This window comes from Bombyx mandarina, chromosome 20 (assembly GCF_030267445.1).
Source record: "Bombyx mandarina strain Sakado chromosome 20, ASM3026744v2".
In the NCBI taxonomy this organism is placed as follows: domain Eukaryota; kingdom Metazoa; phylum Arthropoda; class Insecta; order Lepidoptera; family Bombycidae; genus Bombyx; species Bombyx mandarina.
Window position 1 is genome coordinate 291742 of NC_143226.1, and position 278103 is coordinate 569844.

General features: G+C 37.6%; 11 protein-coding genes and 3 long non-coding RNA genes across 22 annotated transcripts; 9 read left to right on the forward strand and 5 right to left on the reverse strand.

The window, feature by feature from the left end:
• The first annotated feature begins 4333 nt into the window (after window positions 1-4333).
• Window positions 4334-50930, forward strand: LOC114250723 (solute carrier family 2, facilitated glucose transporter member 8). The gene is made up of 9 exons (XM_028184710.2): window positions 4334-4527; window positions 18727-18861; window positions 39576-39805; window positions 42125-42241; window positions 44032-44238; window positions 45285-45417; window positions 47047-47276; window positions 48012-48206; window positions 50537-50930. The coding sequence occupies exons 2-9, from the start codon at window positions 18780-18782 to the stop codon at window positions 50807-50809; spliced, it is 1467 nt and encodes a 488-aa protein (XP_028040511.2). The 5' UTR covers window positions 4334-4527; window positions 18727-18779; the 3' UTR covers window positions 50810-50930.
• A 4639-nt stretch (window positions 50931-55569) lies between these two features.
• On the forward strand, window positions 55570-63361 carry LOC114250725 (trypsin 3A1). The gene is made up of 6 exons (XM_028184713.2): window positions 55570-55790; window positions 56388-56569; window positions 56911-57008; window positions 58222-58389; window positions 58961-59079; window positions 63094-63361. Exons 1-6 carry the CDS (start codon window positions 55699-55701, stop codon window positions 63242-63244), a joined length of 810 nt encoding a protein of 269 aa, XP_028040514.2. The 5' UTR covers window positions 55570-55698; the 3' UTR covers window positions 63245-63361.
• A 1951-nt stretch (window positions 63362-65312) lies between these two features.
• LOC114250724 (facilitated trehalose transporter Tret1) lies at window positions 65313-80868 on the forward strand. The gene is made up of 7 exons (XM_028184711.2): window positions 65313-65681; window positions 70534-70763; window positions 72005-72328; window positions 75034-75166; window positions 78224-78441; window positions 79055-79234; window positions 79956-80868. Exons 1-7 carry the CDS (start codon window positions 65618-65620, stop codon window positions 80190-80192), a joined length of 1386 nt encoding a protein of 461 aa, XP_028040512.2. The 5' UTR covers window positions 65313-65617; the 3' UTR covers window positions 80193-80868.
• Window positions 80869-88626: 7758 nt separating this feature from the next.
• On the forward strand, window positions 88627-91321 carry LOC149500566 (uncharacterized). The gene is made up of 2 exons (XR_016324751.1): window positions 88627-88901; window positions 89248-91321. It is a non-coding gene; the product is annotated as an uncharacterized LOC149500566 (long non-coding RNA).
• A 3213-nt stretch (window positions 91322-94534) lies between these two features.
• On the reverse strand, window positions 94535-142304 carry pds5 (cohesin associated factor B pds5). Of its 4 annotated transcripts, XM_028184691.2 has the most exons (21): window positions 142076-142304; window positions 135158-135247; window positions 120970-121164; window positions 119971-120161; window positions 115660-115867; window positions 113974-115020; window positions 111389-111566; window positions 110411-110599; window positions 109462-109555; window positions 108504-108687; window positions 107835-108056; window positions 105882-106019; window positions 105173-105232; window positions 104528-104687; window positions 103997-104115; window positions 103263-103406; window positions 101801-101965; window positions 100180-100200; window positions 98263-98358; window positions 96024-96134; window positions 94535-95614 (listed from the first exon to the last, which is right to left on the reverse strand). In XM_028184691.2, the coding sequence occupies exons 2-20, from the start codon at window positions 135236-135238 to the stop codon at window positions 96042-96044; spliced, it is 3585 nt and encodes a 1194-aa protein (XP_028040492.2). In that variant the 5' UTR covers window positions 135239-135247; window positions 142076-142304; the 3' UTR covers window positions 94535-95614; window positions 96024-96041. The 4 variants fall into 4 exon arrangements, with proteins under 4 accessions (XP_028040492.2, XP_089591794.1, XP_089591792.1 ...); XM_089735668.1 differs by lacking the exon at window positions 100180-100200; XM_089735666.1 differs by lacking the exons at window positions 94535-95614; window positions 96024-96134 and adding an exon at window positions 96234-96565.
• Window positions 142305-142866: 562 nt separating this feature from the next.
• On the reverse strand, window positions 142867-163121 carry LOC114250714 (retinaldehyde-binding protein 1). Of its 4 annotated transcripts, XM_089735673.1 has the most exons (7): window positions 155283-155540; window positions 155161-155221; window positions 151806-152074; window positions 147433-147654; window positions 146013-146206; window positions 145232-145348; window positions 142867-143990 (listed from the first exon to the last, which is right to left on the reverse strand). In XM_089735673.1, exons 2-7 carry the CDS (start codon window positions 155166-155168, stop codon window positions 143748-143750), a joined length of 1053 nt encoding a protein of 350 aa, XP_089591799.1. In that variant the 5' UTR covers window positions 155169-155221; window positions 155283-155540; the 3' UTR covers window positions 142867-143747. The 4 variants fall into 4 exon arrangements, with proteins under 4 accessions (XP_089591799.1, XP_028040503.2, XP_089591800.1 ...); XM_028184702.2 differs by lacking the exons at window positions 155161-155221; window positions 155283-155540 and adding an exon at window positions 162940-163121; XM_089735674.1 differs by lacking the exon at window positions 155161-155221 and having other exon boundaries at window positions 155532-155575.
• A 5090-nt stretch (window positions 163122-168211) lies between these two features.
• Window positions 168212-170031, forward strand: ND-B22 (NADH dehydrogenase (ubiquinone) B22 subunit). Its single transcript, XM_028184694.2, has 3 exons — window positions 168212-168371; window positions 169224-169366; window positions 169798-170031. Exons 1-3 carry the CDS (start codon window positions 168274-168276, stop codon window positions 169989-169991), a joined length of 435 nt encoding a protein of 144 aa, XP_028040495.2. The 5' UTR covers window positions 168212-168273; the 3' UTR covers window positions 169992-170031.
• Window positions 170032-170462: 431 nt separating this feature from the next.
• Der-1 (derlin 1) lies at window positions 170463-175154 on the reverse strand. Its single transcript, XM_028184693.2, has 5 exons — window positions 174531-175154; window positions 173280-173483; window positions 172731-172879; window positions 171843-171953; window positions 170463-171339 (listed from the first exon to the last, which is right to left on the reverse strand). The coding sequence occupies exons 1-5, from the start codon at window positions 174681-174683 to the stop codon at window positions 171204-171206; spliced, it is 753 nt and encodes a 250-aa protein (XP_028040494.2). The 5' UTR covers window positions 174684-175154; the 3' UTR covers window positions 170463-171203.
• A 64-nt stretch (window positions 175155-175218) lies between these two features.
• On the forward strand, window positions 175219-177061 carry LOC149500567 (uncharacterized). 2 transcript variants are annotated; one of them, XR_016324753.1, is made up of 3 exons: window positions 175625-175835; window positions 175920-176207; window positions 176704-177061. It is a non-coding gene; the product is annotated as an uncharacterized LOC149500567 (long non-coding RNA). The 2 variants fall into 2 exon arrangements; XR_016324752.1 differs by having other exon boundaries at window positions 175219-176207.
• Window positions 177062-178381: 1320 nt separating this feature from the next.
• Window positions 178382-179981, forward strand: LOC149500568 (uncharacterized). The gene has a single exon (XM_089735632.1). It carries the CDS (start codon window positions 178508-178510, stop codon window positions 179630-179632), a length of 1125 nt encoding a protein of 374 aa, XP_089591758.1. The 5' UTR covers window positions 178382-178507; the 3' UTR covers window positions 179633-179981.
• Window positions 179982-182442: 2461 nt separating this feature from the next.
• Window positions 182443-183762, forward strand: LOC149500569 (uncharacterized). The gene has a single exon (XM_089735633.1). The coding sequence runs from the start codon at window positions 182486-182488 to the stop codon at window positions 183443-183445; it is 960 nt and encodes a 319-aa protein (XP_089591759.1). The 5' UTR covers window positions 182443-182485; the 3' UTR covers window positions 183446-183762.
• Window positions 183763-184834: 1072 nt separating this feature from the next.
• Window positions 184835-187173, reverse strand: LOC149500570 (uncharacterized). Of its 2 annotated transcripts, none has more exons than XR_016324832.1 (3): window positions 186574-187173; window positions 186202-186448; window positions 184835-185705 (listed from the first exon to the last, which is right to left on the reverse strand). It is a non-coding gene; the product is annotated as an uncharacterized LOC149500570 (long non-coding RNA). The 2 variants fall into 2 exon arrangements; XR_016324831.1 differs by having other exon boundaries at window positions 186202-186489.
• A 946-nt stretch (window positions 187174-188119) lies between these two features.
• LOC114250722 (uncharacterized) lies at window positions 188120-191831 on the forward strand. The gene is made up of 6 exons (XM_028184709.2): window positions 188120-188368; window positions 188910-189142; window positions 189269-189419; window positions 189883-190032; window positions 190290-190487; window positions 190947-191831. Exons 1-6 carry the CDS (start codon window positions 188233-188235, stop codon window positions 191069-191071), a joined length of 993 nt encoding a protein of 330 aa, XP_028040510.2. The 5' UTR covers window positions 188120-188232; the 3' UTR covers window positions 191072-191831.
• On the reverse strand, window positions 191826-194586 carry Prosbeta5 (Proteasome beta5 subunit). Its single transcript, XM_028184708.2, has 6 exons — window positions 194334-194586; window positions 194155-194256; window positions 193879-193978; window positions 193260-193453; window positions 192465-192603; window positions 191826-192032 (listed from the first exon to the last, which is right to left on the reverse strand). The coding sequence occupies exons 1-6, from the start codon at window positions 194475-194477 to the stop codon at window positions 191860-191862; spliced, it is 852 nt and encodes a 283-aa protein (XP_028040509.1). The 5' UTR covers window positions 194478-194586; the 3' UTR covers window positions 191826-191859.
• Between the last annotated feature and the right edge of the window lie 83517 nt (window positions 194587-278103).

Sequence of the window (278103 nt, forward strand, 5' to 3'; positions counted from 1 at the left end):
TGGCTCCATGTCCCAGCGGACATTTTATAATACAATGAGATAGTACTCCTTAGTTCTACCCTCCATATTGGAAAACAAAGATATCCGCTATTTTATGATGGCGGACATCCTAATTTGATTTTTTTTTTGATGTACGGAACCCTACTTTTTAAGGCATTTCATTTGTTACCTCTATTTAAGGTATCAAGTCGTTTTGTATCGGCAGTCATCTTCTGAGATCTAAAATTAAATTGAATAAAATACATAATTATATTAGGGAAGGGTTTGATTAGTAGATTTGACCAACACAAAAAAACGGAGGAAGCTATATGAAATTGTTTATTAATGTGCTTAAGATGTTCCATTTGCAGTCAGCTATCTATAGTGGACTGAGATTATTGGTTTATTTTGGCTATCGGCTAGTTGTCCTGAAGCACGCTGGGTGTTGTTATCGGAGCCTTCTTAATTCGGAGCTAATTCTCTTACAAAATATGGTAAGAAGTCAAAATAAAAATGAGACTTTCAAATTAATTTCATACTTCCTAGCCATTTATGTGGGGCGTGCGTTCATTCGCGAAGCAATTGCTCTTGAGTTGTTAGGTCTCCTTCGGAGGCGCTCGGGCAGTTGTTAGCAAATCCCACCCCTCCTGGCTGAGCATTTGCTCGCCCACTTGTCCTGGTGAAACTGGAAAGGCCTTCGGGCCACCAGTAATCCTTCAACCATAAAAAAAATTAGTGTGGCGTGCGATTTACACTCGTCTCATTTTTAAACAAAAGCAAAAATGGACGGGCTGGGCGGCGTTCGGCAAACTGCGTGGTGTCTTTTCATCGCACATCCCACAGTGCCTGAAAACGATAGTTTTTAACCAGTGCGTCCTACCGGTAATGACTTACGGAGCCGAAACGTGGACACTCACAGCATGGTTGGTCCGTCAGCTCAAGATCGCTCAGCGAGCCATGGAAAGAGCCATACTCGGAGTTTCCATGAAGGATAAAATCCGGAATGAGATTATTCGACAGAGAACTAAAGTCATCGACATAGCTCAAAGAATCAGTAAGTTGAAGTGGCAGTGGGCTGGCCATATATGCCGTAGGACTGACAATCGCTGGAGCAGACGGGTTCTCGATTGGAGACCGCGCAGCGGAAGACGTAACGTGGGACGCCCCCTGGCTAGGTGGTGCGATGACCTCCGAACGGTGGCCGGGAAGAAGTGAACGAGGAGAGCTGTAGACCGGGCTCAGTGGTGTGGATTGGGAGAGGCCTATGTCCAGCAGTGGACGACTGTGGGCTGTTGATGATGATGATGATGATGATGATGATGAAAAATGGACAAACGTAATTAGATGGACGACAGATGTGCTCGGAGCTCGCCTAATACCGAAGCTTCAATATTAAAAGCAGCGTTTATTCGCTTTCCCAAATCGAAAATAAATTAACCAATAACTCCCCACATATTTATACAAATAAACTTCTGAATTGTGCTCACGTTTGTAGCACACTTGTGAAAACATACGAATGGTTTTTTGAAACTGTTCAAACACAATAAAATACATTTTTATTACTAAAGCAAATAATTCGTATTTCCTTTACCTAGTGGTCGTGTCACGTTAAGCTACACGATAATCTCATTAATATACCATACTCATTAATGAAACATTATAAAGATATATTTTTTAAAGATGGAAGTAAATTCCTAAAAGTGTATTTAGAATATGTTTATTTTCTTAAGGCGCTTTTCTTATTTTAGATTTGAGGTGACTTTTGCATTCGATTTAGTAAAAATCAGGAGGTGATCACGACCCTCAGAAATGAGAAGCAGGACTGGAGGAAAACAACTTAAAATTTGCATGTCTTTTATGATGGTGCGCATGACATTCTAATGATTTTGAGGGTTTTTATTTAATGAGCCGTCAGAAATAGAACGCCAAACTGCGTTAGGCGTCAACGATCCAGGCTCCTTCTTCTTCTGTATCGAAGCATTAAAATCCGTATCCATGAAAGAGAGTTTTAGGCAGAGCGTTAGAGTTTAGTTCTTGCTATCTTCAATGGGATCCTTTATTATCAACGAATCGCCCCACACCGCAATTGGTTCATCCTAATACTTACTGGTAATCACTGCACCTTATCAACAGTATGCTTTCAGATATGGCTTTTGTGAGGCTCTAGAATTAAATGTCCTTCTCAGTGTTCCCGGTGTCCCATGACATACTCTGCTTGAAACGAGATTTAAAAGCTCTAGACATCTGCTTGTCCGTGGTGGTATATCGGACGGACTGATCTTTTTTTACAGCATAGACTGGTGAACTAGCTCAGGGCCTTAGTGGTCACTGGAGCCCATAGACATAGCAGCGTAAATGCCGCCATCCACCTTTTTTATTTATTTATTGCTTAGATGATTGGACGAGCTCACAGCCCACCTCGTGTTAAGTGGTTACCGGAGCCCATAGACATCTACAACGTAAATGCGCCACCCACCTTGAGATATAACTTCTAAGCTAAGGTCTCAGTATAGTTACAACGGTTGCCCCACCCTTCAAGCCGAAACGCATTACTGATTCACGTTTGAAATAATCACGATACTGGTGCCTATTCGTGATGATGGAAACTGTACAACTATTTTTGATATTGACACAAATAATATCCGCAATATATGTTTGCAGGTATTTTTATAACACGATTAACCTTCCTTTTATAACCTTTATAGTGGAAGTCGTACGTGAACGTTTGTAAAATTTTGTATTTCATTACAAAAATGTAACTGCCTGCGGGATTTGAACACTGATGCAGTCGCATCGTACGATACCAGTACCCGAGCATCTTATCTTCTTATCCCTAAGGCCACGACGACTACAAACATCTATTATAATGTGTAACGGCATCACCTCTCACTAGTTAACTCAAGTACTTTCTCTTTCTATTTTTGATTAAAACTGACCAGTATAACAACATACTAAAACTATGCCATAAATGTTGTACAATACAAGGAGTAAAGTATAGTATAAAAAAATTAACAAAAAAGGAAAGTTACTACAACATATTAGCATGAGAATATCATCAATGTCATCATCATAATCGGTTGCTCTTGGCAGAGCAGTCGTGGTCATGTGGAATTCTTGCTCATTAAAGCCTTGACAGATGTTTTCCACAGTTTGCGCACACACTCGTTAAGTGGGGTTTCAGTAAGGTCTTTCACCTGATCAGTCCAACGCATGGGGATTCGTCCACGAGATCTCTTACCATTGACCCTACCCTGAACAACAAGTTTCTCGATAGACTCTGCTGGCCGACGCGATACGTGTCCAAAATATCGAAGAATCCTGGATTGCACTGTTGACGATAACCTGTGAGAGATATTTAGTTCTTTTAGGATCGAGGCGTTGGTGCGATGCTCAGTCCAAGATATACGGAGCATCCTTTGTATGTAGTCGAAATCAATTAAGTAAGCATTATTAAGGATATCTCAAGCAGTATTGGTCAGTTCTTATTAAATTCAAATAGGACCACATGAGTAGCACTAGCTTTCAAACAACTAAAAAGGATGTCGAAGACAGAGCGAAGGTGAGGAGAAAAATGAGGAAAGCTGATCCTACCACCATGTGGGATGATGAACTAATAAGTGAGGGAGAGAGAGGGTTTATTTTTTAAACTATCGGTCAAGACTATTAATGCATTTTCAGCTGTCAGGTCTTTATGTTTTGTCACAAAGTGCATTTCATTATGCCTACTTAAAAATAGCCCAGTGTGCTCAGTGCAAGTTTTTTAACGTTCTCGATAGCGTAAAAGTTAACTCAAATTTGTATGGAGTTGGAACGTTCGCTTACGTGTGCCGTTTACAAATTTGAGTTAACTTTTACGCTATCGAGAACGTTAAAAAACTCACACTAAGCAACCAGTACGCAAGCATTAATTAGGTATATATAAAATTTTTTGACTCTTAACACTCCTGTTTTATTGGTGTATTCTATATTCTAACACAGCTGTAATAAGTAAAAATGAAAAAAATAATTTAAAGTAGGTTTTTTTTAAAATATCAATGGGCGATACAGATTTAAAAATTTTGTCTTAAAATTACAGTCTGGCCAAAACGCTGGAGATTCAAAATGTTATTGAACTAGCATTAACATCGTATCAACTACCTACGAATTTCGAACTGGAGTGGCCATGGCACTTGAAAAACACATGCAACCAATAGTATGCTAACACGAACTCCTATTTAATGTATTCGTTATTAGTTAATGCAAAAACGTGATTAAAACCGTGAGACCCACCTAGCAATTAATACGGTTTTATTATTTGTTTACACTGGTTTAACGAAAAAGCGGACATTAGGGACGCTGCACGATTACCGCACGATTCATTCAGTTCGCGTTTGGCATCAGACGTGTGCGCAGCGGTTTGCTTCCACGTTCGACCAAAATTCCATATAATCGAATGTTTAATGTTGAAATTCAACGTGTTTCTGTGTGTGAAATTGTTTTAAGCTGTGTTTTGTTTGATTGTGTTTCTGAGCATAACATTGAAAAGGTTTTTATGAACACATAAAAGAAGTGAGTAAGATTTTTATTTAATTGACGAGTAAAATGTTGCTAAGCAAATGAACGTTTGCGGAGTAAATTTGAAAGCAAAATTAAAGTTGTGCCAGCTTTGAAAAGCTTTGTAATATTTTACTACCTGGATCAATTGTTACATTTCAATACTACCTGCATTACCCTTAACCATTTAAAACTTTTGGGATTTTTCGTTTTCATAAATATCATCTTTGGACTTGAATTTTATATTAATAGATTTCGTGGTCGTGTACTTACGTACATTTTAAGTGGAAATAATATTTCTTATTCTAGTTTGTGTTATTGAAATTTTATAAATTTCATTGCGTAAAGCATATGTTTCCACTTGCAATGGCGCTGACATTTTGTGAAATAAAAATAGGTATACGTAGGTATACAATTTTCAAAGATTACAAACTTGAAATTGCTAATTATTTGCTTCGTTGGCATAAACAATTAAATCTTTATACCGCACCGTCATTGTATATAAGAATAATATGAAAATATCAATCGTTTATGGACGAATTTATCAAATGGCATTATCTATAATAGGTTATATTAATCAGATTTAATAACATCATTTATCCGCGAAAGTTTAACATACCTAATTGATAAATTAATTAAATCGAAGTCCTTCCACTAAATTTGTGTAAATAACGTAAAAATAATGTAGGTACTCAGTAACGTTCCTAAGAAGTACAATATAACCCTTTTTTGTGAAAGAGCTACCTCCTTTTAGTCTTCAGTCGTAGCTAGATTTGTAGTTATTAATTTAAAACATCGTGTGCACGCCCGGTCACCGTCGAACCCGTCGCTTGCGACGAAGGGCTCGACGAGCGAACTAACCCATAGACACAGCCCACTGAGTTTCTCGCCGGATCTTCTCAGTGGGTCGCGTTTCCGATCCGGTGGTAGATTCTGCGAAGCACTGCTCTTGCTAGGGTCAGTGTTAGCAACTCTCCGGTTTGAGCCCCGTGAGCTCACCTACAAACGTTAGGGCGAAGCTGAAATAGCCTCTCAAGGCTACCAGCATAGTTAGGAAAAAAAAAAGTGTGCACGCTACACGAATTACTAAATGTCAGGCAACTCCTACATAGTTTTATTAGCGTGAACTTTTCTCAACACTTCATAAATCTTGTTTATAAAACGGTTTTTTGGAGTGAATTATCGGAAATAGCAAATCACGTTATGTGACGGTGACACTGATGATTATTTGCTTAAGACGATGTAACTGGTTCTTTAAATACAACAGTAGACAAGACAACCATAAACTATAGATAAATATAGATTGAACTAAGATATTCTAAGTTTTTTACGCGCCATATAACGGATACAAAAATCCTGGTGACCTATTCCGTTCGACGCTACATATTATTATTATTATAGAACATTAAGGACAGACTGATAAATCTATTGATCTTGAGCTTGACTTCTCTAGTTTTCTAGAATGTTCTAGCAGCTTTCTAGCATGTATATACTGCTATTGGACTCGTTTAACCTTCTTTAATACGGTACCTAAAATCTTGTAAAAAACAAGGTTTATAATATTTAAAATATTAACGTCAATATGATGATCGAATGATGTATAATAATGTGACACATATTATTTATTATATTATCTTACTACAATAACTACTCATAGGCAGATGGACCGCAAACGTGTTTGTGGAATGCAATGAAAAAGTTGAACGAGTGTCAGTGTTGCCAGATGTTCGTGAGTCGTGTCAAATTACTTTGCATCCCGGATTTTTTGGTCATTGTTCATGATAAGTGACATCCATGTGCTTATTCTCTATAAGATTATTACTTTTTAGGAGCTGGGTATATAATTGCTATTTACATCGTTAAAATCTTTTGTTTCTACGAGTTGCTGTTAGAATGCAAGATAATCATTTATATTTCATAACTTAATAAATATATCGACGCTTGAAAGGCAAACTAACTACTAAGCGACAATGCGTGAACTTTACAGTAGACTGATTTAAAGTTGAAATACCTGAAAACAAAATTTATTTTAACAAATCCACCTGTAGTAGAATCTAGGTAGTAGCTGTAGGATTGAAATGATTTTAATAGACCTAGAAATCAATTTTTTTTCGCATCGAATATGGTTATTGCCTATCATTTATGTACAAATCAGTTATTGTCGCTTACCTAGTCACTTTTGCCTTTCAAGCGTCGATATGATACTGTATTTTTTTCCTTTGAATATTGATAAGTATTATTATGGTGTTAGGACCTATTTTGAATTTTGTCATTATATACAAAGATACAATATATAAAGTTTATAGTACGCAACTATATATTTTAAATATTAATGAACATTAAAAACAATACAAGGCAATCATAAATTACGAATGAGCGAATAGGAGTACCGTTAATAAGTATGCGATTCTTTCGTATTGTATGCAAATTGCAAATGGCTGCAAAACAATCACTATAACCACTGCCGCCTTACACGTTCAGAAATGGAAAGTGCTAATACATAATTTCGGTGTATTGATTGAAACAATGAAAATTGAGATAGTTTTTTTTCTACAAATTGCTTTTAATATTAGTTATCATGCTTTATTTACACAAATATTGCTACAAATGGTAAAATTGAAGCGTAATATATACGTGACGCATATTTGTTTTTTATTTTCGCATACAAACCGCTATTTTCGGCCGTATCCATCTGGCAACATCTTTAGTGGAAGACAGGTGGAGACTGGCCAGTGATAATAATAAACAGTTTCTGCTCTGGCTTGGGATAACTACTAATTTTAACCACAGTAATATATTATTCTATATGATGTGACGCAAACGGAAATGCCCGCTCTGGTGTGACGGAATTACAATAACTATCAACTTTCTGTATTACCAAGGTCTATGGAACTTATTAATCGAAGTTCAAATTTCAAACGAGTCGATTAATTGTGTCTGTAGCGTCACGAATTCACAGATAATATAAATATGTACTTTTAATACGCTATCATTCGTGAAGCAATAAACCTTTTTTAAATATGTTTTCTATTCTAAGAAGCCCATGTTCCTGTTTTCCTATTTGTGTTGTTATTAACATTGCTTGTTACATGGAGAATAGCTGCGGCACAAACTTAAAAATAATAGACTTATCCTCAAGACAGAGACAGTGAGATAGAGAGACAGAGACAGACACAGAGAGAGAACAATGAGAGAGAAGAACACGCTAACATAATTGACATTAAAAACCACATACACTGGTGTACAATAAATGGGCTTGTCGCGAAAAACGATCTCGTCGATAATATGTTGCGATGTACTTTACTACTGTAGGTACTATCTAATGATGTACCGTCTCGCTGTCTCACTTTAATTCTTAAATATATTTTTTAATAAATTTGCCTATACACACTTTCTGAACAATAACATACGGACCGTCTGTCTACAGATCAACACCAGGGAAGATCTTCGCTTTGTCGTTTACCTCCCTAATACACATTAAAACAATTACTTTATAAACCTATTTTAGTAACTAAATATAGCTAAATATAGCGATTATTTATTTAATCGTTGTAATCAATGTAGTATGTATTGTGGTGCTCAGATGATGATGATGATGATGATGATGATGATGATGTTTTCGGGTCATTTCAACCCGAAAACACAAATACTTTTCAAAAAAAAGCCTATCTGCCTATCGTACGATTATATTATTCGACGAAGCCCGCAAAGTCTACTATATATACATACATAATTGTGAATACAATATCATCAATGTACACTTGTGTTACAGTATTAAATTTTAGCACACAGTAATGAATACCTATCAATGAATTATATATTACGTTTTTTATTTTAATGTTAGTATTGCCACGTATATTAAATGCACCAACTATGTCGAGTGCTCACGTTTTTTTTTTCATAAGCAAATATTTATACTAGATAAGACACGAAGGGTTTCGAACTCAAAACATTCTTTCAAATCGACGCGCCTGCGTGATGTATTCTTAAACAAAATGGATTCATTGTTTTAGTCGATTTTCTCATTAGTTTACTGCTTAATCGTCTTGACTACTGTACCTATAGGCTAGTTCGTACTTTACGATCTCTTATTGGTTCGTCTTTTTTTTTCAACTGAAGAATAAATACCATTAGGTTTTTATTTGGATGAATTGTAGGTATTGTACATAGTCGTCTTCGTTACACACCAGTTATTTCCCCTAACAGTGAGGGGAAGAATGCATTTTATACATAAAGATTTTAGAACGAAAATTCAGCTTTCATGACCGATATGTTCCCATTTTGGTTCTAAGTGCGACCCATCATCAGGCTGGCATCATTCCAAAAACGGGAAAATGATTTGTTCTACTTAGTAAATAAGCGGTCAAAGCACTCAAATATCGTGACACGAATCTATTTGCATAAATAAGTCTCGGCGTTACGAATATACAGTGATTTATTTATGGGAACTCTTCAAATTTCGCTAGTCAAGAGTTCTAGACCAATTGACTCTGTTTACAATTTATCTACGCCCAAGTCTGTATCTTATTTTATGGAGGTCGTATCTAGTTTGAAGACTAATCTCTGATAATGCGTCGCGCAATTCTTCTCCCCTTGTCTCGTCTACCTTCGACAGTCTTTTAACATGCCCGTGAGTGATACGAGGGCTGCACTAAAAGTATCGGGAATGGAATATTTCCAATGTTCCTGTCATATTAAAATCTTTTTAATTGAAAACTCCTTGGTTTTAAAAATCGAATACCATTTATTTATTTTAAAAAAAGATTCTCGGTCTTGTCACGAGGTTTTGTCAAACTTGTTTAGTCGTTGAGAAAATGGAATTGACTCGAGAAAATTCAAGAGCGATGATTTATTATGACTTTCGAAGTGGTTTAACACAAAAACAGTGTGTTGACCGGATGATTTCTGCATTTGGTGATGAAGACCCATCCAAAACCACAGTTTATCGCTGGTTTGCTGAGTTTCAACGTGGACGTGTCAAGCTCAGTGATGATCCCCGTCAAGGTCGTCCAAAAACTGCAGTCACCCAAGAAAACGTTGATGCTGTGCGTAAGCTGATTGAGGAAGATCGACATGTGACATACTGCGAAATTCAGGCAACTTTAGACATTGGCATGAGTCAAATACAAATAATCTTGCATGAACAATTAGGTGTAAAAAAGTTGTTTTCCCGATGGATACCGCATTCGCTCTGTGAAGAGCAAAAAGCGGCTCGCGTTACTTGGTGCGTCAGAACTCTCGAAAGATTCCACGCAGGATCCTCAAATGCTGTATACAACATTGTATCAGGTGACGAATCCTGGATATACGCGTACGAACCCGAAACAAAAAACCAGTCACGAGTTTGGGTGTTCGAAAATGAGTTAAAGCCAACAAAATTTGTTCGTTCACGGAGTGTTGCAAAAAAAAAAGGTGGCCACGTTTGTCTCCAAAACCGGCCATGTTACGACTATTCCTCTTGAGGGACAAAGAACGGTTAATGCAGAATGGTATGCTAGCATTTGTTTGCCACAGGTCGTTTCTGAACTCCGTAAAGAGAACTGCAACCGTCGCATCATCCTCCATCACGACAATGCGAGTTCTCACACCGCGCACAGAACAAAAGAGTTTTTAGAGCAAGAAAACATAGAATTATTAGACCATCCGCCATACAGCCCCGACCTAAGCCGGACTAAGCCCTAATGATTTCTATACTTTCCCGAAAATAAAGAATAAATTGCGTGGACAGAGATTTTCATCACCTGAAGAAGCTGTGGACGCCTACAAAACGGCCATTTTGGAGACCCCAACTTCCGAATGAAATGGTTGCTTCAATGATTGGTTCCATCGTATGGAAAAATGTGTCAAATTTCGCGGAGAATACTTCGAAAAGCAATAAATACATTTTTAAATAGTAATGTTGTGTCACTTCGTTAATTCCCGAAATTTTCAGTGCCGCCTAGGTACTATCAGTTTTTTTTGTTAGTTTGACGAATGGGTAGATAGATGATCGTCCTTTGGTTTTTACCATTCGACATGACTTTCTACTATCAACTTGTAAAATTGTAGAATTACTAGTGATAGAGCATATTATGAGCTCGCACGTGTAGGTGCCATCGTTTTGTTAAAAACAGTTCAGTTAAAACAATTCAGACTTTAACCTAATGACTTAAGGTGGAAAGCGGAACCACGATTCGCGCTATGCGACAACCATCTATACGCTCCGGTAACTAACATAACACCAGACTGGCCTTGACCTCATTCCCTGTGTTAGGAAATTTCACGATCTGAAATACTTGATCAATCAGATCAATAGGCAGTGAGTTAAATGCCTAGAAGTTGGAGGTCAGATCGAATACTCGCTGTTACGGTGCTCTCACGATCAGAGGTCAAGCGGCTTTGTCCAATCTGTTCTTGATTAAAGAGATTCAGCCAATATTGGTTGAATGTTTTTATTTTAAGGAACAGCAAAATTTAATTTTTTTTTATTGCTTAAATGGGTGGACGATCTCACAGCCCACCTGGTGTTAAGTGGTTACTAGAGCCCATAGACATCTACAACTTAAATGCGCCACCCACCTTGAGATATAAGTTCTAAGGTCTCAAGTATAGTTACAACGGCTGCTTCAAACCGAAACGCCTTACTGCTTCACGGCAGAAATAGGCAAGGTGGTGGTACCTACCCGCGCGGACTCACTAGAGCACCAGTATTATTATGGTTATACTATACTATACCACCATACCATAATACCAATACCATACTACTTTTTTGTGACGATAATTTTTGTTAATGCCAAATTCAAAGATCACAGTTTATGTATTATTTTGTTGATGGGTTCTGTCCATTCTTTATTATGGAAATAATGGCAATGTTATAGTGGTAGTCGAAAGTTTTCAACATTTTGTATTCTGTAACGAATTTTTCATTATTAAAACCCGAAACTCATGATTTGTTCGGGGCTTACTCATATAGGCAGGACGGTGGTATCTAAGGCTTAAACATACAAGCTTAGTTACATGCGACCTTCTCAGTGGGTCGCGATTCCGGTGGCAGACTCAGTGAAGCAATCCTCTTGCTTGGACAGAGATATTAGCCAATACAGGTCGAGTCCCGTGAGCTTACCACTAACCAAGGCGAAGTTAGAACACCTCCTCGAGGCTGTTGGCAGATAACTAGGAAAAACAAGTTATAGACTAGAAGTTAGTATGTGAATTGGAAGGTTTGTTGCCCCTTTCCTCAGTGATCTTATTGAGGATATTAAGACCAAGTAAAAAAAAAAATTGCTCTTGTATGCGGTCGAGCATACGCCTCATCTGATGGTGAGTGGATACCGTCGCCCATGGACTTCAGCAATGCCAGTGGCAGAGCCAAGCCGCTGCCTACCGTTGAACCGTTGAAGAATGAGACGTCCTTGATACACGAGTAGATTTGAAAGCTAATCGAACCTCTTAAAGCTAGTGAAGATGACGTTGAAAAATAGCGTTACACATATCGATACCAATAGAGCTGTAAAAGCGTGCTAAAAACGTACAGTATTACTTACTAGAGCTAGTGTTACTAGTGCTAGCTAGTGTTAAAGTAGCCAGGCTGAGCCCCGTGAACTCTACACGTCCAGTGAAGCTATGATAAGTCATTGAGGTTACTAGCATGGATAGAAAAAAAATGCGGTATTCTCGTAACGATTTATAAAAGTAATATCTATATATTAATAAGTGAAGCAAAAACTTTGTATCCCTTTTTACATAAATTGCGCGGACGGAGAAGTATGAAATTTTTCCACACTTATAGAGAATATAGAGAAGAAGTGCACAGTGCTAATATTTTTTTAAAATAATGCATAAAAGATACACTAAATCAATAAAGAAAACGTTACACACACTACATACCATGTATTTGACGCACACACGCATGCATACTATTTATTGTCAAACTTTTGTTCTTGACGTCTGTTGTCAAATTGAGAATAGATTAAATATTGTTTGTCTTTGTTAATATTTTTATAGTGCAGTCTTGGCGAAATTTGTGATTATAGAAGTATAAAATACAATCATAATAGTGTACAAACTTACAATTCCAATTAATTATATTCGAATTTCGACTACTGCGGGACCTCTAGTCATTATTATATCATTATCATGACTCAAATCGGTTCAGTCGTTGACATTTGAAATTTGCACAACTAGGTCGAATTTACACTAGACAACGTCTCTCTCAAAACTGGTCAACACTGATACTGGCTCTCGAATTTCGTCATTATTTCCAGATCTGTAAGTCTGTAATCCCTTGCGCATATTTTCTTCCGTTAGTTACCAAGTCTGTTTTTATAAATAACTCCGTAGCACGAGAAGGCCTTCAGTGATAAAGAAATTCATAGAATTTAACACTCTAGAACGTAGATTATGTTTTCATAGATCGCTATCTTGACAGATTTAGTTTTTTTTTTTTTTACTCGCTTGACCTTATCTATCTGTTACATAGTAACGAAACCTTCCAACGTAAGCTTTAGGAGTATCAAGACGTTAAATATTTACGCATACGAAGGCGGCTGACAACACAAATACTTGTATCACTTCGATCTATTATCCTAGGCCACGCTGAGTGTCTCGCCGGATCTTCTCAGTCGGTCGCGTTTCCGATCCGGTGGTAGATTCTGCGAAGCACTGATCTTGCTGGAGCCAGTGTTAGTAACACTCCCGGTTTGAGCCCCGTGAACTCACCTACACTTCAAAGAGAAGCTGAAATAGCCTCTCAAGGCTATCGGCATAGGTAGGAAAGAAAATAAAAAAATAAGAAAAATATTATCCTGACTAGGATAAACGGAACAAAAAAATGGTTTTTTTTTTTATAATTCGACTAAAATAAACACGCACCTATGTCTGTGTTTGTTTATTATTTATAAACCGTATATTTTTAATTCTTTATTAGAGCCATACATCCATTAGATTAAGTTGGCTTACCATATTTAAATATTAAGGAAAAAAAATGATTACTCGTACTATTTTGTAAGTTCAAAAAAAATATATACAGTTTCTTTGCGTGCGTCTTCATGTGTACACACATAAAACGTACATGGATATACATAACAGTGCAAATTAATAACTTTTTGCTCTAACTCGTCTAGTCGAACTCATGCGACGCTCGAAGAGCCCGACGAGTGACGTAATCCATAGACACAACCCACTGAATTTTTCGCCTGATCTCCTCAATGGGTCGTGATTCCGATTCGGTGGTAGGTTCTGCGAAGCACTGCTCTTGCTAGGGAGAATGTTAGCAAATTCTCTCAGGTTGAGCCCCGTGAGCTCACCTACCTGTCCGACCGTAGCTGGAATAGCCTCTATGCTACCAACGAATAGGTAGGGAACAGAATTAAAATATTAACGAACAATTATATCCAAAATATGATGATATACATAATATTATTATTTTAAACTTTAAGCGATTGCATAAAAAAACGGTATTACGCATCTACATATTATACCTACGCGTACATTCAAATATCAATAGTGAGATGATACGCCTGGTTGTTTTTTCTTAATTCTTAGTCAAAAATAAAGGAATTACTGGCTCTAATGAATCTCGCTTCGTTGGGACTTAAAAACAAAAGCATTTCACACATGAGCGCACCTAACCAGGTCAAGTCTATCTTCGGTAATAATAAAAAAAACGAACCCGTTTCTTGCGTCCATAAATCTATATATTAATACGTGAAGCAAAAACTTTGTATCCCTTTTTACGAAAATTGCGCGGACGGAGGACTGTGAAATTTTCCACACTTATAGAGAATATATAGAAGAAGTGCACAATGGTAATATTTTTTTAAAATAATGCACAAAAGATACATTAAATCAATAAAGAAAACATTACACACACTACATACCATGTATTTGACGCACACACGCATGCATACTATTTATTGTCAAACTTTTGTTCTTGAAGTCTGTTGTCAAATTGAGAATAGATTAAATATTGTTTGTCTTTGTTAATATTTTTTATAGTGTAGTCTTGACGAAATTTGTGATTATAGAAGTATAAAATACAATCATAATAGTGTACAAACTTACAATTCCAATTAATTATAGTCGAATTTCGACTACTGCGGGACCTCTAGTACAATTATTATTAGCCACAAACATTACATGTGTATACATGTGTAGTATATACACTTTGAATTATCAGAACAACGCCGCCTCATTCCGGTTCGATTTGACATATGTCCGGTCCGGTCCCGCGATCATTGGACACAACGTGCAATTGACCTGCGTAAATATCATTGACACTGTGCTCCATGAGAATAGTTACTTGGCACGCGATTCAACAAACGTGTCGTGGATCAATTTCTCACTCGGATTTAGTTGAGGCCCGTGAAGGTTACCATTTTTCCCGGTCATCGTTCTCGCCGAACGCGTCGAACTTGCGACGAAGGGATAAGCGAGTAAATTAACCTACAGACATAGCCCACTGAGTTTCCGGATCTTCTCATTGGGTCGCGTTTCCGATCCGGTGGTAGATTGTGCGAAGCGCTGCTCTTGCTAGGGCCAGTGTTAAGCAACACCTCCTAGTTTGAGCCCTGTGAGCTCACCTACTTGTTAGAGCTACGCTGAAATGGCCTCTGAAGGCCATCAGCTTAGATGGGAAAAAAATGTTTACTGCATAAATAGGTAAACGATATCCTAGCGCTCCCAGTGGAAAGTGGTTTCCAGAGGCCGTCATATCAGCCATCGCCATCCATTTTGAAATATATGATCGAAGGCTTGTATAACGTTTTTCCTACTCTTCAGACCGGAACGTATGACAGTTTTGCATAGGCAGGATCGTAATGCCTACCGGTCTGGTTTTACATTACGCCAATATCCATAACAAAACCTAGCTCAGGACTAGTTGAGTTTGTAATGTTTGTTTTGTTCAAATGAGGTTCGAAGAGCTTCCGCTGGTAGACCATGGTTCAGCTACGCCATTGCTGTTGCTGCCTCTCATGAGCGACGGCTTTCCAAGACAATAAAATAATAAAAAAGACGATTACTTACAAATACTCAAGAAGGACAATTAGTCAACATAAAAACTCTATCATCACCTATTACAATTATTTCCCAATATTATTTCATATACCACTAGATACCTTTTATGACGTCACACCATAGCTGCCCATTTTTATTAGTGTTGAAAAGGAAAATTACATTCGAGATAATAATAATATAATAACTGTTAACAATTCTCAAGGTTAATTTCAACCATTCAATTATGTAGAATTATCTAGAAATGTAGATCAATTATAAAAGCACACGGAAGCGAATGGTTGCAAGAATTCATAATATATACTCGATTATTTATATATCGATTCATAATATGCACTACACAAGGGCTACGTTTAAACAGTTAAAAATTTGCAATTATGCTGTTGCAATTTTTTATTTTTTACCTATCCTGATAGTTTTGAGAAGCTATTTCAGCTTCGCCTTGACGTGTCGGTGAGCTCACGGGGCTCACACCGGGGTGTTGCTAACACCGGTCCTTGTAAGAACCGTGCCTCGCAGAATCTACCAACGGATCGGAAACGCAATCCACTGAGAGAGATCCGGCGAGAAATTCAGTGGGCGATTTTTGCAATCAACTAAGTACGCATTAAAGGAATATGTTCGTACTAATGGTTGGATACTGGAACTTACCTTGCCTTTTCATATTTTTTTTTTATTGCCTTTGTAGGCAGACGGGCATACGGCCCACCTGATGGTGAGTGATTACCGTCGCCCATGGACTTCAGCAATGCCAGGGGCAGAGCCAAACCGCTGCCTACCGATGTCATGCGATCCAGTTTTAAAAATAGCGTAACTGTTAATCTAATGCTATTGAAAATTCGATCTTAACTATGGACTTTGACGGAACATTCATTTTGTTATATCTATTGGTCACCACCTAGCTTCAGTTTGGCCGTTGGCTGTATGCACCAATATGCGCCTATAATAAATAATAAATGTAACTTTAAAACCTTGCTTAAATATTAAATTGAACTAACCATTAATAATACTTCTATGGTTAAATTTCTCTTTAAGTTTTCGCGTATGGACATCGACGACTGATTCCCCACGAATATTTATACATACCTCAAAATTAAATGCATATTAGATTCAATTATTACTTATAGTCATTGTTTTATTTAAAACTTTACGAATACATTACAGATTTCGTGGTCACGGACGATATCGGAAAGAATCTATATATATAAAAATGATTGCTGTTCGTTAGTCTCGCTAAAACTCGAGAACGGCTGGACCGATTTGGCTAATTTTAGTCTTGAATTATTTGTGGAAATCCAGAGAAGGTTTAAAAGGTAGATAAATAGAATTAAATAAAAATAACAATTTTGTTTTTCCTTTGATGTGTCCCCCCCCCAGTTTATTTTATACATAAACTTAGATCTTTTAACTATAGATTGAGGCACTACGAAGTCTGCCGGGTCAGCTAGTAAACAATAAAAAACTTAAGATTAAATAATCAAAGTAGTTTTAATTCTTCTTCTCAGTCGTACAATCCTAGCGGAGTTGTCGTGGTTATGTATGTCCTATTTGCGACTTTTGAGAGATTATTTGAGGTTTTGAGAGAGAGTTTTAATTGAGTACTGAAGTTATTTCTAAAGAATATAAAATTGTATTTTTCTCGAGGGATCCGGTCCCAATTCCACTGTTCCTTTGTCTGTTTCTATCTATTTGTTTATTCATCGGGCATCGCCCACTAGACCGATATCAATAAAACCGGTATTACGAGATTTTCATTTTATTATTATTAATATGCTGGTTTGGTCTATCTTAATAGACCACACTAAATACCGGCTGTATCTTTTACAAAATTTCTGTAGATAAAACGGTTGTCTGGAACGGTTTACTTTTAGCAAGAAGACTGCCTAATTTTTTTTATTGCTATTGTGAGCAGACGAGCATACGGCCCACCTGATGGTAAGTGGTCACCGTCGCTCATGGACGTCAGCAATGCCAGGGGCAGAAACAAGCCGCTGCCTACCGCTTAATACTCTCCACAAGCCTCGTTTAAAGAAGGACATGTCATAGCGCTCGGAAAACACCGTGGAGGGGAGCTCATTCCAAAGCCGCATGGTACGTGGCAGATCTCTGCTTGTCGACTGTTTTTGCATATTAATTGTGTTTTGGTGTGCAATAAAGTATATTCTTTCTATCTCTCTGTCGCTTATAATGCCGAGAGCTGCACGTTTTACAATAAAATCCTATTCTATAGAATAGTTTTATAATAAAGTTGCAATAAATGAATAAAGAACGGTTCTAACAGAATTCCACCTTCAAGTAGGTACCTACATAATTGTTTCATGTTGATTTTAATTAATAGGTAATAGAATAGAGGGAAAAACCTTGTACGTAATAAATGATAAATAACATAAAATGAAACAGATCTGAGAACTCATATTCTGCACATTCATGATACGTATAAAAAGACATAAAATATTATGTGATAAATATATGGCATATACATAGGTTATTATCTGTTTAATGACAACCTGAACCCATATAAATCACAATTTGAATGGCGCCACCCACTTTTTTTTATTATTACATGGATGGGTGGACGAACTCACAGCCCACCTGGTTGTAAATGGTTAACGGAGCCCACAGACATCTAAAACGTAAATGCCGCCCTCCCACCATGAGATATGAGTTCTAAGGTCTCAGTATAGTTACAACGGCTGCCCGACCCTTCAAACCGGAACGCATTACTAGTTCACGGCAGAAATAGGCAGGGTGGTGGTACCTACCCCTTTGAGACATTAGATCGAATTCTCAATTGCAATTGTACCCCTCACCTTCTTTCAAAAAGGAACGCATGCTTTACGGCAGAAATAGGCAGGACAGTACCTCCCAGTGGGAGCTTACGATACGGCTTGCCACCAATCAATTTATAAATCTTCAAGTTTTTTTATTTTGGAGGCGATCGTGATCATATTTATGTTAACATGTATTTCTTGCGATATATAGATACCTTCCTACAGGATTTCATCACAAGCATAGCCGCATCATTTGGTGCGTACACAAGAGGTATTTTCCTCTAGGCCACGATGCGACTCTTTCATCTATAATCTTTTATAACCCAAGATAAGCAGACCCCCTAAACCAAGCGAATCTACATTACTTGCGTCTAAATTAAAATGATGCAACTGTGTCAAACGCACTTAGTTTGTTGTAAACTCGTAAAAAATAATCTATAATTAATTTCAGGTAAAATCCACCAAAAATGCACACTTAAGTGGAAGGAATCACCAGTGTGCAGTATGTACCACTTACTCCCAGTAAAATGGATCTCGAAGATCAACGACGGCGGAATCTCTACACAGTTCTTCATGGCTATGATGGGTAAGTAGAATCCAACTACGCCAAACAATAATCCAGGGTCCATTTATGTTACCTGCCGGTCATCGTTCTCGTCGAACCCCTCGCTTGCGACGAAGGGCCCGGCTAATAAATTAACCAACAGCACAGCCCACTGAGTTTCTCGCCGGAACTTCTCAGTGGGTCGCGTTTCCAATCCGGTGGTAGATTCTGCGAAGCACTGCTCTTGCTAGGGTCAGTGTTAGCAACGTCGTCAGGTTTCAGCCCCGTGAGCTCACCTACTTGTTAGGGTTACGCTGAAATGGCCTCTCGAGATCATCAGCTTAGGTAGGAAAAAAAACGTTACTTGCATCGGATAATAGGGTAGACGATCTCACGGCCTACCTGGTTACGGGGCCCCATGGACATTAACAACGTAAATGCTGCCTCCGCTTTGTAGATGTTTATGGGCTTCGGAAACCATTTAACACCAAGTAAGCCAAACTCCAGATGGGCCATGAGCTCGTCCACCCATCTATGCAATAAATAAATAAAAGTGTGTTCAGTATGTTCGCTTTTACTATATTAATAATAAATGAGATCAAGTCAAGCACGGTCAACCGGCCCCAAATGTGTCATTACACCTTTGATGGTGGGACGGAAAAAAATCGATCCTGATTTAATAAAAAAATCATAATTTTAAAACCATTATTTACGCTCCATCATGTTGTACAGCTAAATGAAACGATACTTTCATAAAAATATACATGACTTAAAAAAAACCAGCAATGGAACACAAAATCAAAAACAGCTGATGCTCGGGTCAACGAACGCCCGGGCGCGGCGTTTGTTTTACACGCACACAGGCGCAGCGCTGATACCGCGCTCCCCGAAATTTACCCAACTTTGTGGGTACAAAATTTTCGTTTTCGGAAGCGGTCTCCTAACACCCAGTACATATAATGCGTTTAAGTATATACATATATAGATCATAGACACCCACACAGTGTTCATTACGAATGCTTGCCTGATGTGGGAATCGAAACCACGACCTCGATGCACCTGTCAGGGCCACTAACTACCACCAACGATTGCGTCATATACTATTACTACTACTAGTATATGACACAACAACCTAGTTTATTGACCTGAGAGTGACAGGAGCTTCAGATGAGACCTCGTCTCAAAAGTGATGAAATAATTATGTTTATGCACCTTTAGTGACCTTAGCACCGGATAGACAGTAAACAAGTCCGATCCTGTAATAGCAAAAAAAAACTCTTGATCGCCTCTATTTTAGTATCACTATGTCAAAAACTTACAGAACTGCCAACTATCGAATATTTATTATTTAATAATATTCATTTTATAATATATTAAAATATTATGTTTATGCACCTTTAGTGGCCTTAGCACCGGATAGACAGTAAGCAAGTCCGATCCTGTAATAGCAAAAAAAACTCTTGATCGCCTCTATTTTAGTATCACTATGTCAAAAACTTACAGAACTGCCAATTATCGAATATTTATTATTTAATAATATTCATTTTGTAATATTTTAAAATTGTCCGTACAATATAAAATACGAATATTGTATATTGTATTATTCTTACCTTTGTCTCTTCGCAACCGGTGCCATTTACTTTTGAATAAATTATTCAAGTCTACATCAATATTCAATTAAGGATACTATTAAAGAAATTACGACTATCCAATACAAAATAAAATCGGTATCAACCAGAATTGATCTTAATATTAGAATAATTTATTTTTGACAAGTTCTAAGTATGACAAACGCAGCGGCTCTAAACCTTTTTATACTCAGTAGCATAGATTATACACTTAATATATTTGAGACTCAGTAGTACATTCGTACTCTACAAATACGCAACACCTTCAACATATTTTTTAAGGGATTTTATGACCTGGTAACTAAGACCTTTAGGTCAAGTCTTATTTTAATTTTAATAAAAACTTTTTAATATGAAAATGATATTATGAAATGAAATGAAATGAAATTGGATGAGATGAGAAGAGATGAGAATGATATGGGATGAAATGGAGAAGAGATGAGAATGATATGGGATGAAATGTAATCTCAGTAAAATGGTGGTCATTTACTGAGACTTTTTCAGTGGACTTTTTGGAAGATCTCCAGAAGTTACGTCCAGCGGCTTTGTTTTATTTTCCCACATTTGTGCACATTCACAGATACTAAACACCGTTATTACGCATTTAAACCTGAAAAAACACTAAGTAGACAAAATAAAACAAATCACACAACTCCACTGCTCGCGTTTCCGCCAAAAAGTCACCTTCACATACTTGCATAAATTTTTTTAAGAGTTCAAGTGAAAGTAGGTTTTAGAGCATTTAATACATTTCGCCTGCGTGGTCAAGAAAAAGCTTTATTGTAGTTTCGTGGGAATGAGATTATTTTTTCGGATAAAAGGTAGCATGTTACACTTCTGACTTAAATGTCACTTAAAAAAAAACATTTAAACTAAAAAAAAACTATTACTTAGAGAAAATCATGTCAATCCATTGCTTTGTTTCGACGTGAAAGAAAGACAAATAAACAAAGGAACAAACATAAATTTTCACTAATATTAATCTATAACAAGTTGTTAAGTTAACATCTAGTTAGCAGAGATACAGTTCCGCCGGGTCACCTTAATTAAAAACATCAAATTTGTAAATCTCGCGACGTACTTGTCTGGGGCTTGCTACACACCTTAATGTCGCGGCACGGTGGTTGAGAACCGCTGGACTAACGTCTTAGATCTTATCGATCGAATCTTAGATCTTGAAACTTGTTCGGTAAAGTTGCACATTATTCTATCACAGTCACCTGTCACCGTGATCTTGTCACGTGCGAACACGAACAGACAAAGTGGTCGCAGTGTACAGTACTGATCTTAAAAAAATCAATGAATCAACTCATTGACATATATATGTCGGGTTGAGCTGTTCCCGATCATCATCACTTGTATCCTCGTGGTCCGTTCTTTGTAGGTTAGACTCGAAATAGGAACATAATTAAATAATAGCAGGAAACGCGGTGTTCTCAGAGATGCGTGCGATCGCAACGGTGCCTCCAATAAGAATGCCTTCTCTTTCAAATGAGTCTAGTTACTACCAGCATAGACTATCTCATCAAATGTCATACGTCATCCACAGTTTCACTGACACTTGCCATACGTCATTGTCTATTGAACGAGTCACTAATAAGTCTACCCATAAACAATTAGAATCGACATCTCCGATTCCATCCAGGTAATTAACCTGACGTTTCCAATCTAATATATCACAGCTATTTCCACTGATGCTCCGACATGTATAAATATATTACTTTAAACAATCCCTGTTGGAAATAATATAGTAACAATATAAAAACGGGAGATTAAACCATAGAAGTAGTTTTGTTTATGTCTATGGTTCGCGAAAATCGAAGAACAGAATAAAAACACGATTTTAGTTGAATTTGTAGCTACCTCCTTTTTTGTATTTGGTTACTAAAATATTTTTAATGAAGTACACAATTATTAGATTAAATAAACATTGAATGTATTTCTTAACTAACAAACAAACATATTACTTTACCTTTCATTTATAAGAATCTTATAAAACGCTACGTTCCATTTATAAAATGTGGTCATGAGTGATAATGATCCTATCGCTACAGGTAGCTGCTTAAAAGTAGCAATAATTGTCTTATTACTAGCTAACCCGGTAGACTTCGTAGTGCCTCAATCGATAAACAAAAGACCTAAACTTTTGTATAAAATAAACTTAAAACAAACAAAAGGAATCCGTCCGACGGGAGACACATCAAAAGAAAAATAAAATTGTTATTTTTATTTAATATCGAGCATTTACATATTTATCTACCTTTTAAACCTTCTCTGGACTACAAATAATTCAAGATCAAAATTAGCCAAATCGGTCCAGCCGTTCTCGAGTTTTAGCGACACTAACGAACAACAATTCATTTTTATATATATATAGATTTTCACAGTACGTATATAACAGGTCAGCACGCCCCTGTACATAAAGGCTTAGTGATTGCAACTTGTTTTACCACAAAACACATTCGACTGTGACTGTGCTGCATGACACAGACTTGGTTATCAAACATACCTAATGCATCGATTCAGATTGAAACACAGAATAACACATACGCCGTTCGCTACCTTTGCGCTGTAAAAATATTTATTTTTCATTTATAAACAAAGAAACGCACAATGATAAAAAAAAACTCAGTGATTAATAGCATAGCATGAACAATGCAGTTTCATATTGGAGCGTAACTGATGGAAAAAAGATATGTGGTGTCGTGGGACACCGGATAGGAATGAAGTTCCTTATTATAAAAATATTAATTTTAAGTGATATTCGAGGTATAAAGAAAATAATTATTCGGGTATACATTTTTTATTATGCTTTTTTTATTGATAAAAAATACTTTACAAAGCTATCAACTTTATTTTATTCACAATGATTTATAAAAAATATATAATAATAATATACACAGAAACAGCTATTTATATGAATAATAATAATAACCGTCATCACGTAGACTATAGATTAGACACTGTATAGCCATCATACTAAGATTATACATAAATAATAAAAATCTTACGTTACGGACGTTTTTTCCCGGTTAGGGTACCCCTCCGATGGAGTGCCGTCCTACTAACAGGATGGGTACCGGCGACGGCGAGCCTTCGGCGCGCACTGTGCGGTACCGTGGGTTTCGTGGAGTCGGAGTGGTGGGGCTCGATGGGGTTTAGTCGGTAGTCGTTCTGCGGGGCAAGTGCTTCGCGCGCCTTTTTCAAGGCGTAGTCTCCTGTGAGAAATTGGGGGAGGTGAAGGACCTCGGCTCTTCTCTTCTCCCCTTAATCCTCTCAGGAGGCGCCGGAGTCCGACATAACCCGGTCCGTTACCCCCCTCGACCGGGTATCCGTAAATGGATTCCCCAGCGTAAAAAAAAAAAAAAAAAAAAGGGTACCCCTCCGCATCGTCTCATAAGGAACTTCATTCCAAAAAACAATGATGCTATTTATTTACAAGGAAATGAACTTTATGAAATGATCGCGGGGCCGCAAGCGAATGCATTGGGTCTGACCAAATCCGCACCACACTCGCTTCCAACGTCTTCTTCATCATCATCTTCTCCGTGTAGCCAAAGATACGATGAGATGGCACAATAACGCGAAGACGAAAGTCTTGGATTGAGGTGATCGTGACCTTAGACGTGAGAAGCATAACAGAGCGAGAGGAACTTCAAAAATTGACGTTTATGATCTTGATATTATTGATAGATTGATTGGTTGCCTTCAGTTTAAAAGATGATTGAATCGATTGCTTTTTTGATAGATATAAACTGTAATTTATTTAGGATTAGTTTTATATGCTGTATATGTATATGCGGCATGATTGAGTAAAAACATCTTTACATTAAATGTAACATTTATAAAGTAATAAATAGATATGACCGATATGTTACGACCAAATACAAACTTCACGCGTCTCTCAATCCTGCGCACTGTAAAACGCCCGACCACGGACGTACGTGTCACATACAAAAACACAATAAATAATAAACGAAGCATCGTAAAACTCGGTTGCGGTTTTTATCCGTTGTCCTTGAACGGAAACTTGCGGGCTTGTTTAGCGAAAACCGTCGGCACACGAGCGCAATCAAAAATGACGAATTACGTCATGCCGTATTGGATTTGAAGTGTGCGTAACCGTGGACAAGCAAAACATTATTTTTTTTAATTTGGTACCCATGCCATATTCTTACATGCAGTTTTTTTATTAGCGTCTTTTTTTTTCTACGTGTGCTGATAGCTTTGAGAGGCTATTTCAGCTTCGCCCTAACATCTAGGTGAGCACACGGGGCTTAAACCGGGAGTATTGCTAACATTGGCCCTCGCAGTGCTTCGCAGAATCTACCACCGGGTCGGAAACGCGACCCACTGAGAAGATCTGGCGAGAAACTCAGTGACTTGTGTCTATGGGTTAATTCGCTCGTCGAGCCCTTCGTCGCAAGCGACGGGTTCGACGAGGGCGGTGACCGATGCTTGTGGTGCCTAAAAGCACCGTTAATGGATCGGGAGGATCCGTAATACGTGATATTAGCGTCGATCGCCAAAGGAACTTAGGGCGTACCATAGACGAGAACAAAGTTTTTTTTTAAATTAGGAAACGGGCATTTTAGTCATCCTAAATACTTATTCATCATCATTGTTCATAGAATACGAACCTAATCTAGCTCCTAAATGTTTTGAACAAGCTAGTGATGGGGTAAATTGGGCGTGGTCAGCTCAGATCGCCGTTTCTATCCCCAAGCAATAAAAGATAATTGCACTATCGTATACCATTTCAATTGACACTTGGATTTTTGCGTCGGCGGTAGGCATCAGTAATCTCAGTGTTGTATAGGGTTCTGGTAAACTAAATCTCGAGTGGGCCATAGTGTTCTGAGGAATCGTTTGAGATGATCCCCTCATCTCCTTTTTATTATCGCACCTCCCGCCATCGGAGCAGAGTTCATCCATATTATCTGGAACCGCTGCGTTCATCGACAGTGCGTTTCCAGAGGTCTTTTTTGCTACTTACCATCCGGCTATGGAGTGAGCTCCCTTCCACGGTGTTTCCCGAGCGCTATGATATGTCCTTCTTCAAACGAGGCTTGCGGAGAGTATTAAGCGGTAGGCAGCGGCTTGGCTCTTTCCCTGGCATTGCTGAAGTCCATGGGCGATGGTAACCACTTACCATCAGGTGGGCCGTATGCTCGTCTGCCTACAAGGGCAATAAAAAAAAGTTCGTTTGTCCATCTTTGCAGATAAAAAGAGCTTTAAAAATATTTGGGTCTGCAAGGTCGGTATTCGGAAGTAATAAATTCTTTGACTACTCATATTTGCAGTTCTATTTATATCTATCAAACTTTTTACTGCTCGAAACGGTATTGTTAATCAAGATTTTGTTCCTTTCGCTCTTCGCATTTTTGGCACAAGTTAAACAGAGACAAAAGTAATTGCTGAAAGGTGCTAACAAACTGACGCACGATCGTTAATTGGCGGAAACCAGCCCGTTATCGAGTACCTATATACGGCTCATTATTGAGGAAGTTCATAAATGATTTTCAATTTTTGTCGTTTCTTCAATATTCTTATGGAAGATATGTTATAACCATTTTAATAGGCCCCGTGGATTTATTGTTTGGTACAGTCAGGTGGTGCGCGAAACAATCTCGCGGTCCGGAGAGGCGTTATGCTGATACAACAATAATATGTAATCTGGTTGCTGAAAGAATAAATTCGTGACCGAATGGACGATGTAACTTTGAGAGAGAGACAAAGAGAGAGAGAGAGAGAGAGAGAGAGAGAGAGAGAGAGAGAGAGAGAGAGAGAGAGTATTCTTTATAGTACACGAAAAAATAATAATGCGAAACATTAAATACAAAAAAGTAGAATTGGCGGTCTTGAAGTGGCGTTGAATTTACGATTTAAAAAAATCCCTAACGAATAATCATAATTAAAAAACAGGTTTTTAATTAATCTTTTAATTAAATGTCCTCAAAAGAAAAAAATACTGGAAATTAAATAAATATCTTTTTTTGTTTCTACTTAACTACGCACGCGTAAGTAATTGCAGAAAAAACATTTTTTTCATTTTGAGATTCGACCGTTGAAAGCAGATTAGAAAATTTGATGCTTTCTGGAATTGAAATCATGTAACATCCATCAACATCTGACACAATCAGGGCTTTGGTAAGATAATCGCTGTTACAACCCACTCGAGACACAGTTTTTATCACAAAATAGTACGTGACATTACTTCGATTTCACGCATTTGTTGACAATCTCAAAACTGTTCCTTGTTATATCGTTCCATGAGATCAGCTTGTAAATCATTTCGGAAATGATCTCACGGTTTTAGACATACTTTTTAAAAGTTATATAAAATCAACTGATTTGAACGAAAGATACATTAAATTTAAGACCAAGCTTATCTTAGTGTATCAATAATTGTCAACAACATTATCTAGAGATTCTATATTTATCAGAAGAAGTGTGAAAGTAGCCTCGGTAAGCAACTAATTAAAGAGCGGGCGGTTAGCGTGGTATGGACATGTGATGCGTAGAGAGAAGATGCATGTGACCAGGAGATGTATGAAAATGGTGTAATAAAAATGAAACCCGCAAAATTATAATTTGCGTAATTACTGGTGGTAGGACCTCTTGTGAGTCCGCACGGGTAGGTACCACCACCCTGCCTATTTCTGCCGTGAAGCAGTAATGCGTTTCGGTTTGAAGGGTGGGGCAGGCGTTGTAACTATAATTGAGACCTTAGAACTTATATCTCAAGGTGGGTGGCGCATTTATGTTGTAGATGTCTATGGGCTCCAGTAACCACTTAACACCAGGTGGGCTGTGAGCTCGTCCACTCATCTAAGCAATAAAGAAAAAATAAAAAAATAAAAAAAATATGGTACTATGGAGGGGGAAGAAGTCGACCGAAGAAGACATGGATAGAGTGTGTGAATGACGATACGAGAGAGAGAGGAGTGAGTGTTGAGATGACGGCTGATAGAAGATAATGGAAGAGAAAAATTTGCTGTGCCGACCCCACCTAGTGGGATAAGGTGGAGAAAAAGAAGAACAATATCTAGAGATTAGCACGCGGAAATAAAAAAAAATATATAAATACTAGGTATACATACCCTCAGTTGAACCTTTCAGATATGTACTGAAAAATAATGAAACAATTGCTAAAATATCCCACAAAATATGTTATTTTAACTATATCATATTACACGTTATATTTCATTTATTCCAATTTAATATTATATTTACTTAACAATAAAATCAACAGCATATCTTGGCCGAGCCAGATGAATGTTAAAAACTTTGCATAAAATTAAGTTTTGAAGAAACAAAACGTGTTGAATGAGATCAAACTACCTCAACCACTGTCTTGAGTCTTGAAGTCTTACATTTTCCATCCAGTAGCATCCATAGCAGTAGGCAGCGGCTTGGCTCTGCTCCTGGCATTGCTGAAGTCCATGGGCGACGGTGACCACTTACCATCAGGTGGGCCGTACGCTCGTCTGCCTACAAAGGCATTAAAAAAAATCCTCATTATGGTAATATTCGTAAAAAACTATAAAAGTTAATTTAAAAAAAACCACATATACCAAACAAGCTTTAATATTATTTGTATTAATAATATAAAAAAAAAAAAAAAAAGCTCTACATATTCTGTTATCTGTCTTTCCTGTTCGTAATCAATGTACTTGCGTTCAAGATGGTCAAAGTTCAATCGTGTTTAGAATTAAGCGAGCCGGTTCGTTTAACTTTGATAATTATTAACTTTGAATCTTAATTTTGCGGAATTTTCTAGAGGCAGACTGGTTGTATACTTTAACTTTAAAATTTCTTATGCTGGTAAATTATATTACTAGTTAAACTTCGCGCTGAGCTGGCCAGTCGTTACTGCGGCGTAACTATAATAGTTGTTCTACAAAGTCGTAGTACATAATTTTATTCTATCATCAATAGTTTCCGCAGGGCACGCGATGTAAAAAATAATTTTGGATAATTTTTTTACAGCTTGATATCTATACTTAATATTATAAAGAGAAAAGATCTGTTTGTTTGTTTGTATTGAATAGGCTTCGAAACTTCTGAACCGACTTCAAAAATTATTTCACTGCTTGGAAGCTACACTATTCACGAGTGACATAAGCTATAATTTTTTTTAAAAAAAATTAGAGATCCTTACTAAAACTCCAATAATTAATTGATATTTTATGTTTAAAAACATTATTATGGTTGTATTGTCAAATACTATTATACTTCTTTATTATAATTACAATTTTTCCAAAAGTACACTATACATAAATAATATTAAAGACGAACAATATTATTCTATTCTCAATGTGACCACAAACTTTAAACAATAACAAAAGTTTGACAATTGACAATAAACAAAGAGTATATTTATACGTAGCATGTGTTGTGTCAAATACATGGTAGCGTTTTTTTTATTTATTTAAGTAATGTATTTTTAATGCATAATTTAAAAAAAAATTAGCATTCTGCACGCCTTCTCTATAAAGTGTGGGACATACTCCTCCGTCAGTTTTTGCTACACTTATTAATATATAGATATATGTATCCGCATTTTTTCATTCATAAAGTTGTATTTATCCTCAAAGCCATGGGTCCATTTCACGGAACTAAAGTTTCTGCTGACTTCGCGAAACCGGTGTGTGATTCATTCCAGATTCCATGATGGCTTTAGTTGATTGACTTGCACATAACATGACGCGTTGGCTAAAATTACATGGCTCTGTTTAAACATAAATAATATATTATTCTTTTGCCTTTGAAGATTAAATGTACTACTTACTCTAAAGCCTGTCATATTTACTCTTTGTGAAACTACCAGTGTGCTTAGTGCGAGTTTTGTAACGTTCTCCGTGCATCACTCAACACGAATGCACCGGACGTTTTATCCGTTAAGCCACGACGACTTCAACAAAATTTGTTTCTCAGGCATTTCTGAGTCCAGACTAATTACTCGTTATATCGAAGTAATTGAAATCTCATGTTGTAGTCCCTCAAAAGCTACAATTATCACTTGACGTCAGCGGCTGCGTTATCGTTCCGAAAAATAAATACTCTGTTATTATTTAGCAAAGTAATGCTTCTGAATTACATTCAGATATTGTGCACAAATTCTCCAATTCAGTCGTAGAACCATGAAGGACATATCGGCAACTCGAACAAAGAGGTATCGGAGATAGGACATGATGAAATAGATTTTTAAAAGAATTTTGTTTGTTGTGAAACCCGCCTCAAGTGGTTCTTTGAAGTGGAACTAATATTTTTTTCATTCGCTTGTAGTATGACTTGCTACTTGTATTCGATATGCTTATGTACGAAGTCGTCGTTTTATCTTTTAGTCGAATGATAAGACGGAAGGTTCCGTCGTATCGAGCGATGCAACGGTGTTCGAATCCCGCAGGCGGGTACCAATTTTTCTAATGAAATACGTACTCAACAAATGTTCACGATTGACTTCCACGGTGAAGGAATAACATCGTGTAATAAAAATCAAACCCGCAAAAATAATTACTGGTGGTAGGACCTCTTGCGAGTCCGCACTGGTAGGTACCACCACCCCGCCTACTTCTGCCGTGAAGCAGCAATGCGTTTCGGTTTCAAGAATGGGGCAGCCGTTGTGTAACTATACTGAGACCTTAGAACTTATATCTCAAGGTGGGTGGCGCATTTACGTTGTAGATGTCTATGGGCTCTAGCAATCACTTAACATCAGGTGGGCTGTGAGCTCGTCCACCCATCTAAGCAATAAAAAAAACTTACAATTCATTAAAATAGGCAAGCATGTATAAAATAAAAAATAATTCAAAATGCTTACCATACTGTTCGTTGCAAATCAATCTGTCGCCCGAATTCCAGGAACAACCATATCAAAACTAGTCGACCTGTCCATGCGATATATATACGAGAGAACGTATACACACTGAGTGTAAGTACCTACATACATACTGAATTGCAGTTAAAAGAAGTAGGTATTGGATAGATAAAAGGCTTCGAACGAAACAAGAGTACGAAATTTTTTTTATTGCCCTTGTAGGCAGTCGAGCATACGGTCTACCTGATGGTGAGTGGTTACCGTCGCCCATGGACTTCAGCAATGCCAGGGACAGAGCCAAGCCGCTGCATGCTGAATTCGACGTGAACCCGAATTTGTGGCTTTATGCTAATTGCACCCGGAGTAACACCACCCCATCTCTTCCCGTGGGTATGGTAAAAACCAAATTTGCGATTCACCGGAGACTAGGCCGCGCTCTCAATATTCACTGGTGGTAGAACCTCTTGTGAGTCCGCACGGGTAGGTACCACAACCCCGCCTATTTCTACCGTGAAGCAATGCGTTTCGCTTTGAAGGGCGGGGCAGACGTAACTATACTGACACCTTAGAACTATATCTCAAGGTGGGTGGCGCATTTACCTTCTAGATGTCTATGGGCCCCAGTGACCACTTAACACCAGGTGGGCTGTGAGCTCGCCCACCCAGCTAAGTAATAAAAAAAATTCGCTTACTATCTGCGTACTCAATCGTCATCTGACATTGACTGGCGGTAGGGCGTAATGAGAGCCCGCACGGGTTGGTATCAACACGCTGCCTCTTTTTGAAGCGAAAGAAACATGCTACCAGACTAGGAAGGTAGGATAGCCGTGAATGTAACTGAGATTACTACTTCATGTGTCAATGTGGGTGGCAGCATTCCGTTGTAATATTATCATATTAAATTTTAGCTTAGATAGACGAATAAATTCACGGTCTAACTGATGTTGATATTTTCTAGACTTGAAAAGGCAAAAATCATGAATGCATCATTGTAGAAGAATAAGACGGTACCTATCCGTGTGGGCTCATAAAATGTCTTATCACTTCAACAGTAGGTATCGTAGACAAGAAATATTTGACAATTGCCTGAATCGCGTTAACATTTTCAAGGTAAGCTTGCATATAATATACAAGTTCCGAACAACATTCGGACCATTGGACCTTCGCCAGGCCTAGTCCCGGGATGTCGCTTACTCGTCCGGTGATTTTATTATAACCCCTCGAGCTACTAGAATTACTGGTGGTAGGACCTCTTGTGAGTCCGCGCGGGTGGGTACCACCACCCTGCCTATTTCTGCCGTGAAGCAGTAATGCGTTTCGGTTTGAAGGGTGGGCCAGCCGTTGTAACTATACTTGAGACCTTAAAACTTATATCTCAAGGTGGGTGGCGCATTTACGTTCTAGATGTCTATGGGCTCCAGTAACCACTTAACACCAGGTGGGCTGTGAGCTCGTCCACCCATCTAAGCAATAAATAATAAAAAAAAGGTAGGAAAAAAAATATACAGTTGTTGGCCTACCGAGCAATTTCACACGCTTCGTGGAAGATCTTCCCTTTGTTGTTTTTTCCAAACAAACAATAACTCGAAGAGATAAATAACGTAATCCATGTACGATATTATGAGCTTGTGATTTCGTAAATCAGTGTTTGTTGGTCTCATACCGTAGGTATAGCAAAGCTTGACCGAGTTACATTTTAGTTTCACTCGAAAATCTCAAATCATGAAGGTTCTATGTCAATTCGAAGTATCAATCTATATATTAATACGTGAAGCAAAAAATTTGTATCCCTTTTTACGAAAATTGCGCGGACGGAGGAGTATGAAATTTTCCACACTTATAGAGAATATAGAGAAGAAGTGCGCAATGCTAAATTTTTTTTTAAATAATGCATAAAAGATACATTAAATCAACAAAGAAAATATTACACACACTACATACCGTTTATTTTTCGCACACACGCACGCATACTATTTATTGTCAAACTTTTGTTCTTGACGTCCGTGGTTAAATTGAGAATAGATTAAACATATTGTTTGTTTAAATTAATATTTCTTTATAGTGTAGCCTTGGCGAAATTTGTGATTATAGAAGTATAAAATACAATCATAATAGTGTACAAACTTACAATTCCAATTAATTATAGTCGAATTTCGACTACCGCGGGACCACTAGTTATAATAAAACGGCAATTTCATAATTTAACCCCTATTATTATCGGTGTTATTTTATGAAATAAAATGCGAGCCAAACTAATTCTGAGTTTAATTGAACTAATAATTCTTTTAGCGGTCACGACTCGTGATTAGATTGACAAAAATATATGTTTATTGTTATTGTAAGAAGTTAAAATTAATTATGATTATACTAATAAATACAATAATTAATACTGTTTTGTAAATTTAGTCGTTATAATTTATTTTTTTAATATTATGTTTTAAGCGTTGCCCAAACTAATTGAATTCGTTTTCGCTTACATATCGACGCTTGAAAGGCAAACATATGGCAACAAGGCAAACAAATGATAGGCAATAACCATATTCGATGCGCAAAAAAAATATATTTCTAGGTCTATTAAAATAATTTCAATCCTACAGCTACTAGCTAGATTCTACTACAGCTAGATTCGTTAAAATATATTTTTTTCAGGTATTTCAACTTTCAATTAGTCCACTGTAAAGTTCACGCATTGTCGCTTAGTCACGTTTGCCTTTCAAGCGTCGATATATATTTTATGTGCATATTTATTTTTATTTCAATTTGGGTGACGCATGATATTCCCGTTCTCCTTTAGAGGTTTGGGCCAGTCGTTATGGAAACAATTGAGATTTATATTTGTCAAGTTGTGTGGCGAGATTCACATTGTGATGTTTTTTTTATTTATTGCTTAGATGGTTGGACGAGCTCACAGCCCACCTGGTGTTAAGTGGTTACTGGAACCCATAGACATCTACAACGTAGACGCGCCACCCACCTTGAGATACAAGTTCTAAGGTCTCAGTATAGATACAACGGCTGCCCGAACCTTCAAACCGAAACGCATTACTGCTTCACGGCAGAAATAGGCAGGGCGGTGGTACCTATCCGCGCGGACTCACAAGTGGTCCTACCACCAGTAAATGTTGTTCAATAATTCCGGTAACCACCAAACATCAAGTGGCCTGTTCACCCGTCTATGCAATGAAAAAGGGAAAACGAAAATCATTGAGCCAGAACTCATTTTTCAAGGTGAACGTTGGGTGACATTAACTCACCTACTAACGCTTAAAGATCCACACTGTTAATTAAAAATCATTCGTGCATATATAATTCGCTATCAGCTGAGCTAACATCGTTTTCTCCGAGGCGTTCGTGTAGTCATGACTACACTTTCATTCGTGTTCACGACAACTATGCAGTAGAAATTTTGAAAATTGTTACTTTTTTGTCTACTTTATCTAGCAACCTCGAAATTATACTAGATTCATTGGACTCGAGCTCACATAAATGTTTAATCACAAGTATGGGCGTTTAAATCTAAGCAATCCACGAAAATATAACCTTTTGACACTAGATAACTAAACTGCGGTCGATAATAAAATTGAGGTCTGATAGCGTGCGTTCTTTACAAAATAAATGTCTGAGTCTGTACTCAGAAAAAAAAACTATTGTATTATCTGCTATAAATAAACTGTAAAATAACGCGCGCGCCAAGAAAACTATTTGTTAGCCAATGCTTTCCCTGAGACTGGAATCCATTAATACGTGAAGCAAAAACTTTGTACCCCTTTTTACGAAAATCGCGCGGACGGAGGGTATCCCACTTATAGAGAATGTAGAGAAGGAGTGCGCAATGCTAATATTTTTTTACAATTATGCATAATAAATACAAAAAAAAAACATTACACACACTACCATGTGTTTGACACACACGCTAAATATGCTGTTTTGTATATTATTTAATTTCTGTGGTCAAATTGAGAATAGATTACTATTGTTTGTTTTTAATGTTATTTTTCTATTGTGTAGAGTTGGCGACATCTGTGATTAAAAAATTATAACAGTATTTGACAATAGAACTATAATAATGTTCAAACTTATAGTTTAAAATAGTAGTTATAGTCGAATTTCGACTACTGGGGGACCACTAGTTGTAGTAATTACCCCAATGCTCAATGGCTATGAGTCTTATCCTTCAAGAGAACACGTAATCGTGGTAGAATCGCAATACCACCCTACCGTCAATAACATTTTTTATTTATCGCATAGATATTTTTTATTATTTTATACGTATGTATAGGCATCTACTGCAAAAGTGCGTCAACCGCTTTACTTAAACATATGATAGATAAGTTTAAAATACTCGTAGTAATCCTAATTTCAAATCCTGCAGGTAATTAGTACGGTTGTCCTAATATGATGACTGAATGTTAAAATTCTAAATACAGGAAACCTTATAGAAAACAGTAATAGAATGTTCGAGAATTTCTTCTTAAAAAAAAACGTCACTTGTAAGCGTATATTGCATTGTATGGAACTGCGATTTTGAATATCATATGACGCGTGGGTTGGTCTTTCTCGGATTCAAGGAAATTAGCTATCTTTGCTTTTCATTGCTGGTTTCTATTATGTCTACATGCGTTCACGATTTCATTTTCAATGTCGCAATTTCAAAACGACTACTGCACTCGTATTGGCTACTTCTTGTTTCAGTTCTTTGGAGAGGCACTTTTTTGGCGTTAATGGGGAATCGAACTTACGATTCAACCGGTATGGTTGTTATCAGAACTCAAAGACTTGCATCGTGAATGCCGCCTTACAATAATCTTTAATAATTCTTATGGCGATTTACATCTTATTACACGACATCATTCCTTCGTTGTGAGAGTCGTCCGCGAGCACTGGTTAAATAAATATTTCTGTAACATGGCTATTTGAGAGATTTAATTCACACTCTTATCGATCGATGCGAGTAAACCAGGCGCCGACTTCCAACGGAAATAAGTAACATTGAATAACCAAAATAATAAGTATTGTTTAGGAAATAAATAAAATTGATTTCCGTTGTTGAAGTTAATGTAGTTTTTTTTAATAATTACAGGGCTTCGGAAACAATCCTTTTGGTCCCCTAATTTCAATGTTATTATAACATTACCCTTTTACGAGAAACCCGCTTCGAATCGAATTAAATCTAAAAATAGTGGTTTTAATGACTCCTTAATTAATGTTTTTGTATATCGTCATTACAGGAGTAATTAAAAAAAATCGAGAGAGAACAAGATTAGTATTTGCCAATTACAAATGAACAACGATTTCATTGGACCTGGACATCGTTGCTTAACAACACGAACTATCGTGATAGTTGAAATATCAAGGACCGTTAATGCCACAAACGACAAACGATCGAGCGACGATAGACAATGCAACGATATGAGGTCACTTTAAAATTTGAATCTTTATAATATGGTTGAGGACTTTTTGGCGGGAACGCGAGGAGTGAAGTTGTGTGATTTGTTTTATTTTGTCTATTTAGTGTTTCTTCAGGTTTAAATGTGTAATAACTGTGGTTTATTAAATGTTTAATATCTGTGAAAGTGCACAAATGTGGGAAAATGAAACAAAGCCGCTGTACGTAACTTCTCGGGATCCTCCAAATAGTCCATTGAAAAGATCTCAGTAAATGACCACCATTTTACTGAGATTATATTTCATCCCATATCATTTCACCTCACTACATTTAATTTCATTCCAGTTGATTAATGTCTCAAATTAATAATCTTCGTTTAATTCATTTCATTTCACTCTATCTCATCATTTTTCATAAAAATAAGAATATAACATAAAATAAGACATGACCTAAAGGACTTTGTTACCAGGTCATAAAATCCCTAAAAAAAAAAATATATGCTTGAAATTTTTGGATACCCTCCCAAATTTCAAGAATGCTCAATTAAGATATATGGGAACGCGATCATAGTGTAGGTGATTTTGAACACGAGAATCACAATCAGACAAATAAATAGTCAGAGTATAACAGCTTAAAACAATTTCTACTACGTGTCCAGTATTTTTAATACGTGTAAATTTTACATATTTTATCGGACACATACAGATACATATAGAACACATATAGAAAGATATAGGCCCAGCTAATACGTTTATATTAATAAATTATCTTATGACAAAAATATAATTTTAAAACTATTTAAAAAATACAAAACTTATTCTTGCTCCGAATTATTTTGCATTCGATTGTCGGACGCTACGATTTCACGGACACATTTTTTATAAACGATCTCATGACATTTACGTTTTAAAATCTATAGGCTTTACCTAACCGTTTAACGACGGCAGTGGCTTGGCTTGTAGGCTGCGGCTTGGTTCTGCCCCTGGCATTGCTGACGTCTATGAGCGACGGTGACCATTTACCATCAGGTGGGCCGTATGATCGTCTGCCTACAAAGGCAATAAAAAAAAACCCGGTCCTGTGGACCGAATGGTAAACAGTCGACGTCGCCCTAAACACGTCATTACGGATCCTCCCGATCCATTAACGGTGCTTTTAGGTACCTCAAGCACCGGTCATCGTTCTTGCCGAACCAGTCGCTTGCGACGAAGGGCTCGGGGAGTAAATTAACTCACAGACACAGCCCACTGAGTTTCTCGCCGGATCTTCTCAGTAGGTCGCGTTTCCGATCCGGTGGTAGATTCTGCGAAGCACTGCTCTTGCGAGGGCCAGCGTTAGCAACGTCATCAGATTTGAGCCTCGAGAGCTGACCTACACGCTAGAGTAACGCTGCTGATATAGCCTGTCAAGGCTATTAGCATATACAGGAACAAAAATCTCATACTAACTAGTGATATATCGAAGATTTGCTCTATGAACGTATGTAGATGACGTATATAAAAGTGAAAGTTGGTATTCAATAGTCGGAGCCAAGTTAACTGTGACCTGTGGCGTGCGATTTAGCCCGTATTGTTAGGATTATACGGTCTCATCGTTTTAAATTCAATAGGTATATTATTTTGAGTTTCGCAAGATCGAATTGAGGAGGGTTTCGGAGCTGTTTTTAGACATGTACCTCGTGCTCATTTTTACTGGTGGTAGAACCTCTTGTGAGTCCACGCGGGTAGGTACCACCACCCTGCCTATTTCTGCCGTGAAGCAGTAATGCGTTTCGGTTTGAAGGGTGGGGCAGCCGTTGTAACTATACTTGAGACCTTAGAACTTATATCTCAAGGTGGGTGGCGCATTTACGTTACGCTTGTAGATGTCTATGGGCTCCAGTGACCACTTAATACCAGGTGGGCTGTGAGCTCGTCCACCCATCTAAGCAATAAATAAAAAAAATGCGGCATAGATAGACAACACCTTTTACATTATGCCGTAAATGCACTTCTCCAGATGCCGAAACAGTAATGATTTACCAACACAAAAAATTAATAAGCAAAAGCCTCAAGCTAAGAGTTTCTCGATACTCCTGCGGATCTGTAATACTGGCTGCATTTTTATCAAAAACAGCTTAGTGCTGACGAGATGGATGATTTTAGTGCTCGACTCATAATACGATTCCTGTGTAAGCATTGTCTTTGTCTATCTATATATATAAAAATGAATTGCTGTTCGTTTATTTATTTATTTATTTATTAGTCTCGCTAAAACTCGAGGACGGTTGGACCGACTTGGCTAATTTTGGTCTTGAATTATTTGTGAAAGTCCAGAGAAGGTTTAAAAGGTCGATATATATGAAAATGCTCGGAATTACATAAAAATAACAATTTTGTTTTCCCTTTGATGTGTCCCCCATCGGGCGGATTCCTTTTGCATGTTTCAAGTTTGTTTTATACAAAAGCTTAGGTCTTTTATTTATCGATTGAGGCAATGGTAAGATCTTCTAACGGGCGGGTCCCGTTGCTCATTAGACTGACGTGCAAATGTTTGTTTTCCGTATATATGCAAGTTTTCTCGGAATTGTCGCAAACGCCTTGTGGTTCGCCAGTATTGATTCACAATAAGATTTACGTCATGGGTTATTAGCACACAATTAATTCCGTCCCTACATTATAGGTTAAAGGCTAAGGTGATTAATGGTAGGCAGTGGCTTGGCTCTGCTCCTGGCATTGCTGAAATCGATGGGCGACGGTAACCACTCACCGTGGTGGGCCGTATGCTCGTCTGCCTAGAAGGGCAATAAAAAAAGTAAACTCTTTTAAAAATAAAGTGATGCAAACATTATCTCCAATGAAAGGGAGTCAAAAAGAAGGATTACAGTTATGGAAGGGTCAATTAAAATGTTATTATTGGTACAAAAAAGGGAATTTCCATCTTGTTCGGATGTCAAGTGATATTACTCCTGACATGAGGATATGCCCATTCTTTTACAATACGAAATCGTTCTAGTTTTAAATTTTAGTTTGATCGTAACAAAGCTAATGATTATCTATATCTATGCTGACGCCACTTGTAACTACACTTTTGCGTATCGACTGGTACTGAAATTGTAGAGTTGATGATTGTCAACATTATTTCAAAATATCATTGAAGATGATGAAATGTCTCTATGTCATCATCTTCAATGATATGTTGAAATTTAACAGCAAACTGTGAATTCAATATTTAATGACATACATTATTATGACTCTCGTCCTCGTTAAAAGACACCTTTTTTTCTTATCGATGTATACCTTCATGACTATAATACTTCTAAATGTAGTTACACGACTGAGAAGGTTCTGAGGCTTGATTTTTTCCGCAATACGATACGCAAACACAAAATTAACTAAATTCCATTCAATTCAAAAGCTATTAATAATTTTTTTCCTACCCATGCTGATAGCCTTGAGAGGCTATTTCAGCTTCACCCTAACGTTTGTAGGTGAGCTCACGGGGCTCAAACCGGAGAGTTGCTAACACTGACCCTAGCAAGAACAGTGCTTCGCAGAATCTACAACCGGATCGGAAACGCGACCCATTGAGAAGATCCGGCGAGAAACTCAGTGGGCTGTGTCTATGGGTTAATTCGCTCGTCGAGCCCTTCGTCGCAAGCGACAGGTTCGACGAGGACGATGACCGGCTTTTTTTTATTGATTAGGTGGGTGTACTATCTCACGGCCCGCCTGGTGTTAAGTAGTTACCGGAGTCCATAGACATCTACAAGATAAATGCCGCCCATACATATTCTCTATATCTAGAGAAGACTTAATCAAAATTAAAGCAGTAGTTTGCTGTGCTAACCGCTCAAAATGACCCTTATCTCTCTTGATATAACGTTGTAAATTGTAATATAATAACAGAATTATAAACTTAACTAAGGTAATTTTTTCAGTCACAATCCCGGTATTGAACTTTGGAATGCTGATGGGCTGGCAGTCACCTATGACCCCGATCCTCCAGTCTCCGAATGGGCCAGCTCCAGAGGTGATAACAGACGAGACAATCTCCTGGATGGCATCTATAACGTTTTTCCCCCCTATATTCTGCGGCGTCTTCGTTGGGGATTTGGCTGACCGATGGGGAAGGAAGATTACAACGCTGCTTACGTCATTAATGCTTGTTGTAAGTACTGTATATATAAGTAAACTAGTCGTACTCGCCCGCTTCGCTGGGCATTTCAAATTAACATTATTATTAGGGAATCCAACATTCATATAAATACTAACCAATCCAATAAGTACATGTATTTTCTACATGGATACCAAGTTTCAAGTCAATCGGATGCATGGTTCAGTAGTTATAACGGAACATCCGTAAAAATCACTGTAAATTTATATATTAGTATAGATGTATATTTTAAGTGCTCAGTTTTTAAGTTTTACTTGCTTGGTTGAAAAAACATTGTCCGTTGTTATATTATGTTTGACAGTGTGTCAGTACATTCATGGATTAAATAATAAAATACACGTTTTCGGAAATCTAAACAGTTCTTTTTACGTTTCTACATCCACCATCCACCATTAAAGAACTTGGCACAGTTGGACATCAGGTAAGAGAATGCAAGGGAGTCGTTTGGTAGTTAGGACCCTAAAACCACACTTGGGCCACCCTCAGACACAGCCCACTGAGTTTCTCGCCGGATCTTCTCAGTGGGTCGCGTTTCCGATCCGGTGGTAGATTCTGCGAAGCACGGCTCTTGCTAGGGTTCGTGTTAGCAACGTCGTCAGGTTTGAGCCCCGTGAGCTCACCTACTAGTTAAGGTTACGCTGGAATAGCCTCTCAAGGCTACCAGCTTAGGTAGGAAAAAAACAAGAAAAGAAAAAAAACACTTGGGCCCTCGGCCTGCTCTCAACATGTGCACACTGTCAAGTTCCCACATACCCCGCTTGCCCCCCTAGGCGCGGATACCTCGTATGAAACTCGGCCCCCTGCAAGAAAAAGCTGTTGCCAATTTGGGAAACGTTTACCTATGTCGTAATATGAGTCGTCTATTATCAAAGGTGGCAATCTGTGCATTTGGACAAAAAAAATTTATTGATATGTCAATACAGATTTATTTGAATATAATCGTCTCCTTCAAAGAATACGGTTCAAAACCTGCATTAAATAAAGGTTAATAGTTAACCTGTTATCTAACTAAGATGTCGTTCCGAAGAGTTTTGTGACTGCCAATGGAATACAAAGTCAATAATTCGTTTTTCTGATTTACCAATCATTGTCCAAAAGTCAGATTGCCGCCTTTGATAATAGTCGACTCATATATCATAGTATGACATGTCACGTGGCGTAGTTCCAACAGTGTTTCATATACTCAGCGATTGTGACAGAGAAGCGTGACTGGATGTTATTACTTTTTATAAAATAGTCTAATTATAATAAAATATACTATTTCATAAAAATAGGAGTTAAAAAAAAAGGTGACACCTAAGACTGCTGAAATCGGAATAAATATTTGTATAATGTACACCCATAGACGAGCTCACTCACGGCCCACCGAGTGTTGAGTGGTTACCGGGGTCTATAAACATAAATAACGTAAAACCCACCTTAAGACGTGAGCTCTAAGACTCAGTTTTTATTGTAAACTACTGCCCCACCCTTCAAACCGAAACCCATTACGGATTCGAGGCTGAAATGGGCTAGGCAATTTCTGCGTATTCAATTTATATAGCCACATGACCTTAAAAGGCTTCAAAACTCTTAAATCTCACATTTCACTTAGTAGCTTTACATTTTTTTCGGTTCTCAAAACAACTAAATGTAATATAAATGTCTAATATGTTCCACTCGAGCTGAAAAAAAATTTACGCTTTAGATGGCCAGACGAGCTGTCCTCCCATTTGATATTAAGTGAATATCGGAGGTCACGGTATCACAGCGTGAATACCGCCCATCTTACGCTCTTGAACTTCCAAATTTATTTTATAAGCACCAAGCCTTAGGTTCAATACCAGACCGCACTACCAGACTACCAAAAATAAGATTGTGGTACCGTACTGTGCGGACTAACAATACGTCTCAAGAACAATGTTTGTATAATACAAAAAACTCAGTAGTCGAAATTCGACTATAATCAATTGAAATTATAAGTTTGTACATTATTATGATTATATTGTCAAAGACTATTATACTTTTATAAACACAGTTTAGACAAATATTAATAAATGATCTAATAGAACGCATGCGTGTGTATGTGAAATATATGGTAGTGTGTGTAATGTATTTTTTATTGATTTAATGTATTCTGTAAGCGTAATTTAAAAAAATTTGAACATTCTGCCCTCCTTCTCCATATTCTCTAAAAGTTTCATACTCCTCCGTCCCCGCAATTTTCGTAAAAAAGGGTACAAAGTTTTTGCTTCACGTATTTATATATAGATTACACATATATCCTTTTCAGATCCTATCCTAATAGAACATGACTTACGATTATCTTTTCAGATGAGCTGGAGTATAACATTGTTCTCACTGAGGCCTTGGGCGTTGATAGCCTCCAGAGCAGTTGCAGGGTTAGCCTGCGCTGGATGTTACGTCGTCACCCCGCTGTACCTGAAAGAGGTACACTGCCTTCAAATTATCTAAGACCCGTCAAAAATCGGTTGTCTGTAAGGTCGGTTTACTGATGATAGTTGAACGTGACAACGTCATAAGAAAATACGCCTCAGAGCGAGGTAACGCCGCATGAGTCATGTTTTTTCGTGCGTGCAGCCGGCTCCATCGAATTATAAGACGTTGTCACGTCAAAATCTATTAGAATATATTGAGGTGCGATTCTATTGTTGTTTGATGTACGTGCCAACTAAAAAAAACACGTGTAATTTATGTACGTAATATTACAAGATTAATGTTCAGTTTCTGAACGTCATAATGTCAGCAAGCGACATCCGTTATGACGCCAAGCCACGCATGAATTTTATAGTTCTCTTATATGAAGTTCAATTGTAATTTATGGGTTCAATAAATATCTCAAATAAAATGGTGCGAGTGCAACTTGGTGCACGTGAATGAAGTGAAACTTCTTTTTCGATGTGTATGTAGTATTGAGGTTTTTTTTTAATTTTTCATCCTTAAATTAGATTGCTCTTGTAATAGGGAATGCTGTGTATAAGAAATGCGACATCTTCAACATTTATATTATATATATTTTAAATTATAGATAGACAAACATTTTTTTTTTCATTAGAATATTGGACGCTACTCGTTGCTAATGCTCGCGCTGGCCTGTAACAGGTATAATATGCATGCGTTCGAGCGCCACGCATTTACTCTCGCTCTGTCTCTTTCTATTCCATGTTAGCGTTAAACGTTTAACGCAACCTTGTTGGAAATCGCATTAGAAGTTTCACTTCAATAAATACAGTCCACGCTCGATTACCACAACGAAACAATTAGGCTAAATTACTAAGCCCTTGTGTTCTTATCGGTCAACTGCAAATTTTCAAGTTAATCGGAAGTTTTGAAGTTGCTGAAGATTATGTTGAAATGATACATAGATCGATGCAGATCAAGTTATAATAGTAAATGCGTACTAAAAATCACATGTTTCTTGATAATCCTTCGAACAGCTATCGAACCGCGTACGACTTATTTAACACGTTAACTACCACGTGGGTCACCGGTGCCCTGAAGTAATTATGTCAATTTCTCGTACCAAGGGGCCGGAATATCTAGTAGACTTTGAGAAAGACGAATCCGAAGATACTGAGAATGAATTTATTTCTAAGAGACCTAAAAAGACTAAAACATATATTAACAAACAAAATAAGGCAAAGCTAGGCAATCCAGACGCGCTTAGTAACAGAAATCGACATAATTACTTCAGTGCGCCACGTAGGTCACCGGTGACCTACACGGCAGTCAATGTGTTAAAAGCATATAACATCGATTGATTAATTATACGCGAACCACAACGACGAAACTACATGGTTGTGACTATGAATTTGGTTACATTAGCACGCACCTCGATCAAACTATGTGGTTGATGTAACATTCGTATTTGGACTTATATGACCACATCGGTATTTCGACATGCTCTCTTAGAAAGTTAAGTCCTATTAAACTGTTCGTAAATCGTACTTTTAACCATTAATGCCAAATACCTCCATCTCACCTATTCTGCCGCAACATTGCGGCTTTACAGATGAGAGAACCGTTATATGACACGGCAAAAAATAACTTCCTTTAATTTATAAGTTCCATTACCCATTTAATACCCGTTCGATCGTGAACTAGTCGGAACTAGATTTTAAAACATTGGTTCGACTGTAAACCGTTCATGTTGTAATTCTATTGTATAAGTCTATACTTAGATTCGGTTTATGTTGCAATGGTATCATTTATCCTTTTAGATAGCGTCAGACAACGTCCGAGGCGCCCTTGGTTCTCTCTTCATCCTGTCCCAGAACCTGGGCTACCTCTTGGTCTACATGGCGGGAGACATGCTGAGCTTCGCGTCCGTCATGTGGATCTGCACTGCGATACCCGTCGTTCATTTACTGGCATTCATGACGATGCCGGAGACTCCAGTTTTTCTAGTTAAGCAGGGGAAAGTACAGGTAAAATCACCGATGATTCAAACGAAGTATATTGCGGTTATATAAGTCATAGTATTTTATTATTTAATCACTAAAACCTGCAGAAATTCGAAATGGTTAACCTTTTATTATTATACTAGCGGACCCGGCAGACTTCGTAGTGCCTCAATCGATAAATAAAATTGTATAAAATAAACTTAAAACAAACAAAATGAATCCATCCGACAGGGGAACATCAATGGGAAAACGAAATTGTTATTTTTAATCAATTCCGAGCATTTTCATATTTATCTACATTTTAAACCTTCTCTGGACTTCCACAAATAATTCAAGACCAAAATTAGCCAAATCGGTCCAGCCGTTCTCGAGTTTTAGCGAGACTAACGAACAGCAATTCATTTTTATATATATATAGATTGTTTTTCTTCTTGGCCTTATCGCACATTATATGCGACTGTTGATTTGACATGAGCTATAAGACCAGTCGCCTGCCTGACACGTCAAAAATCCACGGGCTATATATATCTCCATATATCCATTGTAAAGTGCCAAATAAAGGGACCTTTCTATTTCTCTTTCTGGTCTTTCTTTTACTTCATGCGTTGTCGTTGCAAAACAAAAGATAAAAATATTAACAATTAATTAATATTGAAAGGTCGATAATTGAATATTAGAATCCATAAACACTACCTTATTACAATGAGGCTTTTTTCTTGTTTTTGAAAAAAGCAATATTCTAAATCATATTCGTTAATATCGATTTGGTCCACCGATTTATTGGTGGTAGGGCGTTTTGTGAGTCCACACGGGTGAATGCCACCCTGTCTGCCGAAAAGCAGTAATGCATTCCGGTCTTTAGTATGGGATAGTCGTTATATTGTACAATTGAGACTTGCACCACTTATCTCAAAATGGATGACCGCATTCACGTTGTGATGCCTATGGACTCCATCGCTTAACAATAGTTGGGCTGTGAGCTACTCTAATAACTAAAGCTATAGAATCATAATCAAATGTCAAACCTCGGGATAAACACAAATATAATCATGTCTGATGCTGTACCACAGGAAGCACGCAAGGCATTAGCCTGGCTTCGCAACACCAGTCCTGATGACAAGACTTTAGAGGAAGAAGTGCAGCTGATGGAGATCGAGGAAGAATACTCTAGAAGTGTCAGGAGAGCCACTTGGAAAAGTATAGGTAAGTAATTAACTAAATCACGAACGACTTTAAAAATCTCTGACAAAGATATTTACGATCGATGACCGGTTTTTAAAAACCTACTGAGTTTCTCACCGGATCTTCTCCGTGTGACACAATTCCAATCCGGTGGTAGATTTAGCTATACAAACTAGTATTAGTAAATTCTCTGAGGTTGAATCCGTTGCGACTATTTCTGCGACCTAGTGACTTCGAGGGGTTATACTAGATTCACGAACGATTCCTTGAACCAATAGATGAGCTCACGGGCCTCTAACCTGGATACGTTGCTAACACTGGCCCTAGCAAGAGCAGTGCTTCGCAGAATCTACCACCGGTACGGAAACGCGGCCCACTGAGAAGATCCGGCGAGAAACTCAGTGGGCTTTGTCTATGGGTTAGCCCCTCCTTGACGACTTCACGATGTATATAAGCTACATTTGTCCTTTTACACCAGATAGTGATGAGCTCGTAGGACCTCTTGTGAGTCCGCACGGATAGGTACCACCACGCTGCCTATTTCTGCCGTGAAGCAGTAATGCCTTTCAGTTTGAAGGGTGGGGCAGCCGTTGTAACTTTACTGAGACCTTAGAACTTATACCTCAAGGTGCGTGGCGCATTTACGTTGTAGATGTCTATGGGCTCCAGTAACCACCTAAGACCGGGTGGGCTGTGAGCTCGTCCATCCATATAAGCAATAAAAAAAACATACTATATGTACTATGTATAACTATTAACTTAATACCAAGATTCGCGTTTAAATTCTCCGAAGTCACATTTCTTGGAGCAGGGGCTCCATTTCATTCGTCGTCACACGCGATCCAAATTATATGTTTCCCTGCTTAAACATAGCTGTTCATGCAACGAATGCTACGGTTAGATTTAAACTAGTTCTGTAGCGGTTTCTAATTCATCTGATCCTAACGTTAACATATTTGCTTACCATATGGTAATTCAAGAAAGTCCACTAAGCTGAGAATAAATTTGAAAGATCTGCTTACAAACATAAAAAAAATATATAGTTGTACATAGAATCTCGCTTCTTGTGTTATCGGCTAAAAACTCATAAACAAGACCGTTTGACAAAGTTAAGTATTTAAAATGGCCGCTGTTCTGGCAAACTTAATAATGATCTTCTAGATACAGATGTCATGCAAGGAAAAACATTGACTTAACATACATGTCGATTTTTTTTAATATGCATAATACTTATACTTTGGACGGTCAGACAAGCCCACGGCCGAGTACACCCGTACTAGACACGAGGCTACTATTCCGGTGTTCAATTCGCATAGGCTCTGTTAACAATTCGTAGACGAACGACATCTACGATGAAGGAACAACATAGTAAAAAACAATTTACTTGTAAAATATAATATTTTATGTACTTACTGTTGGATTAATGAGATTCTGAATGGGTGCCAAACAGCCTGCGTACTTATGCCGCAAAGCCATCAAGCATTCCAGTTTGAATACAGAGATTGCTGTTAATACAATTGAAACTTCGATCTTGTGTCTGAAGCTGCGTGGCGACATTCACGCTATCGTCTATAAACTCTGGTAACATAAACATCGTGTTACCCAGTAAGAGAAAAATAATAATGCTTTAAAAAAATCCATTCTTTCCAGTGCAAGACAGAACAACGTTCAAAGCTTTTCGGATTGCCCTCAACGTAATGCTTTCACAAGAGACCTGCGGATATCTTGTGGTCCTCATGTATGCGGGGTCCATCTTCGAGCAGGCTTCAGAGTCGATCAGCTTGAAGCTCAGCCCCAACAAGCAGACGATACTGGTCGGAGCCATACAGCTGCTGGGCTCGATTGTTGCTAGTTGTATCGTCGAGCAGACTGGCCGAAAGGTCAGTTAATATGTCATACTATCTTTCTGTTGGGAGCTACGTTCACGTGGACTACACTTTATACCGTGTGACAACGACTAATATGCAGCAATGTAGTAATAGGTAGGCCATATTCTTTACCGCAGTTAAAAAAATTAGATCACAGTAATACTATAATTGCATCAATATAATATTAATGTCCCTGATGCGTGTGAACATTTTCAAGTCGATCGAATATTTTTATTCTGGTGAAAATAAAATTGAAATATTCCGTAACATATAGACAAACAGATACAGGTCAATATAATATATATAAGCGTGCTCAAATAAAATCGTAAAGTTTTCTTCTAACCTTTTATTCTTCGTGGCACTCTGAGCTACAAAGATCTGCTTTCAATCGCAGTATCAAATAATCCAAGTTAGGCACAAAGAAGAACTTAAAGGGACGTGTCCGTAGATGAACGTAGAAATGCTAGTAAAATAAAAATGGATAGTCAGCCATAGATCTCATAAGATGACCAAATCATCTCGAATCATTCTTCAGAGCACTCTCCGTGAAACAAAATGCATAGAAAATTACTTGTTGTCGAAGGTCATAAAGATCACCATTTGAATACCGCATCCATCTTGAGACAAGATCGATGTCTCGTGATATTCTGTAACGGAAGCCCACAGCCAAGAATAGCGAAGTTGTTATATGTAAATACAGAGGTATCGATTCGGCTAATGCATTTTAACAAATATTTTAATTTCCAGTGGCTACTAGCATCGACAGCATTAGCTACAGGGATGTCAATGCTGGCTCTGGGACTCTGGTTCTACATCACTTCGCTGTCAATATGGCTGCCGGGCTGGTTGCCCGTGGCAGCCATGTGCCTGTGCATCTTCGCTGATGCTGCAGGATATCAACCGGTTCCGTACGTCATAACGTCAGAGCTGTTCTCATTTCAGGTAAAATTCTTATATTTCTCATGTACTCTTGGTATATTCTTTATTTCAAGCCATATTTTGCAAAGCATAAACTTTTTACCCTTCCTTGTCTATACGAAGTTGTATCTTTTGTTAAAACTTGTCCAAATAGATTCACTAAGATGTCTAATGTGGCAAAAAGAAATCGACGCGACGATAAACTATGTTTTCCAAAATCCAAAACTACAGTAAAGAATAATAGTGTACTAGGTATGAGCGTTATGATATTTAATAAACTACCGAAGAAATTAAGAGACTTAGATGATTTTAATTTAAAAAAAAACCTAAAAGGTAATCATCTTATTAGTGAAAATTATTATCACATAAATGATTTTCATAGGGATGACATTGAAAATAAATGGATTTTTAATTATTAGTTGAATTATGGATTAATGAATGGTAAATTATATAATATTATAACTATGCACTGCACTAAAATTCGCATGTCAAATAATGACAAAGCATACACGCTGCTTTTAATTGATGTAATAACTCATTTTCACTATGCTTGGCGAATAAATGATTTCTTTATTTATTTATTTATTTTATTTATTTAATATATTTTGTACACACAGCTGTTAGAAAAGAAACGTCAATAAGGATACAGAGTACAAGGGCACTACTTATTTCATGTTGAAATCTCTTCCAATAGGCCCGCAAAAGGAAAGAAGAATTAAGAACACAAACCTAGTGCATACAGTAAACATTACATATAATAATATATACATATTACAAGATACAAAACAATATATATACATACAAATACACACACACACACACACACACATACATATATATAACATACACACATATACTTACTTTATATTATATTCTTTCTTTCTTTCTTTCTTTCTTTCTTTCTTTCTTCTTTCTTTCAATATGGCAAACAATTTTTTGAAATGCCATTATTACCAACGTCGAATTTAGCTCTCCTGAATTATTCGTACAAAAGCAAGATACATAGCTTTTAAAAATAACTTGTCTTTAATTAATCTTAAGCAATGAATGAAATGTATTCAAATCTTAGCTGTATATTTTTTTTATTTTTGATGTTAATGCACTGTCGATTGCACCTATAATTGAGGTGACATCTGCCATGAACTTTTGTCAATTTGTCAATGTTTTGTATTGATGATCACTTTGTTGGTGCGACTTAATAAATAAATAAATAAATAAACACGGTTTCATTCCAGATTTAATTAAATCTACTGGTGGTAGAACGGATCGTTAAGATACCACTGTAATTTCTACCGTAAACCACTCGAGCGCTCAGAAAAGTGGGTCAGCATTTATACCTTTGAGTTTTGGACCTCATGTCTCAAAGTGGAGACTATATGAGTCGACTATTATCAAAGTCAGCAATGTGACTTTTGGACAATTATTGGTAAATCAGAAAAACGAATTATTGACTTTGTATTCCATTGGCAGTCACAAAACTCTTCTGAACGACATCTTAGATAAATAACAGGTTAAGTATTAACCTGTTATTTAATGCAGGTTTTGAACCGTATTCTTTGAAGGAGACGATTATATTCAAATCAATCTGTATTGACATATCAATAACATTTTTTTGTCCAAATGCACAGATTGCCACCTTTGATAATAGACGACTCATATACTCCAATAAAATTCAGCTTTACGTATTTACAGTCCCCACTTGTAGAACTCCTACCCTATGTGTTCAGTATTGGAATTTGGGCATAAAGTCCTTTCGTGTGTGCAACACCATCGTGCTGTGGCAGTTTTTTATCATAATAAAGATATATAAATTAACTTAAAAGCGAATCATACGCTCAGCTTGGTTTTTTTTTTATGACAAAGGGGAGACGAACATACTGCCTAACCTCTTTATCTTCCATAGCTGTACCATTTGACCTTCCTAAATGATAACACCTAATATCTCAACACTAGTCCGCGGCGTCTGTTCACGATTTAACCTAACCTAATTTATCTTAAGAAGGAGGGAGCCTGGAGATCAGTAATACAGATCTTTGAACCTAGTAGAGACTTCAGCGCTTTCAAAGGCTTACAAAATCTATACTAATATTATAAAGCTGAAGAGTTTGTTTGTTTGAGCGCGCTAATCTCAGTAACTACTGGTCCGATTTGAAAAATTTTTTCAGTGTTAGATAGCCCATTTATCGAGGAAGGCTATATAACATCACGCTAAGATCAATGCAAGCGGAGCATCAATAAATAATGTTTCATTTTATTATTTGAAGACTTTTGTCATAGTATGACAACGCACGACAGATCGCGAAAGTTTTTTTTAAGAAATGTGAGTTTTTCATACATTGCCTTTTTAATTCCAGCACCGCGGTATGGTAACGTCCTTTGTGAGCTCCGTAGACGCTCTGAGCGACTTCGTCCAAACGAAAGCCTACGATCCCCTACTCAAACTCCTAGGGATCCATTGGGTTTTCATCATCTTCTCAAGTGTCTGCTTTTTTGGGGCCTTCTACACCATCATGTGGGTACCGGAGACCAAGAACAGATCGGTGGATGAGATTTACGCTCTCCTAGAAGACGGAAGGCAGAAAGAGAAGAGGAAAGACATTGAAAATGACGAGACTAGCAGGCTGTGAATTGCTCATAGGATTGTGATATTGCATTTGAATTTTCGTGGTTTTCTACAATCATAAACTTAGTGTTAATAAACAAGCGCAAACTTCAAAGGAAACTTTACAGAAGTGAAACTTCTTTAAATCGAGAAAGAAAGAGAGAAAGCTATCATCCGTCCTTTACGCGATAGAATCATTTTGTTAAATGTTGTACTTAATTGAACCTTGAAATTTTATTCGCATGCGAACTAAAGATGCAATCTTTTTTAAGAATTAATAATCCAGGTTATCTTCTGGAAATTAGTAGAGAAAGATTGGTAAACGAAACTCATGAATAAATAAATCATAATCTTCACCTTAAAGTTTTCATAATAATCGCCCTACAATATTTTAATGTAATTGGTAGTTTGACTGTCTAGAAAGGCACTTTAAAAGAAATGGCAGCTAACACCAAATCGAATATGGCTAACCTGTAAATTTCACAGATTACTATAGCTCCCTTGCCAAATGAAAATATCAATTATTAGTCTATGGTATTATAAAAGTAGCTTTTTTAACGATTTCCACTGTACAGCTTTAATATTTGATGGAAATTAAAATCTTTCAAAATCAAGTTACAGTAAGTACATACTAATAAATTTACTGTACTCAAAATTCATTAAAACAAATACAAGTGAACTTACGAAAACATTAAATAAACAATACAAACAAAATGGCCGCCGTATTTAAAAAAAAATTACGTCATAAACTCGAAAAAAAAATCTCGTTGTTTTCTAATCTTTGATTGTAGAAAATTACTTAAAACATCAAATTATTAGCATGTGATATATGAATGTACGTATGTTTGTGTGTTGGAACATCCATGTTCCGCAGTAACGTCCTGATATTATTTGGTTTGCGGTAAACATTTCCACAATTACTTCTTCTTTATTTTTTGGTTACGGCACGGTTTGTGCATTAGCCAGCGTCAAGTAGTAAGATTTTTATAATTCGCCGTTTTAATTATTAAAGTTTTGAATAATAAAAAACGAAGGAAACCCAAATTAATCAGCTGGGATGAAATTAAATGAGATGAGGTGATATGGGATGAAAAATAATATCAGTAAAATGGTGGTTATATACTGAGACTTTTTCAGTGGACTTTTTCGAAGGATCCTGAGAAGCTACGTCCAGCGACTTTGTTTCGTTTTCCCACATTTGTGCACTTTCACAGACATTAAACAGTTAATAAACCACGGTTATTACCCATTTAAACCTGAGGAAACACTAAATAGACAAAATAAAACGATTCACACAATGTCGTTCTTCGCGTTCCCGCCAAAAAGTCTATTTCCACTGGTTGTTAAACGTGTCGAGACCGGGCGAGTGGGTGCCGCCATCTTGCCGCCTACCGTGAAGGCTTCGACCGTTCTCGCTCTGTTGTCCATGGACTCCCATGACTACCACGTAGTTGATTGTGTATGACAGCTACAAAAGTTCAATAGTCGTACAAGTCAATATTGGCTGCAGTAAAACAGTAGTACAAATGTAAGGGAATCATTCTAAAAGCTGCATCAATAACATTGTAACATGCAATACCGGAAGATAATATACTAAGCTAAGCATCAACACGTACTTTCCGTTTAAAAATAGCACATTTCGCTAACCCGCAATCGATAATGAAGGTAGTTGACGGATTGGTTCAATTGAGCTGTGATTGCGTTACATTGCGTACTGGGCAAGATATGATCGCCTCGTTTCTTTAGTGGTTAGTAACGCAGACTATTTTATCACGGGATCCGGGTTCGATTCCCAGTCCCTGCCGTTATGCCAACATTATGGAATCTAATGTGCAGTAATTACGCACACAACTGTACTTAGTGTCCCGAAAACTGTGGGACAACAGAAATTTTCCGCTTTTATTAAATGCTATTTATGAATTCATATAAATACAATTTGAGTGTAATGCATTCAGATACAAAAGCTCTCATTTGTAATTGTAACGATACCAAATTCGTGTGATCAGGTTCATAAATCGAAACTAAAGCGTTTGAGACTTTTTTTTGTATTATGTGTTCCAATTAATTAAACACGTGATTGTCACGTCATAATGACAGTTGATTTTTTAATTTCTCTAAAAAAAAAAGTGCTCTTTGATTTTAAAACTTTCAATTTTGATCTAAGATAGATAATTTTATTTTGGTAGGTATAGTCAAATTATACTTTATTAATATCGACGCTTGAAAGGCAAACATGACTAAGCGACAATGCGTGAACTTTACAGTAGACTAATTTAGAGTTGAAATACCTGAAAACAAAATTCTATTTTAACGAATCTAGCTGTAGGATTGAAATGATTTAAATAGACCTAGAAATATATATTTTTTGCGCATCGAATATGGTTATTGCCTATAATTTATGTGCAAAGCAGCTATTGTCGCCTAGTCACGTTTGCCTTTCAAGCGTCGATATGTAAAAACTATTCAATGAATATATATAATATATATATAATATATAATATCTTTGATTATAAATGACGCGACTAACTAACGACTTTAAAAATGTTTTCATCTAAATTCTGATTGATTGCTTAGTTTGCGCGTAAGAATAATTTATAATCAATCATTGAGTGATGCGGAAATATACTGTCAAAATGTACGGAAAAGAGATTAGTTAGATATTTAGCCATTTCATCCTGAGAATTTATAGTAAATAAAAAATGTCAAATACAAAAATATTTCTGTCCGATTAGATTTAACTTCACTTTTTTTTTTTAAATAAAATTCTGTCATTTGCGCCTTTGTGTTGCAATTTTGTATTAACAAATAATAAACAAATTCCAAATTTATTAAATTAATAGTCACAAATATCCATGACATTTTGTTTTGCAATTGTTTTTTGTTGTTTCCATTATATTTTCCTCTAGTATCTTTAATCTATTGGCAAACAAATAAAGAGGCCTTTTTTTTTCATTTAAATTTACGTTGGGTTCTGACAAAACGCATGCCGTCTCGTGACACAAGTAAAACACATACTATCACAAAACTTTACCTTTATCGACGCTTTTCATCACCACGACTATATATTAAAGGCACAAAACCATTCATGTATAGTGAACATAGCGCCCTTCTGGACTATCTATTAGTTCTAATTCCTTTCAATACATTTTGGTAGGGTTATAATTTTTGGTAGGGTTATAATTTCGCACAGAGTATCTAAAAGAAAAGGCGGAAAAGAAAGAAAAGAAAAGAAAATATCTTTGTGGTGGTGATGATAACAAGTATACCTAAAACCATAACACAGCATCAGAGTGTTAATTTTAATGAGTATTACAGTAAATAAGACCGACAGTCATATCGAAACATTCCTCATCAATGTTTAATTTGGAATTGTGAAAAAATGTAAAATTAATATGCCCTTAATAGTTTCTTTATCATTTTACCGTAAATAAGAAACGATTTGTGTTTGACTATTTTTATTATTTTTTTCTCAAAGTAAATTCAGACCCACATTTCGTGGTTGGATTAATGTTTAAATTTAAAAGAGAATTCGTCAAGAGAGATGAATTTTAAACACTTATGTACCTAATCTTATTTATTATAAAGGAAAAAAACCTTTCATTTTGTATAAACATCAAATAGTACTTATACTTTTTTATTGTTTTGTGTTACAATAAAAATGAATCTAAATCATGAAATCGATAAGAAATAAATTTATTTTTTTCGTATTTCTTTTATTTTATTTAGAACAACAATTACGTATTTTTTATTAAAGTTAAAACAGAAAAATGAATTTTATATTCGTTTTGAGTGTGGTCATCTTATTCATTATCAAAGCTTTGGCCGAAGATTCTATGCGTAAGTATGAAGTTGGTAGGTCTCTTAAGATGATTTTGAAGCCAAAGTATTGTTCAACAAATGTAGTTAATTAATCCTGGAAAATCTAAATCAAGTCCAGTTTATCTCTTCGTGATTGTGCTAAAATATGTAAAAAAAAGGTTTTATTTATTAAAACTGTTACAATTACACCTATTTCTTTAAACACGTACAATTAAAAGACTTAACCTCAACCTATTATCGTGATTAATACGGCTTAAAATGCTTGAAATGTCTTCCGACCTACCTGCCTACCGTAATGAGCTTACTCCGGTTACCGTACTCTTCGAACCCATCAAATGCAACAAAGAAGAGAAGAGTTCGTCGTGCAATTTAACCCACAGATGCAGCCCACTGAATTTATCGCCGGATCTTCTCAGTGGGTCCCGATTCCGATATGGCGGTAGATTCAGCGAAGCACTGCGGTGCTTTTAGGTACCACAAGCACCGGTCACCGTCCTCGCCGAACCGTCCTCGCCGAACCCGTCGCTTGCGACGAAGGGCTCGACGAGTAAATGAATTAACCCATAGACACAGCCCACTGAGTTTCTCGCCGGATCTTCTAAGTGGATCGCTTTTCCGATCCGGTGGTAGATTCTGCAAAGCACTGCTCTTGCTAGGGCCAGTGTAAGCAACACTCCCGGTTTGAGCCCCGTGAGCTCACCTACACGTCAAGGAGAAGCAATAGCCTCTCAAGTCTATCAGCATAGGTAGAAAAAAAAAATAAACACTGCTCTTACCAAAGTCGATGTTAGACATACTATCTCAGACTAAGCCTCGTGAGTTCGCCTTCCAGCTACCAGAATAGCCCCTCGAAGCTAATGGAAGATGCGTAGCCAAAAAATACGTAATTGCCAAATTTCGTGAGAATTCCTTAAAGGTTAACTTTCTTCTACAGTAAAATTCGACATTGCGATAAACCCCGAAATCGATGGCCGGCGTTCTCACAAAAGCCACAAGCAAGCCCTTAGAATTCGCAACGATCACCCCAATCAGTACGACGAGTCCCACTTAAAGTTTAAAAGGCAGAATATCACAGACACCCTAAACTACCCCTACATGGCGGCGGTTATAATAAACGGAAGGCTTTGGTGTGCTGGGGCCATTGTCGACGTGAACTGGGTGGTCACGGCGGCTCATTGTTTGAATTAGTGAGTTCTTTATGATCATTTTATTATTGAGCTATTAGTTTGTATCTAAAACAAAAAACAATTAAAATTAGGCTTTCCATGTAGTAAAATTATATCTACAAACATTTTATACAATGATCGCCAGTAGGTAGATATAATGGTTATCAAGTTGTTTCAAATTAAGAATCCAAATCTCACTAAAATTAAGGATTGATTGAAAGTTATTTGAGATTTTTTCGGATGAAGGGGCGTTGGTGTAATAAATATATAAAAGGGCTTGTAAATTTATCAATATAAATTAATATATAATAGACATTATTTAAGTTTTCGACGTTGTTCCTTCATATAATGTACTTAAATAGGTATATATTAGCGGACCTGAAAGACGTCCTATACATACGTCTTAAGTTCGAAAATTTCAAACTTTTTTGAATGAATTGTAATAATCTGGACTGTTTTGTGAATCTAAAACCGTTCTCGGACCCACTGGAAGACACAAAAAAAATTTACTAACACACAATACATTTTTCGTGGTTTCGTATCGAAAGAAAACATGGCCGCACATTTTCTTTTTTCTTTATGGCAATAATGAAACTGTGCTGTATATATTTCCATCAGCGTTCTCCAGGTGTCTGCGTTGAAGTCCTTAAAAAATTACGTGAAACTTCGCGTCGGTAGCGCTTTGCCCCACGAAGGAGGGGTTCTCGTTGACGTGGAAGGAGTCGTCAGACATCCGAAGTTCGAAGAAGAACCAGTACCGCATGCCGATGTGGCTCTTCTCAAACTATCTACAAATTTAGGTATGTTTGACAGTAAAGAATTTTACTGGTGGTAGGACCTCTTGTGAGTCCGCGCGGGTAGGTACCACCACCCCGCCTATTTCGGCCGTGGTATATTAGTAAGCAGTAATACGTTTCGGTTTGAAGGGCGGGGCAGCCGTTGTAACTATACTTGTGACCTTAGAACTTATATCTCAAGGTGGGTGGCGCATTTACGTTGTAGATGTCTATGGGCTCCAATAACCACTTAACACCAGATGGGATGTGAGCTCGTCCACGCATCTAAGCAATAAAAAATAAATAAAGAGGTCACAGAAGAAAAAAAAACAAGCTAGGTACAATACGAAAATGTATTGTTGCAGAATTCACACCACACGTGAGCCTAATAAAGATATATGAAGGGACAAAGGAGCCTTACGCTCAGAGCTTTGTTACCGTTTCCGGGTGGGGTGCTGTTAAGGTAAACATGATTTTTATAAATTTTCTTTACTGTAAGATTAAGATTAGGTACAATAGAACACCTCCAATGGAAGGTTGCCCATGAGATGAACCGACCAGATCAAGTCGGCAGTTGGCGGCTGTTTGCATGAGTGTACCAGGCTCACGAAAAACCTGGAGGAGTGGCGATTTCTCGTCAGGCGTGATAACATCCGACCACAGCAATGATACTGGATGACGACCACGACCGCTCTGACAAGAGTCATACAACATACGAAAACAATAGAACACGAGAGTAACTAAAACCATGATTATTTATATATATCAAAGGCGTTCGTTGAAAAAAATAATAATTTAAAAACTTAAAAAACGCGCTCGATTAGCAAACCAAACTAACAAAGAATTCCTCTCTTTTTTTTTCTATTAACGCTGATCAGAACATCAGAGTGATATTATAGTATTATACTCGAGACCAATGAATGCGGGTCCCCTAAAGAAACCTATAAATCTTGGAAACTAAGAACGGTATCATAATAAAATAAACGGTGCTTAAATAGACAATATAATACCCCTTAAATGAAAGTAATAAAATTTATAAGTCATTACATTTTATTTATTAAAAATTACATAAAGAGAAAAAAAACTGCTGATCTCACCTACTTAAAAAACAAAAATAGAAAACATGACGTTTTTGTACAACAATATGATTTTCTTGAATTTTAATATTTTGTATTACCTCCTCGTGCTTCCATTACTGCGTTTACGCGGCTTGGCATGCAGTAGGTAAACCAAGTTTCTTATACGATTTTGGTAAATATCCTGCCATTCCTCTGTAAGAGCAATTTTGAACTCACGAAGCGTGATTGGGGGAGGATTTGATTGAATTGTCATCGGTTACTGTTGCGTGTGCAAACTTTCAATTAATCGAAGTCTTAACCCCGTTGAAAATGAAGGTCAAAGATTCCGTCACATACATCCCTAACTACACACAACGAAGTATATAAAACCGTGTTAAAAAGCCATGAAATAACATCTTGCAACTACAGAAATGTGAATAATTACTTATTATTTTATCGGTCATCGGTCATTAAAAAAGCAGGCCTTATTCATTGTTACAATAAAATGATTTACAGTGACTTTATAAGCAATTCACTACCGTGTATAAAATTCATTCAGCATAATGCTCTTTGTTTATATACGAGCTCAAATCAAACTTGGAAGGCCTTAAATAATAGGGTACAGATACGGCGTTTAGGGAGCACACACCAAGCTTGCTCTCGGCGCGTCTCAAGATCCGCTCACACAGATACTGTGTGGACGCTTTCCAATTAGTCAGCGGACTACAGATAACCAGAGACTTCTTCTGTGCTTCATTGAGGAATGGCACCCGGGACGCTTGTCTGGTAAATATACTTATCGTAAAGACAGAGGGCTTTGCTTTTTTTTTCCTATCTATACCCTGGTAGTCTAAGGGATATTCCAGCTAAGCCCAGCTTAGGTAAGCTCATGGGCTCAACCTGAGAGAATTTGCCAACACCGGATCGGAATCGCGATCCACTGAGAAGATTCAGCGAGAAACTCAGTGGGCTGTGTCTATGGGGGAGCTTTGCCTATTTCTCTGTTTATTCATAATTGCTGAAGCTTTCCAATGAAATACACTAACGAAATTACCCAGCTGCAGTTTTTTTTATGACGTAGCGCTACAGAAGATGTAACCTGTAGGTATCTTAAGAATTAAGATGTGAAGACATAAATAATTTATTGGAATCCTGCTATAAAGTTGGAAGTAGTTAGTAATCATTATTTAGGTGATAACGAAATTATTGACAATAAATAGTAGTGTTAAAATGTATTTAAAAAACGTTTAAAACCCGTGGATATGTGATAAACTTAATTGAAATGTATAAAAATGAACGTGCACTAATCAATCGATTTCGCAATAGTAATGTTTTAGTAAAAACTCTTTGCTATTAGTTCGACGCAGGCGCTCCTGCCGTGCAGAAGAATAAGCTGATGGGAATAATGAGTTTCGGTCCTGAAAACTGTGGTGATGAACATCAGCCGGCTGTCTTCATCAAAGCCTTCTACTTCAGGTAAGAAAAAGAAAAAAAGAAAAATAAAAAAAAAAACAAAATGTGTGCAATTCACACGTGGTAGAAGTGAAACCTTCCAAAATTAAAATACAATTATCCTAAACGTCTTAAGTATATGTAAAATTTTGTCATTAGTAAATAATTGTAAGGTAGCGCCCTCTGTGAATTGATATTTTAATTTCAGGTATAATCCTAAATTAAAATTCACTACAAGAGCTTTCATACACACGTTAGTATTAAAAAATCTCACAGATGGCGCTGTATTAAATAGTATGTATATTTCTGTCTCGTTCTTTGCTGGCTTCAACCTACACATTTTTGTATTTGTGTCTCTTACCTGTCGTTTTTTCCGTTGCATCCGGTTTGAAATCACAACGATTCTAAAGAAGTTTTCACTTCAAAAAAAGTATAACGCGCACATCCCTATTTGTTCTACTCGTGGGTCTTGGAGGGGCATGCATGCGGGCGGAGCGGCAGAGACGTCGCCGGGCAACCACGAAGTTTTTCGAAAAGCTGTCAGTCGATATAGCACCAATGAAATATATCTTACATCGTTATACTAAGTGTATAATCTATGGTTATACTTTATAAATTATACACCATAAACTGGGATAGTTTTAATAATTCGTTATAAAAGCGAATTAATTTTGAAATGTTAGTCATTTATATTATTCAAGTAAGAACGGGATTTATATCTAGGCCAATATGCCGAAGAATTAAACTAAACTGAATGTCTTCTAAGCATTCGGTACAAACGCCTAAAATGAATGCAACACTCTGAATACTACGATGTAAATCACAATCATTAAAAAATATATTGGTTGTCAGTAAAGTCGGTTTACGGCAATGAAGTAGGAAACCTATGGAAATGAAACGTCAACCAAAATTTCGTGCCACTGTGACGTCATCTGGCCACAAAACATGGCGGCTTTAGTGCTGTATAAAAGATTTCAATGTTATCAGGTTTTATCGATAAACGTTCTTGGCTCATTTTATTTTAAATATTGTTGAGTATTATTTATTTGTAGAATTTATACTTTAATGGGAAGTAAGTAGGTATATTGTTATGTGCAAATATGATATGATTTAGATGGGTGAAATCTAAGACAAGTTCGTCCTTCGAATTTGCCAAGTAAACTATGATGATTTTTAAAAGTTGCTACACTGATTTTATAAAGTTGTCGTTTGTCGCAAAACATAAAGATATGGCGTAGTTCAAAGCCATCAGCCCATTTCTAGTATGCTAAATGTTATCGTATTTTGAGTACGTGTTTTTCTTAGACTATAACAATCTATTTTAATTGTTTTGCTGACTCTAAAGTCCGTAACATACTACCGCAGCGCACCCCAAAGAAGGTGCGCCGCACCATTTGAATCACTTTCGCTTGAGAGTGATTCAAATTTTAAACTTATCAAGGGATCGCGTGAAAAAAAAAAACACCTACAGAACATTTATTCATTAATTACAAACGTCATTCCTTGTGACTTCCGCTCTAAAATCACTTAATTATTAAATATTTAACAAATTTACAATAGTGTTTTACTCACTGCGGAATAAAACTATTTTATTTAAATAGTTCCGAAGAGATTTTGTCGGTAGCCTTTTTCCCTAAATATCTAAACAGAATGTCTAAATATGTTTTGATGACATATTTTAAAGTGGTATTTATGATTAGTGTCATGATCAATAGATTCCGACCGAAAAATGGATTTTTCGGATGAGGGCTCCATAATGAATTTAAATACATATAGATAATAGTTTTAGGGCATCGACTTTCTTGAGATCCTATAAAATACGTTTTAATTATTATTTTTGTATGTTTTAAGCATGATAAATTATGAAATTTTATATAATTAATCATATTAAATCGATATCAAAGTCAATAAATAATGTACAACCCAAAACAGACGGCCGAACTGACGTGACAATGACATTTGGCGCGCTAAACATGGCGGATTTTCGGCCTCATTAGACGGAGACGGAGATATTTACGTATATTCATGTTTCATTTTATGTACGCACTGAAATACTGTTATATTGTTTTCCTGCGAGTTAAAGTGCTGAGTAAGAACGAGATAGATATATGTTTATGTATGTGCCTTCAAAATGGGTGCTATTTATATAAGCAATTGTACGTATAGAACATTAAGTCGTGTCCCTACTATATAGGTCTATGGTTTACGGACGATAGTTTTACATGATAACGTCATAAAGAAAGATTGATGAAAAATTGCATACTTTTATTAATTAAATTTTATTGTTATCATTATTTTGTACAATACAAAGAAGGAGTTAGTTACACACATAAATTACAGTTTTTTCGATAAACTAAGGCTTGGGCCGATCGTACCTCTCTATCGCTTGTTCCGTGCTCTCGCTTGCACGGTCAGGCGGAACGCGACATTTTTTCACGCGCTGTTCATAGATTTAAAAAACGTTATCACGTCAATCTATAGATTAATACGTGAAGCAAAAACTTTGTATCCCTTTTTACGAAAATTGTGCGGACGGAGGAGTATGAAATTTTCCACACTTATAGAGAATATAGAGAAGAAGTGCACAATGATAATATTTTTTTAAAATTATGCTTAAAAGATACATTAAATCCATAAAGAAAACATTACACACACTACATACCATGTATTTGACGCACACACGCATGCATACTATTTATTGTCAAACTGTTGTTCTTAACGTCTGTGGTCAAATTGAGAATAGATTAAAATTAAATATTGTTTGTCTTTATTAATATTTTTTTATAGTGTAGCCTTGGCGAAATTTGTGATTATAGAAGTATAAAATACAATCATAATAGTGTACAAACTTACAATTCCAATTTATTATAGTCGAATTTCGACTACTGCGGGTCCTCTAGTAATATATTGAAATGCAAAATAATGTTTGCCACATTAGTGGCATGCATTGATGGCATGCATTGCTATGCGGATGACAGCACGGGGGATGCGCGATATATCGGCCATCAGAGTCTCTCTCTGAGCGCGGTGCAAGAGAGACGATCAAAACTTGTGTCTGAAGTGGAGAACTCTCTGGGGCGAGTCTCTGAATGGGGTGAATTGAACTTGGTTCAATTCAACCCGATAAAGACACAAGTTTGCGCGTTCACTGCGAAGAAGGACCCCTTTGTCATGGCGCCGCAATTCCAAGGAGTATCCCTGCAACCTTTCGAGAGTATCGGGATACTTGGGGTCGACATTTCGAGCGATGTCCAGTTTCGGAGTCATTTGGAAGGCAAAGCCAAGTTGGCGTCCAAAATGCTGGGAGTCCTCAACAGAGCAAAGCGGTACTTCACGCCTGGACAAAGACTTTTGCTTTATAAAGCACAAGTCCGGCCTCGCGTGGAGTACTGCTCCCATCTCTGGGCCGGGGCTCCCAAATACCAGCTTCTTCCATTTGACTCCATACAGAGGAGGGCCGTTCGGATTGTCGATAATCCCATTCTCACGGATCGTTTGGAGCCTCTGGGTCTGCGGAGGGACTTCGGTTCCCTCTGTATTCTCTACCGTATGTTCCATGGGGAGTGCTCTGAGGAATTGTTCGAGATGATACCGGCATCTCGTTTTTACCATCGCACCGCCCGCCACCGGAGTAGAGTTCATCCATACTACCTGGAGCCACTGCGGTCATCCACAGTGCGTTTCCAGAGATCTTTTTTGCCACGTACCATCCGGCTATGGAATGAGCTCCCCTCCACGGTGTTTCCCGAGCGCTATGACATGTCCTTCTTCAAACGAGGCTTGTGGAGAGTATTAAGCGGTAGGCAGCGGCTTGGCTCTGCCCCTGGCATTGCTGAAGTCCATGGGCGACGGTAACCACTCACCATCAGGTGGGCCGTATGCTCGTCTGCCTACAAGGGCAATAAAAAAAAATAGTTCCAGAAATACATAAATGTCATATAAATGTACATTCGTGGAGACTTGGCAATGTAATTGTCACAACATGACAAAAAAGACAACAGGTTTATACAAAAATTTAAGCCAAACTTTTTTTTCTAGAGATTTCGTCAAACACACGATATCTTCATACAAGACGACAGCAGACCTTATAGAAGCGATGAAGGAGGTTGAACCTGAATTAAACGAAAAGGAGGAATATCCTAAAGACGTCAGAATAAAGCCGCAAGATCTTCCTAACGATATAATCTAAAAATATTAAAAAACAAATATATTACTATAGGCCCTTTATCGTTTGGAGTTTAAAAAATTGTTATCTAACAGTGACAAACTGGCAATACAAGATAACGTTATTATATTAAAATTTCAGCTAAGTTTTATGTGATAATTTTCCCGATGACCTTTCGTCAAATATGTCATAAGAATTACAACTGTACACCGCCATTTTTGTGTAACATCTTCGTCAAACCATCAAATATTCGGTTGTGGACACCCATCACGTGTTAAGAAAGATCGCAAACATTAAATTGTAAAACAAAAATTCTCACAAATGTTTTTTACTTTGTCACGACAGCAATAAAGTCTATGTTTGGTAGTCAAATGAACTATCTTTAACGGATTTCAATTTATGAGGCTAACTGTTTTTTTTTTGTAATGAGAATTTTGCGTAATGCATTTTAAACCTTATTGCTAATGCAATAAACTTTTTAGAACTGACATGAAAGTATATGAGCAAGCGTGATGCGTTTGTTTTTACGTCTGCACCTACACATGTGTGGTCACTCAGCGAATATCTGCCGTAGTAAAATTCAAAATAATTAGGTAGGTACTTATTTTTTTGTTTTTGAACTTTAAATTTGCGGTCGAAAAAAGTTATTAAAGGTCAAGCCTTCGTTCAATGGAATACAAATATGTAGGTATATTATTTTAAAATTTATTAAAGTTTTCATTCCCTAATTTACCTTTCTACACTTCATAAAAAGATATTACAATTTTACATTAGCACGAAAACAATAGCCGTTGTACTACTTTGATTCCTGACGTATAAACTGTTAATTCAGGTAAATAAGTGTATAATATAATAGTGTATTAAGAAAGAAAGAATTAAGACTAGGCGGGAGCATGATGAGAATCCTGTGCTGTGTATTGTTTTATTTTGCTAGTACATAAGTACTAATTTTGTCTCTTGAAGAAATGACTCTTACCACCTAATGTGTTGAAAGTGATTTTTTTTTATTGCTTAGATGGATGGACGAGCTCACAGCCCATTTGGTGTAAGTGGTTACTGGAGCCCATAGACACCTTGAGATATAAGTTCTAAAGTGTCAAGTATAGTCACAACGGCTGCCCCACCTCAAACTTTTGCTCTTGACGTCTGTGGTCAAATTGAGAATAGATTAAATATTGTTTGTCTTTATTAGTATTTTCTCATAGAGTAGCCTTGGCGAAATTTGTGATTATAGAAGTATAAAATACAATCATAATACTGTTACGTAGTAACAAACTTGCAACTCCAATTAATTATAGTCGAATTTCGACTACTGCGGGACCACTAGTAATTTAAAAAACACAACGTTATAAGACGTTGCTCACGCGAACGTGTTAAGCAACACCAACAACTACATATATTATGGTGAATAATAAACTAGAGTGGTCTTCTCTGGCAATAAAGAAGGTGAGAATCGTACAGGTATAATGTGCCCGGTTCTATGTTCATATTCTAAAAATAATTTATTTAAGTCAACCCTGCACTTTGAAATCGTTTATAGTCGTTTTTAACTTTATTAAAACTACATTTAGAAGAGAAGTTGAGATTGGTGGTGAACACTAAGCCGTTACCTACTTAATGATCTAAAATGATTATTAAATCTTCTATAATCTCACATGTCCATTTATCGCCAGGCCTATTTGTGCATGTGTCTAATACGCACGCATTCGTGACACCTTTGCATTACTAAAATGTAAGACGTGCTATCATAAATCATACAATTATTTAGAATCATACCAAGTGTGACATATGCTCATCTGTTGATCTTCAGTCGGTAAAAATATGTACAAACTAGAATAAAACAAAAAAATATGGTGCGCGTGCAACTTGGTGCAGGTGAAAGAAGTGAAACTTCTCTGTCTATTTTCTCACTCTTACTCTTCCTAAATTATAATTTTCTCTCTAGTCGTAACGAATCTGTCGCGATTTAAATTTTACTCTTAACGCGCCTAAAGAAGTTTAATTTCAATAAACAATTTAAAATTCAATCTATAATTACAAAATATAGACAAAACAAAGTACAGACGTTCCTCGACGCTCGCGAATGTAGATTAGTCGAATGTGTAGGTGCATCACGCGACCACGATTCATTCATTTGTCCGCGTCGCGAATATAGGTTATGATGGTCAGTCGCGCGCTACGTACAGCGGAGTGCGTGCGGCCGAGTTAAATACGAAAATCTAAATTTGCTAAATCAATTCAACCATGACATAAACGCGCATCGTGATTTCAACATTTTGATGTTAATTCGTGATTTATAAGAAGTGTCAACGTAATTTAATCTTTACGGTTCTGGTTTTTTTTTTTCGTCTATTCGGTCTACGCATCCCGGAGTTATACAGCCAATTAATAATCAGTATGGATGGAAAGCGGCAAAAAGATGAAAGCAATGCTAATAAACAAATTTTCACTGCTTTATTGGGTAAGTTTCCAAGATATGTGCTGTCAAAGAAAATTAGGAAATTCCAACATTTTATTATTTTTAGAATACGTACTGTATATAATATGACCTGTGCCACACTGCATATAATTAGTAAAATTTTTAATAAATTCCCGCGTCTGTGATTCCCATAATGTGGTATACAGTCAAACCTATAGGCCTGCCCACCAATAGGTTTGAATGCCTAACGAAGGAATAATTTTAAGGGCTTTATAGAATACAATACCAAAACATCCACCCCGTCATGATAATCGCCTTATCGTAGCCGCCGCTGACTACTCCCCGAATCCTGATCATGCAGGAGCCAGTCATCGTCGACGCCCTAGACACGTCCTTACGGATCCATCAGATCCAATAACCTTTGCACTAGACGCCTTTAGCTCTAGGAGCAGGCTTAGGGACCTCGGTAACCGTACTCGTCGAACTCGACAAAGAGTTCGCCGTGCAACCTAACCCATGAATCAGCTCGCTGAGTTTCTCGCCGGATCTTCTCAGCGGGTCGCGATTCCGATCCGGTAGTAGATTCATTCGCGAAGCAGCTACTCTTGAGTTGTTAGGTCTCCTTCGGAGGCGCTCGGGTAGCTGTTAGCAAATCCCACCCCTCCTGGCTGAGCCTTTGCTCGCCCACCTGTCCTGGTGAAACTGGAAAGGCCTCCGGGCCACCAGTAATCTTTCAATCATAAAAAAAAAAAAAAAAAACATCCACCCACTTAATTCATGCGAGAGTCCGTAAATTGAAAAAAAATTTGAATGGTGCTGCAATGCGTTTCGTAATATTAAAAAGATAAGTTAGTAAATCATTTTGGGTAGAACAGAGGGAAGATCTGCCACCGTGAGGGATTACGGGGTGAAAATTTTTCGTAGCTTCCTTAATATACACGAACTTGTCTTAGGAATGTCTTTGATGCGATTCAGGCTTCTGTGATGTTATTCCTTCACCGTGGAAGTCGATCGTGAACATTAGTTAAGTACGTATTTCATTAGAAAAATTGGTACTCCCTGCGGGATTCGAACACCGGTGCATCGCTCGATACGAATGCCCGGTCGTCTTATCCTTTAGGCCACGACGACTTCAAAACATAATATATCATGACCGTAAATGCGCTACTAAATCTCAAATACCTAATAATTATAATACAATGTTTACTAAAGGTAGAAGTTAACCTTCACGATTACTGAGGCTGGATACGTAAGCTGTATAAAGATTTTACGTAACTAATTATTTACAAAACCATCGCATTCCCGTTGCCCAATTCATTGAACAGTACGTTAGTAGTGTTTGTACTAGAGGTGTTTAATACGAATTATGACGCGCACATATAACGCAACTATCTTTTATTAACTTATCTTTTATTATTTTATTTTTTCTTTCCAATGAGAACGTATCACATTATCCCAATTGAGCTTCTTTTTTTTTACTCCACCATATCCCACTAGGTAGGGTCGGCACAGCGAATTTTTCTATTCCATTCTCTTCTATCAGCCGTTATCTCAACACTCACTCCTCTATCTCTCTCTCATATCGTCATTCACACACTCCATCCATGTCTTTTTCGGTCGACCACTTCCCCCTCTACCTTGCACTACCATTTTCATACGTCTCCTAGTCACATGCATCTTCTCTCTACGCATCACATGTCCATACCACGCTAACCGTCCGCTATTTAATTTGTTAATTACCGGGGCTACTTTCACACTTCCTTTGAGCCCCTTTTGAGTATCCCTCGTATGTGGGATGGCCCCTATTACACAGATGTAAATTATGATTGTGTTTCTACTTCTAGGTTAACAATAAATAAATAAATAAAATAAAAAATTTACGCCGCGGCTCGATTATGAAACAGATACGATTTTCAGCAAATACTTTCTTGGTCGTGATGATTATTTAAACCTATATATTTTAGTTAAACACGTTAATGTGATTAGAATGAAAAACTTCGGTTATAAATAACCGAATGTAGAACAAATGTTCGCTCTCGACAATTGAAACTTTCTAATTTTAGTTCAATTGTTTTCTTAAGATTTATTTTTAACTGTTTTTTTTTTATTGCTTAGATGAGTGGACGAGCTCACAGCCCACCTGATTTTAAGTGGTTACTGGAGCCCATAGACATCTACAACGTAAATGCGCCACCCACCTTGAGATATAAGTTCTAAGGTCTCAGTATAGTTACAACGGCTGCCCCACTCTTCAAACCGAAACGCATTACTGCTTCACGGCAGAAATAGGCAGGGTGGTGGTACCTACCCGTGCGGACTCACAAGAGGTCCTACCACCAGTAAAAATTACCTTAAAGGATTTGTATTTTAGTTTTGTTTTTGGTACGATCGCACAAATTTTGCACTTTTCGCTTTGTTTGTTGTTGTTGTAGCAGACCCGGCCACACGTTGCTGTGACTAAGGTTTTTGTTTTCTAATTAACACGTAGCCGGCTATGCTAATACCAAAAAATATAATAACAAAGTAATAACAATTGGATTTCATTGTATTGCGTTTACTACGAAATAAATTTCACTTATACTTTAGCCTCAGCAACACGTGGCGTTTATGCCATTAAATCGTAGCTTATGTGAAACGTTGGTATTTTTAACACAGCGCCATCTATGAGATATTAATGTCAGAGAGTATTACAATTGTCTGTAAAAAACTGATTTAATACGCCATCTGTTTTAGACTTATGAAACTTACAATTACTAACAATGATCAATATAAGAAATAATTTTATTGTAAATTAATAAATATTGCGACCATTAATCGAAATAAAAACCATCCTATGGCCTAAGTTGGAACAAAAGGCATATTTAAAAAAAAAAGAAGCTAAAATCGGTTCAGTAGTTTAGGTGTCCATCGCGGACAAACAACGTGACACGTAATTTATATATATTAATATGGACTATGATTATATTGAATACAATACTCTCTGGTTATTCCAACGAACCAAGAGTTGCTTTGACATAATACAATAAGTATGTTTTTGACAAAAGTAAATTTTGACTTCAGTACCAACTAATAGTCGTTGGATCTTCCAACTGTTAATTTAATGCAATTAAAAAAATGACGTCACATAGCTTGGACTCTCCTCTGTCATCATACAAAAACGATGGACAGAAAATACTTAATTTAGATACCTACCTTGAAAAAATTTAATTTTGCCTTCAGTACCAACCAACTAACAGTCGTTGGATCGTCGAGATGTTAATTTAATGCAATTAAACAAATTACGTCACATAGCTTGGACCCTCTTCTGTCATCATATAAAAACGATCGACAGTAAATATTTAATTTACATACCCATCTCATTAACGTTGAAGGTGAAATGAATGTATGCTACGGTTTTTGAATACTAAATATTTTATTCCTCCATAAACCCAGCATGTACAAGAGAACAGCGATTAGCTCTCGGATCTCTGTCAAAGATATTTAATATTTGGGGTGTATTTGATCATGTCTCGGTCTCTGTTGTTTGGGCATACGTAACACAGGGGAAAACTGGGCCTTTAAGACTTCAACTATCGTTTTAATACGCTTTGAATGTTTGTTCGTATGTAACGGAATAGCAAATAGTGACAGCCTTTATTTTGAACATCCAGGGTAGACGTAGAGGAGACCAAACCTAATAAAAACACTTTAAAATAGCTTTAAGAAGGTCTTAAGTACTCGTTTGTAATCAAAGAGCGGGTATGCTGAGTTTTAAGTATTACAGTTTTAAGCTTTTGTATAAAATAAACTTAAAACAAATAAAAGGGATCGGCCGGACGGGGGACACATCAAAGGGAAAACAAAATTGTTTATTTTTATTTAATTCCGAGCATTTTAATATTTATTTACCTTTTAAACCTTCTCTGGACTTCCACAAATAATTCAAGACCAAAATTCGCCAAATCGGTCCAGCCGTTCTCGAATTTTAGCGAGACTAACGAACAGCAATTCATTTTTATATACTTATATATAGACTAGCTGACCCGGCAGACTTTGTAGTGCTTCAATCGATAAATAAAAGACCTAAACTTTTGTATAAAATAAACTTAAAACAAACAAAAGGAATCCGTCCGACGGGGAAAACAAAATTGTTATACCTTTTAAACCTTCTCTGGACTTCCACGAATAATTCAAGACCAAAATTATCAAAATCGGTCCAGCCGTTCTCGAGTTTTAGCGAGACTAACGAACAGCAATTCATTTTTATATATATAGATAACTTCACTCTAATATCCTGACTAGTATCAACACGATAAAATAAAAAAGATAAAATTAATTGTTATTTTGTTATTAATTTTGCCATTTGCAATTATTAAATTATTAGTTTTTAAACTGCATATTACGTTTTTTTCGATCAAGAAGTTAAAAAACTCGCATTAAGCACACTCATCGACCACGTCTCGCTCTCACTCGTCTGCCCAATTAAATAACAAAACGAATAATTTGAATGACTTACTTCTTTTTTATTTAGCGTCAAGACATTAGGTACTACTCATTTCAGTGTGCCCCTATGTTTGCCGCTAGGGGCGCTGTTCCAACTCCATACAAATCTGAGTTAACTTTTACGCAATCGACTGGTGGTGGTAGGACCTCTTGTGAGTCCGCACGGGTAGGTACCAACCACCCTGCCTATTTCTGCCGTGAACCACTAATCCGTTTCGGTTTGAAGGGTGGGGCAGCCGTTGTAACCATACTGAGACCTTAGAACTTATATCTCACGGTGGTTGGCGCGTTTACGTTGTAGATGTCTATGGGCTCTAGTAACCACTAAACACAAGGTGGGCTGTAGGCTCGTCCACCCATAAAAAAAATCGAGTAGATAAAAACTCAAACTAAGCACGCAGATTTATTACAGCCACGATACCAACGTTCACGTATGGCATCCAGATCGGTTGGTTGTCTCCCCTGGGGCCCGTGCTGAAGTCAAAACAGTCTCCAGCGGACACGCCCCTCAACGATGACGAGGTCTCGTGGGTGGCCACAGCCCTACCTCTCGCCGCTATATGTGGGATACCCTTCTTCAGCTACGCATCAGATCGCTTCGGCAGGAAGCTGTGCGTCATCGCAGTATCCTTATTGTCATGTGTACGTATCTGTACTGATATATAAATCTACTTTTTTTTCTTTTCTCCTACCTATGCTGATATCCTTGAGAGGCTATATCAGCTTCGCCCTAACGTGTAGGTGAGCTCACGGGGCTCAAACCGAAGTGTTACTAACACTAGCCGTAGCAAGGGCAGTGCTTCGCAGAATCTACCACCGGATCGGAAACGCGACCCATTGAGAAGATCCGGCGAGAAACTCAGTGGGCTGTGTCTGTGGGTTAATTCGCTCGTCGAGCCCTTCGTGGCAGGCGACGGTTTCGACGAGGACGGTGACCGGTAAATCTACAGTGGTTTTCACGAATGTTCCGTTATAACTACTGAACCAAGTATCCGATTGACTTGAGACTTGGTATCCATGTAGAAAATACATGTACTTAATGTATAGGCTAATATTTATATGAGTGTTGGACTCCCTTATAATAATGACGATAAATAATAATGTTAATTTTAAATGCCCAGCGAAGCGGGCGAGTACGGCTAGTCTTATTACAAACATATGCAGGTCGATTCGAATGCAATAACTCTGTCGGAGCGCTGATTTTCTTCCCTACCTAGTCTCTAGTAGCTTAAGGAACTAATTCCAGGTACTCACGAACCGGGATAGCAACTGGCTGACAACAGGGCAATGTCGGTTCAAAAATTCAACCAATGCCAAACCAACTACCAAATTTTAATACGCATACGCAATAGACACCGTGGTAAACATTTTTCAATGGTAGTAGGACGTCTTGTGAACCCGCACGGGTAGCTACTACCTGCTTACTTCTGCTGTGAAGCAGTCTGGCGTTTCGGTTCGAAAGGCAGCTGTTGTGCAATAAACACTGAGATTTTGAACTCATGTCTCAGGGTGAGTGTTGGCATTTACTTTGTTGATGTCTATGGGCTCCGGTAAACACTTAAAGCTATGTTGACCGTGAGCTGGTTCATCTGTCCAATCAATTTTAAAAAAATATGTCAAATGCAATAGAAATTATCGGATACCATAAGGTCTTTCAAGATTAAGATCAGATACGTAATTTTAAACAAATTCAGCCTCAACAATACCATCTTATAATAATAAAGAAATGTGAACCTCGTCTAAAAAGAAGATTCGAACTATGGTGCCTGAACCAATAAAACAAAATTTACCTCTTTTCGATTTAAATTTCGACCAGACACCATCGACGCCAAACCTAGATTCATTAATCATGTTACTCTTCTCATTACCGCCCTAACTTTCAGGTGTCTTGGACGATCAAGCTGACTTCGATCAACACCCCGTCTCTGATAGCAGCCAGGGTCATAGCCGGTATAGCATCGGGCGGCTGCTTCGTTGCGGTGCCTGTGTACGTCAAAGAAATATCGGAAGATGCCTGGCGAGGGGCACTTGGCTCCCTGACCATAACCGTGTCGAAACTGGGAGTCATATTCGTTTACGCCGTCGGAATGAGCTGTTCCTATGCCACCAATCAAATTGTGTATCTAAGCATTAGCGGGATCCACGTCATAATGTTTTCATTTATGCCCGAATCACCGAATTATTTACTGAAGATCGGCGACGAAAAGGTGAGGTAGTTTATTGTAGTTTGTTTAGGGACACATTGCGGAGACGAAATGGGAATTACAAATCGAATTGTCACTTTATCCGACTTTTTTTTGTTTATTGCTTAGATGTGTGGACGAGCTCACAGCCCACCTGGTGTTAAGTGGTTACTGGAGCCCATAGACATCTACAACGTAAATGCGCCACACACCTTTAGATATAGTTTTAAGGTCTCAGTGTAGTCACAACGGCTGCCCCACCCTTCAAACCGAAACGCATTACTGCTTCACGGCAGAAGTAGGCAGGGCGGTGGTACCACCCGTGCGGACTCACAAGAGGTCCTACCACCTTGTGTCTTCAGTGAGAAGGGCGTTTTTAATACGCTTTTATTAGCTTCATACGTATGTTAGTTAGTATGTAACGGAATCTTTGAACATGATTTTGACCCCCTTCAAAACGTCGGATTAACTCGAAATTTAGCGTACTTATTAAGGACCGATGACAATTCAATATTTTAAACAGTTTAATCCGTTATCCATACCAGGACAATCAGGATTAGCGATTTTTTTGTTTACCTGAGACCCGGAGTGTCTGCGTCAAGACCAAGAAGGGAAACTATCAGGCGCGTCGATCACCTATTTCTCGGATAAGTTACCGACTAATACAGATAAAATTTATGAAAAATTGAAAAAAAAAAATTGAAAAAATTGAAATTCAACTAAAAAGTGAAAAATAAATAATAGTTTAAGAAAACTAAAAAAATACGCTTTTGTAGAAAATCCAACTAAAAATGGAAAATAAATTTTATTATAATAATAATAAATTTGCATTAAAAAGAGAACAAATGATTTGATTGTAAAAAGCGTAGGTGCTTTTGATATGCGCTCTGACTTCATGATGACGCTAATCAATAACCCTTGTTGCACTGGAACGTGAAGTTGCACACAAAAAACATAATTAATAATTTGTTTATTACAAATAACACGTATGATGATTTAAGGTAAAAATAAAAAAAAACAGCCAATACCAAAGTCGAAAAACTGTTTAGGACGGTTAAATTTCGTAATGATTTTCTACGTCAATGTCAGGAAATATTCAATTAGACTATGAACATTAACGTTAACTTTTTTGTGCAAGTATTACAAAGTACATGTGGTCCCGGAAATCCTTGCGAAAGATACATTATTGATTTAGCTTAAAGACGATAGTGATTAGTGACAAATCAAATATGAGGGTAGGTTTGACCAGCCCACCTCATTCTGCAACGGACTTTTTGGCGGGAACGCGCGGAGTGAAGTTGTGGGATTTGTTTTATTTTGTCTATTTAGTGTTTCTTCAGGTTTAAATGTGTAATAACGGTGGTTTATTAACTGTTTAATATCTGTGAAAGTGCACAAATGTGGGAAAATGAAACAAAGCCGCTGGACGTAACTTCTCGGGATCCTCCAAAAAGTCCACTGAAAAAATCTCAGTAAGTGACCACTGAGATTATATTTCATCCCATATCATCTCATCTCATTTCATCTAATTTCATCGCAGTTGATTAACGTCTCAAATTAATCATCTTCATTTGATTGCATATTATCATTTTTCATAAAAATAAGAATATAAATTAAAATAAGACATGACTTAAAGGTCTTAGTTACCAGGTCATAAATGCCTTTAAAAAAAACATTCTGCAACGGTGAATTCACGTATACCTGTTTAAACATTAAGTTTGAAGTGTGAAAGAAATTTGAAGTCGTCGTGGCCTAAAGGATAAAAGGCCCAGTGCGTTCGTATCGAGCGATGCGACTGGGTCCGTGTTCGAATCCCGCAGGCACGTAACAATATTTCTAATGAAATACGTACTTGGCAAATGTTCACCATTACCTTCCATAGTGAAGGAATAACATTGTGGAATAAAAATGAAAGAAAATGTATATTAGTAGGGTGTATTGTGAGCCTGCACATACCGGTCTGCCTAGTTCTGCCTTGTGTTCTTAGTGCGAATTTTTAACGGTCTCAATAGCGTAAAAGTTAACTCAAATTATTTCAATAATTTTCACGCTATCGAGAACCTTAAAAAACTCTCATTAAGCTCACAGCCAGTATTTCGTTTCCGGTTTGAAGGGTGGGACAGCCGTTGTACCGAAAAACTGAGACCTTAGACTCATCTCAAGGTGGATGGCGGCTTTAAGCTGTCCATATCTATGAGCTCCAGTAACCACTGAACACCAGGTGGTTGATCGTGAGTCTGGATGGGGGTGGTCTGGGTGGGTCGTGGGTGCACACCCGACTAAGCAATACAATTGAGACTTCGGTCTCATGCACCATGTCGACGTCACCCAAAACACGTCATTACGGATCCTCCCGATCCATTAACGGTGCTTTTAGGTACCACAAGCACCGGTCACCGTCCTCGTCGAGCCCGTCGCTTGCGACGAAGGGCTCGACGAGCGAATTAACCCACACACACAGCCCACTGAGTTTCCGATCCGGCGGTAGATTCTGCGAAGCACTGCTCTTGCTAGGGCCAGTGTTAGCATCACTTTGGTTTGACTCGCGTGAGCTCACCTACATGTTAGGGCGAAGCTGATATAGCCTCTCAAGGCTATCAGCATTGGTAAGAAAAAGAAAAGAAAAAATGCACTAAAGATGAGTGGCGGAATTCGCGTGACAACGTCCACAGTCTCCGATGGCACCAGTCTACTCAATATCGTCAAGTAAAAAAGCATTGTTTTTATAGAAAGCAGCCAGCACAATATCTTGGTTGCGAAGCGTGAATGGGCAACACAAAATCGTCGCCGAAGAGATATCGAAGCTAAAGGAGGAGCAGCGGAGATATGACGAGGCGCCACGTGTTTCACTGCAGAGTGTGGGTAAATAAAATGGTGCCGTTTTGAATAATGCCTTACAGGATTCCGAAACGGGTGGTTCGTCTGCGGCAAAGGAATAACATCGTGTAATAAAAATCAAACACGCAAAATTATAATTTGCATAATTACTGGTGGTAGGACCTCTTGTGAGTTCGCGCGGGTAGGTGCCACCACCCCGCTTATTTCTCCCGTGATGCAGTAATGCGTTTTGGCTTGAAGGGTGGGGCAACCGTTGTAACTATACTGAGACCTTAGAACTTATATCTCAAGGTGGGTGGCGGCATTTACGTTGTGGTTGTCTATGAGCTCTGGTAACCACTTAACACCAGGTTGGTGAGCTCCAACCATCAATGCAATAAAAAAATAAAAAAAGTGTATCTGTAGGTTACCTTATCTAGTTATATGATATAATTTTTTTCTTGTATTAGTATTTTTTTTTATTGTCTCAACTAACATCATATATAAATCTCATTTTATTCCCTACATAATCATACTTAAGCTCTTTACTGTACATACTTATTACTGTGTCTTAAATGTATAATTTTTTCGTGTTATTTACAATGTTAATACACATAAAAACTGCAAACAACATAGCACACACACATAGACGGTGTATAATTACAATACATAGCTCACATTAATGTTAACAGTGTAAAATTATATTTAATTTTATAATTACAATACATAACTACTTCTACGTTGTGGGTCGACAATACATGAGCAACACCTTGATCTTACGGTAAGCTGTCAACCGTAGACCTTACAGCAACAGTTCGTTTAGGACATGAGGTTTTTTATTTATTTATTGCTTAGATGGGTGGACGAGCTCACAGCCCACCGGGTAGTTAAGTGATTACTGGAGCCCATAGATATCTACAGCGTAAATGCGCCACCCACCTTGAGATATAAGTTCTAAGGTCTCAGTATAGTTACAACGGCTGCCCCGCCCTTCAAACCGAAACGCATTACTGCTTCTCGGCAGAAATAGGCGGGGTGGTGGTACCTACCCGTGCGGACTCACAAAAGGTCCTACCATTAGTCGAAGGGCTTTCAAAGCGAGTCCCGTGAGTGCTTTACGAATATATGTTTCATCATCTTGAAGCATTTTAATAAATTCAAATTATGTGTGTCTTGAGTTGATTTTCTTATAAGAACGCTCAAAGCTCGTGACAATTATTTACATAAATATATTCAATAACTTCAAAATAAGTATGTATTGAATTTTATTTTTTTATTTTTTTCCAAGAACGAAAACTCGCGTTGCGTTATTGCCTAGCATGGCCTCTATATGTGTGCGCGAAATAACTAAAATTTAATATACCAACTACGAGGGCTGCACTAAAAGTATCGGGAATGGAATATTTCCACTGTTCCTGTCATATTAAAATATTTTTAATTGAAAACTCCTTGGTTTTAAAAATCGAATACCATTTATTTATTTAAAAAAAGATTCTCGGTCTTGTCACGAGGTTTTGTCAAACTTGTTTAGTCGTTGAGAAAATGGAATTGACTCGAGAAAATTCAAGAGCGATGATTTATTATGACTTTCGAAGTGGTTTAACACAAAAACAGTGTGTTGACCGGATGATTTCTGCATTTGGTGATGAAGCCCCATCCAAAACCACAATTTATCGCTGGTTTGCTGAGTTTCAACGTGGACGTGTTAAGCTCAGTGATGATCCCCGTCAAAGTCGTCCAAAAACTGCAGTCACCCAAGAAAACGTTGATGCTGTGCGTAAGCTGATTGAGGAAGATCGACATGTGACATACCGCGAAATTCAGGCAACTTTAGACATTGGCATGAGTCAAATACAAATAATCTTGCATGAACAATTAGGTGTAAAAAAGTGTTTTCCCGATGGATACCGCATTCGCTCTGTGAAGAGCAAAAAGCGGCTCGCGTTACTTGGTGCGTCAGAACTCTCGAAAGATTCCACGCAGGATCCTCAAATGCCGTATACAACATTGTATCAGGTGACGAATCCTGGATATACGCGTACAAACCCGAAACAAAAAACCAGTCACGAGTTTGGGTGTTTTAAAATGAGTTAAAGCCAACAGAAATTGTTCGTTCACGGAGTGTTGCAAAAAAAATGGTGGCCACGTTTGTCTCCAAAACCGGCCATGCTACGACTATTCCTCTTGAGGGACAAAGAACGGTTAATGCAGAATGGTATGCTAGCATTTGTTTGCCACAGGTCGTTTCTGAACTCCGTAAAGAGAACTGCAACCGCCGCATCATCCTCCATCACGACAATGCGAGTTCTGACACCGCGCACAGAACAAAAGAGTTTTTAGAGCAAGAAAACATAGAATTATTAGGCCATCCGCCGTACAGCCCCGACCTAAGCCCTAATGATTTCTATACTTTCCCTAAAATAAAGAATAAATTGCGTGGACAGAGATTTTCATCACCTGAAGAAGCTGTGGACGCCTACAAAACGGCCATTTTGGAGACCCCAACTTCCGAATGGAATGGTTGCTTCAATGATTGGTTCCATCGTAAGGAAAAATGTGTCAAATTTCGCGGAGAATACTTCGAAAAGCAATAAATACATTTTTAAATAGTAATGTTGTGTCACTTCGTTAATTCCCGAAATTTTCAGTGCCGCCTATGTAAACATCAGATATGATTTATAATCCCATGATTAAATATTATGATGTTACGTCAATGTTCGTGTCTGCAATTACCTGTACACTCCACGATAAGAAGTGAATAGAAAACAAAACTCAATAGTTACATTTAATTGTACAATTGAGTATGGCACAGATGTGCAAATACATATGCACTTAAATGACTTCTGCATGCGATGTATATTGGTTTATCTGATAATTATCGTCAGAATACGCATTTGCGGAATTTCCGAAAAGAACTGACACTTTTGAACATTGAATATTAATAACATTTTTTCCTTATTAAATATGAAAAAAATATAATTGGCGCGAAAAGCGTCTGAGGTTTAATAAAGTTTCCTGAACAGAAGCGTAATTGATTATCTTGAGTGCCACATCAGGAAACAGCAAAAAGCACTTTAAAAAAATGAAGCAATATCATTACAGTCCGTGATCGTCCGACGTTCTCTGCCCTTCGAATGACTCTAATGCTGATGGCAATGCAAACGTTGTCCGGGTGCTTTGCCCTTATGAACTACGCGGCGGACGTGTTCACGCGCGCGGGTACCGAGTGGAGCCCCAACACTTTGGCCCTTCTCGTGGGCTCGCTACAGCTGGCTGGTTCATTCCTCACCACAATGTCCATTGAGAGGTTCGGGAGAAAGGTTTGTCATTTCTGTCAATTTTTTTTATTTCTACCTATTCACTGTTAGTCTAAAAAGCTGTTCCAGCTACGCCCAGACAGGTAGGTGAGCTCACGGGCTGAGCCTGAGAGAATTTGCTAACACTAGCCCTAGCGAGAGCAGTGCTTCGCAGATTCTACCACCGGATCGTAATCGCGACCCACTGAGAAGATCCGGCGAGAAACTCAGTGGGCTATATCTATGGGTTAGTTCGCTCGTTGAACTCTTGACCGGTACTTAAGGATCCTAAAAGTATCGAGAGTGAATCCGGGGGATCCGAAAATACATGTTTCAGGCGGCCATATTAAGAGGGTTTTCGTGTCGCGCCGCTTTCTCGAAGTATCTGTCATATATACTCACAGATGTAAACGAACATACTAAATAACACCTAGCTTCGTCACATCGCAGACTTCATGCGGGTTTATTAAGATGCCTACGTATCTGAAGGCCCTTTGTTTGTTGGCGCAGTCGACAGTAAACATCGGATCCGGCTCGTAATTAATCAAACATCTATTAGACTCATCGTGTTCACGGGATTTAAAGCAATTAATCGTCCAATAACTGCACACGCTTTGTCTTTCCACACAATTCGCAGATTCCTCTGGCTTGCAGTTCGCTCGTAGTGTCTCTCTGCATGACGACCCTGGCGACGTGTTTCTTGCTGGAAGGTCCAGGTTGGGTGGGTGCTTCGGCCGTGTGCGTCTGCTTATTCGCGTACGGAGCCGGCCTCGCGCCCGTGCCGCTGGTGATCATGGCTGAAGTCTTTACATTCCAGGTACAAAATGATCTGATAAGAACGATAATATTTTGTTTTAGTTTTTCGATGATAGATACGTAAATATGTTACTATAGGTACTCTATACACATACTTTTACAAAACTTGTATAAGGCCAGTCATGACTTACGCGAGTGTAGTGTTCGCTCACGCGGCCCACCCACACATAGACACCCTCCAAACCCTACAATCCCGCTTTTGCAGGTTAGCCGTCCGAGTTCCGTAGTTCGTAGGAAACGTTGACCTACACGATTACCTGGGCCTTGAATCGATCCGAAAATACACGAAGTCAGCGTCGGAACGGTACTTCGATAAGGCTATGCGTCATGATAACCGCCTTATCGTTGCCGCCGCTGACTACTCCCCGAATCCTGATCACGCAGGAGCCAGTCACCGTGGACGCCCTAGACACGTCTTTACGGATCCCTCAGATACAATAACCTTTGCCTTAGACGACTTCAGCTCTATACATATATGTAGGACGGCGGAATAACGAGAAATAGATCTCACCTTATTTTTTTTTATTTTTTACACAAAAAACAACAACTTAATCACTTTTACACCTTACCACCACCACACACACTAATCTTTTTTTTCTGACTACCTACCGACTTTGACAGCCCCTCCACAAATTTGGGTTGTCAGATTTAAATAAAATTAAATTTTAAAAAATACTCCACATATATATAGTTTTGAGTACCTATGTAATCTTTGTCCGCAGTTCCGTTCCCGGATGGCCGGAGCGTCGATGATGTTTTCGTTCTTCTGTAGTTCGATGACCGTTCTCTTTTACACTCCGGTAGCGAACGAATTCGGTGCCCACGCGGTGTTCTATACGTTCGCCGCCGTCACCCTGTACGGAGTTTTGTATACGGCGCTGTGGGTGCCCGAGACGAAAGGGAAAAGTCTACAGGAAATACAGAAGTTCTGGACGAAAAGTGAACCGGTTTTCGTTTGAATGCGGGATTTGTGTGAAGATATTAAATTGACATTACACATTATGTGATTAAATACGATTGTTGTTCAACTACGCTGTTGCGAACGCGTCATACCCGTTATCTTTTAAGCTTTTAAAGAGAGACACAAAATAAATGCATTACTTAAAATATACTCCTATATGTCGTCGTGGTATAAGGGATGAGACGTCCGGTGCATTCGTGTTGAGCGATGTACCGGTGTTCGAATCTCGCAAGCGGGTACCAATTGTTCTAATGAAGTACGTACTCAACAAACGTTCACTATTGACTTCCACGGTGTAATAAAAATCAAACCTGCAAAAATTATAATTTGCGTAATTACTGGTGGTAGGCCCTCTTGTGAGTCCATGCGGGTATGTACCACCACCCTGCCTATTTCTGCCGTAAAGCAGTAATGCGTTTCGGTTTGAAGGGTGGGGCAGCCGTTGTAACTATACTTACTTAACTCACTTATATCTCATATCTTATAACTTATATCTCAAGGTGGGTGGCGCATTTAAGTTATAGATGTCTATGGGCTCCAATAACCACTTAACACATTAGCACCATAATTCCTACATAGGGTAAAATTTGATTCGAAAACATTATCTGTAAAGTATTTTATTTCGCAATTATATCAAGGATAATACAGAATTAAATAAATTTTACTGATTAAAACTAAAGTGTTTTAATACCTACCAGAGCAATGTTAATTTAGTACAAACATCCATTAATTACATTTCAGTACGTGATAGGAAAAACTGGCACTTTCTAAATTATGAATCGAATACACATGAAATGAAATCTAAGTCGCTTATCTAAATGAAAATCCGTTTCAAAACAAATAAATAAAAATAATAATAAAATACACGTATTTATTCCATCTACTATTTATCGCCGAACAGTCGAACGAATATTGAAGGATCTATAGTACAGTTATTTTGTCCGTGCAGTTTGGGTCATAAAAGTCGGAGTGGTGAAGCGAATATTTCCTAGCCCGGCTGTGTTTTATGACCCAAACTGCAGCGACAATAACTCTAATATAGTAGCACCTAGAACGCACTAGAAGTACAACGCCTTCTATTGTCAGATAGCGGAAACACATCGAAAAGTACTTTCGAAAAGTACATCGAAAAGTACTTTCGATGTGTGTGTGCGACTTGTGAGGAATTTTCTACACGATTCTAGAGATGTCGTATCGACTTTAAAAGCGTTGCAGTAATGGCACGCAGTTAGTGAGTAATCGGAACTACTCGAAGCGAAACAGCGAACTGATCACCTGAAGCGAAGCGGAAGAAGTCAATAGAGAATTTTAAAGTGTTTGTTGAGTGTTTTAAGTGCAGAATACAGTTTTAAGTTGTACTTTGGTGGAACATTTATTTATCCCGAACCCCAGCGCGTAACATTATTGTTATTTTATTTTATTTTTCTTTGTACAATTAATAGTAAATAAATAAAAACGAATGAAGAAAAAAATTTATCCGAATAATGCAATTCTTAACAATGACGACACGGAATAGATAGAGCATTAAATAAATACATCGGTCAATTAGCCATTACTGATGATACCTTCTTCTAGTAGTGAGTGATCCTGATTAATATTTAAAAGAGTTCGAATCTCGGTCCGCGTCGATATCTTTGCTAAACAATTTAATTTTGTTATTTAATCAAGTATCCATCCATCTAGAGTAAAATTACCACGACTCATAGCCATCACATAAACACTGCCTACCTTGAGACATGAGGTCGAATTCTCAATTGTGTTATACTGTGTAACGGTTGTCCCCTTCAAACCGGAACCCATAACTATTTCGCGGCAGAAATAAGTCAAAGTAAACGTGCAGACTTGCATTTCCTCCTATCTCAATGTATTAAAAATTGTATGTGATTTGTATTGAGTATGTACTATCTCAATGTATTAAAAATTGTCCGTTGAAACGGAGTCAATTAAGGTGGCGCCATAGTAGCAAGTGGAAGGGTTTAAAAAAGTGCCATAAACTACCACACTTCACTTCAATCCCGCACACTTCACTCTGCTTAAAGCTGCTATGTTCATATCATTTCCACTTCCTACACTAGCGCTATTTCGGTGAGTTTTCCAACAATAAGTTGCTGTTTTCAGGTGGACACTTTTTTAATTTGTCCTCTATACAAGATAATGCATCTTACAGTAAATTGGGGTGAATAGAGATTGAGAGGTGAATAGGGATAAAACTAAGAAAATATTTCGAGTCTCAATATTAATTTTATGTTAGTTGCAAAATCTTCCATTTTTTGTAATGTTTATTAATTAAAAAATTAAACACCATAAAAAAATTCGACTCCATTGAATAAGAACAGGGTCGTTTGGATTATGCGACTGAAATAAAAAGCTTTGTAATAGTCGTTCTTACATTGAAAATATGGCCATTGAAATTTCCCGTATTATACCCGGACCATTGAATGAAGTTTTTAGACAAATTAATTATCTTGTATTTACCGAATATACGATATCCCATCAATTTTTAACGTTCTTGGCGAAATATTTTTACAATTTCTCAACGAACATTCGGCATTTTTAACGAGTGCACAGAGACGCGAGCGACGCGACTGTTTGAAATGAGCGCACAATTTAAAATTGTGCGCTCATTTTATGGAGACGGTTGAGACGCTGAGTGTGTTTATGTATCTTGGGTTTTTTAATACATCAATGTGCCCTTACCTCTACCCTCCATACTCGAAAGCAATGAAGTAGGAATCGAAAGTAGTACCTAGACACTGACAGTCGAATGACATTTCAACATGACGACCGTAGTTCCTTTTTTTTTAAGGGATTTATGACCTGGTAACTAAGATCTTTAAGTCATGTCTTATTTTTATTTATATCTTTATTTTTATGCAAAATGATAACATGAAATGAAATTAAATGAAATCAGATGAGATGATATGGGATGAAATATAACCTATATATTAATATGTGAAGCAAAAACTTTGTATCCCTTTTTACGAAAATTGCGCGGACGGAGGAGTTAAATTTTTCCACACTTATGGAGAATATAGAGAAGAAGTGCACAATGCCAATATGTTTTTAAAATAATGCGTAAAAGGTACATTAAATCAATAAAGAAAACATTACACACACTACATACCATGTATTTGACGCACACATGCATGCATATTATTTATTGTCAAACTTTTGTCCTTGACGTCTGTGGTCAAATTGAGAATAGATTAAATATTGTTTGTCTTTATTAATATTTTTTGATATTGAAAGGACAATGCCCATTTTGTATGGGCGTTTGGGCCCCTAAAAAAAGTTGTCCTGTCATGATTTTTTTAACTTAGTTTGATAGACAAAGAAATATCGTTTCATATTCAGAAAACGATTTTTATATTCTCACCCAGGTTTAAGAGAAATCTGTTTTTTTCTGCAGCTAAAATTAAGTTGTTAATTTAGCCCAAGAGCCAGCGACAGCCAGACCTTCGTTATTTTATAAAAGCTGAAAGTTTCTCTGTGTATGTCTCCAACACAGGTAAGAACGACTCGCGATTATAGAGTTTCTATTGTGGTTACTTGGGCAGGTAACAGGCAGTAAAGGTATATAAAATAGTACCTTAAATTCGTTAAAGTATAAAGGTTTTTTTTTTTAATATTTACTCCAGAATATCTTTAGAAATCATGATATCCGTTGCCGGACACTTTTTCCAGTTGTTACCCCCTGCCAGACACCCCTAAACTTTAATAAATTTTAATTATACTTTCGTTATACTATAAAAGCTAAATTTTATTTAAGTTACTTAGGGACTTATAAAAATATGTTACCCCAATAGCCGGACAGTTTTAATGGTTCTTACATCTTGCCAGACACATTGAGAGCCCGCTGTAGGTGCGAGCGCGAGGTAGCAACTGTTCAAGCGGGTGTGAGCGAGATAGAGCTGTCTATTGTGATCTTTTAGATATCCAATAAAAAAAATATTTTATTACGTTCATAGCAATATTATAGAAAATAAAAAATGTTATTTTAATATTATAAAGTACAAACAAAATATTACATGTCAAAGAAAAATATTTAATCGTTCTTATAATTTTCCTCATTGTCGTCGATATTGAACTGATGAATAAGGCGATATCAATATCGCCTTATTCATCAGTTTCTGTAAAAAATTAAGAAAAATTATACAATTTGAATAATAAAAAAATTATGTACAATAATTTGTCATAATAATTACATACCTGATTGAGTTTTGAGCCAATCTCTAACATAACTCGGTAGTAGATCTTGGTGTTTGTCATCTTTCAATACCCTGCCATCATTATCCGGTTCCATATGAGGTTGGATTTTTTATGAGTCGGGGTTAGCGGAGCGATGATATCGAAGGCGAGATCATCGACTAAGGCGTCGAGCCGCCTGCCATTTGGGGTTGTGGTGTGTGAGTTCCACCTGATGTGTTTACAATTTAGGTCGCCCGCCAGAATGACAGAGCTTCCCATGCCGAGTAGCGCCTCGATATCACTGCTTAGAACGGATAAATCCTATAAACGACATCTGATGTGCAGTAAAAGATCACAATAGACTAAGCACTCTATCTCGCTCACACCCGCTTGAACAGTTGCTACCTCGCGCTCGCACCTACAGCGGGCTCTCAATGTGTCTGGCAAGATGTAAGAACCATTAAAACTATCCGGCTATTGGGGTAAAATATTTTTATAAGTCCCTAAGTAACATATATAAAATTTAGCTTTTATAGTATAACGAAAGTATAATTAAAATTTATTAAAGTTTAGGGGTGTCTGGCAGGGGGTAACAACTGGAAAAAGTGTCCGGCAACGGATATCGTGATTTCTAAAGATATTCTGGAGTAAATATTAAAAAAAAAAACCTTTATACTTTAACGAATTTAAGGTACTATTTTATATACCTTTACTGCCTGTTACCTGCCCAAGTAACCACAATAGAAACTCTATAATCGCGGGTCGTTCTTACCTGTGTTCGAGACATACACAGAGAAACTTTCAGCTTTTATAAAATAACGAAGGTCTGGCTGTCGCGGGCTCTTGCTCTAATTGTTTTCTTCGAAATCAATAATCGCTCTCATAATTATTTACAGTATTAAATAAGTTAATTGTGGTTAATGTTGCTAGAAATAAGCCCTTACGTACATTTTATTATTATTATATCCTCATATTAATAATAAAATGAAATGAAAATCCGGAAGCCGGCAACGATATTGTTGTTGTTTTTAAATTCACCAATAAGCAGGCAAAGAGCGTAGCCTATACAGCCTAGTCTGTCGAAGTTATATATTTTTTATGTCAATAAAAAGTCGGTGTATCTATTTTTATTGCTTTTTGGGAGTTTTGACGTCAACTCGACGAATACCACATTGACTGAGCATGAGTTTACGCAGACCTTTTATACACAATATTACAAATACAAATAATACAAATTACACAATAAACTATTAAAAAAACATTAAAATAAAACTTCAAGTGACGCTTCACTCGGGTTGCTGCCAAAACTCTCTGATCATATTATATATAATAAGAATAGAGTAATGGTAGGCCATTGAGATTTTTACTAATGGAATCATTAATATCTAAAAATCTATATCTATACTTCTATACTAATATTATAAAGAGGAAAGATTTGTTTGTTTGTTTGTTTCGAATAGGCTCCGAAACTACTGGACCGATTTGAAAAATTCTTTTTCCATTAGAAGCCGACATTGTCCCTGATGAACATAGGCTACTTTTTTTATTTTTTTTTTATTTTTATTTTTTTGGTGTCACGTGTGTTTTAATGTTTCCGAAGCGAAGCGAGGGCGGGTCGCTAGTATTAAATAAAATAACTCATGGTTTTAAGTAATAATTATCATTACAATATATAAATATTGAATTGAACAAATATAAACTAAAAAGTCTGTGAATTATAACCATTAGCTTTTTATTTGTTGTTCAAGTCACAGACAACTCTTTCGTTTGACAGCATATAGGTTTACTATAAGGCTGTATGGACTAACAAGCCCTTTGCCTATTGACGAATTTAAAAACTATGGCACTAAGTTTTGGGATGTTATCAAATAAGTAATTTATTTTTTTGTAAAACAATACCTGGGCGAAAGAAATGTTGATGCATAAACTAAACAACGTAAAAAAATAAGGCATAGTTTTTCAAGTACAAATAGTTTAGACATAAAGTTGGCCCACTTTTGGGCATTGTCCTTTATGATTATAGAAGTATAAAATACAATCATAATAGTGTACAAATTTACAATTCCTATTACCTAATTATAGTCGAATTTCGACTACTGCGGGACCTCTAGTAATAGTAAAATGACGGTCATTTACTGAGATTTTTTCAGTGGACTTGTTCGAGGATCTCCGTGAAGTTATGTCCAGCGGCTTTGTTTCATTTTCCCACATTTGAGCACTTTCACAGATATTAAATAGTGAATAAACCACCGTTATTACACATTTAAACCTGAAGAAACACTAAATAGACAAAATAAAACAAATCACACAACTCCACTCCTAGCGTTCCCGCCAAAAAGTCAACCGTAGTTCCTATTTTTGCCACTTCATAGATAAGTTGATGGCACTTTACTAATCTGTGATCACATTTCAAATTAGCTTCTTGTGACTTTTTGGCGGGAACTCGAGTCTCTTCTTTGACGAATGACACTGCCAATGTCAGGTAGATAGAATATCAGTGATATAGATAGATGATAGCAGATGAGATTAATGAAAACTGGAGAAAAATTTGTAAATATTTTTACAGTTTAATGTTAGCGAGAAATAAAATAAGCTAACGCATTTACAACTTTAGGATTAGGGAATAGTTAGTTAGTGAGATAGTTCATATTAACTGGGAACGGGATGTTAGTGTTAGTTAGTAAACAATATAGTGGTGGACATTCATCATTAAGAGCGCACTATTTAGTGTTTCTTCAGGCTTAAATGTGTAATAACGGTGGTTTATTAACTATTTAATATCTGTGAAAGTTCACAAATGTGGCAAAATGAAACAAAGCCGCTGGACGTTACATCTCGGGATCCCCAAAAAGTCCACTGAAAAATCTCAGTAAATGACCACCATTTTACTGAGAATTTCATCCCATTTCATCTCATCTCATTTCATTTAATTTCATCCCAGTTGATTATTGTCTCAAATTAATCATCTTTATTTCATTTCACTCCTTAATATCATTTTTCATAAAAATAAGAATACAGGGTGGGCCATAATGTTGAGCGGATTATAAAAAATCATATAAAAAAAACTACAAAGCTCAGGAAAGAAAAAAATATAACTATAATAAAGATTACAAATGGGAATTTTATTTTTTAAAAATAACATCGCTGACATGCGTGCCATCTACACGTACACACTCTTCCAATCTAGCCCTCAAATTCGTGAAAACTCGCTGGCACATCGCTCGTGGGATATCGGACATTTCCTTGCGAATATTGTCTTTGAGCTGGGGAATTGTCGTCGGCTTATTGGCGTAAACGCGACTCTTGAGGTACCCCCACAGAAAAAAATCCAGTGGCGTGAGATCTGGGCTCCGGGGAGGCCATGGAATGTCCCCTCGACGCGATATCAGTTTTCTATTAAACATTTCGTTAACAACTGCCAAAGACTCATTGGATGTATGGGATGTCGCGCCATCTTGTTGAAACCAGGTCCTGCTGTTTTAAGCTTCAAAATTATGCAGTTGTAGAAAGAAAAAGTTACGTAACATTGCTGTGTAGCGATCAGAATTTACTGTTATTGCCTGGCCTCGCTCATTTTCGAAGAAATGGGGTCCGATGATTCCATGAGCCGACATGGCCGCCCAAACCGTAACTTTAAGCGAATGCAAAGGTCTTTGATGTTTCAATTGGGGATTTTCTTCTGCCCAATACCGACAATTTTGCTTATTGACAAATCCACTTAAATGAAAATGAGCTTCATCTGAGAAGAGGATATTGTTCAAACTTTGAAAACGCTCTAACATTGTTTCGGCAAATGCACGACGTAAATGGTGGTCGTTTGGTTTCAATTCCTGTACTAATTGGAGTTTAAATGGGTGTAATTTAAGATCTTTGGTCAGAATACGCCTTAATGATCTTGATATGGCGAGCTCAGCTGATCTCTTTCGAGACGACTGCTGGGGATCGCGCCGTACAGACACCGCGACTTCGCTAACATTCTCCTCCGTTCTTATAGACCTTGGACGCCCCGCATCTTTTTCATTTAATGTCGAACCCGAAGACTCAAATTTTCTGACCCACGATCTGATCACACTTTCACTCGGACATCAGTTTAAATCATGTAAATTAAACTTAGAATGAAATAAACGCCGCGCAATAGTGCCCGAATCGCCATTTTTGTAATACGCTTTCACACAAAAAGCACGCTGCTCACCGGTAAAACGCTCCATGGCAACTGAATTTCCGAGAACCAAGGAACCTATCCCCACTACCCGCACCCCGCTGCCGCTTTCCTGTCGCGAGTAATGTGATTTTGAAATTCGCACGCCTCTCTGGCCCACCCTGTATAAATTAAAATAAGACGTGGCCTAAAGGTCTTAGCTACCAGGTTATAGAATAACTTTAAAAAAAATTACTTCTTGTGGTGGTACCTAATTAATTTAATGCTAGAAACTTTGCTCTCTTAATTATTTGATAATAATAGAAGACGACTGTGATTTATAAACGTTATTTAGTGTTTGGGCCATCATATATATTAAAAGTAAGTCTCTGTTGTTATTGGTTTTAATGTTTTTTGATAATATAGCAATACATGTAAAAATCTGTTGTTTTTGGGATGAATGGGGATGTCTGACGTATAAATAACAACGAAAGTAGAGTCAATTGGGATGAGAATTATGTATTATGAAGGACTTACTATGAATAGGTACGGGTTTGTAGGGTTGTCTGTCCATGTAGTTAAAACAATATTTTTTAAATGTGTAGTTAAGAATCTTGTTTATTCGTAATGTTTTTGTCTAGAACTTTTATTTAATTATTAATGCAATGCTATTTTATTGTTTGGCAAATATTAATATTATCATTTACGTATTGTTTTCTATTTTTAGATATGCCTCGCGTGTACGTATCAAAGAGTGCAAAGCCTTATAAGAAATATGATCCCTTAATATTAAAAACAGCAATAGAAGCCTATGAAATTGAAAAAAAGTCTTTAGTTGAAATAGCTAAGCAATTTAATATAAGTAAGTCGGTTTTGCACAGACATGTAACAAGAAGAATGAAATGTCAAGGTGGACAAAGATGTCTAAGTGAAGAAGCAGAAAAATACATAATAAAATATATTAATGTTTGTTCAGAGTGGGGGTATCCACTTGATTCTTATGACTTACGCATGATAATAAAGAGATATATAGATCGAATTGGTATAAAAATAAATAGGTTCACTAATAACTTACCTGGTGTGAATTATATTGAGAATTTTTTAAAGCGTCACCACCAAGAAATTTCACCAAGAATAAGCCAGAACATCAAAAGATGTAGGGCTGCTCTATCACCACAAATTATAGAAGATTATTTTATACAGCTTCAAAATTCAATAGTGGGTGTACCTTTAGATAACATTGTTAATTACGATGAATCTAACTTAGCCGATGACCCTGAAAAAAAGAAAGTTTTAATTAAAAGAGGCGTCAGATACCCTGAAAGGGTTATGAACCACACACAGACGTCAACATCACTTATGTTGGCTGCATCTGCTGATGGTAGCCTGTTGCCTTGCTACGTTGTGTACAAAGCTGAGCATCTTTACAATACCTGGACTAGAAATGGCCCCCCTAATTGTCATTATAACTGCACTTCCTCAGGCTGGTTTGGCGGCAATACGTTTGAGGATTGGTTGGAAACCGTGGCTCTTCCATACTTCAACAATAAAACTGGAAAAAAAATTTTGATAGGAGACAGCCATTCTTCACATCTGTCGTTAGATATCATAAAAAAATGTCAAGAACAAGATGTACACTTTGTGTTTCTTCCCCGAAACTCAAACCACTTAACACAGCCACTGGACGTAGCCTTTTTTAGTCCTATGAAAATTGCTTGGCGTAATATCTTATTGGCATGGAAAAAAACCGCAGGACGCGTTCTGCCCACAATACCAAAGAATGTTTTTCCTCAATTACTTAAGGAGATGTTAGAAAAAATGGAACCAAATATAAAACAAAATATTTTAGACGGATTTATGGAAGCAGGAATAAGTCCTCTGAATAAAGAAAAAGTACTTAATAGATTACCAGGAAATTATACAAGACAAGAATCTAGTACGGAAGAAGAAGAAGCAATATGCCCCCAAGACTCAATCATTTTGATCCTGACATAGCATTATGTACATGACAACTACCTTATGATTGTTTATCAAGTTGTTTTTTTTTATTGCTTAGATGGGTGGACGAGCTCACAGTCTGTTTGGTGTTAAGTGGTTACTGGAGCCCATAGACATCTATGACGTAAATGCGTCACCCACCTTGAGGTATAAATTCTAAGGATTCGGTATAGTCACAACGGCTGCCCCACCCTTCAAACCGAAACGCATTACTGCTTCACGGCAGAAATAGGCGGGATGGGATAACCTACCCGTGCGAATTCACAAGAGATCCTAACACCAGTTTGATTTTTTATTACGCGATGTTATTCCTTCATTGTGGAAGTCAATCGTCAACATTTGTTAAGTACGTATTTCATTACAAAAATTGATACCCGCCTGCGGGATTCGAATACCGGTGCATCACTCGAATGCACCAGACGTCTTGTCCTTTAGGCCAAAATTATTTTTGTCCCTACACCCTAAATAATTGGGATCTAGTTGTGCCTCGTATCTGTATTAGTGGTGGCAAATATAACAATTAACCAATAAGTTTATCAGTAAAAAAAATTAACACGATTATTTTATTCGATAAATAAAATTAACCTAAACGGTTAAATAACCGTTTAACAAATACACTGCGTGTGTGTAGTCGCGTAGGTAATTATTGGAAATATACATGCATATATATTTATATACATGCAAGTTTCAACTTTATTCCTCAACACATAAGATTTATTTTCGCCTTGCAGATGATTTCAACTTATGTAAATGTTTAATTTTGATGATTTGATTGTATGCTCAAAATAAAGCACAATGTTTAACTTGGTGTTTTTATTTTTATTTGTTATAAAATTGAAATGGACGATATTTTTAACTTAGCGATCGCGAAGATGACGTGATTGGTTGTTTTTTTTTAAACGTAATATATTGTTTGATAATTGATATTTCAGCACATTTTCCATTGTTTTGGTAAAGTTGTGTTTATTGTATAATTGGTAATTATTGTATTACTATGTTATTGGTAATTATGTAAGCTAGTCAGTCTGAAGCCTGTAGAAATATGAAGGAAAGTTCATTGAATCAAAAATAATGTAAGAAACTAAACCATTCGAGTTTAACGTTCGCTAAAATTGATTATTCAACGAAAAGATTTACCCGATATTTTCAACCAATAAAAATATCGGTAAAAAAAATATCAATTACCAATTAACAGATAAATAAATTCAACCGTTAACACGATCTTTTATTTGTATGTTAAGCGCATCGAACAAAATGTCTTAACTCGGAATGTGGATCATAGTTTATAATTATTAATACAAGACCCTCCAGGCTGAGCCTTTGCTCGCCCACCTGTCCTGGTGAAACTGGAAAGGCCTGCGGGCCAACAGTAATACGTCAATTAAAAAAAAATTAATGAAAGAGTAACGCTCCGCTAAAGTTGTATGAAAAACATTTTTTTAAACCGTAGCGCGCCATCTATCGTGCTTTGCGGGTACTATGAGAGAAACCTTCCCTGGTAGTACAAAAGCACTTTTTTTTCTACCTATTCTAGTAACCTTGAGGGGTTATACTAGATTCACCGAATTAGTAGGTGAGCTCACGGGACTCAAACCTCACGACGCTGCTAACACGAACCCTAGCAAGAGCCGTGCTTCGCAGAATCTACTGCCGGATCGGAAACGCGACCCACTGAGAAGATTCGGCGAGAAACTCAGTGGGCTGTGTCTGTGGGTTAGTTTACTCGTCAAGCTCTTCGTTGCAAGCGACGATTTCGACGAGAACGATGACCGGTGCGTGGGGTACCTAAAAGCACAGTTAGTGGATCAGGAGGATCCGAAATGAAAAAAAAAAAGTACTATTTCATGACAATCATAAAGCTTATTAACGCATGACGGACAAAATATATACTTACATACAAACACTCATTTTTATTTATACACCGACAGATGTTCTTCATTCATGTTTTAAAATATTTATGCTCGCTACAAATAACCTACTCATAAAATTATATTTAAATAAACAAATAATACGCAACTAAATTTGTGTATTTATTTATTTCCATACATAACTACAGATCACGGCCGTACAGTCGGTTACTGACGCATAATCATTTTTCATTATTTTTTTGGTACACTTAAGAACAAAACGTGTTTAAAAAACCTTAATCTAATTTCGGATTTAAAATTAATCAATCATGGCCATCGAAGCGGGTCAAAAACTATACAGGCAATGGAAGGGAAACTTTTTTCTTTCAAAAGAAGAAACAAGGGCCATTGACCTAGTTTGATGATGAAGCGACTCCTTAAATATGTAACTCAATTAAGTCAAATACTGATAAGAAACTACATACTCTATGCAGTTGCAATATTAAAGTCGAGTTTTGTAATGGCATTCATCAAACGTTTAAATTTTTTTTCTCTCAAGTAGTACTAATTTAATTATAAATGACTTACGAGAATACAGATTTTATTGATCCGTAACGTCCTGCCTCAGAAATAAATGATCCTAATAGTCACTTTTTAATTTAGAATCTTTTCATCAAATCAATAAAAGCATCAAAATCAAATGACAATAATATTGATATTGGTTAGTTTTATTAGGCTCGAAATAAATAAAGGCAAAGACTTATTGATTTTCCGTTGTTCGACGTTCGCGTCCACAGACACCGCTACGATGGCCATAGACAAATGCGAATATTAATTCAAAGTGTGGTCCGAACTATACATAATACAAAAAAAAGAGAATTTTTTTTTATAATAATTCAAGAATTAACTTAAAACTAAAAACAACGAGCAAACAAACATGAAAACTTACGATTTAAAAAGGGATTTATATATTACAAATAAAATCATATCCAATGATTCATATTCCGCGACTTAAACCATACAAACGAAGCTTGAAGTAGAATTTGAACTATAAGTTTCTTTTCGTCTGATAAATCTGATGGTCGATAATGGTTTAATGTAACGATAAACTCGACGTTATCTTAAAATATTGAATAACATTCCTCGAATTATGTATCAATAAATTGGCAATCGTATGTCTCTCCAAAAATTTAAAATACGGAGACAAATAACAAACAAAAAAATGATTTCTTGTCTATGAGCAAAAAAACCTCGCAGAGTTGCTAGACGTATAAAAAAAATCTCTTTTCTATTCCCTAAAGACAAAGAAAATATCGTGCACTGACGCCGTAAATATGTACGGAATAAATTAGATATATAATCAATTGAATATGCAATTTCGAAAAGGGCACATCTCTGAAAACATAAAATGTTCAGGAAATGAAAAAAAACTGATTATTTTCTAAAGCAGTGTAAAATTTAAAATATTAACTTTTGAGATATATTTTAGTGTTAATTAGCAATTGAAAATTACTGGAATTATTATAAAATGGGTGTATGTAAGCCTCAAAACTACATGTATATGAAAAAACGTATTTGACACAATATGCGACATGTGCCCTTTTCGAAATTGCATATTCAATTACAAATTCTACTTCATAGCTTCTTTATACAAATGTAATAAAGGTTTCTTTCTCCGTAGGAACGTTCCCAGGGTCGACTTTGATTCAACATAATCTTCTTTTAGTCGTATCCGTGATTTAATTTAATAAAAACATAAAACTATTATAATTTACGTTGCGTTTTATTAATCGAAAGGTAACAAGAGAATAACAAAATAAATTAATATGCACGAACTTTTTGTATAGTAATTGAAGATAACATTATAATCATATCTATCAATCTCATTATTTGTATTACGAAGACGATGAGAATAGAGAGATTAGTGATGAGTATTGTTCGTGATAATTTTACTATTAAGACCTTATAAAATTTTGTGTACCAGTAAAAACATTGAAGGAACATTACATCTGTTATTCTCCTGCACCCTTCAGTTGTATTAATTGTTTGTTTCAAATCATTCATAAGCCTTTTGACATCGCTCTTCAAGCTACCACTTTATCCTTGAAGAGCATTAGGCCTGACTTCTTCAATTATAGAAAGGGATACTAACTATAATTTAATTTTCACTTTATTTTTTTTATGCAAATTTAGGTAAAGGATAGCATAACTATTTACATTAAAAGCTTTACAGCAACACAATCAGTTTTATTTTATTTTAAATATAGTAACCCTAAATTGTCATTGTGACGTGATACTGGCAACCCTGTGTGACAAACTGACTGAGATATAAGTTGCTTTTATTGAGGAGTTTTACGATTTTAAAAACTAAATTGACTGCTAATAATTTGGACAATGTATTAAGTTTTATTTTATATTCTAGCCCAATAAAGTGCACAGCAGTGATAAGTGAGTGGGCATATGTATAATGTATTTTTAAAAACGGCCTTCTAATCTTAACTTACCATTTTACCAAAGTTACCCAGTTTTGGTTGACTTCATAAAACTATTCAGTATAGCAGCTTTAGTACAGCAATTTATGCATAGTTGGAAGGTGTACTGGAACTCAAAAAGCTCATACTTAAGACTTCAGTTTTTTTTTTTAAGAACTTTTTCATAATACAATTTGTATATTTCTATAGATATTGTTTATATTAAGCGTCATCCAACAATTCTGTTTATATATTTAAATACAATTTTAACGTGTTACAACAAATATGTTTAATTTACACGGAGGGGGTTTTTTTTTTTTTTTTCTTACATTATTCTAATAAGATCTAGAAATAATAACGTGATCTCACAGTGATTTCCATAATACTATACGAAAACAATATTGATCTTTTTAAATTTTGTTATACATTCAGGATAACTTGATAAATTGATTAAATATTCTCATTAACTCATTAAACTCGTGTTACTTACTGCGTGTGTAAAATATTTAACGCTTACTAAGGGAATCCGATGAGTGAGTTGCGTTCGACATGTTTTGGTAATTTCAATCTTCAGGGCATGTGTACAAGTCTGGTGTTCGTTTAGCAAAAACATTATTAGTATATTACGTAAAATACGTTTATTTACAACTAGGCGTGTGTCGCGCTTTAATGTATCAGGCGGGAGGAGCGCGGGATTTGCCGAAACTTGAAACGATCGAAATTTGTATTCAGCTTTAGTCTGCGCAGATGTGCACCCAATAATGGAGTTGTTTTGATTCTGAAAACAAAAAAAAAACAATCTTCAATTCCGACAGAGTTGAACCGCGCCGATAGTGGCGCCATCTGTTCCCGACTCACGTGCAACTCAGTACGCGCGTTTCATACTCAGTCCAATGTTACTTGTTAGCTAAATCTTTTCTAGCTAGCTAAATGCTAAATTTTTTCTAATATTTTTATAGACAGATGTTTTACAGGTGTTTTAGAAAAATAAGAATATAAATTTAAATAAGATATGACTTAAAGGTCTTAGTTACCACGATATAAAATCCCTTAAAAAAAGTATTTGACAAGAGAATCCTAATAGTGTGCAAACTTATAATTTCAGTTAATATAGTCGAATTTCAACTAGTGCTGGACCACCAGTTTCTCATAAATCTATACAGTGATACGTGACGTGCGGTCCTCACCGGCGTGCGCGGGGCGCGTCACTCGCGTTTCGTCTGCATCTCGTCAATGTCGGTCTCCGGGGTCTGTTCCAAGCCCGGCAGCTGGATCTGGGTTTCCGACGCTTCCGAAGGCTGAAATTAAATTTTAACCCTTTATAGTAAATATATTAAAAATATATCGTGCTCTAATCATTCATAATATAAACATTAATGCAAATCGTTAACGTTCTATGAACGTTCGAAAGGTTTGTCTCAACGCGTATTTGCTAAAAATGTCGGCTTTATTTTTTACTTCAGCATACAAGAAGTTATTAAGATTGTGAAACAAACCTAACTTCACAGCCGACTTCAAAAAAGGAATCCGCTGCGCTTTCCGCTCGTCTACCTTTGTACGGTTCAATTAAGACAATCAAAATACACAACGCATAAAAAAAAAAAAAAAAAACATAACTAATCAGAAACCTTCCTCGTTTGAAGTCGGTCAACAATCCCGCACTCCTGAGTCCTAGCGACACTGACGTAATTACCTTGGCATCGATCCCATTAGGACGTCCAATGATCAGCTTGAAACACACACACACGCACAAACAGTAGTTTTACATGTCACTTGGCACACATTGTTAGCGAGAACAACAAAAAATAAACTAAGATAAAGCCTTTACTACAACATTTACAATTAATACAAAGGTAGACGAGAGCGTACAGCGCACCTAGCATACAAATGTTACATATATATATATATATATATATATATATATTAATACGTGAAGCAAAAACTTTGTATCCCTTTTTACGAAAATCGCGCGGACGGAGGAGTATGAAATTTCCCACATTTATAGAGAATATAGAGAAGGAGTGCACAATTCTAATATTTTTCTAAATAATGCATATATAATACAATAAACCAATAAAGAAAACATTACACACACCAACATGTATTTGACAGGCACACATGCATGTATACTATTTTGATTATTGTTAAAGTCCGTGGTCAAGTTGCAAATAGATTAATATTGTTTTTCTATAATATTATTTGTCTTTATTGAGCCCTTAGCGAAATCTGTGATTAGAGAAGTAAAGTCTTTGATAATAGAACCATAATAATGTTCAAACTTATAATTTAAATTAATAATTATAGTCGAATTTCGACTACCGGGCGACCACTAGTGCTTATATAATGTTCACTTAGTGAATGCTTTGACACATTGTAAAATTATATTAGTTTATACATGCTATGGTTTAATTAAAAATAGATTGTTAAGATTGAATTTTGTAAATATCAAGTTTGCCAGCCTAAGCTGTTGAGTCTTGCCATATAATGTAGAATTTTCAAAGTGACCAACCAACTCGATGAAGTTTTATATGAATAATTCTTTTTACCATAAAATTCTAGCAATTTTTTTTTTAATTAAATTTATTATTATATAACCTAATTAGCTTCCTTTATCGACTTAGGCTGGCCAACGTGGAATTACAAAACAGTCTTCGTCAATGCCGTTAACTTTCAGAGACACTGAACACATTACCCGGGCCCAAACCAGAGACATTTAGCATGAGAGGCATGCACGACATTGAGCTGTGTATTCTACAACTAGACATATACAGAAACGTTTACCGGGCGTGGTTATATTTTTTTTTTGCTTACCCTAGATGTTAGCCTTGAGAGGCTATGTCAGCGTAATGTTCATTAGTAGGTGAGCTCACGGGGCTCAAGCCTGACGACGTTGCTAACACAAACCCTAGCAAGAGCCGTGCTTCGCAGAATCTACTACCGGATCGGAAACGCGACCCACTGATAAGATCCGGCGAGAAACTCAGTGGGCTGTGTCTATGGGTTAATTTTAATAAAAACGATGACCGGTGCTTGAGGTACCTAAAAGCACCGTTAGTGGATCGGGAGGATCCGTAATGACGTGTTTTGGACCGTGGTCATAAGTACTCGTCCAAAGCGTCGTCTAATACATTAAAAAGTTAAATCACACTAACATCCATGACTGTGCATTTACAATTACCAAAAATTAAAATATGGCTAAAATTATCCCAATAACATTGAACTGTAATAACTTGACGCAGACTACTGTCATCTCATTCATTGATAATAAAGGCAAAGTAGGGTGTTCATAATATTAGAAAGGATGTTTTTCTTTTTTTTTTCATTCTTATTAGAGCCTACACCTATTAGGTTAAGTCGGCTAGAAAGGATTTTTAGGACCTCAATTTTTTTTAGGTTATTATTTTTTGTAACTTTTCATCGGCTTACCTCTACATCATTAGTGTTCTCTCGTTCTAATCGCGGACGTTTCCTGATGCGCGTTTCGTCTTGTGCCGGCGCGATCGCCACCCTCTTCGGTTGGAACTAGAGTGAACAACAAATTCAACATTAAGAAATATTATCAAGTAGGTACAATAAATTTAAAATTAATTTAGAGATCATGCAGGTTGTGAATTTAGTTCATTGAATTTCATGGTTCTCGTTACAAATAAGATAAACGTGGTCTTATGTTAGTGTTACTCATGAGAGCTCCTGTTTTTACGAAAATCAAAAGTCATTTTTTTATTTTATTTTTCGCCACACTTAAATTACTTTCTTATAAAATTATTAACTTCAACTTGAACGTGTAAAAGAATGGAGAACTTGCTTTACTTTTATTTAAATATACACAAAGATTTTTTTAAAGCACATCAAATTAGCTTTCATTAAGTCGCAAGATAAAGAGACGTGACGTCACTCTACAAGACGTTTAAAATCATTATTCGCGAACATTGTTTAAAAGGCGCATGGGTTACTTAACATTGCCTTCTTTTGTTTTTAATGTATATATGCTCAGTGTGCTTAGTGGAGTTGTTTAACGTTCTCTATAGAGTAAAAATTATCTCAAATTTGTATGGAGTGCCTACGTTTGCCGCTAGGGGCGCTGTTTCAACCGCATGCAAATTTCAGTTAACTTTTACGCTATCGAGAACGTTAAAATACTCGCACTAAGCACACTGGTCTTTAGGTCTCTTAAAAATACATTCATTCTTTGTACCTTCCGATTCGTCTTTCCTAGAATCTAATAAATATTCCGGCGAATTAGTAACGGAAATCAATATAATTACTTCAGGGCGCCACGTAGGGCACCAATGCAGTCAAAGGGTTAAATACACTTTTTTACGTGTAGTGATAGTTAGTTAAGGTAAAAAAAAATATCTTTGGTTGTGTGTTTTTAGTAAGCATAATTTAGCATTAATTATCAAGCAATCTGAGATTTAATTTTTTTTATACATTCCCATACATATTACTTTGTAATGCTATTTCTACAAACACTCTTGATTAACACTATTCTATTTAAGTTTTGTGCATATATGTAATGGAATTTATCTACTTAGCTTAAATTTTTGTTTGCCGTTTCCTATTGGATACTATTTGTGGAAACTTATGGCCGTTGATAACTAAGCTTAAATAACACAAAATCAGTTAAGTTACAGAAAAATATTTAAAAACATTAATATTAATTTACTGTATTAAAAATCATAATAATATTGTATGAATTAAAATCATAAGTGCTTACGCAATCTTGAGAGTTAAAATTAGGGCGGTGGTCGCTATTTATGTGTGAACTGAGTACAATGAAAGGAAAAAATAATAAATTAAATATTATACAACTATAATAATTTAAACCATGAATGTTGATCGTCGCAGATTTTTGATCGGAATAAGTGCAAAGTATTTTCTTGGACGGTATAAGGTTCCATATATACATATATTTTAAATGTACGAACTATTATTTTTTATGTTTCGAACATAGATAACTACAATTATTTTGCCTCAAAGAAAAGTATTTAAAATTAGAAATGATATTCAGACTGATAGAATAGAGCCTTGCGTTAACAATAGTGACAATAAATTATAATATTCCAATAATAATTAACTCTGAAAATACGTCCCTACCCTAACCATCCTGTTATGTCATGCCTCGTGGAGTGACGTCACTGAGCAAAGTTTCAATTACATTCCAATTACCGCAATAATTGAATTACTAAAATAGCAGCAATTTTTCAATAATACTCAAATGACTTATTTTATCTGTAAAATATTTTTATCATTCGATTTTAGTCGCAAGTTGACCATTAAAAAAATGAAGTGTGAAAGAAAATTTTAGGAGAGGGTATTTAATAATTTTGAATATCCACATACCCCAAGCTCTCCTCCGGGATGCTGCGGTATACGATTTATATATTAGTTAGGTTTAAAAAACATATAATATTAGTAAACATAATACATACAGATAAACAATAATCAATACACTTCTAAATTATATCCTATGTATTATGAGTTATTAACTGTTTTATAATGATTAAAATTGACATAAAGTTATAATTATATATTCACAAAAACACTGCTAGACCTCATAATAGTTTTTTTTTTTTTTTCGGTGTTAATTGAAACACAATGTTTTTAAAGAAAATAGACGGGGTTAGTAATATATTCAAATGTATTTTTTTTATTGCCCTTGTCGGCAGACGAGCATACGGCCCACCTGATGGTGAGTGGTTACCGTCGCCCATGGACTTCAGCAATACCAGGGGCAGAGCCAAGCCGTTGCCTACAAAATATAGATGAATAACACTGACGAATAATATTTGTCCGTGTTCACGAATACTGTAAGTATTATACTGTATATGATGAAAATAATAAACGCGAGATTACGCCGTTAACAGTACCTAGTTTGAATTATGTTCATGAATCCCGAAAACCGAAGAAAATACTAGCATTAAGTTCATAAACGATGTAGGGTTCGCGATATAAATAGCGGGCGGTCCATTAAATAAGTTCAAAATTTAAATCGATTTTAATTGGATTGGATGTCGCACAGGTGACGATGAATAATATCGATTGTAATGAGCATCATTATCATCACAACATTAACCGCAGAATGTTCGTTGCTGCAAGTCATAAACTTTACATCGAGTATATCGAATGACTAGGCATCAGTCTCAATAGTATTAACGTAGTAATTAAAATAATTTAACGGCCGTCTGGTGTAGTGGTAAGTGACATGGTCACTACACAAGGGGGTCGCGGGTTCGAATCCCGCCAAGGGAAGATATTTGTATGATAAATATAAATGTCTTTGCCAGGGTTATGGATGTATATTAAATATATGTATGTGTATAATAAAAATATTACATTTATTTCCGTTATCTGGTACCTGTAACACAAGTTCTTTACGAACTTATCACGAGACCAGTTAACGTGGCAAAAAAAAAAAAAAAGGATTACTGTTAGTAGAAAATTCATAAACAAGAATTTTTGTTCAATAATATGATGGACAACAATTATTACGGAGACCGCAATTTTATGTTGAAATTAAGTCAATGCGTCACGCAGTACGGTAGAGTCGTGACGTGCCACGGCTTCGCGGCGGTGACGTCACTCCGGGCACAGAACTTCATTTGTTCACATGCAAGCGTGCGATCAGCGGTCACTGCGCATGCGCGGGGCGGGATTTGAAAATCGATTTTATTAATCGAGCATATCGATTTTATTGAATATATTCATTCGGTTAATAACTTGGAAAATGACTGACCTAATAAGCAAGCGTTATCGGCTTACGTGTACATTGACGCTTCTAAGTGCGATTTTTGAAAATTATAAAGTTAATTAACTCTCAATTATTTCCTCGCTACACGAGTTATAATTGATATATATATTTATAACTTTATTAAAAACTGATCTCCGGATAATGCACAGCCTCGAAGAAGAGGTGGTCGATGCATCGATTTCCTTTGACCATATAAAGAAGGAATACGGGTACCTGTAGTTCGGGCGGTAGGAAGACCCTAGTGTTGACGAAGTCTTCTGGTTGCGGCGCGAAGTACATCGTAGGGATGCGCGCGTCCGACGGGAACTCGCGAAGCTCGAAGCTCGTTGACCGCGCCCATATCACGGACATGGCCAGATCGCAAACCGCCCATAATTTCTGCAATTACATCAACATGAGTTTTCGTGTAAGGAGAGGCTATATCAGCGTAACCTTAACTAGTAGGTGTGCTCACGGGGCTCAAACCGGGAGTATTGCTGACACTGGCCCCAGCAAGAACAGAATCTACCACCGGATCGGAAACGCGACCCACTGAGAAGATCCGGCGAGAAACTCAGTGGGCTGTGTCTGAGGGTTAATTTACTTGTCGAGCCCTTCGTCGCAAGGGGCGGGTTCGGCGAAGACGGTGACCGGTGCTTGAGGTACCTAAAAGCACCGTTAATGGATCGGGGGTATCCGTAATGACGTGTTTAGAGCGACGTCGACTGTTTACCATTCGGTCCCCAGGATCACACATGAAACACGGAGGATTGAACTAAGGAGTACCATCTCAGTGTCTTAAAAAGTTTCAGCTGAAAGCGAGCTAATTAAGGTGGCGCCACAGTAGCAAGTGGAGGGTTTTTAAAACAGCGCCGTACGCTACCACACCCCGTCTATGGACCGGGCGGCACGTTCACACATATCGCCTTTTCGCATTAAAAGTGTACAATTTCCAAAATAATTCGAAATTGAGTTAATATGCGTAAACATTTACTATCACCAGTATTTTTCTCATAAATACTGTCAAAAGAGCGTAGTTTAGTGTTAGTTTTTATTTATTTTTAGTTTACTATGTTTTGACGAATATTAACAAAACGAATAAATAATTTTATCTTACTTTAAAAGACAGATAATATCACTGGTGAAAAATAAAAAATAAATGTTGCAAAGATGATTAATATTAGAAAAATTTTAAACCTTTAAAACACTCTCCTGTAAAATTAGTAAGTTCTGAGATTATCTATATGTTAATACGTGAAGCAAAAATTTTGTATCCCTTTTTACGAAAATTGCGCGGACCGAGGAGTATGAAATTTTCCACAGTTATAGAGAATATAGAGAAGAAGTACACAATGCTAATTTTTTTTTAAAATAATGCCTAAAATATACATTAAATGAATAAAGAAAACATTACTCACACTACATACCATGTATTTGACGCACACACGCATGCATACATTTATTGTCAAACTTTTGTTCTTGACGTCTGTGGTCAAATTGAGAATAAATATTGTTTGTCTTTGTTAAGACGAAATGGCGAAATTTGTGATAATAGAAGTATAAAATACAATCATAATAGTGTACAAAATTACAATTCCAATTAATTATAGTCGAATTTCGACTACTGCGAGACCTCTAGTACAATTTTAATGCGAGAAGACGGTATGTTTAAGCAACAAAAATAAATAGAACTCACGTAATTTAATGCGTCGTCCATTTCATTCACCGCGTCTTTATGAACTTTCATACGTTCAATTAGACTTTTGTAGAATCCGTAGCAGTAGAAATCGTTACGGGTTATTAACGGCTCCAACGTGAACCAGAGACAGTTCTTGATTATCTGCAATAATAAATATTTATTATGACAATATATTATGTTTGATATTACAGTGGCAGTGGTTCGTATAAATATGTTCGGAAATCGTTGTAGTAGAGAGGATAGTGGAGTATGACTAATCAGCCTGATTAGTCAAAGTATTTATTTATATTGTTACTATTTGAGTCAAGACTACACTTCAATAAAAAAAAAACGTAATGGACATTCCTAAGCTTTTCATTCCCTACTCAGAAACTAGTTTGTATCTTTTGTTTTTTTTTCTTTTCTTACCTAAGCTGATAGCCTTGAGCGGCTATGTCAGCGTAACCGGGCGAGTAGTTGAACTTACGGGGCTCAAACCTGACGACGTTGCTAGCACGAACCCTAGCAAGAGCAGTGCTTCCCAGGATCTACCACCGAATCGGAAACGCGACCCACTGAGAAGATCCGGCGAGAAACTCAGTGGGCTGTGTGTGTAGGGTTAATTTAGTGGTCGAACCCTTCGTCGCAAGCGACGGGTTCGACGAGTACGATAACCGTGTGCGTGCGTGGTGTGTGTAATGACAGTGAGTATCAAAGGGCTGAAGATATGGTCCTCTAGGGGTTCGCTTGACCTTGAGCTGCGCGACGTTGTCGTAGGCGGTGAAGGCGGGGTCGTGCGTGAGGACGGGCACCGCGAACACCAGCATGTAGTCGGGCAGGATGTGCGGCAGCTGCGACACCGCGCGCTCCACTGACAAACAACAAATATCAACTTTAACACCGTCTTAGCTTACATATCATTAATGATGAGAATCGTTGTGGGGGTGAGAAATAATAAAAGGAGCAATTCTTGTATATTAATATATATAATCTGAATCTCGGAAACGGCTCCAACGATTTTCATAAAATTTAGTATACAGGGGATTTCGGGGGCGATAAATCGATCTAGCTACGATTTATTTTCAGAAAATGTTGTTTTATTCGTGTTTTCAATAATCAACTTTATGACTCTTCCCGACATCTATTGGCGAATAATAATACTATTTTTCTTAATTGAGGGCAACTAACCGCTCATCATTTAGTGTTAATTTTAAATGCACAGCGAAGCGGACGGGTGCAGCTAGTATATTCATATTATCATAGCGATGCAGTTGAGTCAGTACCTTTGGTGCCAACTGTGATGTTCCTGACGTACTCCCGTCTCCTCACCACGTCGGCCATCATGAACTGCCGGATGACGCTCCGTATGCGCTTGTCGGGCTCTCTGCCGGCCAACGCGTACATGCCCATGAAGTCTAACGGCAGACATTTGTTCGGTATGCCCTACAAACAAAACTTGTTAGATTTCATCTCTGCACCCCCCTAAGGTAGAATGCCAGACAATGCCTATGGCATTAAGTCCGCCTTTATACTACCTAGTATATAAAGTTATAAATAAATAAATAAAATTACTCCAGGCCGCATGGCAATAAGTAAGCAGCATTGTCTACGCTTTATAGACTCAGGCGTGCGGTGACATGAACGAGATTTGGGACCAGCTAGGCTGTAGAAGTTCAATGTACATATTGGTCACACACACAGTATTAGCACGCGGACCGCAGTCTGCGCGAGCACGGTCCGCGGCGCCGGGCCTTGCACCATGTCGCGTGACTATAAACACGTATTTGAGTATTAAGCGGTAGGCAGCGGCTTGGCTCTGCCCCTGGCATTGCTGAAGTCCATGGGCGACGGTAACCACTCACCAGCAGTGGGCCGTATGCTCGTCTGCCTACAAGGGCAATAAGAAAAAACACATTAATAATATTTACCTTAGATAATCCTTTGTGTAGTTTAGCAGCGAAAGCTTCCCTCACTTGTGGTACTTCATCCTGTGGAAAGGATTTATGATTAAGGGATTGTACATCTCCAGTAGCAAAGTAAACAACTTGTGAAAGGCCCCCATTAGGCCTTTCATTGCGAGTTCGCCTTGGGCCCTTTATAGGAGCAGTGGCTACTTCAACCTAGCCATCCTGCAAGCTATGTCAGTTACTTTGGATGTCATGCGAATCTGCTCATTTCTGATTCGATCTGGGTTTTTTTAAACTGATTACATATCGTCTTCTCGCATTAAAACTGTATAATCTCAAAACTTACTAAATTTTACACGAGAATGTTTTAAAGATTTAACATATGATATTTTTAATATTAATCATATTTGCAACATTTAATTTTTAATTCTTACCAGTTACATTATCTGTCTTTTAAAGTAAGATAAAATAATGTATTAATTTTGTTAATAGTAGTCAAAACATAGGTAAACTAAAAAACTAAAACTAGACTACGCTCTTTTGACAGTATTTATTAGAAAAATACTGGTGATACCAAATGATTCCGCATATTAACTCAATTTCGAATATTTTTGGAAATTGTACACTTTTAATGCAAAAAGACGATATGTTTACAATTTTAGGTCTTTAATGTCAACACATATACTAAACGGCCGATTTGAGAAAACGTTTGAAACAGAGGGATACTCACGACCATGAGGTGAGATAGGTTGTAGAACTGCTCTGCGGTGAACTGGTCGCCGACGCCCTTCTGTTCGCATATCTTGAGCATGGCGGCGCCGGCGGCCAGCCTCAGATGCGCCATCTCCGCTTTCGACAACCGATTTTGCTATACAACAAACAAAACCAAATAAATATGTACCATTCCCATAAAAGTATAATTTTATACAATTAAATATTTATATATTTGTCTAATATTATTTTGGGGATTGTTATTCGATTTCTTTGCAGTCAACTTTTTAATGGCTCTTTTACTGGTGGTAGGTCCTCTTGTGAGTTCGCGCAAGTAGGTACCACCACCCTGACTATTTCTGCCGTGAAGCAGTAATGCGTTTCGGTTTGTAGGGTGGGGCAGCTGTTGTAACTATACTTGAGACCTTAGAACTGATATCTCAAGGTGGGTGGCTCATTTACATTGTAGATGCCTATGGGCTCCAGTAACCACTTAACACCAGGTGGGCTGTGAGCTCGTACACCGATCTAAGCAATAAAAAAAAAATTACAAGTTCGCGACAGTAGCTAATCATTGTGACATACAGTACGACCGACGTAACTTGGCGAGTCTGAATATAGCCGCAGGTCAACTTTCGCGCATGTACACTTGTAAAAAAAAGTGTTATTAGCATTCATTTTTTTAAATCAAAATACGAATTAAAATTTCCATATACAGGGACCAAGTACAAATAAAATGAATATCAAAACACTATGAGAGAGAAAGCTATAAAAATAACGTAATAAATTAAAGAGAGGTAATAAAAAAATAATAAATTAAGACAGAAAGCGGTAAAAATAACGTAATTAAATTAATTCGAAAGTAAGCCCAACACTGCCTTCAGTTGCGATCCGCTGTACTGTGCGTTGCGATACACCAGATCGTTAGCAACTCTAAATAAAACTGTCAACATCTTTTACGCCTTCTTCTTTTTCTTTTTAAAAAAAAATCAAAAATTATGTTTGTCGGCCGTCGATTTAAAACACTATTATGCTTTGGTGGCATCTTTGTTAACGAATAGTATAAATGCCAAGGGACACTCAATACTAAAACAAATTTAAACACAAACAATCTTAAAACTAAACAAAAAACTGAGCACTAAACAAAAACAGTATAATAATAACAAATCAATGAAAACTTTTGTAGCCGCCCGTACTCAAGACAGAGATAGCGACACGAACACGACACTAATGCTAGCGTGTGAGTGAGACACATTACCGCATACCGAGAATTACCGAATTTATACGATGTCAAGAAAAGGGATGTCCAATATGCGTGTTTGAGGATGTTGTTTAATAGATTTTTTTTCAAATTGATTAAAATTTATATAAAAATATATATTTATATTCCATTTTATAGGAGGTTTAAAATATTCACGAACAGTCCCTATTGTAGTAGTTGTTGATAAATAACTGATATTCAACTAAATCATGTCTTTCAACCAAGAAAATAAAGTGTTATTAGTTTTTTTTTTTATTAAAGATGAAGTCTCGTTTACTAACGACAACATTCAATATGTTTGTAAATCTCTTTCATTCATTATCTCATATAAACAAAAATCAATAAATTCCAAACCGATAAAAATCGATTGTGATATTTGATTGAATAAAGGGACGATTGTGTTTACATAGAGTCAATCCCTAGCCTAGACCTCCGCCCCGCGCACGTTGCTCATACCACCATTTGGTTCCTAAAAACGTTTGTGCGCAGCCTTCTGCGCGAAGTTCGGACTCGCCAAGTTACGTCGGTCGTATTGTACCACGATTAGTATTTTATTTTTTAAATTTATTATGTTTCTCCCAGATGCTTTTGAGCGTGGTGCATGACCTTAGTGAAAAGAAGGAGTAGTATATTGTGTTTTATTCTAGCTTGTCTATGGCGACGTCGGGTGGCTCGCCCGCGTAAATCGTGTAATTAAACCCTTAATCTAACCTGCAGCAGATCTCCCTTGTGCACGATGAAGGCGTTGAGCATCCGGAACGTCTTCTGCGCGGAGAGCTCGTCCTTCTTGAGGCCGAGCAGCCAGCGCGCCATGCACTTGAGCCCCTCCAGCTTGCAGCGCGTCTCCTCGGGCAGCTCGGGCTCCGGGCACCAGCTCTCCCCCGCCCCGCCCGCCGCGCCGCCCCCCTCGCGCACCAACAGCTCCTTTACGATCTAGAACAAGAAAACATTGCGTTAATACACTAGGCCGGCTGTTACAGTTTATTATATTTCAATAAGACAATAAATTTTCCATTGAAAACTACTAAGTCCTAAGACAGGATCAGCATATGAGTTTAACTTCTGCTGCATGTGAACTATAAACATTATTTCGCGACCCAAATGGTCCAGCAAAGCCTGTGCGCCCTACAGGAACGCAAACTGCATATCGTTGCCGTGCGATGGATATCGAAAACAAGAGATCAGACAGAGTATCAATAGTACGTTGATGCGTTATTCTCGCTTCAGACCGAAAACACACGAATGCTTGAGGACAGAAATAAGCAAGATGTCGGTACCTACCCTTGCGGCTTGCAACACATCCTTCCAACAGTAAAATTATAAAGAGAATAAGCAGAAAGAATTTCGTTGATAAAAGGTGATTTAAAACAAATAATTTACCTTCCTAGACACAATGTTCTTGATGTGAACGGGGAAGTTGTCGGGCAGGTTGTGCGCAATGTGTCCCAGAGTGACGATGGCGGTCCGGTAATGTTCCGAATACGGATTCAATGTGGCTTTCAACGTTTCTAATATCTCCGTGAATATTTGAGTCCTTTGTTCTGGCACGTTTACAAATAAACACCTGTATAACAAAAATTATATTAATGACTTTTTTATTAATACGATTTTATTAGCTTCAGACGTATGTATGTTAGTATGTAACGGAATCTTTGAACATAATTTTGACCCCCTTCAAAACGTCGGATTAAATCGAAATTTCGCATACTTATCAAGAACCGATGACAATTCAATATTTAAAAAAATATATTGGAAAAATTGAAATTCAACTAAAAAATGAAAAATAAATTTGAATTAAAAAATAGTGTAAGAAAAAATGATTTTATTATAAAAAAAGTGTGGTATGCTTTTCAGGATATTATCAAAATAACCCTTCTACTCATATCTGTTCATAATGTTCACTATTTTTAATTCAAATTTATTTTCTATTTTTTAGTTGGATTTTCTATAAAAGCGTATTTTTTTTCGTTTTTTAAAATAATATTTATTACTATACAATACTTGAGAAGATCATTGATTATTCTCATTTTTATGACTATATTATTGCAGCGCTTTTTACAAAAAATATCATCATTTTTTTTGTGCGGGGACACGAGAGTAAATGTTATATCAACTGTTTTTTTAATTATTTAATTAGTGTTTTATTTATTAATTTAAATGTGTAATAATGTCGCGATTATTTATCGTTTAGCATCTGTCGCAGTACACAAATGTTGAAAAAAATATTATTAGACCAGACTTCTTTTTCTTTCGGCCTCTTTCAAAAAGTGTATTGAATTTTATCTTAAAATGACATCTTAGAAATTTAGATAAAGAACATATCATAAATATCAGTTACCTGACAGCGTTCTTGGCTTGTTTTGGTGAGCCCACCTCCGCGTAGGCTTTGCACAGGGTGATCAGTCGCGGGAACAGGGCGGGGCACGCTTCGCCTGTTCAAACGAGCACTAATTATTTAGCTGCGGTCTAAGTGTCAGTGGACAGCTGTATATAGGCAGTAAGTTGTGTGTGTTTTCATGTAACTGATGATAAATATGGAGCAGTTGAATAATAGTGATGAAAGACACCGCCTCAACCAACATAAGAATATATAACTTTTTTTATTGCTTAGATGGGTGGACGAGTTCACAGCCCACCTGGTGTTAAGTGGTTACTGGAGCTCTACATCTACAACGTAAATGCGCCACCCACCTTGAAATATAAGTTCTAAGGTCTCAAGTATAGTTACAACGGCTGCCCCACCCTTCAAACCGAAACGCATTACTGCTTCACGGCATAAATAGGCAGGGTGGTGGTACCTACCCGCGCGGACTCACAAGAGCTCCTACCACCAGTATAAGTATTGCCACCAGTATTGCGGTGACTGTATCTTGTCGGGTTAAGCGGGTAATGGAGCCTAAAGACAGCACAATGTATCTATCACCCTCCTTGTAAGACATGAGCTCATTCACGAATGTACCGTACCGTACCGTAATGTGTGTACAGAGCATAACGCTTTGCGAAGGAATACGACTGGTGGCACCTAACCGTCTGGACCTAGAACACGCTGCTAGCGTCCAGCGACTCCCTCCCTCTGACGGATCTCCGCGGTACAGCTTAAAATCTGGAGCAGGGTGGGACAGCCGTTGTAACTATACTTCAGACTTTAGAACTTATATCTCAAGGTGGGTGGCGCATTTACGTTGTACATGTCTATGGGCTCCAGTAACCACTTAACACAAGATGGGCTGTATGCTCGTGTGCCTACGAGGGCAATAAAAAAAAAGTCAGGTGAGGGCTACACTAACTAAGCGGCCTGTATTTCCCGAGGAAGGTGAGCGCGGCGAGGATGTGCGGCGCCACGGCCTCGTCGTCCAGCTCCAGCATGCACGTGAGGCGGGTCAGCACGTCCTCGTGCAGGAAGTGCGCCGGGAACACGAACGACAACATCACCAGCAGCTTCAGCCCGCGCTCCGCCGCCTTCTTCGTGTCGATACCTGTTACCGAGATAAAAACCAGTTTATTATTCAATCTTACCACTCCCATCGTGTGGGCTGCATAAGACAATAAAAACTTTTATAACGATTCCAGACAAAAAAATAAGAACTCTTTTGAATTGTTCAAAAAATAAATCAATAATATTTCTCTAAAACTAAAGTTTACATAAAATATGAATAACAGTATTTATTTTATACAAAATTTAAGTATATTTACAAAGTTATTACCAGTTGGCAATTTTCAATTAGAGCAATAAAATAAATTTGTTTATAATTAGATAATTTTATTAGAAGATTAAGTTTGTAATCAACGGCTCCTAAATCACATCATCAATATTCAGGCATAGTTCTGAAAGGTTTTTTTTGTGTGATGGTATCATCGGAGGACAAGGACGTTAAGGCTACTAAGACTCTAAGGCTGGTATGATTATCAGAGACACACCACATTTAATGGAGAAGAAAATAAGAGCGTATCACAACAGCTGAATACAGATTGATTGCTGGATACACATACACAACTGTTATATCCGTGAGGAAGTTTTTTTTTTCTTCTACCTAAGCTGATGGCCTTGAGAGACCCTTTCAGTGTGGTGAGGAAGAAGAATTACACAACTATTTATAACTATAGGTATTTTTTATTTGTCGCATTCAGTGGAAATTCGCGCAGACTTGGATAAAAATTATGCTATCTATACTCATCTACAAATTAATAGTGAAATAATTTCCTTTTTTATTTACAAGATCTTTGGTGTAGTTCCGGTTATTATGTCCTTAACAAAGTGAACTGACCGCATTCCTCGGCTATGGTCGTGTTCATGCCGGTGACGGAGCCCTCGACGTATTCGACTAGTATCAGCAGAGACTCGTGGTCGATCATCACCGAGCTGACCCGCTCCAAAAGCATCTTGACAGTGTTGTAGTACAAGTTCGTCATCACCGGCTGACCGAGCTTCTTTAGGACGTTTGACTGGAAAAAATAATAATAATTAAATACCATGTAAACGGTTCATACCACGCATTTATTTGACTGGGAAAAAATATCTATTTATATAATAAAAATGGATTGCTGTTCGTTAGTCTCGCTAAAACTCGAGAACGACTGGACCGATTTGGCTAATTTTGGTATTGAATTATTTGTGGAAGTCCAGAGAAGGTTTAAAAGGTAGATAAATATGAAAATGCTCGGAATTAAATAAATATAACAATTTTGTTTTCCCTTTGATGTGTCCCCCGTCGGACGGATTCCTTTTGTTTTTTTTAAGTTTATTTTATACAAAAGTCTTTTATTTATCGATTGAGGCACTACGAAGTCTGCCGGGTCAGCTAGTTAAGAATAATAATTAAATACCAGGTAATCTGTCCATTCTACCCATGACCGAATACCATGGAGGAAGGTTACATGTGATCGTGCTCCTCAGCAGAGAGAGAACGACGGAGTAGGGAGAGAAACGTCTTAAGCTATGCGATTACTCCACAACATAAACCCCCCGAATGGAACATTCAATTGGAGTGTTATTTAACCATTCACGCGCGAGCCGTCGATAGATCGATTGTCTATTAATTGTATTAAGTGCGGAGCGTCGGAATATCGACTATTGCGCAGTTTTATTATAGGTATTATTAGACACGTATAACGTTTTTAATAAGCTAATAACATTTATAAATAACCGTTTCAAAATATTTTGCTATGAATTTAACATTGACTTTTGTTGTTTTTTTTAAGTAAAAATATTTGTACAGTACTTTTTTTTTCAAGAATTCTTTAGCAAAGAACAATGGCAGCTTTGTATACAACATTTTACCTGATATCTATTTGAGGCGTCTTGAAATAAAAAAATGCTAAAACGATACGAATAACATAGATTAAGCTTAAACAGAAATATTTTTGTTATTAGAAAGTCACAAAAAAAGATATCAACGTGTTTACTTTATAAATTGAGGTTATCTATCAACAATAGATGTCTCTCATTTTTGTAGGCACGGACTATAGTAAATTGAAAAAATAAAACGATATGTTTAAATTACATTATTAGTTTCATTATCATAGATGAACCAAGGATACACCTCTAATAGTACTCGAGTAGGTACCCTTATCAATTGCAGAGCTACCTAATAAAGCTACTAATATTATATAGTTTGTTCTTTCTTCTTTGTAAATGTGTAAAAATGTGTGTCAGACATAGGTAATTTTAACCCTTGAACGAATTAGTCACATATTTGCGACAAACGAAGGCTTATTTAGTTATTTAATTATGTACTAATTGTAACAAAGGATAATTAATAACATTATTTATCATTTTATATACTTAATGAAAATATTTATCAAAAAATACTGCTTTTTGTGGCAATAGCAATGCCATCCTTTACAAATGTATTAAACCGGAAGTACACAAAAATTAAAAGCTTATTAAATTAATATTTTTTCGTGGCTTTGCCACATAAATCTAATATCGTATAAAAAACGAGCAAATAAAATGATGAAATTTCGTTTATGTCTTAATCTAAGACGCCTTTTAGAACATAAAGGTAAAAAATTGCCATTGTTCTTCCTGCAAAATATATTACAATAAACCCAGCATTAAAAGGGTTAATAATAACGACTGGCGCGGGTCATAATGACAGGTACGCGCTATTGCTTGACAACATAAATAGGCGGGATGATAAATTTGCGAAAACAGTTCACGTTTAGTACTATGACCTCGTTCCTTGAAATCGTTCACAGTTCATTTCGTTCCGTCAATCAGTACCGACGCGGCGACGGTGTGGAATAAGAATTAGTAAGTAAATTGGTTCAGAGCTTCTCCGCTGGGAGCAGAATCAAATTATTTCATTAAAATTACGATTTCCCACCAGACTTTCTTCAGGCTTATGACTGGCAGTAATGGTATTTAAGATGTACTTAATACTGAAGTTATGTATGTTCTATAATCTTTACTTACACATAAGAGTATTTTTTAAATGTAATAAAGTAGTTGCATTCAAAACTAATATTAAAATGTAATTTCTCTAAAATGTCAATAATACGCCTAGTCAAAACGCAAGGAAAAACGATAAATGAAATTATGCAAGAGATAATTTGTGCGGTGACAAACTGAATTGATTACAAGGGAGTTATGGATGTCGTTTGTTTTGAGCTAGAACAGTCGGTTTCCGGCAGGACTTACTCATGACAGGGAGAAGTTAAGTGAACTGGTGAACGAAAACAATCCGGTAGTGAACTAGTTTATTTTGTAAATCTAATAATGGGAGCAGTTCACCGGAACGAATTATTGAATTATGAACTTAAAATGGTAAGCATGTTCGATTCATTGTATTAAACAGGGAATTTAAACCTTAAGACTTTGAAGATAGAAACGAATATAATTAATACTCACAGTAGTACGAACGCACACTTCGCAGCTAACATTCGGATTGAGTATCGTCTCCATTCCTTGCAACAGCTCCGGCGACTGCTTCATGTGCTGCGAGAACTTATTCAGGAACTCCTGCGCCTTCACCGACTCGGGAAGGAATTTGGTACTTATGTGCAAGACTTTAGCGATCAATTCCTTTTGAACGGACGGCGACGGCGGCTTCCGGTGCAACTCGATCCATTCCGCGACCGTGCGCCGGACTGCGAGTTGGTGCTTTTGTAACTCGATGAACGCTTTCGTAGCGTTGTCGTCTACATTAGACATCAAGTAGTACAGCTTCTTCATCCGTACCGCTGACTGTAACGTGTACGGAACCAGCGAAGTGTTCAGAAGCCTCTCGACCAGAAGTCGGTCTTCTAACGCCGTCATGTAATAACCGTGAAGGATTTTGTCTTTGATCCATTGAACCGCTTTCTCGGTAGCGGCCGGTACGCTTTCCTCGGTCAAGAACTTCTTGTAGATCATGGCCAGGCCGGACATGGCTTCCTTCCTGATTTTAAACTTCTTATCTAAAGTTCTTTCTTTGACGAAATGCAGGAGATCTTCAGACTCGGCGACCGCTTGGAAGTCTCTTTGGGCCGTCGCGATGATCGCCATGACGACTTCATAGCGGACCTGTTCGTTGGCGTCGTGCTGCCTCAGTTTCAGGGTCTCGGTTATGTCCTTCCTCAGGTCCGGGTGGTGGACGAGGAAGTGCATGCAGTACTGAACGCATTTGATACGTATCGGTACGGAGATGTCGTTGAACCTGCCGAGGAAGGCCCGCCACAGAGCCGGGTACTGTTTGGCCAGCTGCGAGCCCGGTTCAGAGAACATTCTAGCTAATAAAGCGACGCCACTGAGCCTCTCTTGGAAATGAGCAGACTTCAGCTTGCATTCGAGCTGCGGCAACACGGATAGTAGCACAGACGGACAACACTGGTACAGCTCGTATATTAGCTCGTAGACTTTCGAAAATATCAAAAGGCTCTTCTCTTCTTTGCCAAGTATCAGAACGTGATTGAAAAACTGTAAAATAAACACAACGTATACAATACAAATAGATTTTTTCTCGTTCCAGAAAAAATCTGCGGCTTCTTGGCAATCAACACATTCAGACTAACTCCGAGCAAATTGTATTAAATTGTATCCATGGTAGTAAATGTATTTTCAGTGATACAATTATTTCTGAGAAAACAACGTATATTAAAATCGATCGTAAATTGAACAGAATCCATCAGGTAAATACGAATCAGTTATGTACCATTTATATGTTATTGGCTAATTTTAATGCTATGAATAGAAATCGAGACTTATTTTTCATCACAATGTCAATAAGACAAAGACAAGATTAACTCATTTACTTGTGGTAGGACCTCTTGTGACTGACTCCGCACGGGTAGGTACCACCGCCCTGCCTATTTCTGCCGTGAAGCAATAATGCGTTTCGGTTTGAAGGGTGGAACAGCCGTTGTAACTATACTGTGACCTTAGAACTTATATCTCAAGGTGGGTGTCGCTTTTACGTTGTAGATGTCTATGGGCTCCAGTAACCACTTAACACCATGTGGGCTGTGAGCTCGTCCACCCATCTAAGCAATAAAAAAAAACATAAAATATATTTAATGTCAAAGTATCAGTCAGTACCTATGGTTGTAATGTACTCACCGCTTGGATATAAGGCTCTAGAGTCTCACTGGTTTTCACGATGAGTTCCTTGGCTAGTGCGAAGGCGTGCTTGTGTTCTCGCTTGTTCGGTTCGACTAGATTGATCAATATCACGTTCAGCAACTCGTTGGACACGACGTCCGACTCCGTGATCAACGGGCACAGGACGTCTAACATGAACGCTTTCACTTTTGTCGAATGCTCTATGCTGTTGGCGAAATAAATGCGCGGTTTACAATAAATGAAATTCAAAATAAAATAAAATAAATAAACAATTTATTTAGTGGCAACCCTGGTGTTTCACTAGGCGCTATTGTACCCGAGAAGTATCCTGTGTGATTCTCACACAATTGGCCGCGATTGCAAACTCTAACTTATGCCAAACAAAATTAATTTAGCAGATGTATATGATACATCGCACCTCTCATGTAAAGACCTTTGATTTTGGCTATTCTGCGCCTATCTGCACTTATAGAAATAGCCTTGCGCTTGTCAAACTAGAAGTTGCTTTATATTAGTAGTTTTTTTTTTATATGATTGAAGGATTACTGGTGACCCTGAGGCCTTTCCAGTTTCACCAGGACTATATTATTAGAGATTATTTTTATATCCTTCAATAAAGATTATAATAAACATTCAATAACAAATAAAACAAACAAATCGCGGCCCTACTATATTGATGTGATAAATACGTGATACACTCTTCTTATATTCAAGACTATTTTTACGACTCAGTATGGAGTTTGTGAAGATAACTTCTTAAGTAAATACTCTTGTGGGATACAAAGCAAGCAAGTTAATCCGTGTTGCTAACTAAGAGAAACATACTCAAACTACTTTTACTAACTTAAGCCTAGAACTATAATCATTATTAAAGCAAAGTTTGGCACTTAGGGCCTTTGGTTTGTAACTCAGACTTTCATATTATCAGTGTAGGCTATACATATTATAATTTTTTCACAACTTATGAATATCAATTTGTTTCGTGTAAAATGTTACATATTTATTATATTTATCATTACAATAATCCCGAGAAATCTATCCAGACTCTGGCATAATTTATCGAAGAATTAACTCAAAGGTAGGTACACTGTACATAACAAACTTACTATTTTGGTGTGCAATAAAGTATATTCTTTCTCTCTCTATCTCTCTTTGAAATATCTTATCTTTGATCTTTTGTTTGTTGAAAATAAAGAAAAAGAACATTAAGGCGTTATTAAATGTAGTTCAACATTCGAAAGATGCCTCTTTACCCACTGAATTTCTCATCGGATCTTCTTAACGGATCGCAATTTCTATCCGCCCGTAGATTCTGCGTAACACTACTCTTGCTAGGGCTAGTGTATATTAAGTTTGTTCTTCTACAGCACAAAAGTACATCAAAATAAATATATTACTGTAATAAATAAATAAATCAATATTTTACTAACAATATTTTACTAACAGCCTGTTAACTGTTTTTCAATGTTATGACATGTATGACATGTTATGACATGCGCTATGACATGTCCTTCTTCAAACGAGGCTTGTGGAGAGTATTAAGCGGTAGGCAGCGGCTTGGCTCTGCCCTTGGCATTGCTGAAGTCCATGGGCGACGGTAACCACTCACCATCAGGTGGGCCGTATGATCGTCTGCCTACAAAGGCAATAAAAAAATATATATATAGCAATCACGCCACGTTAACTGGTCCCGTGATAAGTTCGTAAAGAACTTGTGTTACAGGTACCAGATATCGGAAATAAATGTAAGATTTTTATTATACACATACATATATTTAATATGCATCCATAACCCTGGAAAAGACATTTTTATATTTATCATACAAATATCTTCCCTTGGCGGGATTCGAACCCGCGACCCCCTAGTGTACTGACCATATCACTTACCAATACACCAGACGGTCGTAATAAATTTAAGAAGCATTTTTATATTACCCTACCTATTCGATGACAGCCTGAGGGGTTATACCAGCTACGCGCGGATAGAGTCCAGCTCACTCAGGGCTCGACCTGAGAGAATTTGCTAACACTAGCCCTAACAAGAGTAGTGCTACGCAGAATCTACGAACGCATCGGAATTGCGACCCGTTGACAAGATCCGGCGAGAAATTCATTGGCTAAAGAGGCATCTTTCGAATGTTGTACTACATTTAGTAACGCCATATCGTCGCTGTCAAACCAAAATATGCTATGTGCAAAAAGTCTATTTGGAATTAACGAGTAAAAACATTTTTCGTATAAAATTTTATATGAAGGTGAATTTTTAAGAACTATATCAAATGAAAGCTAAAGATAAATATTAAAGCTATATACACATAACAGTTTTTTTTATACGGTAGATAGGGCTGTGAACTATACGAAAAGGTGAAAAAGTAAACATCTCAAAAAGTGCACATAGAAGATTTTGATTTGACAATGACGATATTCCTCTTTTTTATTTTCATAAATATTTATAATAAATTGTAAACAAAAGATCAAAGATCTTAAGACCAAAAATAAGACATTTTAAAGGGAGATGGAGAGAGAAAGAATATACTTTATTGCACACCAAAACACGATTAACATTGAAAAACAGTTAACGGGTATAATTGTAGGCGGTCTTATCGCTAAAAGCGATCTCTTCCGAGCAACTGTTATTGTTGTAAAGTTAACATGAATAAGAATTGATTTGTTTTTATTTTCATTAAGAGCGCGCCAGTCAACAATACGCGAACGAGACTCTTTCCATGTTAAACAGCATTTACAATTTACATATGACAGATTTAAGACAATAGTTAAAAATCATTTGTTAAGTGTCAAAGAGATCCCAAAAAGGCACACGATTTAAAAAAAAAAACCACTCGATTTTGTAACATTTATAATAATTCATTTCATATTGAGAATTGAAAGAGAATACTGTTGAGAATTATTTTTTATGCCTAAATTCCCAACGTGATTGGCAAAGCAGTTACCAACAATAGCAATGTAATTTACAAAACAAATTCATTACGTTTTGCTACCAATACAATACAATACAATAAAATTGTAAAGTTTAGAGCAGTCGTGCATTCATAAATAATAAATAACATGATTTGAAAAGTGTCATTTGAATTTACAAAATTCTCACTCAGACATTGCAAATTTATTCTGAAATCTCTAAAAAAATATGTTCCCTTCCATGTATTTTCTTTATATTCTCCATTTTCTTTATACACTCCATTTTCTTTATATTACTGATGATGTCATCACATCGAAAAGCGATGACATTTTCAATAAATTATTAAGAAATTACCACAGTTAATTTAAAAAATATATATTTAATTTAACCTCTTTAAATTATCTATATTTTCTGAAAAATTAAAATCACGTCTAACCTTTTTGTAATCAATGCCCATTGAATTAATTCTATCCACTCACTAAAAGTTTTGTTTTAAGTAAAAACTATAATATAAGCTACCTGTTAAAATGCGTTAAACATAAACCTACAGTGTGCTTAGTGCGAGTTTTTTAACTTCTCGATCGCGTATAAGTAAAGTCAAATTTGTATAGAGTTGGAACAGCTTCCCTTCGTGTGCCGCTAGGGGCGCTGTTTCAACTCAAAATTGGAAAAATAAAATGAAAAAATTTAAAATCAACTAAAAAATTAAAAAGAAATAATAGTTTAAAAAAACTAACAAAATACGCTTTTATAGAAAATCCAACTAAAGAATAGAAAATAAATTTGAATTAAAAACAGTGTAAGAAAAAATGATTTTATTAAAAAAAGCGTGGGGTGCTTCATTTATATCAGTAGTTATAAATATTTTATGAACAGATGAGTTGTTTTGATTGTTGTAAGATTATTTTGATAATATCCTGAAAAGCACCCAACACGCTTTTTTTGCAATAAAATCACCTTTTCTTACACTATTAAAAATAGTGTAAGAAATTCAAATTTATTAAAATTTATATTCTATTTTTTAGTTGGATTTTCTATAAAAGCGTATTTTATTAGATTTTTTAAACTATCTTATACCTTTAAACGAGCAATTCTTGTATATATATAATGAATCTCGGAAACGGCTCCAACGATTTTCATAAAATTTAGTATACAGGGGATTTCGGGGGCGATAAATCGATCTAGCTACGTTTTATTTTCAGAAAATGTTATTTTATTCGTGTTTTCAATAATCAACTCTTCCCGACATCTATTGGCGAATAATAATACTATTTTTCTTAATTGAGGGCAGGCAACTAGCCGCTTTAAAGAAACAACAAGATGGATGGATGGACGTTATAAAAAAAAACCGAGCAGTCATCATCTACTATTTATTAAATTAGTATACTCACTTAACGATCTTGAACATCAATGAGAAGAGAGCGCAGAATATCTCCTGACAGTCTTCGAGCTCGAAGCACATATTAAATGACTTGACGTAGGCAAGATTTTCCAACAAGTAAAAGTAGCGTTTGAAAGCCGGATTCTTTGGGTCACGCAGGCCTTGCAGTTGATTTATGAGGAACAAAAATATAGTTTTGACCTGTTGATGAATGAAAGAGAACAGATGATTGCAGGAACATCTTTTCTTTTTTTTTTTCTACCTAAGCTGATAGCATTGAGAGGCTATTTCAGCGTATCCGTGGCTAGTAGGTGAGCTCACGGGGCTCAAACCTGATGACGTTGCTAACACGAACCCTAGCAAGAGCCGTGCTTCGCAGAATCTACCACCGGATCGGAAACGCGACCCACTGAGAAGATCCGGCGAGAAACTCAGTGGGCTGTGTCTGAGAGTTAATTTACTCGTCGAGCCCTTCGTCGAACATCCCATAATCGATCTATGAAGATATTTATATTCACTCTTTTGCATCGTTGATTCATAGAGAATGGTCCGGGTGTCATATTTTTTTCATTGCTTGCATGGGTGGACGAGCTCATAGCCTACCTGGTGTTAAGCGGTTACTGGAGCCCATAGACATCTAAAAAGTAAATGCTGCCACCCACCTTGAGATATGAGTTCTAAAGTCTCAGTATAGTTACAACGGCTGCCCCACCCTTCAAACCAAGACGCATTAATGCTTCACTTCTTCTAAGACAATCCCATATCATCTTATTTTTAACATAGCACTAACCCTCATCTCAGCTAAATTCATCCCTGCCATACTCGAATCACTTCATCCAAATCATCAGTCATGCATTTTTGCAACATATCATTAGGCATCTCATGGATTTTATTTCTTAAGGTAATGTATTAAGAGCTCTTTATTGTGTGCGGCAACACGTCTGTGTTCATGGCATAGCCGATATCGATGACAATTTGCAGTTGGGGGTTAGGTGAAAAGTCGACTCACCTGTTCCTGGTCTTTGTATGGCGCTTCCGGCGCGTACACCCGTAGGACGTCAGCTATGCAGCAAGCTATCAACAGCTGGACGTCCTTAGAAGAATGAGTGAGAAAAAACTCATCAGCCAGATGCAGGGCGAGCGGTATGTACTGTTGATACATACCCTCATCTTGCCCGAGACCTTGTAACGTATGGGCTAATACCTGAAACAAAACATCAATGTTTTTTTTTTTTTTTTTTTTATTGCTTAGATAGGTGGACGAGCTCACAGCCCACCTGGTGTTAAGCGGTTACTGGAGCACATAAACATCTACAACGTAAATGCCGCCACCCACCTGGAGATATAAGTTCTAAGGTACAGTTACAACGGCTGCCCTATCCTTCAAGCCGAAACACATTACTGCTTCACGACAGAAATAGGCAGGGCGGTGGTACCCACCCGCGCGGACTCACAAAAGGTCCTACCACCAGTAAATACGCAAATTATAATTTTGCGGGTTTGATTTTTATTACACGATGTTATTCCTTCACCGTGGGAGTCAGTTCATTTGTAATTTCTGAATATCTCAATGATCAGGATCTACGATTTACGCCTCCTAAACATATCACTACTTCTCACTATCGCTTCGAATTACTACATCATTAATTCTTATTCTATTCTGTCAATCAAAGACCTGTCTTTGTCAACGAGAGTTTTCGTTAACGCTAGGTGACAGTTAGATACAAAATAAAATACATAATTATGTTGTGCCTCACGTTACTGGATAAATGAGGTTCTACAGTCAACACCAGCAGACGAGGTCACAGTTCAGTTGGTGTCTCAACTGAACATGAAGACAATAATTACTGAATACCTTGAGACAATAGAGGCCAAATTCTGAATTGTAACGATTGCCCTACCTACCCTTTCAAATCGGTACGCATATTTCGCAGCAGAAATATGCAGGATAAACATGCCAACATGACAGAATCCCACTATTAAGATGTTACCGCTAACAGAACATCGATCTTAATGACAATTTACGTTACGCATCTATATATTAATACGTGAAGCAAAAACTTTGTTTCCCTTTTTACGAAAATTGCGCGGAAGGAGGAGTATGAAATTTCCCACACTTATAGAGAAGAAGTGCACAATGATAATATTTTTTTTAAATAATGCATAAAAGATACATTAAATCAATAAAGAAAACATTACACACACTGCCATGCATTTGACACACACACATATGTATAAATAATCTTTGTTTATTGTCAACCTTTAGTTACCTAATGCTTAAAGTCTGTGGTCAAATTGAAAATAGTTTAATATTGTTTATCTTTAATATTATTTGTCTCTATTCTTGGCCAAGCCTGTGATTATAGAAGTATTGACAATAGAACCATAATAATGTTCTAACTTATAATTTCAATTAATTACAGTCGAATTTCGACTACTGCGGGACCACTAGTATTATATAGTTTTTCTTAAAGTTCCTTGCCAATATAAAGAACGAACACATTATATATTATTTTCTTCTAAAATTGGAAGAAATCCAATTTCAGAATAATATTATGGAAAAGTTCGGTGCCAAATTTTTCCTAACAAAAAACGTTATTCTTTCTTTAAAAGTCTTTCATAGTTACAAAAACATAGAATCATTGATCATAATTTAAAGCTACAACAGACATGTAAGCTAGAAATATGTATTTGGAATTTTTTGTAGGGCGGTGTTTTGTTTGGGTTGCTTGAAGGTATCGAAAATATACATTGTACATCTTTTTCCTACCTATTCGCTGGTAACTTAAGAGGCTTCACAGCTACGCCTGGATACAGGTAGGTGAGCTCACGGACTCAAACTGAGAGAATTTGCTAACACTAGCTAACTGTACTGAGACCTTGGAGCTTATATCTCAAGGTGGGTCGCGCATTTACGTTGTAGATGTCTACGGGCTCCGGTAATCACTCAACACCAGGTGGGCTGTGAGTTCGTCCACCAATTTAAGCAATAAAAAAAAGCAAAAGCAGTGTTTCGCAGAATCTGCCACCGGATCGGAATCGCGACCCACTGAGAAGATCCGGCGTGTAACTCAGTGAGTTCTGTCTCTGAGTTAGTTCGCACGTCCAACTCTTGAAGTCGCGTTGTCTCGTCGCCTCGATCGGATAACATTGTACTTATACACTACACTACTATTCCTCACAACTGAAGACGCGGTCTTCTTCAATAGAAGTTTGACAAGTGAACGTCAGGCAGCGGCTTATCTGTGTCCAAATCATTGTTGAAGTCTTTAGAGATCGATCGATAAAATAATCCAATACGAGCAGACTGAAATTGTATAGGACGTGATTAATGTAATGGAACAACAGGCTGAAAAAAGGATTTTTGGAAATCTATACTAATATATAAATCTACAGTGGTTTTTACGGATGTTCCGTTATAACTACTGAACCATGCATCCGATTGACTTGAAACTCGGTATCCATGTAGAAAATACATTTACTTAATGGATAAGCTAATATTTATATGAGTGTTGGACTCCCTAATAATAATGACAATAAATATTAATGTTAATATTAAATTCCCAGCGAAGCGGGCGAGTACGGCTAGTGTAATTATAATAATATTAACTAAATGCCTTTATAGAAAACCATAATAATACTATTATATGTTAAGCGTTTGAAAATAGAATAAGAAAAATCGAGACTGACATAACTAAGCCCGCTAAAATGTTAATTAATTAACATTACAAAACATTAGTCATTCGAATTTCTGTTATAAAAAGGCGAGGAATAAGCATTGTAACTAGTTAATCAAAATGCATGGGTTCGAAGCATATCTAAAACATAACAATCGCTCGGGTAGTAACTAAATGTAGTCACCGAGAAGTTTATATGTATTTATAAATACATTACCGAGAATTATTATATTATATATCCATTACCGAGAACCGCCACATCAAGCTAAGGATTTCAAATTGAAACAGGAAGATATCTCGCTAGGGAGTGCTCGGTTAGGAAATTTGAAATTGGAATGAGGGTGATTGCTGATTTTTTGTTCATCATGGTCGAAGAGATAAGACCACGGTGCAGTCGTATCAAGCGATGCGACTGTGCCGATGTTCGAATCCCGCAGGCCGATAACAATATTTCTGATAAAATATGTATCAACAAAAGTTTTAAAATGACTTCCACTCTAAAGGAATAACATCAAATAATAAAAACCATATCAGCGTCACCGGGCGAGTAGGTGAGCCCACGGGGCTCAAACCTGACGACGTTGCTAATACGAACCCTAGTAAGAGCCGTGCTTTGCAGAATCTACCACCGGATCGGAAACGCGACCCACTGCGATCCGGCGAGAAACTCAGTGGGCTGTGTCTGTGGGTTAGTTTACTCGCCAAGCCCTTCGTCGCAAGTGACGGCTTCGATGAGAAGGGTGACCGGATGGTGGCAGGGCGTCTTGTGCGTTCGCACGGATCGGTATCAACCCCCTGTCTATTTTTGTTAACGGTTTGAAAAAAAAAAAAACCACGATAAAGTAACATCTTGTGTAATACAAAACTAAGTAATTACTAATGGTATGGTGCATTGTGAGCACGATCAGCCATACGTTACTATTGTGCGTATATATCTACCATGAAGCGTTTAGATAACCGTAATGCTTGGGCTTCCGTAACGACTTATAACCGTATGGGCCATGGGTTCGTCGAGACGCGGTGGAAGATGGTTTAACGGTAGGCAGCGGCTTGGTTCTGCCCCTGGCATTGCTGAAGTCCATTGGCAACGGTCACCACCCACCATCAGGTGGACCGTATGCTCATCTACCTACAAGAGCAATAAAAAAATAAAAAAAAGCTTAATTTCGAGACGTTCATCCCACGCCTCTAAAAAAACGATTAGTTTCGATATTGTCACGTGTAATATATTATTATCATGTAAAACATGACGTGAAACAGTCAAACATGAAGCATCGCTTTAATTCGTTCTGCGGCATCGCACGATTATTACGCACTAGCGGCCCGATCCGGCTCCGCTCGGGTCTTTAACAAAAATTTCAACGATATTTGACGTTGTTTTATTTTTTTAAATAAAAGAACGCTTATTGCGGCATAACTATAATAGTTAGACATATGTTGTCGTGACACTTTTTGTATATAATAGCGTGTTCTACAATGTTGTAGTATGTACGTTATTTTATTCTATCATCAATAGTTTTCGTAGGGCACGCGATGTAAAGAATATTTTAGGTAATTTTTTTACACCTTAGGTTATATTATTGAAGTTTTAGTAAGGGTACCAATTTTTTTTTTTTCAAAAAAAATTATAGCCTATGTCACTCGGGAATAGTGTAGCTTCCAAACAGTGAAATAATTTTTCAAATCGGTTCAGTAGTTTCAGAGCGTATTCAATACAAACAAACAAACAAATCTTTCCTCTTTATAATATTAGTATAGATATCCATTCAAAGCAATCAAATCATCCTCTTAGAATACCGCACGTTGGTTAATAACAAAAATCAATATTGAAACCGCATTCGCGAGCTCGTATTTACGATTAATCGGTAACAAAATACCAATATTTCTCCGGGCGATCAGTTAAGTCGCACTGAATCCGCTGCGAGGATATATAATAATATCCGTACTACCAATTAGTTGGAGCCTCGATTTTCATTCGATGTTACTTATTTATTTAATTAGTCTCATTACTTAATGAAGGTGCTTTATTTACTATGTAATAACCGAAAAGTTCGGATATCCGTAATGCGTATGTATACTTACTAATGATTTAGTACAAAGAATACAAATTACGGTTTTAATTATCTGTATGCTTAGTTCGAGTTTTTTAACGTTCTCGATAGCGTAAAAGTTAACTCAAATTTGTACAGAGTTGGTACGTTTGCCTACGACTGCCGCTAGGAGCGCTGTTCCAACAGCACCGAAATTTGAGTTAACTTTTACGCTATCGAGAACGTTAAAAAACTCGCACTCAACACACTGTAAAAATTTTGCTCACTTATTTACATATATGAGGCGGCCCATTCATATCGCAGAGCAGTCAAGCGTTAGACTTTGAAACCTGGCTGGAAAAGCCTCTATACAGTACAAGTGTATTAGCAATGTGGTTGGTCAGTGATTGGCACTCTCCCTGAACCACCGTACAAGCCCCCTCTCTTCCTAGTCAATCTTGAAATTTTCACCTGCCATATCGGTGTTCATAGCTATGAGTTTCATTACCAACCAGATGCGACAGTGAAACCTTCGATCCACAAACAGCATTTAAATCTAATCTTGACGATAGCTGACGTTGCCACAATAATTAAATTAGCCAAAGATAAACAAATAATGATATAATGATAAGGACTAATTGCAGAAACATTGACTTGACAAATATTGACACAACAGAGCAGATGACTTTGAAGTTAACCAGATTTTTTAATAACCTTATCCCTCGTGTTTCCAATCTAAACCAGTCGTATCTATTTACATAATAATTAATATAATAATAATTGTCAAAGAAAAAATTGTTCAGCACCTATTTCTCTTGTTTGTCAATCGATTTTTTTGTTTCGCTTAGAAGCTATTCATGAGCTTTATAGTAAACTTTAGAAATCGCCAATGGAAGAAATTGGAAAACACGAATTATCAATAAATTGTATTTTGGGCACAGCTCATTTAGCTTGTTTACAAGAAAATATCTTTAAATTATAACAAAACAAAAAAGTAATACATAAAATTAAATTTAATCTTGAGGTGTGGGAGACTAATGTTTATGATTGAGGTAGCCGTACTCGTCGAACTCGGCGAAGAGTTCGACGTGCAACCTAACCTAAACATCAGCCCGTTGAGTTTCTCGCCGGATCTTCTCAGCGGCACGCGATTCCGATCCGGTAGTAGATTCATTCGCGAAGCAGCTACTGTTGAGTTGTTAGGTCTCCCTTGGAGACGCTCGGGTAGCTGTTAGGAAATCCCGCCCCTTCTGGCTGAGCCCTTGCTCGCCCATCTGTCCTTGTGAAACTGGAAAGGCCTCCGAGTCACCAGTAAACACTCAATCATAAAAAAAGATTATGATTGAATTTCGTTTTCGTTCGTGAGCTGAGTGGCTATTCCAACGGATCAGTAGGTGAGCTCACATGGTTCAACCTGGGAGGACTCACTAACACTAGCCCTAACTAGCTGTAGCAGTGCTTCGCTCAATCTAGCATCGAATCGGAATCGCGACCCACGGAGAAGATCCGACGAGTAACTCAGTGGGTTGGGTCTATGGCAATATCGAACACTAGTATGTATTAATTTAATAGCAGCATGGCATACAATATTCTTTGAATGTAAAATCGATATATAAATATTGTAGTAACGAAAATCGATATTTCAAATCGCGCTCGATGGGCACAGGGCAATCATGTTTTGCCCATTTTCATATAGAGAGTGGGCGCTTTTTTTCCGTTTCTAAATTTGAAAACATAACACGACAGTTATTTATTCAATACGGCATATTAACAAGGGGAGTGCAACGATTTAACTAAATTCGCATGCTCTTTCTATAAGCGCAAATTAATTAAAATTAATATTAACGTTTTCCAAGTCATGTGTTAGCAGGTAAAATCGCTTCAGTGAACAATGTATAATATAAGGAAACGTTATTTATTTTCAATTTCCATAAGCACTTGGTTTTATTTTTTCACATTAAAATTATCATACAATAGCTATTGACCTTCCAGTACAGTAGAGTAGTATTTTGTATTAAATTATAACATTCTTTGCAATATATATAATTGATTGATATATAGTAAAATATTTATGTTACAGGACAAATTTAAAATTATATTGTTCAGAAAGTATCCTCTTTTTTAAAATTATATTTATTAAATACGCGTTAATTTTGTTAGAACATTACTTTACACCTAAACGTAAAATTGGTTCGCGATAAAATACACAGAATTATGGAAATCGCCTGCGCCTATAAAAGAGTATATATACCATCTATGGGAAATCAGTAAGTAGTAAGTAGTAATAGTAGCTTGGGTAGACTTCATGACAACATCTAACGATTTTTTTTTATTGCTTAGATATGTGGACGAGCTCACAGCCCACCTGGTGTTAAGTAGTTACTGGAGCCCATAAACATCTTCAACGTAAATGCGCCACAAACCTTGAGATATAAGTTCTAAGATCTCAGTATAGTTACAACGGCTGCCCCACCCTTCAAACCGAAACGCATTACTGCTTCACGGCAGAAATAGGCGGGACGGTGGTACCTACCCGTGCAGACTCACAAGAGGTCCTACCACCAGTATATACTGGTAATAAATATACTGGTGGTAGGACCTCTTGTGACTTGTTATTGCTGAAAAGCTATACTGTGAGCTTCTTTATTGCCATTGATATAAGAAAAGCTAACGGCCAAGCTGGTGGTAAATGGTTATAGGTGGCATAATTTGGCATCACCATACCGCGCCGCAAATGAACTAACCTCGTTTGAAAGATATGCTCAGAGATGATACTTGGCAAAATTTATCTCTTGAAACGCGATGTGATTTAATCAAGTGAATTTAGTAGTGAGGTATGATGGGAGGTGCAATTGAAGAAAAGATTACGGGATCATTGCAAAGCTCCACCACCCTGCTTATTTCTAACGAGAGACTTTTTTTTTTATGATTGAAAGATTACTGGTGGCCTGGAGGCCTTTCCAGCTTCACCAGGACAGGTGGGCGAACAAAGGCTCAGCCAGGAGGGGTGGGATTTGCTAACAACTGCCCGAGCGCCTCGGAAGGAGACCTAACAATTCAAGAGCAATTGCTTCGCGAATGAATCTACTGCCGGATCGGAATCGCGACCCACTGAGAAGATCCGGCGAGAAACTCAGCGGGCTGATGCATGGGTTAGGTTGCACGTCGACCTCTTTTTCGAGTTCGACGAGTACGGTTACCGGGGTTCCTCAGCCTGCTCCTAGTGTTAGAGCTGCAGGTATCTGATGCAAGAGTTATTGGATCTGATGGACGAGAGACGTTTACGATTTGAAGGGTTGGATACACAATTATACAGTTGAGATTTCGAATTTATAGTCTCAAAATGGGTTCAAAATGGTTTCGGTAACCACTTAACTCAAGGTGAATCATGAGGTCAATCACCCGTCAATACAATAAATAGAGTTATATAACCATACAATATATCTCTCGACTGCTATATCCACAAACCTAATACTCAAACGATCCAACACTTACACTATCAATAAACAATTTCACATTTATACATTCAAGTGCAATAATAACTACGTCCGTTACGTAATTCATTTCTTAATTACATTACCATGTATTGCAATAGCTCTAGAAGCATACTTATGTAGGTCACGAGAGAGAGAAAAAAAACATCGAATACAGTTTTTCGCGATTACGTTCAACGGTGGAGTTTTAAAATAGTTTATTTTCGCATTAATTTCGATCGATACACGGACAACATCACTTTTCCAAATCAGGTATTTCGGATATCACTTTTATCGGCTATGTAGAGCCGTGGACATATGTAAGTAGGGATGTTATTATATCAAATTACAATAGCAACATTTATTGAGGAATAATATCGGGTCACAAAGAAATGTAGGGCATATTGTGAGTTCGTAGTTAGACATGTTTTAGGGACGACACAAACATTACACAATACAATTGAGATTTCGAGACGATACCTTCAGTTAAATAACGGCAATCGCGTTTTGATGTCTATAGGCTCCGGTAATCACATCGCATCAGACGAATGTGAACGTGCTTACCGATTTCTAGAAAAAAAAAGTATTTTTAACAATGATGGTAGTAACAATGAAGTAGCGCTTGCATTAAAAAATACTAGTTTTAGAAGCAGCATTCCACAAACAACTTACCTTAGAATCCTTCAAATTTGGAAATCGGTTTAAAAAAAACTATACATAAATAGCTATCGTAATTCATTCAACTACTGCATTACGCTAAAATTTCAGGATCTCAATAAAAATATTAAAATACAGATCACTATATTCGTACGAGTGCTAAATGTTGATTCTTTAAAAAAGCTATGTGTCCAATAACTAATATCTATATATTAATACGTGAAGCAAAAACTTTGTATCCCTTTTTACGAAAATTGCGCGGACGGAGGAGTATGAAATTTTCCACACTTATAGAGAACATAGAGAAGAAGTGCACAATGCTAATATTTTTTCAAAATAATGCATTAAAGATACATTAAATCAACAAAGAAAATATTACACACACTACATACCATGTATTTGATGCAGACACGCATGCATACTATTTATTGTGAAACTTTTGTTCTTGACGTCTGTGGTCAAATTGAAAATAGATTAAATACTACTTGTCTTTATTAATATTTTTTTATAGTGCAGCCTTAGCGAAATTTGTGATTATAGAAGTATAAAATACAATCATAATAGTGTACAAACTTATTATACGATTCCAATTAATTATAGTCGAATTTCGGCTACTGTGGGACCTCTAGTTTTACTTACTATCGTTATGATGTTTTGTTTAAAGTTATTCTTTGTTATTTTTATGACACGATAAAATAATAACCCAGAGAGAGACGAGCATCGCTTCTTTGACATTCAACACTCGACGAGTTCTTAAAATGTTAAAGCAAACGTAACGTAATATTCTCAGAGGAGATTCCATTTCAGAACATATTACGCTGCATTTTAAAAGTCTAGTTTACTAGCTTTTGCCCGCGATTTCGTCCGCAAATAATGCTTTATTTTAGAACAAATTTGATTAGCATAAAAAACGTTATAGTGAGCCAACCTTAATACAGTCAAACCTGAATAAGCGAGAGTTCAAGGAAGCACAATCTCGTTCTCGCTTATAGAGGTTTCTCACTAACCCGAGTTTCTCGCTAATGCTCCCTCTGAATTTCATTTCGCGATTTTCCGGATTCAAACGCGTTCACTATTTTAAGTTTATCACTTAATGACAGTACTTTAATTTTCCGTTTTGACATGATGCAGAACAGAACGTTCCTTCGCAAGTGATTAACGATAAACTGAGTAAGTCCGACAAACAGGACGGCACAGGCACACGTGTCCATTCGAAAAGAATGCGATAAAATTACAACATTATTTAGTTCCACGAAATAGAATAGGATCAATATTGACGAGAATACAATACAAAAACAATGGTAGGAAGTTCCACAAAAGTTAAAAATGAGTCATAAAATAGCAGATGTTAAATTTGTAATTTGTTTTGTCATTTGTTCCTCCTAAATCTATACTAATATTATAAAGAGGAAAGATTTGTTTGTTTGTTTGTTTCGAATAGGCTCCGAAACTACTGGACCGATTTGAAAAATTCTTTTTCCATTAGAAGCCGACATTGTCCCTGATGAACATAGGCTACTTTTTCTTAAATTTTTTTATTTTATTTTTTTGGTTTCATGTGTGTTTTAATGTTTCCGAAGCGAAGCGAGGGCGGGTCGCTAGTAATATAAATAAATAAAGCTCAACTGTCGCTTATAGAGGTATAGATAAGCAGCAGTCTCACTTACGGAGGTCCATGCGGTAAAAACGACTCTCTCTTACAGAGGTTTCTGTTTCTCGCTAATAGAGGTTTTGGGAGCTTAAAATGACGGGTCCTGGCTATTACTCTCACTTATAGAATTTTCTCACTTTCTCTCTTACCCAGGTTTGACTGTATATAGAAATATGCTTTCGCGGACTTTTTTTTAGATATTTTAAAGGGAACAATTCTGTCATACATTATTTTAGCGAAACTTTAATCGTTTCTGCAGCGCACGCAGCGAAAGCTCTTAAAAGGTAAAAATGACCCCGATTTTGAAACATTCTTTATTGGTGCTCCGCTTGTATTGGTCTTAGCGTGATGTTATATAGCCTATAGCCTTCCTCGATAAATGGGCTATCTAACGCTGAAGAATTTTTCAAATCGGACCAGTAGCTCCTGAGATTAGCGCGTTCAAACAAACTCTTCAGCTTTATTATATTAGTATAAATAAATAAATAAATATTTACTAACAATCACGCCACGTTAACTGGTCCCGTGCTAAGTTCGTAAAGAACTTGTGTTACAGGTACCAGATAACGTAAATAAATGTAAGATTTTTTATTATACACATACATATATTTAATATACATCCATAACCCTGGAAAAGACATTTATATTTACCATACAATTATCTTCCCTTGGCGGGATTCGAACCCGCGACCCCCTTGTGTAGTGACCATGTCACTTACCACTACACCAGACGGCCGATAAATAGTAGTATAGATAACTAAAGCTACTACTTTTACTATGTAATATTGCGTTTAATCGACAAATAACGCATTAGTCGTCCGTGACCACGAAAAGTTGAAAGCAATTCGATGCATCGGAAAAGATCAAATGAAAATTTAGAGCCACATCCCAAGGCCACCCACCAGATGTAACGTATTTTCTGACAAACGAAATGTGGATGATTGAATAGCGTTAGTATATACTAATACCAACGGCGGATCCAGGGGGGGGGGGGGTCATGGGGGTCATGACCCCCCCTGAGCTAGTTCCAGGACTTGAACTAACTTGGACTAATTGAAGAACATCATGATTTATTTATTATCTATTGTTATCAAAATTAAATTATAAGTTCTTAACTTGCCCACGATTATGTGACCCCCTCCTGGCGCCAAAGCTGGATCCGCCGTTGACTAAGACCGCATGCCTGACTGCTAGTTTATTCAGACGGCCAATTTCCAGGTATCGGGTAATCAAGGTACATAAAAACATTACTTATCTCACGTAAATTCTTCAAGCTGATTTTTACGTATGTATATTTTAGACAATATCGTATAAAAATAAGTCGTCAATATTCCCAGACATTTTCAGCTTGGCCGTATTGCTTTGCAAGCTTTAAAGCCCTCAACATAATTATCTACTTAACTTCACGGAGATTCTGATGCTCCATTTTTATATGTTTATGTTCGCCAGACAACTATTTTAAAACCCTTTTACAAGAAGACATGCCGATCCAAGGGGTCAATCATCCCCTCAAGACAATTTCAATGCCTCTGTGGGTAGGAGCCACAGATAACAGGGGGTGATCGGTGGTAGGAGCGCAAGGTCATTCACGCGCATGAGAGTGAGTGAGACATGTATTGTAGTATTTGGAGGGTTAATCCCATCGCGCACATAACTTTAAATTAGCATATTTTTTAAATTATTATAACTAACTAGACGTACTCGCCCGCTTCGCTGGGCATTTAAAATTAACAATATTATTTTTTTATTGTTATATATTATTAGGGAGTCTAACACTCATATAAATATTAGCCTATCCATTAAGTACATGTATTTTCTACATGGATACCAAGTTTCAACTCAATCGGATACATGGTTCAGTAGTTATAACGGAACATCCGTATAAACCACTGTAGATTTATATATTAGTATAGATAGATATAGATTGATACGAATATGCTGTAAGAGAGAGGTCAATATATGCTAATACATGTCATACATGTATATACAAATGTACATAATGTGTACATATAGGTAGCCCTCCTATAACACGGTAAATACGTTCCTACAAATTCTCGTGTTGTCCGAAACCGTGTTATATGACACTAGAGACTAGAAGCCAGTACAAGAAGGAGATTAATTTTTCTGAACGAAACATCTCAACTATGCCTGTATGTTTTTCTTCTTTCCTATTATACATAAATAAATAATCAGTAAAATTTCGGTTATTCACTTAAAATGTGTGTGCGTAGTGCAGTATATAACTTTCTAAGTAATTTTAAACAAAAATCTCGTTATCGTGTTGTAGAAGTACCGTGTTATAAGAGGGTTTTAGGGAACTTTTCTTTCAGTGTTAGCGTGAAGCTGTTTAAGCACCGCGTAAATGTATGAAGTTACCGTGTAAATAATTAAGTACTTTAATTCTGGGGAAAAAAATATAAACGAGAAACATAGCGACGTAATTTTGTATAATCTATATATGTATATAAAAATGAATTGCTGTTCGTTAGTCTCGCTAAAACTCGAGAACGGCTGGACCGATTTGGCTAATTTTGCTCTTGAATTATTTTTGGAAGTCCAGAGAAGGTTTAAAAAGTAGGTAAATTAATGAAAATGTTCAAAATTAAATTAAAATAACAATTTTGTGTTTATTATGATGTGTCCCCCGTCGAACGGATTCCTTTTGTTTGTTTATTTTATAAAAAAGTTTAAGTCTTTTATTTATCGATTGAGGCACTACGAAGTCTGCCGGGTCAGATCCTAAGTAATAAAAGCCGTAGAGTATACGTGTTAATTTACACGGAGAGAATTTTTTTTCCAACACGAACAAGCTAGATTAAATGAAATAACATTCTTGTCTAGTGTAAACAAACATTTTTATCGTTCAATTGGAGCAAACGATTTTTGCACAGTTAAAAAGATATATAATTCGTGGAGAATAATCTCCCATAATCGTATTCGAGAAACCTTTCTTATGTACTCGTAAGCAATCTTTAAGCCAAACAACACCCACAGTTGATTTTCAGTTTTCAATCGCATCCTTCGATGCGAAAAAAGTATGCAAAAGTTCGCTACAACAAAAAGCAGTGTAGTCATCTCTATTTTTCAGGGTAATCGTATGTTCATACAATGTAGATTTATTACTAAACGTTTCTCGGTTTTGTGGAGTGCGTTCGGCCGAGTTTGTAATTGATTTAAAAATTCAAAGTACAATTATTTTAATTATTTTACTAAATGCCAAGTGTAACTCGCGTTAAATATGTAATTGAAAAATAATGTATTGCTAAGTAGCTATAGAAAAAGAGTGATCCGTCCAGGGATATCGGCAAAACGAGGTATCGAAACAAACCTTAATTGAAAGATCAGATCGCTCGGGGATCACACAAAGAGGAAATTAATTTAAAAGCGTCGGACTAAACACGTTAGCACATAGTCATGTATATAGAACGGGGTCTCTTACGTACGATGCACGCGACGTATAATTCTAGATAAAAGATATAGTCTAGACTAGACGTTTTGAACATGTTAGGAAAGGTCCCCCTACCGATCAATTTGCGTATTTTTATTAAGCAGATTGGGTATGTCAAAGTCTAAATTATTGCAGCCTTGGCAACGAAAACAAAAACAGCCAGAACTTTTCAGATGAAACAATATGCCGTTCAGTAGCAAATTCTATATTAATAGAGATTAAAAACGAATTTACTGTTGTTTCAAATTTCATAATACTTACTTTAAGTCTTCTCACAAGCTCGTCGGGTCCGAGGTCATCGGTGATTGGGCGGCAGCCTTGCGGGTACACTATTTCCGCCATGCTGCCAATCTGTCAAGAAAATGAACATTTTCTAATTTAGACTTCCTTTTTTTTTGTTCCTACCTAAGTTGAGAGACTTGAGAGGATATTTCAACGTAACCTTAACTAGTAGGTGAGCTCACGGAGCTCAAACCTGACGACGTTGCTAACACGAACCTTAGCAAGAGTCGTGCTTCGCAGAATCTACCACCGGATCGGAAACGCGACCCACTGAGAAGATCCGGCGAGAAACTCAGTGGGCTGCGTCTGAGGGTGTTCGACTTCCCTGTACTGAATTCAACTGTAAAAGAAAACCAATTTTTGGTCTCTTTAATCGGATAAATAGATTTGAACATACGGAACCTTTAAATTTTGATGCCTGCTGATATATGTGCAGTAACTATAAATAGGCAAAGCAGCGAAATCGACAAAGCAGCGAAATCGGCACCGCTTTTTATTTTATCAAGTTAAGATGTCTTTCGATATTCGTGATAAAACGTAAATGCAATATGACCCTTGACTCTTAATGTCTTTGCTTTATTTTTACGTAATAAAAAGTGGTGACATATTCTGTCACCGTGTTGTCGTATCAATGCAAATCGCGCCAGATAATCTTTTTCAGAATCGATTTTTCCCGGTAAAGCTTTGTCTGTGAGCAACTTTTTAAAAAGTAATTTAAAAGTACTCTTTTATTCTGCAATTTAAACTAGATACAGATTACTAAAACGACTGAGATTTCTAGACCACAATGGATCCTAATGGTTATTCTAAATAGTTTTATAAGCAATACTCTTTTCTAGAAATAGTGATAATCAAATCTCCTTCGACTTTTCTTTTAGTGCCTAAATAAACTTTTTTTTTATTTTGAAAGAAATAAAACTAATAAGCTAGATCGTTTAGAATTAGGCCTTATCTTGTAAAACTCGGTGAGTTGCGAATTTCTCCCTATATGATATTCATTTGCTGTTTCTTCATATATATATTTTTAATACATATATGTTTTTTGGTACATAGCCTTTGTTATTAAAGTGTGATTTATAAGGTCTTAAGCTCTGAACCCTCTATCCGATTATTTGCAAGCGAAGTAAATTGTCCCTTAGAAATAAGGTGACACTCTACAAAACTTGTATACGTCCGGTCATGACCTATGCATGTGTGTGTAGTGTTCGCTCACGCGGCCCGCACCAACTTGAAATCCCTCCAAATAATAGAATCTCGTTTTTGCAGGATAGCCGCCGGAGCCCTGTTGTACGTAAGAAATGTGGACCTCCACGACGACCTGGCCCTAGAGTCCATCAGTAAATATCTTCTAATAATTTTGTAGGCAGCGGCTTAGCTTGCCCCTGGCATTGCTGAAGTCCATGGGCGACGGTAACCACTCACCATCAGGTGGGCCGTATGCTCGTCTGCCTACAACGGCAATAAAAAAAAAACCACAATCGGCATCAGTGCGTCATTTCAAAAAAGCGGCACGACACGAGAACCCTCTCATCGTGGCCGCCGGAAACTACATTCCCGATCCTGATATAAGAAATAAAGACTTGTATTATTTATTATTTTTTTATTTTCTGAGTTTAGTTATATGTATAATAATTAAATGCCTTAACTTTAACAACATATAAGTTTAGGGGCATCCGCTACAAGATGTCGATAGTTTCCATACAAAAAAAATATTTGTCTTAAAGTATAGGAGTTTCAGGGTCCTGGTCAGATTTGAGCCTTGTGAGCTCACCTACTTGTTAGGGTTACGATGAAATGGCCTCACAAAGCCATCAGCTTAGATAGGTAGGAAAAAAGAAAGCTCTGAACCGCATAACAAATACTAATATACAATACAGAAATAATAGGATTTTACAGAAAATCCATTTTGAAGGACCAGCATGGAGGCCGACGAGACACCTGGTTCTGTAAAAGTTGGTTACATAGAAGAAAATGATCACACAATGAATCACTGAGGTCACTTCTCAAGGTCATAAAAAACCTCGCAAACTTCTTAAAGGAAATGGGATGGTGCTCGTAGCTCGGGCCCACCGATACGCAATAAAAGCGCAGTTTAAGACAAAGGTCTGCCGAAAATCGCCCTTCGTACCTAGTGTCTTAAACAAATAATGAAAAAAAAAGTTGTATTGTCATTATTATCAGCAATGCCAGAAGCACAACCAAACCACTGCCTACTAATATAAAATATTTATAGAATTTTTTTTGTGAATTAGTTTACACCCATACAGCTGTGATTATCACTTTCTTCAGGTGCAAAGACCATTTTTATTATATTAAATATACCTAACATATTCTATATTATTGCTAACAAAATCAACAGACAGCATTTTGCAATTAAAATCAAACCAAAAATTATAATTGGTATATTTCTATTTAGTGCCAGCATAACACCATGTGTGGTGGCTTTCTCAATGATAGCACATTGATACTGTTGAATATGTTTAAATTCAATTTATACTGTTAACTGCAGAGCTGATAACATGTATATATTAATACGTAAAGCAAAAACTTTGTATCCCTTTTTACGAAAATTGCGCGGACGGAACGAAACCGTGCTTCAGCGCGTTCATATGTCCCGGAAAATGCTGCCTGCTATCAAAAAGCGCAAGATAGAGTATCTCGGCCACGTGCTCAGGAACGATCGATACATGCTGCTGCAGCTGATAATTATGGGCAAAGTGGACGGAAAGAGACGTGCTGGGCGAAGGAAAAAGTCATGGCTCCGGAATATCCGGGAGTGGACCGGTATTGCCTCCGTCGAACAGCTGTTCCGGCTGGCTGCTGACAGAAAGGAATACAGGAAGCTAACGGCCAACCTTCAGGATTGAAGAGGCACTGGCAGAAGAAAAGAAGAAGCGCGGACGGAGGAGTGTGAAATTTTCCACAATTATAGAGAATATAGAGAAGAAGTGCACAATGCTAATATTTTTTTAAAATAATGCATAAAAGATACATTAAATCAATAAAGAAAACATTACACACACTACATACCATGTATTTGACGCACACACGCATGCATACTATTTATTGTCAAACTTTTGTTCTTGACGTCTGTTGTCAAATTGAAAATACATTAAATATTGTTTGTCTTTGTTAATATTTTTGATAGTGTAGTCTTGGCGAAATTTGTGATTATAGAAGTATAAAATACAATCATAATAGTGTACAAACTTACAATTCCAATTAATTATAGTCGAATTTCAACTACTGCGGGACCTCTAGTAGTAAACAAAATCTTGATAAGCAAATTTATAATAATTTTTGGAAAAAAAAATATACATTAATTACCACTGCTTTTGAAATGCTAGTAAATCTAAAATTTCTCAATAATTCACCACTATTAAATAATATGCTACTAATTTTTTTTTTTTTTTTTGTAAAATATTCAGTGATACATTATCATTCAATTAAAGTTGTACAATTTTATGTTTTTATTTAGATATAAATATTACAAAACTCAATTCCATAATACTTTGAATACTGCAACATTTATGCTTTGTATTAACTCAGAGACACATAAAGAAGTAATGAGTGAAAGTTATTCTTTTCACAGTGGTACAACAGTAAAATCAATACTATACAGATGACTGTTCACACCAATTACAATTATTTACTCTTTTTGCATGATGCCATCATAGCATTTTGTAAGTTTTATTGCACTTTTACAATGGGTCATATGCTGTATTTATTTTAAAAAAAATATGTACTATGTTTTTTTTTTTATGGCTTAGATGGGTGGACGAGCTCACAGCCCACCTGGTGTTAAGTGGTTACTGGAGCCCATGGACATCTACAACGTAAATGCGCCACCCACCTTGAGATATAAGTTCTAAGATCTCAGTATAGTTACAACGGCTGCCCCACCCTTCAAACCGAAAAGCATTACTGCTTCACGGCAGAAATAGGCAGGTCGGTGGTACCTACCCGCGCGGACTCACAAGAGGTCCTACCACCAGTATAAGATTTAATAAAAACACATAATTATGCACATCTTGTGTACTGAGTAACCTTTAAGTTTAAAAAATGATAAAGAATAGTGTAACAAATTAAATATAAGAATCTATGTTTAGAATTTATATACATAAAGTTAATTTGAACAGGTGTTGATATTGAATAGAAATAAATTTGCATAATGCATGTGTAATCTGTTTTAGGCAAGTAGACACCAACCAATAAAAAACAGTTCAAAAATGAATTACTTATAATGGATATTTATGAAATTAAAACAACTACACAATCACTGTTTTGGGAAACATTAAAGGATTTATAAAATTACTAAATAGCATTTATCATATGAGGCTAATTGTTGTGCTGCTGCATACTTTTTTAATTATTTGCCTAGATAGGTCATAGAACTCAGAGCTCACACTGGAGTTAAATAGTTCGAAGAGAACATAGACATTAACAAGCTGAACCATTAGTATTAGTCAATGATCTATGGTTAGCTGTTTGATTATTTTCTTATAGCACAATATGACAATGTCATACACATAGAAATGTGTACACATGTTTAGTAAAGTTTAATATAATTAAAGTTTTTTTTTTTTCTGTACCTATTTGCTGATAGCCTAAGCGGCTATTCCAGCTTTTCGCAGATGGCTATGTGAGCTCAACCTGAGAGAATTTGCTAACACTAGCCCTAGCAAGAGAAGTGCTTCAAAGAATCTACCACCAGATTGAAATCGTGACACACTGAGAAGATCCGAAGAGAAACTCAGTGGGTAGGGAGTTATGTAATTCTCTATTTTACTTACATAAAAATCACAAATGTATGTGTGAAAATTAATTTTAAACTTTTGTTTTGAATGTTTGTTATAACATCTCTTCATTTGTCATTGAGGGGTGAAAGTCTATTTGGTTTAAGCGAAGTTTTTGCAACTTTACTGGAGAGCCGTTTAAAATTTGGAAAAAATATCATTACAAAAAAAACTTCTTCAGCTATTTCAATGGAGTAAGCTTTATTGATGTTTAATTAAAAACATCAAACTGTTGATGATAATACTGAATAAAACCATTAAATACAAAGATAAATGTCGCATATTAATTGAAATGTCACTTAAACCAAACAGCCTTTCACCCCTCAATATAATCTACAGGTACCAAAACCCTACCAATTTCTACCCAGCAGCCACACATTCTTGTATAAAGACTGGAACACATTACATGAATGAGAGTTCGACCTCATGTCTCAAGATGCGTAGTGGTATTTACATTGTATGTCTATGGATTCTATTATCCACTTGACACCATTTACTTGAGACTTGGGCTCCAATCAGGCTCATCGTCATTTTCTGGGTACGGCTGAGTGTGAAAAAGACTAAACTGTAGCATCATACTCCGATGCGGACAAAAATTCTAATTAAGTTTTCCAGACAAACAAGCTTGAGATACTTTTGTCAACAATATTTGTTACTATTGTTTTTAGTATTTTTTATGGGATAAATGATGAGCTTGCGGACAGGTCTCTTTTTATTGAGCGGCTACTAGAGCCCATCAGACGGTCCAGACATCACATACATTGTTTAATACAAATACAAAAAATATTTTATCGTTTAGGCCCTGACAACTTGAAAATATAATGTAAATATCACAAAACAATAATTCTAATATTTTAAAGTAAATTTTCTTATTAGCAGGAGATTTCTGTAGGCTTGTGTGTTTTTCAAAATTAAGATGACAAGGTTTTTCATTTAGAAATCTTACAAAACCTATGACCCATATTCCAGGTAATAACATATTCCAGAAAACCTATAACCATATCATTCCAGGTGAAGATGAGCTTAGAATAGTTATTATTTTCTTTTTTTATTTAATTTATTATTCAATTTGTTTGTGAAAAAGGTCTAAATTTTTGTAAAGTTCTCAATTTCATCTTTTTAAAATAGTTTTTGAATGAACGAGGATGATTATCTCTCTAGAGATATGTAAAAAAAAATTATAGCCAAAAAGGAAGTTAGCTATATGAATTGATAATTGCAATCTCAACAAACGTTTGTATAATATTGCCAAAGCTTGCACATTGTACAGAAAAATCATTAGCAGCATTTTTTAAAAATATCACTATTCAAATATTCTATTTTATTCATTCTTATTTATTCTTACAAGTTCATCAATAAATAGGAATTAAATTTTTACATTTTTAGAATCATTGAACTTAAAAAATTTATTAATTGAACTGGATACAGTGTATGCTGTGGGTAATACAATTAACTATTTCTTGTCACTATAGTATTCATTATTAAACATAAAAAAAACATGAAAATGTTTGTTTGAAAGTGAATTTTATATTGTTTATATTGTGGTAGATGTATTTTCTTCTAAACAAAATTATTGAATGTATTGATGAAAATTTGCTACATTTGCATCAAATTTTCAAAATTAATCAAATTCTATAACTTTCTTGTTTAAATCTTTGATTTTGTTTAGAAGTTAATGATAAACATAATGAATAAAGCCACAGGTCTATAAATGCCCCAATAAAGTTCTTATCAAACATCTTTATTGATTTTGATTTATCCACGACGAAAAACATTGCTAACGAAATCTAAATATTTAGGTTCGACTGATTTTCTAAAACAAACATAACGTTTTACGTTCTCGAGGAGGAAAAAACCGTCTTGATATGAAACACGGAGGTTTTGCTTTGGTATCATACTCGTGCTTCACTTTTCGCTTGCAAAAGGATTAGGTACGAACGAATTAAAGCAGTTTTCACACCCAAATAACATAACTGCATATTTATAGGTTAAAATATAATATTCATAACAAAATAAACAAAATTCATACAATCTATTTGAGGATTACCGTTTTGTAACAGAAACTAAAACATACAATTACCATTATTCCTGAAATACTCACAACAAGTCATAGACGTGGGCCTGCGTTCACGTCCCGATGTTTACTATAACACACCTTACACAATCTCCAAAAAATAAATCACTAAAATAACATAATCGTGTTATTAAAACGTCACTGGAGTAAAAATCATCAGGAAATTCTAATGTCCTATTGATCTAAATACATAGAAATTTCTCTTGTAATATTTTTTCAATCTGTGTGGACGCCAAACTGCGGGAAAAACTACAGTGAAGTTAGCTATCGATAGTGCCGCATTTCAAGGTCATCTTAAATTTATGGTACGTGTACGTGTCTATGCTTAATGCAAAGATATTTTTTAAAGATTGTATGACCTGGTATTAAGACCTTTAAGGGTAAGTCTTTTGTTTTCTTCGTACATTCTATTTTGTATAAAATTATATCATTGATATTATGAAAAATGAGATAAAATTGATTAATCCCTTGTTGCAAAGACAGAAGAACAAACTTTCAGAACATCAACATAAATACAAACATTGAATCAATTTTTTTTAGGAAAAACTAATAGAAGCTACGACTGGTTGCACATATTTGAATTAGACATTTGTATCATATTTTTTATGTCTGCTGCAGAAGTTGTAACCATCAAAATCGTAAATGTCATTGGTTCAGTGGGCTTATAATATCTCCGTCCTTTAGTAATATCTACAATCCTTTGTGTACCTCTCAGATTAATATATTAGTGAGGTACACCTTAGCATGATGGCTACATCATGTGATGTACACATGATTTTGAACAACGGATAGGGCTGTTTAGAAAGAAACACACCTAGTACATAATTTAAGTACTTTTATTATTTGAACAGTATAATATGGAACTAAAACTAAGCTTAAATTAAAATACCAGACAGCAGTGTAACAATTATTCCTACATTAGATTTTTCCAGGGATTTTGTTTAATTATCGTCATATTAGCTGTTTGAAATTTAAACTAGTAACATAATTATTTATACCGGAATATTAGTAATAGTGATGTAGTTTTCTTTTCTTCTTCAGATTGCCATTTTAATTTATTGGTAACGTGACACCACCGACGGCTGTCACCAGTCACTACACTACACTGTATAGTAAAAAGAAAGCGAGAAAAATAGGTATTAAATCAGAAGTCATACCTAATTTCACCAGTTAAGTATTAAAACAATGTGGTCTAGTTTGTTTTTTTGTTCAATTTTCTATACATTTGTGCGTTATTAATCCGACAAAATAAAAGTTAAGTAAGTTAATTGCATATTTAGCAATGCAGAGGTTTCTGGCAAGATACCATTTACGTATGACAGATGGCGTGCTAGTATTCCTAACAAATGATAAACAATTAATGTTCTAATCGCATTTAATTCAAAATTTTGCGAGTCACACCAAAATGTAGCCAGAATAAGCCACTTATCTACTATTCACATCAAAATTAATTATAACTTTCATGTATTTAGTTACATATAAAACGAGATCTGGATTTTAAAAAAAACGAATTATTGTAAAAGTAATCTTATTTTAAAGAGATTAGGATCATTAGTGATCCTTAAACATTAACTTACAAGAAATTGTCATGAACATAACAACGTATTCCCAAAAAATTACTACGAAACTGTATTCTATCACAGAACTGTAAATATAAAGTAAAATATTTAAAACAATAGTAATTATGTTAATCCGATATTTAATCCAATTCAAGTTTACGGAACGATCCGGCGGTTGAATGAATGTCTTGTGTCAAATCATTTTTTTCTAGTGCATACAAATCGATGCACATGTCATCCAAGGCCAGTAGCTCCTCTCTTTGCTTCAATAAATTACGTTTCAGTTCTTCAATCATATCTTTTAGTGGGACTGTACCGCCATATTCTTTTGGCAAAATGGCAGGGTCAACGTATTTTGTTAGGTCACTACTCGTACGATGGAACTGTAAACAAACAATTAGAATAGCAGGAAATAAAAAGCAGGCATCCCCTATATTAATAGTAATTTGAAAAAATGACATATTTTTTATCTTGAAAGTCGTTCGCTTCAAAGCTCTTTAATATAAAAAATAGACCGTCAGCGCTTCTTAAATAGATACGATAAACATAAGAAGTGCTTTACGCTAATCTATTTTCCCAAACTTATTCAAGTCGTTCCCACGAACTTATTAAAGGCAGTAAATATAGATTGAGAAATTCAGTTTTGTCTAATATATACTTCTTTGTATTATTATTACAAACATAAGAAAATTCTTAGGTCATTTTTTCTAAATTATCTAGTGTTATTACATGTTGGGACGTAAGCTGCGCAGACCTATTTTTACGTATGAAATGGCAATTTCTGCTGTAAGCCATTCATTGTGTGACAAATAAGAAAAAAATGCTGCTATTTCAATGCAATTGAGACTTCCACTACTTATTTGAATAGGTCAGCGGAATTCAGGTTGTGATCTATGGTCTCATCTATGCCTAGAGAAGCCATCCGCTGTCTATCTATGCAGACAAAAGGACTGCCTATTGACATAAAATGTTAAAACAATTTGAATTAAAAATTATAACTGTAAGAACTGTAAAGTTATAACTGTAAGAACTGTAAAGTTATAACTGTAAGAACTGTAAAGTTATAACATATAACTGTTTTTTTTTTTAAGAGATTTTATGACCTGGTAACTAAGACCTTTAAGTCATGTCTTATTTTACTTTATATTCTTAATTTTATGAAAAATGATAATATGGAGTGAAATGAAATGAAGATGATTAATTTGAGACATTAATCAACTGGGATGAAATTTAATGAAATGAAATGATATGAGATGAAATATAATCGCAGTAAAATGGTGGAAGATTTTTTCAGTGGACTTTTTGGAGGAACCCGAGAAGTTACGTCCAGCAGCTTCAGTTTCATTTTCCCACATTTGTGCACTTTCACAGATATTAAACAGTTAATAAACCACCATTATTACACATTTAAACCTGAAGAAACACTAAATAGACAAAATAAAACAAATCACACAACTTCACTCCTCGCGTTCCCGCCAAAAAGTCCACATATAACTGTAAGAACTCATTAACATAGATAATACACTTAATATTTGAGACTCACTGAGTTCAGACAGTTTGAAACTTAAACTACTCATTGGCCGTTTAGGTATATGATGTTTTATAAGCTATAAAATTGTCTTACCATAACACGGTCTTTCAGTTTATCACTCAACAACGAAACTGCAAATTCGAAAAATCTGACTCCATAATGCGGTATGTTCACAAAATGTGTCCTCTTGTGCCTCATCGGTGTTGAATTCTATAACAAATTAATTCCGATTATTAAATAATTTTCGTAATATTTTTTACTGGTGGTAGGAACTCTTATGAGTCGGCACGGGTAGGTACCACCACCCTGCCTATTTCTGCCGTGAAGCAGTAATGCGTTTCGGTTTTAAGGGTGGGGCAGCCAATGTAGCCTTAGAACTTATAGTTTTAGGTGCGTGCCGCATTTACGTTGTAGGTGTCTATGGGCTCTAGTAATCACTTAACACCAGGTGGGCTGTGAGCTTGTCCATCCATCTAGGCAAAAAAAGAAGTTAAAAGTTAACTTTAAAGTTTGTGAAGAAAAAAATTTGTTAAGTGTACCGTAATATTTGTATTCAATTAATCATGAATGTTTATACAGAAAAGAGGTCTAGTCAAAGATTAGCATAATAAATAAACCTTTATTTTTTATTTTTTAATGCGCTTATTCTTTTTTTTCTGTATAAGTCTTCATGTGCATGATTACATATATAACTATGCTGTAGTGACTATTCCTATAGCGATTTTTAACGATAATAGGTACTCAAGGATGATTGCATGGCGGTTTTTTTTTCTAATTTAGTTTGAAATTATTTTTGTGCATTTTTAAAAAGTGATAAAAAAAATTTATGGCGTTTCTAAACTTTCGGTACAAAAACACATTATGTTCAACATACCTGAATGCAATTAAGCATTATCCTGACATCGGTGAGAGACCAAAGACTAATGTGAGGCATTTGCATGCCGGCTTCGTCATTAACGTGAGTGTAGCCGAGCAGTTGGGAGCGTGGCTCGTCGAGGAGGTGTTCCACAATCATTGAGTGAACTCGGGCCATTACACAGCTGTCGTATAAATGAGGATCGAAGCGTCCTGAATGCAAAGCAGTAGTTATTAGCTCAATGGCCCAAAGAAAACTGGTCGTAGCGGTTATGACCCTGGTATCATCGGTATCTATGGACAACAGTGATGACTTTCCATTCGACGTCCACTCACATCTAATGTCAACGAATAATACCATCTGATTCCCAGTACAGTACAACCCGTCGATTACAACGAAAAATTCGACGTAGGAATTAGCAAATAAACACAACACACTGAGTTTCTCGCCGGATTTTCTCAGTAAGTGGCGGTTACGATTCGGTGGTAGATTCTGCGAAGCACTGCTCTTGCTAGGGCCAGTGTTAGAAACTCACTCAGGTTGAGACAGTGAGCTCAACTACCAGCCATTGCTAAGCTCGAAACACCCCTTAGACTACCAGCGAATAGGTAGGGGGAAAATAATCATCCGTGACTACGAAAATTATAAAGTGAAAAGAATTAAACCGTGAAAGCAGTTTTAATTGACGACATGAGTGGATGAAGGGGTTAAGTACCATTTTTAATATTTTTGAGTTTTTACATTGAATTAAGGTGTTATGTAAACCATATTAGACCTTAAAACTCCGAGAATAAAGGCTATTTTTAGAAATTGCGTTTGAAGAAGGAGCTATGTACGAAAAGTACAGGTAACAAACTTTTTTTGCCTGCTTTCTCAAAATTAACAAATTGTATCATATCCCCTTCCTCATTTTAAAGGTAGTAGGACCCCTTGTGAGTCCGCGCGGGTAGGTACCACCACCCTGCCTATTTCTGCCGTGAAGCAGTAATGCGTTTCGGCTTGAAGGGTGGGGCAACCGTTGTAACTATACTGAGACCTTAGAACTTATATCTCAAGGTGGGTGGCGCATTTACATTGTAGATGTTTATAGGCTCCAGTAACCACTTGACACCAGGTGGGCTGTCAGCTCCTTCACCCATCTAAGCACTAAAAAAATAAAATAAAAGAATTAGGCTCGGTAACTCCATTCCCGTCGTTCATATCTTTGGCCAGCCCATATCGTGGGCTTCGAAGGCTAAGCTAAGTAGGGATCACCCTCGATATTAGGATGATATTCGGACCCCACATTAAGTCAGTACGCGACCGAGCAGCGTTCTTACTCGGTCGACTCTACCCCAATGATTTGGAAGCGAAGTAAATTGCCCCTTAATAGCAAGGTGACACACACTTCAATTATCCCTCCGACTCATGAGAAACGAATGCTCTATTGAACACCTACCCATACAGGACAGAACCACTCTTCTCCCCTCAGCGTCTCTCTTCGGCAATGGCACTAGATACCCGGCGTCTATAACTGCAGCTATCTTCGGGTCAAGAGGATCCAGTTTCTGGAACCATTGTGGGTACATTTGTCGTATGGTCAGGTACCGTTCCAGCATCGAGCAGGCCTGGGGTATTGAGTATTTCTTTGTACGCAGGAAACGCAACAAGAATGGTGCATCTGAAGAACGAAATACATTTTTGGATATAAAAAAAAACCATAATACTTATGGGTTCACGATTCCTTTTTTAATACGCTTTTACTACTACCACTCGGTAGGCAGCGGCTTGGCTCTGCCCCTGGCATTGCTGAAGTCCATGGGTGACGGTAACCACTCACCATCAGGTGGGCCGTATGCTCGTCTGACTACAGGGGCATTAAAAAAAATTAGCTTCAGACGTATGTATGTTAGTATTTAACGGAATCTTTGAACATGATTTTGACCCCCTTCAAAACGTCGGATTAACTCGAAATTTGGTATACTTATTAAGGACCGATGTAAATTAAATAAAAAAAAATTGAATAAATTGAAATTCAACTAAAAAATGAAAAATAAATAATAGTTTAAAAAAACTAACAAAATACGCTTTTATAGAAAATCCAACTCAAAAATAGAAAATAAATTTTAATAAATTTGAATTAAAAATAGTGTAAGAAAAAAATATTTTATTGTAAAAAAAGCCTGGGGTGCTTTTCAGGATATTATCAAAATAACCCTTCTAAACATATCTGGTCATAAAATATTTAGTTTTTTTAAACTATTATTTATTTTTCTTTTTTAGTTTAATAGGACACGAAGTTAAAAACTATTATTAATGTCAAAACTGTTTCTGAATCTTGTAAAATATTAGTGCGTGATGTGTAAAATTACTGTATGTATTGAAATGGTCCGTGTGCAGTCACATAGTGTAACGAGTCTAAAATAATAAAATAGTAGAATGCCATTTCTTTTTTTGCTACGATTGACGAACGAGCTCACGGCCCACCTGGTCTTAAATGGCCAGCGGAGCCTACAAATATCAACCGCGTTAATGCCGCCACCAACCTTGAAACATGAGTTCTGAGTGTCCATTTTTAAAGCAATGGCTGCTTCACCCTTCAAACCGAAATGCAATCCTACTTCACGACAGAAATAGGCAAGTTATAACTAGTCAGGTCATAAGTATTGTCACACAGTAAAAACTTTTCTTTTAGAATACTGGCCACAAAAAAGTTTATTGGATTCGAATTTCGAATTGTTGATGAAAATAAAAATGTATACTTTTATAATTTTACTCATTTTTAAATATGGAGTGGACGCTTAAAGAAGACCGTGTTGCAGTTATTGCGTTGCATCGTTGCGGTTACGCGCCAATTCAAATTTTTAACATACTGAAAAATTTGAATATAACCAAAAGATTCGTTTATCGTACCATAAAACGATACAATGAAGACTCTAGTGTAGATGACAGGTCAAGAAGTGGTCGCCCTCGGTCTGTTAGGATTCCAGCAGTGATAAAAGCTGTGAAGGCGCGAATTCAAAGAAATCCCAAACGTAAGCAGAAACTGTTGGCCGTTCAGATGGGGTTAAGCAGAACCACGATGAATAGGGTGTTAAATGAAGACTTAGGGCTTCGGGCATATCGAAGAAAAACAGGACATCGTTTGAATACTCGTCTAATGGACCTGAGACTGAAGAGATGCCACGCTTTGTTGAAGCGGTACGCGGGAAAGAAATATCGGGAAATTCTTTTTTCGGATGAAAATTTTTTTACCGTAGAAGAGAGCTACAAGAAACAAAATGATAAGGTGTACGCACACAGTAGTGAAGAAGCGAGCAACCGTATTCCGCGTGTCCATCGAGGTCATTGTCCATCCTCGCTCATGGTATGGTTGGGAGTTTCTTATTGGGGCTTAACAGAGGTACATTTTTGTGAGAAAGGTGTAAAAACGAATGCAGTTGTGTATCAAAATACAATCCTGACGAACCTTGTGGAACCTGTTTCTCATACCATGTTCAATAACAGGCACTGGGTATTCCAACAAGATTCGGCGCCAGCTCATAGAGCGAAGAGCACACAAGACTGGCTGGCGGCGCGTGAAATCGACTTCATCCGGCACGAAGAGTGGCCCTCCTCCAGTCCAGATTTGAGTCCGTTAGATTACAAGATATGGCAACACTTGGAGGAAAAGGCGTGCTCAAAGCCTCATCCCAATTTGGAATCACTCAAGACATCCTTGATTAAGGCAGCCGCCGATATTGACATGGACCTCGTTCGTGCTGCGATAGACGACTGGCCGCGCAGATTGAAGGCCTGTATTCAAAACCACGGAGGTCATTTTGAATAAACTTTAGTGTCATAAGAATCTATGTTTTGTTAAGTTCATTTTGGTATATGAATGGTTACATAATGAATAAACTTGTTTCAATTATTTTACATTAAACATGTGACAGAATTTATGACCTGACTAGGTATGTACGTACGTACATACACGCACGCGCTTACAAGATGTCCACCAATAATAATGTGTACCACCAATAATAATGCGTACCACCAATAATAATGATGAGAGGCTTCAGGAAGGCTTGAGGAAAATTCAGTTTGATAAGATGTGCTCTTTTTTTAGACTTTTTTAACGGACATTATTACAGACACAATTATTACAATTTTTAAAGGTTACTATTTTCGCCAATTTTTTTTAATTGTTATTCGACACAATATTCAAATGTCGACAGAAAAATCTTAATTGTCCGCGACCACAAAAATTGTAAATTATTTAACAGAAACGTCGGAAATAGAAATAATGAAAATCAAAAATGAGATTAGATCATAAAAGTACAATCAGCTATTAAAATATGTTCCTAATCTATATATATAAAAATGAAACCCGTTTTCCGTTGTCACGACATAACATGAAAACGGCTTGACCGATTTGGCTTTTTTTTTTTTTGTAGTTTTCTAATACTCTGTACAAGGTTCTTACGGAAACAAATATTAAGAAAATCTCTCAGAAATATTGAAAAATATACATTTAATTTTGCATATTTATTTGTGAACTATTCCACGCGGACGAAGTCGTGGGCAAAAGCTAGTAATAGATATTTGATATGTTTTATCTCCTTTAATACTATCTTCAAACAGTTCCACATTTAAAATGGATTAATTCGCCAACTATAAAATCGGTGAAAATCGAAACTATTTTGAATTAGAGAAGGCCAATGTTAAATAATCCATTGAAATTCACTGTGCGCATGTATTGAATATAAACATTTTACCATACCATTCGCTGTTTCGAATCATAATTAGGTACCTTAGCCGTATCTTGGGTCTGTTTTCATCTATACTGCACATTCTATTCGTGATTCTAACGAAATAAGTAATAACACCTATTCCACATCCAAAACGTGATTCAAATGTAAAGTCGGATGTTTTTAGCGCTTTTGTCTTCGCAGGTATAAAAATTGTGCGCCAATACGGTAGATAGAGTTGTCGGGTCTTATAATAAACTTAGTTTTTTTTCATACAGTAAGAAATTCCTGCTGTCAAATTTAGTTAACAATAATTAAGCTTGCTATTTACCAAATAAAACGATAATATCAGATTTAATTGGTATGTTTCTCAGCTGTCTCATTCATTAGTCTGAGTTACACCCAAACCTTAAAAATTTCAATATCTTAATACCTAATCTTTCATTTGCATATTCATTTGGTTTAAAACAAGTTGTCGAATTAGTTTAATAGTGAATAGTACCTAAAAGGTAGGTGTCTCTTATTAAAATCATCATAATAATAAATAAAAAGTATGTATTAATAGGTATTTGCTGCTGTTAATGCTGGTGAGGTTATGTTCGTTCGAAAGTATTGTAGGTATTTAGCGCTTTTGGGTATTAAATCGCAACACGATTTTAATTGGACAGTATATAATCAAACCAAACGTAATTATTTTCCCATTACAGCCATTTTTATAATGATAATTTTCTAATGAGATAATTTTAGTGTATTTGAAAGTGACATTCAAATAATATTAATGTCTAATAATACCTAAGAAATAATAATAAAAATGCAGTGTTATAGCTATGCCGATGCAACCAAGTTAGTTAGGTATATTTAAAATAAACTAATTATTTTATGATTTCCTATTTTCGATTCGATTTTTGGATGTGTTATATTAAGGTTGAAAATATATTGCAATTAAATTTTAATTCACTTATAATAAATTCCATGGCCGACTAGCCGACTTTTCGTCTGAAGCGCTGCATTTCACATCCATTTTCATAACAGGCAACCGCTTTCATTTGGCCTTGGCGCCCGAAAACACTAATCACGCTACCAAAATTAACAACAAACCCACCTTCACGGCATTTTTTAATCGCAGGATGCTTCTCAATAAAATGTCTCATTTGATTCAAAGCTTCTTCTCTCAAGATCGGATCTTCTCTAAGTTCGATCCTGGCTTTTTCCCGAAGCTCAGGCGGCAGTTCACCGGTCTCTCGTTCCTTCACTTCCAGAATGTGTACGCGTTCATCATCAGTCAGCCGCGGTGATTCGATGATGTCTGGCTTTGGTTCGTGCTCCCTTCGGCAATCTTCGGGTTGGAGGACTGAAGTGGCCATTTTTATTCTGGAATGAAATATGAATAAGTCTGTTATTGATTTACGATGATTTTTCATCCTTCTGATGTTATTTTATTAATTATTAAACCGTTTTTTCTTTACTTTTTTCACCTTTGAAAATGAGTTTAGATAATTTTTAATAAAAAAAACTAGCTTTTGCCCACGACCTCATCCGCGTGGAATAATTACTTTAGCATAACGCTAAATTTTACCTGCCTCTTCATTTACATAGAAAGTGAAAATATTTTTGAATAATAGAATGTTAAGGAGTTATTTAAGGTACCTACCAAAATCACGCTTTTTAAGCGACTTCAAAAGGGGAAGTTATCAATTAGACCATAATTTTTTACCTATGTATGTTCACCGATTTCTCGAGAATGCTTGAACCGATTCTGATAATTCTTTTTTTTTTGTTCGAAAGGGTAGACTTTCCGAATGATCTTGTTGACATCAAGATCTGTTGATGGGATCTTGGAGGAAAACCCGCAAAATTATAATTTGCGTAATTACTGGTGGTAGGACCTCTTGTGAGTCCGCACTGGTAGGTACCACCGCCCCGCCTATTTCTGCCGTGAAGCAGTAATGCGTTTCGGTTTGAAGGGTGGGGCAGCCGTTGTGACTATACTGAGACCTTAGAACTATATCTCAAGGTGTGTGGCGCATTTACGTTGTAGATGTCTATGGGCTCCAGTAACCACTTAACATCAGGTGGGCTGTGAGCTCGTCCACACAGCTAAGCAAAAAAAAAAAACCCAGAAAAATCTATAATTGTCAAAGACTATCTTGAAGTGATTTGGGTGTTTTAATGTTGTAATGAATAAGGTATTTATTTGGATAGGGATTAATATCATCTTTATAAAAACACCTTCACAAGAAATGCTTTTTTTTAGAACAAATTTGTTTAACATAAAAAACGTTATAGTGAGCCAACCTTAATATATAGACATATGCTGTCACGGTTTTTTTTTTTAGATCTTTTAGAGGGGAACAATTCTCTCATACATTATTAATTACTTTATTATTATTAATTACTTTACTAACTAAACTTTAACCGTTTCCGCAGCGCACGCAGTGGAAGCTTTCAAAAGAATAAAAAAACGCCGATTTTGCAACATTCTTCATTGGTGCTCCGCTTGCCTTAGCGTGATGTTATATAGCAATCCTCGATAAATGGGCTATCTAACACTGAAATAATTTTTCAAATCGTTCCTGAGATTAGCGCGTTGCTTAGTTTGCCAATTTCAAAGTAATACATAAATTATTATAAATTAACTGAAAATTATTCGGTTTCGCAAGTGCCAATTTCAAATCGATGTTGCGATGGCAACATTGTACGGATCGAAACACGATTTTCCAATATTGCTAAATCACTGACGAAATTAAGTTATTTGTTAATATTAAGAAAATATCATCAAGGTCTTTTGAGAATAAGGAGTCGTAGATGTCAACTCAAGCCGTAGTTCGTTCAATATTTGCTGAGTAAATTTACATACTCGTATATAGGTAGGTACGTACCAAACGTAGGTATTTAGAAGTCCTGCATACCATATGTAAAATATGTGTATAATGTGTATCCTATATTGATTTTACTGGCGGTGACGTTTTGAGGTTACAGGTTGGTAAAGAAGAAGTCTTCACGCCCTGCTACGCAATGCCTCCATTAAATTTGAGAAATGAATGCTCATCTCTCAAATTTAAAGAGGGCGTAGGTATACACAACGGTTCCAAAACGTGGTGCTTCACAAGGGATCTTTTTAGGAAACTTAGTGTCGCGCAGCGAGCTATGTAGAGGGCTATGCTTGGTATTTCTCTACGAGACCGAATCAGAAATGAGGAGATCCGTAGAAGAACCAAAGTTGCTGACATAGCCCGTAGGATTATCAAGCTGAAATGGGAGTGGGCAGGCCAAATAGAGCGAAAGTCGGACGGCCGATGTGGTAGAAAGATCCTTAAGTTGAGACCGCGTACTGGCAAGCGCATTGTGGGACGACCATCTACCAGATGGGCCGACGACATAGTCAGAATCGCTGGGTCACGTTGGATGCAGGTGGCAACGGACCGGCCGCACTGGACATCAATTGGAGAGGCCTATGTTCAGTGTAGTGGACAGTGAACAAGCTAATGATGATGATAGGTATCCACAAGATTAAACCGTAAAATTAGTTTTAATTATTTTCATTATATACTAAATATAAAATATCTTTCATAAGTACATCTAAATAGATTTAATAAATGTACATGTGAATCTTTGGAAAGAACATTAGTAATTTGTTGAAAGTGTGTGATTCACAAAAAAGAAATGGGAAAGCTTGAGAAGACATACCTACATTTGGATTTAAATCGTTATTCAGTTTGCGGTGCCTATCGAATTTTACTCAAAATTTACTACCATATTATTCTTAATGTGTATTATTTTATTTTCTTAAAGACTCTTAAATTCAGTTTCTTGTTTAATTCACTCGTTACTCAGAGCGTTTTTATCCAGAAGTTTATATATTTTCGATTCGATATATAAATATAAATTAAATAACATTATTATGTCGGGACTTTGTAGTAAAACCTCTTCGAATACGTCACACTTTATATAAGATTCACGAACGTGACCTTCGAACTCGTTCGAAAAACTTTCACTTGCCTACTTTCCAATTCGGTCGATTAAACTTGCATCCAGTAGGTCGAACATAAATTTAAATTAGCAGGTTTATATTAAATATTATGGATCGTTTGAGGTGGTTTTTTTATTAGCCCTATTAGAAAAAATAGCTTTGAATAATAACGATTGAATCCCCGTAGTGTTAAGATGAATTTTAGCTATCGTTTTAGCTATTTTAGCTAATTTTAGCTATTGTTTGCGTACACTGTCTTAATCTAGAAAGAACGGAGAAGGAAACAAAACCCCTACATGTACATGTTTTAATTTCATTTCCGTAGACCAAATAAAGCATAGGGAAATAATGAAATTGCCGATTTTAAAAATCCGGGGAGATTTAATATTTAAAACCTTTTTTCAAGACAATTTACCACGGCCGCTTCTTATTTATTAACACAAAGTATCAACGTAAACGGTACATAATAATTCATTGAAGTACCTACGTAATCATTAACTTGTCTTGTTAATTCTGGATATAGCAATGGCTCCCCACATGTTCACAGCCTAAAAACCATAGCGTGTTACAAGTATGTCAGGTTGAGGACTGATTATTAAATAGACATACCATAACGAAACCTTTTAAGTTGCACACAATTCGCGCACTGAGGATTTAAAAAATCTGAACATCTATATATTAATACGTGAAGCAAAAACTTTGTATCCGTTTTTACGAAAATTGCGCGGACGGAGGAGTATGAAATTTTCCACACTTATAGATAATATAGAGAAGAAGTGCACAATGGTAATATTTTTTTAAAATAATGCATAAAAGATACATTAAATCAATAAAGAAAACATTACACACACTACATACCATGTATTTGACGCACACACGCATGCATACTATTTACTGTCAAACTTTTGTTCTTGACGTCTGTTGTCAAATTGAGAATAGAATATGGTTTGTAAAATACAATCATAATAGTGTATAAACTTACAATTCCAATTAATTATAGTATATTTCGACTACTGCTCTCCTACTGGACCTCTAGTTCTCATTATAAAGCTAAGAAATAGTTTAAAAAAAGTTTGTGATCAAAATATCCCGAAAACAGGTCAAACAGAAAAGTATCGATGCAATTGAGTAGAAACATTACCTAATCGTTTGTTTCAGTATTATGAACAAGTACATTTTGCGTAATCCATTAGCTAGGTAATGTTTGTAATCTATACATGAAGTCGTTTTAGTGCTAAATAACTGCTATTATTCTGAAGCTACCTAGTACCTATATTATTTCCGTGTAACAGGTCTAAAAATTTGTCTTTAGGCCTAATGAACCAATAAGGGAACCATATCTTTGTAACTTGGTAGGAATCCAATTTTTTTAAATATTAAACCATGCATTAAAATTGTTACTACATATTTGCCGAATTTTGAATTGCTTATATGTAAGACCTTAACGGAAACATTTTTCAACACAGAACATACGCGTTCTTAACGCTGTTGTCCTTAACTTACATACATATTTTTATTCTTATGGCAGGAAAACTTACAAACTAAATATCCGCTGTAAGGCTACTAATAACGAACTTACTGTATTGTACTACGTATGTATATTGTTTTTAAAATGGTCAAGGAACATTATCAACCATAAAGGGAGCGTATTAAAACATAAACAATGTACTATTCATACGTTGAAGTACTAGGAAAACATAGAACGTAAAAGATTTATTTGCGCCGCTTATGTACGTGTTGATACGTTCCTTTTGACGTGCGTTATCTACGTCAATTGCGTTTCAATTAGAATGTTTGGATTGTGATTTTGTCTTCAAACTTACGTGGGAAGTTACGATTTTTTATTTTGAAATCTGCTCGGAAATTTTACTCTTGCCATCCAGTCTCTACAGTCAATCATTTAATCATGCGGATGAGTTTTGTAATGCGGGATTGATTGCCTACCTACGTAGCTTGTAACATTTTAGCTTTGATAGCTCGCCGTTACACTAAGAGTACGTATTTTTAGGACTTGAAAATCCAAATGTAGATACCTTATGATAAGTAGATAATCAATGTTGTAAGAAATATAACTTATGTTAATAAACATGCATACAATAAAATAATGTTGTTGTAATTTATTGTAAATATTGTCCTTTTAGGGCACTAAGTCGCTAAAGCATTTTACTTATCAATTTTAAAACAATACACCGAAATTAATACCCGAATCCAGAGATTATAGCGAACGGACCATAGCCTGCTACTCTAATTACATTTTATTAATACTGCAAAATTAAAATTGCAAAATAAATAAACACGAAAGGTAATTAATTACTTATAACAAACAAAAGCGTGTCGTGAAAGTTCCGGTGGTAGAATAACTGGCACAGTTGACTGATAGTTTTAACTGTATCTCGTGCAACGAGGCTTCATAATGGCGCGACGGTAACCAGTTGTTTCTTAATTAACAACAGCAAAAAAAAAAAACGCTTTTGCCTTTTTATCGGCAAACGGAAATCTTGACAGTTGACTTCGATACTCTCCACGTAGAATTCAAACAAGGAGGACCAACATAAATAATAAAACGAGTTATTATTTTGTCGATGGTTGGTATGTTTCAATTAATTGAACTGCAAAAATCCCACCGATTTCTGTCGAGAAACAATCATGAAGAATAAAGGGTATAACAGCCCTTTAATACTTATACGCAGTAGAGACATGAGGACTGGTGGATAGATGATGTGAAAAATAGTCTCCTACCTCTAATTATCGCGTATTACAAATCCATTTAAAGTCTACAGAATCGACATGTGAAAAACAATCCTTCGGGTTTTAGTTATTCTACAACTTTATTAAATATCTACATATCTGAAAGTGGCATCGAGGTTTTAATAGTAATAAACTAACAAGAAGCTGCGATTTTTCGAACATTTTTTTATAACTGTTGTAACAATTGTACATACAATCCGTTAACAATTAGTTACACTGACTTATATTTGCGAAACACACATTAAGGACTTGCATGGCTATTACGTAAATGAAACTTCACCGAGTAACCGAGATCGCTGGGTCTGATCACAGACCTGCCATATTGCAATTGCAACACTGCAAACTTTCTAGAACATCTTGGTTCCGTGTATCCGTTATAGACGAAGCCTAATATCGCTAGTCTTTTCTCCGCAGAGTGAATACTACAAAATTCGCTTGTGAAATCCCTGTGTTTTGCTCTAAATGAGCGCAATGAACACGATCTTTAACATGAGGTCGAAATCTGAACAAAATTGATTTGCTGTTCATTACAGTTATAATTATGTAATCTGACGCACAGCACTGGTGCCATACGTTATGACTCGAAAGGTGTAGGATCCAGTGATGGATTTAGGCTTGACGCCGCCCTATATCCTGTTTATCGGAACCAATTTTATTAATTTTGATCCAATATTTTTATTTTAGATTTAAAATAACTTTACCTATTATTTTTTTTAAATTCATCCAACCTAAAATGAGTTCAGATTAAGTTCAGACAAAGGAGACTGTCTTTACTTTTTATTTTATAAAAATATGGCATTTCAAAAAATTGGCCGCCCTTCAAATCGTGGCTGCCTAGGCCCGGACCTCATGAGCCTATCTATACGTAAATCCATCACTGGTAGGCTCCCATTTCGATGTCATTAGGACGTTGACCTCATGTCAGGAAACATGCAGCGTTGTTCACGTTGTAGTGTTTATCGGCTTGGCTTGTCGCAGTGATATAGTCTAAACATACTGAGCTAATATTAATGCAATCTGCTAAAACTCCTTAACGATTTTCGCATTAAAACCACGAACTCAAAATTTAATCATACAAAATCCAATCACAAATTCACAATAGCAAAACAATTTTTATATTGGTCTCAATTTGTGTGTATTGTTATGGCATTGTGCGAGCCTTTTGTTGACATAGTTCATTAACAGAATTACGTTAACAAAATTGCGCAGTGACGCAGCTCAGGATTGAAGTTGCCAATCATTCTCGTATTGGGACACTCAATGCCAACTGATTAACGAACTTGCGCAAACAACATGGCGCATGATCAGGATTTCAAAAATAATATCGATGTTTGGACATTTTGTGTAACATACAAAGCCTCCATAGTTATTCCGGACTAGCTGACCCGGCAGACTTCGTAGTGCCTCAATCGAGAAATAAAAGACCTAAACTTTTGTATAGAATAAAATTAAAACAAACAAAAGGAATCCGTCCGACGGGGGCCATATCAAAGGAAAAACAAAATTGTTACTTTTAATTAAATTCCGAACATTTTCATATTTATCTACCTTTTAAACCTTCTCTGGACTTCCACAAATAATTCAAGACCAAAATTAGCCAAATCGGTCCAGCCGCTCTCGAGTTTTAGCGAGACTAACGAACAGCAATTCATTTTTATATATATAGATAGATAGATGTTCATCGTTTTTTTCAATATGGCAATTGGCTTCTTACGATACCATTGCCGTCAGTGTCGACTGTGTAAAAATCTTCAATTATTTCATACATACCTAAATATTCTGCTATATGGAGAATCACGTAGAGTGGGATGAGATGAAGTTCATTTATTTGAAATTGTAATCAATTGCCATGAAGTTAAATTAAACTCACCAAAAGGGTGATTTTATTGGTGAAACTTTTGAGGGGAACTTTGAAAAAAGAACCCGAGAAGCCACGACCAGTGGCTTTGTTTCATTTTTATACATTTATGCACTTTCGCATATGTTGACCGATAATTAACCCCAGTTATTACATGTTCAAATTTAAAGAAAGTTAATTAACAAAATACACAATTACACAATTAACACGATTTTTCCTCGCGTTCCAAAAATTAATCCCTAATACAATGCAAACGAAAAACTAAAAATAAATCGATAATCTACACTATCAATAGGAGTCTATAGTTTGCAATCGATTATTATGACTACAATATTTAATTTTGTAGCCCGATTACAATGTAAATAAATAACTTTGATAAAAATTACAGTCTTTGTTATGGTTAAAGACATGATTCACACTCTGTCGATGATCTTCTTTTTAAGTAGTTCTCCACTGTACGGCGTATTTGAATTTAGGTTGGATTTGATCAATCTAGCATATGAAATTGCACCATAGATATTTTTTATGACATACAAATGTATATTTTCGTGTTTTTTTTTGTGTAGAAAGACTGAAGAATATATTCTGCTAACACAACAATAAAACGCGTCTATTTTATAACACAACGGTTTTTATCGATTTAGTATTCGTCTTTCTCGCTATGGTCCTGTACTTTCAGATTCTTTGAAGCTGCGACGCCGACTATGCCATATCCACGTCTCAATCCCACGTTTTAGGAATCAACATTCGTAAATCCGAAAACTGAAGCAAAGGTATTTTCAATAAAAATACAAAAATAAATTTTTCAGGAAAAATTACAAAGAAAATGTATTTTTTATTATTATTATTATTATTTTTGTCAAATCGTGTCGTCTTCTATGTCGGACACAAGTCCCGTCCACACGTCCATAAAAATTAAAATGTTTATGAACAAATATGATGAAATTAAAAGGATTCTTTCGTCTTTGCAATTCGATTACGGCGACCAAAAAGTTACTACACAGAATCAATAAAATTATTACAACATTGTCTTCGTCTGTGGGACTAGCCATATCGGATTTCTGTCGTCATAAACATGAGTCATAGACAACTAAAAAACACGGTCAAAAAGTGAACGCAAATTACCATCAGCAAAAATAAAAAAATGTTTTCGTGTACCTACTAAAAGTGAAAGAATGATAATTTCACTTTTCAACAATAGGAACACGCATTAGTGTTTTTGATACAGTTTCTTTTTATTTTTTTACCATAGGTACTTTTACAAAATGTAGTTTTGATTGGTTTGTGAAAATTCTCAATAAAAACCTCAGATTTTGCACACTAATCGGAATTAAGCTGTACCATCCTATTAATTTATACTTAGTTGTTTATATGCGCAATTTCTGTATGATTTTTTAAGTAAACAGCACCTAAGTGAAAACGCGAGTAATATCTAGAGCATTTCTAAATGTATCTGGCAGCTTATGTTTTTTCCTGATTGAGTCCGTGTTCGCCCACCTGTTCTGGTAAAACTGAAAAAGCCACTGGGCCACCAGTAAACTTTGCTTCCTTTGCATAGTTACGAAATATCTCATTTGTTCCTTCTTTTAGCTACCATGAAACATACTTTGCGATTAGAACACGGTATATAATTTTGTAAAGTTTTTCAAGGGACTGTCCAATTTTGGAAGATCTTGGGATCATATCGCAGGATTTTTCAACCACACTTTGGATTTATTCCCTTCATGATTCATTGTGTTTATGAAAAGATACAGTAAAATTCATACGTTTTTAGAATTATGAATAGGTATAACGATTATTCGAATCTTTCGGTATCTGCGTTCCCTTTCAAACTAAGACAAAGTCAAAATAAGTTTTTTTTTTTTAAATCGTAAATTTACGTAGGTCTACGCAGTTTGATTAATAATTGATAAAACCTTTTTTTGTTTTTAAGTTATGATTATGTTATTCAATCCCCTTTCTCCTTAAAACGTAGTTTTTTTGCTTGCCTGAATAAAAATGCCCTAACATTTTCCTCTCGTATATTTTACAGGCAGTTAGGTTTAGATCACGATGGGAAAACATATTACATAGATTGATTATAATTCTAAGAATGTCACATTATGTTCTTTATACGGAACTTCAATCTGACGAATTTTGTTACATTCGATTTCTTTTCCAGAAGCTTACGATTTTTTTTAAGCAACCTCAAAGAAATGAGAAGGTTCTCGATTCGACTGTATTTTTGTTTATGCGTTACCTCAAACCTTTTTTTTTCTAAATGAACCAATTTTTATTGCTGATTAGCTGACCCGGCAGACTTCGTAGTGCCTCAATCGATAAATAAAAGACCTAAACTTTTGTATAAAATAAACTTAAAACAAACAAAAGGAATTCGTCCGACGGGGGACACATCAATGGAAAAACAAAATAGTTATTTTTATTTAATTCCGAGCATTTTTATATTTATCTACCTTTTAAACCTTCTCTGGACTTCCACAAATAATTCAAGAGCAAAATTAGCCAAATCGGTCCAGCCGTTCTCGAGTTTTAGCGAGAGTAACGAACAGCAATTCATTTTTATATATATAGATTATTATTTTATAATTGAAAGCTGTTGCTTCTCATGTGGTCCCATTTAAATTGCATCAAGACTTGATCTGTAGGTATCTTTTTTGAGTCATTTTTAATAATGGACATTTAATTGACTTTGACTAGATTGATGATATTCTAATTATATGCTGTCGGAGTCGGGTTTTTTATTTAAATTTTGTATTAGATTGAAATGCGTTGTGCTCAACTGATCCCACAATGTGTTCTACCTCTTTCAGTAGAGTTTCAAGCTCAGTGTCAACACGAAAAGCAGTAAAGTTAAAATGTTTAAAATTTTAAACCTTTCAATACAACATTTCCAAGGATTACAAGGTTTTCGTCTTTTACTTAACAACCTTTTGCGACTAATTTTAGGTCATGTCGGTCAACAACAATGTATCCTTTAATAACTCGATAGCATTGGAATGTATATTATCGGTTTTGTCGAAGGAATTAGCATGTTGCGGATAGGATATTTCTGGAATGTTCTTTTTTGTTATTTTAGTCGATGCATGGACGAGCTCCCGCATAGATTGTGGATCATCTTATATAATGAATGCTCATCATGACTGATCAGTTTGAAAAACAAGTTTTCGATAGGCCCTTTCGGAGATATTCAGGGAGATAGCAAGCGCACCACTCCTGGCCGATCCCGTGCTCGAAATGAAGCCATAAAACCCACTGAGCCACCAGGAAGCACGCTTTCCCGAAGGATACAACAGCTGTTATATTAAAGTTGAGACTGCGACATCTTGTTCATTAGCGGCCACACGTTAGTCACAACCAGATACGTGTCTATGGGCTCCGGTAGCCTCTTAACACAGTGTCGTGAGCTAGTTTACCATACGCGGTAGTAAAAATATCAATATAAATTAAGGACGACAAAAGTGTCCGAAAACAAAAAACCGTAGTAGAAAAGCAGAATTAAACATTTTTTATGGTTATTTTTTTTCAAACGGTACTTCATGTTTTCACTCGAAACACTTTTCTTTTATTTACATTTAAATTCTATCGAACGTGAACAAAACAAATCGTTTTCGCCTCGTTCCAAATTTAGTCTTACAATAAAATAATAATAATAATATCTACCTAGAGTTGAATTAAAATCCAAAGGAAAATCGAGCGTATGCGTTTCACTTAATAACACTGCTTCTTTTCACTGAACGTATTCACAAAGGAATACACAAGTTTAACAGTCTCTTAAACACCCACCGCGCCGAGTGTCGCTAGAAACACTGAGCTGTACTCAGGTTGGAAACCAGAAACGCAGTAAGCCCCTACTTGATAAACCATTATGTCGTTTCCAAATTTGGTTTACAGCTAAGCTTGTGATTTAGAAACTGAATAACGCTTATAAACTCACAACAAACAACAACAACAAAAAATCATTAGCAATTACTCCGATAAAAAATTATTTCAAATTTCGAATTTTGGTTGTGCATTACTCGTTCTCTCAAAGACAGTGCCTGGATCGACTCGTTATCGATAAAATTATACGTTGACGTAATTTCCTTCTACGTAACTAAGTACAAAAACGGTGATTAGATTAGCTTTTTAAAATTTCGAATTCGAATTCGAATTTTAATTCGAACACGAAATCTGAATTAGTGTGTCTTTGCAATAAAATCGATACAATATGTAACTAGGAAAAAAAAAAGATAATTTTTCAAACATCAAACACTGACTCTTTTAGCATGCAGTTGTTACTTACTAATATTAAGTACTAATTGTTATTCTCGGGGACAGCTACCTGCTAATCAAGATGTACTTATTTTCTAGACTTTAGAAACTATGTCCAGTATCTTTGTAGGTTTTGGGGGTCGCAAACATCATTAGTTAAATATTAAAACGACGAGATTAAATTAGATATAAAAATATTTACGACGATTTTTTTGTAAATAGCATGTATAGTAACCGGCAAACTTCTTGAGCAAATGACCTTGACTGCGCAGAACCAAATTTTAGATCACTTTGGTGGCGAGGGTGAGGCGCGACGGCAGGGGAAATCGTATCGAGCGCTTTATTGGTAGATCAGTCGAACCTTGCGTCCCACACCGCGCCCTCATTCCGCTTGCTCCCAAAAGTACGCTTGCGTACAGTGGAAAGTCTATCGTTATTAATCGTTAAGTTATTTGTTATAATTACTTGTGGACTTTGTTGCCATTGCTATTTGTTGATTGTTTGTTGATTTTTTATAAAACATACACTATGCCGCGACAAACTGGTGTACTATTCAAAAGAAAGGGTAGAAAAATTGTGTACGACGTATATTGCTTCATTATAAAACAGGGGAAGAATGATATGGAAAAATTAAAACAGACTTCGGAAGTAACAAAACCATCAGTGAGTACTGTTAGGTGCATTATTATTAAGGAAGCTAAAGGCTCTGGCTTGCTCGCCGTGTTTCGGACTCCGGGTAAAAAAAGATCAGGGAAGAAGAAAGTTACCGGAATGGATAGTTTCGTTCAATCTGTAATAAAAAGATGTAATCATAATAACTACATAACAAGCAGCGAAACTCCGTACCGTAGAAAGGCTTCGAAAAATTTAAAGAAGATATAAATTCTAATGGCTCGGAATGAAGCTTACGACGTATTATGAAAAAGCTAGGCTTCAGATGGAAAAAAAGAACAGAAAATAGTCGGAAGCTGGTAATTGAAAAAAGTAACATTCGATTACTACGAATCGAATATCTTCAAAAAATAATTAATTATACACAAAAAAGAAGACCGAATCGATCGAGTTGTAAACTACACCGATGAGCCCTATGTCGACTAATCATGATGATAGCGACTCGGGTGATGAAAACAGTGATGATGATGATGGTCAAGATTATGATAACGAAAAAATAAATTACAAATACCAGCTTCGCTTCAACTGAACCAAGACCTGGCAACAGCTCTAGTTTTGACTTAATAGAAGGAATATCTATTTTACCCCAAGATTAAATTATTACAATTATTAACCTATATGGTTTGTTGATGTTCTAATAAATATATAAATAAATACATAATATGTTGATTTTAATAATTTAATAGCATTATGACGCAGAGTATGTAATGTTTTTGCACGTGAGTGTACCATGCGCGAACTTACCCCCACTACGTCAACAAATCCTCAAGAAGTTTGCCGGCTATTATACGCAGAATATGGACGCAGTATAAAAAACATAATAATTCCAATATGAGTTCTATTCCCGATCCTGCGGACAGAATGGAAAGCAGTCGACGTCGCCCAAAACACGTCATCTCGGATCCTCCCGATCCACTAACGGTGCTTCTAGGTACTTCAAGCACCGGTCACCGTTCTCGTCGAACCCGTCGCTTGCGACGAAGGGCTCGACGAGTAAATTAACTCTCAGACACAGCCCACTGAGTTTCTCGCCGGATCTTCTCAGTGGGTCGCGTTTCCGATCCGGTGGTAGATTCTGCGAAGCACGACTCTTGCTAGGGTTCGTGTTAGCAACGTCATCAGGTTTGAGCCCCGTGAGCTCACCTACAAAAGTTAGGGTTACGCTGATATAGCCTCTCAAGGCTCTCAGCTAAGGTAGGAAAAAAAAAAAAAAAATATATGAGTTCTGTCTCATGCGAGGTTTGGACGTTGGTTGTTGAGCGACAGGAGGTTTTAGTCAGTTCGACTCCAATATACTCCATCCGCCGTCCCTAGTGGAGGGCGGTAGTCGGCCGACTTCTTCCTGACGAAAAAAAAAAAGTATAACGGCAACTGTGCCATTTAAACTGCTTGTATATGCGTCAGATGAACCCTAAACATACATTTTTGTATTTTTTTATTTACGTCAAAATTAGAAGTTATTATCGATAATTTGATTTAAAGCACCACACTAAGAACCTGTTCCCAGTCATTGGTCATCTCAGAGCGCGCGGTCCGTAGCGACGCGGCGCGCCGGTTTCCCCTAACTTTCTTCGACCCCGTTCTCAAAGCGACGGTACATTTTTTGTGATCGCGTTTTTTATAAGTCTAACAGAATATTTCTAGTGCGTGATGATATAATGTCGCTGTTTTGAGATTGTCTATCTTGAAATTTTATTTTCTATTCCAGTTTGATTGCAATTCAATATGGGAGACCTACTACTTGAAGTATACACAGGATTAAAAACATAAATTATTTGTCTGAGCCAACAACAGCGGCTCACAATAATATACAATACCAAAGGTGGTATCTATGGTAGGCAGCGGCTTGGCTCTGCCCCTGGCATTTCTGACGTCCATGAGTGACGGTGACCACTTACCATCAGGTCGTATGCTCGTCTGCCTACAAAAGCGATAAAAAAATTAAAAAAAGTTTAGGTATTTTATTTGGCACTAAGAAGTCTGCCGGGTCAGCTAGTAATTTATAAATATCAGCTATTATAAACATGGACTTTTCTCTTCAATGTGACTTTTGGGAAGCATTGTTCTAATTTCCCCTCAACACAGAGGGGTTTACTTATAATAATAAAAAAATACACGATAATTCGTATATTATTTAGCACGGATCTATCGAGGATTGCATGTTACATGCACCGTTGGCCTTGTAACAGATGTGTACGATTCTCTATCGTGGTTTTCAAGGCCAGCGCCCAATACGAGAACAGCTAAAATAAATATTTCAAAACTTATGGCTTCGATTCGTATTGCAAGATTTCTGCATAAACAAGGAACTTGGATCGATTGTGAAAATTTAAAACGCAATAAACATCTTTAAAAAGAGTTCAAATAATAGGTAATGTTGGAAAAAGAACTAAAAACGATGACGGCTTTTAGCTTGCTATTATTAAGCTTATTTATACTATTGGTTGTCAGTCAAAACAGTATTTTATTTTATTTTTTAATTAAAAAATGCGGAAGAACGCCGTTTTCAACAAAAAAAAAATTAAAAGAAATCCGATTGTTTCTGTGGTCTGTGCCAAAATTGTAGCAACAGACCAACCACGATTATGAAAATAGGTACATAGGTACTACAATTAAATCTTTATTTATAAGTTGTGGAAAGTGATACAAAAGTTTTACATAGAGGTACCTAAAATGTATTAACTCAAATCAGTACCACTATAGATACACAAGAACAGAAAAAAATTTAGAACCTCTATCTTAAATTTAGAGAAGTATTTCCCTGAATATATTAAAACTTGATGCGATCACATCTATCATTTGAGGTTAAGGACCTTTATTAAAAACAACCAGAGAAATTTTCATCTTATTTTAGTTGTTTTTGTTCTATATATCTATAAATATTATATTCTTCTACCGTGAATTCTACTACTACTACTACTATGGATTCCATTTGGTACTGTAAGCGCAGTTGTTTCCCAAAGTGACAAAACTCAGTTCAAAGAGAAAAACTTGACACAATAAAATTCCTAACATCCTTGCAATCACTCACTATTGCCAATGATCCTAATAAGTGTAAAATATTAGCATTGCTCTTACTTTTCTAAAGCAATATAAATTGCAGTGTTTTTCATCGTAACATTTATTGCTGTTCTAAATCATAAAAATGCCTGAATGCAGTACATCGTTTATCCATTGAACCTACTTTAAAGATTATATCAGAATCAGAGACTTTATTGAAAATATCTTGAACATTTTGCCTAGACTTCGAGGTACGTTCATTTTAATTTTATATTTATTTAGTGTTTCTGAGCACTGCACTGTGAAAGAGCACAAAGGCTCTGAGTATGGCTTCTCGGGACCTTCCAAAAATCCACTGAAAAGACTCATTAAATAACACAATTTTACGGAGATTTTTTTTCATGCCATCATAGTCATCATAATCAAGTAATTGATCGTAACTTTGACTGACCATTTTGTCAGGTGAACCGAGGTTCGTAGCTACCCTACATGATGCTAAGAATTGCTACATACACTACCACTCTAAGTAATGAGGTTCGAATTTCTCATTCTCTACATATTTTAAGCAATTATAGAGCGGGTGGCCCCCAAGCGTAGATACCACTATGCTGCCTATTTCTAAGCAGTCATGCAATCCGGCTTGGAGACCAAGGAGTTTTTTTTTCTTGTTGGAGTTTGAATGTGTATGTAAGTAATGGCAGGCAGCACTTGTCACATGTGAAGCGACAGTTTTCGAATATCGGAATGTTTTTTAAAATGTTTGATTGATGAAGATGATTGTCTTCTCTTATGAAACTTACTTCTCATCTAAGATATGAAGTGTATAATCTATGCATCTAAGCACGGATAGTGAAATATTCTAGGACTATATAAACATAAAATATTGTACATGTGTAATAGTGTAGCGTTTGTAATATTTAACCATGAAGTCAGTGTTTTGATGAAAAGAGACTTTTGCTTTTAGATTTTCAGAAGTAAATATGCAAATGTCACTTGCAATCAACTGTCAACTATGATGAACTATCACTGTCATTGGCTTCAGCATCGTTGTCAGTCGTCAAAACAACAAAAATGGCGCAGATTCCTTTAGGAGTCAAAACTCATGCTCAAAAAGTCTGTAGCCTTTACAAAAGGGCTTTACGTAATTTAGAAGCGTACTACGACCGCCGGTGAGTATAACGATTTAATTAAACTGTTTGTAAAATTAGGTCTTCCTTTTATTTTTGAGTTACGTAATTGCAAATAACCTTTTATTTATTTATTTCAGATAATTCCAACAAGATTAATGATTATCCTAAAATCTCATTATAATGTTAGTAACGAAATTATTATGAGGTCACTCAGATCTTTACTTTTACCTTATACAAAAGTCGACCTTAACTGAAAACATTTTTAATCATTTAGGTTCATATTATACTCCATTAAATATTGAAAACGAAAAAAAAAACTTGTTGATATAATGTGCTTTCTAATTGTTTTTAGTAGAGTTAGTTGCAATAAAGGATATTTATAAATCAAATCATTTAGAAAAATCATTTGTACATATTAAATCCACTTCTAGTTTAATATTTTTAGAAATTATACTTCACATCTTTAAATTCTATTTATTATGTCATTCAATCATTGACATCCGAGAAATTAGAGAAAATAGAAAGATGGAAATAAGTTTACAATAAATAAAATGCAGTTTTATGTGGTTGTTTTTGCACATATAAATATTACACCATAACAAAAATATTTAGGTAAACCCATCTACCATACAAACATTTTTGCTTTAAAGCAAACATATTCCAGTTTAAAGAGTGAGGCAGCCCTTAATCAATTCAAGTATGACTTTCATTTCATGTCTCATGCTGGAACCTAATAACCACTCAACCAACCAATGCACCGGGTGGGCAGTAACTTTCCTGTCACCTGATTTAGCCATAAAAAATACAAGTTTGTGCCTAAGATTTAATTAGTCTAATAGTTTCATGAAACGCTCAATCTTTAGATGTATAATATTGATTGTTATATTATAGACATGTGTACCGATACCAAGCTGTGTTGTTACGTGAGAGGTTTGACAAGCATGTCAAGGAGACCAATATGATTAAAGCAAATGAGTTACTGAAAGAGGGTGAAGAGGAATTGTTTCTGAAGCAGCATCCCATACCTAAATATTGTAAGTTTTGTGTCCTATTCAATATAAAAGGGAACCTGAACTTTTCACACAATAAATTAAGTATTTTGGTTTATTGTCAGTAAATCTAGATGCCGTTACGCATTCTGAGCATCATTCTCTCTGATTACGACGAAAAGTAGAAATTACCACTTGATCCATTAAATTTTTCATTGTATCTCCTCAGTGGGTTGTGATTACAATCAGGTGGTTACATACATATAACAATGTATAGTACTTAGAGAAGTCTCTTGTTAAGGCAAATATTAGCAATCTCTCAGGCTATTATTCTCCATGAGCTTACTCATCCAGTGAAACCAAAATAAGCTCTCCAATACTGGTAATAGGGGAATAAAAAATTTTTTCTTTAAAATTCCTAATTTTTGCTAAACCAAAGCATTGTGAAATAGACTCATAAACATCTTTTTTTTCAGTTGCCACAAGTCCTGGAGGTGTAGCTCATGAGCGTGTAGTCACTCCCCCTGATTGGGTCTTGGACTATTGGCATCCTCTTGAGAAAGCCCAATATCCTGAATATTTCAAGAAACGCGAGCAAAGAAAGAAAGAGTTCATTGCTATGTGGGAGAAGGAGTATGGCAAGCCAGATGAGAAAGATAAGCATCATTAGACAAATTGTATTAACTCTGTAATATAGTATCATATTAAAACCTTGTTTTATTAAATCTTAGTGGAACCGTTTATTTGGTTATTAATCCTTTGAATCGGTAACGTGATATGATAAATCACTTATTGACGCCTTACATACGCCCTCACCGATCTTTGATACCCACTCTCACCATTGTTGTGATACTGGAAGCAGCAACAAGACACTGGTAGTCGCGAAACAGTTGCCATTGATCTATTGGGGTGCTCAGACTTCGGAAATCTTTCCATCCCAGAAAAAATGCAAAGATCAAAGTTGCCCTTCAGACCACAATTCTGTGACATCTTTTCGTCTCATTTTGAAATTTACGTCTCTAAATCTTAGGTCGCTAAAGGAATTTTAACAAATGATTTTAAATCTAATTGTTGTCTTTCAATCGGTAACATTACTGATTTGTATATAAAAGAGATGTGAATAACTGAAATAAAAACAAAATTAAAATGTAAGTAATTTTATTAAATGATAGCAGTCATTTACAACAGAATAACTTTAAAACGTACTCCAGTATCTATAAATTACAGGGAAAAAAATCATACGCGTTACATTCACACCAAAAGTAAATAATTTGATTAAATACACACAGACATAAAACTCATTTAAACAGGAAAATTTACAATTTTTTTTTTGTTCGCAGCCTGCCAGTTATAAATTAGTTTATTTAACTGTAAAAAAGCATTAGGAAAATATTGATAACTGAATTTATTATGCAGAACTTTTAATCTAATATTAGTCTTACGTCAACATTGTCTCTTTACATGATGACGAAATTACAAACACGTTTCTCATTTAAGAATATGGTCTTATTTTAACACTTTAGTAGATTATAAAAAATAGTTAATAAAACGCATCTAATCCGTCAGAAAGTTGCTTAGATAAGGTGTTTTTGTTGAAGAATTTTTAGAAACTGTTTCATCTCATAAATTCTTTTTTTCCATTAAATCACTTGCTGATGTATGACTTTATGCTATTGTTAATTTACGCTAAACGATTTATCAAATAAATTATTCAGAAAAAATATTTAGGTAAGTTTAGATACCCAATAAAAACATGATGTGTTGGTTATTTCAAATATGTGGATCCAATCCTAGAAAAAAAAAAAAGAAAAGACCACCGACACTAAACAAAACTTAAATTTAATAACAATGAAAACTATAACTATATTCACTAGCTTTCAGTTCAGTTTCCTCCGAGAGTTTGCCCTCTGCCCCAGTTATGTCCCCCGAAAACGGTGTTGCCTGGGCGAGTGGGTACTCTCGCTTGTGGCGCTGTACCAAAACCACCCACGTACCTAGTGTCCGGGAATAGTTGTTTCCTGTTGATAAGATAATATTATTTGCTAACGTACAAAAATGTGACCTAAAACTGTGTTGTGCAGGGTTTTTTTTGTTGCTTAGACGGGTGGACGAGCTCACGGCCCACCTGGTGTTAAGTTGTTACCGTAGTCCATAGACATCTACGATGTAAATGCCGCCACCCACCTCGAGACATGTGATCTAAGGTCTCAGTTTTAAAAGTACAACGGGTGCCCCGCCCTACAAACTGAAACGCATTACTGCTTCACGGCAGAAATAGGCAGGGCGGTGGTACCCCCGTGCGGACTCACAAGACGTCCTACCACCATTAAAGGTCTCAAAACGTTTTAATCTTTTCAATATCTCCAAAATATTTAATAAGATATTTTATGATCATAACAATAACTAAAACCATAAGATAATTGAGATGATCCACAATTTGAGACGTCAAAAATAAGAATAATGTTCTAAGTAAAAAGGCACATAAAACTTACAGTAGGTAATATTTTTATTGTGTACTTACAAGAATGCTGGTGGTGCGAGTAATGCAGGGCCACCAAACTCTTGAGGGTATTTGAACAAAAGGAAGAATGCTAAGTGACCAATTAGAATGCCTAGGAGCTCCATTATCCCACTGAAAAAGATTTTAATTCATATTAAATGTAATGTTTTATTTTATTATATTTATTGCTTTGGAAAACTTTGGTAAAATACATAGATAAACAAAAGCAAACATGTTTCCATCATCAACTTTTTTTATTTTCCTAGCCAAGCTTGTAACCTACAGGTTATGCCAGCTTAACCGTGTAAATAGGTGAGCTCATCTGGCCCTAATTTGAGGACATTGCTAACACTGACCTTAGCAAGAGCAGTGCTTCGCAGAGTCTACCACTGAAAACATCTAAGGAGAAACTTAGTGGTGGGCTGATTCCATCAACACGATACATGGTTAGGTAGTAAACAAAAAAATAATTAAAAATAAATTCCTAAATTTTATTATCTAATTAAAAAAATATCGAACCTAAATCACCTTCAAAAAACCCAAAAAATCAGTATTAATATTTTGCAATTAATAAATAAATAAGATGTAACATGCAAGAAGTTCATAATACATAGACACATTTACGAAAAAAAAAAACAGATATGTAGGTGTATTTGCGGTAGGCAGCGGCTTGGCTCTTCCCCTGGCATTGCTGAAGTCCATGGGCGACGGTAACCACTCACCATCATGTGGGCCGTATGCTCGTCTGCCTACAAGGGCAATAAAAAAACAAAAACAAAAAAATATTACTTTTTAGAATGGACATGTTCATTCGTATATAATATTCTTCAACAGTACTAGTGTATTTACTGTGTTACTGGAATAGCTAAAATTTATCTGCTATTAAAAAGTAATAAAAGAAACACTTACCCTCCACTGATGACAAGGTTGAAAGCGAGTAGTACCCAAGGTAAATACATAGCCTTAAATCTTGTGCCAAACCAAAATGATACAATTACATCTTTGTTAAGCTGACACCATACATATAATACCGAGAGTACCATCGGGTCCATTAATACCTGTAATAATAATTTTTACTGAATCCTCTATTCAAAAATTTGTATAATAATATTAAAACAAACTACCTCTTTTTCTTGTCTTTTTTTTTTAAACAAATAATACAATAGAGGTCTCAATCTTATGTAACAAGGTCAGTGACAGCATTCACATTCTTATCTCTTCATGATTGGCTTCTGTAGACATCAGACAATATGGCCTAATACTGTTGTATTATTAAATAAATTGTGGAATACTAATGATAAATATATTTTGTTTGATGAATATAAGGAATATAATATTGTGGGTTTTTTTTCAGTATTAAATCTAGTAATAGATATTGTTTTTGTGCAACATTCTATAATTGGTGTAATAGAATTTAATTGTAATAATTAAGAAACATCAGTAAATTAATACACTTACTGGCAATTTGACAAGTAATCCAATGATAACACAGCACACCCAATTAAACAAAAGCATGTAGAAATAGTCAGCTGGCTTCCCTGCAAACATGCCAGTCTCAAGTCTTTGAGAGTAGTTGTACAAAAAGTAGCAGTTTATCAGGAAGTGAAATCCTGTGCCTGGATTTATTGGATAGTAAAACAAAGCTGTTAATGGACGCCATATCTGAAAACAGATACAAATTAGAAACTATGAACTACCAACTAGAATTGACAGTTTTGAATTTGAAAAGTAATGTAAATGCAGATATCATAATAGATAACTTTTGTTTTCCTTTATAATAAGTAAAAAAAGTATAAAACATGTTTTAGGTCACAACAAATTGTTTCTGTAAACATTAAATTAGACAATTTATAATATATTATCTTAAAAGTTACTTTCAGTGAACATTATATATTTAAAACATTGTGGTGACTAATAGGAAACTAAGTGATATTGTTGTCCCTGTCCATAGAATCTTCCCAGATATTTAAATAGATATTTGAAAGAGACAACTATTTAGAATCAAAAGACCTTTAAATAAGAATCAATCTTGACCTTTGTATAAATTTTAATGCTATTTAATATTATGGCTTTACTTGTACCTTTACTTTTGTTTTACTTACTCCTAAAAATGACAGAAAAATTAGACAATTTTAGAAAGTTCCTCACAATTCTTATAATGATTTATTAAAACAAAATAAAACAATGTAAGCAATTAAGTCAAGATTTAAAAATACTCAACAGAGCCTCTTGGCTCATTCTCCTAATTAATTTGATATTTGCAAGTTGGCTTAGTTTTGTATTGCTTAATATCACATAAAATTGTAAAAACGTCACTTAAAAGTGTGCAGCACTCCATCCATTCTCATTAACAAGACTATAATAAAGTTACAATCTTACTTAAAAGAAACTTTCAGTTATACTTAGTTGTGTACATATTAAAATAAGTGGGATATCTTCAATGTGTGGTTAGAGTTTAAAGATAGGTAATAAACATAATGAAAATTATTATTTACGTTACTAGCAGTAAATGTTCAATGCGAATTTATAACCCTTCACTACGAGTCATAGATACATTGCCCTAGTGAGTGTGTTTGTCTCAACTACCGAACGGAATCCTAATCCTAACCCTTAACATGTTTAATTTCGATGTATCAGAACAAAGGATTTAGATTAACCGAAAGTATAAGCTTAAACATACTTAAATCACTTAAATAAGCTTCTACTTACCTGAAATTGATTGAAGAAATAATAGAAATCCAGTATAAAATAATAAGGGCTTACAAGCCCAAATTTCCCAAACAAACTCAATACAATAGTAAAAGTCATCCAATATCTGGTGAAAAACGGTACACCATTGTACCAATCTCGGAATTCCGACATTTTCCAAGATTTTCTGATAATTTCGTTGGCACAAACTGATTTATTATTACACAGTACAATGTCATAAATATCGGTTTTTCGCTATTTTCGTTTATTTTCTTATTTCTTCATAAAAATTGTATGATCACTATGTTCCTAGTAAACACCGATGACGAAATATTAAACAATAATATGAAGTACACGTGTACAAAGCGAATTTGTGTAGAAAATTCAAGTCACTGAAATTGAATGGATTTCATGAATGTTGTTGTTCATAAAATGATATTTATGTTGTGTATAATCTATGTTCGTGTTGGGCTTACTGAATTTAGCTCATAAAATTAGGAATCTATATCTATATCTATACTAATATTATAAAGAGGAAAGATTTGTTTGTTTGTTTGTTTTGGATAGGCTCCGAAACTACTGGACCGATTTGAAAAATTCTTTTTCCATTAGAAGCTGACATTGTCCCTGATGAACATAGGCTACTTTTTAAAAAAAAAAAATTTTTTTTTTTTGTTTCATGTGTGTTTTAATGTTTCCGAAGCGAAGCGAGGGCGGGTCGAGGTGAATGAAGTTAGCCCCTCAAAAAAAATTTTCTTTCCTATTTTCTACTTATTTTCTATTAATTCGTTTGTTCATCATTTGTTCTTGATTGTTCACTGTTAATAATTGTTTGTTCTGCATTTATTTATTTTAAAAAAAATATTAAAAATATATGTACAAGTTAGCCCCTCGATTGCAATTTTTTATATTTTTTCGTCCTTAATGACTCGTAAATATTCATTTTCGATTGTTCTTATATAAAACACGTTTGTTCTCTTTCGAAATTACTCGTTTTTTGTTTAATTTACTATTTGTATTAGTTGATTAAATGTATGCAAAATATGTGTACTGCGCATGCGTCAACTATAATGCCTAAACTTTCTACACGGTTTTAATCGTGAAAAAAAAAACAAATATAAATCCTGAAGGATCAATTAATTGGTATACAGTTTAATAAAAAAATAAATAAATGAAATAATGTACATTGGCGTAAAGTTAGACCAAATACATTTTTTCCATCCTCCTACCTATCGTTATGAAGGTATAAAAAAGATAGGGAGTCCACATAGTAATATAAACAAATAAGTAAATAATATGTTCATTATTTATTTTTCAAGAGATAATGTAGGTATACATTATAATAACTTTTTTACACAGTCGAAATTATATTCCTAACATTAGTAAAATAACATTTTAATAATTTTATAGGTTATGTATTGAAAGTGTTGGAAAATTATTTCATGTTTTAGCTGGAAAACGACATTGAGAATTATATGCAATACAAGATAATGGGCTCCATCAAATGAATTCGAATGAAACCAAATTGTTTACCATCCAAATTCGATTGTCGGGCAGATAGAAAACGAAAATTCACTCAAAGTGAACCTCGGCCTACATTTGTGAAACGGCAAAGACTCACTATTGTCAAAGTGATTGAAGAGACGACTAAAAATGAGTTGTGTTATATTATTATACCTTTGCCATCTTGTAGTCAAGGTAGGTGTAACTGTCAATAATTAGTAACACTCACAGATCTCATAATCAAATAACAATATCAGAAAAAAGGAGAATAGTTAGTTAGTTAGTGGAAATAGTCAAAATGGGCAAGTGGACCTCAGTTCCTATTACATAAGGTACTAGGAAGTTTGTGATAATGAAAATTTATTACAGTGTAATATCACTTACTTACTATAACAGTGAAGAAAACATTGATGAAACCTGCACACCTAAATGTTCTTAGGATTTTCTAAGTGTGTAATCCACCAACCAGCACTAGGCCAGCGTGGTGGACTAAGGCCTAAAAACCCTCTCAATGGTAGTGGAGGCCAGTGTCCAGCAAGGGGATATATTATATGGGCTGATGATGATGACTAGAAAGTTACATACTACTACTACTACTACTACTACTACAGTACACATATAATCCTATATATTTACAAACTATAAGTTTGTTGGGTACCTAGAAATTGCTAACATTATTTCATATTTCCAGATGTCCAGCCACTTGAAAATAGGTGTAGTAATGACAAAGCTATCCAAGTAGCTCCAGCAGAGGAACACAAAGGCAAGGAAAGTGTGTATTGCCACATCACGCCTTAATATATCTGAAGCAAGTACAAGTAAACAATCAGAACCAGCAAAAAGAAAACTGTTGTTCCTGAGGACAAATTTGACAGTGATGAGTCAAATGCACCAGCAACAGAAGGATCAACAGTTGACTATGAGTTATAGAAGAAGATTAATTAATATTTATTTAAATTAATATTAATGAATATTAATTTTAATTATCGTGCAAATTTTGTGGTCAAAACATATATGTGTATTTTATAAATAAATATTCATTCTCAGTATTAATGTTGTTTTAATCTTCGATTGAAAAATTGGTTCATATTTTCGAATAACATAAACACGTGACTTTAAGCATAAACATATTTTTTAGGTAAATACTTTATTTAGCTTTGCTGGATTTATCCAAGATTTCGACATACCAAAATTTCACAAAGGAAAGACAGAGATAGATAGCTATCTGATTGAATACCCTTGTAGAATTGAGCTTCGAAGAAAGCTCTTTTCTTCTTCTCTTCAAAGTTTATTCTTATTCTTTATTAGAATTTATTCTAGTTTGCACAGCTTCTCTAACCGGCACTGCATGGAATAAATAATCATTACAATTATAAAATATATTTCTGTTTCCATACCATACAATTTTCATAGTTCAAATATTAATTTGGATTGATATGAATTTATTTCGAAATAATTTGTATTAAACATTTGTATTTCCTCAAAATTTCTATTTTTATAATAATGACTGTGACAACCCCATAAATCAAAAAATTAAAAATATTAAAGATAACTTATTTTTAAATAATAGATTAAAAATTATAAACAAACGTATTAAAATATTATATTATGTCTATCATTCTTAAATAATTCAGTAAAGAAATAATTTTCGCATCACCGTATATAATTAATATGAATAATAGGGTATCGCCCACTATGTTAAAAAAAATCATAAATTATGTTTTTTTGATAGATCTACAAAAAAGCAAGTGAGTAATGATATGTTTCCATAAAAAAAATGGAAAAAAAAATTAAAGAAAGATATTATGCACAAGTTCAAATGAATATGTATTATGCTAAAAGTAAAACTTGCTATAATAGCCGGCAAACTTTTTGAGCATTTGTTGACGTAGTGGGGGTAAGTTCGCGCATGGTACACTCACGTGCAAAAACATTATTTACTCTACGTCATAACGCAATTAAATTATTAAAATCAACATTATTGTATTTATATTTGTATTTATTTATATATTTATTAGAACATCAACAAAAAATATAGGTTAATAATTGTAATAATTTAATCTTGGGGTAAAATACATATTCCTTCTATTAAGTCAAAACTAGAGCTGTTGCCAGGTCTTGATTCAGTTGAAGCGAAGCTGGTATTTGTAAAAAAATTTTTCGTTATTATAATCTTGACCATCATCCTCACTGTTTTCATTACCCGAGTCGCTATCATCGTGATGAGTCGACATAGGGCTCATCGGTGTAGTTTACAACTCGGTCGGTTCGGTCTATTTTGTGTTCTTTTTTGTCTATGATTAATTATTTTTTGAAGATATTCGATTTGTAGTAATTGAATGTAACTGAAAAAGGGCGGGAACGTCAAACTAAATAGGCGCTTTTTTCAAGTTAATTTTAATTTATTTGGTTTTAGCCCTTTTTTACGACATTGTTTCCTAATTTTTCACTGTGTTTTAGTTTAAAATTATATTTCATAAGTGTGTTCCGTAATAATGGACGATGACGACGGGGGTGAGGGCTTCAGCTCCGCCCCTGTGTCCGCTCCCATAATAATGGGAAAAAGAAGAATGAAGTCATCTGAATACGACGAAAGCCGCAAAATAAAAATGACTTTCATTAAAAATAAGCGCGGTCTTTTTAAAGACCACCATGCTCTTTACGAAGACCTTACAAAAAAAGAATACCCAGTGCTTCTTCAATCAAGCATCTCACAACCAAATAACAGAGTCCCAATGGACCTGTTAAAAATAAACAAAGCATTAAAAAATATTCAAGGGGTCCAGTATGTCAAAGCTGCTGGGAACTTTTTTGCTAAAATTTACTTTGGCTGTGCTCGGGATGCCAACGCTTTTTTATTAAATGTAAGTTTTATGGAGTTAAACAATTGGACAGCAAAAATACCTTACGATAGCATTGAGAGTCAAGGAATTATTCGAGCTCCTGTGGAATTGAACGAAGAATCTCTTTTAGTAAATTTAAAAGCTTCATGCACAATACTCGGAGTAAAAAGATTTTTCAAAAAACAAGAAAATGGAAGTGACAAGCCACTGCAAACTGTGCTGGTTACATTTTTGGCGTCTAGCCATCCTGATCACGTCACATACGAGCATATTTGGATGCCTGTTTCGGATTATATTAGACCTGTGTTACAGTGCTTCAAATGCTACAAATTCGGACATGGAAGTGGTGCCTGTAAAGCCACTCAAGTTTGCTCTATTTGTTCAGGCAATCATTTTTATAAGGAGTGCAGCACTCCCAACATCTTCAAGTGCTCCAACTGCAGTGGGCCACATTCTGCAGTTTCTTACTCTTGCTCAGTAAAAGCAGCCAAGGTTGCTGAAGTAAAAAATAAGATCATCGGCAAGCAAACATCATATGCAGCCATACTAAAGAATCCTGTTATTAAGAACCCCGTGACCTCTTCTGACATACCTATATCTGCGAAGACCCCTCAAGGTAGGGCTTTAATTTCAGACATTATCAACTCAGAAATTGTCATCAGAACCATTACAAAAACTTTAATAGAATTGTTAAAGAAAAAGGATTCTAAATCCCCTTCTGGACCTATATCTACTCAATTAATTAAAGAAATGCTAGTAACAAATTTTACATCATAATTTATGGATAGTTCTACTCAATCTTATATGCATAATTCTGTTGGTCAGTTTAATATCATTCATTGGAACTCTAGAAGTTTATTTCCTAAATTAGATCAACTTAAAGATTTCCTCAGTAAACTTGACAAGTGTGTTGATATGATTTTATTCAATGAAACCTGGTTAACTTCACATAAAATCATCAAATTACCTGGATTTAATGTTATAAGAAGAGATTCCAACCACCCACATGGTGGGGTTGCTATTGCATTACGCTCTAAGTATAAATTTAAAATAATAGACACAATTTCTCAATATCATTTTCAAAATATTTTAATTACAGTTTACATTAATAATTTTTCTTTTGACATTCTATGTGTTTACATTCCTCCACCACCAAATGGTAAGTTCACTATTAATTTATTGAAAGATTCATGTTCTAAATTTGTTTCAAATAATTATTTAATAATTGGTGACTTCAATGCACATCATGCTTCCTGGAGTTCAAGAGTCAATGATAGAAGAGGTAAAGCCCTTCATGATTATGTGGAAAGTTCTGAGTTGGTTTGTTTAAATGATGACACAATCACGACCTTTGCTCCATTTGGTCAACAAGGTAATGTATTGGATCTAGTATTCGCATCCCCTGCTCTTAGCTCTAGTTGCACAGTTTCTGTCCTTGATGATTTGCTCAGTAGTAATCATTTCCCTCTATTTATTGAAGTCTTTAACGATGCTTTTATTTCTTCCTCTGGCCCGACCACCTTTTCAATAAATCAAGTTGATACACTAGATAATACCTCCTTAGCTAACATAAATTTTAATAAGATTGACTGGTCAAAATTTAATAAGTTATGTGAAAGTGAGTTTTCAAGTTTTAGCTTCGCTGATAACCCTCTTGAAAATTATAATATGTTTTTGAGTATTTTACATGACATATTAATGACTTTTGACAAAAAGTGTTACTCGCACAAAAAACGGATTTATTCCAAAGCTGTTCCTTGGTGGAATGCTGATTGTGACCGCGTAGTTTTACAAGCCAAAGTTGCTTTATTATCGTACAAGCATTATCCAAATATGGAAAACTATATTATTTTTAAAAAGCTGGACGCTTTGAAGAAAAGAACTTTATATGAAATAAAACGTTCAAGCTGGATGAATCTTTGTTCATCATTCAATCGAATGACTTCGAGTAAAATTATTTGGGATCACATTCGTAGATTTAAGCACGCTAAACTCAATAATATTTCAACGTCTTCAAGTTTTTTTCAAAATTCCGCTAATGCATCTTTGTTTTTGGATTCGATAGCTGGTTCTGAGAATGAAATTTCCGAATCTAAGTTACAAGATTTTTTTAACAGCCACGGAAAACCGGAGGCTCAATGGCTGGTAGACCCATTCTCTATGGGCGAATTTGCGACTGCGTTAGAAAATAAAAAGGAAACCTCCCCTGGTCCTGATTTCATCCCTTATAAAGTAATCAAAAATCTTCCCCAGTATGCCAAGGAAATTTTATGTCAAATATTTAATGATCTTTGGCAAAACAACTGTATTCCTCCCATTTGGAAAACTCAACATGTAGTACCGATTTTAAAGCTTTACAAGGATCCCAACTGTATCAATTCTCACAGACCCATTTCTTTAACTTCTTGTTTTTCGAAAATTTTCGAAACTATGTTAAAAAACAGGTTAGAGTGGTTTACTGAAAATAACAACTTAATACCAAGTACTCAATACGGATTTCGTAAAGGTAAAAGTACAATAGATAACTTAAGCTGTTTGATTGGCGATATTAAAAATAACTTCCATAATAATCAATTTACATTAGCGGTATTTTTGGATATTAAAGGGGCTTTTGATAATATAGATCATTCCTACCTTATTGAAAGTCTACATTCTTTAGGCTTTCCAGGACATGTTCTGTTCTGGCTGTACAATTTCCTGAACAAGCGCTCTATGTTTTTGAAAATTAAATCTAGTTTATTTGGTCCTAAAATTTCTACAAAAGGTACTCCTCAAGGTTGCGTTTTATCACCTCTCATATTCATTCTTAGTTTAGTATGTTTCATAAAGAAAATTCCAAATTCTGTTAAACATTTATTCTTTGCTGACGATCTTGTTCTCTATGTAAACTGTAATGATATTAAAAGTGGTGAATCGGTTATGAATAGTTGTTTGTGTAATATTTACGATTTACTTACAAATTCTCTAAAACTTGAGGTCAATATTTCCAAAAGTTCTGCAATTTTATTTTCCCAAAATGGATTGCATTACCCTAAAGTTTTATACAATTATGATATTATTCCTGCTCAATCTTTCGTAAAATATGTTGGTCTTTCTCTAGATTTTGATCTTTCGTGGAAAACTCATATTGATGTTATTTGTAAAAGAGCTGAATTAGGTTTGAATATATTAAAATCGCTAACTGGAATAAAATGGGGAGCTGATCCCAAAGTTTTAAAAACGATTTACATTGCAACAATCCGAAGCCATTTCGATTATGGCTGTATGTTCTTTTCGGACGCAAATTTTTCTATTCTTAAGAAATTAGATAATGTGCAAAATAGAGCATTACGAATAATTACTGGTGCTATGATGTCGTCTCCAATTAATTCCTTGGAAGTTGAGGCTGGTATTGTTCCTCTATTCATACGAAGAAGTTTTATATTAGATAATTATTGCCTTAAGCTTATTAGCCGTGATAATCAAGTAACTTACAGGTATTTGAAGTATGCAAATATTCCAAATTATAATTTAATTCCGCTTCCTAATTCTTCATCCATATTCAGTGCCTTAACGTACTTGAATTTTGAATTTCAGGATGTGGTATTTTGGTCTACTCTATTGCCTTGTTTCGAATATAACTTTCATGACATGTTGAGAGATGTGGCTGTTGATCTAATCAAGTTTAAATCTAAAAATGATTTTCTGGAGTTCCTTGAAGATAGGACTGATTTTGTTAAAGTGTATACAGATGGCTCTAAAACTAAAGATAGAACTAGTTTTGCATTTTTTGATTCGTCCATGAACATAGGATCAGTTTATAAATGTAGCAATTTTTTCTCTGTTTTTTCGGCAGAAGTACTAGGTATTATATATGCTTTAGAGCACATTCGAGTAAATTACTCTGCAGGGGACAAAATTCTAATTCTATCTGATTCAATGAGCGCCTTGCAAGCTCTTAAAAATAAATGTATTAGTGCATCTGTAAATTATTTAATTTATAAGTTAAGAAGTTGTTTGAGTTCTTTGTATTTCAGAAATATATTTATTGAATTTTGCTGGGTGCCAGGTCACTCTGGTATTGTGGGTAATGAATTTGTTGATAAATTAGCCAAATCTACAAAAGATATAAATATTTCCGATTTTAAAGTTCCGTACTCAGATTTAGTTTATTCAATTAAACAAAATATGATGAAACGTTGGTCTAATTACTTGTCTAAGTCCAGAGAAACGAAAGGTAAATGGTTAGCTGAAATAGTCCCAGTACCTAGTATTAAATCTTGGTTTGATAATTTTAGATTCTTCCCGGGAAGAGCCTTTATATCGATTATTTGTAGATTACGTATAGGCCACGGCCATTTTCCTGCGCATCTTTTTAGATTAAAGTTAAGTGAATCAGCTGCATGTACTTATTGTAATTCTGGCATGTGTGATCTAGATCATATTTTTTTTAATTGTCCTGAATTCAATCAACAGAGATTATTGTTTAATGCATTATGTAAAGACACAGGCTTAAAATCTATTCCTAATTCCATTCAAGGTATTTTAAAGCTTCCACAACTATTCTCAATAGTGTATAATTTTGTACTTCACACTATAGAACGACTATGAATGTATAATTCATGAATGTATCATAGGTCTCCTGCTTATGTGCAAGTTTAATTATTTTTTTATAACGACTCATGTTCTTTTTTTGTTGTTTGTTGAAAGAAAACTTGTAATTTTTTATTTTTTTTATAGTAAGTTCTTGCAATTCATTTTGTCATTAATTTGTTGTTTTCAATGATTTGTAATTGTTTCTTGGTTTGGTTTGTTTCTTTTATTTGTGTTTTTATTGTAAGTTCTAGTTCATGTACTATTTTTTTGTAAAATTAGTTTAAGCTGATGGCCGTGTTGCCAATGCTTTCAATAAATTAAAAAAAAAAAAAAATTGAATGTAACTTTTTTCAATTACGAGCTTCCGATTATTTTCTGTTTTTTTTTTCCATCTGAAGCCTAGCTCTTTCATAATACGTCGTAAACTTCATACCGAAGCATTAAAATTTATATCTTCTTTAAATTTTTCCAAGCCTTTCTACGGTACGGAGTTTCGCTGTTTGTTATGTAGTTATTATGATTACATCTTTTTATTACAGATTGAACGAAACTATCCATTCCGGTAACTTTCTTCTTCCCTGATCTTTTCTTACCCGGAGTCCGAAACACGGCGAGCAAGCCAGAGCCTTTAGCTTCGTTAATAATGCACCTAACAGTTCTCACGGATGTTTTTGTTGCTTCCGAAGTCTGTTTTACTTTTTCCATATCATTCTTCCCCTGTTTTATAATGAAGCAATATACGTCGTACACAATTTTTCTACCCTTTCTTTTGAATACTACACCAGTTTGTCGCGGCATAGTGTATTTTTATAAAAAATCAACAAACACTCAACAAATAGCAGTGGCAACAAAGTTAACAAGCAATTATAACAAATAACTTAACGATTAATAACGATAGACTTTTCACTGTACGCAAGCGGAATGAGGGCGCGGTGCGGGACGCAAGGTTCGACTGATCTACCAATAACGCGCTCGATACGATTTCCCCTGCCGTCGCGCCTCACCCTCACCACCAAAGTGATCTAAAATTCGGTTCTGCGCAGTCAAGGTCATTTGCTCAAGAAGTTTGCCGGTTACTATACCTTTGTGTAGCAAAAACAAATTTGAAAAAAATAATCAGGTCACTATAATTAGTATTGATTTTGATCCCGAGTAAGTTGCACAGTTGTTAGGTAATGTAGTTTCTTTTTGGAAGAATAACATTTTTCTAATCTTACACAAAAATGTAATGTTAAATACTTAAAAAAATCTTCATACCTATTTACCTTTTAGGGAGTACAAAATATTGATGTGTATAAAGTGAATGTGATTTAATAAAAATAATATTCCAATTTAAATATGTTTTATATAAAAATTATTCCTAACATACAGGTACAAAGGTTACATATTATTAATCTTTATTCCTTTTCATATATATAAGCCCATATTTAGCACATTTGTGGAAAACAGAATCAAAATAATAATGAGTTGCTAGCCATACAAGACCAGCATAGAAGTCTTATTTAAATCTCTTCAGTAGTTTTTGAATGAAGAGTGAAAATACAAAAATTCCTATTTATAAGTAAGGATTACTTATTTAATTATAGGTACTTAGTTAATTGTAGGTGGCAAACTATCTAAAAACTTTCTATTTTCCACCAAGTTGACATCAATTATCCTTCCTGCATATATATTTATTGCATTGTTTTTTTTTTATACTGTAACAAGGGGTGATATTACATTTGCAATTTCTGGGAGTTTGTTGAAAAATATATTGCTTGCTTGACTTACAGATAGATTGAAATCATCAGCCAATTGAGAGAATGTTCTATTTAATTTTATTCTCATCAAACATAATTTTATATTTTGTTCAGAAACATTTGTATGTTTCTCAATCAAGCCTATTATGAAATATAATTCTTGTGGAAGACCAATATATAAACGTGATTTATTTTTCACTTTAGATAAAGTTGTTCATTCATTTTTTCAACTTTTTTAGTCTTCTTGAGAGCTATAGTCTGCAGTGCACAAGTCTTTGATGGAGTGGAGATATAGAGAGATAACTCATAGTCAACTGTTGATCCTTCTGTTGCTGGTGCATTTGACTCATCACTGTCAAATTTGTCCTCAGGAACAACAGTTTTCTTTTTGCTGGTTCTGATTGTTTACTTGTACTTGCTTCAGATATATTAAGGCGTGATGTGGCAATACACACTTTCCTTGCCTTTGTGTTCCTCTGCTGGAGCTACTTGGATAGCTTTGTCATTACTACACCTATTTTCAAGTGGCTGGACATCTGGAAATATGAAATAATGTTAGCAATTTCTAGGTACCCAACAAACTTATAGTTTGTAAATATATAGGATTATATGTGTACTGTAGTAGTAGTAGTAGTAGTAGTAGTATGTAACTTTCTAGTCATCATCATCAGCCCATATAATATATCCCCTTGCTGGACACTGGCCTCCACTACCATTGAGAGGGTTTTTAGGCCTTAGTCCACCACGCTGGCCTAGTGCTGGTTGGTGGATTACACACTTAGAAAATCCTAAGAACATTTAGGTGTGCAGGTTTCATCAATGTTTTCTTCACTGTTATAGTAAGTAAGTGATATTACACTGTAATAAATTTTCATTATCACAAACTTCCTAGTACCTTATGTAATATGAACTGAGGTCCACTTGCCCATTTTGACTATTTCCACTAACTAACTAACTATTCTCCTTTTTTCTGATATTGTTATTTGATTATGAGATCTGTGAGTGTTACTAATTATTGACAGTTACACCTACCTTGACTACAAGATGGCAAAGGTATAATAATATAACACATCTCATTTTTAGTCGTCTCTTCAATCACTTTGACAATAGTGAGTCTTTGCCGTTTCACAAATGTAGGCCGAGGTTCACTTTGAGTGAATTTTCGTTTTCTATCTGCCCGACAATCGAATTTGGATGGTAAACAATTTGGTTTCATTCGAATTCATTTGATGGAGCCCATTATCTTGTATTGCATATAATTCTCAATGTCGTTTTCCAGCTAAAACATGAAATAATTTTCCAACACTTTCAATACATAACCTATAAAATTATTAAAATGTTATTTTACTAATGTTAGGAATATAATTTCGACTGTGTAAAAAAGTTATTATAATGTATACCTACATTATCTCTTGAAAAATAAATAATGAACATATTATTTACTTATTTGTTTATATTACTATGTGGACTCCCTATCTTTTTTATACCTTCATAACGATAGGTAGGAGGATGGAAAAAATGTATTTGGTCTAACTTTACGCCAATGTACATTATTTCATTTATTTATTTTTTAATTAAACTGTATACCAATTAATTGCTCCTTCAGGATTTATATTTGTTTTTTTTTTTCACGATTAAAACCGTGTAGAAAGTTTAGGCATTATAGTTGACGCATGCGCAGTACACATATTTTGCATACATTTAATCAACTAATACAAATAGTAAATTAAACAAAAAACGAGTAATTTCGAAAGAGAACAAACGTGTTTTATATAAGAACAATCGAAAATGAATATTTACGAGTCATTAAGGACGAAAAAATATAAAAAATTGCAATCGAGGGGCTAACTTGTACATATATTTTTAATAATTTTTTTAAAATAAATAAATGCAGAACAAACAATTATTAACAGTGAACAATCAAGAACAAATGATGAACAAACGAATTAATAGAAAATAAGTAGAAAATAGGAAAGAAAAATTTTTTTGAGGGGCTAACTTCATTCACCTGGCGGGTCGCTAGTATAAAGTAAAATAAGACATGACTTAAAGGTCTTAGTTACCAGGTCATAAAATCTCTTTAAAAAAAAACTGAATTTAGCGACTTTTTGGCGGGAACGCGAGGAGTGAAGTTGTCTGATTTGTTTTATTTTGTCTATTTAGTGTTTCTTCAAGTTTAAATGTGTAATAACGGTGGTTTATTAACTGTTTAATATCTGTGAAAGTGCACAAATGTGGGAAAATGAAACAAAGCCGCTGGACGCAACTTCTCGGGATCCTCCAAAAAGTCCACTGAAAAAATCTTAGTAAATGACCACCATTTTACTAAGATTATATTTCATTCCATATCATCTCATTTCATTTAATTTCATCCCAGTTGATTAACGTCTCAAATTAATCATTTTCATTTCATTTCACTCCATATTATCACTTTTCATAAAAATAAGAATATAAATTAAAATAAGACATGACTTAAAGGTCTTAGTTACCAGGTCATAAAATCACTTTAAAAAAAAAACTGAATATAGCCCCTTTTTATTTTCGGTTTTTTTTAAATTTTATTTATTTGTTCGTCGTTTCTTCTTTAATGTTCGAATGTAAAAAAATGTTTGTTCGTCTTTTATTTATTTATAATTAATTAAACAAATGATCACCCTTAAGTTGCCCTCCTTTAGTAGATATTTTTATTTTTATCGCCCAGATTAATTAATTTTGATCAATTATCGTTTGTTCAATAACTATTGGTGATTGTTCGATCATAAAAATAATTTAATTCCCAATTATTAATTATTTTATATCTAATAAGCAAACCATCACCTCACGCCTACATAGCGCACACAGCTTCACTCCTCGCGTTCCCGCCAAAAAGTCATACAATCCAAATGACAATCTAACATAGCTAATACATTTGATATTTTGTCTGTGTGCATAGATTATACACTTAATATTTGATCTGTGTGATTGATTTAAAACATTGTTTTGTTATTGAAGTTTTCAAATTTTCAACTAACCAAATATTGAAAATATAACGTAGTGATTATATACTCTTTGATTGAAAATAAGATGAGAATACTCATAAAGAAATATGCTACAATATCCAAAATTTTACTACCTAGACGAAATTTAGTCCGTTTCCTTTCAAATGATACGCAAAAAAAAACAGAAAATGAGACCGAAAAGATTGAAGAAGTAAAAAAAAGTAAGGTTAAAATTAATTAAGATGATGTACGAATTTACCCTCTTCTGTTTTAAATTTCTAAAATTTCTTAAATTTCTTCTTCTTTTAAATTTACTTGGTACTAGGAACGTGATGTTCGTTTTGTTACACACATTCTAAGTGCTTTTAGAATGTGTCCAACTAAACGAATTTTAAATCCGTTTATTACTTCTCAATTGTTGAGCTCTAGTGGTTGGTGGCCAAAATTATTGTACCTTAGGCCCTACTTCATTTCACGATACTATTCCTTTTTTTTAAAGGTATGGCCCTTGTCTTGTTTGTGTTGTTACAGTATATCCATTTAATCCTCGAAAATTACCTTTGCCTCCAATTTAAATTTTTAATTTTGCACTACTTGCTTTATAATTGCAAAAAAAGAAAATTGCTAATTTTATGTAATTACTGGAGCCAGGGAGACGTTTGCCCAGGCAGGTACCACCGCTCTGCTTATTTCTATGGTGAATTATAAATTGCATTAATAATAAAAAAAATCTCAATTATTCTCAAATTCCATAATTTTTAGATATCATAATAGATAAATTTGGAGCAGTCACAACATTGAACATAGACCGTCAAGTGACTCGCAACAGTCTAGACGAAGCCACCCTCAGGGAGATGGCTGCCGCAATAGATGACTTTGAGAAAGATAATCAAGCCAAAGTATTGGTTTTGAATGGTGAAGGAGGATCTTTCTGCTCTGGATTTGACATTGATGAAATTGGGGAGAAAGGCTACAACAGCTTAAAGGATGCTGCTGTATGTTGAAGATTTTTCTTTTGTGTTTTACAATTACACTCAATTTATATTTCACAATAAAAGCAGATTTTGAGATTAGATTTATAGATATTTAGAACTCCCGCTAACGTAAGATTTAAAACACAGGCACGTCTGTTACGTCGACCACTTTGTGATAAGCCAACAATAGCAGCCATCACTGGATATGCAGTTGCGGAAGGTTTTGAGCTGGCATTAGCTTGTGATCTACGAGTCATTGAAGATACTGCAGTATTAGGATGTCTTGGAAGAAGATTTGGTGAGTATTGAGTATAGTTAAATTGGTCCAGCTTATTTCAATCATAAAATAGCACACCTGAATTAGTCGGTAGTTGTGGCCTGAAAACATTATAAATGAGAAAATAAACTTGAAATTTCGAATAGAAAGGAGAAGGAAGATAGCATGCTTGATTTTTAAATTAATTTCATATAACAAGGAAGTTTGTGATCTTCATCACTTTTTGTAACCCTTGTCTGCCTTTTTCTTTTATGAGGCAATCTGTGCCCTGGTTCAAGAAAGATTTCAATTTTTAAATCTTTTGTCCCAATGTGGGCTATGTGATTTCTATAAGAACTGGTAATCATAACAACCAATGAGCTTGTCTGCTATCTATTGCTATGAATAATATGATATTTGCTTTTATTAGATTTCCAACTGCCCGATTTTGTTTGTAAAAGAGAGGTTTGTTTGTAATACAGGTCTTTTTTAATGAATCTTCTAGGAGTCCCACTAAGTCTGTACGGTGCAAGGCGTTTGACATCATTGATTGGATTGTCAAGAGCTCTCGATTTGATAATGACGGGGCGCCTAATCTCTGGAACTGATGCACAACAAATGGGCCTGGCTTGCAAACTTACTTCTACAGGAACCGGTGACTTTAATAATATTTGGTTTCCTCAGTGTTTACACATTAAAAATGACTTACTAAATAAATAAATAATTTAAATAAATCATAAATTCAAGGATAATACAAAGAAAAGTATTATTTTTTTAAAAAATAAATATATCTTGAAGTAAAATTTTACCTCAAAATTATCGATACAGTTCTGATAAGTACATTCACGAGTGTACCATGAGACTTCAGCCAGACTTCAGATTTCAATAATAAATTGCTAAAAATTTTTTTAGGACTTGGTGAATCTGTGAAGTTAGCCAAATCCTTGGCTAAGTTTCCCCAAAATGCATTAATAATGGACAAGTTAGCAGCAGTTAACTCTCAGTTGAATCCGAACAGTGAGGAAAGCATGAGGGACGAAGCAGTCATGACTAGTCTGTTAGGTAACGCTATACTGGATATCGAGGAAGGTGTCAAAAAGTTTCAAGGAGGTATTATATAGTCATTATTTAGATAACACTTTCATAAGGTTTTTTTTATTTATTTATGTAAAAACTTCAGCATGACAAATGCAAAAGCTTCCTTTGTAAACAAGTTTTTTAAAATATTTTTAGCTTTTTAGATATATGAGTCGTCTATTATCAAAGCCGGCAATCTGACTTTTGAACAATATTGGTAAATCAGAAAAACGAATTATTGACTTTGTATTCCATTGGCAGTCACAAAACTCTTCGGAACGACATCTTAGATAAATAACAGGTTAACTATTAACCTTTATTTAATGCAGGTTTTGAACCGTATTATTTGAAGGAGACGATTATATTCAAATCAATCTGTATTGACATATCAATAATTTTTTTTTGTCCAAATGCACAGATTGCCACCTTTGATAATAGACGACTCATATATATTATTTGTTTAGCTTTTAAGCATAGTTATTCTTGTTTCAGGTATAGGAAAGCATGGAAAGTTCTACAAATTATCAGAAGTACCATTAAAAGAATGGGAAATTGAAGAGAGCGTCGAAGAAGTCACAGTTCAGAAGATAAACGAAAGGAAAAATGAAAAGTCATAAATATTGCATAATAGTTGTTAAGCTGTTGTTTAATTTGAGGCTTTAATTAATTTTAATAAATATCTAGTCGTTCTCATTGCTGATTTTTTTAAAGTACGTATATATGTGGGATTGTAGGGTGAAATTTATTTGATTTTAACATTAGAATCTTTATTTAAAGAATAAAACATCGTAATTTCAATTCTTAGCATTGTAATTTCAAGTGACAGCTGATATGGGCACTCGTCTTCTTTTAAAATCTAGTGTGAATTAATTAAAATAATAATAATAATTAGTTAAAAAATACCCATTTTCCCAAATATATGTCATAAAAAAAACTGTTAAGAGGCCTTAAAGTACAACAAAAAAAGGAAAGTTTAGCTCAAGCGTCAAATTTTCAAATCTAGCAATGAGTTTTTATTATCTATGGTAAATCTAAGAAATATATCGTTTTTTTTTTGTTTATGCCCTTTGTATTTTTTTGGAAAATTTTCTGGATTGATTTAGTGTCATGTTTAAGGTTTTCAATAACCACTTTGAATCAACGGGCCTGGGGCTTGTTGCCCTTTAGGATTTGGGTGTTGCCCTTTGGCAATAATTGATAATCGTGAATGTCTATTCACGAGCAACGCCTATTTCTGCCGTGAAGCAGTAATGCGTTTCGGCTTGAAGGGTGGGGCAGTAACCACTTAACACCAAGTGAGCTGTGAGCTCGTCCACCTACATAAGCAATGAAAAAAAAAAGTGAATGTCAACACCAATAAAACTCATAAAATACAAATACATTTTATTTCTTATACAAAAACAATTTAAAACTGATCATCCTTGATGCCCTTCTCTGCTTGGTACTTGTAGTGGAGGTCGGAGCAATCCTCGTTGGAGATGTTGACCCAACCCTTGTCGTTGATGTGGTACACTCTTATGATCCCGCCAGAGTACGCGTCGCGGTGAGTAGCGTGGTAAATCGCACGTCGACCCAGCTCTATAATAAATGATAGAACTTACGGATAGCAGATGTAGTGGTAACAGCAGCTCTAAGGTCCTTAACAAACTCGAATGGTAAGAACACCCTAAACATTTTTGCTGCAGAACGGTACAAATCAAACTACAGCTGTCAGCATAAAAATGTATATCTATATATATAAAAATGAATTGCTGTTCGTTAGTCTCGCTAAAACTCGAGAACGGCTGGACCGATTTGACTAATTTTGGTCTTGAAATATTTGTAGAAGTCCAGAGAAGGTTTAAAAGGTGTATAAATATGAAAATGCTCGGAATTAAATAAAAATAACAATTTCGTTTTCCCTTTGATGTGTCCCCCATCGGACGGATTCCTTTTGTTTATTTTATACAAAAGCTTAGGTCTTTTATTTATCGATTGAGGTCAGCTAGTTATGAATAAAATAATACAAACCCTGTGCATCCTCATCTGACAGATCCCAGCTGTACCCAGAGTCAAGTACACCAAAAGCATACACAGAACCTGAGCCCACTGAGAACACCTTGCCCGGAGTGCGAGTACCTTCACTGTCTACATAGTATAGTTGTGCTCCCTGCATTAAATGAAAAATACTTATATATACTATGAGCAATCAATGATCAATAAATTTAATTAACAACTCCACCAAAAGTTTTTGACCCAATTAGACTCTATTTCAAAACATAAACATATTTTCAAAAATACTCTCTTATATAATTTGAAACTACAAAATACTTCTTAGGTATGCTTTTTTTTAAATTATAGATTGAAAAAACCGAAAGCTGGGAGTCTAAATTGCATAAAAAGCATATTATAAAAGATTGTATTGTCTTGTGAGCCTGTATGGGTAGGTACTATCACAGAACCTATTTCTGCTGTAAAGCAGTAATTAATTTCAGTTTGAAGAGTGAAGCAGCCATTAATAAAACAGATTTAGACCTCATGTCTCAAAGTGAGTTAGCAGCATTTATGGGCTTCATTAACTACTTAACATCGGGGCTTGTAGTGAATTTGTTCACTTGTCTCAACATAAAAATAAAAATGTCTTGCCAGGACTATTTAGGATGAATATGTTTGACAGAGTTAAGACGCAATGGGAAGATGAGAAGTTCATAATAGAGATCAATTTGGACAAATTTTCCCAATTCTTGGGGTAAAAAAAAACATATTCCTAATATCAATTTAGGGTTCAGCACTAGTACCTACTAGTGGCCTTTCTTATTAACTTACTCTCTTGTCAATACCAGCTAACATCATTCCCATGCTGAGGCCCATTCCTTTGTAGTTGTACACCATGTTAGCCATGAGTTTACTGGCTGCTGCCACAGAAATACGCTCCCTATTCCGAAGCTCATAGAGACGGCATTGCTTTGCAAGTACTCTGTCCCAGTAGACACAGTCTGCAGCACCACCAGCAAGAGTACCTGACAAACATTATTTTATTGTTCATTGTTTCAAGAATTTCATTGAATTCATGAGCAATCAAAAATGTTTTCAAAGCAAAAGATATTGAAAAAATTTATTATTTTACATTAAATTACTTATTTTACTTTAAATTTTTAAATTTACAATTTTTTTTATTTTTTTTTATTTTTTTTTTATTGCCCTTGTAGGCATACGAGCATACGGCCCACCTGATGGTGAGTGGTTACCGTCGCCCATGGATTTCAGCAATGCCAGGGGCAGAGCCAAGCCGCTGCCTACCGTAAAGTTTAATTTACTTTAAAATTAAAATTTAATTAATTAATTTTCTGGTTAGAATCTCATTTTCGTAACACTAAAACTCCATTATTTTTGTTTCTATGTAGGTAGACAGTTATGCTCTAGAAACTTGGTCTTTAATGCTTACCAAGCAAATAGTCGTTTATTTCTACTATTTTCTTCATGGATTGAGAACCAATAAATTGGCCACCTGTAGCTCGAGAGTCGACGGCTAATAAGACTCCTCCCTGAAATAATAATCTTTTACATCAGTAAGATATAAAATGAAAGAATGGTAGTATTTTTGTTAGCAAGTTTATATTTAACGAGAATTCTATAAATAAAATATATTTATATATATATGTGGTAATTTAAATTAATAATAGTTAATGTGAAAGTACTTCATATTAAATTATGAACTCACTTTGTATCGAAAACCAAGAGTGGTGGTGCCATGGTCAAACTGTATTTTGATTTCCTTTCCAGTCTCATCCTTTGTGTTGAAGTGTGCTAAGGTTTCAGCAGGCTGTAAAGTGTAATATATTTTAATTATTATTATTCAGAAAAAAATGTTTTATTCTTCTATTTAATTACATTACTTACATTCGCAAACGGGGGAGAAGCGAGCTGAGCGCTATTTACAAAGTTTTCACTGTAGCCGGTAATGTCATTATTGAATGATGCTAGAGAATCAACGGGTTTCAAGTTAATTTTTTCATTTAAACGGCAGAAATCGAGTAGAGCCATTTTTTGTTTAAAACTATTTTCAATAAAGTCTCGATGAATGAATGACAAGCGAAATTTTCGAAAACGCCGATTTGACAAACACAGCTATCGTTTGACACACCATAGATTATACACTTAATATATGTTTGACATTTGACAATTTCAAATTGACAGCAGCACAAGTGTGCTAAGCATAGACTACACATAATATTTGTGAGAAACATACATTTTCAATATGGAAACGAAGTCTTACATTTTTTTAATGATAGTAGACAACTGAGAAACAACATTTATTTTAAATACACCAAGGTAGTTTGAATTTTAAATATATGAATACAGAAAATTTAAAAACACTTCAAATCTCCCAATACAGCCTGGTAGAAAATGATCATATGAGAGCTATTCGTCGGTAGATGGCAGTCATAGATGAAATTTTGCATTTTTGCAAGATTGTATGGTTTTAAAACTGGAAATAAAAGCCAAAGATAATCTTGAAGTAGACAGGTAGAATAAGTGGATAGCTATAATGGAGGAAAGTGCGAATTATTGATAAAACTATGAGTATCCTTTTAAATTAAAAACCACACATGAGGTAAGCTAGTTTTATTTTGAATTATTTATTTTTATGGTTAGACAGGTGATCGAGCTCACGTCCGTATTGTTTATGATTAAGTCCTTTGCAATGTTTTTCTGTTCATACACATTTTGCTCCAGTAGGCCAAGTTTTCTAGATTTTAGAAAAGGCGAGCAAGTAATCGCACTCAATCATTTATGGAGGTTATTTATCTTTTACATTGATTACATCTTACTATACTAATCTATCTAAATTTCCATTGAAATGCATGAAATAAAAAAAAAAAAAGCCTAATACCAGTAATACTAGGTGAGGCATGAACTTTTGGCGATAACAACAGAGGAAAGATTTCATTACTAAAGATTACTGAGCGGGTGAAATTGCTTGGTAGACCGGCGATCCGAATGTAAGTGTTCGGAACCCGTATGCAATATAATGTAAAGGACAATGCCCAAAAGTGGGCCAACTTTATGTCAAAACTATTTGTACTTGAAAAACGATGCCTTATTTTTTTACGTTGTTTAGTTTATGTATCAACATTTCTTTCGCCCTGGAATTGTTTTACAAAAAAATAAAATACTTATTTGGTAACATCCCAAAACTTAGTGGCATAGTTTTTAAATTCGCCAATAGGCAAAGGGCTTAGCCCATACAGCCTTATAGTAAACCTATATGCTACCAAACGAAAGAGTTGTCTGTGACTTGAACAACAAATAAAATAAAAAAAACTAATGGTTATAATTCAGACTTTTTAGTTTATTTTTGTTCAATTCAATATTTATATATTGTAATAATAATTATTACTTAAAACCATGAGTTATTTTATTTATATTTTTAGATATTAATGATTCCATTAGTAAAAATCTCAATGGCCTACCATTACTCTACTATTCTTATTATATATGATCAGAGAGTTTTGGCAGCAACCCGAGTGAAGCGTCACGAGTCGTCGAAGTTTTATTTTAATGTTTTGTTAATAGTTTATTGTGATGTATTATATATAAATTGGGCGTTGTTTTGTGTATTAAACGTCAATAATCGTTGTTCACGATTATTGAGGCATTGGAATAAAACTGTGGCTAACATAGCGGTGACTGTTTTTTTTTTTCAAGATAAAAGGTCTGCCGAAATTCATGCTCACTCAATGAGCTATTCATCGAGTTGACGTCAAAACTCCCAAAAAGCAATAAAAAGAGGTACACCGGCTTTTTATTGACATAAAAAAATATAACTACGACAGACTAGGCTGTATAGGCTACGCTCTTTGCCTGCTTATTGGCGAATTTAAAAACAACAACAACATTAACGTTGTCGGCTTCCGGGTTTTCAAGGTGAATGAAGTTAGCCCCTCAAAAAATTTTATTTTCCCTTTTTTATACTTATTTTCTATTAATTCGTTTGTTCATCATTTGTTCATAATTATTCACTGTTAATAATTGTTTGTTCTGCATTTATTTATTTAAAAAAAATATTTAAAAATATACCTACAAGTTAGCCCCTCTAATGCAATTTTTAATATTTTTTCATCCTTAATGACTCGTAAATATTCATTTTCGATTGTTCTTATATAAAACACGTTTGTTCTCTTTCGAAATTACTCGTTTTTTGTTTAATTTACTATTTTTATTATTTGAATAAATGTATGCAAAATATGTGTACTGCGCATGCGTCAACTATAATGCCTAAACTTTCTACGCGGTTTTAATCGTGAAAAAAAAAACAAATATAAATCCTGTAGGAGCATTTAATTGGTATACTGTTTAATTAAAAAAATTAAAAAATAAATAAATGAAATAATGTGCATTGGCGTTAAGTTAGACCAAATACATTTTTTCCATCCTCCTACTTATCGTTATGAAGGTATAAAAAAGATAGGGAGTTCACATAGGTAATATAAACAAATAAGTAAATATATTCATTATTTATCTTTCAAGAGATAATATAGGTATACATTATAATAACTTTTTTACACAGTCGAAATTATATTCCTAACATTAGTAAAATAACATTTTAATACGATAGGTAAGAGGATGGAAAAAATGTATTTGGTCTAACTTAACGCCAATGCACATTATTTCATTTATTAATTTTTTAATTTTTTTAATTAAACTGTATACCAATTAATTGCTCCTTCAGGATTTATATTTGTTTTTTTTTTCACGATTAAAACCGCGTATAAAGTTTAGGCATTATAGTTGACGCATGCGCAGTACACATATTTTGTATACATTTATTCAACTAATAAAAATAGTAAATTAAACAAAAAACGAGTAATTTCGAAAGAGAACAAACGTGTTTTGTATAAGAACAATCGAAAATGAATATTTACGAGTCATTAAGGATGAAAAAATATTAAAAATTGCATTAGAGGGGCTAACTTGTAGGTATATTTTTAAATATTTTTTTTAAATAAATAAATGCAGAACAAACAATTATTAACAGTGAACAATCATGAACAAATGATGAACAAACGAATTAATAGAAAATAAGTATAAAATAGGAAAAAAAAATTTTTTTGAGGGGCTAACTTCATTCACCTGGGTTTTCATTTCATTTTATTATTATTATGAGGATATAATAATAATAAAATGTACGTAAGGGCTTATTTCTAGCAACATTAACCACAATTAACTTATTTAATATGTAAATAATGATAAAAGCGATTATTGATTTCGAAAAAAACAATTAACAACTTAATTTACTGGTGGTAGGACCTCTTGTGAGTCCGCACGGGTAGGTACCACCACCCTGCCTATTTCTTCCGTGAAGCAGTAATGCGTTTCGATTTGAAGGGTGGGGCAGCCGTTGTAACTATACTTGAGACCTTAGAACTTATATCTCAAAGTGGATGGCGCATTTACGTTGTAGATGTCTATGGGCTCCAGTAACCACTTAACAAAAGGTGGCCTGTGAGCTCGTCCATCCATCTAAGAAAAAAAATATACATAATATATTGCTGTTAAGAAGATAACACTAGATTTGTGGAGACAATGCTTACTGTATAGATCAGTCTTTTAGGTTATGTTTTGTTTTAGAACCTTATTATTATTCATTTATGAAACTAGGATGTGTACATTTGTTTTATTTCAGGGTGTATTTTTTTTATTGCCCTTGTAGGCAGACGAGCATACGGCCCACCTGATGGTGAATGGTTACCGTCGCCCATGGACTTTAGCAATGCCAGGGGGAGAGCCAAGCAGCTGCCTACCGCTTTATACTCTCCACAAGCCTTGTTTGAAGAAGGACATGTCATAGCGCTCGGGAAACACCGTGGATGGGAGCTCATTCCATAGCCGGATGGTACGTGGCAAGAAAGACCTCTGGAAACGCACTGTCGATGAACACAGCGGTATCAGATAATATGGATGAACTCTGCTCCGATGGCGGGAGGTGCGATGAAAACAAGGAGATGAGGGATCATCTGTGTATTATGCGATTGGGCATTATTTATCAGGGAATTTAAGTAAAATGTTTACGGCATTGTTTTCTCAGTGTGCGGTTTTTTCCCCTACCTATGCTGATAGCCTTTGAGGCTGATAGCCTTGAGAGGCAATTTCACCATCACCTTGACGCGAAGGTGAGCTCATGGGGCTCAAATCGGAGCATTGTTAACACTGGTCCTAGCAAGAGCAGTGCAGAATCTACCACCGGATCGGAAACGCGACCCACTGAGAAAATCCGGCGAGAAACTCAGTGGGCTGTGTCTGATGGTTAAATTACTCGTCGAGCCCGTCATCGCAAGCGACGGGTTCGGCGAGCACGGTGACCGGTAGTGTGCGGTGACGCTTGAACCCTGAACAAATAGGATGTATGCGTTGACCTGTTATCTTTGAAATGCAATTAATTATATTTTATTACTTGCAATTAAATGTTTTCCGAGTAATTTTAAAACTAATTGAATAATAATTTGTTGCTATAAAACAAAATAGTGATGAAAGCATAGATAGCATAGACGTGGGCGATGGTTTATCATTTATACGTGTGATGTAGATTAGTACCTATGTAATTATCATAATATTAATTCTAATAATTTGTATTCTAACGACAATGAACTCTAGCATATATTAAGTGTATAATCTATGACTCTAGCGTTATTTAGCTTCTTCTCCAAGTAGGCGATCTTTGTAATTATTTATTTATTTATTAGGCACATGACACATTACAAGCTAAAAAGGTACATAATAATTAACCAAAAAATCTTTAACATTGATTAAAAACAATAAAAGGTTAGTAATCTCGAGCTTATTTTGTTCGTCCCACAATTTCCTACGAGAAATAAGTTGACATGAACATAGAAAAAACAAATATGAAACATCAGAAATTGTACAAATGGTTAAATAAACGCAAAGTCTGAACCGAATAACTCGGTTTTGAATTATATTTATAACTAGCGATCCGCCCTCGCTTCGCTTCGGAAACATTATATTTTATTATTGATAGCGATGTTACCCGCGGTTATTGTCGTACCGCGGGGTGAATCTAGTCTAAAAAAGTTACTCCTTATATCATCAGCTACCTATCAGTGAAAGTCTCGTTAAAATCGGTCCAGCCGTTCCAGAGATTAGCCGGAACAAATGGACAGACAGACAAAAATTGTAAAAAAATGTTATTTTGGTGTAGGTATGTTTTTTTTTTTTTTTTTTTATTGCCTTTGTAGGCAGACGGGCATACGGCCCACCTGATGGTGAGTGGTTACCGTCGCCCATGGACTTCAGCAATGCCAGGGGCAGAGCCAAGCCGCTGCCTACAAAATGTACCGTATGCGTGTAGTAAAAAGCAGTTATTTCAATATTACAAGCAGACACTCCAATTTTATTTATATGTACCTATAGATTACGTTTAGTTAGAATAGGCTAAAATTAGAACTAAGATTACAACGTCAAAATATTGATTAAATACTTGGTACATATGTATGTACATATTTACAATATGGTACATAGTAATGGATAGTTAACATACTTAAGTAAAATAAAAATAAATTATAAAAAATATTGACGTTAAATGATTATGACAGTTTCTATCTACGCAACGGAATCATCTTTCATGTGATTTTTTTAATTCAAGAAGTCCGATCTATTTGAAAATTTTCAAAAGTATCAAAGACAATGTAATGTAAATATTTGATGATAAGTTTACTTCAGCTTGTCATTGAAACCTGTGTTATTGTTTTTAAACGATTAATGGTGTAGGCTCTGATAGATCATAGATAATTCGTTAAAAAACTAAAATACTTTTTAAATGGCGGCGTGTTTTATTTGCATATGTCGGCAGAGGGGTTTGGGCTCATTCGGTGTCAGTGGTGCTCGTAAATACCTACGCAACTTTGAGGGACGATTGAAGTCCTAATTAAAATTACAGAATACATTTCTAAATTTAAAAAAAAGAGTATGTAATAATATTTATGTTTATATCTGACTCTGTGATACCATACATGTTCAATATTTGATACCTTCTCCTGAGTCACGAACTTTAGTCCGAATCAAAGGGTACACTATCCTTAAATCTTCAACTTTGAGATATTAATGCTATAATTTCTCTTGACCGTTTCGGTAACGAAAAAAAAAAAGAATCATTTAGAAACTTGGGTCGTACGTTTTGGTTTCGCCCTCCCACACATCACGTTACACGTCATAATATTGAAGAGATCGTGAACGACTTAGTGAAACGAGTCACGAGTATAACTAAAGTGCATATTAGCTGACCTAGCCCGAACGAATGATAGCCCCGAAATTCAATAATTGCAAGTTACGTCAGTCGATCGTCACACCGTATTGTAAGATGCGGTTTTATGCGAAAAGACGTGCCGGTTTGCGAATTGTTATTGTTTTTTGTTTATTTATTGCCTTGATGGATGGACGAGCTCACGGCCCATCTGGTATTAAGTGGTTACCGGAGCTCATAGACATCTACAACGTAAATGCCGCCACCCACCTTGAGATATGAGTTCTAAGGTCTCAGTGTCGGCCAGTGCTATTCAAATTTTCGGCAATAATGTACAATGGTAAGCGATTTAATAGATTCGTTATTATGTTTTATTTATTAATTTGACATCATCATAATATCACTTCTGTAATAATGAATAGGTTATGTATCATTAAAACATAAACATTAAATCCGGTGTGGTAGTTTATTCAATTATTTTCTGTCCGTTTGATGGCTCATCGGAATTATTGAACGCTTTTCTCAATTTACAAGTGTTTTTGAAATGGAAAATAAAATTTTAATCGACTCTAAATAAGGAGTCAGTTCTCAATATGACTTTTTTTCGACTGTTACAAAATTTAAAAAGAAAAAAACATACCTAACAATATTAACATAATAATATGTTTATTAAATGGACGAAAATGGCTGTTCGTGTGATATAAATAAATAAAAAAAATCTGAATGAAAAAAAAAAACAAAAAAAAATCGGTAAGTTCGCTTACGGTGTGAACTGAGGACAATTTGGCGAGATAAACGAATACCTCGCAATGCGTCAGAAGTTTTAGGGCTTGTATCAGTCGGTTCCCATAGGAAACTGTCGAGACTTGTGCTTTGTCACGCGATCTGATTCTTCGGGAGACCAGGCGCAGGGTGGCCAGCGTTTTAAACGCTTCGAGGATATGTTTTAAGCTTTTAATAATTACGATTGTTACACCGTGAGATAAACGGAATCTGCGATTGTTTTCCCAATAGAACAATTTTCGAAGTTTATAATTAAAATCGATCTAAGTCCGATCTTGATTCGCTTTCATAGAGCTTTCATAAAGTTAAATGAATCAAATCTGAAGTAGCTGAAATGTAGCAATGCTTTTAATGATTTTGTCGGAGATTTCTTATAAAAGAGTTTACTGCCTAATTGATGTGCTTTCCAGGAATGTTGTTCAAGAGTCAGTTGCATTTGCGATTCTTTTTATTCCTCTACCTTTTCGCTGGTAGTTTAAGAGCCTATTCCAGCTGAAGTGAGGTTCCAGAGTAGGTGGGGTTACCGGATCAACCTGAGAGAATTTTCTAACACTAGTCCAAACGCAGAATCTACCACCGGATCGGAATCGCGTACCACAGACAAGATCCGGCGAGAAACTCAGTGGGCTGTGTCTATGGGTTAGATCGCTCGTCGCGGTCGGATAAGTAGTTTGCGACTCAATTATGACTAATTTACACATCGAAGGTTTCTTATTGTACTAGATGAATGAACAATCTCGTGGCCAATCTGATGCTACACGATTTACCGAAGCCCATTATCACAACATCAAGGTAGCCTTCGACCTGGAGAAATTAAGTCCAAGTTGTAATTTTTATCCCTGGGCTTAGTGCGAGCTTTTTAACGTTCTCGATCGCGTAAAAGTTAACGTTGGAACAAAAGTTTCAACTCCATACAAATTAGAGTTAACTTTTACGCTATCGAGAACGTTAAAAAATTCGCAATAAGCACACCTATCTTCTTGTATGTCCCACCTTCCAAGCCGTAATATGGTTCGCGGTAGAAATAAGATGGTTGTACTAGCGCGGGTTTCCAATACCTACGCCCTACAAAGAATTACGCAAGCTTATAAATTTTGCAGATTTTATAGTGGAAGTAAATGATATATCCTTATAAAAAAATTGGTATTTGCCTTCGGGATTCGAAAACCGGCATCATGAGCATCGGGCGATACTATTGTCCGTAAGTTTTCTAAACACTATTACATGTCCTTTCAAACGTGGCTTGGTAGCATTAGGGGTAGATATCGAGTAGATTGCACTGCTTGTTCATAAGCGAAATTGACCAATCTCCATTTCCTAGGCCGCATTCACGTCTGCCTTTGTAGGCAATAAAAAAAATCTGTGTGAATATGCACTTGGAAAGTGGTGCGAAAAAAATAATATTAAATTTATGAATAAAATTATTCCTATTTCAAACAATTCACTAGAGTGTAATTAACCTTTGGCTAATTGTTATTAGTCGAAAATAATACTGAAATAGTAGAATCTCAATTTAAAAAAAAATGGTCACACCGCATTTCGATAACGTGTCGTTGTTTCAGCCCGCGGCCTCACACCCGAAGCTCACAAATTCCACAGGCATTTTATAATGACCACAAACTGTACCGTACTTCACATAATTTCATTTTGACAATAAAATCGTCTTAAATTGTTTTGAACGTAATCTTATTATGATTAGGTACGATAATAAACGTTCCACATTGAACGGCCCGAAGCTAGCCCTCTATTCCGTGTTGTGGTTACAAAAAGGGAATTTAACTAAGAGGATGTGGTATCAATATCACCAGCTAGATCAACGAGGAGAACCGAAATTTTACAAGTACTCTTTTATAATTATAGAAGATTTCGCGCCGGCTTCTGTGTTTCTTTCTTGAGAGGCTATTTCAGCTTCGCCTTAACGTGTAGGGCTCAAACCGGAGGCTTCCGTTTTAAACGGCTACCGAAGTCCGTAATTGCCGCCACCCGTCCTCGATAGTAAAATTCTATGCGACTATTCAATACTTTACCCATATAAAAAATTTTGATTTTGATCACTCACGGCAGAAATATACCGGTAGTGGTATCTACCAGTGTGGGATTAGAATACCTACGTTCCAGCATCAGTATTACCAGAACTACATTTTTGGTAATTCGATAAATGAAAGACAATATTATGCTATTAAGCATTCACCCGCAATACAGTGTACTCTGAAAAAACGATATTCTACTGTCGTTGGAATTAATCACAATTCCACAACAATTACTTAAAATCTAACAAAACTATTTACAGCTGATCATAAATTTAAACAAGCACCTGTTAAAAATCATTCGGACCTTCTCTAGTCAGATTATTTTCGTTGCAGCAAAAAACGATAATAACAATAAGTTAAATCTCAAATAACCCCCGTGCTGCCAGAGCGCATGATAAATTTCTACCATAATGATCGTGCCGTTTAAATTTTATTATTCTTAGATCAACAGTTTCATTAGCGTATCATGTCATTGTGTTTTATTGTATTGTAAATAACTTAATGCGTTTTGCTATTAATATATAATAGAAGGCTATAAATTTCGCGACGAAAAACGCGTTCTTGAATAATAAGCATATTTCAGAACACAGACGTTATCATATTGCTATTTTGTTTGCGGTGATTATTTCCATAAAAAAAACTGAATGTCTCTTTCGATAGACGGCTTTAAGATTAAATTAATTCGAATATCTACTTGGGAATCTAAAGTGTCAAATCATTTCACAATTCATTCTGCCTCAACATTTACCTATGTATAACGTCGCCATATTTTATAAATAAATACATATATACTTGCATATATACGTCGGGGTAAGATGTAATATTTAAGTGCAAAATAAAAAATATGGTTTAAAAAATTACTTGAAAAAAATTATTATGGTATCTTACCCTCACTGACATCTTAATTCTTACACCAACTTGCCCTTATAATAATATTTATAAATAATAGCTGACCCGGCAGACTTCGTAGTGCCTCAATCGATAGAAAGAAAGATCTAACCTATTGTATAAAATAAACTTAAAACAAACAAAAGGAATCCGTCCGACGGGGGACAAAGGTCAAAGGAAATCAAAATTGTTATTTTTATTTAATTCCGAGCATTTTCATATTTATCTACCTTTTAAACCTTCTCTGGACTTCCACGAATAATTCAAGACCAAAATTGGCCAAATCGGTCTAGCCGTTCTCGAGTTTTAGCGAGACTAACGAATAGCAATTCATTTTTATATACATAATAATATATAAATAGATAGATAGATTTCGCAACAAAAAACTACTTTTCTACAGCAAAATCAGAGTTACATTAGTATGTATTTTGTAATACAATAAGGATTTGGGAACAGATAAATGAAAGCGGGACATTTTTGTTCTCGTTGGAGACAGCGGGACGGACAGCCTGAAAGCGGGACAATCCCGCCCAAAGCGGGACGTATGGTCACGTTAAGTATGTACAAACTAACATATGAGTCGACTATTATCAAAGCCGGCAATGTGACTTTTGGACAATTATTGGTAAATCAGAAAAACGAATTATTGACTTTGTATTCCATTGGCAGTCACAAAACTCTTCTGAACGACATCTTAGATAAATAACAGGTTAAGTATTAACCTTTATTTAATGCAGGTTTTGAACCGTATTCTTTGAAGGAGACGATTATATTCAAATCAATCTGTATTGACATATCAATAACATTTTTTTGTCCAAATGCACAGATTGCCACCTTTGATAATAGACGACTCATATATGTAAACTAATCATAAAAGGAAATTAACTTGGAGTCGTTGTGGCCTGAAGGGTAAAACGTCCGGTGCATTCGTATGTAGCGATGCACCGGTGTTCGAATCCCGCAGGCGGGTACCAATTTTTCTAATGAAATACGTACTCAACAAATGTTCACGATTGACTTCCAGGGTGAAGGAATAACATCGTGTAATAAAAATCAAATCCGCAAAAATTATAATTAGCGTAATTACTGGTGGTAGGACCTCTTATTTCTGCCGTGAAGCAGTAATGCGTTTCGGTTTGAAGGGTGGGGCAGCCGTTGTGACTATACTGAGACCTTAGAACTTATATCTCAAGGTGTGTGGCGCATTTACATTGTAGATGTCTATGGGCTCCAGTAACCACTTAACACCAGGTGGGCTGTGAGCTCGTCCACACATCTAAGCAATAAAAAAAAATCTACATTATCTCTTTGTACCCTTTAAAAATACCTTCTGGACACTTTCAATCTTCTACATATCTGTTTTTAAGTCACATGCAACAGTTGCATATTTACCGCAAACTTACCCCTGATATGCAGTTTTCCCGGGGTTACGGGGTCACCATAGACAAGGCTTGTGACATACCAATTTATAACGAGACGGTGGTATTTGCACTTAAGAAAGGCCACTGAGAGCACGTTTTAAAAGTAAGAAATTTTTGTGATAGCTTACGTTTTAAAGCGGACTTATTATCGAAGTCCTCGACAAATTGACTGTCGCGAATTTCATGTCATACCGACAGTTACCACCGGTGAGCTTATTACCACTTCCCGGTAGATTTGCCTTTGCGTCATGCCAAAACAAATCACGTAACTATAAATACACCTTCATGATTATAGTAATAAATTATTTAAAAACGTTTTGATTCTATCCAGGTGAAGAGCACCGACATATAAACATTGTATTTGTTAGAACGAGACGTAAAATATGATGTTGTCCGATGTGAAATACGGTGTAATGTTGCATACTCCTTATTAATATTCGAATATAAAGAATGTTACCATATGCCCTAGAGGGAGGGGATATTTTATTATAGTGATGTGCTTCGGATTATCGATCGATATTTGTTTTTTGTTTCCAATATTACTAACATTAATTCTAACATATTAGGACCTTGAATAAGTTATTGCTGTTGCTTTTTTTAAATAAAAGCTTTATTTAAATTAAAAGGAACAAAAACAGTTTCTCCCATCTTTCTGGTAGTATATGAATTCCGCGTCGGAAAAACGACGTCTTTTGAAGCTATCCAAGAATCAATAATTTTTTTAACTTCTTTATAGGAATGAAAGTGCACGATGCACGGGGGTCCGAATACCAATTTTTATAAGGAAATACGTACTCAACAAATGTTCACGATTGACTTCCATGGTGAAGGAATAACATCGTGTAATAAAAATTAAACCCGCAAATTTATAATTTGCGTAATTACTGGTGGTAGGACCTCCTGTAAGTCCGCACGGGTAGGTACCACCACCCTGTCTATTTCTGCCGCGAAGCAGTAATGCGTTTCGTTTGGAGGGTGGGGCAGCCGTTGAAACTATACTTGAGACCTCAGAACTTATATCTCAAGGTGGGTGGCGCATTTACGTTGTAGATGTCTATGGGCTAAAAGTTACCACTTAAAACCAGGTGGGCTGTGAGCTCGTCCACTCATCTAAACAGAAAAAAAGCACAAATTCCGAACAACAATGTTGGGACCGGCGTTGGTCTACCGAGTAATTTCATCTCAGCAATTTCAGAGGATTTTTATTCGATGGAACATCTTCTCTTTGTTGATGAATCCAAAAAAGTGAAGCAAAACGACAAGTCAGTAAGGTTTTCTAGACTGTGTGTAATACAATGATTCATTACGATTCTTTCAACATAAATTTCACTTGTCTAATATTTTTCTTATAACAGCTATCTGTATTATGTGAACTGTTCACAAATGAAGCGAAGAATCGTTCTTAGTTTAGTTCATTCACGCAAGGATGCAACTCAGTGCTTAGTGTGTATAATTACTAGATTTGTGGGTGAACTTCGTTCTGAAGTTCTTGATCAAGACGACAAAAAGGATAATGGAAACCTCAAGAAAGACATCGAGAAACTGGTCGAGTTGGTATTATGGGTCATTTGTGGATCTGTTATTAATCTAATAATTATATGATTGTAAGTTTCTGTAATAAGCAGTTTAGTATTGATGAAAATCATCACATGTTACTTACTGGTCGTATTCTAAGTATTCTTATTAATATTCTTAAGATGCCGATTATCGATAAACTGGTCTTCACTAAAGGCTATGGTCGCGATGGTGAACGATAGTAGTGTCCACGCCGCGGGCTGCGTGCGCGCCACCCTTTCATTTTCTAATTATATAACTGGCAACCCAGGCCCGTGCACGACCAATTACTGACGACTTCTACAGATTTGAATTTAGAATTATCGAACATTATGCTTTTGACGTTCACGTATGACGGACGTGTGGGTCGTTATTTCTTTTTGATTAAATAAAATAAAAAAGACTTACTGTAATTTTTGGTCACGCGCTTTGTAATGATATGTTATTCGGGAGGCTTTCACGTGCTTGGCAGAAAAACGTAATAATTTTAAATTTAATTACTTAATTATGTCTTATTATTTGTAATCGGTTTCAACGAATATGATTAAATGTAGGTACGCTTAAACATAAAATAAATAATATAGGTCCCCAACGCTGTGCTTAAAAATCTCCAGTTTTTTTTGTAAAGTCCTTTTTTTAATTACTTAATCAACTAAAAGCATTTATTACAAACATCCTACGGACAGGTGGACAGGTGGAGTGCTCTGAGGAAATGTTTGAGATGATACCATCATCTCGTTTTTACCATCGCACCGCCCGCCACCGGAGTAGAGTTCATCCATACTACCTGGAGCCACTGCGGTCATCCACAGTGCGTTTCCAGAGATCTTTTTTGCCGCGTACCATGCGGCTTTCGAATGAGCTCCCCTCCACGGTGTTTCTCGAGCGCTATGACATGTCCTTCTTCAAACGAGGCTTGTGGAGAGTATTAAACGGTAGGCAGCGGCTTGGCTCTACCCCTGGCATTGCTGACGTCCATGAGCGACGGTAACCACTCATCATCAGGTGGGCCGTATGCTCGTCTACTTACACGGGCAATAAAAAAAAAACACCTAATTTCTACACTAATGTGTACTTAGCCTCAGTTCACTAATGACTTGCAAAATGAAATAACATCTATACTAATATTATAAAGAGGAAAGATTTGTTTGTTTGTTTGTTTCGAATAGGCTCCAAAACTAATGGACCGATTTGAAAAATTCTTTTTCCATTAGAAGCCGACATTGTTCCTGGTGAACATAGGCTACTTTTTTTAATTTTTTTATTTATTTTTTATTTTTGGTTTCATGTGTGTTTTAATGTTTCCGAAGCGAAGCGAGGGCGGGTCGCTAGTTGTGTAATATCAATACAATGTTTATTGTAAATTTAATAGAATAAACATAGAATAAAATTATAATATATAAAACGAAATGAGCATTGCATGTAATTTAATTTTTAAATGTACACTTATGTATATTTACTATAGGTTGATTTATGTTCAGTATTTTGAACTTTTACCAATTGTTTATATTCTTCAAAAGTTTGACCTTTTACGTGTTGTTTTTGCGCTATTTAAAGGATAAATAACATAAAATCGTTCAAACTAAATCTGTTTTTTTTTTATTGCTTTGATAGGTGGACAAGTGCACAGCCCACCTGGTGTTAAGTAGTTACTGGAGCCCATAGACATCCACAATGTAAATGCGCCACCCACCTTGAGATATAAGTTCTAAGGTCTCAGTATAGTTACAACGGCTGCCCCACCCTTCAAACCGAAACGCATTACTGCTTCACGGCAGAAATAGGCAGGGCGGTGATACCCACCCGCGCGGACTCACAAGAGGTCCTACCACCAGTAATTACGCAAATTATAATTTTGCGGGTTTCATTTTTATTACACGATGTTATTCCTTCACCGTGGAAGTCAATCGTGAACATTTGTTGAGTACGTATTTCATTAGAAAAATTGGTACACCCGCCTGAGATTCGAACATCGGTGCATCGCTCAACAGCACCGGACGTCTTATCCGTTAGGCCACGACGACTTAAAAGAGAATAATGGAAGTATGTAATTGAAGTCGTCGTGGCCTAAAGGATAAGACGTCGTGATATAGTGATAATTAAAACGACACGACACGCGGTAAAGGAAGAAAATACTGTTAAGAATTATTTATCAACTCTAATAATACACTCGTATGTACAAGTTAAGATAATGATGTATTTATTACAAGTACCTACATATAAAATGTTTGATGTATTGAATTCTGTTATTTTGTATAAAATTATGATATATAATTTCACTCATAGATAATAATTAAATATGGACTCTAAGCCTGACACAATCATGAGAATGAACGAAATTATATGTAACACGTCTTAAAGATGCAAAATAATATAAAAAATACACTGATCTCTTTCATCCTAAGCGAAGTGTAACTTTAAATTAAATGCAAGATGATAACTTCAAAAGTTGTTTTTAATTATACGTTTTGCAACTCGTCGTTAGATTTTGTTAAATATAGAATTTTCGTTTGGCCATAAAAAATAAATGAAGATAAATAAAGAACGGGAGACCCTGTAGTTCCACGAGGTCCGAGTTGAATTCCCGGTTGGAGTTTCGTGAGAGATATTTTATATTGGAAGTATAGACCGACTTGTTTGGGTCTAGTATGCGTGCCGACACTTTTTTATATCTCTCTCTAAGGCTAAAGGGTTATTCCAGCTACTATCGGTTAGATAAGCTCACCGGCTCAACCTGAGAGAATTGCTAACACCGGCCCTAGCAAGAGCAGTGCGTTGCAGAATCTACCACCGGATCGGAATCGCGACCCACTGAGAAGATCCGGTGAGAAACTCAGTGGGCTGTGTCTATGGGCTAGGCTACACGTCGAACTTTGCTTCCTATCCAACGAGTTAGATGAGGACGGTGACCGTTGCTTGGAGTGCCTAAAAGCACCGAGATTGGATCGGGAGAGTCCGATAAGACATCTTTATGATGACGATGCTTTGCGTTGTCCCATTGTCTGGGTCGATTATATAATTATAGGGGCTACGATAAGACTTAATAAATGATTAAGTTAACTTTTTAGGACTTTGTACTATTAAAACTGAGACTTAGAACTCTTGTCTCAAGTTGGGTAGCGGCATTTATAATCACTACTTTCGATGTCTATTGGCTCATGTAGCCTAAAACTCCAATATTTATTTTTATTTATCGTATGGCATTCGTTTACACTGCGTGGTTATAATTTAAATTTACAGTTATGAAATAATCGATAGCTTCTTCTGTTAAATTTTTGAGATCTTCCACTTGGCCTGCGAATCTCGTTAGTGGGCATTCCATGACAATGTGGCGCACAGTTTGCTCTGGGCATCCGCATTCACAGCTTTCGTTTTCCGTCCAGCCCCATCTCTTCCGCAGTTGGTTACAGTGACCAACTCCCGTTCTCAGGTGGTTAAGCATTCACCAGATTGGGCGTTTTTCTTTGAAACCAGGTGGGCTATGGACTTTTAACACGAGGAGGATTGCGAGATCTTCCACCCATCCAAACAATAAAACACTTCTAGTTTTTAAGTTTTAACTTCTTATGGGAGGGTATATCGCTTCGTTACGTAACGGGTTACGGCACCAGTCTGTCTGGCGTCTCTTTCTCTCACGCAAATGGCAGCGGTACGGAGAATGTATGTAACTCCTAACTCTTTATATATATTTTTCCATATATGTTACATATTTCCTTTCATTATTATATTAATATACAAAAAATGTAAGTAATGACCTAAGCTTTTCTCAATTTAAACAATTTCAATTCACTTCTGTCAGGCGTCCCGAGACGCAAAAATTTTTTTTTGAGGTTTACAATTATAGAAAGCGGAGTTATTATAATTAGATATACTTATCGCAAAATTATTGCGACGACTCCTAAGCTTACCCAGTTCCTTTTGTCAAGAAAACTACCTGGAGCATTGCATTAAAGTAAGGATTGACGGTTGCATTACAAGAGTTTAATCTACGGGCCGGGGTAATGGTTAATCGGGTAGTATTATTCAAATCGTTACGCTCGAGGCGGGCCGGTGCCGCCATATTGCATGTCAGAAGATGTTGACAGCTTGCGACACGAAGCGAAATGGCGGACGCGCATTTCGGCGGGAAGTGAAGTGGTTTTTTGTTTTAGTGAGCTTAGTTATAAAACCTATTAAATTTACTGCGTGTAAATTTATAAAAGATAAGATAATTGCCAAGCTATTTGGACTTTAGTTTAAAAACTCGGCAGCATTCATAATTTTTTTTTTAGGTGGGTAGCGTTTTACTATCAAGTTGAGTCAAAATTTTTTATTACCCGGTTGCTCTATGCAAGAAACGACCAGGGCAACTAACTCATTGTTTTGCTCGCTGGTAATTTTCAGAACTAAAGGTTATGTAGTTAAGGTGAAATGACTTAAAGAGTGAAGGCGAAAATCTTCCTTCTGCTACTGTAATGATGGATATAGAATTATAAATATTTTTATTCCCTCTACCACATTTTTTAGAGAAATGGTATGGTTTCTTGCAGACGAGTATCGGGTCCTGTATGAACGACGAAGGTACGGCGTTGGGAGAGAACCGATCATATGCCCTGATGGCTGCCACAGGTAATGAATGAGGTTATTCAATGGCTTGTGGAGAGTATTAAGTGGTAGGCAGCGGCTTGGCTCTGCCCCTGGCATTGCTGAAGTCCATGGGCGACGGTAACCACTCACCATCAGGTGGCCCGTATGCTCGTCTGCCTACAAGGGCAATAAAAAAAAACATAGTGCAAATGCTTACCGAAGCATCCGTGTCTCATGAGCATCTGCGTCAGATGGACGCTGACACGGCCACAGAGATTATTCCACTTGAATTTTCGACCTTAACTCGTAACGCATCAGAGTCAGATCTTTGATAAGATCCCGTTTACCCTCAACGAGTTAATAAAGGGACGTACAAACACCGGCACGTGACCGCAACGCGACACGTGTCCGTACCACAGACAACACGATAGAGATCTTTGACACGCGAAATTGTCCACGGTCGTTTGATCTCACGCCTCCGTGGAGCTCGAAATTGTCATGAGTGTCTCTGGCAAAGTTGAGTGTGAATTTTGAAATTCGAATTCTCCTGCGAAAAGAATCTTTCAAATTCGGTCGGTGTATATGCTAATTCATAGATTGAAATTCAGTTGCTAAATAAATGAAAATATTATCCTAGTTGATACACTGATTTTAAAATTATTATTTTTAAGTTATGTTATTTTGTTATTAGTTTGTTTTATGATTTTTAACAATAATAGCGGTTAGCCTAGCTGCACTAAATGGCTTTACGTTATATTAGGACATTTTCAGGCATTTGTGTACTTTTATGTTAATTTTATGGTATGGACAGGCCCCCAGTTGTGAAAAAGTGTAAATGTATTTTATAGACGTAACTAACTAAATATGTAAACTATAGTGTTGCTTATATTTTGACAAAATAGATGGGTTTATAGCCTTACGAATAGATTGTAGGAAAATTGATAACAGGTACAGGCCTTATCTTAAACCAGCGAGCTCTCGTATGAGAAACTAAAATGGCCGTGACAGAGTAAAAGATGATATCTTTCATCAGCAACCATTGATCGATAGAAAGAGTATTTAGTGTGTAGCTTCAGGCGCCATCTTACCGTGTGCGATCCGTGATGGACTTAGCCGATAATTAAAGTTTAATTATAGTTGTTTACGAACTATTAATCAAGATACGTATTGAGTTGTCGAGAGGTCGATGGAATTGAATGATTTTTTGTGGTTCGATCCGTTTAAGAAACTTTCTATCTGCCCCGCAAGAGCTGCAATGCTTTGGATATCTGAGTCGTAGAGTCAGCTCGGTTTTGACATTGTTGATGTCCAGCGGCGACCATGTCTAATAACCGTAAATTGGGCAGCATGTTTGTCCGCTTTCAAAAAAAAAAAACAGTTTGATCTGATGCTTGCTTGTTTAAAACTGCCATTAAGTGTGGATGGAGTGTTTTCCCCCTTCTTTTTAAAATAATTAGTCGCGTTATTTTTTGACTTAAATTAATTATTAATTTGTCAATTTCCAATTCGCCAGATTCTTTGAATATTCAAACGTACTAGTGGCAGGGTATCTTGTGAGCTCGCACGGGTACGTATTGTCGATGTCTATTGTCTCTGGTGGCCACTTAACAACAGCGGAGCCGTGAGTTCGTCAACCAATCGAAAGGATTTACTAATCCAAAAAGTTCAAAAAATAAAGTTAAATACATTAGGGGGTCATTAAACCAATTCCATTGCCTGTAAAAGTGTATTCATTTTTACAGTATTTTCATTAGGTATTAGAGAATTCTCTTGATTATTCACACGGAGCGGACAGAGCTTCTTACCCGGATTGAATGAATGAATGAATTATTGAATGAATGAATGAATGAATAAATGCCGACATTCAATTTGAGAAATGAGATGGATTTGTAACGTCCATTGACGGTTGCTTAAAAAGAATTGGTAGTTGCCTGCGGGATTCGAACACCGTCATGGTTGCATCGCTCGATACTAGTAGTATACACCGGGCGTCTTATCTTTTAAGCCACTTGGAAGTCATACCGTAGCCCTATCCTCTATATTTCAATCCAATTACTTTCTTCACTAGCTACACTACTTTTTTCTATTAATATACCTCTTTGTGTGAGACAGTGTTCTACATCTAGTAATAATAAAGCAAACCCGCAAAATTATAATTTTCGTAATTATTGACGGTAGGACCTCTTGTGAGTCCGCACGGGTAGGTACCACCACCCCGCCTGTTTCTGCCGTGAAGCAGTAATGCGTTTCGGTTTGAAGGGTGGGGTAGCCGTTGTAACTACTTATATATTAAGACCTTAGAGCTTATATCTCAAGGTGGGTGGCGCATTTACGTTGTAGATGTCTGTGGACTTCAGTAACAACTTAACAACCAGGTGGATTGTGAGCTCGTCAACACATCTAAGCAATAAAAAAAATAGTTTCGTATTTCGCACAGACCCCGGTAATAAAATTATGAACTCAAACAAACAAAACTCTCTCTTATTTGATGTTCACAATTGAAAATGTATTCTCGATAATATTCATAGTATCCCTTATACAGTAGGGTCATCGGCTAATCTGCAGCGTCAACAAAACTGAGTGACACTTGACGTTCAGACATACTAATCCTAGTAGAACATGGACGTATGAATGTAAGTGGATGTGTTTGTACAATAAAAATAACTGGGAACAAATCACGCACGGTCATTTAAGGTTCTCTGTGTGAGACTGATAATCATACTTAAACATAGCAAATATATCTGTTCTTCATACAATGTTTGCCTAAGGAAACTAGTACCCTTTGCGGGTTAAAAACAAGGCTTGCTATTAATCAACATGCTTTCTTTTTTTAAGATATATTAAGGCAAATTAGCTCTTAAGAGATAATAGATATTAATCAAATAAGTAATCGTGAAACAAGAGGAATAATGGTGATACTTTCTTTTTAATAATTCGTAAATTATAATATTTTCTCAACATAATTTAAAAAAAAAACCTTATTTACAATTTTACAAATATCATAAACCATAATTTGAAGGTATTTGTCAAAAGTATAATAATAATACCACATCCAATTCGTTCTAAATCAATGACACTCCAAAATGAACAACTTCCATTCACGGGGTAGGTATGTAAGTGTTGATTTTTGTGCTCAATCGCGCCGAGGGCTAATGTACCCGTATCGACGACGGACGTTTATTCCTTATTTTTCCCATGAACACATGGAATCCTCACGGGACGCAGGAGCTAATAGTAAGCTTGTTAGAGTACCCTAGTCCACGAAATTTGCGGTCTTAACAAGATTTTTGATAAAGATCCCTCTGAAAGAGAGTAGAGAAGTAGAGTCGCCACGTGAATTGAGATATGTCGTCGAAATCTCGATTGAATTGGGAATTTGATTATCGTCGAAGTGGTCTATAGGATAAGACGGCAGAAGCATTCGTAATGAGCGATGTGACTGGCCGGTGTTCGAGTCTCGATAGGTCCTGCCGTATCTTCTCAGTGGGTCGCCTTTTCGATTTGGTGGTAGATTCTGCCAAGCCTTGCCCTTGCTAGGGCTAGAGTTAGCAACATCATCAGGTTAGAGCCTCGTGGGCTCACCTACTGGCTCGGTGACGATGGCGTAGCCTAAGGCCTAATTTAGGTATGAAAAAAAAAGACAGACCCGATTTTTGTAACGATTTTTGTGTTGTGTTTTCCGCGAATGATATCCTCGATGAAGATATAATTATAATTAGCGTAATCACTGTTAGTAGGGTCGCTTGTGAACTATCCCCCTGCCTATTTCTGGCGTGTAGCAATGCGTTTCGGCCCGAAGGGTGGAGCACCCGTTGTACTTTAGAATTGAGACTTAGAACTCATGTCTCGAGGTGGGTGGCGGCATTTACTTTGTTGATGTCTATGAGTTCCAGGCCCACACCAGATGCGCCGAGAGTTTGTTCACCTATCTAAGCAATAAAAATGACAAAACTAGGTATGCATATAAAAATATGTCCGAGGAAAGAGTAAGATAATTATAGATATTTAGAGAAAGTAAGTAATATTTTTTTATTTCTTATTGCTTATATGTGTGGACCAGCTCACAGCCCACCTGGTGTTAAGTGGTTACTGGAGCCCCTAGATATCTACAACGTAAATGCGCCACCCACTTTGCGATATAAGTTCTAAAATCTCAGTATAGTTACAACGGCTGCCCTACCCTTCAGACCGAAAGGCATTACTGCTTCACGGCAGATATAGGCAGGGCGGTGGTACCTACCCGCGCGGACTCACAAGAGGTCCTATCACCAATAATATACGCAAGCATTTTCTCAAGAAGGCACGGAATATAATATTTATAAGTCTGTTTGTTAACTGAAGTTACTGCTACTAACGGTACACAGGGACTTAGCTATGCCCCTGGCATTGCTGATGTCCATGGGCGATGGTAATCGCTCACCACTAGATGGGTCGTGTGTTCATCTGCCTATAAGGGCAATGAATAAATAACATTACCGAAACTTTTTCGTCGTTTTATAAATACTCACATTTACAAATTTATTTATTTATTTATTTAGTTAAAATATTTTGTACATACAGCTGTTAGAAAAAACACGACAATAAGGATACAGAGTACAAGGGCACTACTTATTTCATGTTGAAATCTCTTCCAGTAGGCCCGCAGAAGGAAAGAAGAATTAGGAACACAAACCTAGTGCATACAGTAAACATTACATATAATAATATATATACATATTACAAGATACAAAACAATATATATACATACACAAATATATATACACAAATATTAATATTGTTTTTTTTTTTTGTGAATAGTGTCGCATATCCGAATTAAATTCTTGAAAATACCTAATATCAAATTCAAATAAATTATCTTTACCGGTGATTCACGTCGAAGGAGTAAGTGTGCGAACGCCTACTTCATATCATCTTAAACAAATATTCGAAGCACTCGTAAAATATAATGCGTAAATCCAAAACGCAATAAAAAACGCTGCGATATTCGACCGAGTGTCATTAAAATATCTGCATAACCGCATCAACGATTCCCTAGGGTAGACTATAGCCATAGGCACTCAATACTAATCAGTCCAAGACGTTGGAAACTCCAAACGACCTTAAACTGTATATTTTGGGCAACAGAGAGTGATTTAGTCCGCATCGCATCTGGTGCTTAGAATCTTTCGTGTGACGCAAAATAATATGTCGCCCCCAAAGTTATTATATGCAAATAATACGCATAATATAGGGCTCCGTGTTTTATCTACTTATCTGTGAAATGGCTCAATTAGTGAAGCGTGCGTATAGACTTGTGTCGAGGGTAACATGCAAATTGCAGACCTATCTTAACTTGTATGAAATATGGTAAATGATTTATCGTTTTTCAAACGATCGGAGGCTGATATTATCTTATGTAACAAGCGCTTCGTTGCATTGCAAGATGTTGTTAGACTAGTTTTTAGTAAATTTAAAGTTTTTTATATTTTATTAATAAATAAACACAAAAAGTGCACTGGTCAGGGCCGTGAAAAATTCCAAAAAACGGTCACACGCATTTACAACCATTAGTGGACCCATAAATGATACACAAAGCACTAATTTCACTGGATCTAAGAAAATAAATAAATCAAGGGGGAAAAAAACAAACACGCATATAACTATTAATATCTTTATCCTTATACTTAAGTTTCGGAAACGTGGCGATAATTACAGCCCGTGGAGAGCGGCCTTAACGTTCGAAAATTAAAAGTTTCGTTCAGAAACATCACGTATCATTATGTTTGCATTATTTTGTTCTTATTTCAACGCGACCCGAGGTTAAGTTGGGTCACGACACATCCCAATTAGAGGTGATTAGGCATTGTAATTTATTGAGTGCGTTCTGAAACGCGATGCGGTGTGGCGCTTTTGCTCATTTTTTTTCTTTTTTTAAAAACAAGTGTTGATTTGCGAATGTTTCTCGGAAATATGTTTGCTTTCTCTATGTTGGCTATTTATTGTTAGGTTTTTAATAAGCATAGATTTCTTGTTTGATTATTGATTTAAAAGCTATCAAGAATACTGGTTTATATCAGATCTTCTATTCATTATCCACATGTTCTAGAATGTCCTACGAATTCAATTTGAACAGATAATATTTTAATCATTAGTTAAGTTTAAAGTAAAAAAAATTAAGCGCCGTCACACCGCCCTGTAATTAGGCGAAAGGTTAGTTTTCAAAGTTTTGGGAAAATACCAAATGTTTTTTTTTTTCAAACGAGTTAAATCTCATGCTCCGATGATTTTTAATAGTTCAGCCAGTAATCGCAGAGTCCTTAACCAATATAAATTTATAGTTTGTATAAAAAAAGTTAATAAGTAGTTTTTCGAGTTTATTGTGTATTATGTTACCAGTACATTATGTACCAGTACATATATACTATTCTTCAAGTTAGAAACCCTAAATTAATTTAGGTACCTTCTGTAAGCGTGCCTTATATTATCGTTATCATTGACCTTATCACCGGTCACCGTCCTCGTCGAACCCGTCGCTTGCGACGAAGGGCTCGACGAGCGAATGAACCCACAGACACCGTCCATTGAGTTTCTCGCTGGATCTTCTCAGTGGGTCGCGATTCCGATCCGGTGGTAGATTCTGCAAAGCACTGCTCTTGCTAGGGCCGGTGTTAGCAACACTCCCGGTTTGAGCCCCGTGAGCTCACCTACTAGTTAAGGTTACGCTGAAATAGCCTCTCTAGGCTATCAGCTTAGGTAGGAAAAAAATACCTCTTGGATCACGGTCGTCACCGTGAAGGCCTTATAATTTTGTAAAAAAAAATACACTTCAAAGCGTTAAAGAGAAATAAAACGGAACATCATTAAAATCGGACTATAAAACAATTACCGAACTTCACTGCGGGTAGTCCGCTGACGTAATTATCGTTGTGACACGTTCTCGCGTCATGGGCGCCATTGTACACCACCCCTTGCGGTGAGATACGTGCTTTTGGTGTTGTTTTTGAATTACAATTGATTTTTTTTTTTTAAATTGATTTGCTTGCCTGTGGTCTAGTGTTGTCGTGAACTCGATGTCTGTGTTTCGAGTACGGAGGGTAGAAGTAAGCACCGTCTCAGTGTATTAAAAAGTGTCCGCTGAAAGGGACTTAACTACTATAAATCAAACCAGAGGGCCACAGAATTCGTGACAGGCCTAAACTCCGATGGGTAAATGGCGTAGAGCAGGACTTCAAAGTTATCGATGTCAAGAACTGGAAGGAGAAAGCCCTGAACAGAGCAGTCTGGAGAGACATACTGGACCAGGCTAAGGCCCACCCTGGGCTGTAAGGCTTAAGATGATGATGATGATGCTGATAGGGAGCAAATTAAGGTGGCGCCATAGTGGAAGGATGGAAGTTTGCTAGTGGAAAGATTTTTAAAAAACAGCGCCATAGACTACCACAATTCACACTGTTTTTTTTTCCTACCTAAGCTGAGAGCCTTGAGAGGCTATATCAGCGTAACTTTAACTAGTAGGTGAGCTCACGGGGCTCAAACCTAACGACGTTGCTAACGCGAACCCTAGCAAGAGCCGTGCTTCGCAGAATCTACCACCGAATCGGAAACGCGACCCACTGAGAAGATCCGGCGAGAAACTAAGTGGGCTGTCTCGACGGGTTCGACGAGAAGGATGACCGGTTACTCTGTTTAAAGCTGTTATATACATGTCGGAGACAGTCTTTAGTTTGGTAGTTAAACGAAACGCAGCACGATTCCCGAGAGATGGCAGCACGATTGCGGTATCATTGGAACTCGGCTAACTTCGTGCTACGACAGAGCCGAGCCGATGGAGGCGCGTAGACGCCATCACACTTACCAACCAGCCTTCTTGAAGAGCGGTGCCTCCGTCCTAACAACTGTCATTCGTTTTCGTTTGCTAACGTCAAGAGAAGATTTCTAAATAGTTCTAAGACAGCAAACGTGATTGGTGTACTCAATACTCTTAGCTCGATCACCCTATTCGCGCCTATGATGTCTGACGATGGTGTTAGTAATTGTGGTTTCTCCGACATACATATCGTTTCCATTTACTATACCAGCGCTATTATGGTGATTCTTCCAATAATGCTTTGTTGTTTGCAGGTGACCACTTTTCAACTTGTCCCCTATACAAGATGGCACTCCTTACCACTCCTCTACCTTCCATAGTTAACAGATATCGTATATGCGATTATAAAGTAGACGCCATAGACAGTATACCTATACTCGTGGAGAATTAGGAATCCTTTTTTTAAATGGCAAAGGTATCCCTTAAGCTGTGCCCTAAGGATGAATGTTTTGAAGCATACGATTTCAATCACAATCTTATTTTTTTCGCTCCTATCCCACATTATATAGAGTCGGCACGAATCAGAAGAATTGATTTTTAAATAATTTAGAAATAATAAATGCGAAATGATTACCTTACCGCGTACAGTTTTCGAGAACGATTAAGTATTCTTTGATTTACAATTCCTTCTGTCACAGCTTTATGGGACGTTTAAATAATTACGGGCGATTACGGTGTGGTAATAATTTGTGAAGCGCCATTTGAACGGGTCGGATTATGTTCGACGTGTACAGAAGCAATACGGCGCATAAGGCAGTCATTATAGTTTTAACTGTTCCAAAGAGTTAGGAGAGAATGTTACCGTATTAAACAGAAAAAACAAGATACAAACTAATATTAATTACACTGCATATTGACGCTTGAAAGGCAAATGTGACTAAGCGACAATGCGTGAACTTTACTTTATGTACTACTAAGACTAAGTAGACTAATTTAAAATTAAATTACCTGAAAAAAATTCTATTTAACGAATCTAGCTGTAGGATTGAAACGATTTTAATAGACCTAGAAATATTTTAGAATAAAAGTGGCATCATCTTGAATCATTTGTTACAGTATTCCTTTTAATATTTCAGAAATTACACAAATTTACACTTATCTATCTATATATATAGAAATGAATTGCTGTTCGTTAGTCTCGCTAAAACTCGAGAACGGCTGGTCCGATTTGGCTAATTTTGGTCTTGAATTATTCGTGGAAGTCCAGAGAAGGTTTAAAAGATTAGCATTAAAAAAAATTGTAGGTTGAAGAAAACTGCTTGGTGGCGTAGCAGCCTAATTAATTGCCCCGTGACCTCTAATTTTTGTAATAGTCGGTCAGAACTGATAATACCACATATTACACGATCGACGACAGTTTCGAATGTAATTGTTGGGGGCTTTTAGCGAATTTCACCTATTGATTTATTCAGTGAGACCTGTGCAAATTTTAAAGTACGTACGCCTTTTTTATGTTATTAACGAAATTTATTAAAAAAAAAATATTCGTAAGGAATGTGTTCTATAGTCTATGGTATATACTTCTGCAAATGAAGCTTGGAAGGACTCTTCAGCCATAGGCATCGACTTGGTACACGACTAAGTTGATATTTTTGATGTCATAAGTACTTGGGAGTAACTACGTACTTGACAAAGAGAAGATTTTTCACAGAGTGGCTGTAATTGCTCGGTAGACCGACTGTACGAATGTTGTTATTTGGAATTTTTTTTTAATTTTTTTTTATTGCTTAGATCGCTGGACGAGCTCACAGCCCACCTGGTGTAAAGTGGTTACTGGAGCCCATGGACATCTACAACGTAAATGCGCCACCCACCTTGAGATATAAGTTCTAAGATCTCATTATAGTTACAGCGGCTGCCCCACCCTTCAAACCGAAACGCATTACTGCTTCACGGCAGAAATAGGTAGGGTGGTGGTACCTACCCGCGCGGACTCACAAGAGGTCCTACCGCCAGTACGATTAGGGTTAAGAGTAGTTTTAACCACGAAAGCATCGAATTGAATCGATCTTTGCCTATGAAAGCGACGAGTATGCCTATGGCGGCAACTGGGTGTTTTTTTGGTTTCTATTATTATTGTCCGCTTTTCTTTTTCTCGGCTAATTTATTAATATCTCAATTTGTTATTTCAACTAGGTACTCAGTTTGAAGAAATCTCACAAACATAGTGGTATTAATTTAGAATTAATTACAACTTGAGACGCTTAATTTTAAATAGGCTTAATCATGAAGCCGATAATTTGGCTATAATATTAAAATTTATCGCGTACGTACACTCGTTTTCCCAGCTGCAGCAATAAAAAAGAAACATAACTATTCCACTATGGTTAACAGCTAAGCCTAAAGCCAATTGAAAATGTTACCAATAATGAAAAATGCATCTATAGCCTTAGGAAAAAAGTTTGTCTCTTGTCTATGATTAAAGCAACAACTTCATTTTTGCTGTATATAATTTGACGTAACAGATAGCATTTAGGACGGTTTGGAAACATAGTTCTGTGGTTAGCGGCGTACTAAATCATTGATATCATTTTTACGGATCTATTTGCTATCGAGAAAGGTATATGCGTGGGTTTCGGTACACATTTGTTGTTGTGTAATAGAGAGATATACATAAGGTTTTATATAGTTAATATTCCTTTTTTGTCTTGTCTATGATATATTTTAATATGTATGGTTTTATTGTCTTGATAGTACGATACATCTTGAAAGGATTCGTAAAAAAAACTTTATATACAGGATTATCCGAATTCTGTTTTCTTGGTAAAAAAAGGCAATATTTTTCAAATTTATTTCAACGTTTATTAGAAAGTTTTGAGGATTTTCAATAACCTAAATAACAACAGCTGCCCCATCCTTCAAACCGAAAATCATTACTGCTTCACGGCATAAATAGGCAGGGTGTTGGTACCTACCCGTGAACCCATTCCGACAGGAGCCCTCTTCTTCGATATAGCGAAGGCGTTCGACAAAGTCTGGCACAACGGTTTGATATTCAAACTGTATAACATGGGAGTGCCAGACAGACTCGTGCTCATCATACGAGACTACTTGTCGAACCGTTCGTTCCGATATCGAGTCGAGGGAACGCGTTCCCGGCCCCGTCACGTCACAGCCGGAGTCCCGCAAGGCTCCGCCCTCTCCCCGTTACTATTCAGTTTGTATATCAACGATATACCCCGGTCTCCGGAGACCCATCTGGCGCTCTTCGCCGATGACACCGCCATCTACTACTCGTGTAGGAAGAAGGCGTTGCTTCATCGACGACTTCAGACCGCAGCTACCACCATGGGACAGTGGTTCCGGAAGTGGCGCATCGACATTAACCCCACGAAAAGCACAGCGGTGCTCTTCAAAAGGGGTCGCCCTCCGAACACCACGCTGAGCATCCCCCTCCCGACTAGGCGCGTCAATACCCCCGCCCCCGCCGTTCGCCCGATCACGATGTTCGACCAGCCCATACCGTGGGCCCCGAAGGTCAAATATTTAGGCGTCACCCTCGACAGTAGGATGACATTCCGCCCCCACATCAAGACGGTACGCGATCGTGCCGCCTTCATTCTAGGACGTCTCTACCCGATGATATGTAGGCGAAGTAAAATGTCCCTTAGAAATAAGGTGACACTCTACAAAACTTGCATACGCCCCGTCATGACCTATGCAAGTGTAGTGTTCGCTCACGCGGCCCGCATACACCTAAAAACATTTCAAATTATTCAATCCCGTTTTTGCAGGATAGCCGTCGGAGCCCCGTGGTTCGTCAGGAACGTCGACCTCCATGACGACCTGGACTTAGAGTCCATCAGTAAGTATCTTCAGTCGGCGTCCATGCGCCACTTCGATAAAGCGGCACGACACGAGAACCCTCTCATCGTGGCCGCCGGTAACTACATTCCCGATCCTGCGGACAGAATGGAAAGCAGTCGACGTCGCCCAAAACACGTCATCTCGGATCCGCCCGATCCACTAACGGTGCTTTTAGGTAATTCAAGCACCGGTCACCGTTCTCGTCGAACCCGTCGCTTGCGACGAAGGGCTCGACGAGTAAATTAACTCTCAGACACAGCCCACTGAGTTTCTCGCCGGATCTTCTCAGTGGGTCGCGTTTCCGATCCGGTGGTAGATTCTGCGAAGCACGACTCTTGCTAGGGTTCGTGTTAGCAACATCGTCAGGTTTGAGCCCCGTGAGCTCACCTACTAAAGTTAGGGTTACGCTGATATAGCCTCTCAAGGCTCTCAGCTTAGGTAGGAAAAAAAAAAAAAAAAAAAAAAAAAAAAAAAAAAAAAAAAAAAACCTACCCGTGCGGACTCACAAGAGGTCTTACCACCAGTAATTACGGAAATTATAATTTTGCGGGTTTGATTTTTACTACGTTGTTATTCCTTCACCGTGGTGAACATTTGTTAAGTACGTATTTCATTAGAAAAAATTGTACCCGCTTGCGGGATTCGAACACCGGACGCCGCCGTTGATACGAATGCACCGGACGTCTTATCTTTTAACTGTTACTTTTTAATAGTTAGCACAATATAAACGCGATACTATATCGTAAGTTTAAGTAATTCGCCCGTGAAAACAGATTTTTTTTTTCTGGTAGCGTTAAATTCACGCAGTCGGAGGCCGTGCCGCCTGCCGAGTCGTACCTCATACATTGAAACTGCGAGCCGATATAATAATTCGTTTTTGTATTCTTATAGTAGCTACAAACTTGTACACTGGGAGCTAGTAGTATTTTTCCACTAATTATTTGCTGATAGCTTAAGGGGAAGGGGCTGTGGCGGGTAGCCATCATACAACGTAAGATAATTGACAGATGCCTGAATCTCGCTTACGACATTTTCAAGATAAAGCGTATATATATGTCGGCGCAAATATGACTATTTAAGGCCTCCGTCCCCACGTAAAAACGGTACGCGATCGCGCCGCGTTTATACTAGGACGACTCTACCCAATGCTTTGTAGACGAAGCAAACTGTCCCTCCGTAACAAGGTAACCCTCTACAAAACTTGCATACGCCCCGTCATGACGTATGCAAGCGTAGTGTTCGCTCACGCGGCCCGCACCAACTTGAAACCCCTTCAGGTAATACAATCCCGATTCTGCAGGATAGCCGTCGGAGCACCATGGTTCCAGAGGAACGTGGACCTCCACGATGACCTGGAGCTCGACCCCGTCAGTAAGTATCTACAGTCGGCATCGCTGCGCCACTTTGAGAAGGCGGCACGACATGAGAACCCTCTTGTCGTGGCCGCCGGAAACTACATACCCGATCCTGTAGACCGTTTGGTAAACCGTCGACGTCGCCCAAAGCACGTCATCACGGATCCTCCTGATCCACTAACGGTGCTTTTAGGCAATACAAGCACCGGTCACCGTCCTCGCCGAACCCGTCGCTTGCGACGAAGGGCTCGACGAGCGAATTAACCCACAGACACAGCCCACTGAGTTTCTCGCCGGATCTTCTCAGTGGGTCGCGCTTCCGATCCGGTGGTAGATTCTGCGAAGCACTGCTCTTGCTAGGGCGGTGTTAGCAATTCTCCGGTTTGAGCCCCGCGAGCTCACCTACACAAGCTAGGGTAAGCTGAAATAGCCTCTCAAGGCTATCAGCATAGGTAGGAAAAAAAAAAAAATGACTATTTACCTACTGATCATCAACTAATTACTCTGTGATAAGAAATTGATGTTAAACAGTTCCTTTTATTGTAATTTCAATACTTTAAAACGTGTTTGAAAAACGTGTAAACCCGCTCACGTGTCTGAAAAACGTGTAAACACGCTCACGTGTTTAAAACGTGTCAACACGCTCACGGGTACGAAGCCCCATAAATACGGCCGTGCTGTCTAGCACTGATTCCCCATTCCGACAGGAGCCCTCTTCTTCGATGTAGCGAAGGCGTTCGACAAAGTCTGGCACAACGGTTTGATATTCAAACTGTATAACATGGGAGTGCCAGACAGACTCGTGCTCATCATACGAGACTACTTGTCGAACCGTTCGTTCCGATATCGAGTCGAGGGAACGCGTTCCCGGCCCCGTCACGTCACAGCCGGAGTCCCGCAAGGCTCCGCCCTCTCCCCGTTACTATTCAGTTTGTATATCAACGATATACCCCGGTCTCCGGAGACCCATCTGGCGCTCTTCGCCGATGACACCGCCATCTACTACTCGTGTAGGAAGAAGGCGTTGCTTCATCGACGACTTCAGACCGCAGCTACCACCATGGGACAGTGGTTCCGGAAGTGGCGCATCGACATTAACCCCACGAAAAGCACAGCGGTGCTCTTCAAAAGGGGTCGCCCTCCGAACACCACGCTGAGCATCCCCCTCCCGACTAGGCACGTCAATACCCCCGCCCCCGCCGTTCGCCCGATCACGATGTTCGACCAGCCCATACCGTGGGCCCCGAAGGTCAAATATTTAGGCGTCACCCTCGACAGTAGGATGACATTCCGCCCCCACATCAAGACGGTACGCGATCGTGCCGCCTTCATTCTAGGACGTCTCTACCCGATGATATGTAGGCGAAGTAAAATGTCCCTTAGAAATAAGGTGACACTCTACAAAACTTGCATACGCCCCGTCATGACCTATGCAAGTGTAGTGTTCGCTCACGCGGCCCGCATACACTTGAAATCATTCCAAATTATTCAATCCCGTTTTTGCAGGATAGCCGTCGGAGCCCCGTGGTTCGTCAGGAACGTCGACCTCCATGACGACCTGGACTTAGAGTCCATCAGTAAGTATCTGCAGTCGGCGTCCATGCGCCACTTCGATAAAGCGGCACGACACGAGAACCCTCTCATCGTGGCCGCCGGTAACTACATTCCCGATCCTGCGGACAGAATGGAAAGCAGTCGACGTCGCCCAAAACACGTCATCTCGGATCCACCCGATCCACTAACGGTGCTTTTAGGTAATTCAAGCACCGGTCACCGTTCTCGTCGAACCCGTCGCTTGCGACGAAGGGCTCGACGAGTAAATTAACTCTCAGACACAGCCCACTGAGTTTCTCGCCGGATCTTCTCAGTGGGTCGCGTTTCCGATCCGGTGGTAGATTCTGCGAAGCACGACTCTTGCTAGGGTTCGTGTTAGCAACATCGTCAGGTTTGAGCCCCGTGAGCTCACCTACTAAAGTTAGGGTTACGCTGATATAGCCTCTCAAGGCTCTCAGCTTAGGTAAAAAAAAAAAAAAAAAAAAGCACTGATTCCAGTTCCGATTGCATCGCCGTACAGTCCGGACGCGTTTTTACGAAAAATTGTCGCTGCCGTCGCGATCTTGTGTCTCGAGTTTCGTTGCATTGTCGTTGTCGCACCGATCGCGGCATTGTTGCGAATTCTTGACGCACTATCGCTGGCGTCGCGACCTTGTGTCGTAAAAGCGATTCGAGCTTGTTGATTGTGCACTCGCAACGACAACTTCACACTATCATTTCACTCATCTCATTTATTAAATTTAATTATTTATTCGGCGTGAAAAACAGTCTCTTTCGAGACTAAAACTCCACTGAGATCACCGCTTGTTGTGGCATTCTCACAACCCAGTGGAGCCCTACCTTCCCAACTTTCCACCCCAATTCCCAGCCGACTGCCGTTTTCACGGCAAAGGCACTCCCCCCCCTTGGAGCTGGTAAAGCTCAGGGGGTGAACTCCTACTCAGGGGACTCGCCTTTCGGCGAGTGTGCCTTAAGTCCCGGGGACGCCCCCCCCGGGCAAAAGAAACCATGGAAGAAGAGTTATTAGGGTTTCTCGGGTTACTTGCCGAGAAGTACCCGGTCCTATCTAACCTCACGGCCGAATTCGCGGCCTACAGGGCCGCCCGCGCAAGTTCCCCCCCGCCCGCGTCCCTCGCCGCGTCGTTCAGAGCCGCACAAACATGCCCCGCCCCCAAATCCATTTCGAGCGCACGTATTCACGTAGCGACTCATGAAGCGCCTAGCGCCAGCGAGGCGCCTAACGCACCCGCGACGTTTACACCGATCTCGTCCGTCGCGTCGTCAATCGCCAACTCCGGTTCAGACTCCGATACCGGATCGGAGATGGACTTCGAGTCCGCGACGAGCCCGCAGCCCGGAACCTCCGATGGGTTCAAAACCGTCACGCGCGGCAAAAAACGCGCCCGTGCCGTGGAACCGTCCACAGCGCCAAAACAGCCCAAGGCCGCGAACGCGTCGCGACCTAAAGTCGTGGTCTCACCCGACTCCCCTCGCCGCGCAACCCCGTCGCCGAAACCCGCGCCCGTCAATAAAATTACCGCGCCCCCGCCCGTAATCCTACGGGAAAAATCAGCGTGGAACCGGGTATCCCAGGCCCTTACGGCCAATAAAATAAATTACTCCCAAGCGCGTAATCTCGCGCACGGGATTCAAATTAAGGTCGCAACGCCGGGCGACCATAGGGCCCTCACATCTTACCTCCGAAAAGAGAGCATAGGTTACCACACCTATGCACTCCAGGAGGACCGCGAGCTCCGCGTAGTAATACGCGGAGTACCAAAGGAGCTCGACGTCGAGCTAATTAAGGAAAACCTAATCGGGCAGGCGTACCCGATAGTAAGTGTGCACCGTATGCACAGCGGTCGGGACAAGTTCCCGTATAACATGGTTCTCGTCGCGCTAGAACCTACTCCGGAAGGCAAACGGATCGCCTCAAGTCTCCGCACCGTTTGCGGTTTATCAGGGGTCACCGTCGAGGCCCCACACAAAAAAGGCACTCCCGGGCAGTGCCATAGGTGCCAACTTTATGGCCACTCCGCGCGCAATTGCCACGCGCGTCCGCGGTGCGTAAAGTGCTTCGGTGACCACGCGACAGCCGACTGCTCGCGGGTCAAGGAGACCGCGACCGAACCGCCGAGCTGTGTGCTCTGCCAAAAGCAGGGTCACACGGCCAACTACCGCGGATGCCCCAAGGCCCCGCGGAAGCGTCTGGCCAACGCGCCACTGAAAACCGTCGGCCCAAAGACTTCGGCGCCCCGCGCGCCGAAACCTGCCTTCGTGCCGGCACCGGTGCCCACCGTCTCCGCGTGGGCAAAACCGCTGCCGCTCACGTTGGCAGGGAAACCACCGGCACCCCAGCCCCTGCTCGCGCCGCGCCCCGCCCTCGCGCCCGGTCCCGCGCCTCGCCCCGGCCCCGCGCGGCCTGCCGTAAACGATTTTTCAATCGTGCGGGATTATATCGCCGCGATAAATATAGATCGCATGCGCTCGTTCGCCGACGCCATGCGCAGGGCGGTCACGGCCGATGACCGCCTATACGCGACGTTCGACCATATGGACGTCATCGAGTCCGTCCAGCGTACGCTGGCTTGATTACCGGTAATCAATGGCCAACAACGGTAGGGTAAAACCGCGTTCCTTAAAGTTAGCATTTTATAATGCTAACGGACTCGCGCGTCAGCGCGACCAAGTATATGAGTTTCTCCGTGACAATCTCATCGACATCCTTCTGGTGCAGGAGACCTTCCTAAAGCCCTCGCGTCGCGACCCCAAAGTCGCGAATTACGTCATGGTTAGGAATGACATACTCTCCACCCGCAAGGGCGGGACTGTCATTTACTATAGGAGGGCCCTGCACTGCGTCCCTCTCGATACTCCCTCGCTCTTACATATCGAGGCGTCAGTGTGCCGCATCGCGCTGACGGGACACCAGCCGATCGTCATCGCATCCGTCTATCTCCCCCCTGACAAACCCCTCCTGAGCAGTGACCTCGAGACACTGCTCGGTATGGGGGACGCGGTCATCCTGGCAGGCGATTTAAATTGCCACCACACTAGGTGGAACTGCCATCGCACGAATGTGAACGGTAGGCGTCTCGACGCGTTCATAGACGACCTCACATTCGAAATATTCAACCCCCCGACCCCCACGTGCTATCCGTACAACGCCGCGCGTCGTCCGAGCACAATAGATCTGGCACTGCTGAGGAACGTAACTCTGCGCTTACGCTCCATCGAGGCAATGTCAGAACTCGACTCAGACCACCGACCTGTAGTCATGCAGCTCGGTCGCCCACTCAACCGCGAACCAGATACGAGGACCATGGTGGATTGGAAGAAGCTGGGCACGTGCTTAGCTGACACCGCTCCACCAATCCTCCCTTGCGGCCCGGATTCAACTCCATCCCCCGAGGATACCGTCGAATCCATAAACATCTTCACTGATCACGTCTCGACGGCGATCATAAGATCCTCGAAACAAGTCGATGTGGAGGACTGCTTCCACCGCATCAGACTTTCCCCCGATCTTAGGGACCTCGTTAGAATCAGAAACGCGGCAATCCGGGCCTACGATCGTTATCCCACGGATTCAAACCGGACTCGGATGCGTCGCTTACAGCGGGAGGTCAAATCCCGCTTAAGCGACGCCCGAAACGAAAACTGGGATAGTTATTTAGAAGAACTCGCGCCCACTCACCAAGCATACTGGCGACTAGCTAGGACCCTCAAGTCCGAAACTATCGTCACTATGCCGCCTCTCGTACGCCCCTCAGGCCAACCACCGGCTTACGATGACGATGACAAGGCAGAGTTGCTGGCCGATGCACTGCAAGAACAGTGCACCACCAGCACTCAACACGCGGACCCCGAACACACCGAGTTCGTCGACAGGGAGGTCGAGCGCAGAGCTTCCCTGCCGCCCTCGGACGCGCTACCCCCCATTACCACTTCCGAGGTTAAGGAGGCGATCGATAGCCTACAACCACGGAAAGCTCCCGGCTCCGACGGCATCCGCAACCGCGCGCTAAAACTGTTACCAGCCCAACTGATAACGATGTTGGCCACGATATTAAATGCTGCTATGACGAACTGCATCTTTCCCGCGGCGTGGAAAGAAGCGGACGTTATCGGCATACACAAGCCGGGCAAACCGAATAACGAAACCGCGAGTTACCGCCCCATCAGTCTCCTCCCGGCGATAGGCAAATTATACGAACGGCTCCTTCGTAAACGCCTCTGGGATTTCGTATCCGCGAATAAAATTCTTATAGACGAGCAGTTTGGATTCCGCGCCAGACACTCGTGCGTCCATCAAGTGCACCGCCTCACGGAGCACATCTTACTAGGGCTGAACAGGCGGAAACCCATTCCGACAGGAGCCCTCTTCTTCGATATAGCGAAGGCGTTCGACAAAGTCTGGCACAACGGTTTGATATTCAAACTGTATAACATGGGAGTGCCAGACAGACTCGTGCTCATCATACGAGACTACTTGTCGAACCGTTCGTTCCGATATCGAGTTGAGGGAACGCGTTCCCGGCCCCGTCGCGTCACAGCCGGAGTCCCGCAAGGCTCCGCCCTCTCCCCGTTACTATTCAGTTTGTATATCAACGATATACCCCGGTCTCCGGAGACCCATCTGGCGCTCTTCGCCGATGACACCGCCATCTACTACTCGTGTAGGAAGAAGGCGTTGCTTCATCGACGACTTCAGACCGCAGCTACCACCATGGGACAGTGGTTCCGGAAGTGGCGCATCGACATTAACCCCACGAAAAGCACAGCGGTGCTCTTCAAAAGGGGTCGCCCTCCGAACACCACGCTGAGCATCCCCCTCCCGACTAGGCGCGTCAATACCCCCGCCCCCGCCGTTCGCCCGATCACGATGTTCGACCAGCCCATACCGTGGGCCCCGAAGGTCAAATATTTAGGCGTCACCCTCGACAGTAGGATGACATTCCGCCCCCACATCAAGACGGTACGCGATCGTGCCGCCTTCATTCTAGGACGTCTCTACCCGATGATATGTAGGCGAAGTAAAATGTCCCTTAGAAATAAGGTGACACTCTACAAAACTTGCATACGCCCCGTCATGACCTATGCAAGTGTAGTGTTCGCTCACGCGGCCCGCATACACTTGAAATCATTCCAAATTATTCAATCCCGTTTTTGCAGGATAGCCGTCGGAGCCCCGTGGTTCGTCAGGAACGTCGACCTCCATGACGACCTGGACTTAGAGTCCATCAGTAAGTATCTTCAGTCGGCGTCCATGCGCCACTTCGATAAAGCGGCACGACACGAGAACCCTCTCATCGTGGCCGCCGGTAACTACATTCCCGATCCTGCGGACAGAATGGAAAGCAGTCGACGTCGCCCAAAACACGTTATCTCGGATCCTCCCGATCCACTAACGGTGCTTTTAGGTACTTCAAGCACCGGTCACCGTTCTCGTCGAACCCGTCGCTTGCGACGAAGGGCTCGACGAGTAAATTAACTCTCAGACACAGCCCACTGAGTTTCTCGCCGGATCTTCTCAGTGGGTCGCGTTTCCGATCCGGTGGTAGATTCTGCGAAGCACGACTCTTGCTAGGGTTCGTGTTAGCAACATCGTCAGGTTTGAGCCCCGTGAGCTCACCTACTAAAGTTAGGGTTACGCTGATATAGCCTCTCAAGGCTCTCAGCTTAGGTAGGATAAAAAAAAAAAAAAAAGCACTGATTCAGTTCCGATTGCATCGCCTTACAGTCCGGACGTGTTTTTACGAGAAACTGTCGCTGCCGTCGCGATCTTGTGTCTTGAGTTTCGCTGCATTGTCGTTGTCGCATCGATCGCGGCATTGTTGCGAATTCTTGACGCACTATCGCTGGCGTCGCGACCTTGGGTCGTAAAAGCAACTCGAACTTGTCGATTGTGCATTCGTAACGACTTCACATTATCACCCACTCATATCATTTATTAAATTTATTTATTTATTCGGCGAGCAAAACAGTCTCTTTCGAGACTAACCCCCCGCTGAGATCACCGCTTGTTGTGGCATTCTCACAACCCAGTGGGGCCCCACCTTCCCAAACTCCACCCCAATCCTAGCCGACTGCCGTTTTCACGGCAAAGGCACTCCCCCCCCCTTGGAGCTGGTAAAGCTCAGGGGGTGAACTCCTACTCAGGGGACTCGCCTTTCGGCGAGTGTGCCTTAAGTCCCGGGGACGCCCCCCCCCGGGCAAAAACGTAAGATGGAAGAAGAACTTTTAGGGTTTCTCGGGTTACTTGCCGAAAAGTACCCGGTGTTATCCAACCTCACGGCCGAATTCGCGGCCTACAGGGCCGCCCGCGCGAGTCCCGCCCCGCCCGCGTCCCTCGCCGCGTCATTTCGAGCCGCGCAGTCATGCCCCGCCCCCAAACCCAATTTGAGCGCACGTACGCACGTAGCGACTCACGAAGCGCCTAGCGCCAACGAAGCGCCTAACGCACCCGCGACGTCATTCTCGCCAATATCATCCGTCGCGTCGTCGGTAATAATTAACTCAGGTTCAGACTCCGATACCGGATCGGAGATGGACTTCGAGTCCGCGACGAGCCCGCAGCCCGGAACCTCGGATGGGTTCCAAACGGTAAAACGCGGGAAAAAACGTACTCGCGCCGTGGAGTCCCGGAGCTCCACGACAAAACAAACCAAGTCAGCGACTGCCTCCCGTCCGCAGGTAGTCGTGACACCGGAGTCGGACTCCGGCCGCCGCGCAACCCCACCGCCGCGTCCCAAGCCCGCATCCGCGCAAAAAACCGTCGCCCCGCCCCCGCTGATTCTCCAGGAGAAGTCAGCGTGGAACCGCGTCTCCCAGGCCCTTCAGGCAAACAAAATAAATTATACCCATGCGCGTAACGTCGCGCATGGGATTCAGATAAAGGTCGCAACGCCGGGCGACCATAGGGCCCTCTCAGCATACCTCCGAAAGGAGAACATAGGTTTCCACACCTATGCTCTTCAGGAGGACCGCGAGCTCCGCATAGTAATACGCGGAGTTCCGAAGGAACTCGACATAGAGTACGTAAGGGAGGATCTGACCGCTCAGTCCCTCCCGATAGTAAGTGTGCACCGGATGCACAACGGCCGCGACAAAAAACCATATAACATGGTTCTAGTCGCTCTAGAACCAACCCCGGAGGCCAAGAAAAAGATCGCATGTCTCGCGACAGTATGTGGCCTTTCCGGGGTTACCATTGAAGCCCCCCATAGACGTGGCACTCCCGGACAGTGCCACAGATGCCAACTATATGGCCACTCGGCTCGGAATTGCCACGCGCGCCCCCGCTGCGTGAAGTGTCTCGGCGATCACGCCACGGTAGATTGCTCGCGAGTTAGGGAAACCGCGACCGAACCTCCAAGCTGTGTCCTATGCCTTAAGCAAGGGCACCCCGCGAATTACCGTGGATGTCCTAGGGCTCCGCGAAAACGTCCGACCCACCCAGCCCCCCGTACCGTCGGCCCAAAGACTTCGGTGCCTTCAGCACCGAAACCCGCCTTCGTACCGGCTGCGGTTCCCACCGTATCGGCGTGGAATAAACCGCTGCCGTATACGAGGTCGGGAACACAAACCGCACCCCAGCCCCCGCTCGCGACACGTCCCGCGCCGCAGCCCCTGCTCGCACCTCCCCCGCGCCCGCGTACCGTCCCCCGCAACCCTCAGCCGTCAACGACTTCACGCTCGTGCGCGACTTCGTCACGGCGGTCAACTTCGACCGTCTGCGATCGTTCGCAGACGCGTTGCGAAGGGCGGTAAACCCCGAACAACGGCTCGCGGCCGCGTTCGATTACATGGACGTTTACGAGTCCGTGGCCCGTACTTTCTAAAATCACCGGTAATCAATGGCGCAAAACGCTAGAGAGAAACCATATTCCCTTACGTTAGCATTCTACAATGCTAACGGACTCGCGCGACAACGCGATCAAATTTACGAATTCCTCCGCGACAATCTTGTAGATATTCTGCTAGTGCAGGAGACCTGCCTGAAGCCCTCGCGTCGTGACCCGAAAGTCGCGAATTACGTCATGGTTAGGAATGACAGACTCACCGCCTCCAAAGGCGGGACTGCCATTTACTATAGGCGGGCCCTGCACGTTGTCCCTCTCGATACCCCCTCGCTCTCACATATCGAGGCGTCAGTGTGCCGTATCTCGCTGACGGGACACCAGCCGATCGTCATCGCATCCGTTTATCTCCCCCCGGACAAGCCCCTTCTGAGCAGTGACATCGAGTCACTGTTCGGCATGGGAGACTCCGTCATCCTGGCAGGCGATTTAAATTGCCACCACACTAGGTGGAACTGCCACAGTTCAAACATAAATGGTAGGCGTCTCGACGCGTTTATAGACGACCTTACCTTTGAAGTAGTCGGTCCCCCAACTCCAACATGTTATCCGTATAACATCGCGCTCCGTCCGAGCACTATAGACCTGGCACTGCTGAGGAACGTAACTCTGCGCTTGCGTTCCATCGAAGCAATGTCAGAGCTCGACTCAGACCACCGACCTGTCGTTATGCAGCTCGGTCGCCCCCACAACCCAGTCACAGCTACGAGGACCATGGTGGACTGGAAGAAGCTGGGCAAATGCTTAGCCGATGCCGCTCCACCAATCCTCCCCTGCGGCCCGGATTCAACTCCCTCCCCCGAGGACACAGTCGAATCCATAAACATCATCACGGATCACATCTCTTCCGCGCCCTCAGGCCGACTCGCGGCGTTCGATGATGATGAAAAAGCAGAGCTGCTGGCCGATACATTGCAAACCCAGTGCACGCCCAGCACTCAATCCGTGGACCCTGTTCATGTAGAATTTGTAGACAGTGAGGTAGAACGCAGAGTCTCCTTGCCACCCTCGGACGCGTTACCACCCGTCACCCCGATGGAAGTTAAAGACTTGATCAAAGACCTACGTCCTCGCAAGGCTCCCGGTTCCGACGGTATATCCAACCGCGTTATTAAACTTCTACCCGTCCAACTCATCGTGATGTTGGCATCTATTTTCAATGCCGCTATGGCGAACTGTATCTTTCCCGCGGTGTGGAAAGAAGCGGACGTTATCGGCATACATAAACCCGGTAAACCAAAAAATCATCCGACGAGCTACCGCCCGATTAGCCTCCTCATGTCTCTAGGCAAACTGTATGAGCGTCTGCTTTACAAACGCCTCAGAGACTTCGTCTCATCCAAGGGCATTCTCATCGATGAACAATTCGGATTCCGTACAAATCACTCATGCGTTCAACAGGTGCACCGCCTCACGGAGCACATTCTTGTGGGGCTTAATCGACCAAAACCGTTATACACGGGAGCTCTCTTCTTCGACGTCGCAAAAGCGTTCGACAAAGTCTGGCACAACGGTTTGATTTTCAAACTATTCAAGATGGGCGTGCCGGATAGTCTCGTGCTCATCATACGGGACTTCTTGTCGAACCGCTCTTTTCGATATCGAGTCGAGGGAACCCGCTCCTCCCCACGACCTCTCACAGCTGGAGTCCCGCAAGGCTCTGTCCTCTCACCCCTCCTATTTAGCTTATTCGTTAACGATATTCCCCGGTCGCCGCCGACCCATTTAGCTTTATTCGCCGACGACACGACTGTTTACTATTCCAGTAGAAACAAGTCCCTAATCGCGAAGAAGCTTCAGAGCGCAGCCCTAGCCCTAGGACAGTGGTTCCGAAAATGGCGCATAGACATCAACCCAGCGAAAAGTACTGCGGTGCTATTTCAGAGGGGAAGCTCCACACGGATTTCCTCCCGTATTAGGAGGAGGAATCTCACACCCCCGATTACTCTCTTTAGTCAATCCATACCCTGGGCCAGGAAGGTCAAGTACCTGGGCGTTACCCTGGATGCATCGATGACATTCCGCCCGCATATAAAATCAGTCCGTGACCGTGCCGCGTTTATTCTCGGTAGACTCTACCCCATGATCTGTAAGCGGAGTAAAATGTCCCTTCGGAACAAGGTGACACTTTACAAAACTTGCATAAGGCCCGTCATGACTTACGCGAGTGTGGTGTTCGCTCACGCGGCCCGCACACACATAGACACCCTTCAATCTCTACAATCCCGCTTTTGCAGGTTAGCCGTCGGAGCTCCGTGGTTCGTGAGGAACGTTGACCTACACGACGACCTGGGCCTCGAATCTATCCAGAAATACATGAAGTCAGCGTCGGAACGGTACTTCGATAAGGCTATGCGTCATGATAATCGCCTTATCGTAGCCGCCGCTGACTACTCCCCGAATCCTGATCATGCAGGAGCCAGTCACCGTCGACGCCCTAGACACGTCCTTACGGATCCCTCAGATCCAATAACCTTTGCACTAGACGCCTTCAGCTCTAGGAGCAGGCTTAGGGACCTCGGTAACCGTACTCGTCGAACTCGACAAAGAGTTCGCCGTGCAACCTAACCCATGAATCAGCTCGCTGAGTTTCTCGCCGGATCTTCTCAGCGGGTCGCGATTCCGATCCGGTAGTAGATTCATTCGCGAAGCAGCTGCTCTTGAGCTGTTAGGTCTCCTTCGGAGGCGCTCGGGTAGCTGTTAGCAAATCCCACCCCTCCTGGCTGAGCCTTTGCTCGCCCACCTGTCCTGGTGAAACTGGAAAGGCCTCTGGGCCACCAGTAATCCTTCAATCATAAAAAAAAAAAAAAAAAAAAACATCTCTTCCGCGATCATAAGATCCTCAAAAGAAGTCGATGTGGAGGATAGCTTCCACCGCATCAGACTGTCCCCCGAACTTAGGAACCTCCTAAGAGTTAGAAACGCGGCAATCCGGGCCTACGATCAACTTCCCACGCACTCAAACCGGATTCGGATGCGTCGTCTACAGCGGGATGTAAAATCTCGCCTAAGCGACGCCCGAAATGAGAATTGGGATAGTTACTTAGAAGGACTCGCGCCCTCTCATCAAGCATACTGGCGACTAGCAAGGACTCTCAAGTCCGAAACTACCGCTACTATGCCTCCTCTCGTACGCCCTTCAGGCCAACCACCGGCTTTCGATGACGATGACAAGGCAATACGCGGACCCCGAACACACCGAGGCAGTCGACAGGGAGGTCGAGCGCAGAGCTTCCCTGCCACCCTCGGACGCGTTACCCCCCATTACCTCTGACGAAGTTAGAGAAGTAATAGACAACCTTCAACCTAAGAAGGCACCCGGCTCCGACGGCATCCGCAACCGCGCGTTAAAACTCTTACCAGTCCAACTGATAACAATGTTGGCTACCATCTTAAATGCTGCTATGACGCACTGCATCTTTCCGGCGGTATGGAAAGAAGCAGACGTTATCGGTATACACAAGCCGGGCAAACCGAATAATGAAACCGCTAGTTACCGACCGATTAGTCTCCTCCCAGCGATAGGCAAAATTTACGAACGGCTCCTTCGGAAACGCCTCTGGGACTTCGTTACCGCGAACAAAATTCTAATAGACGAGCAGTTTGGATTCCGCGCCAAACACTCGTGCGTACAACAAGTGCACCGCCTCACGGAGCACATCTTAATAGGGCTAAATAGGCGTAAACAAATCCCGACCGGCGCCCTCTTCTTCGATGTAGCGAAGGCGTTCGACAAAGTCTGGCACAACGGTTTGATCTACAAACTGTACAACATGGGAGTGCCAGACAGACTCGTGCTCATCATACGAGACTTCTTGTCGAACCGTTCGTTTCGATATCGAGTAGAGGGAACTCGTTCTCGTCCCCGTCATCTGACTGCCGGAGTCCCGCAAGGCTCCGCACTCTCCCCGTTACTATTTAGTTTGTATATCAACGATATACCCCGGTCTCCGGAGACCCATCTAGCGCTCTTCGCCGATGACACGGCTATCTACTACTCGTGTAGGAAGATGTCGTTGCTTCATCGGCGACTCCAGACCGCAGTAACCACCATGGGACAGTGGTTCCGGAAGTGGCGAATAGACATTAACCCCACGAAAAGCACAGCGGTGCTATTCAAAAGGGGTCGCCCTCCGAATACCACTTCGAGCACCCCACTCCCCAGTAGGCGCGTAAACACCTCCGCCGTTAGCCCCATCACTCTCTTTGACCAGCCCATACCGTGGGCCCCGAAGGTCAAATACCTAGGCGTCACCCTCGACAGAGGGATGACATTCCGTCCCCACGTAAAAACGGTACGCGATCGCGCCGCGTTTATACTAGGACGACTCTACCCAATGCTTTGTAGACGAAGCAAACTGTCCCTCCGTAACAAGGTAACCCTCTACAAAACTTGCATACGCCCCGTCATGACGTATGCAAGCGTAGTGTTCGCTCACGCGGCCCGCACCAACTTGAAACCCCTTCAGGTAATACAATCCCGATTCTGCAGGATAGCCGTCGGAGCACCATGGTTCCAGAGGAACGTGGACCTCCACGATGACCTGGAGCTCGACCCCGTCAGTAAGTATCTACAGTCGGCATCGCTGCGCCACTTTGAGAAGGCGGCACGACATGAGAACCCTCTTGTCGTGGCCGCCGGAAACTACATACCCGATCCTGTAGACCGTTTGGTAAACCGTCGACGTCGCCCAAAGCACGTCATCACGGATCCTCCTGATCCACTAACGGTGCTTTTAGGCAATACAAGCACCGGTCACCGTCCTCGCCGAACCCGTCGCTTGCGACGAAGGGCTCGACGAGCGAATTAACCCACAGACACAGCCCACTGAGTTTCTCGCCGGATCTTCTCAGTGGGTCGCGCTTCCGATCCGGTGGTAGATTCTGCGAAGCACTGCTCTTGCTAGGGCGGTGTTAGCAATTCTCCGGTTTGAGCCCCGCGAGCTCACCTACACAAGCTAGGGTAAGCTGAAATAGCCTCTCAAGGCTCTCAGCTTAGGTAGGAAAAAAAAAAAAAAAAAAAAAAAAAAAAAAGCACTGATTGATTCGTGTCCGAGCCGTTGTACTGTACGGATATCTCTGTAACGTTGTTATGCTTTTCGTGCAATATACGAATTTCTCGTGAAGTTCTCGTGAAGTTTTGTTTCGGAAACCCAAACATGAGTCATTCGTCAAGAAAGTGATGACCGCGACGTCAGCGGTGCTGACGTCACACTTTTTACAAACATCACGGCGGTCCCTACTCCGTCATCAGAAGCGGGATCACACGCCGCCTCCGCTCAGCAACAACCTGGTGACCAGATAACCGTATCGGCGGATAATGACTACCCTCCAGCATCAGCCGATAAGCCTGTACAGTCTGCTTCACAAACCAGCATGGTCGAGCGACGGAATCAACAATCAACTGATCAATGAATACAAAAGATAAGTTTTTATTTTTGATTACTAAAATTTCACCACAAAATTCATCTGAAGACCATGATATCCTTACACAACGAACAACACCTTACACATTCTTATCCCACCTTCAATAAATCTACGAGAACCTCCGAGAAATCTACGAGAACCTCCGAGAAATCTACGAAAACCTCCGAGAAATCTACGAAAACCTTCGAGAACCCTACAATAAAATCGCATTAATAGTCTCAAACTTACATAGTCACAACTAACGCAAGTATAACAGATGCGCTACTCAGAGAAACTTTTTATTCCTGCAGATCAATGGGAATCAAAGAAAACCTACGAGAATCAACGAGGCTGGTGCAGAGCGCGCACCGCCCAAGTGGGATCACATGCCGCCTCCGCTGAGCAACAACCTGGAGACCAGATAACCGTATCGGCGGAAGAAGACAACCACCAGCATCAGCCGATGAACCTCTACCATCTACTTCACAAACCAGGATGGTCGAACAACAAAATCAACAATCGGCATAAGGATAAGTTTTTATTTTTGATTAATAAAATTACGCCACCACATGAGTACCACAGTGTACGCCACCACATGAGTACCACAGTGTACGCCACCACATGAGTACCACAGTGTACGCTCACTACATAAGTACCACAGTGTACGCCCACTACATAAGTACCACAGTGTACGCCCACTACATAAGTACCACAGTGTACGCCCACTACATAAGTACCACAGTGTACGCCCACTACATAAGTACCACGGTGTACGCCCACTACATAAGTACCACGGTGTACGTCCACTACATAAGTACCACGGTGTACGTCCACTACATAAGTACCACGGTGTACGTCCACTACATAAGTACCACGGTGTACGTCCACATGTACGTCCACTACATAAGTACCACAGTGTACGTCCACTACATAGTACCACAGGGTACGTTCACTACATAAGTACCACAGTGTACGTCACAATATAAAACTACACAAAATAAGTTACTTTCAAAGTAACATAAAAAGGTACACAGATACCAATCTCAGAAACAGACATTCCATTGTTTCAGATGGACTCCAAGAACTCTCTGGTGATACACCATACATGGGCGGCTGGTGCAGAGCGCGCACCACCTGTCAGTATGGCCGTGTCGGCGCAAATATGACTATTTACCTACTGATCATCAACTAATTACTCTGTGATAAGAAATTGATGTTAAACAGTTCCTTTTATTGTAATTTCAATACTTTAAAACGTGTTTGAAAAACGTGTAAACCCGCTCACGTGTCTGAAAAACGTGTAAACACGCTCACGTGTTTAAAACGTGTCAACACGCTCACGGGTACGAAGCCCCATAAATACGGCCGTGCTGTCTAGCACTGATTGGTCGCGTCACAGCCGGAGTCCCGCAAGGCTCCGCCCTCTCCCCGTTACTATTCAGTTTGTATATCAACGATATACCCCGGTCTCCGGAGACCCATCTGGCGCTCTTCGCCGATGACACCGCCATCTACTACTCGTGTAGGAAGAAGGCGTTGCTTCATCGACGACTTCAGACCGCAGCTACCACCATGGGACAGTGGTTCCGGAAGTGGCGCATCGACATTAACCCCACGAAAAGCACAGCGGTGCTCTTCAAAAGGGGTCGCCCTCCGAACACCACGCTGAGCATCCCCCTCCCGACTAGGCGCGTCAATACCCCCGCCCCCGCCGTTCGCCCGATCACGATGTTCGACCAGCCCATACCGTGGGCCCCGAAGGTCAAATATTTAGGCGTCACCCTCGACAGTAGGATGACATTCCGCCCCCACATCAAGACGGTACGCGATCGTGCCGCCTTCATTCTAGGACGTCTCTACCCGATGATATGTAGGCGAAGTAAAATGTCCCTTAGAAATAAGGTGACACTCTACAAAACTTGCATACGCCCCGTCATGACCTATGCAAGTGTAGTGTTCGCTCACGCGGCCCGCATACACTTGAAATCATTCCAAATTATTCAATCCCGTTTTTGCAGGATAGCCGTCGGAGCCCCGTGGTTCGTCAGGAACGTCGACCTCCATGACGACCTGGACTTAGAGTCCATCAGTAAGTATCTGCAGTCGGCGTCCATGCGCCACTTCGATAAAGCGGCACGACACGAGAACCCTCTCATCGTGGCCGCCGGTAACTACATTCCCGATCCTGCGGACAGAATGGAAAGCAGTCGACGTCGCCCAAAACACGTCATCTCGGATCCGCCCGATCCACTAACGGTGCTTCTAGGTACTTCAAGCACCGGTCACCGTTCTCGTCGAACCCGTCGCTTGCGACGAAGGGCTCGACGAGTAAATTAACTCTCAGACACAGCCCACTGAGTTTCTCGCCGGATCTTCTCAGTGGGTCGCGTTTCCGATCCGGTGGTAGATTCTGCGAAGCACGACTCTTGCTAGGGTTCGTGTTAGCAACATCGTCAGGTTTGAGCCCCGTGAGCTCACCTACTAAAGTTAGGGTTACGCTGACATAGCCTCTCAAGGCTCTCAGCTTAGGTAGGAAAAAAAAAAAAAAAAAAAAAAAGCACTGATTGATTCGTGTCCGAGCCGTTGTACTGTACGGATATCTCTGTAACGTTGTTATGCTTTTCGTGCAATATACGAATTTCTCGTGAAGTTCTCGTGAAGTTTTGTTTCGGAAACCCAAACATGAGTCATTCGTCAAGAAAGTGATGACCGCGACGTCAGCGGTGCTGACGTCACACTTTTTACAAACATCACGGCGGTCCCTACTCCGTCATATACAAGTTCCGAACAACAACATTTGGACCGTCGGTCTACCGAGCAAATATCACCCGCTCGTATATTCTTACAGGGCTATTCCAGCTACGCCCAGAAGGGTAGGTGAAGCTCACGGGCTCAACCTGAGAGAATTTGCTAACACTAGCCCTAGCAAGAGCAGTGCTTCGCAGAATCTACCACTGAATCGGAATCGCGAACCACTGAGAAGAACCGGCGAGAAACTCAGTGGGCTGTGTCTATGGGGTAGTTCGCTCGTTGAGCTCTTCGTCATAATCGACGATATCAATGAATAGAGAACCGAAGAAAATACTATATAGTCCATTTTTTTTTTTTGTGGGTAGTAATTCATTTGCATAATATTGATTACCGTAAAATGGGGCGATTAGGGACAAATTCCAACTTTATGAGCAATTTTAAGGTAGTTGTTGATGTATATAATGCTATATCAGGATCAAAATGATTGAGTCTTGGGGGCATCTTTGTTATCTAATTTAAAATTATGCAACTAGCATTCCAGTTTAAGCTAAAAATGCAAAAATAGGTGTAATCCCTATTTACCCGAAAATTGCGGTTAATTGGGACGAAATGAGAAATTTCCTAGGGTTGGCACTACTTTTATTTTTATATATAGTTTTAATTTATTTATTTATTTAGTTGCACCAAAAAAGTGATCATCAATAAAAAAAATTGAAAAACTGACAAAAGTACATGGCAGACATCACCTCAATTATAGGTGCAATCGACAGTGCTGATATTTCTATCGGGGTTAAGAGATTAGGTGTGTCGGTTATTCCATGGATTAATCAGATGAATACCCCCACTCTGAACAAATATTAAATATTTTATTATGTATTACTTAGACATTTTTGTCCACCTTGAGATTTCATTGATCTTGTTACATGTCTCTGCAAAATCGACTTACTTATATTAAATTGCTTATCTATTTCAAATAAAGACTTATTCCCAATTTCGCTTCGAATAAACCAGATTTTTACCAACAAATTTAAAAAATATTGTTATAACTACATAGACAACCCTACAAACCTGTACCTATTTATACTTAGGTCGTTTCCATTTCACGTATTTTCATCCCAATTGACCCCTTTTTCGTTGTTATTTGTACCTAAGACGTCCCCAATATCCCCAAAAACAACAGATTTTTACATGTATTTTTATTTAATCAAATACATTAAAACCAATAACAACTGAGACTTACCTTTAATATATATGCTGGTTCAAACACTAAATAACGTTTATAAATCATAGTCGTCTTCTATTATTATCAAATAAATAAAAGAGAGCAAAGTTTCTAGCACTAAAATAATGACCACCACAGGAAGTTAATTTGAAACGCGATTTTTTATAAGTTAGCAGCTATTATCGTGCATATTCAGAGTTGTTTTGTGAACTTTCAACATTCTACTATTAAACTACAAAAAATGGAAGATTTTGCAACGAATATAAAACTTATATTGAGCGTCGAAAGATTTTCCCGGTTTTTTCCCGATTCGCCTGTCAATCCCTAATCGCCCCATTTTACCGGTACCGAAAAGCCGGTCCCCGGAGCGTTTTTACTAAATAACCGCTTGATTAGCGGAGGGTGACCAGCCCTCTGTGAGGGATTGTGTTTTTTGTTGCAAATTTGTAGTGAATGAGCGCGTAGATATAAGTCGACGAGGTAAAATATCGACATCCGTATTGCATGGATTATTTCGATAGTTTTTTCCCGATTTTCTAATCCAAAACCAACAAGTCACTTCTTGAAACCAGACAAAGAGTATATTAGCAATCCCAAAATATAAGAAGAATCGCATTATTAACGTTTTCGAGATAATCTTGAAAAGTAAAAGTTACGAATCACAATATTTGGGCCGCTGGTTTACCGGAAAATAGGATACGCTCAGTGGAAGATGTTCCTTTTGTCTTTCCAGTAAATGAGTATCAATCAAATTACGAACATTTGAAAAAACATAAATTTACCAAAAAGTTATTTTTTGTTTGTTAATAAAATCTTCTTTCTGCCTCAATTGTTTTTTTAATCAATTTTCGTAATGAAACAATTCGATAATGTTTCCTACCAGTACATCACTAGCTCGTACAATCACTTTATAATATTATTTGGACACCATTAATTCGCTCTTTGATGTTCAAAGAGAGAATATTTGTCTGAAACGAATTACTAATTTGTCGTTACGTCTTTCCTTATAATAATTAATCGCCGTTAAATTGGACAAAAAATACACAAAGAGAATTTAATTTGTAAAAGAAAAAAAAGAAAACACTTTTTTTTATTGGTTTTCGAAAATTGAACTTCATTCAAATGTGTTAAAGAGTCTTTTTGTTCTTTAATTTTATAATAGGAAACAACAATTTGTGTACTCACGAATTGCAATTTCAATATTTTAAATCATAAGCGCCTATGTTAATATATTGACAGGTGAAAGACAATTTGGTTTAAGGGACATTTTTGCAACTTTACGGGAGAACCATTCAAACATAAAATAACAAAAAAACTTCTTCAGCTATTTGTATGGACTGCTGATACCAAATAAAACGTACCTTTAATTACAAAGATAAATGTTGCGTATTTAGCGAAATGTCGCTTAAACCAAATAGGCTTCCTCCCCTCGATATGATTTACGTACTAAACAACAATATTATAATTATACATATCATATTATGTACAAATCAGGCGTTAAGCTTATTTCAATTCTCTCAGAGGCTTATTTCTCAAGTCGATCATTACTAGTGGACTCACAAAGGATACGACAGGAAATATTTGAATATTTTCAAAGATTTTATTCTTAAAAAAAAAGAAAAGATTAAGATTAAAAAAGATAAAAATATAGGTACTCGTAACGTATACAGTAAAATAAAGACGACTTCTTACTCATATCCGTCTAGTATTACTCTGTATATATTTCTAAACGTCAGCATTCATATAGTGACAAATAACACGTGAGATTATATTTGGAAAAATAACTTTAATTACGTGTAAATGAAGTTTTTAATTTAATTAATAAAAAAATATTGTGAAGAGCGCGTGTGTGTTCGTAATAATAGTTTTTTTAAGATTTTATTAATACACAAGTCCACGTAATACTTGTACGCGCAAGTACCAGGGCGGCAGAAACACGAGAAAGCAGACGGGATCGAGGGCTCGCGGCAATCACGATACGCCACACCACAAACCACCACTACTAGTTCCGAGCAACCGAACAAGAATTCGGATCCACAATTTTGACTTAAGAATTTTCGAATAATTATTTGATTTTAATGGTTTCCAACGTATTCCTCGCGAATGCAATTACGACTCTAACTACAATTGAGGCCGTCAGTGCGAAAGTGGTCTAAGCATACCATAGTTAGTATGGAGATAATAAGGTTTGAATTTACTTTGAAACTGCTTCGTAGGCAAACATAGTACCCGTAAAAATAATGTTTACAAAGCCATTTGTTACGTATTGGTGAAACTCAGGATAGGTCTTGTTTTATTTTAAATAGATTGCAATATACTTAGATGGACGAACATGAAAAAATTGTGGGTTAAGTCACTTTTGCGCTGACTGCCTCAATTGTGTGTCTTAAAAAGTACCAGTATGGCAGAAATTATGTGGAGTTCTCAATATAAAAACCACTTTAACTGCTTAGTGTAAATATAGAAAAACGAAATACGTGAGCGAAGTTAATATTAAATTGCATTTCATATTTACAATATTGGCGGTAAAAATATATTTTTTAATGAATTCCAAGACCTTTTTGTACCTTGGTAAATAGATTTTTTTACCTAAAATAGTTAAAAAGGTTTTTTTTTTTTTTTTTTTTTTTTTTTTATTGCTTAGCTGGGTGGACGAGCTCACAGCCCACCTGGTGTTAAGTGGTTACTGGAGCCCATAGACATCTACAACGTAAATGCGCCACACACCTTGAGATATAAGTTCTAAGGTCTCAGTATAGTTACAACGGCTACCCCACCCTTCGAACCGAAACGCATTACTGCTTCACGGCGGAAATAGGCGGGGTGGTGGTACCTACCCGTGCGGACTCCCAAGAGGTCCTACCACCAGTAAAAAAGGTAAAATAAAAGTAGGTAGTAGTCAGTAGGTAAAACGCAGCCGATATACTAACTTATAGCAAACAAAACATGTGAGCGAACTTAATATTACAATGCATTCTAAACAATTTTGAAGTCGTTGTGGCCTAAAGGATAAGACGTTTGGTGTATTCGTATTGAGCGATGCACCGGTGTTCGAATTCCAGGCGGATACCTATTTTTCTAATAAAATATGTACTTAGCAAATATTCACGATTGACTTCCATGGTGAAGGAATAACATCGTGTAATAAAAATCAAACCCGCAAAATTATAATTGCGTAATTACTGGTGGTAGGACCTCTTGTGAGTCCGCACGGGCAGTTACCACCACCAGCCTATTTCTGCCGTGAAGCAGTAATGCGTTTTGGTTTGAAGGGCGGGGCAGCTGTTGTAACAATACTGAGACCTTAGAACTCATATCTCAAGGTAGGTGGCGGCATTTACGTTGTAGATGTCCATAGGTTCCGGTAACCACTTCACACCAGGTGGGTTGTGAGCTCGTCTATGCAATAAAAAAAAGTGATGCAAATGGTTTTTTTTTTTTTTTTTTTTTTTTTTTTTTTTTTTTTTTTTTTTTTTTTATAATATAATAATAATATATTTTTTAATGAATTTCTAGACCTTTTTTGTACTTTGTTAGATATATTTTTTTACCTAAAATTGTTAAAAGAGTGTAGTAGTCAATAAAAGCAGTCTCAGTACTCGAGTACCAGGACAGCAGATCTACGAGGAGGCGGAGGACCGTGCCCGGGACCGATCCGTCAGCGGCTCGCGGCGATCACGACGCGCTACATCATAAACCTGCGCTCATACCAATCAACCCCCTCCCGACTAGGCGCGTCAATACCCCCGCCCCCGCCGTTCGCCCGATCACGATGTTCGACCAGCCCATACCGTGGGCCCCGAAGGTCAAATATTTAGGCGTCACCCTCGACAGTAGGATGACATTCCGCCCCCACATCAAGACGGTACGCGATCGTGCCGCCTTCATTCTAGGACGTCTCTACCCGATGATATGTAGGCGAAGTAAAATGTCCCTTAGAAATAAGGTGACACTCTACAAAACTTGCATACGCCCCGTCATGACCTATGCAAGTGTAGTGTTCGCTCACGCGGCCCGCATACACTTGAAATCATTCCAAATTATTCAATCCCGTTTTTGCAGGATAGCCGTCGGAGCCCCGTGGTTCGTCAGGAACGTCGACCTCCATGACGACCTGGACTTAGAGTCCATCAGTAAGTATCTGCAGTCGGCGTCCATGCGCCACTTCGATAAAGCGGCACGACACGAGAACCCTCTCATCGTGGCCGCCGGTAACTACATTCCCGATCCTGCGGACAGAATGGAAAGCAGTCGACGTCGCCCAAAACACGTCATCTCGGATCCGCCCGATCCACTAACGGTGCTTCTAGGTACTTCAAGCACCGGTCACCGTTCTCGTCGAACCCGTCGCTTGCGACGAAGGGCTCGACGAGTAAATTAACTCTCAGACACAGCCCACTGAGTTTCTCGCCGGATCTTCTCAGTGGGTCGCGTTTCCGATCCGGTGGTAGATTCTGCGAAGCACGACTCTTGCTAGGGTTCGTGTTAGCAACATCGTCAGGTTTGAGCCCCGTGAGCTCACCTACTAAAGTTAGGGTTACGCTGACATAGCCTCTCAAGGCTCTCAGCTTAGGTAGGAAAAAAAAAAAAAAAAAAAAAAAAAACAATCAACCTTTTTTTATTTTTTATGTTTTCCTAGGCTGATAGCCTTGAGAGGATATTTTAGTTTCTCCTTGACGTGTAAGTGTGCTCATGGGGCTCAAAACCGGAGGTCTTTTTTGCCACGTATCATCCGGCTATGGAACGAGCTCCCCTACATGGTGTTTCCCGAGCTTTATGACATGTCCTTCTTCAAACGAGGCTTGTGGAGAGTATTAAGCAGTAGGCAGCGGCTTGGCTCTGTCCCTGGCATTGCTGAAGTCCATGGGCGATGGTAACCACTCACCATCAGGTGGCTCGTCTGCCTACAAAGGCAATAAACAAAAAAAAGAATAATAATAATGTGGTTATAAAATTCAATGATAATTTCGTTATAAATATAATGTGCTGCTATTGGTTGATTATTCAGTCCACTGAGTTTCTCGCCGGATCTCCTCAGTTGGTCGGGTTCCGATCCGGTGATAGATTTTGCGACACTCCTCTTGCTAGGGCCAGTGTTAGCAACACTCCCGGTTTGAGAAACTGAAATAGCTTTGTTCAGATAGCTACGATATTCTTTATTTTAAAGCAGATTTATAAAGAATGAGAATATTACTAATAATCTGAATTTTAAATGATAAAACTTCGTTTATTAGTACTTAGTACAGAATAAAAATGATTTTTTTTAACTGAATTTGTTAGATATTTAGCTGCATTTTTTATAACATGAAAACACTAAAGCGTGTTCAACTAACTAAACAAGATAGCGCCATTGTTAATCCATTTTAAGACATTAAGGCGTTTAGCTGCCTTTGATTTTATAGGCCTCATATATGAAAACATCATTTTGGCCTAAAATGTCACATAGGAGATTTCAAATTTGCAACCACGATATATTTTCCCTTAAGAGCGTGTTGTGTGAACACGGCCTTGCGAGACGCGCGACTGCCAACTCGCGTGCCGGTAATTGCCCGTTTTTTTTTTTGACCAACTATCACGATCTTTTCGCTCCAAAACACATTTTTATTTCGGTGTTCGAAGGCATTCCGAGCATACAGCCGGCGAATTTGAATGCACCCGACTATTCAAGGTATTTCGCGTGGGTATGTAACTCACTCACGTTTCATTGTCCATCTCTGTGCGTGTTTGAGAGACTTATATTTGGGGTGGGCTGTTAAATGTTTCACATGAAGTTTTTAAAATTAATTCTCTTTCTATAATATTTTTTATTTAGCTTAGTAATAATTGTAGTAATAATAATAATAACAATAAGCCTGATATTGTGATGATAGACCGGTCTGCGCGTCTAGCAGTGTTGGTTGATGTCACCATTCTTCATGACGAGAGCCTCGTGAAGGCAGAAAACGACAAATTAATAAAATATTTAGACTTGGCCCACGAGACTACCGCCATGTGGCATGTTGATTCAACCATCATTGCTCCAATAGTTGTGTCGGTACACGGCTTGATAGCGAAAAGTTTCGATCAACATCTTAAGAAACTTTCGTTATCCAGCTGGATTAGGGGCCTGATATAGAAGGCAGTTATCCTGAATACTGCGCGTATCGTGAGGAGGTTCCTCACTCTGGAGTCCTAACTACTGGTGGCTTGTGTCGTAGACACCGCCATCAGCGGCAATCTATTTCTATATAGTGTTTTTTAAATTTTTTATATTTAATACATTTTTTGATAAATATTATGTAATTATTAAGATTTTAAATAAATATAGAACAAAATAACAATATGTGAACAAATCACGCACAGCCATTCTGCCCCAATTTATTTATAATTTAGGATTCCCTGTGTTATTGGTACTAGAGACTAACAAATATACTTATATACGTTGAAATAAATACATATACAAACACCCAGAGAAAGAGCAAATAAACCTGTTCATCACACAATGTTTGCCCGATGTGGGAATTGAACCCACGACTCTCAGCGCGGCAGGCAAGGGCACTAACTATTGTACCACCGAGTTAGTCAAAGTCAGAAGTCAGAAGCGCCTGTGAAATGACCAGTAAGACGGCCAGTGGTTGGATACCGAGGCAGGTATCGATTTCGAAGATGCTTACCTGAACTAGTTGCATAGTGTAGCAACATTGAATTATTAAAACAGCTGTCATTGACCTTTTGGCGGGAACGCGAGGAGTGACGTTGTGTGATTTGTTTTATTTTGTCTATTTAGTGTTTCTTCAGGTTTAAATGTGTAATAATGGTGGTTTATTAACTGTTTAATATCTATGAAAGTGCAAAAATGTTGTAAAGTGAAACAAAGCCGCTGGACGTCACTTCTCGGGATCCTCCAAAAAGTCCACTGAAAATATCACAGTAAATGACCACCATTTTACTGAGATTATATTTCATCCCATATCATCTCATTTCATTTAATTTCATCCCAGTTGATTAATGTCTCAAATTAATCATCTTTATTTTATTTCACTCCATATTATCATTTTTCATAAAAATATGAATATAATTAAAATAAGACATGACTTAAAGGTCTTAGTTACCAGGTCATAAAATCCCTTAATAGAATAATATAACAGCTGTCATTGAATTTCCACACAGTATATAATATTGAGGCCGTCAGCACAAAAGTGTTCTAAGCTTACCAGCCACAGTTAGTATGGAGATAATGAGGTTCGAATTTACCTTTACAATACTTCGTCGGCAAAAAAATACGCGCTAAAATGATGTTTACAAAGTCATCTGTTATTTATGGATTGGAACTATTGTATATAACGAAAGGCCGACTATGCATCAAAATTTATTATGTTTTAAATAAATTGCAATACATAAGCACGAATTTTGGGTTAGGCCACTTTTCGCTGACGGCCTCAATTAGTTTGTATCTTGTGTGTTATTTCTCATATATTTAATACGTAATATATAATATACATCCACCCCTATGTTATTGTTAATCTCAAGTTCCCGAGAGTTCATAAAACGGCAGTGACTCGGATCGATCATTGTTGCCAAGTTATTATAGGGGAGCCAGATTGTCTTATACCAATATGCGTACACTCCAAACCAAATACCTCCAGGCGAAGGGATCCCTAACCCCGCGTTTGCACTATAAAAAACCGACAATACGTACTGGCTGGATGCACCATTGATTGAGAATATGTTCCAATTAAAAAGGTTTTCTTTTTGAATTTGACAGGGCGGGAAACGAACCGGGTGCCGTATCTCGGGGGATTGACGTAAGTTTTTTTTTTTATGGCTATAGATAATACAGATTTCGATTTTTATTTCACGATATTATTGCTTTATTGTGGAAGTCACTTGTCAACGCATTCTAGTGTGTTCGTAGGTATTTAAAGAAAAATATTAATAGTATTAGAAATTGACATTTACGGGGTAGATTGCGCCACTTTAAAATAATTGTTAATATTTAATTGAAAATCGGATGTTGTTGTATTTATTTGGAACAAAATGAATTTGAAATTCGAAATAAAATTCTAGTAATGCCAATATTATTTTAGACGTTTAAGTTTTTTGAATTGACGAAATCCATAATCAGTATCTCGCGAATTTTAGCTTCATTTCGCATATCAGATAAAACTAAATTCTACTTTTATGTAGCGAAATGAGAATGCCACGAGTAAATCAGCTAAAATTCATTTCAATTTATTTCAAGTTGACAGCATTGAAAAAATGTAGTACCTCTATAAAAAAGATATATCACATAAATATATTTATTTATAGCTTAGTATTTTCTACGGTTTTCGTCAATCGTAGTCAGTATTTTCAGCATAACCTTTCAAACGTACCTTTTCTGGTGAAACTGGAAAGACAATCGGGCTGGCTACCAGTAATCCTACCTTCCTAAGAAAAAAATCTCAAATGCATCAACCCGACTTCACTCAGCCTTCTTTAGAGTACGTCTCCGCCTCATATAAGAAAATAGAATAATCGGATCAGTGTTAGCAATTTTAATATTATTTCTGTCGTGAAGCAGTAATGCGTTTCGGTTTGAAGAGTCGGGTAGCCATTGTAACTATACTGAGACCTAAGAACTAATATCTCAAGGTGGGTGGCGCATTTACGTTGTAGATGTCTATGGGCTCCAGTAACCAATCAACACCAGGTGGGCTGTGAGTTCGTACAGCCAACTAAGCAATAAAAAAAATCGCTCACGTTGAGCCCATGAGCTCACCTACCAGTTCGATTGTAGCTGAAATAGTCCCTTAGGCTACCGACCCTTAGGTAAGGAAAAAAGATAAACTCGCGAACATCGAAGTTTTTTTTTTTAATTGACGCATTATTGGTGGCCTTTCCAGTTTCACCAGGACAGGTGTTTTTTTTTTTTTTTATTGCTTTGATGGATGGACGAGCTCACAGCCCTCCTGGTGTTAAGTGGTTACTGGAGCCCATAGACATCCACAACGTAAATGCGCCACCCACCTCGAGATATAAGTTCTAAGGTCTCAGTGTAGTTACAACGGCTACCCCACCCTTCGAACCGAAACGCATTACTGCTTCACGGCGGAAATAGGCGGGGTGGTGGTACCTACCCGTGCGGACTCACAAGAGGTCCTACCACCAGTGATTACGCAAATTATAATTTTGCGGGTTTGGTTTTTATTACACGATGTTATTCCTTCACCGTGGAAGTCAATCGTGAACATTTGTTGAGTACGTATTTCATTAGAAAAATTGGTACCCGCCTGCGGGATTCGAACACCGGTGCATCGCTACATACGAATGCGTCCGGTGCATCTTATCCTTTAGGCCACGACGACTTCAAAAGGTGGGCGAGCAAAGGCTCAGGAGGGGTGGGATTTGTTAACAGTTGTCCGAGCGCCTCCAAAGGAGACCTAACAATTCAAGAGCAGAAAAACTGCATAACTATTTTTCTTTATATTTGAATAGCAGAAGCTAAGCTTCGAAATTTTAAAATCCCTTGTTCAAATAATGCTGAATGCGTGACGTTAAGCTGTAGGAGTCCGCCTGAGGATATTTGCGCGCGAATTCATCTATAGACGAGCACTAGTTTCATTATCTAATTGAACGGAGGGGAATTAGTTTATGTAATCATTGTAAGAAGAATGTTGAGATAAAATACACATAGGTAACACGAATTACTATAATACAATCAATCATTCTTACATTATAATAGGACTTTCTTTGTTAAAAGATTAATACTTACAAATACATTATTTATTTACTTTTTTATTTATATCGTTTACTTCAGATTTTGCATCCACATTACATTCATTAACATTTCATATAGTATACCAGAATTAAAATAAAAACAATAACTAAAATCTCGGAATAAAAGAAAAGCAATAATAATAAAAAAAAAAACCAAAAATGAAATAATAATTATAATTTCTAGTTCTTCTTTCCTATTCCTAATTCTTCTTTCCTTTTGCGGGTCTACTGGAAGAGATTTCAACATGAAATAAGTAGTGCCCTTGTACTCTGTATCCTTATTGTCGTGTTTTTTCTAACAGCTGTGTGTACAAAATATATTAAATAAATAAATAATACATAATAATAAAACAAAAAATTAATTGAAAGGTACGCATGCCTTTTATTTAGAATTCGGTTAAAATGTCTACTTTCTGCCAGATGTAAAATAAGTCTTAAAAAATTATGTATGTAGCTTAAAACTATTTTTGGTGCTTTCAAACTCTTTAAGAACCGGTCAACGTCCGATGTAAAGAGAGTAAGAGAGAGCCTATAGGTATACATACCCCACTGAGTTTCTCGCCGGATCTTCTCAGTGAATCGCGATTCTGATCCGGTGATAAATTCTTGTTAGGGCTAGTGTGGCCGTAAGCTCAGTTTCCCGTCGGGGTGAAGTTACAATAGCACCTTAGACTACCAGCGTATAAGAAGTGGAAAAATACTACTAGCTCCCAGTACTGGTACAAGTTTGTAACAATTATAAGAATACAGAAACTTTTTTTTTTCCCTACCTACTCTGATAGCCTGGAGAGGCTACTTCAGCTTCGCCCTAACGTGTAGGTGAGCTCAAACCGGAGTGTTGCTAACACTGGCCCTAGCAAGAGCCGTGCTTCGCAGAATCTACCACCGGATCGGAAACGCGACCCACTGAGAAGATCCGACGAGAAACTCAGTGGGCTGTGTATGGGTTAATTCACTCGTCAACTTCGATCAATAATAGTATTATTGATCGAAGCTCGTCGAGCCCTTCGTCGCAAGCGACGGGTTCGGCGAGGACGGTGACCGGTGCTTGTGGTACCTAAAAGCACAGTTAATGGATCGGGAGGATCCGTAATGACGTGTTCGTATACAGAAACGAATTATTATATCGGCTCGCAGTTTCAATGTATGAGGTACGACTCGGCAGGCGGCACGGCCTCCGACTGCGTGAATTTAACGCTACCGATAATTGTTTTTTGAAATCTATATATTAATACGTGAAGCAAAAACTTTGTATCCCTTTTTACGAAAATTGCGCGGACGGAGGAGTATGAAATTTTCCACACTTATAGAGAATATATAGAAGAAGTACACAAAACTAATTTTTTTTTGTAAAATAATGCATAAAAGATACATTAAATCAATAAAGAAAACATCACACACACAACATACCATGTATTTGACGCACACACGCATGCATAGTATTTTTTTTTTTTTTTTTTTTCCTACCTATGGTGATAGCCTTGAGAGGCTATTTCAGCTTCGCCCTAACGTTAGTAGGTGAGCTCGCGGGGCTCAACCGGAGAGTTGCTAACACTGACCCTAGCAAGAGCAGTGCTTCGCAGAATCTACCACCGGATCGGAAACGCGACCCACTGAGAAGATCCGGCGAGAAACTCAGTGGGCTGTGTCTGTGGGTTAATTCGCTCGTCGAGCCCTTCGTCGCAAGCGACGGGTTCGACGAGGACGGTGACCGGTGCTTGTGGTGCCTAAAAGCACCGTTAATGGATCAGGAGGATCCGTAATGACGTGCTTTGGGCGACGTCAACGGTTTACCATTCGGTCTACTGGGTCGGGTATGTAGTTTCCAGCGGCTACGATGAGAGGGTTCTCATGTCGTGCCGCCTTCTGAAAATGGCGCAGCGATGCCGACTGTAGATACTTACTAAAAAAGTCGAGCTCCAGGTCATCGTGAAGATCCACATTCCTAAGGAACCATGGCGCTCCGACGGCTATCCTGCAGAATCGTGATTGAATAATTTCAAGTGGGTGCGGGCTGCGTGAGCGAACACTACGCTTGCATACGTCATGACGGGGCGTATACAAGTTTTGTAGAGAGTTACCTTATTACGGAGGGACAGTTTGCTTCGACTACAAAGCATTGGATAGAGTCGTCCTAGAATAAACGCGGCGCGGTCGCGTACCGTTTTTATATGGGGACGGAATGTCATCCCTCTGTCGAGGGTGACGCCTAGATATTTGACCTTCGAGACCCACGGTAAGGGCTGGCCAAAGAGAGTGATGGGACTAACGGCGGAGGTGTTTGCGCGCCTACTACGGAGTGGGATGCTCGAAGTGATGTTCGGAGGGCGACCCCTTTTGAAGAGCACCGCTGCGCTTTTCGTGGGGTTGATGTCTATTCGCCACTTCCGGAACCACTGTCCCATGGTGGCTACTGCGATCTGGAGTCGCCGATGAAGCAGCGACATCTTCCTACACGAGTAGTAGATAGCCGTATCATCGGCGAAGAGCGCTAGATGGGTCTCCGGAGACCGGGGTATATCATTGATATACAAACTAAATAATAACGGGGAGAGCGCGGAGCCTTGCGGGACTCCGGCAGTCAGTTGACCGGGACGAGAACGAGTTCCCTCTACTCGATATCGAAACGAACGGTTCGACAAGAAGTCTCGTATGATGAGCACGAGTCTGTCTGGAACTCCCATGTTGTACAGTTTGTAAATTAACCCGTTGTGCCAGACTTTGTCGAACGCCTTCGCGATGTCGAAGAAGAGGGCGCCGGTCGGGATTTGTTTACGCTTATTTAGTCCTATCAGAATGTGCTCCGTGAGGCGGTGCACTTATTGTACGCACGAGTGTTTAGAGCGGAATCCGAACTGTTCGTCTATGAGAATTTTGTTCGCGGTAACAAAATCCCAGAGGCGTTTCCTAAGGAGACGTTCGTAAATTTTTCCTATCGTCGAGAGGAGACTAATCGGACGGTAACTAGAAGTTTCGTTTGTCGGTTTGCCCGGCTTATGTATACCGATAACGTCCGCTTCTTTCCACACCGCGGGAAAGATGCAGTGCGTCATAGCGGCATTTAAAATTGTAGCCAACATTGCTATCAGTTGGACTGGCATACTATTTACTGTCAAACTTTTGTTCTTGAAGTCTGTGGTCAAATTGAGAATAGATTAAATATTGTTTGTCTTTATTAATTTTTTTTATAGTGTAGCCTTGGCGAAATTTGTGATTATAGAAGTATAAATTACAATCATAATAGTGTACAAACTTACAATTCCAACTAATTATAGTCGAATTTCGACTACTGCGGGACCTCTAGTTAAAATAATTTGTCAAATTAAAACGGCATAGTGATACGTCGCTTCTGCTTGTTTTGATTTTTTTTTCTAAAATAATTGATGGCGGATTAATGTTTATACATACATAACTAGAAAGGGACTTATTTAATTCTGAATTGTATTTTTTACAGTCATTTTTGGTACTTAATAAAACTTACGTAAACGTTAGGTAAGGTTTCTAAATTATTATATTCTTAATAATAATTATTGTTTTACAAATGTAATTTGCTTATTTAATTCTAAATTTATAATTGAACTGTTACATCTACTATGAAATTAATAGATTGATTTTTTGGATTCAATATATGTATATATATCTTTTTTTTTTCTAAAACTTCATTCTTAACGAAAACACGAGCACATGTTATAAAGCTGTGTCATTGATTAAACCGTCCATTGAAGTGTCGTTATAAAACAATGGAATCCCGGCGTCAATTACAAACGTCTTGAATAAGTAATTGGGGATGAAGTTATACCGTATGTTTTAATTGTTGATTATTTTTTTCGTAATACAAAAATATCCTTTATAAAATCGTGTAATTTTCTTAGTACCTTGCCTACAACGTTTAGATTGGTTGATCTATTTAGTGTATACATGGTCATATAGATATATAAAAATGTGAAAAGTTGACGACAAGAGGCGACACAATAAGTTCAGAACCCAGCCAGCAGATATGTTAGAAATGTAAGTAATTATTTACTTACCGGTGACAGGACATCGTGTGAGTACGCACGGGTAGGTACCACCACCCTGCCTTGAAGCAGTAATGCGTTTCGGTTCCAAGGGCCGGGCATCTATTGTACTGTAAAAACTGCGACCTAAGAATTCGTGTCTTGACGTGGGTAGCGGTACTTACGTCGTGGGGTCTATGGGCTCCGGTAACCACTCAACACCAGGTGGACCGAGAGCTCGTCCACCCATCTAAGCAATAAAAAAAATTAAGGTCCCTATGGTAAGTGTGTCATTGCCAATCATGAGGCATGAGGTCGAATTTTCATGTTCATTGAAATAACGTCTATTCTATCATTGTAATCTAACATAACCGCCCTGAATATAATAATAATAAATGTTATGTTAGCATACTTAGTCTTATAGTTTATTTATTAATTTTTTTTAAGCAAAAACATAAATTTCTTACACGTTTGTTGCATAAAACCGGCCACTTTCGCTGCGGTGCAATCAGTGATCAAGCCGGTTTGTCGCGAGGGTCCTGTCACCCCATCCAATGCGCACAATAAAACAGTGATGCATCAAAAATGTTTAGTTACGGAATAAAACATAATGTGTTACTAACTACAAATGTTAAAATACTAGAAGCGTACCGACACAGTAACGATATACCGATATCGTGTCGGTCACTAAAAAGCGTCATTTTGCTCTCTACAGGGTTGCGGGCACACTTTTATTAGTACTAGTGGTCCCGCATTAGTCGAAATTCGACTTTAATTACTTGAAATTATAAGTTTGAACATTATTATGGTTATACTGTCAAAGGTTAGGTATATTGTCAAAGATAATTCTATAATCACAGATTTCGCCAAGACTACACTATAGACAAATAATTTTAAAGATAAACAATATTAACCTATTTTCAATTTGACCACAGACTTTAATTAAACATTTAAACTAAAGTTTGACTATAAACAAAGAGTATACTTACATATACATATGTGTGTGTGTGGGTGTGTGTCAAATACATGGCAGTGTGTGTAATGTTTTCTTTATTGATTTAATGTATCTTTTATGCATTATTATTAAAAAAATATTAGCATTGTGCACTCCTTCTCTATATTCTCTATAAGTGTGGGAAATTTCATACACCTCCGTTCGCGCAATTTTCGTAAAAAGGTATACAAAGTTTTTGCTTCACGTATTAATATATAGATATTACACGGTATGGCAGCCCTATCGAATTTGTAGAAACACAAACGGTTGAGGTATTATGCTTATCTAAATGGGCAGCTTCGGACTGGTGTCATTGAACTTATTTTACTTTTGCGACAGATAAAAAAAGCTGGTATTGATCGAAGATAAAAAGAAAATTAAAGCCCTAAATAAATTCTGGAACATTTGACTATGGCCAGTTATGATGTCTCGACTTCCGGTCCGTAAACAAATCGTCGATTTTCGACAAAAGAACTGATTAACATTGATTTATGTTAAAGTTAATGAATGTAAAACTATTATTTTTTTCGTGACTAAATAAATATCTCGTTCTAGAGCGTTCGATAGCCACGGGCGCCGCCATCTGTCTCCTATTCAAGATGTCTGCTAAGTGTTGGCCTAGTGATGTGTTTGAGTATCGATAAATTTAAAGGAGTGCTTTCTCTTTAATGTAGGTACTAGTATTTTTTGTGTGTAGCAACTATTCTACTACGGGAATTTGTTTGGACGATTTGAATCAAAGCGAGCAATTTTAACATTTTGGCTTAATGGTGCCACTCCCGTTTTGTGGCGAGAATTGTGTTCCCGAAATTTCTTTATTTTTCATTGCTCCATATCGGAGGACAAGAACACAGGTTTCTTTATGACGCATCTTAGACATTCCAATTCTTTTTTTTTCTTCCTCCTACCTATGCTAATAGCATTCAGAGGCTATTTCAGCTTCGCCCTAGCATGTAGGTGAGCTCACGGGGCTCAAACAGTGATGCTAACACTGGTCCCAGCAAGAGCAGTGCTCCGCAGAATCTACCACCGGATCGGAAACGCGACCCACTGAGAAAATCCGGCGAGAAACTCAGCGGGCTGTGTCTGTGGGTTACATTCTAATAAGAACACTTCCACCCTCTTGAAAAGATGCAGTCGAAGTACTATTAATAACAGTTTCGACTTGGATACATGAACGCATGTCTCCTCTCTGGTAGAATTCGGCAGTAAGGTGGTAACTTCCCATGCGAGCTCACAATACGATCCGTAAATGAGAAATTTTTTCAGTTTAATTTTTATACGACAGGATCGTATATTTTGATAGTGAAAATAGTTTCTGAATACGTGTTAAGTACGGATATCAATAGAAAAAATGTGGTATCTGCCTACGAAATTTGAAAACTGGCCTCGACAAGTCAATAGTTTTATCCTTTAGGCCAACACACATACAAAGGCAGCTTTATAAATAATCAAAATAACTACTCGATATTACAAAGCGAGTATATAAAGTTTAGCATTGAGTAAATTGTCAAAAGTATCGATAAATTTTGTCGACAGCTCACATCACTTTTCCGCGCAATGAATTATTCACAATCAGCTTTATTTTCTTTTTCATCCACAATGTATACTGTATATGCCGTACAGGGCGCCAGATGCCAATGTTTACAATATATTACCCGTGAAATTTATATTTTAATTATTATTTCATATTGCATTATGTAATATGTGGGGCAAGCGGGTTCGTGCATTCAAATTAGATGGTAGGTTAAAAGTAATCAAGCAATTTAAGTTTTCTGATCTCAAAAGCCATGAAATTGTTAATAGCAATTTCTTATCTATAATAAATAATCTATCTATATATTATATAAAAACGAATTGCTGTTCGTTAGTCTCGTTAAAACTCGAGAACGGCTGGACCGATTTGACAAATTTTTGTTTTGAATTATTTGTGGAAGTCCAGAGAAGGTTTAAAAGGTAAATAAATATGAAAAAGCTGGGAATTAAATAAAAATAAGAATTTTTTTTTCCTTTGATGCGTCCCCCGTCGGACGAATTCCTTTTGTTTGTTTTAAGTTTATTTTATACAAAAGTTTAGGTCTTTTATTTCTCCATCGAGGCACTACGAAGTCTGCCGGGTCAGCTAGTAATAATAATAATAAAGTTAATTGATCTGAAACCCAACACTTTCATGCAACTACAAAAAGCTGCTATATTAAACACATATAGAACTGTTCGTAAGTTTTTAGAAATAGAAGAAAACTCAACTAACGGACATTAAAAATATTTATTCCTTATTTTTTACTTGGCTAAGGCCTGCAAATAATAAATACGTACCAGCGTTATACGAGAAAAAAAAAGTCAAGAAAAATAATAATACTAATACCTAATAATATTAATCATTACTATTATTTGTTTATTTATTTCTATCTTAAAGATACAGTATAAATACAAATCTAGATCAATTTTATAATTTATTTTGTTAGCCTTTGAAAGAGCTGAAGTCTGTACTAGGTTCAAAGACCTGTATTACTGATCTCCAGGCTTCCTCCTTTTTAGGATAGATTAGGTTAGGCTAAGTTAGCTGTCTGTCTGTTACTAAAGCCAGTCTTTTTTTTGCAGAGCCCTGAGAAAGAGCAGCCGTACTGGTGTTAAGAGGTCGCCGGAGCCTAGACACATCATAACGTGAATGCCGCCATCTAACTTGAGGTCTTTGTCTTATATCACTCGAATGTTGTAAAGGTATTTAAAGCTTGAAGGACCGCTGCCTCTGGTATCCACAGCGCATCGCCTGACGATCACGCATCGGTCTAGACTCCGAGGGGCCACACCATGCGCCACATACTGTGCACATTACACGTGATATATACGAAGTAAACACGACACTAACACGGCAACATGAAACCCGAACTTGTAATTCAATTACTCAAACATAATTTCTATATGAAATATGAATGGTTTCTTTTTTCAACCATGATTCATGTTGATCTGTAACGCGATTTCTACTTATTTTCGCACCTGTTTTTGTGATAAATGAATGATTTGAAGCCAACAGGATTCCATGAATCTATAGTTTCCTCTTTAAGTCTTTTGGGTCACTTTTGTAGATGTTGTTACCGATTGTGACGCCAATAATAGAGAACTAATACACCTAATGAAAATCACCGTTTATTTCGTAATGCAGTAATTGCATGCGCATGCGCTTACGTGTCCTTACAACGTCGAAGCTGAATTCAAAATGTTGTATAGTTTATTCCGATGTGTCGTGTAATATACTTATTGAATGTCAAAGTTAATTCTCACATCAGTTTCAAGCGAAACTCTTTGTTTTAATTGACCAGTTCGACAAGGACGGTGACCGGTGCTTGAGGGTCCTAAAAGCACCTAGAGTAAATCTGGGAGATCCAACAACACATGATAAGAGAATTTTACTTTATTTTAATTTTACTTTGCCGAAGTAGCGTTCTGGCGCTTCCTTAAGATACTTAGGCACTTATCGGTACTAGATTTAGGTTGTCGTGAAGAACTATATTCCTCACATACTACGATGCTCCGACGGCTATCATGCAGAGACGGGATTAGATGACACATTTTTTTAAACGTTGTGAAATCCATTTACGGACACCCGGTCGAGGGGGGTAACAGACCGGGTTATGTCGGACTCTAGGAGAAGAAGAGGGAGAAGAGGAAGACCGAGGTGGAGGAAGAGCGAGGAGAATACGCCTTGAGAAAGGCACGCGAGGCCCTGCGCGGCGTCAGTCACGAAAGCCATGGCCCGTAAAACCGACTACCGACTAAACCCCATGGAGCTCCACCACTACGACTTCACGAACCTCAGGCTACCGCATAGTGCGCACCGAAAGTCCACCTTCGCCGGTATCCGTCCTGATAATAGGACAGGATTTCATCCCCGGGAAGATCCCGCAGGATGTCGGCTCGGGAGACACACCGTGGGCGTACAGGAGCCACCTTGCGCCGCTTGACCATCGGACCAACAGTCAAGCACCGGGCGTCTCCACACCCTGTACGCAACGGCAGGGATTAAATGACCTGGAGAGACTTAATATGTGTACGGGCCCCGTAAGCGAACACTACACTTGCATGACAGAATGCCTGCAAGTTTTATAGATTGTCACCTTGTAATGAAGTCGCAATTTACTTGGGGTTCCAGATCATGGGGTAAAGTCGACTGAATAAGAACACTGCTCGGTCGCGTACTGACTTGTGGGGCCCGAATATCATCCCAATATCAAGGGTCATCCCGACTTAGCTTAGCCTTCGAAGCCCACGATATGGGCTGGCCAAAGATATGAATGACGGGAATGGATTTACCGAGCCTAATTCGTAACGAGAAACTAGCAGTAGTGTCGGGAGTGATTATTCTATTGTCATCGGTCCTTATTACGCGTGCAATTCAGTCATAATGACGTTCACATAAAACAAACACACGTAGCTATTAGTTCAATTACCTAGTTTAATTATTATCTAGTTGAATTACCAGAATGCGTACCGTGCGATAAAGCGTTGTTGGCGCACACACAGCGCCGCGTACAGCTCTCGAAGTTATTTTAATAAGTTTGTTAAGAAGCTACACTCGGTTCACAGTTACAAGTCGTTCTCAACAAACACGCTACCGACTCACGCTGTGCGTGTCTCGAGTTTTTCGCGTTCGAATGTAATTGAATTCTTTACATTAATGTTTTAATGCATGCACTTATTTACAGTCAATCCTGTGTGCTTAGTGCGAGCTTTTTAACGTTCTCGATAGCGTAAAAGTTAACACAAATTTGTATGCACTTGGAGCAGTGCCCCTTTTTTTTGGTCAGGACGAAATCGCCGGAAATCACCCTCCTCTTCGGGACGCCGGACCAGCGGTCGTCGGCGCCACGACCACCAGCCCTCTCAGTCGGTAGGCTGTCCGAAGCCCGCCTAGATGGCGCAGGTTAGAGTGAGTTATCCTACGGAATACCCCGTTGGGCCAGAACCAGCGTGGGTCGAGGATAGCCGGCCTTCCATCACCCGGATGCGCTTGCGTAAAACGCGTGCAGAGCAGCTTGCACGTCGTCTTCTTAGGCGCACCTTGCCGGTCCCCCGACCGACATGTGAGGGTGACGCGAAACACTTAGAGGGCCAGGGCTTGGGCGAGATCCGCCTTCCTGGCCCCCGCTTGGAGCAGTGCTCCTCGCGGCAAACGTAGGCAAACGTTACATAACTCCATACAATTTTGAGTTAACTTTTACGCTATCGCGAACGTTAAAAAACTCGCACTAAACGCACTCACCTAATCTTTCTTTTGATTGTAATTAGAACGAATGAAGGAAAGCATAATTAAAATTTACTTAATCAAAATCATAATCTCGCAATTATTTATTGTCACTACAGTATGAAACGTTATATAGTTTCGCAATGATGTAACAATACAATCTGAGGCCCGTGGATAATGCATTGGATGAGGCCCGAATGAAAATCTTTACGCTACAATTTAAGCTCAACAAACCACTGAAGTTAATGCCAAACAATGTTACCATTAATGTGTGTCTTTTGGTCGAATTTCCAATGAATTTATAAGCTTAACTTAATATTATATATGCATAGATTTTAATATTGTAAATGAGAAAGTGATAGTATCAGGTCAGGAGTGTGACATAGCTAACTTTTGTACCGAAAAACCATTTTTTCATTGACTACCCGGTCAAAGCCATAACATCTAGTTTTTAGTAAAAAAACAAATTTTATATGCATGCCAACTTTAGTTATACCGTACTTCGATTGATAGAGACTGTTTGGGGCCCGTAGAACTTTCCCAATTGTGCCACCTTTTTACTGGTTGTAGGACCTCTTGTGAGTTCGCACGGGTAAGTACCACCGCTCTGCCTAGTTCTGCCGTAAAGCAGTATTGCGTTTCGGTTTGAAGGGTAGGGCAGCCGTTGTAACTATACTGAGACCTTAGAACTTATATCTCAAGGTGGGTGGCGCATTTACTTTGTAGATGTCTATGGGCTCCAGTAACCACTTGACACCAGGTGGGCTGTGAGCTCGTCGACCCATCTAAGCAATAAAAAAAAATTAAAAAAAAATAGTTATGTAAGGCTGTTTTTTTTCAAAAGCATTTTTGTGCATTTCCACTTTGATACCAACGATTAAGAATAAGATGGACCTTTCTAAAAATGAAAAAATAGTGCAACTACGTCACAGGATTACTTAAAGATAATGAATGATAAAAGACGTAATGTCCGTAATTAAACAAGTTGAAAACGAAATATACAAAGTGCGTTTGAACCCTAATTCATTAGACGAGTGAAATGTGTGCCCTTTGTCGAGATCAAAGGGGGGAGGTAGACGAATGGCGGTGACGTCACTTTGTGGGATTATGGACTAATATCAAGGATGTTAGTAACTGTTTCAAATTTTATATTTGACTAGCTTTTGCTCGCGACTCCGTCCGCGTGGAATAGTTACTTTGGCATAACGCTAAATTTTACCCCCATTTCATTTGCGTAGAAAGTGAAAATATTTTTGAAGTATGAGTTTCTTGCCGGATTTTCTCAGTGGGTCGCGTTTCCGATCCGGTGGTAGATTCTGTGAAGCACTGCTCTTGCTAGGGCTAGTGTTAGCACCGTCGTCAGGTTTGAGCCCCCGTGAGCTCATTAACTTGTTAGGGTTACGCTGAAATGGCCATAAGCTTAGGGAGGAATAAAAAAGCAATAATTTTTTTTTTGAAAATTAAGTTTATGAAAAAAAAAACAGCGTTTCTATCCGGATAATCTAAAAGAACTTCGCTCCAAGTATTTTTGGAGTCCTCTAACTAATTTTTTTTTTTTTTTTTTATTGCTTAGATTTTTAATTATTCTTCAAGCGAGGCTTTAAAATAGTCCTGATTGATAGTACTGATGTCCCTGAACGTAGCCAAGTGAATTGTTTAAATAACTTGAAGCTAAAAGCACAATAGGATGATAATTATTCTACTATTGAAACTGGTATACTGGTGGTAGGACCTCTTGTGAGTCCGCACAGGTAGGTACCTCCACCCTGCCTATTTCTGCCGTGAAGCACTATGCGTTTCGGTTTGAAGGGTGCGGCAGCCGTTGTAACTATACGGAGACCCTTAGAACTTATATCTCAAGGTGGGTGGCGCATTTACGTTGTAGATGTCTATGTGCTCCAGTAAGCCACTTAACACCAGGTTGGCTGTGAGTACTCGTCCACACATCTAAGCAATAAAAAAGAAAAAAACTTTAACAAAGAGAAAACAGACCTATTCATCACACTAACTTTTGCTTGATTTGCGGAATCGAACTCACTATCGTCCACCAGCGATCAGCTATAGCTACTGCACCACCGAATCAATCGTGCAGTTAAAACATTAATAGTCCTGAGATATGTACACTACGAGCACGGATTAAAATTACAACCAAGGTATACAACTAAAATAATATTATGTTAATTACCGATAAACAGCTTTTAGTGACGTAAAAAATGGCGAGTGCAGTCGCGGGCGCAGCGTGTGTTCGCGCTCAGCATGCCATGAAAATTATAACTTCTTTAAATGAGATTATACGCACAGCACAGTGGGTATAAAGAAGGCTCAGTTATTTTGTTTGAATTGCGAATTTCAATGAGGTTTCTGTTGTATAATTCGTATGTCTTGATTGTAGCTTTTCGATTTCTAAGTATATATATCATGTAAGCAAGTTTCCTTGTATTCACAATTATCTTTAGTGCTCCAAGGAATTGACTCGTGGCTGATGTTGAAACATACTAAACCAAACTACCTATAGTATCAGTATTGTAATAATTGTAATAGTAGTTTCAATATTGTAATAATTGTTATGTTATAATACTCATTATAAAAATGAACAAAAAAACTTATATAAAAAAATATATATATAAAATATTAAAAAAAAAGACATGCCCGCTGAGTTTCTTGCCAATTCTTCTCAGGACGGAGGCTAGTTCTTGTGAATTGGCGGTAGTTCTTTTGACATTCAACAAGTATGTACTCTCATTTATGTTGAATAAATTTTTTTTGATTTGATTTGATCATTGACGTTCATTCTATTTTTGTACTTAAGCTTACCTAATAACTCTCCTTACGAAAGATTTCGGTGTTCCATAATGTATCTTTTAAACACGACTACTATTAGACTTTCTGTGCGAGTCGTGTGTTGTAAGAGAAACATTTATCGGTTTCAAACACAAATCAATATGCGTTTATTGCCAATGTTAACGCACGGATAACACGTGCAGACGTATCCACTATTATATCTTAATTTTACTTTACATGTACACGCGTCTTTGGACGGGAAGTCATTGCATTACTGCAGCACTAATTATTTCAATTTAAACGTTGATACAATTGAGACAAGACGAAATAGGCGGGGCGGTGGTATCTACCCGTGCGGACTCACAATAGGTCCTACCACCATTAAAAACTATAAGGTACCCATTAGGTAAGGTACTTATAGGAGGTACTATAAGTGTCTCGCTGGTTTGTTGAGTGAGGTTACTTTGAGAAATTTACGTGGCAAGGACAGGTAATAAGTTCTAAGAGTTATTATTCTCACTACTGATTAATAAATGACTCGATTTAGTTATTACCAATTTTAGTGATGGGAATTACACTTTGTTGGAAATAGTGCGTTTTTTTTACATATAAATTTTAGTGTTTATAATATGAAACCTTAAATTGTTTTTACCAAAAAAACGGTAAAAGGTAAGAAAAAAAACGAAACAGGGAGAATGTTCCACCCTATGGCACGTTGCAATAGATTTCTGCAGATATTACATAGGATTCACGTCGGCCGGATAGCCTGTCATGCCACATCGCTATACGGCTGAGCCTACATAACGTGGGGCTAAGGCAAAAAGAGGAAGAAGTCAGTTAGTTGGTTTTCAAAATGTCAACAACAAGACAAATTATTAAACGTATAGTTTTGAAACGAAAAAAAAAACGGGCATAGCAAGTCATTTAAAAAAAAAAAATTTTTTTCTTCATGGTCCTGATCGAAATAAAATAATTATATTATCATCGGTCCTTTATAGATATGAAGTCAAGATTCCGTTGAAAGATCCGTTAAATAGACAAAATGAAATATTTTACAAAATGGGCCTCAATTTTGAGGCGTCCGTGATTTACTCATCACCAAACAAACCACCGATCATCACAGAGAATATGAACAAACAAAGTCTTTGCTAAACAAAAAAAACTGGTGGTGTACTAGTGGTAGGTCCTTTTGTGAGTCCGCACGGGTAGGTACCACCGCCCCACCTATTTCTGTCGTGAAGCAGTAGTGCGTTTCGGTTTGAAGGGTGGGGCAGCCGTTGTAACTACATTGAGACCTTAGAACTTATGTCTCAAGGTGGGTGGCGCATTTACGTTGTAAATGTCTATGGGCTTCAGTAACCACTTAACACCAGGTGGGCTGTGAGCTCGTCTACCCATCTAAGCAATAAAAAAAAAACTAACTCAAACAATATGACCACTCTTCTGACTTTAAAGTACCAGGCGTTCAGAACTCAATAAACAGTGTTTTCGTCTCGGAACGATGACGTGTACAGACGCAAAGGAAAGTTTTAATGAGCCCTGAATATTTCAGCGGGAACGCTGCACAACTGACGACGTCTGTACAAGCGGTATGAAAAGTCTTCTGTCTTTGTGCGTCTTGATTGCGTTGAAGGTACTTTCATGTATATCCTTTTTTTATTGCCCTTGTAGACAGACGAGCATACGGCCCACCTAATAGCGAGTGGTTATCGTCGCCCATGGTCTTCAGTAATGCCAGGGGCAGAACCAAGCCGCTGCCTACTGTTAAGTACTCTCCACAAGCCTTGTTTGAAGAAGGACATGTCATAGCGCTCGGAAAACACTGCGGAGGGGAGCTCATTCGAAATCCGCATGGTGCGTGGCAAAAAAGATCTCTAGAAACGCACTGTGGATGAACACAGTGGTTTCAGGTAGTATGGATGAAAACTACTCCGGTGGCGGTGCGATGGTAAAAACGAGATGATGAAATCATCTCAAACAATTCCTCAAATTACTGCCCATGGAACATACGGTACTAAATATAAAGAGAAGCCAAGTCCCTCCGCAGACCCAGATGCTCCAAAGGAATCCTACACTCACACCAAACTATTTGATTATCGAAAATGAAAACGCTGTCGTAGCTAGTGCTAAGCTAGTACTGGAGAAAACGTAATATAAATATCAGCTCGTAAATTGTAGAACAGTCGAGAAACTCCATTAGAGTAAGCTGTAGCCTATTCTGAGGGCAGTCTTTAGAGAGGAGTAGTGGCTTGCTGTGAAGCTTGCATCCAACTACTGAAGTGATGGCCACGGCCACTTTAACAAGAATGATACTGACAACTAAGAAAATAGCCTATTCTTCGATCCTCATTGATTTTGGTATATGAGTTGAGGAGTTTTTTTTTGTTGTGCTATAAGCGTGAAGAGCTGATAATCGATCAGTGCCGTCCATAGACAACACAACCTGAATACTGCATTCTCCTTTGAGACGCCTATAACATGTACCTTAAAATAGAATTATGGTAGAAATAGCCTTTTTTTCCTACCTATGCCTATAGCTATATTGAGAGGCTATTTCAGCTTCTCCTTGACGTGTAGGTGAGCTCACGGGGCTCAAACCGGGAGTGTTGCTAACACTGGCCCTAGCAAGAGCGGTGCTTCGCAGAATCTACCACTGGATCGGATCTGCGACCCACTGAGAAGATCCGGCGAGAAACTTAGTGGGCTATATCTATGGGTTAATTCACTCGTCGAGCCCTTCATCGCCATCGACGGGTTCGACGAGGACGGTGACCGGTGATAGATAATAATATGATGCTGATAGATAATAATATCCACAAGACTGTTATGTATGATTGTTACAATGATATAATTCTTTTATCGTATTAGAAAAATGGGTGTGTGAGACTTTGGCATAGCATCGCATTGCCCGGTCACCGTCCTCGTCGAACCCGTCGCTTGCGACGAAGGGCTCGACGAGCGAACTAACCCATAGACACAGCCCACTGAGTTTCTCGCCGGATCTTCTCAGTGGGTCGCGTTTCCGATCCGGTGGTAGATTCTGCGAAGCACTGCTCTTGTTAGGGTCAGTGTTAGCAACTCTCCGGTTGAGCCCCGCGAGCTCACCTACTAACGTTAGGGCGAAGCTGAAATAGCCTCTCAAGGCTATCAGCATAGGTAGGAAAAAAAAAAAAAAATCGCATTGCATCGGCTCGAGTACACTGGGACGTCTTATTAAAATACTTTAGATCACGAAAGTTTTTTTTTACGATTTTTTTTTGCAAATTGATGGTTCCACTCGATTGAGAATAGCACCCCCAATACTTGTTGTGATACCCTTTGTGTGGTTTTTTTGTTTATAATTGTGCAAGAATCGAACAATATGATACAGAATCCTTTTTAAAATAGTTTGTGTAAATATTCTTTATAGAAGAAAGAAGCAGGTATGTATAAATTGTTTCTTTTTAGATATAAAATTGTTAAGCTTTTGATATTAAGATGTATGTTTTTTTTGAATCGCTAAGTGTACTCAGTGGTTAATTATTATTTTTTAGGTAATTCTCGTCCACCCGATGCTTGCCTTGAAGAGATCACTATTAGCGACGAGATTGCCCATTGTATTTTGCATGCTTTACATCTGTGTTTATTTTCTTTATTGTACAATAAAGTAAAATTATTAAGTACTAGAGGTCCCGCAGTAGTCGAAATTCGACTATTATTAATTGGAATTGTAAGTTTGTACACTATTATGATTGTATTTTATACTTCTATAATCACAAATTTCGCCAAGACTACACTATAAAAAATATTAACAAAGACAAACAATATTTAATCTCAATTTGACAACAGACGTCAAGAACAAAAGTTTGACAATAAATAGTATGCATGCGTGTGTGCGTCAAATACATGGTATGTAGTGTGTGTAATGTTTTCTTTATTAATTTAATGTATCTTTTATGCATTATTTTAAAAAAATATTAGCACTATGCACTTCTTCTCTATATTCTCTATAAGTGTGGAAAATTTCATACTCCTCCGTCCGCGCAATTTTCGTAAAAAGGGATACAAAGTTTTTGCTTCACGTATTAATATATATAAGTATAATACATACTTGACTCGTATCTTAAGGAGGACAGCGGCATTCACATGGTTGTCTCTATGGACCCTGATGACCATTCGGCATCAGATATGCATATATAATATATATTAGACGCCTTCCGCTCTCACACTAGGAGTAGGGACCCCGGTAACAGTGCAACCTAACCTAAGCATCAGCCCGTTGTGATTCTCGCCGGATCTTCTCGTTACGTAAGTAAATAAGATATCATTATTTCCAAACAAGTTTTTTTTATCGTCTAAGCAGTTGAGAGCGTTCACAGCCCACTTGATGTTAAGCGGTTACCGGAGCCCATAATCGTAAGCAAGCATAACAAATAGCGCTTATTCATTTTTTGCTGTTAGGCGTACCTACATAATATAAATTTAGCGTGAAGGATACTTTAAAAAAAAATTGTTTTTCAATTGAACTCTTTTGAATAGTATAAAAATTTACCGTGAAATTGTAATCCTCGTGGTAAGATTTTCGTTTCATGAGGAATGTTTGGAATTATCCGAAATTTGGGTACAGGTGTAGCTGACGTATTTTATACCTTTTGACATCAACAATGGCAATAATTATATAAATAGTGTCGAGGTGATAAGGTTGTGTTTTGAGTGGCTTGATATGTGAAATATATGTATTATGTTTCACAAGTGGTTTGTATAGCACTTTCTATGGGACTGCCAAACATATATTACTAATCTATCTATCTATATATATGAATTGCTGTTCGTTAGTCTCGCTAAAACTCGAGAACGGCAGGACCGATTTGGCTAATTTTGGTCTTTAATTATTTGTGGAAGTCCAGAGAAGGTTTAAAAGGTAAATAAATATGAAAATGCTCCGATTTAAATAAAAATAACAATTTTATTTTCCCTTTAATGTGTCCCCCGTCGGACGGATTCCTTTTGTTTGTTTTAAGTTTATTTTATATAAAAGTCTAGGTCTTTTATTTTTCGATTGAGGCACTACGAAGTCTGCCGGGTCAGCTAGTCTTTATATATACATATATTTCTACTGTGCGTGTGTTCGTCACTGAACTCCTCCTAAGCGGCTGGGCCGATTTGAATGACTTTTTTGTATGCGTTTGGGTGGCACCCTGGATGGTTTAGATTCACAAATCAGCCCGGTAGATGGCGCTGCAGAAGGTATCTAGGTTATTTGTCTTTCCTAGAAATAATTTATATGACAACGCTTGCCGGGCCATCTAGTACGTATAATAAATATAAAAGTTTGTAACAATGTATGGATGTATCTTTGTTACTCTTGCACGCAAAAACAATTGGATCAATTTTGACGAAACCTTATAATAATATAGCTTACACATCAGAATAACACATTGGCTATAATTTATAAAGACATAGTCTGGATTACCTAAAATATGGCGATAAGTGTCAAGTAAGTAGGAAAAAATCTACCATCTATAAGCTATTCTGGCGTACGCTACAAAAACCGTCGGAGTTACACGTAGGTACCTATATAATCTAAAATGGAAATGTTTATCTTAAATAGTCGTACAAAAAAGCCCGCGACAGCATATTGCTATCTTTTATCAGTAAACCAAAAACGCCAAACAATAAATACAATAAAAATTGTTAATTTCTTTCAAACGCAAATTTGATAGTAACAAATTGATCCTTATACAAATGAAAATAAATACTTTTATCGCATCTGGTTACATATTTAAAATACTTAAACTTTCTCTTCTACTCTACATCATTTGGACAAATATTTGAATGGTTATGAATATAAAGAATTGAGTGCGCGATATTACGAAAGATGAAGAGAGAAATTTCAATAAGATCAATAATAAATTATATCTCCCGAAGCAAAGCGGGGGCGGGTCGTTAGTTTAAAATAATACAAACATGACAGTATCTGGTTTTAACGCTTAGCATGCAAAGAGTATTATTATGATGTTAATGTCTTATCTATATATTAATACGTGAAGGAAAAAATTTGTATCCCTTTTTACGGAAATTGCGCGGACGGAGGAGTATGAAATTTCCCACACTTATAGAGAACATAGAGAAGAAGTGCAGAATGTTACTATTTTTTTAAATTATGCCTAAAAATACATTAAATCAATAAAAAAAAACATTACACACACTACCATATATTTGACGCACACACGCATGCATACTATTTATTTATTGTCAAACTTTTGTTCTTGACGTCTGTGGTCAAATTGAAAATAGATTAAATATTGTTTGTCTTTATTAATATTTTTCTATAGTGTAGTCTTGGCGAAATTTGTGATTATAGAAGTATAATATTCTTTGAAAATAGAATCATAATAGTGTACAAACTTACAATTTCAATTAATTATAGTCGAATTTCGACTACTGCGGGACCACTAGTAAAAATAAATCGAACAATGGTGTTTGTGTGTGTGTGCTGTTAGAAGCTATCTAAGCTATTTCTGCCACAACGCGATCCAGCTTGAAGAGTCGGGTAGCCGTCTCACAAATCCAATTGAGACTTATCCGGTCTAAAGGATAACACGTTCAGTGCATTCATATGCGACTGTACTTATGTTCGAATCCCGCAGGCTGGTACCAATTTTTTTGGTGTAAAAATACACGTTCACGAATTAAATTCGACTATAAAGAAATAACATCGTGCATAAAAAATTACCCTATCGCAAAAAAAATATTTTGCGCCAATGCCGGTCAATTTTTTTTTATGTCTTTGATGGTTGGACGAGCTTCACGGCCCACCTGGTGTTTAGTGGCAACCGGAGCCCATAGACATCTACAACGTAAATGCCGACACCCACTTCGAGAGATGAGTTGTAAGGTATCAGCTGTTACAGTACAACGGCTGCTCCACCCTTCAAATCGAAACGCACTACTGCTTCACGGCAGAAAGAGGCGGTGTGGTGGTTCCTACCCGTGCGAACTCTCAAGACTTCCTACCACCAGCAATTACGCAAATTATAATTTTGCGGGTTTGATTTTTTTACACGATGTTATTCCTTCACCGTGGAAGTCAATCGTGAACAAATGTTAAGTACGTATTTCATCAGAAAAATTTGTACCCGCCTGCGGGATTCGAACACCGTTGCATCGCTCGACACGAATGCACCGGGTGTCTTATCCTTTAGGCCACGATGACTTCATTGGTCAATTGAGTCGCAATCTTTACCTTGCGATATCTATGGGCTACGATAACCACTTAAACCGAGATGGGTAGTGACCTCGTTTACCTGTAGGTATGTGCAATAAAAATTGGAAAAAATGGATTCTAGTATTTCCATTAGATTAAAACAAGGCGGTACTTAGTACTTACCTACTTATGTCGTTATGTTTTTTTTCTTATTTTTTTTTATTGCTTAGATGGGTGGATGAGCTCACAGCCCACCTGGTGTTAAGTGGTTACTGGAGCTCATAGATATCTGCAACGTAAATGCGCCTCCGATCTTGAGATATACGTTCTAAGGTCTCAGTATAGTTACAACGGCTGCCCCACCCTTAAAGCCGAAACGCATGACTGCTTCACGGCAGAAATAGGCAGGGTGGTGGTACCTACCCGTGCGGACTCACAAGAGGTCCTACCACCAGTAAATGTGTAATGTGTAATGTAATGTTTTCCGTAAGAACTTCCCCCAATTTGAGGGGAAAAACGAAACTTGTTATTTTGAATTATACGAACTTTTCTCTTCAATTTTCTTTGAGGAACTGAGATGTTTGCAGATTCTGTAATGAAATGAAAACGTCAAAAAATTTTTTCTTGCCACCCAAAGAAACATGCACTTTACTAGGTTATTTAATAGAGTTCAAAATTCATCGTAGGACATTATTCTGGTTTGATTGCGGCTTTTTCTTGTTTTTACTCTCCCGTATATCCCGTCGCGGGTTTGTTTTTGTTCGAATCCAATTGTTTTGACAAGAAATTAATATGTATTCAGTTGTTTTTTTTACGATCTCTGATTTATTATCATATGGAATTCATATGAAATAATTAGAATATTATCATATCATATTCGAAATGATCATTATAACAATAAATAGTGATGTTATAAATACGAAAGTAACTGTTTTTTAAATTTTCAATAAGAGAGAGAGAGAGAGAAAGAGAGGGTATAACATTAAATACAAAAAAAAGTACAATTGGTGGTCTTATCGCTAAGAGCGATCTCTTCTATACAACCATCAGGTGGAAAAGAATCGTTTGGAAACTAATTACACGCGGTGTACCATTCAATTGAAATATATATATGTAGTTATATACATACACACACATACATACATATACATACAAAATTCATTACATATATACATTTATATATATACATACAAATATACAATGTAATGTAATAATAATTTTGCTTCTTTACACATAAATAGAGTTAAATATATAAATAGAGTTACACATAAATAGGAGTTAATCGTTTTTGAGGCAATTTTGGTATTGAAATAGTTTGACCCCCGGGGAAAAAATTAAAGGCTTCGCGGGATAATCTTTATTTCCATCGCTGAGCTGAGCACGTCCACTCACGCGATATAATGTGTGATATATGCGGGGACAGCTTCAGCCCATAACCCATAAATAGGTAGATCAGCCCGCTGAGTTTTTCGCCGTGTTATGCGGTGAGTGGTTTCACGTCATTTCGGATCCTCCCGATCCACTATCGGTGCTTTTAGGTACCTCAAGCACCGGTCATCGTTCAAGTCGAACCCGTCGCTTGCGACGAAGGGCTCGACGAGTAAATTAGCCCACAGACACAGCCCACTGAGTTTCTCGTCGGATCTTCTCAGTGGGTCGCGTTTCTGATCCGGTGGTAGATTCTGCGAATCACGGCTCTTGCTAAGGTTCGTGTTAGCAACGTCGTCAGGTTTGAGCCCCGCGAGCTCACCTACTAGTTGAGTTTACGCTGAAATAGCCTCTAAAGGCTATCAGCTTAGGTAGGAAAAAAAAAAGTGAGCGATTTTTTAGTTTTAAAAATAAACTTTATTTTGATACATAGGCAATTTATTTATCCATTACAAAAATCTTATGTTACACGGACAGAGTTAGGATGTTATAAGCTTGAAGAATGATGTCGAACTCTAAGTTACAAGGAGAAAGAGTATTTACACATGAATATTAACTAAACAATTAGTAAATGAGTCATTTAGACTATGAACCTTATTAATAAACGTATTTAGGATCCATAACGCATCAATTAGTAAATGACAATTTATTACTAATGTGAAACGAATACATATTAAGTTTTTTTTTTTTTTTTTTATTGCTTAGATAGGTGGACGAGCTCTCAGCCCACCTGGTGTTAAGTGGTTACTGGAGCCCATAGACATCTACAACGTAAATGCGCCACCCACCTTGAGATATAAGTTCTAAGATCTCAGTATAGTTACAACGGCTGCCCCGCCCTTCAAACCGAAACGCATTACTGCTTCACGGCAGAAACAGGCAGGGCGGTGGTACCTACCCGCGCGGACTCACAAGAGATCCTACCACCAGTAATGTTCTAATTACAAATGAAGATTTTATGTAAAGTAAACAATGTACATATGATTTAGTAAAATAAGGAAATAAGTATGTTAAATAGTAACAATGATTTAGAACTTAAGAACTAAGAGTTTGAGCATATTATTTGTTTATAAGAATAGATATATGACTTAGGTACTAGTGTGAGAAGCATAACATAACAGCCGGATCTTCTCAGCGGGTTGCGATTCCGACCCGGTAGTAGACGCATTCGCGAAGCAGCTGTCCTTGAGCTGTTAGGTCTCCTTCGGAGGCGCTTGAGAGGTTTTTAGCAAGTCCCACCAGTCTTAGCTGAGCCCGTGCTCCCCTACACGTTCTGGTGAAACTGGAACGGCTTCCGGGCTACTAGTAAGCATAAAAAAAGCCTTAAAGTTAGACACACAAAACTAAGATCAAAATTCACCTTAGTAACACACGAGATCTACTCATTTGATTTTTATCAAAATACTACCAGACAGGTAGGCAGCGGCTTCGCTCTGACCCTGGCATTGCTGAAGTCCATGGGCGACGGTAACCACTCACTACGAGCTGGGCCGTATGCTCGTCTGCCTATAAGGGTAATAATAATAAAAAAAAGATATTTATGTCAGAGTCTATGTTTTTGATTATTCCTTAGAGAGGTGAACGAGTTCACGCCAAATCTGTTGTTAAGACTTTACCGGAGCCCATAGACATCAGCAACGTAAATGCCGCCACCCAGCTTGAGTTATGAGTTCTAAGTCACGGTTCTGTGGTACAATGGCTGCCCCTACCTTCAAATCGGAAAGCATTACTGCTTCACGGCAGAAATAGGCAGGATGGCGGTATCTACCTGTACGGACTCGCAAGAGCCCCAGTAACTACTAGTAAATATATACATATTTTTTGCGTCATAGTCGCTAATGATATGTCAATGTCAGAGGCATAGGGAAGTCGCTGGGAGATCCCCTTAAAGCTGATTTCAAGCCCATGTCCGTCACAGCCATACCTCCCTTCTAAAAGATCTTTGAAGACACCTTAATCGTAAAAAAATATTGGAAGCAAATCATCCACGGTCATTTAATCCCCGAACTAGGATTCCCTGTGTAACAGTAACCACAGACTAATGGATAGAGATATTTATTATAAGAATACAATAGGTATCGGAAACTGCATATATACTATGTAGATATGCACTTAGTGTGTTTGGTTAAAGACGTCTTTGCCAAAATTCAATGTGTAGAGTTGGGACAATTTAAAAATAAAAAACGTGTCTTTTTTTTACGTCACAGCTGTAAATGGATAGGTGTAGTTCGCGGATTACAATAAAGCGTCTCTCGTCTGACAGCAATTCTGTTTTAGAGCTTTAATCCCGGCTACAGTACGAATAAAAGGCATATTTCGTTCGGCGACGCTCGCGAAATTGTCATCGCAAATAGCTTTCGCCTTGGGCGTGTTGCGTTCCCGCCGAAAAACCGTGCAACTACACAAAACAACGATCATAAAATAAACCTTACCTGCGCAGAGTTACGACTAAGAATCGCTTGCAGGACCCCACAAGCTGTAATGTAACAATGAAAACGCCAGCATTGCACGCGTAAATACGATTCTCCGAAACGTTTCCCGTTACGTGGACTTAACCGCTCACGCAATAAGGTCGAGGATCGCTCGAATAGAAAATCTGAACTTGAAAATCGTCGCCGGCCTGACGCTCGATATCAAATAAACTTCGTTTCACTTCCGATACGCCTCAAGCGACAGCCGAACTTGTACGGGATACACAATACTGTGCTGCAAGCGTTAAATTAAAAAATTGCTTGACAAACGTTTGTTTTCAAGTTTTCGCCGGGGGAGACGAACGAGATGGTTATATGAGGTTTTTGTTGCGTGGAAGCGGGATAGGAATATAGCTCGGAGCACTGTGATTGGTCAGGAAGGCCGCAGGCTGTGAACAGTAGCCCGCCCTATGTCTACTGTAAGCTGTGACGGCCTTTGAGCAAAAATACGAACCTAAGATTTAATTTAGTTCAAGAATAAACTTCGTCTAAAAATATGTACCTATTTAAAATCGTGAGAAAGCTGGACTCT

Coding starts and splice junctions, on each gene's coding strand:
- ND-B22 (XM_028184694.2), top strand. CDS start 168,274: ATGGCGCAGATTCCTTTAGGAGTCAAAACTCATGCTCAAAAAGTCTGT. Junction 168,372..169,223: donor GAAGCGTACTACGACCGCCG/GTGAGTATAACG, acceptor GTTATATTATAG/ACATGTGTACCGATACCAAG. Junction 169,367..169,797: donor GCATCCCATACCTAAATATT/GTAAGTTTTGTG, acceptor CTTTTTTTTCAG/TTGCCACAAGTCCTGGAGGT.
- LOC114250714 (XM_089735673.1), bottom strand. Junction 147,655..151,805: donor GATTAAAAAATGCCGTGAAG/GTGGGTTTGTTG, acceptor TTCGTTCTTCAG/ATGCACCATTCTTGTTGCGT. Junction 145,349..146,012: donor TAATGCTTAATTGCATTCAG/GTATGTTGAACA, acceptor AATTTGTTATAG/AATTCAACACCGATGAGGCA.
- LOC114250724 (XM_028184711.2), top strand. CDS start 65,618: ATGGATGGAAAGCGGCAAAAAGATGAAAGCAATGCTAATAAACAAATT. Junction 72,329..75,033: donor TGAAGATCGGCGACGAAAAG/GTGAGGTAGTTT, acceptor TTGTTTTTATAG/AAAGCAGCCAGCACAATATC. Junction 78,442..79,054: donor TTGAGAGGTTCGGGAGAAAG/GTTTGTCATTTC, acceptor CACAATTCGCAG/ATTCCTCTGGCTTGCAGTTC.
- pds5 (XM_089735666.1), bottom strand. CDS start 135,238: ATGGCGGAAATAGTGTACCCGCAAGGCTGCCGCCCAATCACCGATGAC. Junction 111,567..113,973: donor AAGTGTGCGTTCGTACTACT/GTGAGTATTAAT, acceptor TATTTTTTCCAG/TCAAACGTCCTAAAGAAGCT. Junction 101,966..103,262: donor TGGACGACGCATTAAATTAC/GTGAGTTCTATT, acceptor ATGTAATTGCAG/AAATTATGGGCGGTTTGCGA.
- LOC114250725 (XM_028184713.2), top strand. CDS start 55,699: ATGGCGGCGGTTATAATAAACGGAAGGCTTTGGTGTGCTGGGGCCATT. Junction 55,791..56,387: donor GCGGCTCATTGTTTGAATTA/GTGAGTTCTTTA, acceptor TATTTCCATCAG/CGTTCTCCAGGTGTCTGCGT. Junction 57,009..58,221: donor CCGGGTGGGGTGCTGTTAAG/GTAAACATGATT, acceptor CTTAAATAATAG/GGTACAGATACGGCGTTTAG.
- Der-1 (XM_028184693.2), bottom strand. CDS start 174,683: ATGTCGGAATTCCGAGATTGGTACAATGGTGTACCGTTTTTCACCAGA. Junction 173,484..174,530: donor ATTTCTTCAATCAATTTCAG/GTAAGTAGAAGC, acceptor ATCTGTTTTCAG/ATATGGCGTCCATTAACAGC. Junction 171,954..172,730: donor AACCTTGTCATCAGTGGAGG/GTAAGTGTTTCT, acceptor AATCTTTTTCAG/TGGGATAATGGAGCTCCTAG.
- LOC114250723 (XM_028184710.2), top strand. CDS start 18,780: ATGTACCACTTACTCCCAGTAAAATGGATCTCGAAGATCAACGACGGC. Junction 18,862..39,575: donor GTTCTTCATGGCTATGATGG/GTAAGTAGAATC, acceptor TAATTTTTTCAG/TCACAATCCCGGTATTGAAC. Junction 44,239..45,284: donor TTAAGCAGGGGAAAGTACAG/GTAAAATCACCG, acceptor GCTGTACCACAG/GAAGCACGCAAGGCATTAGC.
- LOC149500568 (XM_089735632.1), top strand. CDS start 178,508: ATGGACGATGACGACGGGGGTGAGGGCTTCAGCTCCGCCCCTGTGTCC.
- LOC149500569 (XM_089735633.1), top strand. CDS start 182,486: ATGTTGAGAGATGTGGCTGTTGATCTAATCAAGTTTAAATCTAAAAAT.
- LOC114250722 (XM_028184709.2), top strand. CDS start 188,233: ATGAGAATACTCATAAAGAAATATGCTACAATATCCAAAATTTTACTA. Junction 189,420..189,882: donor ATGTCTTGGAAGAAGATTTG/GTGAGTATTGAG, acceptor TGAATCTTCTAG/GAGTCCCACTAAGTCTGTAC. Junction 190,488..190,946: donor TGTCAAAAAGTTTCAAGGAG/GTATTATATAGT, acceptor TTCTTGTTTCAG/GTATAGGAAAGCATGGAAAG.
- Prosbeta5 (XM_028184708.2), bottom strand. CDS start 194,477: ATGGCTCTACTCGATTTCTGCCGTTTAAATGAAAAAATTAACTTGAAA. Junction 192,604..193,259: donor TAGCTGGTATTGACAAGAGA/GTAAGTTAATAA, acceptor CATTTAATGCAG/GGAGCACAACTATACTATGT. Junction 192,033..192,464: donor GTCAGATGAGGATGCACAGG/GTTTGTATTATT, acceptor CATTTATTATAG/AGCTGGGTCGACGTGCGATT.